Consider the following 288,358-nt stretch of genomic DNA (forward strand, 5'->3'; position numbering starts at 1 on the left):
TGCGGTTCTATTAGTTCGCTTACTTCTTAAAGGGCATCAAGAAATTCTCAAGAGATTCTTTTTTTTTTTAAATCCTCATCCGAGGACATTTTTCCATTTTTTGTACAGACAGTGTGGGAGGGAGAGAGAGGAAGAGAAAGAGAGGGAAACATCGATGTGAAAGGGACACATCAAGTGGCTGCCACCCGCACGACCAACCAGGGCCGGGGACAAACTGCAACCGAGGTACATGCCCCTAGCGGGAACCGAACCCGGGTCTCTCTGGACCGCAAGCGGACGCTCTAACCGCTGAGCCAAACCGGCCAGGGCTCAAGAGATTCTTAAGTCAGAGGGTCTAGTGACAGCCTTAAGTGGGAGGAACAAAGAGGCTGGCTGGCTGGAGTCAGGACATGCCTGCCTGTGACCTTGTAAAACCACTGGGGTGTCAGAAGAGAAGGTGACATGAGTCGCATGGTTCAAGAGAGGAAAGAGAAAAAGACTAGGTCAGAGGGAGGGAGGAAAGCGGTTCAGGGAGCCCGTGTGCGCTCCGCTCCGAGATGCTGAATGCTTGCATGCAATGGATTTTTTCTTTGACTTCTCCCATCTCCTTTATTTATCCACTAAATGAAAACGTATAGGTAGTCAATAATGTCAGGGAGACACATGAACTTTTCAGCACTAATACTTCTGCTACCCAGGAATTTATTTTGTTTGAAATATGTATCTCTGGTGCTTCCTTGAAGGGAACCAAGAAACAACGGGAGCGATCTAATGATACCCGGACTATTAAATAGCATAGCCCGTAGGAAGGGACGCTGGACCGTGGAGGATGAAGGAGGGGTGAGTGAGAGGTCTCCCTCTGACAACAATTCTGTGCTTGACCCAACTTTAGGCTGCTGGACCTTCTCCTTAAGTCCATCTGTGCACTATCCTTATAGAATCCAGTTTTAGCAAGAACCCTGCTAAGTCAGTTTAGCAAGAACCCCTGACCCTTGATATTTGATCAGGCTCCTCATCTTCCTCTGTCCCCCAGATGATGTCTGATTACCCTGACCTGTCTTCAGCAAGAATCTTGTTAGGTCAGCTTAGCCCAAATCCCCTTTACCCGTGATGTTTTCTCTTAGTAGTTTTCATTCACCCCCATCCCCACCCTCACCCCACCACCTTGCTCCTATAAATTCCTACTTTCCCGCACTGTGTCTGGAACAAAGCCTGGTTCTGTACTGATTTCTCTTTTCCCTTATTGCAATAGTCCTGAGTAAAATCTGTTTTGGCCACTTTACTATCTGGCTCTGGTTTTCTTTGACACCTACCTGATGAGTCAGGGAGGCTGGGGCACAGTGGAAGACTGTGTCACCTTTTGTAGCAGAATAACCACCAGAAGAGCTTTGTACTCTGCTGGTTATACTCCCCTTGGGACCAATGGCAGACGCCGGCTGTTAAAACATTTAGTGTCTGATAATACATGATAAATGAGTCAGAAGTATAGTAGCACTTCCCTTAATGGCTCACACTGTAGGAAAGAGATTTAATAGAATTGAGGATGAACTTAAAATGACACGGAAGATAAATCTCGGGAACATGCATATTTGGGATAGATAGCTCATTTTGTTAGAATGTAGTGCTATTACTACTATTAACTGACATCTATTAAGTACTTACTTGGTTTTAAGTATTTGCACATTAACTCCAGGTTTCCCACACTATCTGCGATGATAAACCAGCATGTTTTTTAAATTTCTATCTTTAAAAACATTTTTTTCTTATTGATTTTGGAGAGAGAGGAAGGGAGAGGGAGAGAGATAGAAACGTCGATGAGAAAGAACATCCATTGGCCACCCCCTGCATGCCCCTCACTGGGGATCAGGCCCACAACCTGGGCATGTGCCCTGACCAGGAATCGAACTGGCAACATCTTGGTGCATGTGTCAATGCTCAACCACTGAGCCACACTGGCCAGGCTAAAATTTCTATCTTTCATAGAATTCAATACAAATGAATTACTACAAAGTGCAATTTTTAAAAAATGCAAAGGTTAAGCTCGGTTGTTTTTTTTTTTTTTTTTTGCTATAAGATTTAACAGACATAAACTTACTCTGGCAAATTGCTATAGAAGTTTCTAAAAGTGTATTCTTCGTTGCTGTGCTTATCTCCATGTGAGTAACACACCTTCATGGGCTGAGCACAGATGTTGGAGAGTTGCATTAACTCATCCAGCCCTCAGAGAAAATCCCATGATGTGATTACTGTCTCTGCCCCAAAGATGGGGAAACTGAGGCATGATGCAGTTATCTTGCCAGTGAGGCCAACTCAGATCCTTCAGCAGTCAATTAACTTTGCCAAGGGAAAATCTCTGACTTATGACCATAAAAGGGCAGCCCATGTAGTCATTGTAAAATGAAGAGTAGCTTAAGAGAAGCCAGCCTTGATGGGAAAGGGATGGATGGGGATTTATAATCCCTGCCTCTGTTAGGAAAAGTGTTACATAAAGGAATAGGCCAAACCTTTCAGAAGTTTCATCTTTATTACTGAGCAATACGGGGACGTGTTCAAGAGCGTGACTTAGGAGCTAGGCAGCCTGGCTTTGTTTCCTGGCTTGGCCCCTACTTGCTGCATGAACTTGTTAGTTCCTGTTTAAAAGGGTGATTAGGGGAGGAATAACCGTGTTGATATATGTAAAGTACTTAGAAAAATACCTAGCACATAGTAAGTGCTCAATAAATGTTAGTTATTTATTTTTGCATTTGAAAAACCATCCAGCCTGGCCGGTGTGGCTCAGTGTTTGGTGGTTGAGTGTTGAATCATGTACCAGGAGGTCACTGGTTTGATTCCTGGTCAGGGCACATGCCCAGGTTGTGGGCCAAGTTCTCAGTGAGGGGCTTGTGGGAGGCAGCCAACTGATGTTCTCTCTCATCTATGTTTCTATCTCTCTTTCCCTCTTCCTTCCTTTCTCTCTAAAATCAATAAAAAAGAAACAAATTTAAAAAAAGAAAGAAAGAAAGAAAGAAAGAAAGAAAGAAAGAAAGAAAGAAAGACCACCCCTGGCAAAATTTCAGATTTCCTAAAAGGCTCCATCCATAATGGCCTGACTTCTGACTAAAACCTATTCTCCCTGCCTTAAACTTAAGCTACCAGCAGAACTCAGCAATGCTGCACTGGTCACTGCCAGACCCAGGGTACAGAGCGGGATTTCTCAGCCGTGGCACTACTGACCTTTTTAGGGGTGGGGGCTGTCGTGTGCCTTGTAGGATAGCAACATTCTTGGCTTCTACCCATGAGATGCCAGTATCCTTCCCTTCTGGTTGTGACAAGCAAAACAATAATGTCTTCAGCCATTGCTAAATGTTCCCTGGGAGGAAAAATGACTTCCAGTTAAGAAGCACTGTTACAGAGAAAAAAGAATATGAATAATAGTCTCTTATATCTTTATAGCTTTTCAGTTCAAAAAGGCTTCTGCATGTTTTAACTCAGGTGGGGTGGGAGAAGGAACGGATGAAAAAGATTGGAAGAGGAAAAGAGAGCGGGCAGGAAGGAGGGAGGGAGGCAGGAAGGAGAGGACGTGGAGAGTACACAGAGATGAAAGGGCAGGTGCCGGTGAAGGAAGGGGCGACTGAACAGGTGTGTGTTACTGTGATCTCCGTGTATGCTGCCTGCACCTCCAACTCGAAGCGTTTGGGTTCAGGTCCTGCTGAGTTCAGATTGGAACACTTCGACTTTGAGGTGCTGGCAGGGTACACGCATGTCATTAGAGCCATAGATGCATGCCTCTGTGCATCTTTGTTCCATGCAAAGCCAACCCCATTTTCATAAATCAGCTCACCTACAGGACTCTTCAGTGATTTTTAAGCCATACATATAAATACTATCAAAAAAATAAATAAATAAAAAAGCCCTGGCCGGTTTGGCTCAGCGGTTAGAGTGTCGGCCTGCGTTCCAGAGAGACCCGGGTTCGGTTTCCGCTAAGGGCATGTACCTCGGTTGCAGTTTGTCCCCGGCCCTGGTTGGGTCGTGCGGGTGGCAGTCACTCGATGTGTCCCTTTCACATCGATGTTTCTTTCTCTCTCTCTCCTTCCCCACTCTATCTGATCCAAAGATGGAAAAATGTCGTCGGGTGAGAATAAAAAATTTAAAAAAACTATCTAACAACCCTCAACGATGGCTGCCCCTGCAAATCTGTTCATTTTGCAGTTCACAAGGACTGGGAGGATGGAGATTCCTTTAGTAATTTGTGTTTAGGGGCCTAGAACTCAAAACTCAAAACTACTTATTTTAATTTGGCCAGAAATAACTCATACTGTTCACCAAGTTAAATCTGACTAACGTCCGTCTAGGCAGCTTCACTTACATTTCTGCTTAGCACATTGCAAATAAGGTTTTAGCTTCACCCTCATCACCCAGTTGCTGGGACTGGGACAAGGCCTTTTTCTAGGCCTCCCTTTCCTCATATGAACGATGGGTGTTTTGATCCGGGCCAACAATGACCCCTGTCCTTCGCTCATGTTCTAGTTCTATTCAGAAGTTAGGATTTGGGCTGGATTCCTTCAGGGTGTGTTGGTGGTTCTGAGAGGTTTCGGGAGATGAACGAGTCTAGAGGAAAAATCTAATAAATATTAAGGGAGAAATTTAGCAAATGCAGAGTGGGAGTTAATTTCAGGCATATTAAATTATCATGAAACACATCTATCTGCATTTATTAAGAACAGGAAACTCAGCTTTGCTCGCCTAAAGCCTTCATTTTCAAAGCAGTAACAAATTATTCATTTCCTTCATAAGTTCTTTAGTCCTTGGGGTATTTAACTGCAGGAGTTTGACCATATTATTAGCTATTCTTATAACATTTGATAAAGACAATACTAAATATTTTACACAAATGACAGTGGATATGGCTTATGGAGCCTCATTACTTTATTTTGCTTTTAGCATAATAGCTTAATACTTTACCATAGACCATAGACTTCTTTTCACCCAAAATAGAACTGATATGTCTCAGATTTGCAGTATTTTTATAGATAAATACCACTGGCCACGAAACAAAGACACTTTCTTTTTTTATGCAAATGTGTGTTAAGGATTATTCATTTGAGAAAGCATTTTACTTTCTAAGCCACTTTAACAAATAAGATTTTAAAACAAGCCATATCACTGTTTAGCTATATATTCTATTAGTCTTCTTTTGCTTCATAACATATGACCACAAACTTTTGCAGCTTAAAGGAACAACTATTTATCGGCTCACACTTCGGTAGGTCAGAAGTCTGTGTGAGCTCTATGGGGTTTTCTGCATAGGGTGTGACAAGGCCAAAGTCAAGGTGCTGGCCTTGTCTGGAAGATGTAGGGAAGAATCTGCTTCGAAGTTCATTTCGCTTGTTGGCAGAATGTAGTTCTGTGGGTGTAGGACGGAGGTCCCGTGTCCCTGCTGGCTATTGGCTTGAAGCAGCTCTTCATTCTTAAGGCTGCTCACATCCTTTGTAGAGGTCCCCTTCTTCTTCAAGCCAGCAATGGTGAGTCGAATCCCCTCCATGCTTTGAAGCTCTGTTAGCTGGAGAAAACTCCCTGCTTTTAAAGGGTTCATCTACTGGGTAAGACCCACCTGGACAATCTCTCTATCTCAAGATCAACTGACTTAGGACTTTAAAGATATCTGAACAATCCCTTCTTAGCATTACCTAGACTCGTGTTTGACTGAATAACCAAGGGATGAGTATCTTGCGTGGCCATTTTTAGAATTCTATCACAGACTCTAACACAATTAAGCAAAGCACCTAACGTCTATAAGCCTCGGGTTTTTGGAATTCTACTCTGATATCTTTGATGACAAGATCTTCAAAGGGTTTATACTTACTATAATTTTACAGCACTGGCTAATTAAAAAAATAAAACAAAACTGCCTGGCTGGTGTGGCTCAGTGGATTGAGCATTGTCTCATGGACTGAGTGGTCCCAGTTTGATTCCGTCAGGGCACATGCCTGGATTGTGGGTTTGATCCCCAGTAGGGGGCGCACAGGAGGCAGCTGATAGACGTTTCTCTCCCACATCTATGTTTCTATCTCTCTCTTTTTAAAAAATCAATAAAAACATAAAGATTTTAAAAATTAATAAAAACATACAAAATTTAAAACTGAAAACAAACAAAACCACTCTCACTGGGTCTACAAGATATCAAAACATGAATGAAAAAGAGTCATATTTTATTATTATCAGTTTTACTCAAGGCCTAGCCCTTATGACAGTACCTGACACAGAGTAAGTGCTGATTAAATATTGTGTTTGCTGAATTAATGAATAAATAGCGCTAATTAGAGTCCTTCAGTTAATTCTTTACCAGGTGTTTATAGGACACGATGCATTTGTGCTGAGTTCAGTGAAGAATAGGAACATTCATAAGGCTCCATGCTCACCTGTGATAGTTAATTTCATGTGTCAATTTGGCTGGGCTTTGGTGTCTCATTGTTTGGTCAAACACTGGTCTAAATGTTGCTGTGAAGGTATTTTTTAGATGTGATTAACATTTAAATCAGTAGACATTAAAAAATGTCAAGAGATTAGAATGGTGTTTGCCAGGGGCTGAGGATTAGGGTAAAGAGGAGGTGTCAGTCAAAGAGTACAAACTTCCAGCTATAAAATGAACAATTTCTGGGGATCTAATGAACAGCACAGTGATTATAGTTAATAATACAGTATTTTTTTAAATTAATTTTTGTTACAAATGTTTCTCCTTTTCCCCCCACTGGCACCCTCCTCCTTGGTTCCCCTCCCTCCCTTCGCAGGATTGTTGTCTATGTCCATTGGTTATGCATATTTGGTTTTATGGTTTATCTTTTTCCTCCCTCTCCCCTGCCCCCATGCTCCAAGGTTTGTCAGTCTGATCCTTACTTCTGTGTCCCTGGGTCTATTTTGTTTCTTCTATTCCACAAATAAGTGAGATCATGTGATATTTTTCTTTTAATTTTTTGAGGAAATTTCATACTGTGTTCCACAGTGGGTGCACGGTCTGCATTCCCACTAACAGTGTACTAGAGTCCCCTTTTCTCCACACTCTCATGAACACTTGTTGTTTGATGATTTGTTGATGGCGGCCATTCTGGCAGGTGTGAGGTGATACCTCATAGTGGTTTTAATTTGCATCTCTTCGCTGGTTAGTGACGTTGAACATTTTTTCATATGTCTCTTGGCCATTTGTATGTACTATTTGGAGAGGTGTCTATTTAGGTCCTCTGCCCGTTTTAATTGGATTATTTCTCTTCCTTTTGTTGAGTTGTATGAGTACTCTATACATTTTGAAAATTAACCCCTTATCTGATATATCATTGGCAATTATGCTCTCCCATACAGTGGGTTCCCTTTCCATTTGGTCCTTGTTTCTTTTGCCATGCAGAAGCTTTTTAGTTTGATGTAGTCCCATTTATTAATTTTTCCCTTTGTTTCTTTTACCCTAGGGGAAATAATACAGTATTATATACTTAAAAGTTTCTGAGAAACTAGATCTTAAATGTTCTCATCACAAAAAAGAAATGTTAACTATGTGACATGATGCAGGTGTTAGCTAACGCTGTGGTGGTAATCGTTCTGCAACATATAAGTGTATCAAATCAACATGTTGTACACCTTACACTTCCATAATATTGTGCGTCAGCTATATCACAATAAAGCTGGAAAATTAAATCAATAAATATGTCAGTAGACATTAAATAAAGCACATTACCCTCCATAATGTGGGTGGATCTCATCCAATCAGTTGAAGGCCTTAAGAGAAAAGACGGAGGTCCCCCAAGGAAAAGAGAATTCTGTCTCCAACCTTCACACTCAAGACTGCAACATCAACCCTTCCCTGTATCTCCAGCCTGCCAGCTTCCTCTGAAGAATTCAGATTTGCCAGCCCCCCAAATTGTGTGAGCCAAGTTCTTAAAATATCTCATTCCCTATGTGTACACACATGTATAAACATCTTACTGGTTCTGTTTCTCTGGAGAATGCAAATACAGCACCCTTAGGAGGTTAGAATAATGTTGGGAAGATTGAATAAATGGGTGGGGATAAACTCTTGGAGTTAGGAGGATAAGTGGTCAAAGAAGGCTTTGTGAACAAAGTGGAACTTAATCTGGAGCTTAAAGAATGGATGAGAGATGAACAGATAGAACAAAGAAAGGGGACTGTTGCACATACGCAGACCTAGGGAGGCGGGTGGAGAATGTTCTGTTCCAGTTATAGGTAGGAAAACAGCCCCGTAAAGAGTCCTAAAGGGCAGAGAGGGAAATGCTGTTAGAAAAAGAGCAGAGAGCGCTGAGAGGCTGGGAGCAGCACTGGGCATAGAACAAAGGCTGCAAAGAACCCTAAAGATTTTCTTTTAAACACACACCATTAAGTGTTCACAGGCTAGAGTTCACATCATCTTGTCCAAGCCTATGATCCTGCAACAAGGAAACTGAGATCCAGGGTGACTGTCCTCAGGTCACACGGGACATCAGTGGCAGAGCCAGGGGGAGAATGCAGTCTCCCAGTGCCTCAGCTTGGCTGCCACATCCTTCTGCTTCCTACGTCTCCCAACTCCTCTCCCACCCCCTCCCCGATGCCGCTGGCATTCTAACCACGTGGGCTCTCTTGCTCTTCGAATGCTCCATAGCCGTTCCCACCTCAGAGCCACTGAGCTTGTCCCTCTGCCCAGAAGGGTCTCGCCTCTGCTTTTCACATGCGGGAGCTTCTTCTCTCAGATCTTGGCTCACCTGCTGTCTTGTCAGAGGGGTCTTCCCACCAGCTCAAGCAACGCCTCCTCTAAACCAGTGCTATTACTCTGATTTACTTTCTCTGCAGCACTTACCAGAAGGTAGGCTCATTATTTTTTTATTTTTTTTTTACTTCTCAATGATTGTTTCACCCAAATAGAATGTAAGTCCCACGAGAGCAGAATTTGTTAACTCATGTGATTTATTCATTTTAACTCCAGCACCTTGAACTGGGTCTAGTGCATATTACGTACTCTCTGAGTCCGAACTGAGTGAATGAATGTTGAATATAGATCTCGATAGTCTTCACCGAGTGAGTGGAAGGGGAAAAGAGATCAAGAGGAACAAAGAGGCACACTCATGGGGTTGGGTGTAGCAGAGGTGCCTACAGTCATCACGTCTGGTCTCAGGGACTGTTCTTTGCCTTCTTTGCCTTTTTCTCCAAAGCAGATGCCTTTAGATTTCACTGCAGAGGTAACAATTCTTGCTGGATAAAAAGCCCTAATAGTACTGACTTTAGCTGATTACTCCAGTTCCCCAGGATGTTAGTTTCACACCAAACTGCCTGCCCCAAAATGAAACCTTATGCTTCGCTCTTCCTGTCTCCTTCTTACCTGAGAAGTGGAAGTTGAAGACCAGCTGAAATGAACTCTCTCAGCTTCCCTGGCCTCACTTCAGTTTCCTGTCTCCTTTATCGACTCTTTATTCATTTTTTTTGGTAAATAGAGTGTTATTGGAACACAACTATGGTCATTCTGGACAAGTTACCTAGGCTGCTCTCACACTACAAGAGCAGAGCTGAGTCACTGTGACACATATTTAGATGACTTGCAAAGCCCAAAGTGTTTATTACATGGCCCTTTACAGAAAAAAACATGAAAAACTCTGAGGATGAATAAGCCAAGGAGCTCAATGTAAGGTTTTGTTTGCTGCCTTTCTCACCAACTCTTCATGGTCTTCATTGTTCACCTTCTGCCTTAAAGGAGTGCGCCCCACTTCCATTCAAAGATTCTGCTCTTCACTTGTTGTCTTCACCTCTTTCCAAGTGACCTCTCCCCTCCCCCCTCTTTCCCTTGCTGTCCATGGATCCCCACTAAGGCACACCTCCCCACGCTGCCCTCGCTCTGATACCTCACCGGCTCCTCAAACTCAAATTCCCGAGTATGGCAGGCCAGGCTCTCCTGGTGGGCACGGCCAGCTTACCTCTTCACCCTTATTTTACCTGCCTCCTAGGCTTAAGCTGGTGTCACAACACACAGGATATAACTAATCACCTGCCATTTTAATGGAATGAAGCGGTTGACCTGCAGCTGTGGCAGTAAAAGACCTCTGACCACAGGGAATCAGATGCCAAGGGGGCTGGCAGAGCAAATTCATCACATGGTTTTACTGTTTTCATGACTAGCTAAGCCACCCTGCAGAGAGTCGGAATCAGTTGACTTCTTCCTCTAAACTGTTCCTAGTGGTCTAGCTGTTTGTGTGTGGGTGTGTGACTGCATTACCGAGTATCTGAAGCCTTTCCAGTCAAGGATTTGGGGTCTCAGAAGTGTCGATTCGTTTAGATCAGCCTGAGCTTCCCCTCCCCCTCATTAGCATGGATAGCTGGGAGCTGACTGTTAGAGTCACACAAGGAGATCAATTATTTCGACAAACATTCAGCAAACCCTTGTCAAGTACCTAATATATGTAGTGACTATGCCAACCCAAATATGCCACTTTGGTATATTGATTATACTGAGCTAAAGGCACTTAAAAAACAGCAGGTGCAAGAAGGGCTCTCTGATTTCTCCTCTTTTTTCTATAAGCAAGAGATCAAACTCCCATGGGAAAGATCCCATCCCTATACCAGGAGGAAAAGAACATTCTTATCACCAGAGGTGGGGAGCTGAGGTCAAGAGGAATATTTTACAAATAGATTGTAACTCTTGTCAAAATAACTCTTACCTTCCTTTAGCCTCCCCATATAGTTTGGTTGCTTTCCCACAATTATTGCTCTTTGTTCAACCTAGTATATAAACACTGAGGCCTCACTTCTCTTTGGGTCTTGATTTTTCTGTGATGACTCCCATGTTCATGTAGAGATGTTAAATAAAATGTTTATGCTTTTCTCCTGTTCATCTGTCTTATATTAATTTGATTCTTAGGCTAGCTGCCCTAAAGGGTTACAGGTAGTGTAGCGCCTCTCCTAAGCTACTTTGAGAAGCTCATGGTATAGAGGGGAATAAACACATGTAAATGTCATACGCCAAAAGAAGAACTGCAATAACAAAGCTCTGTGCAATATTACACACACTGAGGAAAGAGAGACAGTGTCTCTCATAGGCTGAAGAGGACAAGGAAGGCTTCATGGACGAGGTGTAAGGACATGGAAGGTATGATTTTGAGGCAAGTCTAGTAAAGCAAGTAGGTTTTCTAGATTTCAACCATCTCATTAATGTTAGGGTTTTGTTTGAGCCAGTGACGCGGGCTTGTGAAAGAATTCACAACTGAGAGAAGAGAGAAGAGGGGGGAAATTTATTTCTCCTTTTCCACAGACAGGGAAAGGACCCGTGCACTGACTGGCTATACAAAGGCAGGGAAGAAAGAGTGAGTTGCTCTTCTACTGGGGCTTTGGGAGTCAAGGGCAATTGGGGCTGGGAGGAGATTGTGTTTGAAGTCAAACAGATGCCTGGGGTTGCCTTGAGAAGTTTGTTTGTTCTTCAGGACATAGTCCAGCCAATGTGAGTGTGTGTGTGTGTGTGTGTGTGTGTGTGTGTGTTCTTATCATATCTTCTTTAGCCTGTAAAATATGCTTGGGAGTAAAGAGAAAAAGGAGTTTCACCTGAAGGGGTTGCAAACAATTAAAAGAGGAAGAGTTGTTGGAAGGGGGAAGGGAGAAGGGAGAAGGTAAGCGCCCGTTCTAAAGAGGGCCGGGAAGGGCCCAGCCCTTACCTGTTGTGCTGTTCGGGTGGAAAGGTGTGCGAAGGTGCAGACGCCAGCTATCTCCACGTGTAAATTACCAGGTGCTTCTCATAAATGGTGGACAAAATCATAACACAAAGAAAAGCCTGTTTTCTGTCCTTATAATGAATATTATTTTTATTTTATTATTTTTTTTTAATTCTCACCTGAGGATATTTTTCTATTTATCTTCAGATAGAATGAGAGGGAGAGAGGGGGAGAAAAAGGGAGAGAGAAACATTGACGTGAGAGGGACATATCGACTAGTTGCATCCGGCACGATCCCCACTAGGGCCAGGGACCAACTGCAACCAAGGTATGTGCTCTTGACGGGAATCGAACCCGTGATTCTTTGGTCTGCGGGTCAATGCTCTACCGCTGAGCCCAACCAGCCAGGGCTGCAATGAATATTATCTGAGTAATATTTTCAAAATTTATGACACAACAAATTTTTTAATGCATTACTTTGGTCATACTGAATGATGACTGCACACCTTTCTATTCCTTTGATCCAAGACGTAAGCGTAGGTAGCTAAATATTAATAAAGGGAGGGAGTAAAGGGAATCAGACTTTTTTAGCCTAATGGGCAGGAGAGCTGAATTGGACACTGAGCCAGCCTACTGCTTCACTAGGAAGCTACAGCTTCACACACTCCCCAGGGAACCTCTAAGTCCCAGAAGCAGACAGGAAGGATCATTAACCGGTCATTACCAAGGGAGGAATAAAAACAGCAGGAGAAATTCCTCTGCTGGGTGCATGTCCAGTAGAGGCCAAGATGGCGCAGGGGGAGGTGCTCCACTTTGAGGCATATGCAATGGGAGCCAGGACGGCACCACAGGGAATGGAGCCCAGCTGGGGAAAAGCACCAGGTTGGATAAGGGACAGAGAACCTTGGGAGATCTAGGAAATGGATTGGTTAGGGGGAGGATCCAGTGAAAATTTGGGAAGTTGATTGGTTAGTTGGAAAGGGCCCCTGGTCCTTCCCTGGCTGGAGATAATAGAACCCAAGCTTAACGAAGGTCTCTCTCTCTCTCTCTCTCTCTCTCTCTCTCTCTCTCTCTCTCAGTAACACACACTTGCCCGTGTGCCCACGCATTTCGTCACAGCCATGCATGTCTAGCAGCCACCTGGGGCCCATGGCAAACCTCAAAGGCTCCAAAAAACTAAGCTTTAATATGGCACAGAATCTCCGGACACTGGTCCTTGTTCTGCACTCGATGAAGACAAGGCTGAACTTTTTCCACAGCAGGATGGAAGGAGATGAGGCATTGGGAACCTGTGAGGGCAGCCTTCTATTTCCACCCCAATCCACTTCACGATGCCACAACCTCACACACGTGGGTCTCCCGGAATGCTTTCCTTGCCATCCGTGAAGGAACGTGATTTCCACCAGCAAGAAACAGAGGTTTGCAAGCAGCAAGAAATGTTTACAGTATATCAGGGTGGAATTTTGAGTTAGAGGCTTTCAGGCTGTGCTGAAGCTGGTGGTCTTGTGAGCTGAGAAAACACATTGCAAAAGCTGTTGAAACAGGAGAAGAAAACACAGGAGGGCAATAGGAGGAAGGAGCCCAGAGCTGCCCCAATGCTACAGAAGTCTGGGGCTGGAGCCTGAGTCATTCAGTGATTTATTTTAAAAAGTGGATGCATCATGCTGTTTCTGAAAGAGCATATAATTTAACCGAGAGAACCCATACACTTGGAAATTATAAAGCTATGGTTAACACAGACAAGGAGGAAGGGTGCCTACTGGCTATGTAACTCTATTGAACAAAATGCCTATCGGTTCATTTGCAGGACTCTGGGTGAAAAGTAAGAACAAGAACACATAGAACGTGGCTTTCTGGGTCAAACCAATTTTCTTGTCAAAGGACACTTGGTGGCCTCCGTAGTGCTGTCCCTAAAATTATCATCTAAGGTTAGTGAGGTACCCTGTACATTTCTAATATCTTTCTATGAATTTCGATTTTTAAATTCTGGATTCAAAAAAATAAGCATTTCAACTGTTTTTGACAACAATCCAGAGGGCTGTATTCCTGACTACACCTGATTTGCCACAACTGCACTAGCTAAAGTTGTGGAGGGAATGATATAATGGCTAAGCATATTTAAAACAGTATAACAAGCATTTCTTTGATCACTGCAGTTGTCTCTCTAGGCTGGCACAAAGTTACCGAAAGGTTTTCCTGGGGAGACATGGGCATCGCCAGTGCATTAGGGTGCCTTTGAACAGCTCACTTATTTGATCGTTTCTTCCTTTCTTTTGTTTATCTTCCACTGGAATCAACACATCCAGTCATGGAGTTCTGCTTCTTCTCTCCTTCAAAGGGCTCTGACGTCTGTCTATCCATTATTTGTATTCCCACAACCGCCAGTAGAGTTCAGGCCTTTCTAACTGAAGTCCTGGGCCACCACAACGGCCTCCCACAGGCCTCCCTGCCTTCGGTCTTTCCCATGGTGATAATCGTAACTCATTTACTGAGCAACCGCTATGAGCTTAGCAGACTTATCTCAAAACAACCCCACGAGAAACAAAAAACACAGAAAATTAAGAGAATCACCAAACTTTACAACCTCTAAGCAGAAGAGAAGTTTTAACCTGCACCTGATCCCCAAACCTGTGTCCATGTTGGAACACTTTCGAGCTGTTCCCTAACCCATCCTACGCACTTCTGTGCTCATTATGAAGACCTTGTCTCTCAGCACCAAACCCTCCCTTTCACACTGGAGCTGGAGCTGGGGCCCTACCGACTGCATTCTGCCCCGCCAGCTGTCTCTGTGTTGGGCTCTGCCCACAGGGGCGCTAGGAGAGAACCCCAGGCTGGAGCAGGAGGAGGCTCCTCCAGTTTCTGAGATTTCACAATTCCAGCCTCTTCCATTTGTTCCCTCAGCCCTCGGGGTGGTAATGCTTCCAGCTACCACTCTCTTCCCAACAGCTTCCAGTTCTCTTTGACACTCTCAGGTACCTAGTGAACACCTTTACTCCTCGTTCATTCTGGAGCAGCTGTTGTCAGGGAGAACTTACTCTAGGAGGCAAGTGAACCGGAGGGAAGCAAGGAGTCTTGGTGCTATGTCGCTCCACCCAGATGCCCTCTTCAGGGTCAAAGCAGCCATCGTCCAGCTGCTGGAGTATCAGCTGCTGATGTCTCAGAGCTGTGTTTCCATGGGAAGGTGCCCTCAGCTGCAGGGAAACTACCTCACCCAAGGCGACATCACTGGCCAGAGGTGGCTGGTGGCCAATGATTGGCTGAATGAGGGGAGATAAAGGCCACCCCCACCCAGCCTCAAATTGGGCTCCAGATTCCCTGTAGGGTCAACTGAGGCCTCAGGAGCTCCCTCACTGTGGGTCCTTTTCTCCGTCTGCCCAACCTACTTTCCTCAGTTTCTCAGTAGTCTTCCTCGATGACTCCTAGTCAGCTCTGGAGGCACCGTCCATTCCGGTTCCCCCCCAGGTGTCCCCAGTATGCCCACCCCAATGAATGATGCCTGGCTCTAGGGTCTCCAGAGATTCAGACGGGCACCGCGGTTGAGCTTGGAGTTGTGGGGGCAAATAATGAGGAAAAACTATAGCTACAGGGATATTTTATAAATGCAGTGCCATAAACCCAAAACAAAATAAAAACAGACTACGGGATTACAATTCCTGAAAACCGGCTCGCTGCAGAGAAGGTGTGGGTAGTCGCACTCCAGTAGCACTCAGGATATTTTTATTGTTCTGCTCTCACTTACTTTAGAAGTCAGATTGCCTCGCTTCCCCGGGGCCGGCCCGAATGCACGTGCCAAATGGGCCCTACAAAACAGCATGTCTTCGTGTTTCCTTCCCGCTGCCGAGGATTCTATAAATAAAGGGGAAAGTAATGGATGAAACTGCAATTTATCTTCAATTCACATTATATAGAAAAGCATTAACTTTTGGTGAGAAGGAATAATTTTAAATGATTAAAACTCTAAAAATGCTAATGAACTAAATAGTCATCTCCCATAACATTATGTATTCTAAAAAGTTGCTACTTGAGTTTTCCAAAGGCTTATTCATGGACTAATTTTCTTAGTCTGCAAATAAATATGTTTATAAGTGCCATTAAAATTATATCCTGCAGTTTTGAAACAATATTCAATCAGTTTTTAATGAAAGGGAATTTATACAAAAGATAAAATATTCTTCAATAATAGCATAGCTTATACTTCCAGCAATGAGGTATAATAAATATCCTTGAGACATTTTTTATCTAAGAGAATTAACTATTTTTGGTTTATTTTCAATATCTTGTAAAATTATAACTACATTTTGTTTGGGGGGGATAAAAGTGTATAGCAACTAAGTATCTGGCTATTAGCTATTTGCTTATTAGAACAAGTTTAGGATGAGAAATATTTAATATGTCAGTTAAAATGAATGACTTATTGTGAAAAAGTCTCAATTAGATCCTAGATATAATGATAAAGTCTCATGCTTTAACCGGACATATTACTTGAGTCATTCTTAAGGCCTTGGGATAGTGCTATGACAGTCTAGTTTGTGCTTTTAACATAGTCTGAATTTTGTTTGGATATATTGTACATCTGCTTATGTATACAGTGGATTATACACACTGCAGTTTTCCATTTCAAATTCGATTAGAAACATCTTCCAAGTAATGGTTTTTTGATTTTTCTCTTTTCCATTCCTCCACATTTTCTCTTCACAATAACCTCTTTCTTTTTGTTTTTGTGTTTGTCCTCCGTGGCGAGCACAGGAAAGACACAGTGGACAGGAGGAGGAGGAAGGGAGGCAGGGAGCCCAGGCATGGGTGCGGGGGGCAGTGGAGTACCCTTGCTATCTAGCATCTTTTCCAACATTTAGAAAGGTGTGGGAAGGCAGCTATTCTGCAAGAGTAACACACTGAAAAGATGGAGCACGTTTAGTGTAGTTTAATTATTTTAACCAAGTGGAAACTAAAGTTATGTACAAACACAGGCTTAACATGATTACTTGTGTAAACTCCATATTACCTTAATCAAATTAATATGATTTATTAAATAAATATGATTATTCTTAAAAAAAATTTTTCTTTATTGATTTTAGAGAACAAAAAAGGGGGAGAGAGAGAGATAGAAACATCGATGAGACAGAATATTGATTGGCCGCCTCCTGCATGCCCCACACTGGGGATTTGGCCCACACTTGGACATATGCCCTGACCAGGAATCGAACTGGTGACCTCTTGGTGCATGGATCGACGCTCAACCACTGAACCACACTGGCCAGGCAATAAATATGATTATTCTTGCCCTGGCCAATTTGGCTCAGCGGTTAGAGCGTTGGCCTGTGGTCCGGAGAGACCCGGGTTCGGTTCCCACTAAGGGCACATACCTCGGTTGCAGTTTGTCCCCGGCCCTGGTTGGGTTGTATGGGTGGCAGCCCCTCTATGTGTCCCTTTCGCATCGATGTTTCTCTCTCTCTCTTCCTCTCTCTCCCTCCCATTCTATCTGAACAAAAAATGGAAAAATGTCCTCAGGTGAGGATAAAAAAAAAAAGTATGATGGGAGAGAGTGGCCTCCTATGCATGTCCCCCGCTGGGGATCAAGCCCACAATCCTGGCATGTGTCCTGACCAGGAATTGAAATGGTGACTTTCATTGTGCTGGACGACGACACTCCAACCCACTGAGCCACGCGGGCCCGGCTGAGTGTAGGCAGTTTTAAAACTTGGGCTGCAAATTCTTTGACAGACCGAAGACTATAAACATGACTCCCAGTCTCACCACTGAAAGCTGAGAGGACTCAGAGAACGGGAGATGAGTCACTGAATAGGAAGCTATCCCAAAAGATTTGTTTCTCTAGTTTCTCCTCCTGAGACACTGAAAAAGTATTCTTCAATCATTTTTAATACTTGAAAAACTTCATTACATGTTAGAATTCTCAACTGAAAATCATCTATGGAGGGGGAAATAGTCTGCATTTAAAATCAGTCCTTACGGAGTAATGCTTCGCCTACGTGAGAATCACTTGGAGGGAGTGGTTTTTGAAACATGGATCCCCAGGCCCTACAGCCAGAGGTTCTGACTCATTTGATGTGAGATGGAGCATGGGAATTTGTGTTTCTAACAAATCCTAGATTGTACTATTGCAGTACTAAGGACCACACTTTGCGACACCTCTAGAGGTCTTTTTTATCCTGTGTTACCAAAAAAATCTGATTTTATTTCAGGAGTCAAGAAAACACATGAATACATTAAAGCAGGCATTTAAAAGAAATTTAGGTATTTAAAAACTTCTGGGTGGCATTTTGCTTAACTTACTAGTTTGGATGGCTACCAGGGTAAAGTCTTCTTGGCAAGAGTTATGAGGTTGCTGCCAAAAGTTCTTAATGAAAAATTCAGATCAATGAGGGCATGGCACAATGTCATAATTAGCACAGCCACCTCATCGCCTACTGGCCTAATCATTTTTCTGAGAACGAGGTTTCTTATCTCTTATTAAAGAGAAGTCATACACACACACACACACACACACACACACACACACGCACACGCGCACACGCACACACATATTTATTTTTTAAATATTTTTTCTTTATTGATTATAGAGAGAGGAAGGGTGAGGGAGAGAGAGAGAAATGTCGATGAGAGAGAACATCAATTGGCTGCTTCCTGCGTGCCCCCGACTGGGGATCAGGCCCACAACCTGGGCATGTGCCCTGACCAGGAATTGAACCGGTGACCTCTTGATGCATGGGTCAATGCTCAACCATTGAGCCACACCGGCTGGGCTCATATATTTTTTTTAATTCTGTGTCCTTAAATGTATTGCTGTTAAAACAATGACGTTGAATTTACATTTTGTAAGGCAAGCACAAGCTGTGCTATCATGTGACTCAGAAATGGGATTCATGGAGGTAAAATTTTAAAAACTTAATTCATTGCTGATTTAGCTGTATGATGAGTTAGCATTCAATTTCCTCCTTTTCCTCATTAAAAAATAAATAAAAAATAGATGTTATGACATATCAGTAGAATATTTTCTGTTCACTCTTCATTCACATTCTTTTAGATGAAATTGTCAAGGTAATTATAACTTTGCTTTGCCTTCTTCCCACCGAAAACATTTATAGTGCACTATTGTTTGTATTGTTCAACAATTATTTTGCCTTTAACCTTGTTTAATCTTTGTTATAACAAATAACAATATAGTTAATTTGGACTTATTACCAAATTACATTAATGAAGGATACACACGTCAGTAACAATTTCATAGACATTATGTACAAGGTTACAAAATAAAGAGAGGAAATAATCATTTCATTACACTGCAAAAGCCCAATGTGCTACCTCGGTAAACTGATTCCACAGTCTAGTTTCAAGTAGTAGGTCATGTTCTATCTGTGTCTTATTCCTGAGACCGCTCACTAAGGCCTTACTCTTTTATTAATCTCAATAAGTGACAGCACACTTTTACTTGGATTTCCTGTTGAGTCCCAATCATCTTCCATAAAGTGGTTCTAATCCCCATATTTCTGTGAATAGCACCGCATTTTGGTTTCTTACACTGATAACGTTGGGACTAATCTTTTCCCTATACTTAATCCTATATCTGTTTTGTCACTATACATATATTAGTTAAGGCTCTTTTGGCTGCAAGTGATGAAGTTTGAAATTCCATTTAGCTTAAGAAAAAGGGGAATTTGCTGGAAGCCTCCAGGGGTCGTTCGTAGAATCAAAGAAAGAGCTACAGGAAGTAGAGCAGGTCTAGGGACCTCCGGAACTAGAATCAGCAAACTGGGCCACTAGAATGTGCTCGTTCTATCTGGATGACAGCTATACTTTCTGGGTATTTTCCATAAGCCTTAGATGCCAGTAGAAGACTTGGTATCATGTGCCTATAAATGCATGTAAAGAAAAACTGAGTATGGTCTCTAGTTTAAATTCAGCCAGTTTAGGGAGGTATTCTTATTGGTCCAGCTTGGGTCATGTGCCTATTCCTTGGACCAATCACCGTGGCTATCACAACAGTGTGTGAAAGGGAGGGAGCTGGAAATGGCTGGGAAGCCATGAGACCGTGTGCAATCTGACCCTGCGGGAACGAGAGATTGGGTTGGGCCTTGATTACTGTGCAGTCTCTGGAAGGTTCAGCAAGGCTGATCGGTAGTTCTGGAGCCAAATTTGGCTGAAAAAGAAGTCCTTTGTCTCCTAGAAACGGATCTGCCTTGGGATTCCTGTCAGCAGCAGCAGCAGGAGCAGCCTGTGGGAGGCATGGACTTAGTACAAACGTGGAGATGGATTTCAAAGTGCAGCAGCTGGGGCCCTGCGTCGCTGAGCATGGCCATGGCTGGGCCTCAGTCCTCTCCAGAATCATGTGGCTGGAGTGGGCAGCTCCTCCAAAAGAAGGGATGTAGTTTCCCAGAGAGATAAAACAATAACCTCTGGTACATTAAGTATTGTCAAAATTCTTCCAACATGCCTCTTCAGTCCAACTCTTTATTCCCCCAGCGGCTGCCAATGTCCACGCTGTCATCATCTTCTTTCTGGACTACCAAAGCGTCTTCTAATGAATTTCTGCGTTTATTCTCAACCTTCTTCAACCAATCCTATCCTGCCTTATCATTTTCTTTTTTTTTTTTTTATCCTCACCCGAGGACATTTTTCCATTTTGTGTACAGAGTGGGAGGGAGAGAGAGGTAGAGAGAGAGAGGGAAACATCGATGTGTGGCTGCCACCCGCACGACCAACCAGGGCCGGGGACAAACTGCAACCGAGGTACATGCCCTTAGCGGGAACCGAACCCGGGTCTCTCCGGACCACAGGCCGATGCTCTAACTGCTGAGCCAAACTGGCCAGGGCCTGCATTATCGTTTTCTGACCAGAACATCACTGTGAACATATCACTTTCTTACTAAAAGTCCTACAAAATTCTGGGAGAGTCTTAAATCCTCAGTATGGCATCAGAACCTTCTGACTCTTACTATTCCCTAATGCAACTTTTGTATCTTGCAAACATCACTATGCTTACAGCACACCGTGTTTATTTCCACCCCAAGCTTGTTTTAGAACCATAGAATCTCAGAGGGGGAAAGTCTCTATGTGAACATCACTTGTTCTCCACTTTAGCTTCTTGGTCTTAGGGAGGCTAGAGGTGAATCTCTGCAGATAAAAACAAAAGCATAAATGGGGAGGAGGCAGATGAGAGAAAGAAAGATAGAAATAGATGGGGAGGGGGGATTGGTGTGCAAGACCAGCATGCGGTCCTTAGGATTTAGAAAGCAGGTGGCGCCCTGGCCAGTTTGGCTCAGCGGTTAGAGCATTGGCCCGTGGACCAGAGAGTCCCAGGTTCGGTTCTCACTAAGGGCACGTGCCTGGTTGCAGTTTGTCCTCGGTCCCGGTTGGTCGTATGGCTGGCAACCACTGGATGTGTCTCTCTCATGTCGATGTTTCTCTCTCTCTCTTCCTCCTTCCTGCTCTATCTGAAGATAAATGCAAAAATGTGCTCAGGTGAGGATAAAGAAAGCAAGCAAGCAGGTGGCTAGGATAAAATGAAGGCTACTGGAGTTCTGGACCGTGAGAGCGGGAGGGAGGGAGGAAGTTTGGGGTGGGTTCCAGGAGAGTCTTGTAGCAAGAAGAAAGCCCACCAGAGAAAACATCAACATCTCCAATTATCCCAAGTGCCTCCAGCAACACAGGATAGAAAAAGGCAAGTGAGTAATAAGAGGGGAAAGGGATGGAAGGAAGGAGGGATGGCAGCTTCCCAAATTTGCCATCCATCTAATGTTTTTGTCGGCTAGGCCGGTTGGCACAATTCTGTTCTAATAGAGCTTACATGTAGGGGATGATTACAGTCTGGTTCACTGTGGTTAAGAAATCCAATTATTTTACACACTAAACCAAGAGAGATTATCTGTAACAATAATAATCTGGGCACCAGGGTTTATAACAAGCCAAGATCCGTTTCTGTGCATCTGCCACCCACTGGCTTTGGCTCTAACCCTTGTGATTAGACAGGATAAGCCTGATCCCTTTTCATCTGGCAAATATTCAAATATTTGAAAACAATTCACATGGAGTCCCTGAGTCATTTCTTTTTCAGACTAAACATTATCGGCTTTTTAACCTTTTCTCATGAACGTAATTAAAAACGTCTTGCTGCTGAATTCACTCCAGGTATTTTCTTACCAGGGCAGAGAAGAAAGGGATTGATTACTGCTTTCTTTGTAGATAGATAATAAGCACCCAAAATTGCAGCCTAAAATCACGAATAATTTTAGTAGGCCCCTATCTATAAAAATTAAACTTAATGAAAACTTAAGTTCCTTTCCATTTGTGTTGCTTCTGGCCTCGGTCTTCTCTATTCTGTTTTCATTCATTTATTGGAGAACTTTATTGAAGGCTTCTCACTAATTAAATGCATTGTTACTAATGAGGAACCACTGTGGGCTGGCACGGGGAGTGGGAAAGATCTACGATCACTACTGGGTCCTCTCCATCGCCGCAGCCCAGGGAAGCTAGAGACGGCAGGATCCAGGCTCGGGACTAAGGGCGGGGAAGGCAAAATGTCCAGGGTGCACATAAGGAAGCACTCACTCTCAGGTATGTGCACGTGTGTTCTGGACAGAGTCCTTATGCAGTCCTCTCCGAGTTCATTGCTTTGGATAATCTGAGAATATCGATCAGATGGGTTAGTACTTTTATATTCTGCACAACCAACCACAGAAGCGTATACTCATATTTAATATAGACTGGGGAAATGGTAGCCGTTATGGTACATGGTCAGGGTGAGGGAGTTCAGAACACAAGACTGGTTTTTTCCTAGATCTTCCCATACAGTAAGGAGAGAGAAGAAACATACTAATCCAGCCCTGGCCGGTTTTGCTCAGTGGTTAGAGCACCGGCCTGCGGTCCAGAGGGACCTGGGGTCGGTTCCCACTAAGGGCACGTACCTCGGTTGCAGTTTGTCCCCGGCCCTGGTTGGGTCGTGCGGGTGGCAGCCACTCGATGTGTCCTGTCACATCGATGTTTCTCTCTCTCTCTCTTCCTCTTTCTCCCTCCCACTCTATCTGAACAAAAAATAAAAAAAAAATGTCCTCAGGTAAGGATTAAAAAATAAAAGAAACATACTAATCCAAACTTTGTCCCCAGTTTGGAGGTGTTTAGATTCCTTTGGGCTGTGGATCTTTGATAGTCTTATCCACATTTTTCTTTCAAATTATCGCCTGGATCCAGAGTCTCCCATTCTGCAGAGATGTGGCTCAGAACATTAAGTGACTTCCCCGTTACCAGCACCGGAAGAATAGCCCTGCATAGGAAATGTGGAGAAAATAAAGAGCTTTGGCAGTGGTTATATAACTAAGTCTCAGATGTGAAAGGAAGCTACATCAAAGGGGAATGTTCCCTAACAGAGCAGAGAAACCCTGGAGAAGGAGAGAACAGGCACAGCTGAACTGAATACATACCTCCTCCCTCGGACTAGGTTGCCCTGTGTAGCTCAAATCAAACCTATTTGAGGAAGTCCCCATTTTAGCCTCCATGAAAGGGGAACAGGACGGTGAGTAAAATGAGGTGACTGATTTAGGACTCAGGGTAGGGCCCTTTCAATTCTGAGGAGATGGTCTAAATTTTATAATATATGTAAATGCCAAATGTCAGGAGAGTACTTACCTCTGATTGGGGGGAGGGTTAGGAGGCATCAAAGAGAGGGGAGGAGCAATTTGAAACCTTATTTTCAGAATACAACTATACGCTTTTAATTTTAAATGCTACGCTTGCTAGCTGTAAAAAATCCAAAGACCACGCATGATAAAATTTAAAGTGAAAGTCTATTCCGTGCTCCTGGCCCCAGATGAAACAACTCTTAACAGTTTAGTATATATGCATCCAACTCTCCTGTGCCTTAAACATGTTTTATTTCTTATGAATTAGGGTTCTCCAAAGAAACGGAACCAATATGAGATTTTATATATATACATATGGAGGGAGGGAGAGAGAGAGAGATTTGGCTCACATTTTTGTAAGCTCCAAGATCTGCAGCTGGCCAGCTGGAGATTCAGGAGGGCCGATGGCGCGGTGTCTGTCCAATAGCTGGCTGGCTGAAGTCCCATGGAGGGAGAGCTGGTATTTCAGGTTGAGTCCTAAGGCAAGAAAAGACCGATGTCCCAGCTCAAGGTTCTTACTACGTCTTTTTGTTCCATTCAGGTCTTCAACTTACGAGATGAGACCCACTCACATTAGGGGGCAGTCTGCTTTACTTAGTCTAACAATTCAAATGTTAATCTCATCCAGAAATCCCCCCAGAGACATACCTACAACAATTTTTTTACCAAATATCTGGGGTGCCTCAGTCAAGTTGATACATAACATCACAACATATATTTAATATCTATAATAAATAGTCTCATAACATGTGAACTGACCTATAACCTATATGCATTATGGCATTGGTATTTAGAACATGGATCATCAAGAGTGGGCCTGAGATTGAGTTGTAACCTTGGTAAGTCACCAAATGGTTCTTTCTTGTTTGTAATACTGATCTAATAACATGATATAACTTACAGAGTTGTGATGAGAATTAAATGAAATGTTGCTGTTACAATGCCTAGTGGAGAATAAGCCCTCTCAATGCTAGATTTTAAAAATTTTAATATATTATGAATGTCTTTGTATGTCCATAAATGTGGCTATACTTTAAGTATTTATTTCTTAAAAATATATTTTATTGATTTTTTTTTTTTTAAAGGGAGAGAGAGAGAGAGAAACATATGGATCGGCTGCCTCCTGCACGCCCCCTACTGGGGATCGAGCCCACAACCCAGGCATGTGCCCTGACTGGGAATAGAACCAGGACCTCTCAGTCCATGAGACGATGCTCAGCCCACTGAGCCCCAACGTCCAGGCTAGGTTATTTCTAATAGTTTACTGTTCTAAACCAAAGAAAAGATAGTTTGCCAACTTATTTATTTAGGAGAAATTCATAAAATTAGAATGGCTGTGTTAAAAATATACTACATAGCTTCAATTTTGACTAATATTACCACATTAGTTTCCAGAAATGTTATCCTAATTTATCCCTGCTGTTCCTCTCCACAGCCCCGCATTTGGGAGCATGCCCGTTTTCCTGTGTCCTTGCCAAAACTAAGCACTATCAATCCCTTAAATATTTGCAATCTGATATTTAAAAGAAGTGTCATTTGTTTTAACTTCCATTGCTTTTACAAATGGTAAACTTGAGCAATTTCACATACATATTGCCCATCAGTACTTTTTTTGGTGAAGTGATTCTTCATATCAACAATCCCTTTTCTAGTGAACGCTATCATATTGTCTTCTTATTGATTTTAAGTGCTCTTTCAAGTTTTCAATGATATAATGATATCTAAAAATTACATGCCACTTAGTGTATGCCATGTGCTATTCCTAATAGGGCTAATTTATTCCTCAGAAATATCCTATAAAGTCGGTACGGTTATTATTCCCATTTTACAGATGAAGAAATGGAGGCACATGCACATTAAATAACTTGCCCAAGATCTTGCTGCTGTTAAGTGGTAGAGCCAGTTGTTGTTTTTTTAATCCTCACCCAAGGACATTTTTCCATTTTTTGTTCAGATAGAGTGGGAGGGAGAGAGAGAGAAACATCGACGTGAAAGGGACACATCGAGTGGCTGCCACCCACACGACCCAACCAGGGGTGGGGACAAACTGCAACCGAGGTACATGCCCTTAGCGGGAACCGAACCCATGTCTCTCTGGACCGCAGGCCGACGCTCTAACCGCTGAACCAAACCGGCCAGGGCTAGAGCCAGTTAACAGGTATTTTGGCTCATGAAGTAGTTAGCAGTTCATGCTGTACCTACTCCTTTTACTGCCTTCTGACCCTTTGTCCTACATGCTGCAAACATTTCTTTTCCCAATTCGTACGTATCTTTAAACATTGTGTATAGTGCCTTTCTTCCACACAGAAGTTTGACATTTGTATGTCGTCACATTCATCCTTCTTTTTATTTTATTTATTTAATTTTTTTTATCCTCATCCGAGGACATTTTTCCATTTTTTGTACAGATAGAGTGGGAGGGAGAGAGAGGAAGAGAAAGAGAGAGAGAGAAACATCGACGTGAAAGAGACACATCGAGTGGCCACCACCTGCACAACCAACCAGGGCCGGGGACAAACTGCAACCGAGGCACATGCCCTTAGCGGGAACCGAACCCGGGTCTCTCCGGACCGCAGGCCGATGCTCTAACCGCTGAGCCAAACCGGCCAGGGCTCATCCTTCTTTTTAAATGATTTCTTGCTGATCTTATTCTTAAGTGAAGAATAGAAATTTCCCCAGCAAAGAAGATCTTTATCTTCCATCTTAAGACAGAAGGATGGTCATGGGCAAAAGACATCATGAAGGAGTGAAAAGCAGGACACATTCAGGAGTAACTGAGATGATCAGATGCATGAATTCTGGGAGACAAGCTTGAAAAGGTCATTTGGAACTAGACTCTCAGGTGCCTGGTATGTATGGATTTTATGCTGAGGGCAGTGGAAGTGGGAGCCACTTAATTTATGTGCTGTTTTTTTCAATCCTCACTAGAGGCTATATTTTTATTGTTTGTTTGTTTTGTTTTATTTTGAGAGAGAGAGAGAAGTCAATGTGAGAGAGAAACATTGATCAGTTGCCTCCTGTACTCACCCCTACTGGGGATCGAACTCGCAACCTAGGTATGTGTCCTGACCTGAAATGGAACCTGCAGCCTTTGGTATACGAGATGATGCTTCAATCAACTGAGCCACCCAGCCAGAGCATGGTTTTGTTTTTAATAAAAGTAAAACATATACAAGTATAGAATGGTATAAAATAAAAATAAATATTTCCAACTGAGACTCCCCATACACCTCACGTATTCCCAAGAGGTAAGCTTCTTTTATGTGTTTCTGTTTTTGGTTCTTGAAACTATCACCATAATTCTAAAGAATATACTTATAATTATACAGTTTTTTAAAAGTTTATAACTCTGGACAACTATTAACTTCAGGTTATAAAAGGAGAAGTTTGGCTCATACATATTATTTTCTACCTCTTCTCCCTTGGCCCTCTATTTATTAGTAAGACACACATGTATATGTACATATATTCTATTATTTAATATTTGATCCTCACCTGAGGATATTTTTCCATTGATTTTTTTCAGATTGAGTGGAAGGGAGGGAGGGAGAGACACAGAGAGAGAAACATAGATGTGAGAGACACACATTGATTGACTGCCTCCCCAATGACCCCGACCAGGGCCAGGGATCTAACCTGCAACCCAGGTACGTGCCCTTAACCAGTAATTGAACCTGAGACCCTTTGGTCTGAGGTCCAACACTCCACTCGCTGAACCAAACTGGCTAGGGCTATACAACATTCTTTTATTGCTCATTTATATCAATTAAGAATATATGCCCTAGCCAGTTTGGTTGCAGTGTTGGCCCAAAGACCAAAGAGTCTCAGGTTCGATTTCTAGTCAAGGGCACATACTTCAGTTGCAGGTTTGATCCCTGGTCCCATTTGGGTCATGTGGGAGGCAACCAATTAATGTGTCTTTCTCACATGGATGTTTCTCTCTCTCTTTTCCTCCCTTTCTCCCTCCTGCTCTATCTGAAGATAAATGCAAAAATGTCCTTGGGTGAGGATAATAAAAAATATATTCTTGGGTGAGGATTAAAAAAAATTATTTACACACACACACACACACACACACACACACACACATCTTTCACTTATTTTTCCATCAATTTTTTTTAAAAGTAACTTCTAATTCTCCATTTTGTAAGATGAGAGATGTTACCATCCATAAACTATTCATCTCTCATCACTTTGCTTCATTTCTTAGCTTCTGATGGCTATATCCTTACTTTGATATTATCAGGATTGATAACATTTACATTTTTTTCTGTATAGTAAATATTTCATAGTTTTTCATATACCTTAGAACAAATAGATGGTATTTATAATATTGTGATTAAGTAAATATTATTTACTATGATCCAAGTTGTATGATTAGTATCCTAAATTGGAAAATGTAACATTATATTGCTAAATCAGTGCTGCCCCAAAGAGAATATTCCAACTGTTGCCCTGACCAGTTTGGCTCAGCGGTTAGAGCGTTGGCCTGCGGTCCGGAGAATATTCCAACTGTCAAGGTCAAATGGATTTTATTGTCTTAAACTCTGACAACTACTCAAAATCATGGCAAATTTAATTTGCTTCGTATGTGGACCAAATGACTTTCCCCTCTACAGTATCTGATGTCCTTTCTTTTTTCTGTTGAGAGAAGAAATGCATGCCTTTTTATGATAATAAGATCTTCCAGCTTTGTAGTAGATTAGCTGTTAAATGGAAAGAATTTTCTTCCCAAACATATTCTTCAGACTTTCTGTTCTCATTTGGATTTTTTGCTTTCTAGGCCTGCTGCCCAACTGTCATCTCTGATTTCTTCCCATTGCTAGTTTCACTGCTTCTTGGAGCCATAGCTTCCTCTCCTTGGGTTCTATTCTCATTTTGTTGGGCTATATCATCAAGTTAAATTTTTAAAAAGTTAAGTGTGCCTGAGAGTAGATTTTTGGAATTAATGCATTTCTTAAGTAATTTAATTTTGTCATTCTTGATTGAGTTTGATTGGACATGGAATTCTAGTCTGATAATCATTTCTCCCCTCAGAATACAGAGACATTGCTCCATTCTTTTCTCATGCCCACTGTGTGGTTGAGATCGCTGATGCCAATTGAAATCTCATTTTTGAAAGGGAGTTGACTTTTTTTGTTTTGACTTCACTTTTTTCTATCTCTGGACTTTTTAAGAATCTTCATTATCCACGATTTTCTGAAATTTTATGGGATGTGTCTAGATGTGTTGTTTTATGCGTTCATCTTACTTAGCTTTTGGAGGGCTCGTTCCAGCTGAGGTCCAGAGGCGTTCTTTAGATCTGGGGACTATTTCCCCTTTGTTCCTTTAACTATCTGTGCTCCATATTTTCTGTTCCTTCCCTCGGGAACTCTGATCAGCTAAACACTAGACTTCCAAGACTGATCTACAAATTTAAAATCTTTCTCATATTTGTCATTCACTTGTCTTTTTTCTTTTCTAGCTCTTCTTTTATTTCTTTCATATTCTGTTTTTATTTATTTATTGTTCAAACAGCTTTATTGAGACATAATTGCCATTTAATTATAATTGATATCATTGTATATATTTAAAGTGTATAATCTGTTAAGTTTTGACATATGTATATATCCATGAAACCACCACCACAATCAAGAAAAGGAACATATCTATCACCATCAGAAGTTTCTTCTGCCCCTTTGTAATCTCTCCCTCCTGCCCTTCCTGAGACCACCTTCCCTCTTTTCCCCAAGACAATCACTCATTTGATTTCTATCACTCTAGATTTTGTTCGGTTCATATTTTAGAATTTTATAAAAATGGAACTACAGTATGCATCCTTCTTTTTCACTGATTTCTTTCACTCAGCATAATTAGAGATTCATTCATGATGTTGTATGTATCAATAGTTCATTCCTTTTAATGGCTGAGTATTATTCCACTGTATGGATATGCCAAAGTTGGCTTATCCACTCACCTATTAATGAACATTTTGGTTGTTTCAGCTTTGGCAAATAAAACTGCCATGAATGGTCATGTACAAGTCTTTGTATGGATATATGCTTTGTTTTCTCTTGGGCACTGCCTAGGAGAGGTATGACTAGATCGTATGGTAGGTGTGTGTTTAACTGTTTATGAAACTGCCAAACTGTTTTTCAAAGTCCTGGTGCCGTTTCCATCCCTTCAAATAACAATCATATTTTTAAATTTCAGTGAGTCTTCCTTGTCCTTGGATTTTTTTCTTCTCTTTCAATAGTGCCTTTGTTTAATGACTTATAATATCTTTTTTTAAAAATGTGTTTTTATTTATTTTAGAGAGAGAGGAAGGGAGAGGGAGAGAGAGAAACATCGGTGAGCCATCTGCGGCCTCCTGCATGCTCCCTACTGGGGATCGAGCACACAATCAGCACTTGTGCCCTGACCTGGAATCTAACTGGTGACCTGTCTATGCATGGGGTGATGCTCAGCCAACCGAGCCACACTGGCCAGGGCAATGGCTCATAATATCTTTTTGGAATTCTCTGAGTTTCTCTTATCTAGTTGTTTACTTTGATCATTTTAAAATGTCTGCAGATTCTTGCTTCTTCATCATTATTTAAAACAAAGGACCAGATTAAAATAGGTAGTAATGTATTAAATATGGAGGATTTTATTTTGGGGTGTCAACACTAGGAGCGTTACTGCTACTTAAGTAAATATTCAGTTTCTTCAGAGTTCTCTGATTTCTCTTTTTTGTTTTTTTTTAAACTTAACTTTATTGTTGAATATATTACAGAGGTTCCCCCTTTTCTTTCCTTTTTAAAAAAATCTTCAGATAGAGTGGGAGGGAGAGAGAGAGAAAAAGAAAGAAACATCAATGTGAGAGAAACACATCGACTGGCTGCCTCCTGCATGACCCCAGTCAGGGCCGGGGATGAACTGCAACTGAGGTACGTGCCCTTGACCGGAATCAAACCCACGACTCTTAGGTCCTTTAACCGCTGAGCCAAACTGGCCAGGGCCAGAGTTCTCTGATTTTACCCTAGGTACAAATTACACCTGTAGGGTTAAGTTGGATGAATATTTAGTAATATAGAGATAAATTAAAGTATATTTTGGTTTGGGGAGGAGTCTGTGTAGAGAAAGAAAAAGACAGAGTTTAGCATCTGGAAAGGTACTTTTTCCCCATGTAAACTGATAACAATAAGATACAGTGGGCAGAAAGTAGTAGAAGTAGAAGGTACCCTAATAATTAGCATATCTCTTATTTTTATATAATCTTTCCTATGGAAAGTTAAACAAAATATTTGTGCATACTGTTATGGGAGAGAAATCAGATTGCTTAGGAACTTAATGACATGTATTTTAAAATCAAATTTTGTAGTTTTAAAAAAATACAGTGAACATCTTCATGAAATGAAAACTTCACCACAGAGATAGAAATGTATTCTTAGCATCCTTTCCTTCCAAATCTTAGCATGTCATGTAAAACTAAGAAATAAATTACACTCTTACAAATAATTTTCCTATAATTGATTGTTAGGGTTCGTCTTTTCAAAACCTCAAAAGATGTCATCCCACAATTTCTTTAATAAATTGCTTCACTTTAGAGTAAAAGCAAAGCCCGGCCAGTGTGGCTCAGTGGTTGAGAGTCAACCCAGGCACCAAGAGGTCGCCAATTCAATTCCTGGTCAGGGCACATGCCCAGGTTGTGGGCCCGATCCCCAGTGGGGGACATGCAGGAGGCGGCCAATAAATATTCTCTCTCATCAATGTTTCTCTCTTCTCTTTCCCTTCCTCTCTCTCTCTGAAAATCAATCAATTAATAAATCAATCAATAAACAAAAATAAAATAAAACTAAAATAACTTTTATAAATGTCAGAGCATGGCATGCATATCATACTAAACTCTATGAAAATTTTCCCTTTCATTCATAACAGTATGTGATTAAGCAAAAATAAACTATATTGGGAAAAAATAACTGGAAAGATGATAGTGAGAGAGATGATTCTAGAAAAAGTTCTTTTAAGTTTCTCTTGATCACAATCATCAATGGCTATTTTATCTGATTGTTGTATAGTTGAACATATCAAAATTTAAGAATTACAAATATAAAGGACCCATGAGACTAAGCCTATTATGATTTACTCATTTAACAAAAATTTGACTATCTACTTTTCTACAAAGAATTATGTTTGACGTTCTTCTTCTTCTTCTTCTTTTTTTTTTTTTATCCTTATCCGAGGACATTTTTGCACTTATATAGAGCAGGGGGAGAGAGGGAGGAAGAGAGAGAGAGAAAAACATCGATGTGAGTGAGACACATCAAGTGGTGGCCACCCACACCACCCCAACCAGGGCTGGGGACAAACTGCAACCAAGGTACATGCCCTTAGTGGGAATTGAATCTGGGACTCTGGTCTGCGGGCCGACGCTCTAACCATTGAGCCAAACTGGCCAGGGCTGTTTGACATTCCTGTATTTGATTATTATAAGCAGTTAAATAAACTAAGGAGATTTGAATGACTTTTTTTTGCAGTAGATGATTTTTCTCACCTAACTCAGATTATCAATTTATGTTCTTGTTTGTTTGTTTTTGTTGTTAATCCTCACCCAAGGATACTGTTCCATTAATTCTTAGATAGAATGGAAGGGAGGGAGGGGAGATAAAGTGGAAGGAAGCGAGAGAAACATTGATATGAGAGAGACACATGAATTAGTTGCCTCCCACATGACCCCAACTGGGGCCAGGGATTGAACCTGCAACCAAGGTATATATCCTTGACCAGGAATCAAACCTGTGACCCTTCAGTCTGCAGACTGCCACTTTAACTACTGAGCCAAACAGGCCAGGGCATCAATTTATTTTCTTATTATTTTCAATTTCCTTTCTGCACATGTACATTCTTGAGGCCTTCTACAAGTTGCCTCCTGCTTTGTACCTGATAGGTGGTTGCACTTACCTGTGTGCGACATAGTTATGTCATTTAAAAGGTATGTGGCATCATTTTTTACCTTTGAGTGAAAATTATTATAAGACGGTCACTTGTTATTATCATGGGACCATCCAGCTGTGAAAAAAGTTTTAAACATAATCAAGTACTCCTACCTAGAACAAAATAACATAACGTCTTTGTTGTGAATAAGAACAGCTAGATACTGTAGCTTGTATCCTGTTAAGCACGTACTTGTTGAGTATTTTGTGTTAAATTCATCAATATGTTTGCAAGTTCTGTTCACTCCTCCATGCTGACAGGCCAGTATCATGCAGTGTTGTGACTGTGTCAAGAAACCGGTGTACTCCTCCATGCATCTGGTCAATAGAAATAACTTCGCTGATCAATAAGAAGTTCTAGCAGAGATTATACAGGGACACATCATAGCTGGAGTGGAAAGGAGATGTGTAGGTGGCCCTTCAGTCTGCATGAAAGGCTCAAGAAATATAATAGAAAGTAAGTGCAGGGTAGTGAAATAGTGTCTGTGCTATTTGCTCTCTTTTTTCTTCCCTTTGTTAGAGCTTCTTCTATTTCTAAGGCTTTTGGTGGCAAGAAGGAAAACTACCATTTGACTTAAGTGAATAAAAACAATTCTAGAATGCTCCGTGTGTGATTTTTCTCTTAGCTATTATGGTGCTGTCTATAGTGGGGTAACTGACAAGTCTTGGGGAAAATAGTTGCTGTAGGGAATGAAAGAGAATAAAAAAATTATTCTGATTTCTACTTATTTTTGTGATTCTTCCCATTTCACTCTTTAATTACCTCCCCACAGCATTATGGATACATTTTTAACTGTACCAGGGCATCAGGTAGAGTATCAACATGTGGGAAAATTACTACTCTTCTCTTTGCACCAAAAACATTATAGTTTACCCTACCAAGTACCCCTTAAATAATCTTCCTTGACAGTCTCTTCCTGAACACCATCATGCCATTTATAGAGCTCGAAGGCTGTGCAGGTACAGTAGACAATAGCAACATACGGCTAGTGGCCACTGTATTCACAGCACAAATACAGGACGTTTTCATTATCACAGACAATTCTTCTGAAGAGCTTTGCTCTAAGGGAACCTTGGGGAATTGTGCTGAAGTAGAGTACCCTTGTACTCATCACTTAAGTTTTTTCTGTCTAAGAATCCCCTCTGGGAACTATGTTTCCCCTCTTCCCAGTTCATTCATATACGTCCCATGGGGGCTGCTGTATTCTTCCATGACCCTACTATATTTTGTCAGAAGTATCTATCTGACCCATGCTGGGCCAATTTTAGGACCTGGTCTCCTGATTGGTCTGGGTTGGGCACCTTATTTAAGTAGAGCCAATGATACTCCACCTTTTTTGGAATTTTTGGGGCCCAGAAGGTTGGCAAAATCTGTGACATAAAGCTTGGAATTTTTCAGGGGCCATATTTTCCACTCTATGGATAAAATTAGCCTGTGGTGAGCAAGCAAAATGAAGCCAACATGCAGAGAGAGGTAGAGATGAGGCAGAAAGTATAGTGGCAGACTAGGTTCCCAAGTCCAGCTGATACGGAGGTCCAGCTTTATTTCTATACACATTTCTTTCTTTTTTTTTTTTTTATCCTCACCCGAGGACATTTTTCCATTTTTTGTTCAGATAGAGCGGGAGGGAGAGAGAGAGAGAAACATTGATGTGAAGGGACACATCGAGTGGCTGCCACCCACACGACCAACCAGGGACGGGGACAAACTGCAACCGAGGTACGTGCCCTTAGCAGGAACCGAACCCAGGTCTCTCTGTACCGCAGGCCGACACTCCAACCGCTGAGCCAAATCGGCCAGGGCTATGCACATTTCTTTATCATTAACCTTCCATTTTCCTTAAGCTAGTTCAAGTTGAGTTGCTCTCATTGGCAACGCTGCCAGAATACATAACTAGTATTATAACCATTTCCATTACATGATTCATGAAAGAAATGCAATACTAAGGTTTAAAATAGATTTTTCATTAGATCCATATACCTACCTACATCTTCTCAGATAATTACAAGTGCTAATAAATCTTACAGTTTAAATTGTCTCCCTTACTTAAAGACTCAAAGTCCTTGGATAATATAATTTAACACCTACTAAATTTTTAAAAAATCCTTACCTGAGGATATTTTTCGAGAGAGTGGAAGGGAGGGTGGGGGGGGGGGAGAGAGAGAGAGAGAGAGAGAGAGAGAGAGAAGAGAGAGAGAGAGAGATACATTGACCGGTTGTCTCCAGCATGACCCCAAAGGGGCCAGGAATTGAACATGCAACCCAGGTATGTGCCCTTGACTAGAAATGAAACCCTTAACCCTTCGGTCCATGGGCTGACACTTGAACTGCTGAGCCAAACTAACCAGGGCCGCACTAACATTTTCAAAATGTTTTTTGGTATAGGTACTTGCTAAATCTTCATTTCTAAAATTTAATTTATTTATTTTTATTACAGATGGTTTTCCTTTTTCCCCCATTGACACCCTCCTCCTGACCCCTCCCCCCCAGCATAGTTGTCTATGTCCATTGGTTATGCATACATGTATGTAAGTTCTGTGGTCTATCTCTTCCCTTCCCCCATCCTCCTCTTCTGAGGTTTGTCCATTCTGTTCATCAGTTTGTTTTGTTCATTATATTCCATAAATAAATGAGATCATGTGATAATTGCCTTTCTCTGATTGGCTTATGTCGCTTAGCATAATACTCTCCAGGTCCCTCCATGTGTCTTAAAGGGTAAGAGATCTTTCTTTCTTACATAGTATTCTATTGTGTATATGTACCATATATATGTTGATCTGTTGATGGACACTCATCTGTTGATGGACACTGGCTATTTCCAGATCTTAGCAGTTGTAAATAGTGCTGCTATGAACATAGGGGTGCATATATTCTTTCTGATTGGTGTTTCAGCCTTCTTAGGATATATTCCTAGGAGTGGGATTACTGGATCAAATTGTAGTTCAATTTTTTTTTTTTTTAATCCTCACCCGAGGACATTTTTTCATTTTTTGTTCAGATAGAGTGGGAGGGAGAGAGAGGGAGAGAGAGAGAGAAACATCAATGTGAAAGAGACACATCGAGTGGCTGCCTCCCTCACGACCCAACAGGGGCCAGGAACAAACTGCAACAGAGGTACGTGCCCTTAGAGGGAACTAAACCTGGGTCTCCCAGGACTGAAGGCCGACGCTCTAACCACTTAGCAAACCAGCCAGAGCGTAGTTCAATTTTTTGTTGTTGTTGTTCAGGTAGAATGGGAGGGAGAGAGAGGAACAGAGAGAGAGAGAGAGAGAGAGAGAGAGAAACATCGATGTGAAAGGAACACATCGAGTGGCTGCCAACCGCATGACCGACCAGGGCTGGGGACAAACTGCAACCGAGGCACGCGCCCCCAGTGGGAACCGAACCCGGGTCTCTCAGGACCGCAGGTCGACGCTCTAACCGCTGAGCCAAACCGGCCAGGGTCGTAGTTCAATTTTTAAAACACCATATTATTTTCCATAAATCTTCATTTTTATATACACAACTATATATTGCTAGATATTATTTTCTTCATCCTTTTTAGTGATTTTGGTATTTTTCAATTGAATAGCTGAAATAAAGGAAGGTTCTGACATAAAAAATCATTTGTTGCCCTGGCTGGTTTGGCTCAGCAGCTAGAGTGTCCGCCTGCGGTCCAGAGAGACCCGGGTTCGGTTCCCACTAAGGGCATGTACCTTGGTTGCAGTTTGTCCCCAGCCATGGTTGGTTGTGTGGGTGGCAGCCACTCGATGTGTCCCTTTCACGTCAATGTTTCTCTCTCTCTCTCTCTTCCTCTCTCTCCCTTCCACTCTATCTGAACAAAAAAATGGGAAAAAATGTCCTTGGGTGAGGACAAAAAAAAAAAAAATTATTTGTTTTTTAAAAGTGTATTGGGAACTTTTGTAACTTGAAACATACTTTTCCATCAAGATAGTTTTGCTATTGATAGTGGTAGGTTATTTTGGTTGGCACATGAAAACTACTTAACTAATGTTGGTAAAATTACCACTCTCCCTTTAAGTTGATCTTTCCACATGATTCGCCTTTAGCATTTCCTTTTTCCATTAATATTTCAGCCACACCACTTGATAAATTAAGTTTTGTTGTCCTCCTGGAAGTCAAACAATCATTTTAAATAATATTTCTATTAAATATTGAGTTGAAACTTGAAATACTAAAAACACATTTCCATATCCTAGTCTCAGAGAAAGGAATTACTTTGACTTAAAAAATTTTTCTTAAGCCATTTCAGCCCCTAACTACCTCCACAACACAGGATGGGTACATTAGGTAATTACTTGAGCCATATGCATGGAAATTGTTTTTGAAAAATAAGTAATTAATAGAGAACTAAAAATGAAGCAATTCTTGAACATCATCTCCTAGTGCATAAAGCCATATATAGACTAAAGATAGTTTAGAGGTGTAAGGTCAAAATTAGAAAAAAATTGTATCAATAGGTAGGATGTCTATAATTAATAAGATATATGTAAAACATTTAAATTATAAATAATTGATACTTCCCCAAATTAAAAGTATTAAACCAATAGCATACTTTATTTTTATTTTTAAAATTTTTTTTTCTTTATTGATTTGAGAGAGAGAAGAAGGGAGAGGGAGAGAGACAGAAACATCAATGAGAGAGAACATTGATCAACTGCCTTCTGCATGCCCCTCACTGGGGATTTGGCCCACAGCTTGGGCATGTGCTCTGACTGGGCATCAAACCGGCGACTTCTTGGTGCGTGGGTCGATGCTCAACCACTGAGCCACACTGGCCAATAGCATATTTTAGAAGTGGGAATATATAAGAAGCTAAATTTCAATTCCAAGTGGCTGATAGCAAACTCAGAAGCTATATGAAATGTTGGAAAGTTAAGGTAAGCCATATAATATTGTCCAAAACTAGTCTCACTGAAATTTTCCAACTAGTATTTGGAGAGCACAGTGCTTGTTTTTTTTAAGACAATGTTAGCAGGAAGAATTCTGCATTATAATCTGGGGGAAAATGTCAACAATATTTAATAGCCTTGGCTTAAATGCCCAGATTTAACAAGTTTGAAGTTCAAGTTCACCAGACACACACAAAATAATTTTCTTAGCAAACTATAGTGATATGAACCTACAGGTTATGGATGCTCACAGAACTTGGTCATATATATAGTAACTCATGTAATTGGTGATGAAGTGATAATTAAGTTTTTCTGGGTTTCAATATAAAACTTTTTAAAAAGGTTGAATTGGATTACTCAGAGCCAGCCAGAAACCACAACCTGGAACTGTGGTTTCAAGTTCAAACCAATGCCCGGAGTTCAAGACTGTTTTTAAAGGAGGTTGCCGGGAGAAAATAGCTTTGGCACTATATATATATATTTTACTTGAATCTCACAGATACCAATGGCACACACACAGACACACACACACACAGAGCTTACCTAAAATATAGACATTTTAATAGTTTTTAGTAGAATGGTATTTCATTTGATCCTTCAATGACAACTCTTGCTTATAGCCAGCTTTTGGCACAATGCCTAATTCAATAAATATTTACTGAACTAATGACAATGATAAAGAATGAATGTCAATTGAACATAAACGGTGACAGAGGGAGAAATTGTATAAAAGCAATGAAAGTTTCTGCTCTAGATTTACAGTCCAAGCTCACTTGCAGAAGTGCAAAATATTGCCTTTGTGTTACTCCTCAATAAAGCAATTTTCTTCGCAAGGAAGGATCACTAACTCCCTATTCCTCAATGCTGTTTATGCTGTTGATTGTGTAGGTCCTCGCGTACCAAATGAGGTTGAGAGTGGGATAGGTGGTTGTGGTTCAAGTATCTCAGGTAAAAATTAAGGGGCCAATTGTTGCCGTGTTCAGGCTTGGCCTGTAATTGTTCACAATGCTCACAGGTTTTTGAAGTTTAAAAACAGGCATGTGACATGCTTTTCGGGCCCTTTGTCAAAACGTTTGTCTGAGCCCTACTTTTGTATGACCTTACATGAGTGTTTATTATGCCAACTCTGTATGTGCAAGGGGAAAACCAGGCTCAGGGTGGTGACAAGCTGAATCAGGAGCGAGGCAAAGGGGTGAAGTGTGTGGAGGAGGAGAAAGACGAGAGGGAGGCAGAGGGAGAGAGAAGCTGCTGTCCTCAGGATCCCTCTCCGGTTTGCTGTTTGCCAACTAGCTGTCTCTCCGCCCCACAGCAGAGATCCGAGGCGAGTATTTGGCAGATTCAGGCAAAGCAAAATAACACAACAGACCTTCAGGTTACAGAATTTGAGAGTCCCTGGGCGGGAATCCTTGAGCCCCGCCAGCTCCCTTGGAGAGCTGTCCATGGTGCTGACCGCATCCTCACCCACTCCCCTCCTGACTTTGGAGGCTGCACGCACCAGAGTAGCGGCCCCCCTCGGTGGTCCAGGCCCAGGGAAGCCAGGGGCTGAGCGGGTCGCGCTGCCCGCACATGCTCAGTGCGGCTCGGTCGGTCTCAGGTGCGGATGCCGGGGCTCTCCGGACTGGGCACCTGTTTTGAATCACGGCGCGAGGAGCTGTGGGGGCGGCGGGGTGGGGGTGGGGGCGGGGCGGCGTCACGTGCGGCGGCGGCCCAGGAAGGTTCCATTTCTTCGGCGGCCGGCGCCCGCGGCGCTCGGGGCCCCTCCTCCGCCCCGCCCCGCCGCCCCGCCCGCGGCTCCCATCCCGGTCCCGCAGCCCGGCGACCGCGGGGCCGGTCCCGCCCCTCCCGCTGGCGGCCTCGCGCGTCCTCCGCCCTCACGCCCGCCCGCGCACCCGCGACCCAGTTGGTGCGGTCCACGGCGAGCACATCATGGCGATTGAAGGTAAGTGGAGGCCGACCGCGGGGAGGCAGGGGGACGCTCCGGCAGGGCGGCTCGGGGGCGCCCCGGAGGCCGCGGCGCGGGTGGGGCCGTCTCCTGAGGGCGGGGGGCGGGCTGAGGAGGCGCCGGGGTCCCGACCGCGTCCCAGGAGGCGGGTGGGCGGAGCGGCGCCGCGGGTCCGCCAGACTCTCGTTCGCGCTCGGCCCTCGCGGGTCCGTCGGCCTCGGCCCGTGGCCCGGAGCGGGGGGGAGCGGTCCGGCTGACGGGTCCAGTGCCGGGGCCGCCGCTTCCTCCTGGCGGCGCTCCGGTGTGGTGTTGCCGACCCCGCGGGACCGGCTGGGGAGCTCCGGCCGCGGGGGGCACCCCTGTCCATCGACCTCGCTCCAGCAAACCGTCCTCCCGCAGTACCCGCCTTCCCGCTGAGCTGGGGGTCCAGTTTCGTCGTCCCAGCCCTCGCTCGCCTCAGTCCTTGCCCCGGGGCCGGCGCTGGGCTGCCTGCGCTCTTCGTCCACCCCCTTCTGTGGGCGCGGGCCAGGGAATTTGCAGCGAGGTTCATTTCCTCCGCAAGTGTTGTTTTCCTAACACTCTAAACTGCTTTTTTTCCTCTCTACGAAAGAGGGGTAGACACATCTTTACAGCAGATACACACCCTTAGAGTCCTGTGTATATTTCAGCCCATTAAGTGTCCTAGTGCCAACAGTACTCATTTTCAAAACGGAGCTTAGTAAATTAAGTTCCTAGATAAGGTAGTTGGCATTAAGGCGTATTTTTCTCTTGTTTCAAAAGCATGTAACTGGAATGAAGTGTCTACATTTTGCTTGTTTTTAATGAGGATATTGTGAAAATTAGTATCACACGTCTGGGATACTTAGGTGAAAGACTGCAGCATTTCCAGCTCCTGTCTCTTAGATGAACTCAAACAATGAAAGGAGTTTGTAAATTTCTGTGTGTGTGTGTGTGTGTTCATCTGTACAGATGTGCAGGGTACCTATACTGTATCGTTATTAACCTAAATTTTATGTAATCCCTTTAAGTAAAACTTTTCAAAGCACTTTTCATCTTGCTGATTAGTCACTAGTAGTGTACATTTTGGGGGCTCCTTTTTGTCAGATCTTTGGACTCCAAAATTGCTTTAGCTGTGTGTTTACATTTGTCTTACTCACTGAAGAGATTAGCTGGACAGTCAGACAGTTTTAAATATCTACTTTAGCTAAAATGAGGAGCATCGGAAATGATTTACCTGTAATCCTTGATGTTCTTGTTTTCCAGACCAGCAATTTCAACCTTTTTTTCTCACTATATTTTTTACTAGAGGTTAAAAATCAAGAAGCTAGTCTTGATCAGTTTGGCTCAGCGGTGTGTCAGCCTGCGGACTGAAGGGTCATGACTAAAGGGTCATGGGTTCAATTCCTGGTCAAGGGCATATACCTAGGTTGCAGTTTTCATCCCCAGTCCTGGTTGGGGTCATGGTCCTGCTGGAGGCAACCAATCGATGTGTGTCTCTCACATTGATGTTTCTCTCTCTGTCTCCTCCTCCCTCCCTTCCACTCTAAAAATTAATGGAAAAATATCCTCGGGTGAGGCTTAACTAACTAACTAACTAAATAAATAAATAAATAAAACATTCAGTCACTTAATTCTCCTAATTCAGTAGACTTATTGAGCACTAGTTGTACTCAGTGTTCTGTGCTAGACACTGGGGGCCTATAAAGATGAATAAGACCACGTTCCTGACTTCAAGAAGCATATGTTCTAGTGGGGGAGACAGATAATTGTAACAATGCAATTACAATGTGAACGCTAAGAGATGGGTCATTCTTCTTTTGTATAAAACATTCAATGATGTTGAGTTTATTGAATTCATATGCCGATGAACATTGAACAGTATGTGTCAGTGTGGAACTATTAATTTTTTTTGTCAATCCTCACCCGAGGATATTTTTTCCATGGATTTTTAGAGAAAGTGGAAGGGGAGGGAAGAAGGGGGAGAGAGACACACACACACATTGACTGGGGATCCAACCTGCAACCCAGGTACATGCCCTTGACCAGGAATCAAACCCATGACCCTTCAGTGTACAGGCTGACCCTCTAATCATGGAGCCACACTGGCCAGTGCAGTGTGGAACTGTAATTCTTACAGCTCATAAAGTCTTTGGATTTGACCAAAAATCTGCCATTCAGTAATGTTTATCTATATATTCATTCTAGTTCTGCTTTCTGGAGCAATAAATTACAAGTTCACTGTTCTCATGTGCATGACATCTCTCATTTGAATACAACTCTTAAGCATTTTCTTTTCTAGACAGAATATCAAATTCTTACTCTGGATGGTCTGTAGTTGTATGTTTCAAAATTTGGAATATGATATTCTATTCCAGATGTATATTGAATAGTGTACATTAAAACTTATACCACTCCCTGACCTGTGCATACTATTCAAGTAGCTTAATATTGGAATAGCCTTTTTGGAATAGCTTGTGGGCTTAGGGTGAAGTTGCAGTCAGCCTAAACCACATAAGGAATCTCTTTCACCTGGACTCCTTTTCAGTCATGTATCTTTAATCCCTTGCCTAGCTAACCAGTGTTTTGAATTGAAAAACAGATCATTTATTTCTGTTAGGCATACTCTTATTAGCTTTGGCCCAACATTTTAGCCATGAATGTAGACTTTTAAGTACCAAGGGTCACTTTTATTTCCTCCTCTATGTAAAATTTTCATTTTACAATACCAAGTAATCATTCATTTTCTTTGCTCAATCAGACAGGTAAGTAACTACTAATCAGGTACTTTAGACAAATATAATAAGAAAATGGTGTTACCACTCTGAGCTAAAATATTTTAGTAAGAAGTGAAGAATTGTCCTATCATATGTAAAGGTACAAGTTTTAAAAGGCATTTTGAAATATTAAGAGTAGTTTACAGATCCATATTGTTACCCTAAATGTCTGGTTATATCAAATTGGGAATCATTAGTTTAGCCTAGCTCAGCGGTTTTCATCTAATGTCACACATAAACTAATTACTAAAATTTTGCAGCACACCAAAAAAATTATTTTTGCCGATCTGACAAAGAAATAGGTGTAATTTTGACTGATTTGCAAAATACTACTACTAATACTAAATACTGTATCTACCTTTTTTGCCTCAAAGTGACTTTTTAAATTTTTTTTCTATATTGATTTTAGAAATAGAGGAAAGGAGAAGGAGAAAGAGAGAGAAACATCGATGAGAGAGAACATCAGTTGGCTGCCTCCTGCATGCCCCCCCACTGGGGATTTGGCCTACAATCTGGGCACATGCCCTGACTGGGAATTGAACCAGCGACCTCTTGGTGCATGGGTGGACACTCAACCACTGAGCCATGCTGGCTAGGCAAAGTGACTTTTAAAAAAAATCAGGTGCCTATAGTTGTATTTAAGGATTTCTGGTACCAAGAATTGACCAATCAGATACAACCTATCATGTGATATGATCAGGAAGATGAAACTCTGTTATATGACCTATATACTTATAGTTCATGATGGGGCATTTACATCGGATGGCTATTGTTGTGTTGGTTGTTGTCTTTTTTTAAAATTTGACAATCTAAGGGAAAAGAGGTCAGTGCCCCTGACCAAATAATCAGGTACGGTTGTTTCTCGTTTATTTTTTATTTTTATTTTTTTTCAATCCTCACCTGAGGACACTTTTGCATTAATCTTCAGATAGAGCGAGAGGGAGAGAGGGAGGAAGAAAGAGAGAAACACCGATGTGAGAGAGACACATCAAGTGGTTGCCACCCAGGCAACCCCAACCAGGGTCGGGGACAAACTGCAACTGAGGTACGTGCCCTTAGCGGACACCAAACCCGGGTCTCTCTGGACCGCGGGCTGATGCTCTAACCGCTGAGCCAAACTGGCCAGGGCTCACCTAATATTCTTTGTGTTTTCATTCCCAACCCTATTCTCATTCTACTTTATACACACTGCTGTAATTGCATGCATTTAATACTTTTCGAATCACTTGTTTATAAATTTTTATTCTTTGACTGTAAATTCCTAGAGGATAACGTCTTATTTGTTTTTGTACTACTTAGATTTTTTTACTGTATCTGAATATAGTGTGTGTGTGTGTGTGTGTGTGAAAGAGATCCTAGAAGTTTGTTTTTAAATCAATTCCTAATAACAGATTGCTGTGTTGTCACTATTTTCTCTTTCTAAAAAATGGTAAATCATTGCCCTGGCTGGTTTTGCTCAGTGGTTAGAGTGTCGACCCATGGTCCAGAGAGCTCCAGGTTCCGTTCCCACTAAGGGCACGTACCTTGGTTGCAGTTTGTCTCCGGCCCCGGTTGGGGTTGTGTGGGTGGCAACTACTAGATGTGTCTCTCTCAAGTTGATGTTTCTCTCTCCTTCTTCCTCCCTCTCTCTCTTCTGCTCTATCTGAAGATAAATGCAAAAATGCCCTCAGGTGAGGATTAAAAAAAAAGGTAAATCAATGGTTCCAATTTGTTAGGTTTCTTTTTTTTTTTTTATCCTCACCCGAGGATATTTTTCCATTTTTTGCACAGATAGAGTGGGAGGGAGAGAGAGGAAGGGAGAGAGAGAGAGAGAGAAACATCGACGTGAAGGGACACATCGAGTGGCTGCCACCTGCACGACCAACCAGGGCCGGGGACAAACTGCAACCGAAGTACGTGCCCTTAGCGGGAACCGAACCCGGGTCTCTCCTGACCGCAGGCTGACGCTCTAACCACTGAGCCAAACTGGCCAGGGCCAATTTGTTAGGTTTCAATTAAGATTTTACTGCATATATAAAATATGCATATAATCATTTTACATATAACCATTACAATAAAAGCTTGTAGTGTTTTATTTATAGTAGTTTGTCCAATCCTATAGGGGCATTTTCATGTTAGGTAGTAACTGGCTAGGATTTGTGGCAGAAAGAATGAAGTCAGCTAAATGGAAATTGAATCCATGAAGACAGTCTACTATACTACTACACACATGCTATGTACAAACATTGTATTTGACTTAAAGAAAGCAATAATGCAAATAGTATTACTCAACAGATTATATAAGTCAGTCTCTGCTTTCCACCCTGGAATATACTGTTGCATTCCAGTACCACCTAAAACAACAAAAAGTGAAATCCAGTTATTTCTCTAGTGTTCTGTACATTTTTCTAATTTTGTTCTGTGAATTAGAAGAGAAACGTTAAATAAATTGTATATTACTAGAAAGTACTTGCAGAGGTCTCTGAACAAATCTAATATCCAAACATGTCTTAAATCTTTGTGGAACATTAGAAATTTATTGTTGCCCAAAGTCCAAGTATTCGTTGTAGGAACATCATTGATTGAATTGTAAATCCTCCCAAAATAAACTGTTCCGAAAATTGCCTCACTCTGCCACAGACTGTGCACAGGTGTTGACTCTCTAATTATATTGTCCCCTATTACAGTGTAATATAATATCTCCCTAATAGTAACATGGAAAGCAAAAAGGAAGTGTGGTATTTTCCCTCAAGACTAATAATATAACATGTTTGTATGGTGTGGTTTTTTAATTCAGTATTTCAAATATCTTTTGGAAGTCCAAGTTCTTCCTTGGAAATTAACTTAGAACCACAACGAATCTTCAAGGGAACCTCAGAACTGTACTAATGATTTAAAAAATATATGTAAAAGTGTATGGTTAACTATAAGGTACATTATGAATAATGTATCTTATACATACATACATACACACATAATCTCTCTAATTCTTTTACAGTTTTATTTTCTTTATTGATTTTTAGAGAGAGAGAAAGGGGGAGAGAGAGAGAGAAACATTGATGTGAGAGAGAATCATAGATCAGCTGCCTCCTATACGCCCCCTACTGGGGATCAAGCCCAAAACCCTGGCATATGCCCTGGTCAGGAATTGAACCAGTGACCTCTTGGTACATGAGACAATGCTTAATCCACTGAATTATACCAGCCAGACTTCCTTTACAATTTTATTTATTTATTATTTTATTTCATTTTTTTAATCCTCACCTGAGGATATTTTTCCGTTTATCCTCAGATAGAGTGGGAGGGAGGAAGGGAGAGAGAGAAACATCGATGTGAGAGGAACACATCAACTGGTTGCCTCCTGCACAACCCCAACCAGGGCCAGGGACGATCCGCAAGCAAGGTACATAGATGCCCTTGACCGGAATTGAACCTGCAACTCTTTGGTCTGTGGGCTGATGTTCTAGCCACTGTGCAAACCGGCTAGGGCATTCCTTTACAATTTAAAAAAATGCTACCCAGAAAGGTTAAATAGTTAAAGTTAGAATATATCAAGCTAACAGTAAAGATGAGTATTTTACTTCAGCAAAACATTTTAGGAAAGGGGTCTTCTGATATTTTTATGGAAGAGACAGAGAATGTGGGCTGGATGAAAAAGAGCATACATAGGCCAGAGCATTAAAGACCAACTTTATCCTGAGGTTTTAAATAATGCGTATTTGCATTTTACAAAGATAACTAGCAGTAGTTTAGAAAATAGATGGGAAGGAACTTTGAGACCGACACTAAGAAGACAAGCTAGGAAACTAATACAAGTCTCTTAATGAGAGAGGGAATAAATTGAAGTACAAGTAGTAAGCATCATAAGTTAATTTGAGATGTAGAATTGGCAGAACTTAGTGATCAACAAGATGTGAGGGGTGAGTTATATCATAATTATAATCAATCTGGATTCGCCCTGGCCGGTTTGGCTCAGTGGTTAGAGCGTCAGCCTGCGGTCCAGAGAGACCCGGGTTCGGTTCCCGCTAAGGGCACGTACCTTGGTTGCAGTTTGTCCCAGGCCCTGGTTGGGTCGTGCGGGTGGCAGCCACTCGATGTGTCTCTTTCACGTCGATGTTTCTCTCTCTCTCCTTCCCACTCTATCTGAACAAAAAGTGGAAAAATGTCCTCAGGTGAGGATAAATATATATATATAAAATCAATCTGGATTCATTTCCAGATTTGTAACTCAGATACTCAGATGTCTGGTTATTTTAAAATGCCACTGAGATGGTAAATTTGTATGGAGTAGGGAGTGTGGAGGTGTGGAGGTGTGGAGGCTGATTTGGTGGCTGGGATGACAACTTTAGTTTAGGACATTCTGAATGTCCCAAGCTAAATAAACATTGTGGATTGCGATGGGACAGCCAAAATATCTAACTACTGCCTGGAAATACAAACTTGGAAATTTCTGTGTACTTTTAATTTATTAATTATGAACTTTAAATTTATTGTTTCAGAAAGCAGACTAGGATAAGCAGAAAGAAGTTACTGAATTGCAGAGTTTTGGTCAAATATCTGGGCAATGAATGCAGTCAATGTAGATAATGTATAAAATTCCATTATAACAATTCAAAAACCATATGTTGAGTACATTATATATATATGTATATATATAAAAAACAGTTTCTTATTTTCACATTTTAGGGCTGTATCAGAATTGGCATTCAAAGTAATATTGTGAGTCATCAAGAGATAGAGGATTTTAATGATAAATTATCTTCAGGATGAACTTACTATGCAATAATGAATATTAGTAGTTTTAAAAAATGACCTGGTGCAGTAGTTAAAACAAAAATATGTACTCAGTTAAGTAGAAAATTAAGTAGAACACCTTTTTGTGAGCATATATTATTCAGGGTTATGGCATTATTTTAATGAGCTTCTAAAAGTAAAAAACATAATTAAAATACTGACTTAAAAAGTGGCTCAAAGGTAGGAAAAATTGATTACATTTATGAACAATACATTTATTTATATACAATAAAATGTACACCTCATAAAAAATTATCAAATAAATTCATAGGAACATATATGGATCAAAAGAGATACTTATGGATCCCAAATAATATTTAGTATGTTTTGAAAATTATAAAGTGCTCCAAGATATTGTTTTGAAAAGAGATATAGTTGGTTATTTTATGTGATGCTGAAGGGGTGGTGAGTATGTGTCTCAAAATTTAGGCTGTTTTTGGATAGGAATATTACAGATTAAATGAGTTTGTAAAAGTAAATATAGAAAAGACGAAATCAGACTTTTAACTCTATAGTAATTGCTTAGTAACAACAAAGAAGTGAAGGAATTACAATTTGGGAGGATAATTCTCAGAGAGCTGGAAACTTGAAGGGCTTTTTTGTTTGTTTGTTTATTTGTTTTTTAAGAAAAAAATCTAAAAAAACCAAGAAGTATGAGAAGATTAATATTTACTTTGGAATATTTACACAAGAAGGTGTTTGAAGTTTAATTTATACTGTGGAAGAGAAGAAAGCATACAGAATCTCCTCTGTTTCCAGGGTAAATCTAGGTTTTCTCTGAATTTTATATTCTACTTATGAGGACTTAACATATTTCGGGTGCTCACCATGCATGGCACTACTTCTCCCTCTCCGGACTGTGGCAGACATCAGTTTTGTTAAAGTTTTTTCCCCCCTACCAGTTGTGGACTTGGCTTCAGAATCATTCTCAACGTTGCCCTCTTACCCCCACTCTAGCAGCAACTTTTACAGAATTGGTGTACAAGATAAAAACGATGTTCTATTCTGGGTGGTTATTATTACTACTTTACAAATGGCTTCAGTTATTTTTACTTTTTTCCTTACTCCAAAGATTAACAGGCATAAGGTTTACAAAGATAATACTAGGTGATGCTGACTTTGAAATGGAAGAAACCATAATCTTTCTACCACACCATGTTTTCAGTTAGGGACTGAAGTTGGTGTTATTTCTTGACTTAATTAGGGACAAAACTAAAAAGTGTCTAGTGATTATTGACTGGTTGAGGGGAGTTGGCAATATTAATAGGAAATATTTAAAGTTTCATGCTTGTTATATACGGTACTTAAGAATGAGCTATAACAGCTTATGAGTGCCAGCTGGGCATCAGTATAAAGGCCGTGACTACATTAATGCATGTGTTTTGGAGACAGAACTTCAGATGGGATGGTTGCAGAGTTTGAGAAGAAATGAATAGATCCTGTACATTGTAGTTATTTAGCTAATGGTAAAAATAAACATGGTAGAAAAATAAAATCAGTTTTAAAAAGGACTCCTAGACCCAGTTTGAAGGAACTCAGTCTTTGAGTTTAATTCCACTTTTGTATCTCTGGGTATATTTTTATGGGACTCCAACATCACCACATACTTTCTTTCCATAGACATGTAGTAAAGAACATACTTTATAGTAAGCTCCTCCCCCCTTAAAAAATTCCCAGTTCCCAGGCACTGTCTCAAGTATGTATGTGCGTGTTCAGATACAAGCACACACATACACACATTCACTGCACATGTGTGTGCACCCACACACATCTATTTCCATTTCCTCTTACACCATATACTCATGCCAGTTGTAGAGGATTTTGCCAGTTTACCTTATGCTCCTGCATGGGTTTGCCTGAAGGAAACAATGGTAACTGTGACTAAGCTTATCATTTTCTAACTATTTCTCATCTCATGTTCATGTTGCTGAGATGATTATTTCAAGAGCATTGCTACTATTATCCCTAATAAGTTTTGAGAAATTTACCTTTATTTAAGTTACCTTAATGGTTTAGAAAACAACTGCATAATTTTTATTTTTTATAAAAATGAAGAAAAATCAATTTTTATTTTCTCACTCTGTTAAACCTAGTATTGTAATTATTTTTTATGACAGTTAACTAGTGACCCTGGGCAACTTTACTTAACTTTTAGTGCCTTGGTTTGTTTGTCTGTAATGAGCTGGACAACTTTGTTTCTGAGTTCAAGGGTCTTATATTCTGTTATTCTAATATGGTCTCCAATTCTTCATTAATGTTGTGTCTTTGAAGTAAATTTGATGTGTGAAAAATTATACAGGAGTTCATTTTGGGGATGATTATTTATTTTAGTGGAAGATTCATATCTTTCTAAAGAGATCGACTGATTAAGTAATCATTCTCTCAAAGTGCTCTAGCCACTTCTTGATTTTTGGAGGTTCCTCAAGATCTTGAAAACAGAACTACTGTTAAGATCCAGGAATCTCTCTCCTAGGTATAATGTCTCTAAAGTAATGAAAACAGTGTATTGAAGAGATACATGCACTCCCACATTTATTTCAATCTTATTCCCAATAGCTAAGATATGGAAACAACCCAAGTGTCTCAATAGATGAATGGATAAAGAAGATGTGGTATATATAGGCATGCAGTGGAATATTAGACATGGGAAAGAAGGAAATTCTTCTATTTGCAGTAATATGGATGGACCTTGAGGGCATTATGCTAAGTGAGATAAGTAAGACAGATACAGACAAATACTGTATGATATCACTTATATGTGGAATCTAAAAAAGTCTAACTCATAAAAACAATGGTTATCAGAGGCTTGGGGGTGCGGAAATTGGGGAGCTGTTGTTTAAGGATATGAACTTGCAACCAACAGATAAATAAGTCCTGGAGATTAATGTATTGTATAGTGATTATAGATAATAATATTGTATTATAAACTTCAGAGATGCTAAGAGACTAGATCTTAATTGTTTCTACAAGAAAAATGGTAATTATGGGACATGATAGAGGTATTATCTAATGCTAAGATGGTAATCATATTGCAGTTGCAAATGTATCAAATCAACAGGTTGTACATCTTAAACTTACATAATGTTGTATGTCAAATATATTTCAGTAAAAATAACAATTCCTCTATATATTGGATATACATATTTGATTATAAGTGTATCAAATTACCACAATGTACACTTTAAGTATCTTACAATATTATGTGGCAGTTATACCTCAATAAAGCTGAAATAAAAAAAAATCAATAGTTATTCCCCTTGTGTATTATACTCTTAAAATCAGAGAAGCACTTTTTGGATTACCATAAGTCAGGGTATGACTTGCGTTTTTGTTTTGTTCTTTTTAGAAAGTGAACATTTTTCTTGGAAACTTTCCAGATCTACTTTCAGAGATTTTTTTTTTTTTAAAGGCATTAAACTTGTAGCCTTTGACTTCCAAACACACACAAATGCATTTTTTTTCTTCTTTACTCTTTCTGGTCTTAGGAAGGATTGAGGATAAAGGGAGTATTGATTTGAGTGTATTATAAAGAAATTTATTTAACACTTTGAGGGTTGTTTGTGTGTTTTGTTTTTTTTACTTTTAAAAGTAAGGTTTCTCCCTCCCCCCAATTTTACTTTATTGTCTGGTGTTTATCTTTAATACTCCTTTCCATTTCATCATAATAGTGACTGCTCTTGAGTCCCACATGTACGTCAGTGAAATCTCACTTGTTAGAATTTTCAGAGCATATATCCAGAATCATAGAGCACACTCTTACTTGCTCTTTCTAGTTGTGTGATTTTTGCGCATACTTTGGCAGATGAGACAGTTATCATCTCAATCGACTCTAAAATATACTAATTATTGACTTAGCTTTTTATTTATGCAATTCTTTCATTTGCTATAGGTAACTTGAATACTTTTAAAAGTGGGAGTTAATTTTTATTGACATTGTGCAGTATGGAGAAAAATCTTAGAATATAATGGTTTTTATTGTTACTGCTAACACTAAGCCTTATAAAAAACATGTAGTTACATTTAAGATTAGATGTGTATAGTGAAACCTAACCAATTTATATTAAATATGGGGGCAAGTCTAGTTTTAATTATAGGCTTTAGAAAGTGCAGCCTTGTTACATGAATTGAGTACCTAACTCACAGACCTTAATGACTATATAAGAAATATTTCTAAGCCTACACAAATATCAGTGATGGCATCAATATACATAATAGTTATATTATTGTTAGTACATGATTCTTCTAAGTTTCTTGAAGCTTGTTTCTAATGATTTGGTAAATATTCTCCTTCCAGTCATTTGACTAGTGTCTTCTCCATTTTAAAGATATGTGCTGTATAGGTGTGGTTCATTGTAGCCCTTCAACAAGTGATTATTGGTTGCTCACTGGTTATAATCAGTTAATAAGGTCTCACTAAGGTTTGCTGAATAGTAATTCTTTTATAATCATAGCTAAATTAGGTGCTTTTTCTTGCTGACTCTATTCCTGATAACCTGTGATTAGTCTGTAGTGTTGGTAATAAAGAAGCTGGCATTGTTACAACCAAGTTAGAATGTAGATCTAACCTACTTTGGTGATAGAAATACTGTTTTCTCATTTTTTAGCTTGCTTTCTGGATGACCTACTTTTTTTTTTAGTGGACAATCATGGTTTTTATTTCCCATCTTCTTGCTATGTATCTATTTCTTGTAACTTAACTGTTCATAATGAGCTTTATAATGAGCTAAGGTAATTCAGTTATTTAACATTTATACTATGCAAAGTTTAAACATAATTTACAGCATAATTATAAGGTCATGAATATATAGGACACTACAAAATTTTGTTTAGCTTACATTCATTAAAGTAATGGCACTATGTTTCAGAGTGAAGGAAATACTATTTCTATGGTAGGTAATAATATTACTCTTATGATAAAGTAATTTTAGATCATAATTATGACGAAATAAGTTTTGGGTTAAATTTTTTAGTTTTTATCCTACTGTTTCTTTACAAACTTTGTGTTGTTATTATAGATTTATAAGAGTGGGTGGCTGGAGAGTGGGGAGGGGATCATGTTTCATTTTGTGCAGTGAGTGTGTGTGATCAAGGATAAATAGTGCTTTTAAGGGTTGACCCTTCTGTAATAACTCACCCGGTACGTATTAAGGCTCAGACACAGAAGTGGATCCTCCTTTGCAGTGCGGTGCTTCCTTCTAGACGAGGTGAAGAGGTGCTGTGGAAACGGTGATAGGCTTCTGCTCTTGGGAGCTTGCCATTTAAAATAAATACTTGAAGGAAGCCTCTTCATTCCAAGACTTTATAAGATCTTGACTTTCGGCTTCAGGAAAACTCTCAGTATCAGGTTATCATATTTATATAGGGAAGTTCAAAGAGAAGAATTAGCAAACTCTTTCCCTGAGTGAATTTCTAGAAGCTGATTGTTTGTTTGTAACAGTCAAAGTCAGGTTATTTTCTGTTTTTAACTTCTAACAATTTTTTTTCAAGGTGGAGAAAGAACCTGTGGAGTACATGAACTTATCTGTATTAGAAAAGGTAGGTCAGTGCTCTGCATGGATATTTAAATACAAAATGAACAGTTTATAGTGTAAGATAAATTTTAATTTTATGGCAGATAATTTGGACTCAAAGTATAAAATTTAATAAATATTAATGTTTGTTATTTGTACTATAGCTGTAAGCATCCATAAAGTGCCGTTGTTTATGTGGTTACTGAATGTTATTACTTTGTATTTAGTTTTGATGGGCTGTGAAAGCCTGGTTTCTAGCATATTGGTTATTGGACATGGTGAAGAGGCAAAGAATGGAGGGTTTTATTTTTGTTCCCTTTCAGAATCTGGATCTGAGTGCATGCAGACCTCCCACTGACTTCCGTTCTATTACTGTACCCCATCAGAGAGATGTGAGGAGTTGTTGAAATTCAAATCGGGAACATATCCAAAGACCACAACATCTTTTGACACCTACAACTGTCTGTGCTTCCTTAGAAGGAGCCACCTGCAACTGGGTGGTTCAGCAGGGTGCCCCAGGAAAGGTCATTCAGTTATTAGGTGGGAGGCAAGGTCAGGAGAAACTTGGGAGTCTCCACACTCATAAATACTCACAAATCTGTGAAATGGTGTGAAGAAAAGAAAAGATATACCTGGGGAGGTCAGCAGAGGAAATCCTCATAAATTTACTGTGTTCTCTTTTTAATCTTGAGGGACTTTCTTTTTCTCACATCTTTCTTGAAAACTTACTTGGCCCTCCTGAGTCTGGCCAACTAGCTGCACTCCTCTCCCTAATGCCGCACCCTAAGGAGCGGTGTCAGTGTATGTACACATGAGTATGATTGGCAGGCCAGGGGAATGTCAGCGTATTTCCAGTGCGTCTTCAACAGGTCTGAAAGCCTCGGCTTCTTCAGTGTCAGAAAAATCCTTTTTAGGTGAATTGGACATGATCATACTAGTTTGTGTCATTGCTTGCAATTGCTGTTCACATACAAGCATTCTCGTCTCTTTGTAATGAAGTGTAGTTTATCTGTGTACTTCTGTGCTACCACAAAGGAGAAAAGTGAAATCAGTTCCCTGAAACCTCAGATTTAGGGTTGTGATTTTCACACTATTGTTGGTTTGTGCTTCTTGTTTAAAAAGGGGGCCAATTTATACCTTGTTTTCTTCCTCTATGTAAACACTTTTAGTCTTTTATAATATGTTAATCCAGAATTAATGAAAATGTTTTAAATAATTTTATAGTTACTACCTGTCTCACTAAAGCTTCTAAAACACAATTTATTTGGACAGCAGAAGGCACTGTACAAATCGGTTGGAATCAGGAGCTATCAAAACTGTGGTGAGGTGAAGAGAGAGTGAAGAGAAGCCAGCTAGGAGGGAGGAAGGTAAAATGTGCAAAGGCCTTTTGTAGCCACAGTGGAGAAAAACAGCGTAGATAGGGATGGGGGATGACACAGCCTTTCATTGTAGCTCTTCTTGCTGTTCTTTATTGCTGTCTCCATTCCTGTCCAGGTAGTTCTCAGACCATGCCTTGCCTAGATTTCTCTATGTTAGTTCAGCCTTTTCACTTTCTTTCATTTTTCTGTAGAACTTAAAATCTGTGATTAAAATTACAAAAAAAATTTATCACTGTAGTCATGTCATGGAAAAGTTTCCGAGTGTCTATGTATCCCTTTAGCATTCAGTACAGTGTCCTATTCTAGAGGACGTTCCATAGGTATTTGAATCTTTTCAAAATCAGTGCTAAAGCTTTTGCATTTTAAGCTGGACTGTCATAGAGTAGAACATATGAAGGTTACATAAAGTAGAATAGTTGTAATTAGTCTCAATGATTCTGGTAAAGTGACATCTCTGACATTATAGTCAATCTCTTTCTATCTGGCTGCTCCTTCCTTGTCTTCTTTGTTGGCTTTTCTCCTCTGTCAGACCTCCACATATTGGAATGTACAGAGTTTGGTCCTGGGTTTGCTTCATTTTTCTCCTTTCCTTCTGTTTGATTTTATCTAGTTCTGTTGTTTTAAATGCCACACAAATTTATAAATCCAGCTCTGAGCTGTCCTTGAGCTCTCTGCTCTCAATTCAAACTACTTACTTGATATTACTGTCTGGATGTCTGTTAGAATAACAACTTAACATATCTAAAATGCAAACCTTGATTTCTTCACGTGAGCCTGTCCGTTCCTCAGTCTTCTTCCTCTCAGTTAAAAAATAGAACAGTACTCATTTGTTCAAGTTCTAACTTAAGAATCATTCTATATTTCTTTCATTCTCTTGTTTTCATATTTTATTTATTGGCAAATTTTGTCAGTTCTACCTTCAAAAAAAAAAATATATAAATAATTTTAGCTTTATTGTTGATTGTTGCATGTATTACAGATGTTCCTCCTTTTTCCCCCATCGACACCCCCCAACCCTCTCCTTCACCTCCCTGCTGTTGTCTGTGTCCATTGGTTATGCATATATGCATATAAGTTCTTTGGGTTATCTCTTGCTACCCCTCCCAACCTCCATCCCTCTGAGGTTTGTCAGTCTGTTCCCTGCTTCCATGATTCTGGATCTCTTTTGGTTGATAGCTTATTTTGTTCATTATGATCCACAAATAAATGAGATCATGTGGTACTTGTCTTTCTCTGACTGGCTTATTTTGCTTAGCGTAATACTCTCCAGGTCCCTCCATGTCGTCTCAATGGTTAAGAGATCTCTTTTTTCTTACAGCTGCATAGTATTCCATTGTGTAAATGTACCACAGCCTTTTTTTTTTTTTTAAGAAAGAGGAAGGGAGAGGGAGAGAGAGATAGAAACATCGATGAGAGAGAACATTGGTTGGCCACCTCCTGCATGCCCCCAGTTGGGGATTGGGCCCACAACCTGGGCATGTGCTCTGACCGGGAATCGAACTGGCGACCTTTAGGTATGTGGGTTGACACTCAGCCACTGAGCCACCCTGGCTGGGCTGTACCACAGCTTTTTTATCCACTCATCTACTAATGGGCAATTGGGCTGTTTCCAGATCTTAGCTATTGTAAATAATGCTGCTATGAACATAAGGGTGCATATATTCTTTCTGTTTGGTGTTTTAGGCTTCTTAGGATATATTCCTAGAAATTGGATCACTGGGTCAAATGGCAGTTCCATTTTTAATTTTTTAAGGAAACTCCATGTTGTTTTTCATAATGGCTGCACCAGTCATCATTCCCATCAGCAGTGTACTAGAGTTCCCTGTTCTCCACACCTTCACTAGCACTTGTTTGATGAATTGTTGATGGCATCCATTCTGGCAGGTGTGAGGTGATACCTCACAGTTGTTTTCATTTGCATCTCTCTGATGATTAGTGATGTTGAGCATTATTTCATGTCTCTTCGCCATTTGTATAAAAAATTTTATTTATTGCCCTGGCCAGTTTGGTTCAGGGGTTAGAGCATTGGCCTGTGGACCAGAGACTTCAAGTTCGGTTCCCGCTAAGGGCACATACCATAGTAGCAGTTTGTCCCCGGCCCAGGTGTGGTCGTATGGGTGGTGATCACTCAATGTGTCTCTCACATCAGTGTTTCTCTCTCTCTCTCTTCAACCCTCTCTCCCTCCCACTCTATCTGAAGATAAATGCAAAAGTGTCCTCAGGTGAGGATAAAAAAAAATTATTTATTGATTTTAAAAGAGAGAGAAACATTGATCTGTTACTCCACTTATCTATGTATTTATTGGTTGAATCGTGTATGTGCCCTGACCAGGGATCTAACTTGCAATGTTTGTATGTCTGGATGATGCTCTAACCAACTGAACTACCCGGCTGGGGCAAGGGACACTCTTGATATTTGTAGAACCTCACAGATGGGCCAGATGTATTCTATATGTATAAATCTGGAGGGTGTGTTCTGATTGTTTCTAGTGCTCGTTCTTTTAGTGGTTTGGCATTCAGGATTTTGAATGTATGAAAATTACTAGTGAGTTGGTGACATGAATCTTTCAAGAATGTTTCAATAATTTATTTAAATGATGGGATATGTATATAGGAAGCATGTTGCTGAACTCTAAACAAGGAAGTGGCCCCTAGTATGAAAACTTCTGACCACTAATTTTTGGATATTGGCGTGTAAGCAGATCATCATATCATGTTCGGTTTCTGTGCAAATCCAGGAAAATCACTCTTCTATTGTTATATCAGCATTCAAATGTAAAATACTAAAAATTATGCAAAATTTGTAATTCTGTCCTATTTCTCTGCTTCATTTCTTTGTTCTGACTAAATTGTATATTGTATATAATGTGCTCTTTTTCTCAGCATATGTTTAGTTTGAATTTATTTTTGAAAACTATCTGAAGTGAGCCCTGGCTGGTTTGCTCAATGGTTAGAGTGTCAGCCCACGGACCAAAGAGTTTTGGGTTTGATTCCTGTCAAGGGCACTTACCTCGGTTGCAGTTCTATCCCTGGCCCTGGTTGGGGTTGTGTGGGAGGCAACCAATCGATGTGTCTCTCTCACAACGATGTCTCTCTCTACCTCCCTTCTTCCCATTCTATCTGAAACTCAATAGAAAAATATCCTCAGGTGAGGATTTAAAAAAATATATCAAAAGTGGTAATATAGTTCTACCCATTTAAACTATTTTCACCTTTTCTGGTTCTTAGGATAGATATATTTCCCTTTGGTGTAGTTCAATGACTTCTAGACAGTGCTAATAAGAGATTTCCTTGAATTGAAGGGACCAGTGTATTTTTGCAGCTGCTTTGTTGAAGTATAATTTCAACTTTTTTTCTGGCTCAAGAATTTTCAATTAGGTTGTAAATGTATAGAGCCTTGATGGTAACAAAGAATAGGGCTTTTGCTACTATAATTAAAATGAAACTTTCATTTACAATTTAATAGAAGGTGAGTATCATGGAGCTATATTTTCTTTGATTCATTTTTAGCTTCTTTGAACTTCTTAATGAGATGTTTATGTACACCCAGAGGGAAAAGAGCCCACCGAATTAACTCGTGCTTGTTATTTTTAGTTTTATATTCCAAATTGAGGCTGCTGTAAGTTTATATCCACTTTAAGTAAGGCAGACCCTCAGCATTTGAAGGGGAGTGGGTGGCTGATGTTCAGGAGATCAGGAGGAAGACTCTGTGGTGAAGGTCACTGGAGTGTGGAATCTGGACTGGTCATGAAAATGGAGAGCAAAGTCATGATGAAGACGCTGTGAGAGCCAGACCTCGGCATTACCACGTCCTGCCTTTCTCTGAAATACTGTGTCTAGAAGTACCATTTCTCTCTTCTCCATTATTTCTCTTTCTAAAGCCTGATACTGGAATTTTGTGAGTATAAAACTGGTGTTTTACAGAATGATGTCTGTGGAACAACTTCAGAAAGTGCAAGCCTGTTTCAGTATTTTCCAGCCCATATGCATTATTTATCTGTATCATATGCTCTAATAACTGACACTGAGAAAGAAGTTCATTGATTGGTCCTAGGACAGAGGACCAGAATATTTTTGGTCCAAGGGAGTGGTCCCAGGATAGATGTCTCACTGATCTGAAGCTGAGATGTCTAGGATGTATGTACCAATTTTTTAAAAAAATTGTTGAGATAAGCGTATTAGGGATGGATTCCTGATACTATCCTGAGAGAATGGATGACTTACATACCTATCCCTACAGCTCTTTTCAATGGTAAGAGTCCAGACATTTTACAGAATACTCCCATTACCAATTTAGTTCGTTTTTCTCTCCTAACATTTTTTTCCATTAGAAGCAGGGTTGGGGAAAGGGGAGAATTTTTTTTTTATGGACTTATTTCATACTAAGACCCAGGCAGAAGTGTGGAATATATGCTGGTTAATATTGGCTTAAATACTTATTTTACTTAAATGAATTTGATATATAAAAATATTTGGTTGGGTTCTTTGGATCAACACGTCTAATTTTCTGATTATTAATGCTGGCCTATGACCATTTTGAAGAGGAGGGAAAATATTTGCAGAGGACAGTTTCTATATATCAACTGAAATACGCTTCATTTTTTCTTCCAACCCCCAAAGTTAGATAACCAAAACAAACCTTTAAGAAATATATCCACCTAGTTAAAGCGCTATATCTGGTGATATGGTTTAGGTTTGGAGATGATTTCCCTAAAGAATTGGTTGTTCAGCTCAGTGAATTTCTAATTACTGTAAAATGTGGGCATCGTTAAACATTTAAGTCTTTAATTCACTTGGAATTTATTTCAGTCTACATTGTGAAGGTGGGATCCAGCCTTATGTTTATCTTTAACTGATTAGACAGCTATACAAATACCAGTTATTGAATAATTCATTCTTTTCTTGATCATTTAAAATGCCACTGTATCATCTACTAAATTATTATGCATATGTGGGTCAGTGACTGTATTTAATTTTTTTTTCATTGATCGTCTTTTCTGGCACCACTAGTATACTGCTTTTATTACTGTGGCTTTTGTTATCTGGTTGAAAAGGGCTTTCTCACATTAATGTTTGTTTTAAAATTTTTCTAGTTATTATGTTTATTTTTCCAGCTGAACGTTGGAATCGTCTCGTCAAGTATCCCCTCCTACAATTTATATTATACTTCCTTCCCCTAAATGGGATTGACTTAAATTCCTAAATACATTTATTTTTCCATTCAGAAACATGGCAGCTTTCTCTGTCTTCTTTTATGTCACAAAATAGAATTTTATAGCCATGCACATTTCTTATTGTTATTTTTATTGCATTTTGTTTTGTTGTGAATGGGACTTTTTATTTGTGTCTAGTTATTTTTGTATAAACCGTAGGTTTACACAGTCTTGGCACAGGGAACCATATTAGTTAATTGTTGACTGGGAGCACTTTGAGAGCCCTGTTCCCAGGTGCCAGCCAAGGGCCAACCTTGCAAGTAGGCCTTTCTAAGGATACGTCTTAGGCTTGCCATGTTAATTCTTTTCTATACAGAAGGTCGGTGCCGAAGGGCGTATTTTGAAGACTGATTTTGAGTTAATTTTTATATATGATGTGACATATGGATCAAAGATCACCTTTGTGTATGTGGGTATCCAATTGTTTCAGCATTACTTATTGAAACGGTGCTATTCTTTGTCTATTGGAATGTCTTTGAACTTTTTTAGAAAATCCATAGATCACATTATTTATGGGTCTGTTTTTGTACACTGTCCTGCACTGTTGATCTGTTTGCCTGCCTTTTGCCAATACCAAACTGTTTTGATTATTGTAGCTTTATAATCAGTCTCTTTGTAAATTGAGATATACATAGACTAAAATATTAGTTTCAGGTTTACAACTTTATGATTGAATATATGAATATATTGTGAAGTGATCACCACAACAAGTCTAGTTAACATCCACACTTAGTTCCAGTTTTTTCTTGTGCTAAGAACTTTTAAGATTTACTCTCTTAGTAACTTTCAAATATACAATACAGTATTATTAACTATAGTCACTGTGCTGCATATTAATCCCCAGGATTTGATTGTTTTATAACTGGGAGTTTGTACCATTTGACCACCTTTACCCATTTAGCCTACCCTGTTCCCACCTCTGGAAACCACCAATATGTTCTTTGTATCTGTGAGTTTGGTTTTGTGTTTTGTTTCTCAGATTCCACATATAGTCATCATGCTGTTCATTAGATTCCTGGACCTAATTCATCTTATCGCTGGAAATTTGCACCCTTTGACTAACATCTCCCCATTTTACCCTCCTCAGACCCTGACAACCACCATTTTATTTTATTTCTATGAGTTTGGTTTTTTTATTTTATTATTTAAAATTTTTATTTTTAAAATATGTTTTTATTGATTTGTTTTTTAGAGCGAGAGGAAGGGGGATAGAAACAGTGAGAGAGAAACATCTATCAAATGCCTCCCACACGCCTTCCCCCGCGCTGGGGATCAAGCCCACAACTCAGGCATGTGCCCCAACTGGGAATCAAATCCACGAATTCCTGGTGCACAGGGTAATGCCCAACCAACTGAGTCATACCAGCTGGGTGCGTTTGTCTCTTTTAGATCCCACATATGAGTCCATGAGTGAGATCAGGCAGTGTTTGTCTTTCTGAATTTTCAGTTAGCGTAATGCCCTCGAGGTTTTTTCATGTGGCCATAAATGGCAAGGTTTCATTCTTTTTTTTTTTTTTTGCATTTATCTTCAGATAGAGTGGAAGGGAGAGAGGAAGGAAGAGAAAGAGAGAAACATTGATGTGAGAGACACACTGACTGGTTGACACCCACATGACCCCAACCGGGGCTGGGGACAAACTGCAACTGAGGTATGTGCCCCTAGCAGGAACCGAAACCGGGACTCTCTGGTCCGTGGGCTGATGCTCTAACTGCTGAGCCAAACTGGCCAGAGCAAGGTTTCATTCATTCATTTTTATGGCTGAGTAATATTCCACTGTGTGTGTGTGTGTGTGTGGGTGTGTGTGGGTGTGGGTGTGGGTGTGTGGATGCGCGCTGCATTTTATCCATTCATTCATCGATTGACACTTAGGTGGTTTGCATGTTTTGGCTATTGTAAATAATGCAGTGAATATGGGGTGCATATATATTTCTGAATTTGTGTTTTTGTTTACTTCAGATAAATAACAAGAAATGGAATCAGTGGATCATATGGTAGTTCTATCTTTAGTTTTTTTGAAGAACTTGCATACTGTTTTTCATAGTCGCTGCACCAGGTTATAGAAACCCGGACTTTTCTTTTTGGGAAGTTTTGAATTACACATTTACACATTTAGTTTTTTTTGTTTGTTTGTTTTGTTTTTTTTATCCTCACCTGAGGACATTTTTGTATTTTTTTGTTCAGGTAGAGTGGGAGGGGGAGAGAGGAAGAGAGAGAGAAACATCGATGTGAAAGGGACACATCGAGTGGCTGCCACCCGCACGACCAACCAGGGCCGGGGACAAACTGCAACCGAGGTACGTGCCCTTAGCGGGAACCGAACCCGGGTCTCTCGGGACCGCAGGCCGACGCTCTAACCGCTGAGCCAAACCGGCCAGGGCTACACATTTAGTTTTTTAATAGAACTGTTCATTTATCTGTTTCTTTCTGAGTGGGCTCTGATGTTTGTCATTAAAAGAATTTGTTGATTTCATCTACATTGCTGGATTTATTGACATGAAATTGTCCACAATATTTCTTTTATCCTATTAATGTCGATAGTAATGGAATGTTTTTGTTCCTGATATTGGTAATTTCTGTCTTCTGTATTTTTTCCCCTGATCATTCCAACTACAGATTTATCAGTTTTCTTGGTGTTCTCAAAGAGTGAGATACGGTTCATTGATTTTTCTCTAATGTGTATCTGTTTTCTTAGTTTCATTGATTTCTTCTACAATCTTTATTATTTTCTCTCCTATTTACTTTGGGTTTTATTTGCCCTTGTTTTGTTTTGTTATTTATTTATGGTTTTAATCATGTATTATGTTTTATTTTTCAGTTACAGTTACCATACAATATTATATTTGTTTCAGGTGTACACCCAGTGATAAGATGATAAAGCTTACTAAGTGATCATCCCAAAAAATCTCATATCTATCTGACACCATACATAGTTATTAGAATATTATCGACTATATTCCCTAGGCTGTACTTTACACCCATGACTATAATATAACTACTAATTTGTTCCTCTAAAGCCCTTCACCTTTTTCATCAATTCCTACAACCTCCTTCCCATCTGACAACCGTCAAAATGTTCTCCGTATCTATGAGTGTTTCTGTTCTGCTTATTCGTTTATTTTGAGTTTTGGATTCAATTGTTGGTAGATAAGTATTTATTGCCATTTTATTGTTCATAGTTTTGATTTTTTTGTTCTTCTTTTAAAAGAAGATCCTTTAACATTTCATGTAATACTGGTTTGGTGGTGATGAACAACTTCAGCTTTTTCTTGTCTGGGAAGCTCTTTATCTGACCTTCAATTCTAAATGATAGCTTGATGGGTAGAATAATCTTGGTGGTAGGTCCTTGCTTTTCATCACTTTGAATATTTCTCAGAATAAAACACATGGGAGAGATGTGGCACTAGCAAGGTCCCTGAGGTCAGGGACCACAACATTCTTGGGGAGATTACCCACTGGGACCTCTGGACAGGAGAAAGGAACTTAGAGAAAGTAAAAGCTGACGACTTGTCAGATACAACCCAACCATCTGTGCTATGCCCTCCCCAGTCTTGTGCTCCTGAGCGGTCACATGCTCATGTTTTCTTTGACATATTCCCTTTCAACAAGAGGTAGGCAGAAATTCTGGTTCATCTCCCGACTACCCTCCGTTTAACTTAAAAATCACCAACTGACATTTCAGACCACTTGGCAGTGTAGCATTTCTTGTTTTCTAACCATCCTAGGGAATAAGTGATCAATTCTCTTGGGCTTTTGGCTCCATTTCTTCTCATTCAGAAGGAAGTAGGTTGCTGCTGAGGCAGGTCTCTCTAGAGAGTCCATCTAGAACTCAGTCAGGTTAGCACCAAGGCCAGGCTGATGGAGAGCCCACGAATGTGCCTTCAGGATGGTACAGCCTTGTTGGCACTAAAGGAATGTATTTATTGGTGAAGGAGAGAATTCTGGCTCTGTCTCTGCAGAACATGGTGGGGCTGTTGCTCCAGCAGTCCCAGTAGATGGCATGAGTGGAGAGGTCAGAAAGGGGTCTTCCCTTGCTGAGAGCATTCCCAGTTAGCCAGGCTCCACACTTCTGGGGAGCTCCACCACCACCAGGACGCAGTCCTCAGGCTCCGAAGTCCCACCAGAACTTCGTAGTCAAGTGAGCTTGGAACTTTGCAACTTTCTGCCTCAGGGTGGCATCCACGGCAATGCTGCAGGCACAGGGAAAGAAAACCTGTACATACTGGTGAGGAAGTTGTTTTGGGTGACAGTGTCCACAAAGAAGTCAGTGGGGATCTCCCTGAGCTGGTGGAACAGGATGGAGATGAGGTGGATGTAGAGAAGAGTGTGGTGCTTCACCACGGCTTCTTCTGACCACAGGAGGTTCAGGAGCTGCTTCCAGTGGTCAGATGCCTTGTAACATTCCCCAGCAGGAAGCATACAAAGGTAAACTGAAGTTCACTGAGTCCATCTTGGGGACTACTGAGGAACGACTTGCTGAGGAACGCAGTCTCCAGGGCCTAGCTCAGGTCCATGCTGTGCCTGCTTATCTCTGGTGGTGCAGCACCTGCTGGGAGTCTGTGTTGGCAGCTCTGAGAAACTGATCTAAGTCCTGCCTTTGGGCTTCATCTCAGGCAGGTGGGCCAGGCCTTCTTGGTAGCTTTTGCACTCAGTGCCACAGTGGGGTAGATTCTGTCCCATTTGGTCCTTGGTGTGCTTCAGGGAGAGCACAGGCAGCACCCCTGGGAAGGCACAGATCTGCTGGCTCTTAGGTTGTATCCTCTCCATTCTGGCCTTCCTGATGAAGTTGGTGAGTGAGATCCCCTTATTGAGTGTGGCATATGGTTAAGGTTCCAGGGACTGGTCCATCTCCTAGAGGTTGGCCCTCATGGCCTCCACCTCAGCCTCTGGGGCTGGGGTAAGGTCTGCCTCTTCCTGGACCACATTCCAGTACAGGACCATCAGTCACCGCTGCTGCAGGCTAAGGAAGCCATACAAGGGCCCATGTCCCTGGGATTGGCCTGGTCCACAGAGCTGTAGTGCAGGACGTGGTTGCCTGGTGGAATCATCTTCACATCCTGGAACTAGGACCCCACCTCCCAAGAGTTGCAGTCAGTACCAAATTCTGCCCCCTTGGGCATATTCAGAATGAACACAGTGACCCCTTTGAAGAAGAGGCTCTTGGCAGGCTCAGGATCCATCTGCATGGCAGTCATGGGACCAGTGGTGGGTGATCAAATGGACAACCCTTCTTGTCTTTTAGAATAGCAGCTTCAGTCTCGCCCCCAGCCCCCAGAATTACTTTTATTTATTTATTTTGAGATTTCCTTTGAGTTATTAAATTTTTTTTTTCCAACACTTTTATCTATCTTAACAATATCCATCTCTAGTTCATCCTTGAAAATAGAATCTTGACTTAGTTTTATTGTGGCAAAACGCAAACCAGTCATAATTAACATGACCTGGTTTCCCAGTTTCCTCATACAAAGGGTAGACTTGTGGTATGGTTTCTCCCAAAGAGAACAAATGAAAGAAGTGGTAGTCATCAGGAAAATCATTCACTTTCCTTAGAAAAAAGGTCAGACACACTAGCATCATTCCCTGTATTTAGTTCTTTCTCTAGCAGATGGTTCTTTGGTGACTGGGGCTGTAGTAGACATCTTACAGTCATGGAGAAAGGCCAAGGTAATCACAGACACACTGACCTTAAAAACATTAGTAACCTTCTACTACATACCATGTAAGACAAATCTACTGTGTTCTTTTTCATTTTTTAAAAAATTTATTTATTTTTTTAAATTTTATTTATGTTATAGATGTTTCTCCTTTTTTACCCCATTGATACCCTCCTCCCCATCCCCCCCCATCCTGTCCCTGGCTTTGTTGTCCATGTCCATTGGTTATGCATACATGCATATAAGTTCTGTGGTTTTTTTTTTGTTTTTTTTTATCCTCACCCGAGGATATTTTTCCATTTTTTGTACAGATAGAGTGGGAGGGAGAGAGAGGAAGGGAGAGAGAGAGAGAAACATCGATGTGAAGGGACACATCGAGTGGCTGCCACCCACACAACCAACCAGGACCGGGGACAAACTGCAACCGAAATACGTGCCCTTAGCGGGAACCGAACCCGGGTCTCTCCGGACCGCAGGCCGACGCTCTAACCGCTGAGCCAAACTGGCCAGGGCAGTTCTGTGGTTTATTTCTTCCCTCCCCCCACCACCCACTCTTCTGAGGGTTGTCAGTCTGTACCCTACTTCCACGTCTCTGGGTCTACCCTATTCCTCAGACTGTTATGTTCATTATATTCCACAAATAAGTGAGATCATGTGGTATTTATCTTTTTCTGCTTGCCTTGTTTTGCTTAGGCTAATACTTTCCAAGTCCCTCCATGTCGTCTCAAAGGATAAGAGATCTTTCTTTCTTACAGCTGCATTGTACTCCATTGTGTATATGTACCACTACTTTTTTATCCATTCGTCTACTGATGGACATTTGGGCTGTTTCCAGGTCTTAGCTATAGTAAATAGTGCTGCTATGAACATGGGGGTACAGATATTCTTTCTGATTGGTGTTTTAGGCTTCATAGGGTATATTTCTGGAAGTGGGATCACTGGGTCAAATGGAAGTTCAATTTTTAATTTTTCGATGTAACACCATATTGTTTTCCATAGTGGCTGCACCAGTCTGCATTCCCACCAGCAGTGTACTAGAGTCCCCTTTTCTCTACACCCTTGCCAACACTTGTTGTTTGATGATTTGTTGATGGCGGCCATTCTGACAGGTGTGAGGTGATACCTCATTGTTAATTTAATTTACATCTCTCTGAGGATTCGTGATGTTGAGCATTTCTTCATATGTCTCTTGGCCATTTGTATGTCCTGTTTGGAGAGGTGTCCATTTAGTTCCTCAGCCCATTTTTTAATTGGGTTCTTTGTATTCCATTTGTTGGGTTGTATGAGCACTCTATATATATTGGAGATTAACCCCTTATCTGATATATCATTGGCAATTATGCTCTCCCATATAGTGGGTTGCCTTTCCATTTTGATGATTGTATCTTTTGCTATGCAGAAGCTTTTGAGTTTGATATAGTCCCATGTGTTCTTCTCCTTTGTTCTGTTGCCTTAGGGGATGTATCAGTGAAAAATCTGCTGCATATGATGTCTGAAATTTTGTTGCCTATGTTTTCTTCTAGGATTTTTATGGATTCAAGAGTCACATTTAAGTCTTTTATCCGTTTTGAGTTTATTCTTCTGTATGGTGTAAGTTGATGGTCTAGTTTCATTTTTTGCATGTAGCTGTCCAATATTCCCAACACCATTTATTAAAGAGGCTGTCTTTAATCCACTGTGTGCTCTTGCCCCCATTGTCAAATATTAATTGAGCATATCGCCTTGGGTCCATATCTAGGTTCTCTGTTCTGTTCCACTCGTCTATATGTCTGTTCTTGTGCCAGTACCAGGTTGTTTTGATTACAGTGGCTTTGTAGTATAACCTGAAATCTGGTAATATGACCCCTCCAACTTTGTTCTTTTTTTTTCAAGATTGCTGTGGCTATTCAAGGTCTTTTTTGGTTCCATATGAACTTTTGAAGTATTTGTTCTAGTTCTGTGAAGTATGCCATTGGTATTTTGATGGGGATTGCATTGAATCTACAGTTTGCTTTGGGTAGTATGGACATTTTAATAATGTTAATTCTTCCAATCCATGAACAAGGTATGTGCTTCCATTTTTTTATATCTTCATCTATTTCTTTTTATCATGACCTGTCGTTTTCTGTGAGTAGGTCCTTTATTTCTTTGGTTAAGTTTATTCCTAGGTATCTTAATTTATTTTCCGCGATGGTAAATGGGATTGTTTTTTCAGTTTCTCTTTCTGTGAGTTCATCATTGGTGTATAGGAATGCCGTCGATTTCTTTTTCTTTTTTATTTTTTATCCTCACCTGAGGACATTTTTCCATATTTTGTTCAGATAGAGTGGGAGGGGGAAAGAGAGAGAGAGAGCGAAACATTGACGTGAAAGGGACACATCGAGTGCACATGACCCAACCACGGCTGGGGACAAATTGCAACCAAGGTACGTGCCCTTAGTGGGAACCAAACCCGGGTCTCTCTGGACCACAGGCCGAAGCTCTGACCGCTGAGCCAAACCAGCCAGGGCAAATATGCCGTCGATTTCTTGATGTTAATTTTTTATCCTGCTACTTTGCCAAATTCATTTATTAAGTCTAGTAAATTTTTGGTGGAGTCTTTGAGGTTTTCTGAATATAGTATTATGTCATCTGTGAATAAGTTTCACTTCCTCCTTTTCAGTTTGGATCCCTTTTATTTTTTCTTCCTTTCTGATTGCATTGGCTACGTCTTCCAGTACTATGTTAAATAAGAGTGGTGAAAGTGGGCATCCTTGTCTTGTTCCTGTTCTTAAGGGAAATGCTTTTAATTTTTGCCCATTGAGTATGATGTTGGCTGTAGGTCTTTATATATGGCCTTTATTATGTCGAGATATGATCCCTCTGTTCCCAAATTGCTGAGCATTTTTATCAGAAATGGGTGCTGGATTTTGTCAAATGCTTTTTCAGCATCTATTGATATGATCATATGATTTTTATCTTTCGTTTTGTTTATGTGCTGTATCACATTTTTTGATTTGTGAATATTGTACCAGCCTTGCATCCCTGGGATGACTCCCACTTGGTCAAGGTGAATAATTTTTTTGATGTACTGCTGGATTCGATTTGCTAGTATTTTGTTCAGGATTTTGGCTTCTATGTTCATCAGGGATATTGGTCGGTAGTTTTCTTTCTTTGTAGTGTATTTTTTCTGGTTTTGGAATTAGAATTATGCTGGCCTCATAAAACAAGTTTGGAAGTCTTCCTTCTTGAATTTTTTGAAATAGTTTGAGGATAATGGGTATTAGTTCTTCTTTGAATGTTCAGTAAAATTCCCCTGTGAAGCCATCCGGGCCTAGGCTTTTGTTTGCTGGGAGAGTCTTGATTACATCTTCAATTTCTTCTGTTGTTATTGGTATATTCAAGTTTTCTATCTCTTCCCGGTTCGGTTTTGGGAGACTATGTGTTTCTAGAAATTTGTCCATTTTGCTTAGATTGTCGATTTGTTGATGTATAATTGTTCATAATATTTGTTCACAATCCTTTGTATTTCTGTGGTGTCAGTTATTATTTCTCCTCTTTCATTTCTGATTTTGTGTATTTGGTTTCTTGGTGAGTCTAGCTAAGGGTCCATCAATCTTGTTTATCTTTTCAAAGAACCAGCTCTTTGTTTCATTGATCCTTTGAATTGTTTTTTGGTCTCCATGTCATTTATTTCTGCTCTGATCTTTACTGTTTCCTTCCTTCTACTTGCTCTGGGGTTTTCTTTTTGTTTGCTTTCTAGGTCTTTAAGTTTTGAGGTTAGATAGTCTATTAGAAATTTTTCTTGCTTCTTGAGGTAGGCCTGTAGTGTTATGAACTCCCCTCTCAGAACTGCTTTCGCTGCATCCCATAGATTGTGTTGTTGTGTGTTCATTTTCATTGGTTTCCAGGAAGTTTTTAATTTCTTCCTTGATTTCCATGGTATAATCCATTCATTGTTCAAAACATGCTATTTAGCCTGCATGATTTCAAATGTCTTTGCGTGTTCTTGTTGCAGTTGATTTCTAGTTGCATGCCATTGTGATCTGAGAAGATGCTTGATATGATTTCAATCTTCTTGAACTTGTAGAGACTTATTTTGTGCCCTACTATGTGGTCTATCTTTGAGAATGTCCCATGTGCACTTGAGAAGAATGTGAATTCTGCAGTTTTGGGGTGTAATTCTCTATAGATATTTATGAAGCCTATTTCATCTAGCGCTTCATTTAGAGTCTGTGTTTCCTTGTTAATTTTTTGTCTAGAAGATCTATCCAGTGATATCAGTGGGTGTTGAAGTCCCCTGCTTCTATTGTATTGCTGTTGATTTCTCCTTTGAGGTGCTCCAGAAGATTTTAATATATGTTGGTGCTCCTATATTGGGTGCCTATATGTTTATCAAGGTTATATCTTCCTGTTGGATAGATCCTTTCTATATTATGTAGTAGCCTTCTTTGTCTCTGGTTGTGGTCTTCATTTTGAAATCTCCTTTAGACTGACTTTCATATGTTGGAAATTCTTGCAATAAATTCTGAATGGTCACAATTTATACATTTTTAAAGATATGCTACTGAATTCAATTTGCTATTTTGTTGAGGAATTTTGCATCAGTTATTTTAAGGACTATAGGTCTATGATTTTCTGTTGTAGTATTTTTGGCTTTGGTATCATTATAATGCTGGCTTCATAGAATTAGAAATGTTTTTCCTTTTCTGGTTTTTTTTTTTGGAGTAGTTTGAGAAAGGTGGCCTTAGTTATTCTTTAAATGTGCTGCATTTCACCAGGGAAGTCATGTGGTCCTGGGTTTTTCTTTGAGAGGTTTTTGAATATTGATCCATTCTGAGTACTTGTTACAGATCTATTCAGATTTTCTATTTCTTCCTAATTCAGTTTGGTAGTTTGTGTGTTTTTGGGAATTTGTCTAAGTTAAACCTATATTAAACTTGTTGGTTTACAATTATTCGTATATTCTCTTATAATTCTTTTTGTTTCTGTAATGTTTCCAATTTCATTTCTCGTTTTAAGTTATTTGTGTCTGCTCTCTCTCTCTCTCTTTTTGTTAGTTAATCTAGTTAAAGATTTATCTGTTTTGTAGATCTTTTCAAACAACCAAGTTTTGGTTTTATTAATTGTTCTTTATTTTTCATTTTATTTATCTCTACTCTGATTTTGTTATTTAATTCTTCCTTCTGGCTTTGGCTTTAGTTTGCTCTTCTTTTACCAGTGTCTTAAGATAGAAGTTTAGGTTATTTAAGATCATCTATTTTAATGTATGTGTTTACAGCTTTAACTTTTCCTTTTATCATCACTTTTGCTACATCCTATAAGTCTAACCTGTGTTTTTGTTTTTACTCATATCCGGATATTTTCTAACTTTCCATGTGATTTCTCTGAATCATTGTTGTTTTAAAGTTTGTTGATTTCCACTTATTTGTGTGTTTTCCTCCTGTTACTGATTTCTAGTTTCATTCCATTTTAGTTAGAGGAGATCAGTTGTATGATTTATTCTTCTTAAATTTATTAAGACTTGGTTTATGGACTACTATATGGTATATCTTGAGAATAGTACATTATACAGTTAAGAAGAATGTATATGCTCCTGTTGTTGGGTAGAGTAGTCTGTGTAGGTGTATGAGGTCTAGTTCGTTTATAGTGATGGAATCTCCTTATTGGTCTTGAACCCACAACCTTTTTGGTGTAGGAGATGATGCTGTAACCAACTGAGCTCTAACTATTTTTGTAGAAGTATTTCTTCCTTCAGTTGTTTCTTTCTTTTTTTTTTTATCCTCACCCGAAGACAATTTTCCACTTTTTGTTTAGATAGATTGGGAGGGAGGGAGAGGAAGAGAGAGAGAGAGAGAAACATCGATGTGAAAGGAACACATCGAGTGGCTGCCACCCGCACGACTAACCAGGGCCGGGGACAAACTGCAACCGAAGTACGTGCCTTTAGCGGGAACCGAACCCAGGTCTCTCTGGACCGCAGGCCGACGCTCCAACCGCTGAGCCAAACTGGCCAGGGCTGTTTCTATTTTTACTTCATATAATTTTGGACTCTGTTGTTAGGTACATTACATATATGTTTATAACATCTTTTTGCTCTGTCGAACCTTTTATTTAAATATTACATTGTTTATTTTGTAACCTTTTTTTTTTTTTTTGTCTTAAATCCTGTTTTGTCTAATAATAACGTGGTCAACCACCTCAGCTCTTTTTTGGTTATTATTGTATGGAATATCTTTTATAGCCTTTTACTTTCAACCTTTGTTTATATTTAAAGTAAATCTCTTGTAGACAGCGTATAGATGGATCTATTTTTTTCCCTCACCCGAGTACATTTTTCCATTTTTTGTTCAGATGGAGGGAGAGAGAAGAAGAGAGAGAGAAACATCGACGTAAAAGGGACACATCAAGTGGCTGTCACCTACACGACCAACCAGGGCCGGGGACAAACTGCAACCGAGGTACTCGCCCTTAGTGGGAACCAAACCCGGGTCTCTCTGGACCATAGGCCGACGCTCTAACTGTTGAGCCAAACCAGCCAGGGCGATAGATCATTTTTAAAAACCATTCTACCAATCTCTGTCTTTTAATTGGAGAGTTTAATGCATTTATATTTAAAATAATTACTGACACAGAAGCATTTACTTCTGCCATTTAGGTATACGTATTTTATATTTTCTACATTTTTTTATTCTAATTTTTTAAAAATTTAGTTTATCTTTTTGTAGTGTACCATTTTGATTCCCTTTTTTCCTTTTAATATTTTAAAAGTTATATTTGTTGTTTTTACATTGGAGATTACAATTAACATCTTAAACTTACAACAAAGTAGTTGACTAATACCAGTTTACTCTCAGTAGTATATAAACTGCTTCTGGACATCTCTTTCCTTCCCCTTTTAATTGTTATTGTCATGGAATACATCTTCATACATTGTATGCCCTTTAACATAGATTATAATTATTGTTTTATACATTTATTTTTGAAATTATATGGGGGAGGAGTTGTAAACAAAAAAACAGTGTAATACTAACTTTTATATTTATCTGTCTATTTACCTTTACCATTTTTCTTTATTTCTTCATATGGCTTTTAGTTATTGTCTAGTGTTTCTTTATTTCAGCCTAAAGTGATACCTTAGTATTTATTGTAGGGTAGGTCTACTAGGAAAAGACTCCGTCAGCTTTATTAAAATCTGGAAATGCTTTTATTTCTCCCTCCTTCTTGAAGGATATTTTTGCTGTACATAGAATTCTTGGTTGACAGTTTCTTTTCTTTTTTTTTTTTTTTTTTTTAATACTTGAGATGTTACATTGCTGCCTTCTATACTCCATGGCTTTGTGTGAAAAATAAGTTGTTATTCTTGAGGATCTTTTATTTGTATTGAGCCATTTCTCTCGTGCTGCTTTCAAGGTTCTTTGTATTTATCTTTCAGTAGTTTAATGAGACTTAGTGTGGATGTCATTGCATTTATTCTGCTTGGAATTTCTTGATCTTTTTGGATATTTGCATTAATTTCTTTAAACATATTTGGGAAAACTGTAGCAATTATTTTAATTATTTTTTTCTGTCATTTTCTCTCTCTTATTCTGAGACATTTTACAGTGTATATGTTGGTATGGTTGATGGTGTCCTATAGGTCACCCAGGCTCTGTTCATTTTTCTGTATTCATTTTTTCTTTCTGCTGCTCAATTTGAATAATTCTGATGATCCTATCTTCCAATTGTCTTTATCTTCAGAATTTCTATTTTTTCAAAGCTTCTTTCTCTTAATTGACATTCCTTATTTTTTCATACACTGTTGTCTCGATTTCCTTTAGTTCTTTGCACATTGCTTTTGTTAGCTCATTGAGCATATTTAAGACACTTAATTTATTATCTATGACTATTGTTTCCTGTGAATGAACCTTTCTTTTGTTTCTTTAAATGCCTTGTGTTTTTGTTGTTGAGAATTGGACATTTGAATACCATAAGGTGGTACAGAAATCAGATTCTTCTGCTCCTCAAAGATTTTTTTCTTGGTGGGGGATGTAGTTGTCTCTTTAGGCCTGTTCCAGACTATTTTTGAAAAGTCTGTGTTTATTCTTTTGTGTAGCCATTGAAGTTTCTTTTCTATTATATCTGTGGTCAGCCAGTGACCTCACAGAGGTTTCCCTAAATGTCTGAATCCAAAATACCAAGCAAAACAAAGATGTATGTGTCTCCAAATCATCCAATAACTGTTGTTGGGGTAGTTGCTGTAGCCCGAGGGGGCCAAAACAAAGACAAGCATCTGCGTTGGCTTTTCAGGGAATTGCTAAAATGACTAAAACGCAGAACCCTGAATATTTGGAGGAGTAAGTCCTTACTGCCAGCCTGAGCACCAGCCATCTGTGCTCCAGGAACGTGAGCTGCTCTCCCTACTGCTGAAGGAGGGCTGAATACTGGGGATGATAGCTGGTTTGTGCACACTGCTGTCTTACTGAGCCTCCTCCTTCATCAGGTGTGTCCCTGGTTGCTGTTTGTGTTCCGTTTCCAGAATTCAGAAATGGTTGATTCTGATCATTTTTTCCATTTAAAGGTTGTTTTAGTGGCGGAATGAACCCTTGAAGCTTCCTACTGTACCCTTTTTCATGAAATTACTCTTGATTATCTTCTTAAGAAATTTAAATAATAAGACAAAAACTGTATTTGCCCATGCATTTACCATTTCTAGTGCTCTGTATTTCTTTTTTGTAGATCTAGGTTTCCATCTGGTATCATTTCCTTTGTGCTTGAAGGACTAACATTCCTCATAGCATGTTCACTGGTGAAAATTTCAGTTTTTGTATGTCTCACTTAAAAAATTTTTTTCCTTTGTTTTTCAGAGTTGTTGTTTTTTTTTTTGTTTTTTTTATCCTCACCTGAGGACATTTTTCCATTTTTTGTTCAGGTAAAGTGGGAGGGAGAGAGAGGAACAGAGAGAGAGAGAGAGAGACATCGATGTGAAAGGAACACATCGAGTGGCTGCCACCCGCACGACCGACCAGGGCCGGGGACAAACTGCAACCAAGGTATGCGCCCTTAGCGGGAACCGAACCCGGGTCTCTCAGGACCGCAGGCTGACGCTCTAACCGCTGAGCCAAACCGGCCAGGGCCAGAGTTGTTTTTATTGGTAAAAAATTATAGATGAATGGTGCTCTCCTTTTTTCTAGCTTTATTGTTTCTGAAGAATAATTTGCTGTTAACCTTTTTTTTTTCTCATACATAATGTATATTTTTTTGTCTGGCTGTCTATTATGATTTTATAGCTGATTTTAAGCAATTTGAGTATGATGTTCTTTTTTATAGTTTTCTTCATGTTTCTTGTCCTTAGGGTTTGATGAACTTCTTTTGGTTGGTAGTTTTCATTCAATTTGTAAAACTTTTGACCATCATTTCCTCAAACATTTTCTTGATTCCCCTTCTCTGGCTTCCTTATCATGGGATCCTATTACACATATATTTGTCCACTTGAAATGGTCCCACAGTTTATTGGTTTTCTGTTTTGTTTTTTTTCCCATTCTTTTTTCTGTTTTAATTCAGATACTCTATTGGTGTGTCTTCAAGATGACTAATGTTTTCTTTTGCAACAATTAATCTGATGTTAATATCCTCAATTGTGTTTTTATCTTAGATACTATCATTGTCATCTTTATAAGTTTGATGTAGGTGTTTAAAATTGTATTTCTGTGTTTTTTAACACATGCAGTCTTTCCTCTAGCTTCTTGAACCTGTGGAATATATCATAATAACTGTGTCCTTAACTAATTCTGTCATCTTTGGGAGTCTATTTTGATTGATTTTTCTCCTCTTGTTTTCCCTCTTCTTTGCATACCTCATAATTTTTTATTCAACGATGGACATTGTGAAGTTTCCCTTGTAATGTATTGAATATTTTTATTTTTTGAGTTTTGTTTTTGTAATAGATTGTTATTTAGAATTTGATTGGGGTTGTTATTATTGTTTTGGTCTTCTTTATTTTTTTAATCTTCACCTGAGGACATGCTGAGAGAGAGAGAGAGAGAGAGAGAGAGAGAGAGACACTGATATGAGAGAAACATCTACTGGTTGCCCTCCGTATGCACCCTGACTGGGGACCAAACCCGCAACCCAGCTAAGTGCCTTGATCAGGAATTGAACTGGTAACCTTTCAGTGCATAGGATGACACTCAACCAACTGAGGCAGTCTGGCTGTTGGTCTTCTTTTTAAACATTAGGTGGGACCATATCTGCATTTATTTTGAGGTAATTTTTTCTCTCTTCTGAACAAGATCTTTCTTAGTACTTTAATCAGTGTCCTATAAGGTTTGAGGTTTTTCCATTTTGGATCTTGAGAATAGGCACTATTTCTTGTACTGTGTAGGATGAGATCACTCTTCCTTTTAATTCTTTTAAGGGATCCTGATAGTTTCCTCACATAAATATCTTGAGCAATCCTCAACGCATGGACTAGTCAGTGTAGATATCTAGAGTTCTCACTCTGTACACCTCTTTTTCCTCTGGTACTCAGCCATGTGGACCACTTGACTCAATTTTTGTACCCCCAAATTTTCATCTCCTCAGTCCAGGGAGATCACTGGGCTCTGCTTGGGTTCCCTCTCTCTTTGTCACTGCTTGGAAACTTTCTCCAGTCAGTAACCTTGGAAAGTAATAATCTAATTTTTCTTCTTCTTCATTGATCATTGCCCTTTCATGCTGATGTCTAGTGTCTTTGTGTGTGTGTGTGTGTGTGTGTGTGTGTGTGTGTGTGTGGTACTTGCCCCTAGCGGGAACCAAACCCCGGACTTGTGCCGACGTTCAACCCCTGAGCCAAACTGGCCAGGGCTGATGTCTAGTGTCTTAGTGCCATTGTTTTATATGTTATCTGATGTTTTCATGTGTAAGGGTAAATTGTATCCCTATTACACTTTCTTAACTGGATAAAGTTATTATTAGAATGGGGTCATTTTTAGTATGTAAATAGACTACAAAAATCGGGAGCAGAGGATTTCAGGATAGAGACTGGGAAACTACACTTTAAATTGATATGACTTGATAGTCCAGTGTTGGTTTAGGAATGAAAAGTTAAAACATTTGTTAAAGTAGACAATTAATTTTAACTTAGATTTAGCTGAAGGGAAGACATTCTCTAGCTAGCTGACCTTTAACTTTTGAATAGTTGTCTTAGAACATTCCAGTTAGATTTCTGAAAGGGATTATTTATTTTAAATTGTAATGTTCCAGAAATGTGATACAAATATAGTTTTTTTTGTTTTAATATTTCTTTATTAATAATAAAAAAGTGTTTTTTGCAGTTTTTATTATTTTATTTTGTTATAGATGTTTCTCCTCTTTCTCCCCAGACACCTTCCTCGCAATCCCTCCCCCCAAATATAGTTTCTTATATCATTTTTCTTTACTTTAAAAGTTAACTTTTAACAGTGAAGACAAATAATATGTATAACATTTACTTAAAAGTTAAATACATTGTATAGTGCTCTTTAAACACGTTGGGGAAATTAGTGCACAGTTATCTGAACTAGTAGGTATATGGTGCCATCTAATGGCTAATATGAAATTCTGTTTGGTAAATGGCATAATGCTTAGCAGTTTGTTTATATGCTGGTTACATTTACACTGAAATCTTTGCTTTAAATGTCCAAGGTATAGTTTTATTTAAACACTAATGTATATGTATATATGCATTTTATTTCAATCTGTAGTGTTTTTAAAATTCTGCTACATTAGTGTCTGATTTTCCATCACATATAAAGGCATAGTATGCAATTAGCATATTTTAAGTTATAGTCAAAATAAATTTTTCGTGGAAAACCAATTATAATAGCAAGTCAAATTTACAAACCTTACAAACTATCTTTTTTTAGTTATTGTTTCCTCTTCCTAGTTCCAATATGTACTTGTAAATTAATGCCATGCAGAACCTCACTGCTGTTATACACAGAGAATTTATCTTTCTCTCCCCTTTGTATTTTTTATAAAATATGTCCAGAACATGGTAATGATTAATTAGACTGGCGATGTTTAAGTGGTTCTCCAGATTCTTGGATTTTTGTGGAGCCACCCCAGAGGCTGACATGGAGGTGAAGCAGGTGAGAAAAATTAGCAGTTTAAAGGCTCTAGGAGCCCTGCAGTGAAGAAGAATGGTCAGCTTTGTTCAGCCTGGTATTTCCTAAATATATTTCACCATGGAACTCTTGTTTTCCTTTGTCCACAAAAACACGTTAAAATCCTTTTGATATGGTGCTCTTCAGACCTTGTTTTGGGAATTGTTCTGTATTCCCTTTTTAAGAAAAAAAAATACATACATACACATATATTGTTTTAATGGAATAAAATATTTTGATTTTTATCTGGTCATATAATCTTCATTATCAAAAATTGAGACAATTTAGATGTTTAAAACATGTATAGCATATAATTCCACCTGCCACAGATGGTAACTACTAATATTTTAAATGTTACTGTATAGCCTTTTTATATACATATATACATAATTTAAACAAAATGGGTATCATATTCTGTAAATTGTTTTGTATCCTGAATTTTCACTTACCTAATATTATGGGTATTTACCCATGTTGTTGACCATTTTTCATTTTATTTTCTTACTGTTTATATCTGATTTTTAGTAATCATATAGTATTCTATTGTATGGGCATACTATTATTTATTTCTGGATCTTAAATGTATAAATTCTTGTACCATACTGCTTTAGTGAATACAAAAATTTTTATAATTTTGTAATAGCTCTGATTATTTTCTTAGGAAAAATCGACTATTTTGACAAAAAAAATTACTGGAATTAGACTATCTGGGTCAAAGAATATTCTCATTTTTAAAGTCTTTAATGAAAAATTTAGCAGTTTACATTGATAATCTCATAAAAGACTTATTTCTTGGTTAAAAACTTTATGAAATTGATGTGTTATTGTTTTATATTACATTTCTCTAATGTTAGGTAATATTTTATGTTTAATGATGATTAATAATTCTTTGGTGAATGTCCTTTGGAAATTACTCTTGTAGGTATATTAATTTTTATTTAAAGATATTAAAGATGTGTTCAGAATAACATTTTTCATGTTAATTTTTTCCTTCCTCTTTATTGTTTAATTTTTAATTTTGATTTTTGCATATTTTGATACATACGATATTTGTGTTTATATGTAGGGAGAAAGTATTAATCATTTTATTTATGGATTCTTTATTTTATTGTGATTATACATTTAATCTAAAATTAAAATTCTTTGGACTTAATTTTTTTCAAATAGTTAAAATACATATTTTTCTAGTTATTGAAGGACTAACTATAAATTCACTTTCAAACCTTTGGGAAACAGAGATTCAGAAAACATTAAAAATCACATGTTATTCCCTATACCCAGGGATGACAGCACTGTTTATTGAATAACCAGAAAATGTGTTTTTCCCTACAAATTTGAAATTTATTTATCATATGCCAATTTACTATGTATACTGGATTATACTGAACTTTTATATTCATTGTTCTATCTTTTTAATATTGTACTACTTAATTACAACTTGTTAATATATTTTAATATCTGGTTTAGTGAAACCTCATTATATGTCTTTTTAAACACCTGGAATTGATTTGTATGTAAATTCATCCCCACCCCATCTTCCTGATTTTCCCAGCACAGTATTTTGAGAAGATGCGTTCTCTGCCCCGCTCGGCCGCCATCTTTGTCGTACATCAGGACCACGTGTGCCGTGTCTGTTTCTGGCCTCTCCAGCCTGTGCTGTTGCTCTCTCATGTAGCCTGTGCCAGTTCCACCTCATTTTAATTCCATTTTAAAAATAATTTTTGATGCCTCACAAAGCATTATCAGACAGGTTATTATTTTAACCTGCTCATCAAGCAACTTTTTAATTACTGTTTTAGCTTTTTAGCTACTGTAGTACCAGGAAGATGAATGTCCTGATTTCACATTCTGTTAACATTACTGCTAGTCTAAAGTGTTTTCTCCAGTGTAAGTTGTTTTTAAAATTAGATATATTTGTTGATTTTTAGAGAGAGAGAGGAAGGGGGGAGGGAAGAAGAGAGGAAGGGAGGAGGGAAGAAGAGAGGGAGGGGCAGAGAGAGAGAGAGAGGAGGGAGGGAGGTAGGGAGGGAGAGAGAGACAGACAGACAGACATCAGTTTGTTCTAACTGTAGCTACCTGGTCAGGGATCTCCAGTGTAAGTTTTAAAAATTGTTCATATATATCCCCATTGAATTTGGCTATCACCTTTATGCTTAAATTCATTTATTTTATCATGTATATTCTCTAAGCCCTGATAAGTTTTTGACTTCTGAAAGTGAGGACAAGACATTAGACAGTGATGAACTCATCAGAGATAATGCTATTCTGAAAAGCTGCTTGCTGGCCAATTATTGTTGGCAGTGCTCCTTAATTAGCTCCCTTTAAACCATTACATTATCCGTCTCAGCAGTTAGGAATTGTAAGTGCCTGAATGTGAATATTTTGAGCATAGATTATGATTTTTCTTATGAAACAAGTTATTCCTCATCCCTAAAACAAATACTTATTGAGTACTACCATATTCGAAGTCCTTTGCTAGGTATTGGGAAGAGAACCAGTGATGTATTTGAAGTCCCTGTTTTCATGGAGCTGTCTTTTAAAGCAGACGGACAGCCCTGGCTGGTTTGGCTCAGCAGTTAGAGCGTCGGCCTGCAGTCCAGAGAGACCCAAGTTCGGTTCCTGCTAAAGGCATGTACCTCGGTTGCAGTTTGTCCCCGGCCCTGGTTGGGTCGTGCGGGTGGCAGCCACTCGATGTGTCTGTCCCTTTCACGTCGATGTTTCTCTCTCCCTCCCACTATATCTGAACAAAATATGGAAAAATGTCCTCGGGTGAGGATTAAAAAAAAAATCATTAAGGGGGACGGACAAGTAAACTGGCAGTTATGATCCACTGTGATACGCCTCTATTAAAGAGGCATGTTCAGGGCACCATGAGGGCGTATAGTTAGGGTCTCTTATCCATCCATCAAGTCCGAGAGGCTTTCTGGAGGAGTCCACACCTGAGCAGGATCCTGAAAGGTAAGAGATCTGAATTGGCAAGGTCAAGTGAAGAGAGAAGGAAGGCTGAGAAGGGCAGTTCAATCAAGTATGCGGGAAAACCTGCAGTTTCTTCACAAGAAAGAGCCTGAGATATATGGAAACGTTATATATAGTAACACTTTTTATAAATTAGTAACTCTGTCTTAGAAATTTCATTCCTGATTCATAGGAAGTACTCAGCAATTTATCTTGGACAGTTAGTAAAAACTATTTTTAGTTTTTAACAATGATTTTTAGGGGCTCTGATTCCCTTCTTTTAACTATAAAAGACATTTGCATATTAAACATACAGAAGAATTACTATAGTATTATACAGTCATGTGCTACATAATGACATTTTGTTCTATGATGGACCACATGCACATGGTCCTATTAGATTATAGCGGAGCTAAAAAATCCTGTTGCCTGGTGGTGTAGCCGTCATAACATCATAGTGCAAGCCATTAAACTACTGCTCTGATAGTCATTAAAAGTATAGCACATATAATTCCATGCAGTACCTAACACTTGATAATGATAATAAATGACTCTTCCTGGTTTATGCATTTACTGTACTACTATACTATACTTTTTATTATGTTAAGAGTGTACTCTTTCAACTTAAGAAAAGTTTGCTATAAAGCAGTATGCTATGTTACACTGGTAACAGTCTTAGACATTTTGTGTTTACGTCTCTTTTTAAAAATATTTTTTCTTTACTGATTATTAGAGAGAGAGGAAGGGAGAGGGAGAGAGAGATAGAAACATCGATGACAGAGAACATCGATTGGCTGCCTCCTGCATGTCCCCCACTGGGGATTGGGCCCACAACCTGGGCATGTGTCCTGACTGGGAATTGAACTGGCAACCTCTTGGTGCATGGGTCGACGCTCAACCACTGAGCCACCCCAGCCGGGTTTAACACGTCTCTTGATTGCGCTGTTTTCTCTTGTGCTTTATTTAATCTCTGTGTTGTTCTGTATATAACATGCTGCACAGGCTTATAGCCTAGGTTTGTGTAAGTGCACTCTACGTTGTTTGTACAATGACGAAGTTGCCTAATGACATTTCTCAGAACATATTCTTGTTGTTAAGGGCACATGACTGTACACCCCCATCACCTTCATCTTTTGGTCTTTTCACTCTAAAAGATCTAGGAGGGTAATGTTCCAAACTTCATTAATAATTCACCTTAGTCATCATTTAACCAAAAGATAGTGACTTATCCAAAGTGATGTTCTAATAAGCATCCAAGTTCATTGAAATCTAGTTTTCAGAAATATTCTTCTCCCTTTAGGAATGTTTCAGTGCTTTGAAGTTAAGGCTAAGTGTAAGAATATATATGTCTTTGGGTGTCAAGAGGAGCAAAAAAAATGGGAAATAATTTTCAAATAATTTAAAGAGGTTTGACTGCCACACACCTGAACTTTAGAGAATACTGAAAAAGAGACTTAAAAAAAAAAAGGAAAGAATATGAGACAGGAGGAGTTGGTATCTTCTCTCTAACTTAATGGTCGGAGTTGTAATAGACCTGACCTTGCCTGTAGGTCTTTGTGCTAGCAAGGACGAGAACTTTATTTAGAAAAGATCAGGCTCCCAGCAGCACTTACTCCAAATTACAATAGTCTTCTAAAAGTTTTTATAAAGGAAATGATATTGTAGCTATACCCTATTTCTGTTCTGCCATGACATCTAAACCAGTTTCCCTCAGAAAGTTATTAAATATTGCCAAATTATTACAAATATCAGTTTTTTTGTTAATGCTTTTTTTTTTTTATAAACTTAGCTTCATTGATGGATGTTTTTTCTATTTGCTTCTCATTTCTGATTTTGATTTATTCCTTATTGTGAAATCTCCAAATCCATCATTTAATATTTTTTAAAAATAAATTTATTTTTGTTGTTGAATATATTACAGATGTCCCCCCTTTTTTCCCCCTTGACCCAGTTCTTTCCAGTCCCACCCCCTTCCTGCCTTCCACTATTGTCTGTGTCCATTGGTTATGCATATATGCATAGAGGTTCTTTGGTTTATCTCTTCCCGACCCACCTCCCCCCTTCCCTTTGAGGGTCATCAGTCTGTCAACCAATTTGTACTTCTTAATCCCTTCACCTTTTTCACCCATCCCCCCAACCCCCCTTTCATCTGGCAACCAATAAAAAGTTCTCTATCTATGAGTCTGTTTCTGTTCAGCTTGTTCATTTTGTTTGTAGATTCAATTGTTGATAGATATGTATTGTTGTTTTATTATTCATATTTTTATTTTTTATCTTCAAGAAGACCCTTCAACATTTCATATAATACTGGTTTGGTAGTGATGAATTCCTTTAGCTTTTTCTTGTCTGGAAAACTCTTTATATGGTCATTGATTCTAAATGATAGCTTTGCAGGTTAGACTAATCTTGTAGGTCCTTGCTTTTCATCACTTTAAATATTTCTTGCCACTCCTTTCTGGCCTGCAAAATTTCTTTTGAGAAATCAGCTGACAGGTGTTATGGGAGCTCCTTTGTAGGTAACTGCCTTTTTCTTGCTGCTTTTAATATTCTCTCTTTGTCTTTAACCTTTAGCATTTTGATTATGATGTGTGTTGGTGTGGGCCTCTTGGGGTTCATCTTGTTTGGGACTCTGTGCTTCCTGGACTTGTAAGTCTCTTTCCCTCACCAAGTAAGGGAAGTTTTCTGTCATTATTGTTTCAAATAGATTTTCAATTTCTTGCTCTCTTTCTTCTCCTTCTGGCACCGCCATGATGCGAATGTTGGCACGTTGAAGTTGTCTCAGAGGCTCCTTACACTATCCTCATTTTTTTGGATTCTATTTTCTTCTTGCTGTTCTGATTGGGTGTTTTTTTCTTTCTTATATTCCAAATCAGTGGTTTGCTTCTTGGCTTCGCCTGCTCTACTATTGATTCCCTGTAAATTATTCTTTATTTCAGCTAGTGCATCTTTCATTTCTAACTGGTTCTTGTTTATGCTCTTGAGGTCCTCACTGAATTCCTTGAGGTTCTCACGAAGTTCCTTGAAATTCTCACAAAGTTCATTGAGCATCCTTAGAAGCAGTGTTTTGAACTCTGCAACTGTTAGATTGCTTATCTCAATTTCATTTAGTTCTTTTCCTGAAGTTTTGTTCTTTCATTTGGGACATGTTTCTCCATCATTTTGGCTGCCTCCCTGTGTTTGTTTCTTTGTATTAGGTGGAGTTGCCGTGCCTCTTAGGCTTCCTAGGGTGGCCTATTGTAGTAGGTGTCCTGTAGGGTCCAATGACACAGCCTTCTTGGTCACCCCAGCTGGGCCCTCGGGGTGCACCCCCTCATGTGGACTGTACCCTCTTCTGTTGTAATTCAGTCTTGATTGCTGTTGGCACATCAATAGAAGGGGTTTACTCAAGCTGGTCAGCTGCAAGGATGGGCTGTGCCCAATGACCACTGATCTCTGACTACTTTGGATGATCAGCTGTGCAGGGGCCACCACACAGAGCAAGACTTACTTCAGCAGGGCTCTGGTACCCACTGAGTCTACTCCTTGAGTGTGTCACTTGTGGAGGTGGTTGGGTGGTAGTGCTTTGATGTGGTCTGAAGCTGTCCACTGGTGTGCTGGCTCTGGGGCAAGGTCAGCCACTGCCTGTGTTCTACCTGGGGCCACCAGCATAAGCTACAAAGCGACCTGCAGATGGCTGCTGCTTGTGCTGGGCTTAGAGGTACCCAGGCAAAGCCAAGCTGTGAACCAAGACTGGCTGATTCTAGTGCTGGGCCTGGGGCCACTTAGCGAGAGGTGTGGGGCTCCCTGAGGCCAGATGCTGCTTGTTTGAGAGAATTTAGGAAAATCTGAAGCAGGAGCCAAGACAGGCCAACCCTATGGTGAAGCCACTGGTAACAGTTTGGGTGGGCCTGAAAGTTGGGTGGGGCAGGGCTCAGGGAATCACCAGGGCTGGGCAAACCCTGTGAGCCAGGTTGCTGGAGTCCCAGATATGGCACCTGTCTGCCTGCCCTGTGGGGGAAGGGCTCACCAAAGGAACAAAGGCCAGCATGTCGGCCTGGCAGAAAGCTGCTTCTCCAACTTTCGCCCTTATGCCAAACAACTCAGTTCTCCCTGTATGTCCCTGGTGTGTTTAAGCTGCCTTCCCCATGCTGGGGCCTGGAGGGAGGGAGTCTGAGTAAGTCCCTGTGTGTGGGCCCTTCAAGGCCCTTTAAGAGGAGCTGCCTGAGGCTCCAGAAGCCTCAGCCTCAATCAGCCTCAGTCCTGCTGGTTTTTACAGCCAGAAGTTATGGGGATTTCTCTTCCTGGCACTGGAACCCTGAACTGGGAGCCTGGTGTGGGACGGGGACCCCTTACTACTCAGGGAGGACCTTCACAGCTGAGGTGTCCTCCTGATTTTTATCCACTAGAGGTGGGTGTGGGACCAACCGGTCCGCCTCCACCCCTTCTACCAGTTTTAATGTGGCTTCTCTTTAATTTAGTAGTTGTAGGACTTCCATTCAGCTTGATTTCAGGTGGTTCTGAATGATGGCTGATCTGTAGTTTCGCTGTAATTTTGATGTGGTTGTAGGAGGAGGTGATACTGCATTTCTTGACTGGAAGACCAACATTTAATTTTTTAACAAAACTTCTGAATTATTGGATCTACTTTAGTGTTTTTATACAATTATTATGACTGTCACCATTTATTTGCTAATTTGAAAAATCTCAAAATTCTTTTATGAATATGAACTTTCTAAATATCTTCATGGCAATAACGAGCCACTTGGGACTTGTTAAAAACAGGACCTCCTAGCCTTTCTTGCAAGCAAATTGTTAATCTTGATCCTCTAAATTTTATACTCTCATAGCCTTTCTTGAAAGCCTGTTTCCATTCTTAATCCTCCCAGTATTTCTGTAACTAATGTTTTGGATATCATTACTGGTCATTTTCTGTATTTTCTAATTAGGGAGTTCTACATTATGTGGTCTTACTGATCTGTGTATACTAAAACCTTAGATAAATACCTTTTTGCCATTTCTCCTATAGTATAAAGTAATTTTACCCTTGGCAATAGGCCTTTTAATATATGTTTATTGAATTTGTTTTTTTCTCTGAACCTTTTTTTTAGTGTTCTTAGTTTTATTTTGAAATTGGAGACCATACTGCTTTAATAAGAATCCAATAGCATAATAGAAGGCTTAGATTTCACCTGTTAGAAACTGTATACTGCTGATTTCTATTTGACTTGTATTATAACATTATTTATTTTTAATTTTTTCCTCACACATTCTACTGAGCCAACATGTTCATTAATCTTTATTAGTATTTGGCCCCTTGTTGGGTAGCAACTTGAAATTATCCATATTGAACTTAATTTTGGTTTGCTGTATTATTTCTTTAATATATTGAGGTCCCTCATGTATCCATCTTCCTTTTAATGAATTAGCAACCATGCCAACCTCGTGTTCCCAGGACCTTCTACAAAATTAATAACATATTCTCAATTCCTTCACCTGGGTTATTGATAAAGGAATTAGGTAACAGTTTATAGAGTGATTCTCTTTAAGCTGATTATGAGGCATTGAGTTTTAGATGTAATCTCACATTCTTTTGTGTATATTTATTCTGTTTACCCACCTACCTACATACCTACCTATCTATCATCTATCTGTTACCAGTGTTTGGATTTTTGGGTACCTCCGGATAGAAATCGAGAGGAAATCTCAGAGAAACTTCCAGACGGATTTGTACTTGAGTACAAGGGAGGCAGCACATAGGAAAGGAAGGTCCTCTGACCTGGCTCAGGGCTGGCTCTGTTTGGCTGCTTTTACAAGCTAGGGGCATAGCAGGCTCCCACGTGGAATTTTCCACATGGGTGTTGGAGAAGCGTACAGTTAGAAAGGAGATAAAATTTTGCTTTTTTCTTTTTTTAGCAGGAAGTGAAGGGGGTGGTGACATTCTTGTGGTTGGCTTACCGGTGTTTCTTCTAGCCACCTGGCTTTCTTGGGATCAGGATAGAAGCTGTGGGGTGGCTCCAGCTCTGTAGTAGTTTATCCAGTGTCCTTGGGATCCCAGGCCCAGGTTCTGTGTCATTACTGTCTATACATGTCAGTACTCAGTCACATACCCTACTGTATGCTGTTTCCTGGCTTTAAGTTGCTGGGCCAGAAAAAGAGAATATTCAGCTAGGGAGAGAGTGACTTGAATGGCCTTTCTGGCATTAGACCTAGTCACCAATAAGGACAAATATGATAAACCAGCAAAGTTGGCACAAGGCAAAAAAACAAACAAAAACTTGTTCTGTACCAGCATATGCCTGAGAGACATCCTTTGTGGCATGGCCTGCCATAAAGCCTCCTGACTTCCTTGGGCTTTCAAATCTTAATCTGGAATCTAGATCCTATCTGTAAGCTTGTTGATTAAACTGAGGTTTCATTTTAGAGAAAATTGTGAGATTTATTTAGGAAAGCTAGATGTCATATATGTTTTCCTTGTCTGCATAATTAGTCATTCTTTTTTTTTTTTATCCTCACCCGAGGACATTTTTCCATTTTCTGCTCAGATAGAGTAGGAGGGAGAGAGAGTAAGAGAGAGAGAGAGAGAGAAACATCGACATGAAAGGGACACATCGAGTGGCTGCCACCCGCATGACCAACCAGGGCCAGGGACAAACCGCAACCGAGGTACGTGCCATTAGCGGAAACCGAACCCGGGTCTCTCTGGACCGCAGGCCAACGATCTAACCGCTGAGCCAAATCGGCCAGGGCAGTCATTCTTTCATGGAAAGAAGAGATTAATCAGTATCTTGATATATTTTTCTGAGACATAAAGGTTGCTCCTTGGTGTCACGTTTTTCTAGATAATTGAAAATTGGTATTTTGATAACTTGGAGTAGCATTTTCCCATATAGCTGCATGGCTTTTAAAACTAATCCTACTTTAATATGTTCAAAAAATCAATAAGTAATTTATGTTTAGTTAGATGATTGTGATATAATGCCATGGATTGAAAGGTATAGCCCGTGCCTGATGTTATAAATATCTGTGTGGCCCTTGGCAGAAGAAAGGTTCCCCACCCCTGCAGCCTATGAGTACACAAAGACATCTGCTAAAAGCATCAAAGTTTCTCAAAGTTTTGTATTATATTTTATAAATTCAAGCAAAATTATTTTTTAATTTATTTGTTTTTGTTACAGATGTTTCTCCTTTTTCCCCCACCGATTCCACCCTCTGCCTCCCTCCCCGCCCTGTCCCCAGCTTTGTTGTCATGTCCATTGTTCATGCACACATGCATATAAGTTCTGTGGTTTATCTCTCCTCCCACTCCCTCTTCTGGGGATTGTCAGTCTGTACCCCACTTCCATGTCTCTGGGACTACCCAATTCTCAGACTGTTATGTTCATTATATTCCACAAATAAGTGAGATCATATGAAACTTGTCTTTCTCTGTTTGGCTTGTTTCACTTAGGATGATATTTTCCAGGTCCCTCCATGTAGTCTCGAAGGATAAGAGGTCTTTCTTTCTTACAGCTGTGTAGTACTCCATTATATATATGTACCACAGCTTTTTTATCCATTCGTCTACTGATGGACACTTGGGCTGTTTCCAGATCTTAGCTATTGTAAATAGTGCTGCTACAAACATGGGGGTACATATATTCTTTCTGATTGGTGTTTTAGGTTTCTTAGGGTATATTCCTAGAAGTGGGATCACTGGGTCAAATGGAAGTTCAATTTTTAATTTTTGAGGTAACACCATATTGTTTTCCATAGTGGCTGCACCAGTCTGCATTCCCACTAGCAGTGTACTAGAGTCCCCTTTTCTCCACACCCTCGCCAACACTTATTGTTTGATGATTTGTTGATGGCGGCCATTCTGACAGGTGTGAGGTGATACCTCATTGTTGTTTTAATTTGCATCTCTCTGATGATAAGTGATGTTGAGTATTTCTTCATATGTCTCTTAGCCATTTGTATGTCCTGAGTGGAAAGGTGTCTAGTTCCTCTGCCCATTCTTTAATTGGGTTCTTTGTCTTCCTTTTGTTGAATTGTATGAGCACTCTATATATATTGGAAATTAACCCTTTATCTGATATATCATTGGCAATTATGCTCTCACATAGAGTGGGTTGCCTTTCCATTTTGATGATTGTATCTTTTGCTGTGCAGAAGCTTTTGAGTTTGATGTAGCCCCATGTGTTCATCTTCTCCTTTGTTTCTGTTGCCTTAGGGGATGTATCAGTGAAAATTCTGCTGCGTATGATGTCTGAAATTTTGTTGCCTCTGTTTTCTTCTAGGATTTTTATGGATTCAAGAGTCACATTTAAGTCTTTTATCCATTTTGAGTTTATTCTTGTGTATGGTGTAAGTTGATGGTCTAGTTTCATTTTTTGCATGTAGCTGTCCAATATTCCCAACACCATTTATTAAAGAGGCTGTCTTTACTCCACTGTGTGCTCTTGCCACCTTTGTCAAATATTAATTGAGCATATGCCTTGGGTCCATTTCTGGGTTCTCTATTCTGTTCCATTGATCTATCTGCCTGTTCTTGTGCCAGTACCAGGCTGTTTTGATTACAGTGGCTTCCTAGTGTAACCTGAAATCTGGTAATGTGATCCCTCCAACTTTGTTCTTTTTCAAGATTGCTGTGGCTATTCGAGGTCTTTTTTGGTTCCATATGAACTTTTGAAGTATTTGTTCTAGTTCTGTGAAGTATGCCGTTGGTATTTTGATGGGGATTACATTGAATGTATAGTTTGCCTTGGGTAGTATGGACATTTTAATGATGTTAATTCTTCCAATCCATGAACAAGGTATGTGCTTCCACTTTTTTATATCTTCCTCTATTTCTTTTTTTAATGACCTGTAGTTTTCTGTGAGTAGGTCCTTTATTTCTTTGGTTAAGTTTATTTCTAGGTATCTTAATTTTCTCGCTGTGATGGTAAAAGTGATTGTTCTTTTAGTTTCTCTTTCTGTGAGTTCATCATTGGTGTATAAGAATGCCATCATTTTCTTGACGTTAATTTTGTATCCTGCTACTTTGCCAAATTCATTTATTAAGTCTAATACATTTTTGATGGAGTCTTTGGGGTTTTCTACTTATAGTATCATGTCATCTGCGAATAATGACAGGTTCACTCTCTCCTTTCCAATTTGGATTCCTTTTATTTTTTCTTCCTGTCTGATTGCTGTAGCTAAGACTTCCAGTACTATGTTAAATAAGAGTGGAGAAAGTGGGCATCCTTGTTTTGTTCCTATTCTTAAGGGAAATGCTTTTAGTTTTTGCCTAAATATGATCCCTCTATCCCCAGATTGCTGAGCGTTTTTATCAGAAATGGGTGCTGGATTTTGTTGAATGCTTTTTCAGCATCTATTGATATGATCATATGATTTTTATCTTTCCTTTTGTTTATGTGGTGAATCACATTTATTGATTTTCAAATATTGTACCAGCCTTGTATTCCTGGGATGAATCCCACTTGGTCATGGCGAATAACTTTTTTGATGTATTGCTGGAATTGATTTGCTAGTATTTTGTTCAGGATTTTGGCATCTGTGTTCATCAGGGATATTGGTCTGTAGTTTTCTTTCTTTGTAGTGTCTTTTTCTGGTTTTGGAATTAGAATTATGCTGACCTCATAAAACAAGTTTGGCAGTCTTCCTTCTTGAATTTTTTGAAATAGTTTGAGGAGAATGGGTATTAGTTCTTCTTTGAATGTTCGGTAAAATTCCCCCATGAAGCCGTTGGCGCCTGGACTTTTGTTTGCTGGGAGAGTCTTGATTACATCTTCAATTTCTTCTGTTGTTATTGGTTTGTTCAAGTTTTCTCTCTCTTCCCGGTTCGGTTTTGGGAGACTATGTGTTTCTAGAAATTTGTCCATTTTGCTTAGATTGTCGATTAGTTGACGTGTAAATGTTCATAATATTTGTTCACAATCCATTATATTTCTGTGGTATCAGTTATTATTTCTCCTCTTTCATTTCTGATTTTGTGTATTTGGGGTCTCTCTCTTGGTTTCTTGGTGAGTCTAGCTAAGGGTCCATCAATCTTGTTTATCTTTTCGAAAAACCAGCTCTTTGTTTCATTGATCCTTTGAATTGTTTTTTGGTCTCCATGTCATTTATTTCTGCTCTGATCTTTACTATTTCCTTCCTTCTACTTGCTCTGGGGTTTTCTTTTTGTTTGCTTTCTAGGTCTTTAAGTTGTGAGGTTAGGTAGTCTATTAGAAATTTTTCTTGCTTCTTGAGGTAGGCCTGTAGTGTTATGAATCCCCTCTCAGAACTGCTTTCGCTGCATCCCATAGATTTTGTGTTTTTGTGTGTTCATTTTCATTGGTTTCCAAAAAGGTTTTAATTTCTTCCTTGATCTCCATGGTAACCCATTCATTGTTCAATAACATGCTAGTTAGCCTCCATGTTTTCAAATGTCTTTGCATTTTATTGTTGCAATTGATTTCTAGTTGCATGCCATTGTGATCTGAGAAGATGTTTGATATGATTTCCATCTTCTTGAACTTGTAGAGACTTAGTTTGTGCTCTAACATGTGGTCTATCTTTGGGAATGTTTCATGCGCACTTGAGAAGAAGGTGAATTCTGCAGTTTTGGGGTGTAATTCTCTGTCAGTATCTATTAAATTAATTTGATCTAGCACTTCATTTAGAGACGGTTTCCTTGTTAATTTTTCGTCTGGAAGATGTATTCAGTGATGTCAGTGGGGTTGAAGTCCCCTGCTATGATTGTATTACTGTTGATTTCTCCTTTGAAGTCCTCCAAAAGATTTTTAATATATGTTGGTGCTCTTATATTGGGTGCATATATGTTTGCCAAGGTTATATCTTCCTGTTGGATAGATCCTTTCAATATTATGTAGTGGCCTTCTTTGTCTCTAGTTATGGCCTTCATTTTGAAATCTACTTTATCAGATATGAGTATTGCTACCCCAGCTTTTCTTTCCTTTCCGTTTACTTGGAAGATTTTTTCTATCCCTTCACTTTCAACCTATGTGAGTCTTTTGTTGTGAAGTGGGTCTCTTGTAAACAACATATATGTGAGTCATGCTTTCCTATGCAGTCAGCTACTCTGTGTCTTCTTATCGGACCATTCAAACCATTGACATTTAAGGTGATAATTGATATGTACTTATTTATTGCTATTTTTGTTTTGTGTGGTTATATTTTCTTCCTATTTCTTCTACTAATTAGAGCTGTCCTTTGAGCATATCTTGTAGTGCTGGTTTGGTGTTAATATATTCCCTTAGACTTTTTTTTTTTTGTCTGGAAAGCTCTTTATTTGACCTTCTATTTTGAATGACAGCCTTGCTGGGTAGAGTAGTCTTGGATTCAGATTCTTGTTTTTCATGACCTTGATTACTTCATGTCACTCCCTTCTGGCCTGTAGTGTTTCTGTTGAGCAGTCAGCTGAGAACCTTATGGGGTTTCTTTTGTAGGTAACCTGTTGCTTATCTCTTGCTGCCTTTATGATTCTCTCTTTGTTTTTAGTTTTTGGCATTTTAATTACTATGTGTCTTGCTGTGGGCCTGTTTGGGTTCTTCTTCGTTGGGGCTGTCTGTGCTTCTTGAACTTGATTGTCTTCTTTCTTTACCAAATTAGGAAAGTTTTCTGTCACTATTTCTTCAGATATATTCTCCAACCCTTGCCCATTTTCTTCCTCTTCGAGGATTCCTATGATGTGGATGTTATTACGTTTCCCGTTGTCCCACAGTTCTCTTAAGCTGTCTTCCTGTTTTTGAATTGTTTTTTCCTTTTGGTTTTCTGATTGGTTAATTTTTTTTTTTTTTTTTTTTTTACCCTCTCTTCTCATTCACTGTTCCGGTCCACAGCTTTCTCTACTCTACTGGTTAGTCCTTCCAATGTGTTCTTAATTTCTGTTATGTTATTCTTCATTTCCACTTGGTTCATTTTCAGTGTTTCTATATCTTTACTCATGGTGCTGATGCCCTTACTCATGCTGTTGAGCTTCCTCAAGATCATGGCTCTGAACTCTACCTCTGATAATCTGCTTAGCTGCATTTCATTGATCTCATCTTCGATAGAGTTCTCTTGTGTTTTAATTTGTGATTTGTTTCTTTGTTTCACCATTTTGGCTATATCAGTGGGTTTTGAAGCTAGCCAAATTTTCCCTGTGGGTGTTGGTGTTCTGTTGTTTTTGCCTCCCTCTGCTGGATTCAGATTAGCCTGGGCGGGCCCACGTTAAACACCACTGTCAAGTCTTACTTTCCTGATAGATTTGCAAGCTCAGGAAAGGTTCAGTTATCCTGTAGTTTTTTCCTGGAGGCTTGTAGTCTCAGTTACTCAGTGCCTTGGAATGTAACTCTGGTGTTCTCCATAAGAGGATTTCCAGAGGGTGGGATAGATGCTGGTTGTTAATGAGTCTCAATTTGCATTTCTTTGCCTCACCTGGGAAAAGCTGAATCTCTGAGCAGGGGGGCTGCTGCTTTTCCTCACAGCTCTGGGAAGGAGTACACTGGCCACAGTCCTTTGTGGCCACAACTCAGCAAAAATTATGATTGCCCTCCAAATCCCGGGTGTCCCCACAGAGTTCCAACCCAGTCTGCCCTCCGTCTCCTGTAGCCCCCAGGTGAGTGGCTGTGGCTATTTTATCACTTTGTCTCGGCTCTCTGCACAGTGGAGTGGGTTTGGTCTTTATTTCCCAAGGACGCTGCTCACAGCTAAGACTGCTGCTGTCTCTGGACTCCCATCCCACCACCCTCTCGTGCCTCTGCAGATTCTACCATTATCCCTGGTTATATGGTCCTGTCCTGTTGCTCTTTTCTGAGGATTTGTCTTTATTTTAGTTGTAATTCCTTTTTGGTTCTGGGAGATTTTCTGCATAGTTTCTATTCACTCCACCTCCATTTTCACATCCTCTCAGCCTATCTTGTGCTCAGCTGGGTCTCATAGGCCTTTCTGGTCCCCCACACCCTGCAGGTCCTGTGGGTAACTGGATTGCACAGTCCCTTTGGGGACCCGGCTCTATGCCTATGTTACGGGCTATTGGGTTGTACAGGCCTCTCTGGTGCTTCAGCACCCCACAGGTCCCGCAGGTAACTGGATCTCACAGTCCCTGCTGGGTTGCACAGGCCTCTCTGGTGCCCCTGCACCCTGAAGTTCCTGCGGGTAACTAGATCACACAGTCCCTTTGGGGACCCAGCTCTATGCCTATGTTATCGGGTGCTGGGTCGCACAGGCCTCTCTCGTGCTTCAGTACCCCGCAGGTCCCGCAGGTTACTGGATGGCACAGTCCCTGCTGGGTCGCACAGGCCTTTCTGGTGCTTCAGCACCCCGCAGGTCCTGCGGGTAACTAGATTGCACAGTCTCTGCTGGGTTGCACAGGCCTCTCTGATGCCCCTTCACCCTGCAGTTCCTGCGGGTAACTGGATCGCACAGTCCCTGCTAGGTTGCACAGGCCTCTCTGGTGTCCCTGCACCCTGCAGTTCCCACGGGTGGGCAGCTGGATTGCACCAGTCTCTCTCTGGCTCCAGCTTCCCACTGCACTTGTGAGCTGCTGGACTGCACAGACCTCTGTGGAGCCCCACATCCCACCAAAGGTGGCTGGGGAGTGCTGCTGCCCTGAGGGGCACAACTCCTGCTCAGCTTTTGTTGTAGTTTTTGGGGATGGGTCTCAGCTGCCGGTCTGTGCTTCTGTTGCCTGGGGATGGATATCTGCTCCCCAGCCTCTGTTGCTGGGGGTATATCTTGACTGTGATCAGGCTGCTACTGTGGGATGGTGCTGGGCACTGGGTTGTCTGCAGCTTCTGCGACCGGCACCTTGGGAGCTCCACTACTATGCGCCGGTCTGTGTTGACACAGTGTGTCCACTGGTCCGATGGTGCCAGCTGTGCTGGTGGGCTCAGGTTGCTGGGCACTGCTTCCTCCCAGGGAAGGCCCGGGATCTTCCAAAATGGTGGGACCTCCCTGCGGCGCAGGGAGAAGCACCCGAAGGACCGCTCACTGCATAGCCGGCTGCTACGTCCACAGCACAGGGACCTTCTGCTCCTCGGCTCTGCACTGCTTGGGTTTGGTCGTCTACCTTCACGTCCACTCACACTCTCTCACACACTCACCATTCCAGTCCTGCCCGCCGCCATCTTCCAACCAGCCAAATTACTTTCAATTTAAATAGATTAAACTCACCAATCAAAATACATATAGTGGCTCAGTGGATTAAAAAACAAGATCAAGTCATAAGCTACCAACAAGACTCATTTTAGATTTAAAAACACATAGAGGCTGAAGGTGAAGAGATGGCAAAATATATGTTATGCAAATGGTAACCCAAAGACAGCAGGAATGGCTATATTTATATCAGACAAAATAGACTTGAAGTCAAAAACTGTCTTGACACAACTTTTGTTATATAATGATAAAAGAGCCAGTCCAACAGAAAGAAATAATCATAAATGTATATGCACCCAGTATCAGAACACATATATATATATAAAGTGTATATTGAAAGATCTGAAGTCAGAAATTGATAGTAATACAATAGAGAACTTGAATATCCCACTTACAGTAATGGGTAGAAAATCAATAAACAGCTGACTTGAACAGTGCTATAAAATGGACTTAACAGAGAGATACAGAACCTTACACCCAACACCAGGATAATCACTGTCTTCTCAAACACACACAGAACATTCTCCAGGATCGATTACATGTTCGATGACCAAACAAGTCTTAACAAATTTAATTAAACTGAAATAGCAAGTATCCTTTCTGATTGAAGTGGAATGAAACCAGAAGGCAGTTACAGCAAGAAAATTATAAAATTCACAAATACCTGAAAACTAAACACACTGTTGAACCACCTTTGGGTCAAATAAGAAGGGAAAAGGAGATTTTAAAAGTATCTTGAAACACAATTTTTTGGGTCATCATGCTGTCAGAATAGATGGAACCTCTGAGCGTTTGCTCCCAACACCAGACGTGACTGAACTGCAGGGCAACCAGCATGAAAGATGGGAGATATGGAGTCAGTGAGCCAACGCACCCAGGTGTGCAGCTGGGAAGCCGCAGAGATATTGTGGCTGTGGGCCCTTGCTCCTCTGGGAGCGTGTGGTCTAAGCCCCACACAGGGATCCCCAGTTCAGAAAAACAAAGATGGGAAGGGGAACCCATGTAGCACTGGGCAGGGGGAGCACTGGAGAGTCAGTGCACTCTGGAAGCTCAAACCACAGCATCCAAGGCAAGGAGGGATCTCTCTATTGCAGCACCAGGAACTAATCGTTGTGTGTGTGTGTGTTTTTTTAAAAGATAAACAAAATTGACAAATCCTTAGCTAGAATAAGAAAAAGAGAGAAAATTAAAATAAAATCAGATCCCTGGCTAGTTTGGCTCATTGATTAGAGCTTCAGCCTGCAGACCAAGGAGTCGTGGGTTTGATTCTGGCCAAGGGCATGTACCTTGGTTGTGGTTCATCCCCAGCTCTGATTGGGGTTGTGTGGGAGGCAACCAATCGATGTCTCTCATATCCATGTTTCTCTCTCTCTCTCTCCCCCTCTCTTCCTCCCTCCCACCCACTGTATCTGAAGATAAATGGAAAAATGTCCTCAGGTGAGGATTAAAAAAATAATAATAAAATACAATATGAGGAGGAGACATTACAACAGAGCCTCAGATTATTATAACTAATATAAATAATTATACACCCAGAAATGTATAACCAAGAAAAAAGGCTGGATATCTAGAAACTTACAGCCTGTCAAAATTAAATCAGGAAAAAAGAGAAAACCTGAACAAACCAATAATAAATAAGGAGTTTGAATCAACACTGAAAAATCTCCCAAAAAGAAAAACCCAAGACCAGATAGGTTCATGGGACAATTCTATCAAAAATTCAAAGAAGTATTAATACTAATTTTTCTTACATTCTTCCAATAAAAATAGAAGAGGGAACACTTCCAACCTCATTTTGTGATGCAAACCAAAGACACTTCAAGAAAAGAAAGGATAAGCCAATATCCTTGAGGAATATTGATGCAAAAATCTTCAACAAAAATACTAGCAAAGTGAACTCAACAATAGCACATTAAAAAGATCCTACACTGACACCAAGTGGGTTTTATTCTTATAGTGTAAGAATGGTTTAGCACACTCAAATCAATTAATATAATGCAACACATTAACAAAATGGAAAAACAAACAAACATGGGATCATCTCAATAGGTGCAGAAACAGTATTTAGGAAAGTCAAAATTCATTCATGTTTAAAATTCTTAAAAAGGTATAGAAGGAATTTGACCGCACCACAATAAAGGTCATATACACACACACACACACACACACACACACACACACATATATATTCATATATATATATGCATACACACACACACACACACACACACATATATATATACATATATAGTCCACTTAATCAGTGGGGAAAGCTGAAAGCTTTTTTTCTAAGATTCAGTATAAGGTACAACAGAAGGATTCCTGATCTCACCATTTATTTTCAGCATAGTACTAGAAGCTCTGGCCAGAGCAATTAGACAAGAAAAAGATATAAAAGATACTCAAATTAGAAAGAGGTATCTCTTTTTGAAGATGACATGATCATGATCATATACATAGAAAACTTTAAAGACTCAAGAACAAAAAAACCCCACAAAACTGTTAGAACTAGTAGATAAATTCAATAAAGTTGTGGAATACAAAATCAACATACAAAAATCAATCATGTTTTTATACACAAAAGATGAACCATCAAAAAACAAATTAAAATCCTATTCACAATAGCAACTAAAAAAATAAATACTTAGGAATAAACTTAACCAAAGAGATAAAAAATGTACTCTGAAAATAGATCAATGATGAAGGAAATTAAAGATTTTGCTATTCATGGATTAGAAGAATTAATATTGGTAAAATGCCTTATACTACCCAAAGTAACCTACGAATTCAGTGCAGTCTCTATCAAAATCCCAATGGTATTCTTTACAGAAGTAGAAAAAACAATCCTAAATTTGCATGGAACCACAAAAGACCCCAAATAACTAATGAAATTTTGAGCTAGACAAACAAAGCTGGAAGCATCATATTAACTGATTTCAAACCATATTACAGAGCTATAGTAATCAAATCAGCATTGTACTGGCATTTAAAAAGGCACATGGGTTTAGCCAGTGTGGTTTAGTGGTTGAGCATCGACACATGCACCCAGAGGCGACCAGTTCAATTCTTGGTCAGGACACATGCTGGGGTTGTGGGCCTGATCCCCAGTGGGGAACATGCAGGAGGGAACCAATCGATGTTCTTTCTCATCGATGTTTCTCTCTCCCCCTCACTTCCTCTTTCTCTCAAATTAATAAAGGAAGAAAAAAAAAAAAAAGGCACATAAAACAGTGGGAAAAATAGCCCAGAACTAAATCCAATGTATCTATAGTGGACTGTTTTTCTTTTTTCTTTTTTTTTTTTTTTAATCCTCACTTGAGGACATTTTTTTTTTTGTTCAGATAGAGCGGGAGGGAGAGAGAGGAAGAGAGAGAGAGAGACATCGATGTGAAGGGACACATCGAGTGGCTGCCACCCGCACGACCAACCAGGGCCGGGGACAAACTGCAACTGAGGTACGTGCCCTTAGCGGGAACCGAACCCAGGTCTCTCTGTACCGCAGGCCGACGCTCCAACCGCTGAGCCAAACAGGCCAGGGCAACAGTGGACTGTTTTTCAACAAGGTGCCAGAAACACATGAGGGAGAAGGATAGTCTTTTCAGTGATGGTGTTGGGAACACTTTACATCTACATATAGAAAAATGAACTGGGTCCCTTATTTTACAACTGTATACAAAAATCAACTAAAAATGGATTAAAGACTCATATGTAAGACATGAAACTACTGGAAGAAAACATAGGGAAGAAGTTTGACATTGGTCTGGGGGATGATTTTTTTTCTTTTGATATGACACCAAAAAACAAGGTAATGAAAGCAAAAATAAATAAGTGGCATTGCATTAAATTAAAAATCTTCTGCACAGCAAAGGTAGCAACAGAGTGAAAAGGCAACCTATGGAATGGGAGACTATATTGGCAAACCATATATCTGATGAGAGGTTAATATCTAAAATAATACAACTGAACAGCAAAAAAGAAAAAAATTAAGATTGATTTAGGATGTTTTGTTGCTCTTACAATATAGAATAATGTTTCCACTTATTGCATGGTACTTAAAAAAATATTGGTTCTATCTGGTTTGACATTTCAAACAAGTTGGGTAGAATTTATTTTATCAACTTTGTCAACTAACTTTTCCCAGAGGGCAGTTTTATTTCTAATTCCTAGGCATCACTCCTTTCCCTGTTGTCCCTTTAAGTCACTCAGCAGTGAATTATATCACTTCTGAATAAATGCTTTTTTAAACTGATCTTTAAAAATAAAATTGAGTGAATAGTTATATATTATTATATTCCATTCTTTGATTTATATGCTGTCTTTCCAGCTTTGCATCATTTATATTATAATGTAAAAATTTCAAGGGGGATTTTATTTATGCAGGTAACATGTTACAAAAGGAAATTTAAACATATCAAATTGACCTTTTATCTTTCTACAGTGTTTTGTGGAGGTACTGATAAATTCTCTATTTTATGTTGGAACCAGAGCAAAACAAATTGTGGAATTTTTCTAATTAGAATATCAGAAAAAATATTTAGGGCTTATTAAATGGAAAACAGGTGTTTGTTTTTAATGAAAGTTGACTTCTTATATAGTTCACATTTTGTTCAAGAGATAGAATTGCATCTATTAAATGAATTATTAAAGTCTCCATGACATGTAATTGGAGGACTAGTGTTTCATGCCCAGCAGGACAAATCAGCAATACAGACCTTATAATGCAAATTGTAAGTTGTTTCTTTTTATTCGTCTTTTTAAAAGAATTATAAGAAGCATAGATACTTTTATTTAAATTTGCATTTAAAATATAATGGGTAGAATAGTTTCATAAAATTTATTTTACAATTTATAATTTGTTTTGATAAAAGTGTTTTATTTAGAGAACAGTATTGTACAAATAAATTAATATTGAAAATATGTTGGCTTTATAAGTTTTCCTTTATGTATATCCTAGTATTTTTTCATAAACTTTACCAGAAGATGTTCTTTTGTGATAAAATGGCAAGTAGAATATAGGTGAATTCTGCAATACTTCAAGTCAAAGTGGATTTGCTCTTGCTTTTACTTTGTAAGACTATTATTTTGTCATTTTCTTTCTATGTCCAATTTATTTGTAGAAGTTAAAATGAATTTTACTACTGTTATTGAAGCTTGACTTTTTGACAAAAAATGGTATTTTTAAAAAAAGTTTATCTTTTGTAAATATATATATATTTCTAAATTTATAATAAAGATAGCAACTAAAACCAGTTGAATATACGTAACATAAATAATCATTCATCTTCGATAAGCTAAACTTTTTGTTATTTTCTGGTGACACTATTATACCTTGTACCCTTTTTTACTTTGCAGTATTGTCTTTATAAACTTCCTATAGAGGATCGTATAGTTCACAGAAACCTTATCTATATTTTTATTGGGCATTACTAATGAACATCAACTTACTGTTTTATAGAATACTTTTTTTTTTTTAATCCTCACCCGAGGACATTTTTCTATTTTTTTTGTTCAGATAGAGTGGGAGGGAGAGAAAGAGAGAGAGAAAGAAACATCGACGTGAGAGAGACACATCAAGTGGTTGCGACCCGCACAACCAACCAGGGCCGGGGACAAACTGCAACCGAGATACGTGCCCTTAGCGGGAACCGAACCCGGGTCTCTCTGGACCGCTGACTGACACTCTAACAGCTGAGCCAAACCAGCCAGGGCATAGAATACTTTTAATTTTTAAACTTTTATCAACTTTTCAAACATGATACATTACATACTGATGTAACATTGATTTAGTTTCTAAACATAGTGCTAAAATTAATTTTAGAATATTTTAAAAAGTATCTTGAATATAAAAAATAGGATTCCAGTTTTATAATTTATATATTTATTTTGAGAAAGTTGAAATCATATGCTATGTTTGAACATACATAAAAGGTAAACCATAAACTATTTTTGCATAGTATATGTAGTAAGCTACATTACTTTGATCACGTAGCTTTTCCTTCCTTTTTATATTGCAGGTTGGCAGATAAGGCAGCAGTGTTGCTTGGTATTTAAGACCGTTGGCTCTGCATTCAGAATGTCTGGGTTCAAATTCAGGTTCTATAATTTTCTAGACTTGTTACCTTAGACAAGCTAGTTACTCTCTGGGCCTCAGTTTACTAAAGACTAAGATCATGTATAGTACTTAACTATCATAAAATTGTTTTGAGCATTAAAGTTTAAAATGGAAGAGAGTATAACAGTGCCTGGCAAATAGGAAGCAGTAGGGATTAATAAACATTTTGGGCTCAGGAGTTCATGTGCCTGCATTCAAATCAAGATTCTATCACTAAATAACAGTTTTAAGAACTCAAAAATTCTACTTTTTCTGAGCTTCAATAACCATATCTATAAAATTGGGTTGTATTGAGGTTGTAGCTGTGTGCTGAGATTTTTTAAAGTCCTCATTAAGAGGTATTACATACGTGTTTTAAATTATTATTTACTTCTCTGCAGTAGATGATTTAGAATGTTTTTTAAAACCTAAGTTTATGTGTAGATAAACTAGAATCTTAGAAATACTTATGCTTTATAAACAGATTCATAATAGAAATAAAAGTTTGGGGATAAATTTTCCTCTTATCCTAGATGAAAATGTATTTTATATTAGATATGAGTTAATATAATTTTAATTTTTTGATGGTATTATAACATACATGTCTTTAGTTTAACTTTACTGTATTTCTATTGCAGTTTTATGTACAAGTGGAATTTATCCAGTTTTTATAATTAGAACTCTTACTGGCCAACTTCTGGTATCATATCATTTGAAGTAAATATTACTATTATCCTGAGAGAAAGCTGAAAATAGAAGTTTAAACATTTTTAATACTTTTTGTTAGAAAATGTTATATGTTATATGTGACTGCAGCCCATTAGAGCTGTTATTTATTTCTTGTTTACAATGACATTATCATTTAAAAATTATAAGTGTGTAAAATCTTTCCAATGAGTGTAGAAAATGGACATTCAGTCAGGCAGTGGATAAAATGGGAATTGTGTGAGTAGTATACTTCTTACATTAGACATCTTTCACCCTTTCCTAGTGGGGAAAATACATATATCTTTTTATTTGTCCAGTGTCACAGTATATATTTATCTAAAATTTTGTAAAGTAAGAGATTTACCATGAGTAAAGCCCAGCACCTATCCTTTGCCCATTTGGTCTCTATTTAATCAGTGAAGTTCTTCCTGGAATAGGAGGAGCAAAGGGAAAACTCCCAGGTCCTCTGTACCTTGACCAGAGCAGTAGACTCGTCCTTCCCTCTCTTCACTAGGCATCCACGCCGCAGCTTTCTGCTGACGTTCCTAACGTAGCACAGTCATCATCTGCCTCTCTCCTTCTGCTTCCCCTAGTCCCATTCCCCACACCACCTGCCTTTCTTACATGTTTTCATGTGGTTAATCATGTTACCATTCATCTAAGTTAGAAACTTTAGAATTTTCCTAAACTTCCCTTTACCCACATTCTCTACTTTGGATTATTATCAGTTTTCCTTCAACACAGGCTAGCATTCACTTCTCTACCATCCCTGCTACCCCTTGATTTAAGAACTCATATTTTGCCACCATTCACTTCCTACTGTATTTCCATTTTCTAATTGTTCTAAGCAAAATAGTTCAACATGTAGAAAAGATTTAGGATGATATTCAAAGTTCTTTGACAATTGGGACCTTGCTTTCATCTCTAGTCACAGCTCCTCTGATAGTCACTTTTGTCTTCCCTGATCACACATTCATTCATTTATACATGTTTGCACAGTGTCAGCTATGTGGTATTGTGCTCGGTGCTCTGAGAATACAGAGGTAAGTAAGACAGCGGTGACTGAGGTCCTCAGAGCTGGTGGAATGGTGCAGGTGGGGGCTGTGCCTTCGACCGTGCTATTTCCGCTGCCCCTTCCTGTCTCATAGAGTTCTGTTCATTCTTCCGAGTGTCGTTTCCTCTCTGAAGTGTTCGTAACTTCCCCGGGTAATATTTCTTCTTTGTGTTTCCGTGGTACTTTATAATCCTACCTCTGTTACAGTACTTACCCTATTATACTTGTTTATAGTTGATCTTTTCCCCTAGGTTAAATTTAAATAGGGGAAAGGAAATGAAAGAGGAACACAGAAGTAAGGACTGAGTCCAGAAGGGAAAGAGAGGAGGAAAACAGGAGAAGCAGCATAAGCAGTAATGTAAGACAGACTCTGGGGCCAGACGGGTTTGAATCCCGACTCTTCTACTTACTGGCTGGGCACATTGTTTATCTTCGTATCACAATTTATAATGGAAATAATAATAGTATAATTGTGAAGATTAAAGGATTAACATATGTAAAGTATTTAAAACAGAGAATGGCACTTACTATATGCTATTTGTGTTTGTTGCTGTTTTTGTTAGCAATAACTAGCTTTTTTAAGTGAGATGAGCTATGTTTTCTCTCTCTTTAATTGTCTAAGAAATGGGTGATTTTCAGGCTGCATAATATCTAACCCTCTGTGTTCACTTAAGGCATCAAATTTCAGAGTGAGTTTTGGGCCTGGGTTTAAGGGGAGCTCCTACACATATTTGCTATTTATAATGTAATATTCAATATAAATATTACAATATAGTAAGCATTTTGCCTCTTCAACCAGATTCTGTCTTGCTTCTGACCTTTCTAGCTTTTAGAAATTCTGATGATAATTCTTCTATTTTTATTTCTATTTCATCCCTCCGGCTTGATGCATACCACTGCTTTTGTCATTTACCTTACATTCTTTTATTAAATATTATTTTCTTCCCTGACAATTCTTCAGCCTGTAAACGAGAGGGGCAGGACCTAGTTGCCTTGGTGGTTCCAGTAGCAAGAGCTGCTCCTCAGCACCAGCTGATACAGCACTTCCACCGCTCCTGTGTCCCCCCCACCCCCTCCCACCCCCGTTCCTCCCTCACAGGGGCTCTCTGCTCCACCCTGTCGCGGCGCTGCTCCCCCAGCTTGGAACAAGTCCAGTGTCTTACCAGTTCCATGCCTGGTTTGCCTGACTTTCACTAATAATGAAAGCCCAGGAGATTAAAGCACTCATCTTTGACTAGTCGGTGACTTCATTTTAGACAAGTGAGTTAGATACTGTTTGCCATGGCTCTTCTGACTAAGAAAAGAATTTTGGAGGAAATGACATTTTAGTTGCTTGAGCAGTAGAGGAAGAAAAAGTAGGTTGTAGGTTGTAAGAGGGTGTTTCAGGCTTAGGATTTTTCTGAACTAATACTTGAGTATTATATTTAAGGCACTGGGGTTAGAGAAGTTTAGTTCTGATGAACTCCAAATGATTGGAGTAGTGACAAATAATGCAGACGTTAAAAGGAAAGGGGTTGCTGAGGATTGGAGAAGATTTTGTCTGTTTTCATGCTACAAAAATCTCTGTGGATGATTTTCTGTGTTCTTTTGAGATCAGATTCTCTTGAGAATCTCGTAATTCATCTTAACAGTTTTATTGAGTTTCTAGAATAGATGGTGATCTTCTGTCTCTGTACCTTTGCATATGCTGTTTCTTCTGCCTGGAATGGTGTTAACTCAGCTAATTCCCACTAATTCTTAAAATATAATCACAGAGGTCATAACTTTCAGAAAAGCTTATTTGATCTTTCAACACTGGATCAAGTGTCTGTGGGTCTTATAGTCCCTGTTTTACCCCATACATAGCCTTTGTTATGCCATGTTGTAACTGCTTTCACCAGACGGTTTATGGAAGACAGACACTGTGTATATGATAATGCCTGGTGTATGGCTGCTGCTCCAAAAATATTGGTTGATTGAGTAGACGAGTGGGATTATGATAGAAAGGAGACTTGCTCATTCCGGGCAAGGGGAAGATTGAGCAAAAAGTGAGGTGTGTGGTAATGCCTGTAGCTGATTCTGAGGAATGAGTGGAACCACTTGACTGGAGTGTAGTCTTGAAAAGAGAGTCTGGAGCTTTGAATGTCAGGTTAAGTCCAGAGTTTATTTAATAAAAAAGGGCCATTGAAGCTTTTAGACATACAGTAATGATATACATTCTCACATATTTGATTCAGTAATGCACTTGTGCACAGAAAATATTTTTTTGTAATTCTTGTGTTAAAATTTTTGTAATACTCTTCTGTGAACTAAATGTAAAACTGTTTATTTTGTAGACTCTTGTCTTTTAAGATTGTTCTAACGCATTTTATAGGGAAACTTTTAGAAGAGTTGAATAAATGCTGTTGAATGAATTAAACAACTCATTAAACTGTGCAGTTTTTCTTAGAAATTAAACTGTGAACTATGATAGTTTAAAATATAATTCAAATAAGACAGTATTTTAATATTTCTATGAGTGTTTCCTTATTATTTGTAGCTAAAAGAGGAAGAAATGCTTACAGCTGTGACTTTTTTCTCTCTAGTATCTCCAGAGGCAGTTGGATTTTTGTCAGCTGTTGGGGTGTTTATTATCTTGATGCTGCTCCTTTTTCTCTATATTAATAAGAAGTTCTGTTTTGAAAATGTTGGCGGGTTTCCAGATCTTGGTTCAGGATACAGTACAAGGAGGAATTCACAAGATAAAATTTGTAAGTATCACTGCTTCTCTTGTTTGTTCTTTATATCTGTACTATCCTATTAATTTTTAAATATATAATAAAAAAAATTGGTTTTGACATACTGTAAACTAACATTTGAGCCACTATTTGTGAGAATAAAATATCTACTAAGTGCAGTAATCTTTCTCTTGCCCACAAATTGTTAATATAGTGCATAAAGACGAATTGCTACTATTACAAAATAACTTTTATTTTTAATATATAAGATTTATTTTTGAGACTATAATATGAATAGATATGCTTTAAGAAGAAGGGAATATGTTTTTGCTTTGTATAGCTTAAATCTCTTATCCAAATAACTTTCTAGTTAGCTTGTTTCCCATGTCCCTAGAAGGCTTTTGAAAGTATCACCCTTTTCTTTACCTGCTGTTGGATTCTCAGCTGATAGATAATTTTTTTGTTTGGAGAAGGTTTTCTTTAGTAACTTAGTGTATAGTAAAAGTCTGGTTATAAAAATTGGTGTTCCTTTCCCTTCCTTGGCATCATAGGCATTACATCACTTGCGATAATGCAATAGTAGGAAGGGTGGGATCTGTACTAGTGTTCTTTCTCTTATGGAAATGTTTTCTGTGAAGTTATTTTCTAAAAATATTATTGAGTTCTTTATTTGTTCTTTCTGAAGACTGGCTTATATAAATGATAGCAGGAGCAAGTTAACCATTGTGAAGGCAAGGTGTTAGTTTAGAAGAATTTTGGGGAGCTATAACAGAGAAACTGCTTTTCTTATCTATGTGCATATGTTGGGGAGATATTTTCCTCTTCTGAGAACCTAAAAAGGGATAGCCTCATTGTTTATAAAAATCTGTTTGGTATTTAATTACATCTGTGACTTGCAGTAGGAAACCATAGAATTTTTATGTGGTTTTGATTTGTTTCTTGTAATTCAGTCCTGCTTTTTGATCATTTGTATAGACTAAACTGGCTAAGGATGTCTCTGGGCAGCATCCAGTAACTCTCTGGTTCAGCATTTCTGATGTTTCTTTGGTCTAATGACCGCTTTACATTCTTAAAAATTATCGAGGGTCCCCAAGATCTTTTGTTTATGTGGGTTGTATGTATTGATATGTAGCATATTAGAAATTAAAGCTGAGGTGATTTAAAAATATTTTTATCAATTTATTAATTAAAAACCAACAATAAGCCTATTACATGTTAATATAAACAACATTTTTAATTAAAAAGTATATTTGTTTAAAACACACAAAATTTGGTGAGAAGAGTGACATTGTTTTACATGTTTGGAAAATCTGTAATGACTGGCGCAGAAGGAAGAAGCGCTGGTTCTCGCATCTGCTTCTGCATTCAGTCTGCCATGTAGTCTCTGGAAGACTCAGTGTTCGTCTGTCAGCAAATGAAAGTTAAAACGTTAACTGTCTTCTTACTGTTATTGTGAAAATAGTTTAGACCTCGAGGATCCATTGGAAAGGTCTCAAGGACCTTATTAATTTTTCTGAGCCTTGTTTTTCTTTCAATTATTAAATGAGAATAATAATGTTTACCTGCTAGAATTATTGTAAGATTAAATAAGGTAAAATTTGTAAAGCACAATGCTTTGCATGTTATATCTACTGAGAAAATGTTCACTCTCTGCCCTTCCTTGTTCTAACCTCAATGCAAAATTGTTTAGATATTTTCCCCTTAATGTTTTTCTTAATTTGAGATAACATCGATAGTTTGTTAATAAGATAAGGTTGTTCCTCTACATAGACTGTTCATAAATGAGCTAAAAGTATGTAATAAACATCCTTTTTATACTTCTTCTTACAGGTATAGAATTAAAAACCAATAGTATTTGAGGGGAAAATAATTGTCTTGCTGCTGTTATGATAGCTATGGCGTGGGAAAAATGTCATTACATTTAAAGCAAGTGGTTCGATTTTTTTTTTTTTTTTGAAGAGTCTTTGCCTCAACATGTTTCTTCCAATGCATAATGTATTTGCAGAAAGATTTAAAAAGCCACAATGTGAAATACTAATATCGAACTCATGAGTAGCATCATTTAAGTAAATGTTAAATTCAAATTCCAACGTGCTTGATATTTTGAGAAGAGAAAATTTCATTTATTATACCTTGTAGGGACAAGGAAATAGAAAATGGCATTTTTCAGAACTTTTCAGCAGAATCTGCCTTCTGTGTCCTCGCTGGTGGAGACACTCAGCAATGCCGTGGAAGACCTGACCGCTGCAGTTGGCGAAGTCGGCTATGCTTTAACCGACACGGTTGCTGAGCAGGTAACAAGCATGATGAATGGCTTTCGCCCAGAAGAGGAGAGCTCCTCAGCAGCAAAAGCTGCAGCTACTTCTCAGCAAGAAGACGCCGTGTTGCCAGAAGTCTCCAAAAACACGAATCATCAGAAAACACCATCCAGTCTAGAGCACAGAGCAAATCAAAGAAATTATTATAATACTTCAGTTTCACAAAGGCAAGATCAAGGAATAAATGAAGAAAGGCTATTTAAACATAGTAATGATAGGCAACAGACTCTATCAAAATATCAAGAGACCGATCATGCTGGTATTTCTTCGGAAGCCCATGTGAGGGATGGGGGCATACCAGCGCTGGGGCAGAGCGCAAGGGCTGGGTCTTCTTGTCAAGAACTCAGACATTCTGACAGACATGGAAAAATTGAATTAGAAATTTCTAGTAATAGTAAGAATGATTTAAAGGAGATGAGGCATCAGGAAATGAAAGAAAATTATTTAAAGAAAGCTGAAAAACATACTAAAAGTAAAGGGTCCAAGGGGAAGGAGTATTCAGGAAATGAATGCTCTCCAAGAGAGATTTTGGCAAGTGACAGACACATGACACAGAAACCCATTATGAAGGAAGACATACATCTAGCACAATCAACTAATTCTAAAGATAAGTTACATGGAAAAACCAAAGAACAAATACATCCAACAAAAAGCTACAAAGTGAAAGGAGACATAAAAACAAAGAAAAAAGAAGCTATTTCTGCCAAGAAAGGAAAAGCAAAGAGTAAAGATGAAAAATATTATAAGATAATACCAGAAAAAGGTGAGGTCTCCTACTGTGGGTTTGAATGATGAAATATCTCTTGATTTTTGAAATTAGGAAAATACCATCCAGATTTCTGAACTTTCCTATACAAACCTATATCTACTTCGAGACTTTCTTGATTCTTCTTACTGGGAGACATTTTTAAAGTCACTCACTTTTTCTCACAATCATTTCAAGAGCATGTGTGTTATTTGTACACCCTAAGTTAAATACTGCCCCTGTGTTATTTGGCCAGTTTTTCAGTGACTTAATTTTTCTTAAAGTCTGTATATTTTACAACAAGAAACTGCATTTTCTTAAGTGGTGTGTGTCCTTTAGTTGGAGTTGATTTGGTGTGCTATAATAGTTGCATTTTAAAATTTTATATTTTTGTAACTAACCCCTAATTTCTTTGTACAATGTTGCTCAAGTCCCTCCCAGTAAGTACCTATATCAAGTGTTTTATATTTTTCCTTGAGAGCAATAGATTTTATTTTACTGAGTAACATGCTTCAGGATATGTGTCTGTTCAGTTAACCATACATTAAGAATGTTATATGACTGTTCTGTGTTTACAATGAGTATACTTAAACAATCTGTTATTATTCCTGAGTTCTCTATATAGAAGTAAGGTTCCAAATAAGTATTTATGGTTTTCAGCCACAATATTTGTAACAGTTTGCAGAACAATTAGCCAACAGTTATTTGATTTTGGTTGTAGACTTGCTTCATACTGCTAGTAATTATTTCTGGTAGTATCTTAATAATTTCCATTTATTGTTGATCTGATCACAAGGCCAAAAGTACACTGGTCTTTATTTATAAGATATGCACCAGGAACTTTTCTGTAACTTTAGAGTCTCATAAAATAACAAAATATGACTAATAATAGAACTGGGAAAGACTTTTTCAGTTCTGCTACAAGATTTTATGTGAAATAGGGATCTGCTATTTAACAGTTAGATGAAAGTTTTAAAATTTAAAATGATATAAGAGGCTGGTCCAGGATGGATGAGCTAACTAAAATGGAACACCAGTTTTTGGAAATATAGTCAGCACTTCATATCTATGGGTTCCGTAACTGCAGATTCAGCCAACCATGGATTTGTGGGGGGGGGGGGGGGGGGCAGGGAAGGTGATATATATATGTTGTCACTGACGTGTATCAGTGTAGTTAGGCCTATGATAGTTGCATCTGTACTGAACATGTACAGACTTTTATTTCTTCTCATTATTCTCTAATACAGTATATACATAGCATTCACATTGTATTGGATATTATAAGTAATCTAGAGATGATTTAAAGTATATGGGAGGATGTACATAAGGGACTTGAGCATCTTTGGGAAGGTTCTAGAACCAATCCCCTGTGGATACCAAAGGTCAACTCTATGTCCATTTTGGAATCTACTCTTCTAGTAGCCTTTTGAATGTCAGACCCAGAGTTTTTTGGTAGCCTTGGTATTACTTGAAGTAGCAGGAATAGAGAAAGAAATGAAAAGTAAGTATAGAATAGTTTACATATTATTTTGTTCATAAAATAACAGTAGAGGGCACACTAGTAATAAATACTTTACAAGTAGCAGTAAAGAGTTTTTAATGTTGTTTTCATTAAGAATCATGCTGGTACCTAACGAAACCAAATACCTCTCAAGTATTCGAGATTATAGTCAGTACTGAACTTAAATATGTTATGTTCTAAAAATCATTTCAAAATTATTTCACCCATAGATCATTCCTTCATGTAGCTGAACTGTGATATTACTAGTTCCTTTGTTCTTGGTTCTGACATAGAGCTTATCAGGTACGGAGGAGGAAGAGTCTCCTTCTCTCTTTCTGAATGCAGGGCTACTTTAGGCATTATTTTACACTAGGTGAAGTGTAGCTGTGGAATTTCTAGTTATCATCCTCAGTGCTCTCCTGCTGCTGGGAGACCACAGCCATGATATCCCCACAAGTGTGGAAGCTCTGAACTGGAAGTCACAATGCCGAGGTTCTAGACCAGGTCTGCCATCATCTGTCTCATCACCATCCAAGAGAACTTCCTGCAATGATGGAAACGCTTTGCATATCTATGTGACTTGGTATAAGATCCACTAGCCACACATAGCTATTAAGCATTTGAAATGTGGCTAGTAGCACTGGGGAACCGGATTTTACATTTTATTATTTTTAATTGTTTAAATAACTGCATATAGCTAGTGACTACAGGTTGGGAAATGCAGAATATGACATTGGTTGTCGTAGTTTTACCCTTTTATGACTTTATTTTACTGAATTAAAAGGTGGGACTCAGGCTAGTGACCCCTAAAATCCTTACCTGTAACTCTAAGCATTCAATTTTTGTCTCATGTTGTAAAATTTCTTATTCTGCATCTCCCTACTTGAATTTCAAACCTTGATTTTTTTTAGTACAGGTTATCTGAACTGAGTATAAATGGAAAAAATATCTAGACTGAACTCATAAATTCTACCTGCTGTGGTCTCTTCATCCTTTTAGAGTTGATTTATAATTCTAAGAAGGCTGCATCTTGGTTTAAATGCATCTCAGCATGCTGCAGTTTAAAAATTTTACCTTTTCAAAGGTAATAACTGCTGCTTTAAAAAATAATAAAAAGTTTATACCACCTAAAAATTTTATGTGAAATGTAGGTATATGTAAGGAAAATTTCCCTAGTAATTTCACTGTTTGCAGATAATAAGTATTACGTTTTTTTGTATATCTTTTCACACATTCTTATATGCGTATGTAAATATATATTGCATGTATGTGTGTATATTTTGCATGTAGGTATGTGTGTGTGTGTTTGTATTTTAAATGAGACTACAAGTATACCTCCTATTTTATAACCTCTTTTCTCTTAACATAATGTTATATTTTTTCTCTGTGAGCACTTATAAGTTCACTTCATTTTTAGAGATTGCATCGATATATCATAATTTACTTAACTAAGGCCCAATGATGGTTTTATTTTATTTTTTGCCATTAATTTATTGCTATTTTGCTGTTTTATTAATAGCAATTAATAGAAGTAGAATTAATAGAAAATAAATTGCTATTTATTTTCTTTTGCTATTAAACACAATGCAGTGAATTGTGTCAAATATATATATATTTATATTTGCTCAACTGTTAATTATTTTTTTAAGCTGAATTTTTAGAAATGGAATTGATTAATTCCTAGAAATGAGTCAAACACTACACAGATGTAAAAGCTTAATATATATTACCCAATTACTCTCTGTTACAAAAAATGTTACAAATTATAATTTTACCAATTCTACTGTATGTTTGTCCATTTCTCTGTTATAGTCCTAGCACTAAGAATTGTCAGTTTTGAAAATTTTGGCTAAGATGATATTAAATATGTCTCTTTTTTTATTTTATTTTATTTTTTTCCCCAAAGAGAGAGGAAGGGAGGGGGGGGGAGAGAGAGAAACATTGATGATAGAGAAACATCAAACCAGCTGCTTATGCACGCCCCCTACTGGGAATCGAGCCTGCATCCTGGGCCTGGGCCCTGAACTGGCAGCCTCTTGGTGTTTTCAGACGATGCTCCAACCAACTGAGCCATCAGACAGGGCTAAATCTTGGGATTTTAAAAAAAATCTTGGGCTTTTTAAGTGAAAAAAATTTTACTTCACTAAAGCTGAAAATTCAAATTGTGTATTTGTGTATATATATGTTTATATATATTTGTGTGTATATGGACATTCATGACATATATATGTATATGTATGTATGTGTGTATATGTTGTATATACATCTATAACTCTAACAAATTCATCATCCTTTATTGCATTACAATTTTGATTTTGCTTTCTTTATTGTTGCAAATAGATAATTCCTACATGGACAAAGATGAGCATGGTTCATCATCTGAAAGTGAAGATGAAGCACTGGGTAAATACCACGAGGCCTTATCCCGAACACATAATTCCAGACTACCATTGGCCGATTCTAGACAAAAGAACTATACTTGGGAAACAAGACAAAAATACAGTCCTCTATCTGCAGAATATGACGGATACAGTAGTGAAGCATCAATAGATGAAGGTAAGATAGGTTTTTTGTTTTTTTTTTAGATGACACACTATAGTATTAGAATGTTTGTGCCTAAAATTTTAGGCATCTTTGGTTGCCCAGTAGATAAGAGATAGCACATACAGTAGTCACATTTCTGGGAATATAACTTACTCAAATGTGTATCTTTAGGCTCAAGCCAAAAATCAAACACCCAAAAGCAAAACACTAAATAGTTTAAACACAGTAGTAACTCTAGCTCTTATTCCACAATGTACATATGCCTAACAAGCATGATATAAACGATGGGAATATGCTGTTCTCTCTAAATACCTGTTACAGGAATGGGTATGCAAGGACCTCACAGTGTTGAATGTGGTTCCACTGTGTACATGTGCGCTCTTCCATCCAGGGTGGCCTCTGAACACGGGCCCAGTGCTCCACGTGCATGCCGCAGGAGGAACGGTGGTCTGTCTGTTGCGTGCAGGAGGAAAAACTGTCGAGATGGGTTTATTGAGAGGTGTTTCTGCATTATACTGTGCTTTAAGGTCAACTTAAGGAATTTTAAAGGATTATTTTGTTGGTAATTGATTTTTGCCTCATGTACTGACATTGACTTTACAACTTAACCTTTGTATAAGACATAAGTCCACTCATATGTTTTTACGTCTTTCTATAAGGGAAATAGAAGAGGTTTTACCAATTAATTAAAGCATATTTATTTCCACATTTAAGTAAGTTGTTCATGTGCTTGATATATGGCTACTCATATAGTAATTATTATCTTTATACGGATCTAAAAAAAAAAACAGTAAATCTTAGTATTTTTATTATCATACCAAACCTTCCTTAATTTCATAGCTGTGGTTTCTGTTTTGGGGCCTATTACAATTGACTTAAAGTCTTACCCCAGCACATATTGTAATCAAAGAGCTACATAATCTTTTTTTGTATTTGGCTTAATGCTAACTAGATTAATATACCTCTCTTTATTTCTACTAGTAACCAGCTATAATAAGAAATTAATCAAATACTGAGTGATTACTATATAGAAAGGTTATTATGAGATGCTAGGGAAGAAATAAAACATATTAGACATGGACTGTAGCCTCAAAAATACCTTTCTAGTAGTGAAGAAAATGAGATGTGTGCTTACAAAAATAACTAAATAATGCAAAGCAGTAAAGCCAGGCCCCACTTGCATCCCTGTTACATGGATAGCAGAGCAGAGAGAGAATTTGGAAGCCTGACTCTTTTTCACATTCTGGTTCTGTGCCAACATATTAGCTAGGAAACCGGGCAATATAGTTAAATATAGTTCATTGTTTATAGGTTTGTTTTATTGTCTCTGAAACGTGGATAATACCCTTGTGATAGGGTTGTCATGCATGTTGGCTGATCTGTGTGGTAGTTTTCAGCGCATGTCTAGCAGCCATCGGGAAGTGATCAGTGAAGGGTTGTAGGTGAGGGCCATGAAAACAGTGATGGGATGATAGGAGTCACGAGCAAGCCTTGAGTTTGTAATTTATTGCCCCAGATACTTCACTTTTTGTAGCTTCAGTCTAGGATTTTTATTTTTTCCTGTTTATTTCTTCTTTCTCACCCTCTACCCTTCTCTGCTGTCTGGATTGCTTCTTTCCTGTGGTCCTGCTCTGGTATGGCTCTGTGTCTGTGGCCACAGCAGTGAGGAGAGTACCTCAGTGGCTCTTCTGTTCTTGCCCGAACCTCTGGAACTGGGGAAAGTGTCTCGGAATCACCTCGTCATTTCATTTTACCCGTAGGGCCCATCTGGACTTTTCCACCATCCCTACCCTAAATTATTTGCTAAAACACCCAGGGTGGATTGATTGTAGACATTCTGAAATTAGATTTATTTATTTCATAAACATTTGTTGAAATCTTTTTTATGTGCCCTACTAGATTCTGTGGGTAAAATATGAATAAACCAAGCTTCTTTCAAAGAGCCCTCGGACTGGAAGAGGAAGACCATGAGTATATGTGTAATATAATGTGGTAAGAGGCCTGTTAGTTTCATGAACAAAGTACTGTAGAAATACAGAGGAGGAGGTGACTCAGACTTTGTTTGGCAGGTGGGCACATGCGGATGTCTGATGCATTCTTCACAGAACAGGTGAACTGGACCTGTGTGAAACCAATTTCAACAACCATGGAATAGTGATTGCATAAAAGCAGAAGAGAGTGTGTTTTGGTGTTTAATTTAGGATCTTTGTTTTGAGAATGGCAGGTAATAGAACTGAATATGGTGCTCAGGAGCTTGGACATTGTCTTATAGGAAATGAAGAGTCCTGGAAGGTTTTTAAGCTGGACAGTGTGGCACTTTTAGATCGATGTATCTAAGAAAGATGATCTAACTATTGTATCAGAAGATGAATCAGAAGTAGTAGCTGCTGGAGGCAGAAAAGACCAGTTATGTAAACAATGATGAGACCCTCGTTGGCAATGAATTTAGGGATAGAGAATTCACAGATTTAGGGATGGTCTCAATACACATATATCTTGGTGAATGACTGCATGTATGTAGTGAGTGAGGAATCAAGATGTTTAATTAGTTGAGAGAGCATTAGAGAAGTAAGTTTGTGGGAGAGATTATTTAGTTTTGGTCATACTGAATTTGAAGTGTCTGTGGAATATACAGGTGGAGGTGGAGATCTTATTGTTAAAAACTTTTTGTTGGGATTCGGGATGGGGAGATGATCAAGTTATAATATAAGATACAATAGACTACAAGACTGGTGTTTGTATTATAGGTTGCTCTGAGCCCCAAATCAATTCAGTGGAGTGGAGGAAGAACAGGAGCATTTGATTAGAGAGGGAGGTTTCTTAGGGAAAAGCAATTTCTTGTGATAGTAAATTCTGAACATGCTCAGAGATGCAGAAATACTTATAAAAGCTAAAAGGTTTCAAGGAAGGGAGTGAAGTACCATCCATCAGGAAGGTATGTGAGAGCTTTAGAGAAAACGATATTGTGTTCAGATTTGAAGAATGGTATTTGTGTTCAGATTTGAAGAATCGGCGAAAAGATTAAGTAGCAGTATTTTAGATAGAGGGACCTTCATAATCCCCCAAGTGAAAAGTGGTAAAATGTAGGGAATATTTCTGGAACAGAGAGAAGTCTACATAGCTCCCACATGTTGGAGATAACATGGAAAGTGATGAGGTCTAAAGCCTGGAGTGCCTCTCTGACAAGTTTGGGTTTAATTTGTTAGCCCGTGAGCACTCGCTGACAGTTTTCCAAAGGACTGGGATTAGGATGTGCTTCAGAAACATTGATTTAGCAACAGGAAGACTATAGGAAAGATACCAGTTAAGGAGGTCCATGTGGGAAATGGTAGAATCTGAGTTACAGTGGTGGCAATAGACGTGGAGGGTCAGGGAGCTGTTACAGAGGTAAAATTTGCTAGACTTTGGAACATTAGAAAGAAATTATTTGGAACTGAATTATTTGGAGCATTAGACAGAAAGAAGTGTCATATATGACACTGGTTTCCAGCATGTTTGGCTAGGACAGTGCTTTTTTTTTTTATCCTCACCCGAAGACATTTTTCTATTTTTTGTTCAGATAGAGTGGGAGAGAGAGAGAGAGAGAGAGAGAGAGAGATCAATGTGAAAGGGACACATCGAGTGACTGCCACCCGCACGACCAACCAGGGCCGGGGACAAACTGCAACCGAGGTACACGCCCTTAGTGGGAACCGTACCCAGGTCTCTCTGGACTGCAGGCCGACGCTCTAACCGCTGAGCCAAACCGGCCAGGGCAGGACAGTGATTTTTAACATTTTTCATCTCATGGCACACAGAGACTAATTACTAAAATTCTGCGGCATGCCAAAAAATATCTTTTGCCAATCTGACCCAAAACATAGGTATAATTTTGATTCATTCACACCTAGTTGCTATTGTTGTGTTGGCTGTTGCCATTTTTTTTTTTTTTTTTTTTTGACAGTCTAAGGGAAAAGTGGTCAGTGCCCCTAACTAAATAGTCAGGTATTGCATGTTTTAAAAATTCTTTTGGCGCACTATTGTGCCTCTTGTGGGCTACCAATTGAAAATCTCTGGACTAGGAGAATGCTGAGGTCATTAATATAAATAGGAAATCCAGGTAGGGATCTGTTTTTTATTGAAAGTGGGGTGGTGGCGGGACGTAAAAGTGGTTTTACACACATACACACATTTGAATGGGGTTAGAAAGAGAGAGCTTTTCAGATCATGTATACTTAGATACTTAGAGAATAGAAATCATCGGAATATATTAAATTGATGAAGCTGAATATGGAGAGAAAAGATCAGAGAATCATTTTCTTTCATTTACAGTTGAATTAAGGGTGTCATTTAAACAGAGAAGAGAAATGAAAGCAATAAAATGGAGAATCAGGAGAAAGTTGTATTTACCACAGAAGGAGACTTTTAATGCTGCAGAGAGACTGGGAATGATGAGAATTCAAATAAGCCCCTTTGTCCGGTAGAAGCTGATCAGTAACTGTGTGTGTGTGTGTGTGTATAATATATACACATTAATTGATGAAAGTATTATGGATGTCTCCCTTTTTTGCCCATTGACCCCCTCCTTCCCGCTCCCACCCCCCTCCTGCCTTCCCCAACCTAATATCTGTGCCATTGGTTGTGCATATATGCATATAAGTTCTTTGGTTTATCTCTTCCCACCCCTCCCTTCTCTTCCCTCTGAGGTTTGTCAGTCTGTTCCCTACTTCCATGACTCTGGATCTCTTTTGGTCGACAGCTTATTTTGTTCATTATATTCCGTAAATAAGTGAGATCATGTGGTACTTGTCTTTCTCTGACTGGCTTATTTTGCTCAGCATAATACTCTCCAGTTCCCTCCTGTTGTCTCAAAGGGTAAGAGATCTCTCTTTCTTACAGCTGCATAGTATTTCATTGTGTAAGTGTACCACAGCTTTTTTATGGGCACTTGGGCTGTTTCCAGATCTTAGCTATTGTAAATAGCACTGCTGTGAACATAGGGGTGCATATACTTTTCCTGATTGGTGTTTCAGGCTATTTAGGATATATTCCTACAAGTGGGATAACTGGGTCCAATGGCAGTTCCATTTTTAATTTTTTGAGGAAACACCATATTGTTTTTCATAGTGGCTGCATCAGTGTACATTCCCACCAACAGTGTCCCAGAATACCCTTTCTCCACATCCTCACCAGCACTTGTTTGAGGATTTGTTGATGACCACCATTCTAGCAGGTGTGAGGTGATATCTCATAGTTATTTTAATTTGCTTCTCTCTGATGATTAGAGATGTTGAGCATTTTTTCATATGTCTCCTGGCCATTTGTATGTTCTGTTTGGAGTAGTGCCTATTCAGGTCCCCTGCCCATTTTTAAATTGGATTGTTTGTCTTCTTTTTGTTGAGTTATATGAGTACTCTATATATGATCTGGGATATTAACCCCTTATCCTGTGTATTATTGTTAAATGTATTATCCCAGAGAGTGGGTTCCCTTTTCATTTTAATGCTGGCTTCTTTTGCCATGCAGAAGCTTTTTAGTTTGATGTAGTCTCATTTATTATTTTTTTCCTTTGTTTCTCTGTCCTAGGCTATGTATCAGTGAAAATTCTGCTATGTGTGATGTTTGAGATTTTCCTGCCTACATTTTCTTCTAGGATTTTTATGGTTTCACAAATTCCATTTAAGTTTTTTATCCATTTTGAGTTTATTCCTGTGTATGCTGTAAGTTGGTGGTCTAGTTTCTTTCTTTCTTTTTTTTTTTTTTTGCAGGTAGCTGTCCAATTTTTCCATCACCGTTTATTGAAGAGATGTCTTTTCTCCATTGTATGCTCTTGCCTCCTTTGTCGAATATTAATAGTACATACTGTCTTGGGTCGATATCTGGGTTCTCTGTTCTGTTCCGTTGATATATATGCCTGTTCTTGTGCCAGACCCAAGTTGTTTTGATTACGATGGCTTTGTAGTATAACTTGATATCTGGTATTGTGATCCCTCCCACTTTGTTATTCTTTTTCAAGATTGCTGTGGCTATTCAGGATCTTTTCTGGTCCCATATAAACTTTTGGAGTATGTGTTCTAGACCTGTGAAATATGCCTTTGGTACTTTAATAGGGATTGCATTGAATCTGTAGATTGCTTTGAATAGTATGGACATTTTAATGATGTTGATTTTTCCAATCCATGAACGTGGTATATGTTTCTACTCTTTTATATCTTTCTTTATTTCTTTTTTCAATGTCCTGTAGTTTTCTGAGAACGGGTCTTTTACTACCTCCTTGGTTAAGTTTATTCCTAGGTATTTTATTAATTTTTTGTTGCAATGGTAAACGGGATTTTTTTTTTTTTTTTTTTTTAGTTTCCCTTTCTGAGTGTTCATTATTGGTGTATAAGAATGCCATAGCCCTGGCCGGTTTGGTTCAGCGGTTAGAGTGTCGGCCTGCGGTCCTGAGAGACCCGGGTTCGGTTCCCGCTAAGGGCGCGTACATCGGTTGCAGTTTGTCCCCGGCCCTGGTCGGTTGTGCGGGTGGCAGCCACTCGATGTGTTCCTTTCACATCAATGTTTCTCTCTCTCTCTCTGTTCCTCTCTCTCCCTCCCACTCTACCTGAACAAAAAATGGAAAAATGTCCCCGGGTGAGTATAAAAAAAAAAAAAAAAAAAAAGAATGCCATAGATTTCTGGATGTTAATTTCGTATCTTGCTACTTTACCAAATTCATTTATTAAATCTAGTAGATTTTTGATGGAGTCTTTAGGATTTTCTATGTACAATATCATGTCATTTGTGACTAATGACTGTTTCAATTCTTCTTTTCCAATTTGGATTCCTTTTATTTTGTCTTCTTATCTAACTGCTGTGGCTAAGACTTCCAGTACTATGTTAAATAAGAGTGGTGAAAGTGGGCATCCCTGTCTTGTTCCTATTCTTAAGGGAAATGCTTTTAGTTTTTGCCCATTGAGTATGATGTTGGCTGTAGGTTTTTCACATATGGCCTTTATTATGTCAAGATATGATCCCTCTATTCCCAGATTGCTGAGTTTTTTTATCAGAAATGGGTGCTGGATTTTGTCAAATGCTTTTTCAGTCTCTATTGATATGATCATATGGTTTTTATTTTTCATTTTCTTTATGCAGTGTTTCACATTTATTGATTTGCGAATATTGTATCAGCCTTGCATCCCTGGGATGAATCCCACTTGGTCATGGTGAATAACTTTTTTAATGTATTGCTGGATCCAATTTGCTAATATTTTGTTGAGGATTTTGGCATCTATGTTCATCAGGGATATTGGCCTATAGTTTTGTTTCTTTGTATTGTCTTTATCTGGGTTGGAATTAGGATTATGCTGGCCTCATAAAAAGAGCTTGATAGTCTTCCTTCTTGACTTTTTTTGGAATCATTTGAGGAGAATGGCTGTTAGTTCTTATTTGACTATTTGGTAAAACTCCCCCATGAAGCTGTCTGGGCCCAGGCTTTTGTTTGCTGGGAGTTTATTGATTACATCTTCAATTTCCTTAGTTGTTATTGCTCTGTTCAAGTTTTCTGTCTTTTCCCGGTTCAGTTTTGGGGGAATGTGTGATTCTAGAAATTTGTCTATTTCACCTGGTTGTCTAATTTGTTGGTGTATAATTGTTCATGGTATTTTTTAACAATCCTTTGTATTTCTGTGGTGTCAGTTGTTACTTCTCCTCTTTCATTTCTGATTTTGTTTATTTGGGTCCTCTGTCTTCATTTTTTGGTGAGTCTGGCTAAAGGTTCATCAATCTTGTGTATCTTTTCAAAGAAACAGCTCTTTGTTTAACTGATCTTTTGAATTATATTTTTTTGTTTGTTTTAGTCTCTATGTTGTATATGTCCACTGTGACCTTTACTATTTCTTTCCTTCTACTTCCTCTGGGTTTTCCTTATTATTTACTTTCCAGTTCTTTAAGTTGTAGGGTTAGATAGACTATTAGAAATGTTCTTGTTTCTTGAGGTAGGCCTGTAGTGCTGTGAACTTCCCTCTCAGGAGTGCTTTCACTGCATCCCATATTTTTATGTTGTTCTGTGTTCATTTTCATTAATTTCCAGGAAGTTTTTTATATTTCTTCCTTGATCTCTTTAGTAACCCATTCATGGTTTAATAGCATGGTATTTAGCCTCCATGTGTTTGAATGTTTTTATTGTAATTAATTTCTAGTTTCATGCTATTGTGATCTGAGAAGATGTTTGATATGATTTCAGTCTTTGAACTTGTAGAGACTTAGTTTGTGTCCTAACATGTGGTCTGTCTTTGAGAATGTCCAATGTGCACTTGAGAAGAATGTGAATTCTGTAGTTTTGGGGTGTAATTCTCTATAAATATCTATTAAATTCATTTGATCTAGCACTTTATTTAGAGTCTGTGTTTCCTTGTTAAATTTTGTCTAGAAGATCTATCCAGTGATATCAGCGGGGTGTTGAGGTCCCCTGCTATGATTGTATTGCTGTCGGTTTCTTCTTTGAACTCCTTCAGAAGTTTTTAAATATATTTTGGTGCTTCTATATTGGGTGCATATATGTTTACCAAGGTTATATCCTCCTTTTGGATAGATTCTTTCTATATTACGTAGTGGTCGTCTTTGTCTCTAGTTATGGTCTTCATTTTGAAGTCTATTTTATCATATGTGAGTATCACTACCCCAGCGTTTTGTTTTTTTACTTCAATTTGCTTGGAAATTTTTTTCCCATCCCTTCACTTTCAATCTGTGTGAGTCTTTTGTTGTGAGATCTGTCTCTCTTAAACAACATATGTATGAGTCATGCTTTCTTAATCCATTCAGCTACTCTGTCTTTTTTTTTTTATCCTCACCCAAGGACATTTTTCCATTTTTTGTTCAGGTAGAGTGGGAGGGAGAGAGAGGAAGAGAGAGAGAGAGAGAAACATCGACGTGAAAGGGACACATTGAGTGGCCGCCACCCGCACAACCAACCAGGGCCAGGGACAAACTGCAACCAAGGTACACGCCCTCAGCCGGAACTGAACCTGGGTCTCTCTGGATCGTAGGCCAGCGCTCTAACCACTGAGCAAAACTGGCCAGGGCACTACTCTGTCTTTTGATTGGAGCAAGTAATCCATTCACATTTAAGGTTATTAATGATATGTACTTATTAATGCCATTTTCTTTATTATGACTATGTTTCTCTCTCTCTGTTTCTTCTGCTTATTAGCTTATTACAGCAGTCCTTTTAACTTTTCTTGCAGTGCTCGTTTGGTGCTAATATATTCCTTTAGCTTTTTTTTTATTTTTTGTCTTGGAAGCTTGTTTTTTCACCTTCTATTTTGAATGATAGCCTTGCTGGATAGAGTAGTCTTGGATTCAGATCCTTGTTTTTCATTACCTTGAATACTTCGTGTCATTTCCTTCTGGCCTATATTGTTTCTGTTGAGAAATCAGCTGATAGCCTTATGGGGGCTCCTTTGTAGGTAACCTGTTGCTTTTCTCTTGCTGCCTTGAAAATTCTCTTTGTCTTTAATTTTGGGCATTTTAATTGTGATATGTTTTGATGTGGGCCTATTTGGGTTCTTCTTACTTGGGGTTCTCTGTGCTTCCTGAACTTGTATGCCTTTTTCCTTCACCAAGTTAGGGAATTTTTTTGCCACTATTTCTTCAGATATGTTCTCTAACCCTTGCTCATTTTCTTCTTCTTCTGGCACTCTTATGATGCAGATGTTATGACAGTTCATGTTGTCCCACGGTTTTCTTAAACTGCCCTCCTGTTTTTTAATTGTTTTTTTTTTTTTTTTTTTTTTTTTTATGGTTCTCTGATTGGCTGATTTTTTTTTCTACCCTGTCTTCTAATTAGCTAAGCTACTCCTCAGCTTCCTCTAATTTTGCTATTTCTTCCAATGTGTTCTTTATTTCTGCAGTGTCATCTGCATTTCTGCTTGGTGGTTTTTCATTTTCAGTTGGTTGATTTTCATTGTTTCTGTATCTTTACTCATGCTGTTGAGGTTCCTCATAATCATTACTTTGAATTCTACCTCTGATATAACTTGCTTAACTCCATTTCATATATCTCTTCTTCTGTAGAATTCTCTTCTCCTATCATTTGGGATTTGTTTGTTTTTCACCATTTTGGCTGTCTCGCCAGGGTTTGGAGCCTGCCAAATTTTCCCTGAGCGTATCATTGTTCCACTGATTGTGGCTCCCTCTGCTGGGTTTGAATGAGTATGAAAAGGACCATGGTAAACACCAATGTCTAGTCTTACTTTTCTGGGTAGAATTGCAGGCCATGCAAAGATTTAATTATACCAGAGCTTTTGCCTGCAGGCTACTAGTCTCAGTTACCTAATGAGCCTCAGGCTACAGCCCTCAGCTGAATGAAAAATCCTTTAAGAGGGCAGGGTAAAAGGATTTCCAGTGGGTGGGGCAATTGCTTTCCTATGGGATAAAGTTGCTTTGATAAGAAAATGGTTTCTGTAGTGTGGGTTTTTGGCTCAGTGCAGGGACCCAGGCCTCAGCCTTCACAGCTTAGTCCCCAGAGCTGTGACACCCACTACTGAGAGTCAGGCCCAAGGCTCAAAGCCTTCAGAATCTCCTCTCTGCCTGTTGGCTAACTGGGTGGCTGGTAGTCTGTGGCTGTTAATGAGCCTCAGGTTGCACTTCTCCAGGGCCTGGTGGTGTTAAATTCCTGAGGGAGGGGCAGTTGCTTATCCCCCAGGGTAAAGCCACTCTGATGGGGCTACTTGACTGAGATGGCTGCTGAAGGATGGGGTAGTGGTTTAGCATAGGAACTCAGGCCTCAGTCTTCACAGCTTAATCCCCAGAGCCAGGACCCATAGCACTGAGAGCCAGCTCCAAAGCTCAAAGCTTTCAGAGGCTCTTCTCTCTGGCTATTAATCTGATCAGTCTCTTTCAGTAAAAGTTTTAATTTCGTAGAATAATAAATTAGATTGAATGTTATTAAGGAGAGAGTAAGTGGTAAGAAAGTATACATTTGCTCCCTACACTTTCTTACTACTTACCTTATCAACTTCCATGGTCAAGAAAGAGGTTGTTGAAAAGATTTGTAATCCAAGTCTTCACTTTTTCAATCCAACTCAACAATAGTACCTTGTTATTGGTGGGGAGCTCTCTATGTCACCACCTGTTGTGGGTGAAGTGGGATTCTTTTTTTATTATCCTCACCTGAGGACATTTTTTCCATTGTTTTGTTCAGATAGAGTGGAAGGGTGAGTGAGGAAAAGAGAGAGAGAGAAACATCGACATGAAAGGGACACATCGAGTGGCTGCCACCCGCACGACCAACCAGGGCCGAGGACAAACTGCAACCAAGGTACATGCCCTTAGCAGGAACTGAACCCAGGTCTCTCTGGACCGCAGGCCAACGCTCTAACCACTAAGCCAAACTGGCCAGGGTGAAGTGGGATTCTTGTAATGTCACAAGAAAAGGAATTTTCTAAGATTCACATGGGAGAATTAGCATCATATATTTATGTGAAACTACATCTCTGAGTTTCAGGGTCCCATTTCCCTTCATCCTGCCATGGAAGAAATGGAGCTGTGACTTTACCAGAGCTAGGATTAAAGCCATTGCCCAGAATTTCCATTCCACATCTGTATAGTCCAGCATCAGTCTAGCTTAGTTTGTTTTCCCATCCATAGTCCATCAGTCCATTGCATGTGGGGTCTGCAAGGCTATGGAAGGAACATGGGCAGGAGCAAAGCTAGAGGAACAAGGGAGCCACACCAGTTGAGAGCCAAGAGAGAGAACTCCTTTGTCTGCGGGATGGTGTATTCCCAAATTTTTGTGGGTTGGCAACGGCCCCACCCATTTTAGCCAATCCATGGTTTCCTAGGCTAGATTGACAGGCAGGTACCTTCCCTTCATCACCCCAACTTCACTGTGCATGCTCCCATCTCCCCCTTTGTCGGTCCCTTCCCTCAGTGGTATATAGGAAATGGACTGGTGGTTTCCTGGTGAAGCTGCCCAGAAGGCCATGCTTATGATGTCTGGCTTCCCTTTTGCTTTCTTTTTATAACAGTGTCACCCTGACATGACATACAGTACCTCACTAGCGCTGGTAAGGAACCATTGGTCCATTTCACAACACTCTGAATAATCCTCATAGAGAAGCTTTGGAAAGCCACTGGGAACTTCTTCAAGAGCAGAGAAAGGTCAGGGAGGAGTCTGGATAGAGATTAGGAGAGACTGCTGCCACAGAGCTTTCTCATCAGGTGGTAAGAACTATCATTTACTGAACTCTTATGTGCCTGGTAGTTTTGGTTCACATTACCTTATATAATCTTCACTGCAGCTCACTGTGGTAGATAAGATTATCTCTATTTTGCACCAGTGAGAAGAGATTTTAGATTATTGAATAAGTAAGTTTTAACCCAAGATCACACAATAAGTTATAAAAACGGTACTTGTCAAGACCACTGCATAATGAATGTTGTTTTAGCTTCCATTAGGTAATCACTGCTGCTTTAATATCCTAAGTCTCTTTCATCCATGATTAACCCCCTTTACTTGGGTCCTTTAGAACAGTTTATATATTATAAGTCTGAAATACAGGTGTTATAGAAAATATGATGGCATATTTGTTGATCAACTTTTCTCCTCTAGGTGGCCATAAAAATCTTTCATTTTTTATAACTACAAAAGGGGATGATATCTGTAAGAAAGTTTTCTGGGAAAAATGAAATAATTTATCCAATTTCCTTTGATAATCATTTAAATTAAATTTTACTGTATTCTTAAAACTAAGGGTATTTTTGATAATCCTCTCTTTAAAAAAATTAAATGATAGGTTGTGGATATTTTAATTTAATAAGGTAGATTAACTTCTGAAATTCCATTTATGCTAATTAATACTTTCCATTTTTATATTAGATATAAGAAGCCTGTTGAAGATGACTTTATATAAAGAACAAAATTAGTGTAAAATTATTAGAATGTTTTTCTACTATTTATAGCTTTTTTTAGTTCACCATAGAGATTACCAAATTGTATTTACATATTGTGACATAGCTACATTATAAAACTCACATGATGTTACTTTTCTGGGTGATTTAATTTAAAATTTTATTAAAAATAATTTTTAGTCCTGGCCAGTTTGGCTTAGCGGTTAGAGCGTTGGACTATGGACCAATGAGTCTCGGGTTCAGTTCCGGTCAAGGGCACGTACCTTGGTTGCAGTTTGTTCGGGCCCTAGTTGGGGTTGTGGGGGAGGCAACCAGTCGATGTGTCCCTCTAACGTCGATGTTTCTCTCTCTCTCTCTCTCTCTCTCTCTCTCTCTCTCTCTCTCCCCCCCCGTCCCTTTCTTTTCCTCTCTCTCCCTCTCCCACTCTACCTGAAGATAAAATGGAAAAATATCCTCAGGTGAGGATTAAAAACAAATTTTTTTTCAGCATTACTTATGTCTTAGGGTATGCATGTACTATATATATGTATATATGTATATGTATGTATATATACACACATATATACACACACCCACACCCCTGTCATTCTTTTTTTTATGACTACTTCACAAACTCTATAATTTTAATGTCTTAAAATTAGGAGCATCAAAACACATTTTTTATTTAAAATAATTTAATACTTTTAAAATAATTAAATACATTGCCCAGCCAGTGTGGCTCAGTGGATTGAGTCCCGTCCTAATGGACTGAGAGGTCTCGGTTCGATTCCTGGTCAGACAGAGCATATGCCCTGGTTGTGGGCTTGATCCCCAGTAGGGGGCATGCAGGAGGCAGAACAGCACAGTGGGTGGGCCCTGAGACAGATCTGTAGGACAGCACAGTGGGTGGGTCCTGAGATAGATAGACCTGCAGGACAGCACAGTGGGTGGGCCCTGAGACAGATCTGTAGGACAGCACAGTGGATGGGTCCTGAGATAGATAGACCTGCAGGACAGCACAGTGGGTGGGCCCTGAGACAGATCTGTAGGACAGCACAGTGGATGGGTCCTGAGATAGATAGACCTGCAGGACAGCACAGTGGGTGGGTCCTGAGATGAAGGAGCCCTCAAGCTGAGGGCTGTTTATTAATGTGGCTAGAATAAAATTTGTTTTTACTGTCTTTCAGGCACTACTGTCTTTGTGTAGAATATTTCATTTCCTCTTCACAGAAATCTTGTGATTTTATTATTTATCAAATGGATTAATCCATAAATTTATTATTTTCTCAGTTTTGAATAAAAACTGCAGTGTAGGAACATCAGCATGTCCAAGTTTACATAGCTGTGAGAGCGGGATGCAAATCCAGGTTTAGAAAACAATAGAAATAGTTAACCAAATGCACTAAAAGACTGGTGCAGCCACGATGGGAAACAATATGATGTTTCCTCAAAAAATTAAAAATGGAACTGCCATTGGACCCAGTGATTCCACCTCTAGGAATATATCCTAAGAAGCCTGAAACACCAATTAGGAAGAGTATATGTACCCCTATGTTCACAGCAGCACTCTTTACAATTGCTAAGATCTGGAAACAGCCCAAGTGTCCATCAATAAATGAGTGGATAAAGAAGCTGTGGTACATTTACACAATGGAATACTATGCAGCTGTAAGAAAGAGAGATCTCTTACCCTTTGAGATGACAGGAGGGAACTGGAGGGTATTATGCTAAGAGAAATAAGCCAATCAGAGAAAGACAAATACCACATGATCTCACTTATTTGTGGAATATAATGAACAAAATAAACTGATGAACAAAATAGACCCAGAGACATAGAAAGAAGCATGGTTCAGACTGACAGACTTCAGAGGAGCAGGGCGGGGTTGGGGTGGGGAGGATGAGATAAACCAAAGAATTTATATGCATGTATGCGTGACCAGTGACATAGACAACAATGCTTGGGGCGGGATAGGGAGGAGGGTGGGGGGAAGAAGGAGAAGCATCTGTAACAAAAATAAATAAATTAATGAAAAAGATAAAAAAGATTTTGTATGGTAATATATAATAAATGAGATCAATGGAAAAATAATAGATTTTGGGAAAATGTTTGGGACAGAGAGTGTTTTAATGTGTACAGCATACCCAGAGTTCTTACTGATTGGAAGACAAAACATGGATCAGTGTGAAAGGGCACTTCCCAGAAAAACGTTCACATGGCCGATAAACCTCTGAAAAGGAGCTAAGACACAGTATGTTCAGGGAAATACAAAGTGGAGTGGTAATGAGATAATCTACTCTTCTGGTGGAAATGTGAATCTACCTTTACTAGAGGGCAAAGTCTAGGAAGATATATCCACCACTGACTCACCTGTACGTCTTCTGAGACTCTGTCCTGTAGAAATCAAGGCCAGTATTTTTTGTGGTTTTATTTGTAGTGGGAAAGAACTGAAAATAAAGTGAATATTTATTAAGGGGAACGGTTGAACAAATTTTGTTTTCTCCTTATTAAGAAATAATTGATAGCAATTAAAAAGAATGAATATTGCCCTGGCTGGTTTGGCTCAGTGGTTAGATGTAAGGACCAGTGAGTCAAGGGTTCGATTTTGGTCAAGGGGATGTGACTTGATTGGGTTTCATCCCCAGTCCTGAGGGAGGCAACCAGTCAATGTGTGTCTCTCTCTCCTTCTCTTCCTCTCTCTCCTTCCCATCCTATCTGAACAAAAGTGGAAACATATCTTCGGGTGAGGATTTAAAAACAAAAAAAGAATGAATAAAACTCTAGCAGCTATTTTTTGAGAGTTCCATGAGGTAGTGCTCAGAGAGAAAAGCAAGATGTAGAAAGTAATTTTTTTTTTTTGTTACAGATGTTTCTCCTTTTTTACCCCATTGACACCTTCCTCCCCATTCCCCCACCCCCACCCCGTCCCCAGCTTTGTTGTCCATGTCCACTGGTTATGTGTACATGCATATAAGTTCTATGGTTTATCTCTTCCCATCCCCCCACCCCCTCTTCTGAGGGATGTCAGTCTGTGCCCTACTTCCATGTTTCTGGGTCTACCGTATTCCTCAGACTGTTATGTTCATTATATTCCATATATAAGTGAGATCATGTGGTATTTGTCTTTTTCTGCTTGGCTTATTTCACTTAGGATAACATTTTCCAGGTCCGTCCATGTCGTCTCAAAGGATAAGAGATCTTTCTTTCTTACAGCTGCATAGTACTCCATTGTGTATATGTACCACAGCTTTTTGATCCATTCGTCTACTGATGGATACTTGGGCTGTTTCCAGATTTTAGCTATTGTAAATAGTGCTGCTATGAATATGGGGGTGCATATATTCTTCCTGATTGGTGTTTCAGGCTTCTTAGGGTATATTCCTAGAAGCGGGATCACTGGATCAAATGGAAGTTCCATTTTTAATTTTTTGAGGTAACACCATATTTTCCATAGTGGCTGCACCAGTCTGCATTCCCACCAGCAGTGTACTAGAGTCCCCTTTTCTCCACACCCTCGCCAACACTTGTTGTTTGATGATTTGTTGATGGCGGCCATTCTGACAGGTGTGTTGTTTTAATTTGCATCTCTCTGAAGATTAGTGATGTTGAGTATTTCTTCATGTCTCTTGGCCATTTGTATGTCCTGTTTGGAGAGGTGTCTATTCAGCTTTTTCACTGATACATCACCTAAGGCAACAGAAACAAAGGAGAAAATAAACACATGGGACTACATCAAACTAAAAAGCTTCTGCACAGCAAAAGAAACAATCATCAAAATGGAAAGGCAACCCACCGTATGAGAGAACATCATTGCCAATGATATATCAGATAAGGGGTTAATTTCCAATATATATAAAGTGCTCATACAACTCAACAAAAGGAAGACAAAGAACCCAATTAAAAAATGGGCAAAAAGTTGTTGTTTTTTGCATGTGAAACATTCATAATAAAAAATTACTTATTGCTGAGGGTATAGTGCTTTGAAGAAGAAAATTTATTTAGCGCTTACATAATAATCCAGAGTGTGTAGGGAGCCCTCTGCTCAGTGACATCACTGGGGACCCAGGCTAGTGGGGAAGTTCTACCATCCTCAGCATACAGCTTCAGTCTCTGGGTCTGAGGGGTCGGTTGTTCTTCACTACCTTATCATTAAGTGCCAACTTTCAGAAAGAAAGAGAACACAGGGAGAAAGTCACTTACTTTGTAAAAATGTCCAATCACAGTTGCCTGAATCATTGCTATCTTATCATCCCCCTTGACCATACCTAGTCACATGGTCATGCAGTGTCTTGATACAGCCATATGCCCTGCCCATATTTACTGGTGATCGTTGGGCCCCCAAGAAAGAAGAGGGAAGTAGATATCTGGGGACACTGGTGTATGCATTTGTGTGTGATTCTGTGAGCATGACAGAAGACATAAAAATATACTAGGTTGTTATTAAGGAATATACCATGTGAGTGTGGAGAAATGGGGAAGAGAGAGAGAAATTTAAATAAAAAAGGGAAAAAACACCAAGGAATGTAGAGAAGCTAAATGAAATAAATAAAAACTCTACATAATCTAATTATGTTTATGTTTCATATAAATTATGTTTGTATATGATGTATGACAAAATTTAAAAATTAGAAAAAATAGCACGTGCTATGTAAGTTAAATATCACTTCTTTCCTTAATGTGATGAGTTCTAGGAGATTAGATATTATTGTTTAGGAAAATTCCATAAATCTCTCAGTCCCAGGGATAAGATAACAAGAGAGACAGATGCCTTGTGTTTTGCTCTGTAATTATAAATAAGCAAGGTGAGTAACAATTGGCTGTATGAAATATTACAAATTAACATTTTGAGACTAGGATACACTGGAGATATTAATTAGGAAGAAGCTTAATGACTAACATGATAATTTTCTCTGACTAGTAACTAACAGAATTTTCTCAAAAGATGATGGTAGCAATTAGGTATCTGAGTAAGTAAAGTGATGATTATTTTATGAATCATTTCTTTGGCAGTTTGCTGTGATGATTGTTGAAATGTAGAAAGAAAGTGTGACTAAGCAAATGTATCAGTCATCTGTGTTGCTGATAATGCTGTGGAAGCTGCTGGGCAGTGCAGATGGTTGACATCAGTAACGTTTTCGACCTTACAGTTTGACTGCTATGTGGTTACAGTAAATAAAGGCAAACAAAAAATTTTCAGTAACATTTAAACGGCTACATCTTATAAACCTTATCAAAAACTTACAGTTTGTAGTTATTTTCCACATCAAAATTTTGGGTTTTTTTGGTACATTTTGTTCCTTTGGACATGATTGAGGTAGTTGATCAATATTAAAGCTTTGTAATAACATTAAAAGGAGTTCCTTGGTATTTTAAAATGTGTAGATGATGTCCATCTAAATAACTTTAATACATTTTCCCTTATAAACTCATTGATGGTTATTATGCTATTATATTTTGTTTTCTGCTAAATTCAGTATCAAATGTTAAACACAATTTACACATGCAAAACTGATGATAGTAAAAAGTAGCATTTTGAATAAGAAATCTGCTTTTTGCCCTGGCTGGTTCGGCTCAGTGGTTAAGAGTGTCAGCCCGTGGACCAAAGAGTTGTGGGTTCGATTCCAGTCAAAGGCACGTACCTTGGTTGTAGTTTGGTCCCTGGCCCGGTCAGTGTTGTGCGAGAGGCAACTAATCGATGTGTCTCTCACAGCGATGTTTCTCTCTCCCTCTCTCCCTTTCTCCTTCCCTCCCACTCTATCTGAAGATAAATGGAAAAATATCCTCGAGTGGGGATTAAAAGAAATCTGCTTTTCTGTAGGACTAAATGTCAGATACCTGAATTAGTAGATTATTAAGTGTTCCTTAAAAAAACAAACTCATAATTTAAAGTGTGTGCATATTCAGTTGAGTAAAATAACACGGGTAATTGTCTTCAACTGTGACTAGTTATTCTGTTAGATATTTTCTTATATTTTAATTGAATTTATTGGGGCAACCTTGGTTGAAATTACATAGGTTTCAGGTGTACAGTTCTGTAGTACATCATTGTGTATTGTATTCTGTGTTCACCACCCCAAGTCAAGTTTTCTCCATCACCATTTAGCCCCTCTTTACCCTCTTCTGCCAGCCCACAGCCCCGTTTTCCTCCGGTAATCACCATACTGCTGTCTGTGTCCATGAGGTTTTTTCCCCTTACTCCCTTCACCTTTTTTCCCAGCCCCAAACCCCCTCCCCTCTGAAGTTGCCAGTCTGTTCTCTGTATCTATGAATCTATTTCTATTTTGTTTGTTTGTTTGTTTTGTTCCTTATATTCCACAGACAAGTGAAATTATATGATATTTGTCTTTCTGTGAGTAGCTTATTTCAGAATCAATGTTTTTTTAAAAAGTAGTCCTGGTTTCTTTTTGTGAGGCATGGTGTTTAGAAACCGAGATCTAGAAGCTCTGGTTACTACGGGGTGTCATTGCTTCTCGCTCTCTCAGTGGGCACTGCTCATTCTGATACCATTGATTTGAATCCAGTACCACAGAGCCCTTCCTCTCCCTTCCCTGTTCAGAGTTTATATCTCCTTTCACCCATAGTAGGAGCTCTGGTTCCCAACAACATTCATGTATTTATTTGCTCAGTCCTACAATACAAAATAGTTTGGGAATTGCTACACAACTACTACTTCAAACAAGAAACCTGTTAAATAAAATTCAAGATTTGTTTGCAATCCATTTATCCTAAGATTATATCCCACTAAAGGTATATAAGTAATGTGTTCAAAAATTACCTGGACAGCCCTGGCCGGTTTGGCTCAGCGGTTAGAGCGTCGGCCTGCGGTCCTGAGAGACCCGGGTTCGGTTCCTGTTAAGGGTGCGTACCTCGGTTGCAGTTTGTCCCCAGCCCTGGTCGGTGTGTGGGTGGCAGCCACTCTATGTGTTCCTTTCACATCGATGTTTCTCTCTCTCTCTCTCTGTTCCTCTCTCTCCCTCCCACTCTACCTGAACAAAAAATGGAAAAATGTCCTCCGGTGAGGATAAAAAAAACAAAAACAAAAATTACCTGGACTAATTCTTTTTATTTCTTCATTGTGGTTATTTTTTTTGGCATAAATATAGTTTAGTCCATATTTTTGTTTCCTTCAGTGTTGGGTTTGTTTTCTATCCTTTCAATGTATAAACAAAATATAGTTTAAAAGTAAAAGCTAAATTAAAAATTATACTCAGATAAATCGCATTTCCTTTTTTATTTCCTCCACTTCATTCCCACTACCTGTGTGGGTAACCACTTTCATTAGCTTCTGGTTTAACCCTCCTGTGTTTTGTTTTGAAAAAATAAGTATGCATTTTGTTATTTGCCCTTCGTTGTTATAGAAAATGTAGTAAACTATATGTAAGTATGTGCATATGTGTATATATATATTTTATATATATATATTTTTGTACTTAATATATCTTGGAAATCACTCCATGTGAGGTCATAGAGACCTTTCTTTTTTACATATGCAGGCTATACTCTTGAATAAATACACAGCTTATTCAACCAATCTAAGTATAGAGGAAATACCTTTCAGATGACTTTCTGTAGAATATTAATATTAAATTTTTTTTGAAAGACTTGCTTTAGATCAGTTATTCTTTATACTTAACAAGGTTGAGACTGTTAACTATATATTAACTGTTTGTAGCAGATCGTTGAACTTTCTTATTGACTGCTGTGTATGTCAACTTGTGGACCCTTTTGTGTATATATAGTTAAATTTCTTGGATTGTGTTCTGAGGTGAAATCCACGAGGAGCATCCTGTTTTCAAACAAATTACTAACAATGACTTACTAAATTTTTTTCAAGCTCTGTTAAATTAGTCTTTAAGAGCAATTTATTTGAACTCTAATTACAGAATTTTTAGTATATTTAGGCTGTTGGGGGTTTCCACCCTCATGGTAAACTGTTTGGGATTAAACTTTAGGTATTAAACTCTCTCTATGCACAGAAACAATGACATTCTTAGGAATTTAATAAATAATGAAGAGTCGACAGACAGGAAGCATTATAAATGGTTAGGGATCCATTCAACAGAGCAATAGGAAATTAACAAGGTGTATTATGTTATTAAAAATAATTCCACATGTCTGTTAAAAGTTTTTCTCTTTTAAAAAATGTGATCCATGATATGCTATCTTGAAGTTTTAGGTTTGTTATTAAATGCCAAGTCCATTGTGCTGTGTTCTCTACCTTTTTTATGATTTCCAGTATTATAGTTTTATACGATATCTGATACATGACTGCAAATTTTTCACTTTTACTTATTTACACATAAATACATAGTCCAGATTAAAGAAGTCCAAATTATACCAAAAATGTGGAAATTTAATATCTTACAATATATATAAAAACATTTTTATTTAACTTTAACTTTTTATGTTCATGCATAGAAGATACAATTATATTGTAAGGGACTCTTGGTTCTTTTACTACAGTGAATCACTAATTTATGCCACTGTTTTGTGAAATGTCTGCCATGCTGTGCAGGGAGATAGAATAATAGCTTTTTAGAGAAAATGAACTTTCTGCTGAGTCTGAGAAGCAGCAGGTGGTCGCATGTAGCTGGAGTAGTAAAACATGAGACAGAAAAGTTAACTTGGAGTAGCTCATTTACGTCTTAGCTGCTGGATGAGCAATTGGGACTTGCTTTTCGGCAATGGAGAACATTGCAAGATTTTTAAATAGGAGCATTACATGACCTGACATTTGTTTAGGAAGATAACACCACAAGTCTGTAATGGATTCGAGATGTGAGAAATTAGAAGATAAGTTAACTGTTTAGGCAAGGCATTTTTATAGTTTAATTTATCAATAGTAGGAATCTTGTCAAGTAGCTAAATGTAACAGTTCCTAGCATTCATTAGGCAACTCTGTAGATTAAGTCTGTAGAATGAGTGCCTAAATGTTCAGTTTCTGGTACCAATCTCATTAAAACCTAAAGCCATTAACCGTTTTCCTAACTGGTCTTACCATCACAACACCTTTTAGTTCTTTTGAAAGTAATTCATAAAGATAAAAACGCATTTTAAAAAATCATCTGTCGCCCTCTTTGGTTGACCTCCCTCCGCATTTGGGTGCGGAATGTGTCTTCCAGCAGTGTCCAGGGAAGTGTCGTTACGGAGGTGGGCTTGGCGAAGGGCTGCACCTTCGAAAGATCTTCATTCTCACTGCCTGACTGATGACTGGCGTGGCCAGGTGTGGGATCTGCTCTGTTGTCTCCCCACATCAGTGTTGCTGTAAGAAGCCTATGTCATTTTAGTTTTTTGTCATCTTTAGATGTTTTATTTTCTCTGGGAATTTTAGAATATTCTCCTCTTCTATGTTGTGAACTTTTATAATGATGTGCCTTGGACACAACTGTATTATAAGTATAGCCTGTGAGACCATTCCGTTTTTTTCAGAAGAATCCTCCATTATCCTTCTCTTGGTTGGCATGTGGTGTATGCTTGACTGCCCACACTCTTGGAGTCATAAAGGCAGCTGAGCATCTCGCCACGCACCACACAGATGTGCACTTAACACTGGTTAGTATAATGCCTCTCCCCCTCTTCCTGTGCCTGATGTCCTTTCATGGGGTGTCTGTATGCTAGGATGGAGGACACAGTTTAGGGCAGGGGGTGTCAATTGCTTATCACTGCAGGCTTTTCTTGGCCTTTTCTTGCTTTTAGCATACACCCCACCCAGCACCTCCATAGTACCTGAGCCTTTCTGGAGCTCTGTGGAGTGCATTGCTTTGTTTCTCATTATACTCTGACTTAGTCACTGAGTCAGCAAGTGAGCACACTGGAGAAACTTAATTCATATTTATCTTTGATCATCATTATCTATGTGACACAATTAAATTTTCTGAGTCAATTTGTTGGAAAAAATGAGTTTATAAAGTTGGAACTATCTAAAAAATTGAAATAGCTGACTTTTTATTGATATTTTATTAGTCAAGAAGGCAAAATAGCCCTAGCCGGTTTGGCTCAGCAGTTAGAGCATCAGCCCGTGGACCAGTGACCCGCAGGTTCGATTCCAGTCAAGGGCCGTACCTCTGTTGCGGTTTGTCCCCAGCTCTGGTCAGGGTTGTGCAGGAGGCAACCAGTCGATGTGAATCTCACATCAGTGTTTCTCTCTCTCTCCCTCTCTCCCTTCTACTCTAGCTGACCAAAAATGGAAAAATAACCTCAGGTGGGGATTAAAAAAAAAGAAGACAAAATAACTCATTTTTTTCCCTATCAGAATGTTCCTCTTAAAAATTTAAATTGAGTTCCCAGTTATCCTGTCACTTCACCTCCGAGAAATCTTTTAGAAACCATTTCCAAACAAGGTTGTCTCTTCTTATAAAATATTTAGAAATACCATATAAATATGTTTTTTGATGCTATATTTAAAAAGTATTTTGCTCTTTGCCCAAGACTAACCTGGGTTTTGGTGAAAGTTCTGTAATTATACAGGAGGAGGCAACATTTGCTTATTTTAAAATCACTTAAAATATTGATATGAATTAGACCAAAGCCTTAAGTTTATGTTCTTTAAAGTACACTTGATGGCACTATATGACTTAAGTATTTCCAACATTAAGCCTTATGGAGTGTGTGTCTGTCAAGAGCTTGCAGTGAAACCATGAATGGAGGAATCTATAGGGTATGAAATTGGATGAGAATTGGACCAGCTAAAAGCTAGTTGAGACCCAAAAGATATTCCACCATATTTTAAAATCTGTGCTCCGCAAGTGAGTCCTTTGGATTGTGGGTAGCAGTTTGCCCTGGGAGTAAGATACAGAGAGGAGTGGAGAATAAAAATGAGGAGAATAGAGATGTAGCTCCTTATCTGTTCTTTCATTGGTTGAAATAAGGTAGATTTTATTTGAACACAGGGTTCTGTAACTAGAAAGTTTTTTATTGAAAGCCGTTAGTAGTACTGATCATTGAAATCAGAAGATTGAAGACAAACTTGAACATAAGTAGTATAAATATCTAAGTTAAGCTTTCCTTGTTCTCCTGTTATTTAACACCTTTTCCAGTTAGCTAGTCTCTTTATTGTTCTCTGTGGTCATCACGGTTATTCCTGACTTCATGCCTTTGTTGATATTGTACCCTAATGTGGAACATCAGGGACTCTTTCTACCTATCTAACTCTGTATTTCAAGGTCAAAGTTAAGGCCAGCTTCTGTTATGCAAGTTCTTACCAGCACGCCCACACATTGATCTTTCTATTCTCAGGATTTCTGTAGCTCCTGATTAAATCCCTTTGGGTTGTTCTTTGTTACATACAAAAATTTATTGCACTTTACTTCAGTGTGAATTTCCAGTTTCTCACATAGTGCTCACTGGGTACAAATTTAATAACTCAATTTTTATATTTAATTGAAACAAAGTCATGAACCTGTATTTCCCGGTTAAAAGCTCTGTTTCCCTCATTACCATGAAGCATTCATTTTGTTAATGATTTATATTTTGGACTTGAATATGTTTCTTTAACATGTTTTATGCTCTTTCTCCTTGTGCCCATAGAATGGAATAATACATCATTCATGTTTGACAGCTATATTCCTGCTTCCCTATAGTTTGACATCAAAATCTTCTTTTATTATGTAGATTTCTTAGGACCCGTTAGGGGTAAAGTGGATCATCCTTCAAAATGTATAGAACACACACACACACACTCTCCCTGTCTCACATTTGATCATTTTAGTTTGTGCATTTGGACCTGTACCTACAACAGGTTATAGTGATGTTTAGGGAAGATAGTTTATTCCTCTATCAGGATAATTTAATGGGACTTTTCTGGGGACACTTGTTATTGGTGACTAGGGGCCCAAAAATGGAATGAGGAGGTGGTACACTAAATTCCCCACACCCTAACCTAAATCTAGAGCTAACACCCACTGACGGTCTGAGTCAGACACTCCCTAAGAATTTATCACAAGGTAGCCCAGAATGGTTCTGTTATCCTATCTCCACTCCCATCCCTTATCAAATACACAGAGACTGCAGAAGGAAAAGAGAGTTGGTGTTTGAAAGTTAGGAAATGGTATATTAACAGCTCTTTCCCCCCATGTCACTTCACAGTGGGCACTGGAAATTCTTGGAGGACATGGAGATATTTTTGAGGCTTTGTGAGGAGGAAATAGGAGCTATGGGGGACAGGCGTATTGGGCAACCGGCAAGCCAGGGGATGCCCAAGCTATTAAGAGGATTGGAAGCATGGACTGCTGACCACAGGGGATGGAAGATTTGGCTGCCCTCTTCTGGGAGGCCGAGATGAAGCCAAACAAATGGAGTATGTGCATCACCTGTGAAGTAGCAGCAGCAAAAGCTACCCTAGCTGACTAAACAAGAATGAGGTGAGGATACCTTCCTACCTGCAGGCAGCCAGCAAGGCAAACCTAGCAATTCCTGTCATTTCTTTTCCCTAATCATCATAGTAATTGGAGTTGAAAGAGAGAGGTGAAAAAGTATTCTAAACCTCAGTTGCCAAGGTGCTGGAGTAGAAGGAAGATTAAAAGTGCAGACCAGCCCAGGCCAGTGTGCCAGGTGGTTAGAGCATCGGCCCAAGCACCAAAAGGTGTCAGGTTCAATTCCTGGTCAAGGGCATGTACCTGCCTTGAAGATCCCATCCCCTGCCTCATTCGGGGCATGTGTGAGAGGCAGCCAATCCATGTGTGTCTCTCTGTCATTGATATTTTCGTCTCCCCCCTTCCCCATCCCTTTCTCCCTCCTTCCCTCCTACTCTCTCTAAAAAATCAATGGGAACCAAAAAAGTGCAGACCACACTTTGTCTCCCACTCGGAGTTCCATGAGCAAAAGCTTAGTGGGCATTCGTGGGAGGGAGTAATAAAAGCTAATACTTAAAGTGCTTACTATGTAGCCGGCACTGTTTGAAGCTTGTATATTAATTCATTTAATCTTCTGACAGTTCTATAAGCTGTGGACTATTATCTGTTTTACATTACATATTTAGGTATAGAAATAAGATTTGAGTTAGACCTGGGAATGGAGTCCTGAAATTCTACTAGTTGGAGATTCTTTACTAATAGAAGGTGACCGGGAATGTATGAACTCTGCCCTGAAATCAAATTAAGGGCAATATGGGGAAATTCAATATCATACACTTAAAACATACAAATTAGAGTGAAAGTTAAACTGCTTCATGTTATATTCCATCTAATTGAGACTATTTACTAAACTGCTTACATACTTAAAATCAACTAGATTCAGCTTTAGTATATTTAAAATGTATGTAATAAATATAAATATATCATAAAAACCAGCTATATTAATCTGTAATTAATGAGATACATTAAAGTTATATACATCATGTAATATTTATTAATTTGGGGATGATTTTGGTGGTGAAGATTTGATCAATTCCCTGCTAATCTGAATGAGAGATTAGCACATATTTGTATGTGCGAGTATATACATAGATAAAACCCAAATATTGTCAGGTTTCTCTGTTATATGGACATGAATAGGATCACATTAACATTAATACTCAAATCTTCATAGTGCCAGCTTTACACCTTCACTCATATGGAGGCTCCCAATTTCTTGCATTTCCCAGCCCTTCAGCGATTTTAGGGAGCTCCTCAGGTAACTCGCAGATTAAGCCAGACTGCTACTTCCCTCTTTGCTCTAAACTTCTTGGCCAGGTCTGCCACCCAGCACATCGACAGCACTGCTCCCCGAAGTTCTAGTTGGCCTCTACCACCATGGCACTCGGTTATCCCTGGGACAGCAAAATTCAGCTTTCTCATGCAAGTGAGAACAAGAATTCTCCTTTTGTGTAATGCTTACTTTGGGGAGTCCTCTGTCAGAGTTGTGGGCTCCAGCGTGTTAACAGAGTTTAAAGAGGCTGTTCTTTCGTTCATGCGCAGCACGTCTTCTGCCTGGAGGGTGAATACGTGGCCACAGCGGTTTGACAGGATGGGTTCATTTACTCGCCATCACCGCTGGGGGGTCTCCACTCTGACATCAGGCACTTTTGCTTAGAATCGTTTTCTATGACAGATATCACCTTCTCTTATGAACATCGAGTCTCAGTACTCCTTTCAGAAATTTGGATTGTCTCACTCACTGCACCTCCAATACGCCAGACATGTTTACATATTTTTCTGGGAGGCTTTCCACCCCTATAAAATCAGTGGGTGCAGGTAGAGCCACAGTGGATGGAGAGGGAGAGGTTGGAAGTTGGGGGATAAGGCTTCATTTAATTCATCTATGAGCTGTCCCTGCACCTCACCTCTGGTCTAGCGTTGGCCTCTGCTATATCTATATTGCCATTAGCACTTTATATGGAACTTCGTTATTTCTTTTGAGATAAATGGTTTGAGCCATCATGTGGTCGTACAGGTTGGTACTCAACAGTCCTATAAGTGGCAGACCTGGCTTCTAATCTTACCCTTCTATAAACTGTTACTTTGGGCATGTCACGGGCTCTCTGTGTTTCCTCTTGCAGAAATGATGGGCTTGGGCAATATACTCTAATAAGGTTCATTCCAGTTCTTACATTCTGAGCCACTGTGTTCTGAACTGCAGCTATTAAAATTCCACTTTATTGCTATCATAATTTCCGTATCATATGTTAAGTTAGTTAAGAAAAATAAATTATTTATGTATGCAGTTTATAGTCTGTAATCATTCTTTTAGTTGGCTATTTTTCTAAAGTTTTTCATTAGTCTCTGTCAAAATTAATATGATATACCCCGATCTTTGAACTTTGATACTGTACTATGAATATTCTCCAAAGTAGGTTTGTAAATAAAGGAAAAACGTCCTGGCCGGTTTGGCTCAGCGGTTAGAGCGTCGGCCTGCGGTCCAGAGAGACCCGGGTTCGGTTCCCACTAAGGGCACGTGCCTCGGTTGCAGTTTGTCCCCGGCCCTGGTTGGGTCGTGTGGGTGGCAGCCACTCGATGTGTCCCTTACACATCGATGTTTCTCTCTCTCTCTCTCTCCCTCCCACTCTATCTGAACAAAAAATGGAAAAATGTCCTCGGGTGAGGATAAAAAAATAAATAAATAAATAAATAAATAAATAAATAAATAGAAATAAAGGAAAAACACTGAGTTAATAATTTATTTCTCTTTGGAGAGCATTAAAAATATTACTTGGTTGTAAAGAAAGGGGGGGAAATTACCCATGGTCCAAGCCACTATTATTGCTAGGTGAGATTGAACTTTCTTTTTTAGGTTTTTTAAAATTTATTGTTGCTATTTATATTATATTATAATTTATATATATTATAATTTAGAATTTCTGTAGATCAAAACCAATGCTAGAGAAAATTCTAGCATCAATCAGTAGTAGTTGAATTGCTGTAAAACTTTTTTTTATGCTACTTCCTTACAGAACAGTAATTGGACAGATGTGGCTAACAGTGCTATGTATAAGCTCCTAATTAAATTCAGGTCTTAATTAATGAAGACATCTTTGATTTACTCACTCGGTCATTTGAACTTTTGTTTAAATTTTCCATCTGTACAAGAAAACTGAAAAGATATATTCTGTGTACCTGAACTAAATTCTCTGTCTTCATTGAAAGAACTTTCATGCCTTGACTGTATTTCCCAAAGGCCTGCCATTTAATCTTTTTTTTTTATTATCTTAGATACCATTGAATCCTTTCTCGCTATCCCATTAATTTCATCCTTCATATTACTGCACCTTGACATTAATGGACTGTCATTGTAGAGGATATTATGTTTGGTATGTCTGTAATATTGAATAGGACTAATATGAAATTCTCATAATTGAGTTGCCTGAGCAATGATGTCATTCATATCTGGAGGGTTTCTTTAAATGACGAGTCAAATTGAAGCTTCTGGGATGAAAAATTATCAAAATATATACTTTTATTCTTGCATAAGAGAATTTAATCCAGAGGCTAATAAATTATGTGTCATATTTCAAGTTATTGGTAAATATTTATGTATTTAGTAGCCTCAAAAATAGACCTTTATAGAGTAAGACTCAGTTATCTCTCTTTTATTATTTTTTAAAAAGCAAATACCACTGTGAAGGTGACAGGGTCTAGAATCTGGTATGGTAGATATTCAGGACTGTATCTTGACATACTTAGCCGATAAACCTCAATTTAATTTGATAGACTTAAGCTTTTCTAGACCTGCTCCATTTCTAGACATATGACTAGTTATAGAAATTCAGTAAAGGAGTTTTTATTTAACGAATTTAAATGAAACTAACTTTACTGATATTCAAGCCATAATTTGAATTTAAGTATAAAAACAGCTCTCAGTTCATAGTATAACTTAGATCCTTGATTTTATCAGTTTTGTACATTCTGGTTGTTGGCAAAACTTCATATAATCTGTTTTTATATTGTGAGCTTTGCCATTTGAAAGTCTTGTTCAGCTTTATCTGTTTCGCTATTTCGAATTAATTTTCTTAAACTACAGTAGTTGCCTTATTTATTTTTTCAATTATCTCTTTTTTCAATAGCGTAAAGATCTATTATACGGTGGCTTTGCATTTTTGGCATTTCATTGCAGAAAGTATCAATTTGTCACATAAAAAGAAAAATTAGATATACTTTATTCATGGTAAAGTCACACCCTAGCTTTTTTAAAGGCAGCTTTGACTTAGAGTTGCAAGCCTGAGGATATTGATTTGAATTATGCATGACTGTCTGGTGTGCAGTTGCATTAGCCTGCTGGATGGATAATGTAAACATGTTCTGAATTTTAAGTACATGACAGTATGAGTGGCAGTTTAAAAATCGAACTAATAACCAAGTGCGTATTTGGAAATTTGATTTTTACAATGTAAAACTATACAGGATGATCTGTGCAAATGTTTGATTGCCAATGATAACTTCTTTTGTAGTTTACAAATATAAAAGATGCTGTCTAATAAGTGTATGAGGTCATTGATTTTTTTTCCCTAATTTGTTGAACTTCTGACAGTAGGAAACAAAAATACGGTAATGTGGAAGTGAATAAGAACCACCTGTCACAGATTATGAGGTAATTGTTCAGGCATGCCATTTCTAATATTTTTTTTTTTAGGTAAATAGGCAGGAAGCTTTTTGTTGCTTGTTAAAGCACCCTACCATCAGCATGTCCATTTTGAATTCTGGAACTGCGAAGGGCTACAACTAAACATTGTAGTTTACAAATGAAATTTGACATTGTAGTCTCACAGAAATCTGTACCTTTCACTCCCATGGAAATTGGGAAATAAGTCAATTCGAAGCACAGTCTATATCTTTGACACCCATATTTTATTTTCTATATCTAAGTTTTAATTTCTTCTAAATGTATAATAGCTCTTTAATTGTGAAAATAATTGCTAGCTCTAGGGTTTGATATTAAATGTTTGGTTGCTAAAGTTCATGTGCTTGTATTATATGTGATGCATGTATGTATATTTGTGACTGTTAGTAAATTTGACCCATTTTTTCTTTTGCATTAATGTTATTTTCTTTATAAGGGCTGATGGAATTCATTGTTGTAGGTTAATAAATTTTTTGTAGGTTTTTAAAAATATTATTGATAGTGATTCTCCAACTCAGAAATTTATTATTATGTTGATAAAGCTTTATCAGTCTTTTCATTTATGGCTTCTGGATTTTATGTTATGTTTAGAAAGACCTTTCATATTTTGAGGTTTGGGAAATTTTTTTCATGTTTTCTTCTAGGTTTTTTTTTTTAATCCTTTTCCGAGGACATTTTTGCATTTATCTTCAGATAGAGTGAGAGGGAGAGAGGGAGGAAGAGAGAGAAACATCGATGTGAGAGAGACACATCGACTGGTTGCCACCCACACAACCCCAGCCAGGGCTGGGGACAAATTGCAACCGAAGTACGTGCCCTTAGTGGGAACCGAACCCGGGACTCCTTGGTCTGCACACTGATGCTCTAACCGCTGAGCCAAACCAGCCAGGGCCTTCTAGTATTTTTATGGTTTCATATTTTACGTGTAAATTTTTTATCTAGCCGGGATTTATTTTGATGCAAGGACTGAGTGGAGATCTAGCTTTCTTCTTTTCCAAATTATTAACCATTTATCACTGTTATTTACTATATTTTAACCACTGACATGAAGTACTACTTTTATCATCTACCAAATTTCTTTTTGGACTTTTGTCTATTTCTGAATTTTATTCTGTTCTAATTACTTCCTCTAATACAGTGTCTAATGATATATTGTAACATAATATTATTTTTTTGGTCTATTTTTTTTCTGATTATTCTTGTATATTCTTCCAGATATACTTTAGAGTAATTCTTGTGCTGTTTTGATTGGGATCACATTGATCTTATAACAAGAGGGTTTCTTGATTTCTTTCAAAAACTAATATTCATTTTCAGTGTGAAGTTTTTTATATCCTTTCTTTTCAATTCAAAATATCTTTTATTTTTATCTTTCATCTCTACTTTACATTTTAGAGGTCAAAAAATTCTCCTATGGCTTCGCTACAGTCTCCATTTGGCCTCATGTAGGATCATTTACCAGCAGGCATGTACCTTTTACATAGTACACAGCACAGCTTCGTTCTTTCCATGGTCCGCTTGTATTTTCTTATTAAACACTCTTTGGTTTCCCTACATAAACAGTGTCCATCCTTTTATGCTTCTGTGTTTTTTGGATTAGTATTTCTAAGAAATTAACTTAATTGAAATAATATCCTTCTAATCTTTTGAGTTACTCTGTACTAAACCCTCTTTTCTTTACTCATAAATTCTCTTTAAAGTCTAGTTACCAGCACCTCCGTATCTTCACGAGCCATTATTTTTAGTCACTTGAAAGCTGGATTTTAACTCACTCAAATTAAATTTTTAAAATTTAATGTTATTATTGTGGTAAAAGGTACACAGCTAGAAATGTACCCCACAGAAGTGGAACTTTATATTTAAAAAATCATACAATATTAGACTTTGTATGTCTGGTTTATTTCACCTAACATACTGTCTTTGAGGTTCTTCCACATTGTACTACATATCAGAACTGTATTCCTTTTTATGGCTGACTAGTGTTCTACTGTGTGTATATACCACATTTTGTTTATCCATTCATTCATTAGTAGACACTGGGTTGATTCTACCTTTTGGCTGTTGTGAATAATACTGCTGTGAACATTGGTGTGCAAGTACCTGTTTGATCTGTGCTTTCAGTTCTTCTGAGTTTATACCACGATTGAAAGTGCTTGATTCGCCCTGGCTGGTTTGGCTCAGAGGTTAGAGCATCGGCCTGCGGTCCCTAGAGACCCGGGTTCGATACCCACTAAAGGTGTGTGCCTTGGTTGCAGTTTGTCCCCGGCCCTGCTTGGGTTGTGCAGGTGGCAGCCACTCGATGTGTCCCTTTCACGTCGATGTTTCTCTCTCTCTCTCTCTTCCTCTCTCTCCATCCCACTCTATCTGAACAAAAAAATGGAAAAATGTCCTCAGGTGAGGATTAAAAAAGAAAGAAAGTGCTTGATTCTGCACTGCTCAGTTTTGCTCAGTGGTTAGAGTGTCGGCCTGCAGACCAATAAGTCACAGGTTCGAGTTCGATCAAGGGCGTGTGCCTCGGTTGTGGTTTGTCTCCAGCCCTGTTCAGGGTCTCTCTCACATCAATGTTTCTGTTTCCCTTTCTCCCTCTCTCCCTTTCTCCTTCCCGCCTTCCCTCCCTCCCCCCCATTCTATCTGAAAATAAATGGAAAAAATATCCAATAAATGGAAAAAATACCCTCAGGTGAGGATTAAAAAAAAAAAAGTGCTGATTCTGTGAGTTTTTGTTGAATGTATTTTGGTGCTCTGTCATTAGGTGCTTATATGCTTACAATTGTTCTGACTTAGTGCTGGATTGAGTCTTGTTATTATAAAATGTTCCTCTTTATCTCTAGTAACTTTTTTGTTTTAAAGTAAATTTTTCTGATTTTATTATAGCCATTTCTGCTTTCTTGTGCTTGTTTTTGCAAAATATATCTTTTTCTAACTTTTTATTTTCTATCTCTTTGTATCTTTTAATCTAAAGTGTATCTCTTTTAAACAGCATACAGTTGGATCATATTTTAAAGTCTGCCCCTGGCCGGTTTGGCTCAGCAGTTAGAGCGTCGGCCTGGGGTCCAGAGAAACCTGGGTTTGGTTCCCGCTAAGGGCATGTACCTCGGTTGCAGTTTGTCCCCGGCCCTGGTTGGGTCGTGCAGGTGGCAACCACTCGATGTGTCTCACATCGATGTTTCTCTCTCTCTCTCTCTCTCCCTGTCTCTCCCTCCCACTCTATCAGAACAACAACAACAACAAATGCCCTCAGGTGAGGATAAAAAAACAAACAAACAAAAATCCAGTCTGACAGTCACTATATTTTAATGGGGTTGTTTTTCGCCCTGGCCAGTTTGGCTCAGCGGTTAGAGCGTTGGCCTGCGGTCCTGAGAGACCCGGGTTCGGTTCCCGCTAAGGGCACGTACCTCGGTTGCAGTTTGTCCCCGGCCCTGGTCGGTTGTGCGGGTGGCAGCCACTCGATGTGTCCCTTCACATCGATGTTTCTCTCTCTCTCTCTCTGTTCCTCTCTCTCCCTCCCACTCTACCTGAACAAAGGATGGAAAAATGTCCTCGGGTGAGGATTAAAAAAAATAATAATAATAATGGGGTTGTTTTTCTCTCATATCAATTATGATTGATGAGATTAGGATTATGTCTACCATTTATTTTTCTACATACTTCAAGTCTTTTCTGTTCTCCTCCCCTACTGCTTTCTTTTACATTATGAGATACTTACAATGTAGCATTTTAATTTCTTTAATCACTTTTTCACCATGGTATTTGAGTATTTTTTAATTGGTTGTTGAGGGTTTACCATATACATCTTAACTTATCCAAATCGACTTCAGATTTATGCTAGCTTAATTCCATTGATATATAAAAATGTTACTCTTTTATAGCCCTATTCCCTTTCTGCCTTTTTAGTTGTATTATTTTTAATTATGTCACACCTATTAATATTACAAACCAAATAATACAGTGTTATAAATTATTACTTTATCATTTTAATGATACAGTTTTTCTCCCACCTACCCCCTTTATGTTGTTCCTAGTAAATATATTACACATATATTACATTTCTGTTTGTATGTTATAGGCCCAGCAACATGTAAGTATTATTTTATATAATTGCTTTTGAAATAAGAGGATAAGAGGAAAATATGCATTTGTACTGTCAAATTAATTCACTTTACTGTTATTGTATATTTTTCCTTGTGTATTCAAATTACCATCGGGGGTCACTTGCTTTCAGCCTAAAGAACTTCCTTTCGTTTTTTTGGGGGGGAGGGGGGAGGTGAATGTGTCAGCAACATATCCATTCAATTTCTGTTTATCTGGGGAAATCTTTATTTCATCTTCATTTTTAAAAGATAGCTTCCCTGGATATAGGATTATAAGTTGACAATTTTTTTTTTCTTTGATCACTTTGAATATATAATCCCATTGCTTTCTGGCTTCCAGAGTTTTTACTGAAAAGTCAGCTGTTAATCTTACCAGGTTCTGTTTTATGTGATGAGTCATTTTTCTCTTGCTGCTTTCAAGATCATCTCCTTGTCTAACCTATAGCATTTTTCTTATGATGTGTCTGTTTGTGCATCTCTTCACCTGTATCCTGTATGGAGTTTGTTGAGCTTCCTGGATGAGTAGGTTATTTTTCAGTAAATTTGGGAAGTGTTTTGACATTACATCTTTGAATACTTTTTTTCTGCTTTTTTCTTTCTCCTCTTATTCTTGGTATTCCTATTACTCATGTATGGGTGGGTGCACTTAGTGGCTCCATATTTCTCTAAGGTTCTCTTCATTTTCCTACATTCATTTTTCTCCTGTTTCTTTGATTTACTAATGTGGCTCTGTCTAATGTTCACTAATTCTTCTGCTAACGTGTATCTACTATTGAGCCCTTCTAGTGAAATTTTTATTTCATTATTGTAATTTTCAAGTACACAATTTCTGTTTGGTTGTTTTTGATCATTTATATTCTTAAGTGATATTAGATGTAACATTCTGATTATACCTTTGTTTCTTTAATTGTGGTTTCCTTTAAGTCTGTGAACATGTTTGTTGTGATTATTTTAACGTCTTTGGGATAAATCTAACATCTGGTCTCTCTCACAATTTCTCTTGCCTCCTTTTTTTCTGGTGTTTGATTTATACTTTCTGGTTTCTTTGAATGCCTCATAATTTTTAGTTGAAAATTAGGCATTTTTTTTTTTATCCTCACCAGAGGACGTTTTTTGCATTTATCCTCAGATAGAGCGGGAGGAGGGGGAGTAGAGAGAGAGAGACATCATTGTGAGAGAGATACATCAACTGGTTGCCATACACACAACCCCAACTGGGGCCAGGGACAAACTGCAACCAACGTATACGCGGGCAGACGTTCTAACCACTGAGCCAAACTGGCCAGGGCAAAAATTGGGCATTTTATATAAAATAGCAGTTCTGCTAGGTACCTATGGCTTATTTTTGCTGCTTGCTTATTTATTTCTTGAGTGACTGACAGTGTTGTTTTAGTGAAGTCTGTTTCTCTGCCACAGTCTTTAGTCTCTGATGTTGTTCCTTAGGAGTACAGCTTTGGGTATGTCCTCAGTTACTTAGGTTGACATTGGTTTTGGTAGATCTTTCTTAAGTCTCTTTTCCTGACCACACCCAGCTATTAAACTCCACTAATTTCCATCTCATTACTCTGGTGCTTGAAACAGTGCCCCTTTTCTCGCCTGAAAAATCGCTTGCCCATAATTTAGCCTGTATCCTTGTTGAATCTGTAAATCTCCCGTTGCCTTTCATCACAACCTCCTCTATTCTTTTTTTTTTTCTTTATTCCTCTATACTTGAGAGCACCTTTAGGCTTGTATTTCTTCAGTCTCTGTTGCAAAGAAGTCAATTCTTTTGGGAAGAGATTGGGAGCTATCTGTTTTATGGCCTGTTTCTCCCCCCTGGCAACGTCTCTGAGCCAGGGCTTTGGAGGTAGGAGTGGGGATAATGGCAAGTTTGTCTCTGACTGTCAGACCTGCCCTAGCAGCTGTGATCATTGTATAGGAGGTAGCACCCTGGAGTTCTTTTGGCTTGCCTCTCCTGGTATGGAACTGTGCCTCACAAGCTGGGGCAAAGGTGATCAAAGTTGTATTATTCTCGGTCCCAGGTTAGAGTTCTCTATTTCATAATTGGGGGCTGGGCAGAAGAAGGGAGCCCCATCTCTTAATCGTACTTGCCTGGGACTTAGCCTCAGCAACAGGTAGCTGGGGACAGGATGAAAATGCTGACATTTTGCTTCTCCATCTGGGTGATGAGATATGGGCACACTTGTTTGGGCTGCAGCAGTCTGCAGTAGTTTCCACCTTGCTAAGCTGGGAGAAGTGAGGGAGGGAGCGGTCTTGAGTCAAATACCATAGACTCTCATCTTAGTGAATTTTCATACATGTTCTTGAATAGATCTTTCTTAATTTGTTGTTGATTTCTAGACACTTACTCACCTGAGGATATGTTTATTGATTTTAAGGCAAGGAAGGGAGGGAGGGAGGGAAGAGAGAGAGAGAGAGAGAGAGAGAGAGAGAGAGAAGCATCCATGTGAGAGAGAAACATTGATCAGTTGCCTCCCATACATGCCCTCACCAGGGATCAAACCTGCACCTAGATTTGTGCCCTTACTGGGAATTGAACCTACAACCTTTTGGTATACGGAACAACACTCCAACCAACTGAGGCACCTGGCTAAGGCTATTACTTTGTTTTTTAAATTATACGCTTTAAGTATATAGTACAGATAATTTCATAATGATATATGCATTCCCTAGCTTTTAAGATTCTAACATTTTACTATTACTATATTCTGAAAAGTTTTTTTAAAGAAATGAAACATTAGATAGATTTGAGTACCTCTCTCTGTATTTTTATAATCTATATATGGTGTATATCATTCCCATGCATTTTTATGTATGTACATTTTTTACTCTCCATTAACAGTGTGCAAGCAATTTTACTAATTTTTTATATCTTCATCAACACTTGCAGTTGCCAGACTTATGCATTTTTGGCAATCTACTAAATGATGTTAAACATTGTGATAGAGTTCCTAGGTACAACAGATAAGACAAAAATAAATAAAATTTGTAAACATTTGAAAGGAAGAAATAAACTAGGCATTATATGGAAATGTTATGATTGTCTGCCTAGAAGGCGAAGCTGACTGTATAGGCCGATTATTAGGAAAGATTTTATCCAGCGGCTTTGCTCATTATTCCTGATATGTCTAATAATTTGCCTCCAGCTCTGGCTAGGAACTCCTGTACAATGTTGAATACTGGTGAATGCTTCTCATTCCAGATTTAAAGGGAATGCTCGTAATGTTTTTTGTTTATGAATTTTGCTATATTTGGAAGATATTTATTGAATTAAAGAAATTCCCTTCTGTTCCTCCTTTTCTAAAATTATTTTTAGTTTATTAATTGATATTTAATTTTATCAGTTGCTCTTTCCTGTCTTATGAGATCACGTGGTTTTAAGCTTTTATCTGTTTGCTTTAAATTATTTTGATAGATCATCTTGTGTTCAACCAACTTTACATTCCTAAGATTTAATCAAGTTTGTTTACTCTTTTGTTTCTGTTGTTTTTTTGCAACTATATTTCTCAAGGAGCTTATTGTAAACTTTTCCCTTCTCATACTGTCCTTGTTTGAGTTTTAGAATCAAGTCGAGTTTCACAAAATCATAAAAATGAGATAAATAAGTTTTGGACTATTTCCTCTTTTTCATTTTTCTAAAACATTATATAAAATCAAGTGTATTTGTTCTTTAAATGTTTGATAGAATCAATCTGTAAAATCACCTTACCTTCTTTTTTTGTGTGTGGGTAGATTTTTACTGATTCAGCACCTAAATGTTGTATGTATAATTGGTTTCTCTATTACTTCTTGAGTCACTTTGGTAAATTATATTTTCTCAGGAATTTTCTATAAGTTTTCAGAATTATAGTTAGAAGTTATTAATAGCATACCTTTCTTTGTTTAATCTTGTTAGAGGTTTTTTATTTTATTTTTTTTGTCTTAGTTTTTTCAAGGAACCTGGTCTGAGTTTATATCAATCCTCTCTATTAGATATATTTTGAAAATTTTATTAATTTTGTGTTCTTTATTTTTTTTTAATTTGTTTTCTTTGGACTTAAACCTTCTTTAACTTCTTGAGCTGAATATTTTATTATCTTTTAAGTTGTTTTCTGATATATACACTTAAGGATATGTATTTCTCTTCATTATTGTAACTCTGTCACACATTTTAGTATATCATAATTTCACTTACATCTGTTTTTATGACTTCCTAATTCCTATCATGTTTTCTTTTTCAGTTTATAAGTTACTTTGAAGTTTAAAAAATTTCAAATGTATAGAAAAATTTTAAATGTGTTGAGTTTTTTTAAAATCTCTTCTGGTTTCTGAGTTCTAAGTAATTGTGTTGTGATCAGATAATAGAATCTATGTGATATTAGCTCTTCCCGTTTGTTTAAAAAAAACTTACGTTTTATGGCTAATGTATTTGTTTGGGGGGAGCAGCAGGTTGTTGGTGTTTAGTGTGTCCATCAAAAAATATGTATTCACAAATTTTTGATTGCAAGGTTCTATGAATGTCCTTTAGTCAAACTAACTGTTTAAATCTGCTTTATCCTTCCTATATATTTTCAGCTTTACCTCTTAATTATTAGGTAAGATCTGTTAAGTCTCTCACTATGATTGTAGATTTGTGAGACTTGGAATTTTGTTCTCTTTTCTTTAAATATTTTAAAGTTATATTATAAGGGACTTAACATGTTTAAGGTTTATTCCATTTGTCATTACATGGAATAACCCTTTTTATTATTTTATTTTTATGCCTTTTGTTGGAGGGGTTCGAAAACTATTTGATGTATTCTAAAGGTACAGCTTTTTTTCTATTGATATTTATCAAATATGTATTATTTCTGTGCTGTAGTATTCAACCTTTCTATATTCTTAATTCTAAGTATAGATCTTAAAACTTTAGTTTCTGTATATTTATTGCCAGTCATTATAATTACGTGTTTGAATTTATTTCTGCCATATTATTTTGTTTTATTCACTCCACTGTTTCCATACTGCTTTTTCTTCCCTTTTTTACCTCTGGTGTGATATAACTTTGCAGTGGTTCTCAACCTTTCTAATGCCGCGACCCTTTAATACAGTTCCTCATGCTGTAGTGACCCCCCAACCATAAAATTATTTTTGTTGCTACTTCATAACTGTAATTTTGCTACTGTTATGTCTTAGGCAACCCCTGTGAAAGGGTTTTTTGACCCCCAAAGGGCATAAGGTAGTGTACAAAATTTTTTGATGGTCTCCATATTTGATGGTATTTGTATCTCTAGAAATATCCTCAGGAAAGGGAATATTTTTAAACATTCTAAACGTCTAGCTTTAGAAATTTAGAAACATTGGAAGAAAACAGTTTTCGCGTTAAAGTTGAAATTACTTATAAAATTTAGCATAATATTTGTATATTAATATTATTATAATTACTAATAATAACTATTTGTAAAGTTTCTGCAAAATTTAGTGGTCACTTACATTCTTGATATAAACATCTTGTTCTCAAGAGGAAAGCTTGCCTTATTTTTTCTTTTCCTCCTTTAACCCTTCCATGCCATCTTTTTTGGCTGGCTTTCCATCTCCTCTTGTACTGTGCAGTCACCGTGCATTTAGTTGTAGACTTGCAAAGCTACATGGGCTCTTGAGTGTTATATGTCATTATGCAGGAAAGTCTACACCTCATATAGCAAAAGGTAAATTTTGGTTTGAACAAATAAAGTTTTTGTGGTTATTGTTCAAGAAAGGGAATTCTCTAGTTCCCTTTTATAAACCAATGCATCATTAGCAATTTTCACTTTAAGAAAATTAATTTCTTATGTTATACCAGTTCCAAAATGGAACTGTTAAATGTTATGAGTTTATAGTGGTTACAGTTGCAAAGATTTTTTTTTAATTGCAAGGATCTTAGTGATCTAGATCATTTTCTTCATTTTATGTGGACCAGAGTTTAAATGCTAACTTAGTTTCTTAGTAGCAGACCATGGATTCAAACCCAAGTTTCCCCCTCCCTGTTTGATATTTCTTATTCTCCTTATCCCTAACATATAACCTTCACAAGGTAAATATTCTTCTGAATAGTACCTAGTGTAAAATATATCTAAAACAAATGTACCTCGTTTAATATTTCCTGGGAGAAAAAGGTAAACTTGGAATTGCTTTGTCTTGAGTGGTCTGTGCTTTGTTATATGTGGGTGCAGAAGAGGCACATTGAAATCAGATGGGTGCTTTTCAGTGTGGTTGCACGTGTTTTTTTCCCAAACCACTCTTAACAGAACATGTCTTTGGGTCTCTGTGGCAGTCATTAGAGAAGCTGGTTTAGGTGGATAAATTTTCTCTGCTGTTCAACTCAATTCAGCAAGAATATACTTTTTTCCATGGACTTTTATTATAGCCCTTAGTGATAAGGAAAATTAGATAATAAACGTCTCTTGTGAGTCCTGATAAGACTTTCAGAGATGTATTATTTTTTTCAGCTAGTTCTGATTTAAACAGAGTATTCCCATTTCCTTGAACTGTTTTTATGTTTGTTATGTAGAAATTTTTCATAATTTTCCAATAACTACAAAAGATGCTTTTGCCCTCTACGGTGAAGAAATTGAGCCATTATGAGGTTCAACTTGAAACCTCTTTGTGGAATTTACTGTATCAAACAGGATTTTTGTATATTGTATGTACTGCTTGTAAATTCAAGAGCTTTCCCTTAGTAAATCAGTATTTACATTTAAGATAATAAAAATATTTGTGTTTACCCAGCCAATATGATCTTTAGGTCACAAGTTCTTGTAGAAGAAATAATATGTATTACTAGGTTGATGTTTCTTAATTATAAACTTAGAATAATTAAAATTCATTAAAAGGACATACCTGTACTTATATAATATAATTCTTGTGACTTGTTATGTCATGTGAAGAGACTGAAACTTATGATTTGCATGTATATTTTTCTTAAGAAGTAAAATTATATATTTTTGATAGTATGTCAGCATCCCTTACATATTTATACTACTTTTTAAAATGTAAGTCACAAAAGGAGATGCTGAAAATTTTTCTTATTAGAAGTCAAACTTGATATTCAATTTCTGATTTTTTTAAAAGCTGTTTTAGTGAAAGGTTTTATTTATTAAGAAAAATTGCTACAGTATGAAAAAAAAAAAAAAGTAAAGATAGAATGAGATAATTTCTGGCATAGTCCAAATAATTTTTACTGGTAATTTTGCCTGATAATTTTTTTTAAATGCTATTCCATTTTGCAATGTTTTTGTTACAAGCCAGCAGTTAACTTTGGACACTCTATATGTTCTCATAAATGAGTTCTGAGAATTTTTATTATGGACTTGATAGATATGAATGTTGCTATATTGTCTTTAATATAATTAGAAGTTTTCATTGCTGAAGGTCTGAAAACCCAAGTAAACCCAAGTTTATTTTGGGCTTCAGGTTTCACCTTGGACGCTGTGAATCACTGGTAGACTGTTATATATTGGTTTATTTTAATGTTTGAACCTTTTCGTTTTTAATCCCTCTTCAGTTTTTATCCCGTGATTTGATGTCTACTTAGATTTTTAAAATAACTCTCCAGTCCCTGGCTTGTTTAATTTAAATTTAAATACACACACACCTTTTTTTAAAAAGCATGAATAGTAGTACAATTAGAAATTCATGGTGTCTAGATGGCTGGATTCCTGCCATGTCAGTTTTCTTGTGTTTGATGAGACACATAAAGCAGTTGTAGGAGAATGCTTGTCACTGGTATCCATGGCGACCTCAAAGATACTTTGGAACTCAGATGGATAGAGTAAGCCACAGTAATAGGTCTCATTATAAGGGCAAAATACATAAAAGGTTCAGTCATATGTTTTTAATTAGTTTCCAAAAATAGCTAGAACTGGAGAGGATGCAGTGAAATAATATTTTTCACTGTTAGAAATAGTATGGGCAGCATTTGAAATTTAATGATTATCTTTTACTAAAGGAAGAGAGATTACACTCTGAATACTCATGGTAGTGTAGTTTCTTATCATAATTTAGACATGGGAATGCACACTGATAAAAGGGAGACTTAGTTTCATATTGATAGAAATGTAGAATTTGCTTAGCCTTTTTCATTCTTATCCCTCCACATTCATAACAGCACCTTTTAGGCTTTTCCTTGTAGATTCTAACGTACTTAGGAAAAGTATTTTTTTGTCTATACAACCTGCAAGAATGAGTCCATGCATTTTTACCATAGCCAAAATTCTTATTGTTCAGTTATATTAAATTTTCAGACTTTTTAAGAACATATTAAATTTGAATGCGTTAAAACAGGATTTAGGAAGGTAGACCATAATAATTAAGTATTTTCTGTTAGAGAATTATTATGGATAAAAATTAATAACTCTTTTGAGACAAAATTCTTTAAAGATTTTCTTTTGAATTGCGATCTGTAAAGAATAATCTTGTATTGCATTGCAATTCAACACATTATTTCTTCCTGTTGCTATAGAAACTAATTCTGGTGCAGCTGTGTGATTGCTAATCAAAATTCTAACATTATACAACCTTTTCCCCCTTAGTGCTTCATTTTATTTTTAGTTACAAAATAATATATTTCAATGGTGAGTCATTAACAGTGGTCAAAACATTAATGCAAAAATTTTTAAAATTCGAGCCCTTTCCTGTGAAAATAAAGAGGTATTCTTATCTTATAGTTTCAATATGAATAACAAAACAAAGCCTTTTTACTGAATTACAAAGGTCTATAATTGCTATATTACATCAACATTGTGAAGCACTTAACTGCTTCATAATCCTAAATTGCTACAATTTCAACCATCTATTTTTGATGTGTCTGGTTACTGGTATAGAAATGAAAAAATAAAAAGTCCTCAGAATGCCTGAAGTCTTTTAACACAGAATGAGAATGAAAACTGCCTTATTGTTTTATCTTCTAAGAATTGAGATCACATTTCCAGTTTATGTCATAAGTAAAAGCTAATTAGTTGTTCTCATTCTTGTCTTTATTAGTATATAACCATCACCTTACCAAACTACACTATTAACATCATCTAATGTAAATCTATGCATATTTTACAGGTCTTCATATTTTACTGAATTATATCTTTTATCTTTCTAAAAACTGATCCTTTTCTGTTTCATAAAACAAGTATAAAAACTTCTTACAAAATTATTCATAGCAAAAAATATAATATATGAACTTAACAGGTCCTAAGCTAATTCTAAAATAAAATCTTTGGTATATGCTATAGTATTATATATTATTGCATGTATAGCACTTAAAAGCTGAAGTTTACAGTTTCAGATTATTGATTGATTTAAGTTATGTCTCAGACATGTAAAAAAAGCTATTTATCATCTGTTATAAGGGTGAAATAAGACACAATGGGAAATGTAGCGGATATGATTTGATATTACTGTTAATTTTTTTACTTTCATTTACTGATGAGCATATGCTGATTGACAGGAGGATGAAATTCTAAGAGCATGTAAAATCTTGTAGACTTGAGAAGGTACCATATATTTAAAATTTGCACTTAGAAATAAAAGCAGCTCTATTTTATTAGATTCATTGCATCTCTGATGTAATTTGAATATTGTAAACCCCTGGTTATCTATATCCCTCAAAGATAATGGGCAGTTTATTCCTTAAGCATAAGAATTCTTTAATATTTTAAAGGAAATCTTTCTGATTTGTATTTTATACATAGCTTAATTAAATCTGTAATAACATTTTAGGGTCATGATTAATATTGATTGAACCAACGTAAAAGTTGTAAATTAAGATGCTCATGCTAATATAGATGACATGGAGTATATTGCTAAATGATTCTGATATGGGTAGAAATCCTGTATCTTGCTTTTTGAAAAATCCTTGTTTGATTACTTTTTGTTATGGCCTGTTGTAAAGTTGGAGCAAGGTGACATAACATTCTCTACAGTTTAGCAGGGTAGAATGCCTGCAAAATTAATTGACAAGCAAATTTAGAAGTTCTCAAGAACGCTAAATAAAGAATGAAAAATATCTGGGTCTAATTCACTTATTCTTTCTAAGTCTTGCCCCTCTAATATGTTTATTGTTTTAATCAGTGCTAATATAATAACTATAATAATAATATTTACTATTACTGTGAAGTCCTGTGCAAACTACTTAAAACATTAACTCAGGTAATCCCCCAAAATTCCAATGAAATTGTGCTATTACAACTTCTAATTTACAGGTGAAGAAATAAAGGTATCGGAGATGTAAACAAATTGCCGGTAGTCACACATCTAGTAAATGGCAGAAGTGGAGTTAGAACCAGGCTGTCTGATACCAAAGGTTACATTCTTACACCATGAAGTATTGTTAAGTATTGCACAGACCATAAATTCATGTATAAGCAGAAGGTGTTGATACGAACATAGGCATCTCTTTGTCAGCTTGCAACCCTTGCCCTATCATTCACATTGTTTATTAATAATGTTGGAGGAATTAATCTACACTCTTTCAGAACTTTTTGTTAGAATATTTATAGGTGACTTGGGTCCAAATTTTATAAATTTTTTTCTGCCCAAAGGAAATGCCCTCCAGAAACCCATTACATTTTTCTAATTCTCCATAATGTTTTCATTGCTTAGATTTTATGACACTAACAGTATATCTTGGATGTTGACCTGTGACTTAATTTGTGGATAGCAGTACCTACATAACATTTATTTTTAAATATTGTAAAGTGTTATGTTTTATGTAATTTTCTTTCCCGTAGGTTCAACAACCAGTTTGAAGCATTTTGATAGCAGGCCTTCCTCTTCTTTATTGTATGTCGCCTGCACTGGCATGTCATTGGTAATCATGAAATATTTATTTGTCAACTAAGACCTTACATTGTAGACCTTGGGAAAATTAAGAGTCAGTTTCTTCACTCAGAATCTCAGGATAAGGAGGAGAAATATATATGTATTTTAGGAGCTCTATTGAGATGTAAGTCACATACGATAAACATCACTTGTGTACAATTTAGTGTATTGTATATTTACAGAGTTGTACAGCCATCACCATAATCTAATTTTAGAACATTCTCATCATCTTAAAAATAAATCTTGTACCCATTAGCAATCACTGTTCAATACCATTATCCAGCCAAAGCAACTACTAATCTATTTTTTGTCTGAAGATACAAAAGTAGGTTTACAGTTGTTTGAAAAATAGTACAATAATTAATAAATAATAATACAAGAATAAACTGTTTCATGTTCTTGAAACTTTAAACCTACTTTTGTCCCACCCTGTATTTGCCTGTTCCACACTTTTATATAAATGGGATAATACAACATGTGGCTATTTGTGACTGGTTTCTGTCACATAGTAATTTCATGGTTCTTCCATGTATCAGTATTACATTTTTTAAATTGCCAAATTGTATCTCATTGTATAGATATACGAATTTTATTTATTCATTCATCACTTGATGGACATTTGGGTTCTTTATACTTTTTTACTATTATGAATAATGCTGCTGTTAGCATTATTCTGTTGTTTATTATGTGGATGCTGTTAGCAAACATCTACACAAATTGTTGTGTAGATGTGTTAGCATACATTGTGTAGATGTATGTTTTTATTTTTCTTAGATACATACAAATGTAGGAGTGGAATTTGCTAGGTCATATCATAATTCTATGTTTAACATTTTGAGAAACTGCCAAATTACTTTTCAAAGTGGTTATACCATTATATGTGTCCATCATCAATGTATGAAGGTTTGAGTTTTTTCATTTGTTGTGAACACTTATTATTAGAAGTGGTATCACATCTAGAAAAAAGATGTGATTTGAGGGAATATTTTTAAAATACATAGAAGTAGGGTACAAACTGAATTCTCAGAAGGGGGTGGAGAGAAGGGATAAACCACAGAACTTATGTGCATGTATGCATAACTGATGGACATAGACAACAAAGCTGGGGACAGAGTGGGAGGGGATGGTGAGGAGGGTGTCAATGGGGGTTAAAAGGAGGAACATCTGTAACAAAATTAAATTAATTAAAAAAAGAATTACATATAGTTCTAAGTACTAAGGGAACTAGGTACAGCATGTTGGCACAGAGGATGAAATTGTTGAACAGAACAGAAAAGGTTTTATGCTGGAAATGGAGTCTTGGATCTTGGAAACAAAAGACATCCCTAGGTTGACATTGGAAAGAAAGAACAATGTATTGAGCACCCTGTGCGATAGCAGTGAGGCATGATAATGCACATCAGTTTCAGGGAACCATGGACAGTCTGCCCAGAACAGTGGTTTTCAAATTGCATGTGGATCATAAAGGTAGTTCAATGGCTCTTGACAAACATTTTAAAATTTGAAATTATATTGACCATAAAACATAATTTTTGCACATAGTAAAGATAAGCATTACTTAGTTCCTGTGATTTAAAACATATATTTGTAAAATATCTTTATTATGTGTATCTTGTTTCAAGAGTTTGAAATACCCTGGTCTAGGTTATACATTGAAGAACAAAAAGATGTGAAAACATGTTTCTTTAGTTTATACACTAGAATTATCAAGTAGTTGAACAGAATGTCAGGAAAAGGTTCATTGACTCTCTTTGTAGTATGTGCACATGTATGAATGCATAAAGCAGGATTATAACAGTTTTTTTATTACCGATTTTTTTTAAACTCAGTAGAATGACTTGTCAAACTAAGTAGATCAGTGTTTCTCAACCTTTTCCATTTATTGCCTCACTACAGAGACTATTTTAATTTTTATAATTCAATTAATTTTTTTTTAATCCTCACCCGAGGATATTTTTCTATTTATCTTCAGATAGAGTGGGAGTGTGGAAGAGAGAGGGAGGAAGAGGGAGAGAGAGAAACATTAGCATGAGAAGGACACATTGACTGGTTGCCTCCTGCACAATCCCGACCAGAGCCGGGGATGAACCGCAACCGAGGTACATGCCCTTGACCAGAATCGAACCTGCAACTCATTGGTCAATGGGCCAGTGCTCTAACCACTGAACAAAACCTTCCAGGGCTCAATTAATTTAATTTCTACATAGCAAAAAAATTGGTAAGTAATTAAGGTTTTGTCAGGTAGGGTTAAATTTTGATTGGTCACAAAGTTTGTAATAGTTATGATTTTTGTCCCCCACTTCAGAGCTTATTTTAACCCCCTTGAGAGTAACATTACCCCATCCCTCACCAGTAAGAATATGTAATCTAGCTTATTCAAATTTTGTTTAAAATGAGAAGACTTGGAATTTCCACTTCAACCTATGAAGAAGTAACTGCTATAGGACTTGCTTTTCTGATAAATAATTAGAACACTGGGAGAAATTATAAGAAACAACTGTATGGAGTTTCCTCAAAAAATTAAAAATGGACTGCCTTTTGACCCAGCAATCCCACTTCTGGGAATATATCCCAAGAATTTCAAAAACATCATTCAAAAGTATATATGCACCCCTATGTTCATAGCAGTGTTATTTACAATAGCCAATATCTGTAAATAGCCCAAGTGTCCATCAGATGCATAGATTAAAAAAGCTGTGGTATATTTACACAATGAATACTACATGGCTGTAAAAAAGAAGGATATCTTACCTTTTGTGACAGCATCGATTATTGAGCTAAATGAAGTAAGCCAGTCAGAGAACGAGAAATACCATATGATCTCACTTATTTGTGGCATCTAATGAACAAAATAGAAACAGAAGCATGGATACATGGAACAGACTGACAACTCCCAGAGGGCAGGGGAATGGGGGGACTGGATGAAAGAATGTGAAGGGATTAGCTAAAGAATATTCATGCATAACCTGTAGACACAGACAACAGTGTGGTGATGTCCAGAGGGCAAGGAAGTAGGGACATCTGTAATAGTGTCAACAATAAAAATAAAGAACCACAGAAATGGCATCAAGACTCCCTTTGAAGAAAGAAGGGGCATGGGCCCAGGAATACAGGCAGCCTCTAGAAGCTGGAAAATACAAGGAAATGAAGTCTCCCCTAAAGCCTCCACACAACCCTGCCAACATCTTGACTATAATAAGGGCAAGACTGAGGTCCATAAAAGAAGGCAGATAAATGAGGTTATATTTGTGGATGCCACAGTTTATTGCCTGGAGACCGTTTCCTGACTGTAGTACAAGAAGGAAAAACCAAAATGGATTCTGGAAAGAGCTTGAGTTAAGAAGACAGAGCTTGAAGAAGAAAATTAGACTTTGTGGGGCAGTGTTGGAGAGGAGGAAATGCACAAGATGAAGTTCTGGTATCTTCAGAGTGTTTTTTTCACATTGTTGGCTGAAGACTGAACTGTGCATGTGTGTGAAGTAACTTGGAAGGAACCACCAGTAAGCAGTAGACAGAACAACTTCCAGAACTTACATAGGGCTGAAAATAATTTGCATTCCTAGTACCCATGAATGCAGATAGCTTATAATAAATGAGGCACTGGTAGAGTCCTCAGAAGGATTATACCTTTCTAGTGCAGCTAATTCAGCATTAAAGCTAATGATGCTCTGGACACACTGTAACAAAGTTTAAGAGGAAGTCTTGAGGGGTAAACTGACCCTCAAGAAGTTCAACTGCATGCCAGAACAAAGTCAAAACACTCTTAGTTGAATACAACAAAATCTAGCATTCAACAATATCTTTACAGTGCATAGCATCTAATAGATGGAAATTTGGATTTACAAAAAAGATTGTGAGTAAATATAAAATATTTTTCTCAGAACAATAATGGTGTATCCTGGGATTTATAAAATATATAGAAGCAAAATGTGTGACAACACAAAGGATAGGAGAACTGTTGTAAGATTTTTGTTAGATATGAAATTATTTGCAGAAAAACTGTTATAAATTAAAGATATATATTGTAAATTCTAAAATAATCACTGGAAAATAAAACATAACTTATGGCTAATAAGCCAATATTGGAGAAAAAAATGGAATCTTAAAAGTACTCAATCCAAAAGAAGTAAAATACACAGAGAACAACAGGACAAATAAAGCAAACTACAAGAGGGTAGATTTACACTCAACCATACAAACCAGGTGTTGGCAAAGTATGCCCCATGGGCCAAATTTGGCTCACAGCCTTTTTTTATATGGCCTGTGAGCTAGAAATTATTTTTATAATTTTTTTACATTATGGAAAAATATACATAATGTGAAATTTACCATTTAAAGTGTAAGGTTCAATGACATTGAGTTCACATTGTTAGACAACCATCACCACCACCAATACTTTTTCATTATCCTAAACTGGAATGCTGCACCTGTTAAACTAGAACTCTTCATTTCCCACTCCCCCAAAGTCCTGCCAGTCACCATTATCCTTTCTCTGACTCTATAATTTTGACTAGGAAACTCATATGAGTGGAATCATACTATACTTGTCCTTTTTATTTGGTTTATTTCACTTAGCATAATGTTATCAAGATTCATTCATGTTATAGCCTGTGTCAGAATTTTATTTGTTTTATGGCTGAGTTATATTCTATTTTATGAATATGCCAAATTTTTGCAGTTATAAATAATTATAAAACATACCCACAAAGAATATGTTGTGGATACTATATGTGGCTTTCAAAATCTAAAGTATTTACTGTATGGTCTATTACAGAATGTTTGTCACTTCTGATATAGATAATACACTAAATGTAAATGGTTTAAATATGTCAATTACAAGGCATAGCTTATCAGATGAGATTTAAAAAACAAGACTACATATAAATGTAAAATGCAAATATATATTTTGAATGAGAAACCTAATTTAAATATAAAAACATAAATAATTTAAAGTTAACAAATTTAAAAAATGTTATACCATGCAATTATGAATTCAAGGAAAGCTGAGATGATTATATTAATATTAGACAAAGAAGACTTTAGAACAGGGATTATTACCAGGGGATATAGAGGGACATTTACACAGTAAGAGTAAATTCTTCAAGAAGACATAATCCTAAATAACAGTTTCAATAAAGCAAAGGAGAAATAGGCATTTACAACTATGTTTAGAGATTTCAATACTTCTCTGTTAGTAATGAATAGGAGAGTAGACAGAAAATAAGAATGCAGAAGATTTGAGCAACAGAATAAACCAACTCTTCTAATTAATATTGACAGAAAACTCTTACATTAATACAATACACACTCTTTTCAACTATGCATGGACATTCTCCAAGAAACACCATATTCTGGGCCACTAAAAAAAGGACATACAATGGCCAAGAGACATATGAAAAAATGCTCAGTGTCACTAACCATTAGAGAGATGCAAATTAAAATGACTATGAGGTATCACCTCACACATATCAGAATGGCTGCCATCAACAAATCATCACACAACAAGTGCTGGTGAGGGTGTGGAGTAAAGGGGACTCTCATACACTGTTGGTGGGAATGCAGACTGGTGCAGCCATTATGGAAAACAATTAAAAATTGATCTGCCATTTGACCCAGTGATCCCACTTCTAGGAATATACCCTAAGAAGCCTGAAACACCAATCAGAAAGAATATATATATACTTTTATGTTCATAGTAGCACTGTTTTACGATTGCTAAGATCTGGAAACAGCCGAAGTGTTCATCAATAGGTGAGTGGATAAAAAAGCTGTAGTACATACACACAATGGAATTCTATGCAGATGTAAGAAAGAAAGATCTCTTATCCTTTGAAATGACATGGAGGGACCTGGAGAGTATTATGCTAAGCAAAATAAGCCAACCAGAGAAAGACAAATATCACATGATCTTATTTATTTGTGGAATATAGTGAACAAAATAGACCCAGAGACATAGAAGTAGGGTACAGACTGACAAACCTCAGAAGAGGGGAACAGGGTGGGGAGGGAAGAGATAAACCAAAGAACTTATATGCATGTACGTGTAACCAATGGACATAGACAATGCTGGGGGGCAGGGATCGGGAGGAGGATGTCATTGGGGAAAAAAAGATCTGTAACAAAATTGAATTAATAAAAAAATACAATTAAAAAAAAGTTATTAAATGTAAAAATTTTTAAATCCCAGACTATGTTCTCTGTCCACAATGGAATTAAGTTAGAAATCAGTCGTAGTAGGATATTTTGAAAATCTATAAATATTTGGCCATTAGAAAGTAACTTCCTAAATATGGAACAAAGAATGAATCACAAGGGAAATTAGACAGTATTGTGAACTGAATTAAGATGAAAGTACAGTGTCTGCATATTTGTGGAATGCAGCTACAAGCAGTGCTTAGGCGGAATTTATAGCATTAATTGCTTATAGTGGAAAGCAAGAAAGATAGAAAATTATGTAAACGTCTGGAAGAAATTAGGAAATTAAAAAACAATGTAAGCATAAGAAAAGAAATAGTGGAAATCAATGAGCTAAGTAAATGAACAAACAAAATAGAAAATCAATGAAGCCAAAAACTGGTTCTTGGAAATCAAGAAAATTTAAAAGCCTCTAAATTGACCAGGAAAAAAGACATGAATGATCAACATCAAGAATGTAATAGGTGCATCACTGCAGAGCCTGATAATATTAATAGGATTATAGGAGAATATTATGAGTAACTTTATGCCAGTAAATTTTACCTACTGAAATAGATTAATTCTTTGATCGATACAAATGACCAAACCTTATTCAGGAAGAGTTGCCTTGTATTTATAATTAAATACCCTTTCACAAAGAAAACTGGAGACCCAGATAGCTTCATTGATGAATTCTATTAAACATATTCAAGGAAGAAATATATTTCTATTTAGTACAAATTCAGTAAAAAAGAGGAGGGAACATTTCCCAAGCCATTTTGAGTCTGGCGCTACAATTGCCCTGACAGCTAAAACAGAGAAGGAAATTATAAAATGGGAAAGAAAAAAAAAAATGACCAGTGTTGCTCATGTACCTAAATACAAAATCCTTTAAAAATATTAACAAATTAAACCCAGCAATAAAAAATGATAATTTATCATGACCAGGTAGGGTTCATTTTAGGAATGCAAATTAGGTTGAACACTGGGAGATTAATCAGTGCATTTCTTTGTATAACAAGTAGAAAATAATATACTTATCAACTTCACTTGATGGAGAAATGCATTTGACAAAATTCAATTTCCATTTGTGATAAAACCTTCCTGTAAACTTTCTCAATCTGTGATTACAGGCTCTAGCAAGACATAACTAGTTAAAAAAAAAAAAAAAAAATCACATAAGTCTAACACTAAGTGATGAAATACTCATTCTTTTTTGTGTGTGTGCAAAATCCAGTATATAGCAAGGATTTCTACTCTTAACTACTTATGTTCAGTGTTTTACTCAAGGGTCTAGCTTGTGCAGTAAGACAAGAATGAGAAAAGTCATAGAAATTGATAAGGAAAAAGTCAAACTATATTTGTAGATGACAGAATTATCTGTAGGAATTTCTAAGATATCTACAAGGAATTTTTAGGATAACAGGTCAGTTGTACATATATCAAAAGTATTTCTCTATACTAAAAATAGCAGTTGAAAAATAGAATTTTAAAAATTGCATCATTTATAGCAGCATCATGAAACAGAATTTTTAGGAATAATAATAATAAAACCTTTACCCTGGAAACTACAAAACATTATTGAAAGAATATAAAGAAGACTTAACTGTAGTGGTATACCATGTTCATTGATCGGAAGACTTAATATTGTTAAGATATCTATCTCCCCAAATTGACCTATAGATCATGTTATGAACCCAGTTAAAACTGAAGCAGGCCACCTTTTCTCCTTCCTTTTTTTTTTTTTTTTTTTTGATAGCTTATGACAGACTAAAATATTTATGGAAAATAAAAGGGAATAGAATAGTCAAAACAGTTGTGGAAAAGAACAAAGTTGAAGGACTTATATTACCTGATTTCAAGGTTTAATACAAAGCTGCAGTAATCAAGAAAGTGTACTATTGGCACAAGGATTGACATACAGTGATCAGTGAAACAGAAGAGAGTCTAAAAAGCAGGCCTAAGCCATGTGACAGTTATTTTCAATAAGGTGCCCAGGTAATTCAATCAGGAAAAAAAGTCATATTGAAAAATAATAAGCATCAAGCTTTGCCTCAAACCATATACAAAAATTAATTCCAGATCATAATAAACCTAAATCTAAAAGCTAAAATGTATATGTAATTACTAGGACAAGACATAGAAAATCTTTGTCACTTTGAGTTAGCAAAGATTTTGTTGATAGGAATCAAAAGGCATGATTCATAAAAGAAAATTGGAGTGACTGTGACTACTATAAAAATGTAAAACTTCTCTTCAGCCCTGGCCGGTTTGGCTCAGCGGTTAGAGCGTCGGCCTGCGGTCCGGAGAGACCCGGGTTCGGTTCCCGCTAAGGGCGCGTACCTCGGTTGCAGTTTGTCCCCGGCCCTGGTTGGTTGTGCGGGCGGCAGTCACTCAGTGTGTCCCTTTCACATTGATGTTTCTCTCTCTCCCTCTCTCCCTCTCTCTTTCTCCCACTCTATCTGAACAAAAAATGGAAAAATGTCCTTGGGTGAGGATAGAAAAAAACAAAAAAACTTCTCTTCAGAAGACACTGCTAAGAAAATGAAAAGGGAAATGCAGACTGAAACCACAATGAGATACCAGTACACAGCCTATAAAATGTTAAAGTTAAAAATAGTGGCAGGACCAAGTTGTGGGATGAATGGACTCATGCATTGCAAGTTTGAATGCAAAAAGGCACAGCAGTTTGAAAGGATAAATTGTAATTGTACCGTAGAATGCAACTTAATAAAAAGTAACAAGCTATGGATAGATTCAACAACATAGTTGAATCTCAAAAGCTTTTATAGGAAGTAAAAGATGACACCAAAGACTATGTACTGTATGGTTCCATTTACATGAAATTCTGTAGACGGCCTAACTGTTGTGAAAGCAAGCAGATGAGTGGTTGACTTGTGGCTGGACTTGTGGAAGACAAAGGTACTTTTGGGTGAATGAATTTATGGAGGATGGAGACGCTCTATATCTCCTTTGTGGTGGCGATTATGGGAACGTACATTTGAAATGTACATTGAAACAGTGGATTTTATTCTCTATAAGTTATAACACAATAAAGAAGGTTAAAAAAGTCAGACTTCATTCATTGGAGTGCTCTAACCAACCATCATACGAAGGCACTCTGAATTTCCCTGGTGCTGTTCTTTCCCCAGCACTGATTGGCCTCTAATATCTTTGTGTTCCCGCTACTGGTAAGCCTTGGGTGGTCTGTCTCTGCACATGTGCAGCTGACGCTTGGCCCAGACTCATGGGAGCCCTCCACCCAGACTTTTGAGGCCCCCTTCTCTGCACTGTTGCTTTATGTATTTTGTTCAGTTTTATGATTGCTTACAGCACGAGGGCTAATCCCATACCAGTTACTTCCTCAGGCATGAAAGCAGATTCCTGGATATTATTTCTGATCTTTTATTAACATTAAATATTTTCTGCAGGTAAAATTGAGTAGCGTTGAACACAAAAATAAAATGAGAAACAAAAGTAGCGATTGAAATTAACGTGGTAATTTTGCACAGGCATTCTTTCAAACTTCAACTAGCAATTTAATTTCTCAGGAGTCTTGTAGTTTTAGTATAGTTGAAGAAAGTAAAAAGGAGAAATCCCAGTTGTCACTGGTAATATTAAATTGTACTTATATCATTTTAAAAGTAATAAAATATATATTGTTAATTTTAACCCTAGAATTTTCTAGTTTGAGTTTGTAAGGTTTTCTGAGGAATGCCAATCATCTTATTTGTTTTGTTTTCAAAAACTGCTATGTGTTCTTTAGGATGATTCAGTGAATTTGTAGCAATGAATTTAAAACATCTGCTGTATATATTTAAAATAAAATTAGCCTTTCAAAAAAACAATAGGAATTCCCTATATGTCATCTCATTTAATTGCTTAGGCAATTTGTGAATAAAAACTACTAATATCCCCTGGAAGAAATGTTATTTTCAGACTCAGATTTGGAATATCCAGATTATTTTACTTTTCTTTTGGGAGGAAATTTTTTCAATAATGTTTTTCTTATTCTCTTTAACACATTGCCTATTTCTGTGACATGCTTTAATTAGAAGAGTTCTAAAATTTTGGGCACCTTATAACATCTCTTAACATTGGCCACTCTTTTATGTCCTTAAAGTTTGAAGAAATATATAGTTTGAATTCATGGTTTTTGAATTCAGAATTTTTAGTGCCCTGCCAATCATATTTGGGTTACATTGAAGGAACACCTCTGTAACAATTATTTTGCCCATTAGTCAACAAAATTTTTAAAAAGTAATACTTATTTTAAGCTTTGTGTTGCTAAGTACTACAGGTACAAGGATAAAAGAGACAGTACCTGCTCTTCTCAGGAAGCTCATGGTTCATAACATCTGAACAAATAGTTGTGATACAGTGTAGGTGACAGAAGCAAAAGGTGCTGTAGAAATACTTGATAGGAACACATAGCCCATGGTGCATGCTTCATGGTGTGTATTTGGTGGGGGGGTTGTATATGTGTTTGGGGGGAGGATGATGAATATAATTGGAGAGGATAGGAGAGAATGTTTCTTTGACATTTTTTCAAAGAGGTAACAACTGGTTGTTCAAGGACAATAAGTGAAATGATCTAAGTAAAAAGGAAGAGGAGGTGGAGGATATTCCAGGCAAGGGAGAAGCATGTCGCTGGGGCACCATAAAGGCACATGGCACATTGGGGACATTGCTAGTCTATCACCTTGACTGATTTGAGGAGTGGAAGGGTTCTGGGAAGGGGGAGGGCTGAGCAATGAAGCTGGAGCTGTGGGCAGGGGCTAAATTAATGGGTTTTTAAAGCATGCTAAAAATTATTTAGAATATTGTCCCGAAAGTGACGAGGAGACATTTAACCATTTTAGATTTGGGTCTATAGTACTATAATACTATAGAATAAGAAAAAAAAATGTTTTACCCCCATAATTTGAGCAAGGCTAAGTCTGTTTCTGGGTAAAGGATGTATGTTTTTAGCATGGTATGAACACAATTGGAGAAATGAACATATAGCCTTACCATCATGAACATCATTAGCCAATTATCTTAACCTGTGTTTAATTATGGAACACAGAGTTCCAAAGCGCTTTCACAGAACACAGTAACAACATCATCATCATCATACAGTTCACAGTGAGTTTGAATTAGAACCTGGCAATTATATGATAGTGAAACAGGAAAATCTTTTGATTAAAAATTAATATGAATTAATTATAGTATCAGGACTTCTGCTGGTTTGGGCATCATTGGACGTAACTCAAAACCCTCAGGGAACTGTTTGTAGTGTGCTGATGAGCTGTGCATGCAGGTTAGGCAGGGTACAGCAGCTTTACCTGCAACACCTGCCTGGGCCTTCAGTGCCTACTTGGTTCTCGTCCAATAGCTGCTGATTCCCCTGGAAGATGGAATGCAGCTTGACATCCCTAACTTTGTAGCTAGGTGATCACATGCTCTCTGCTCCATGCTAGACATGTTGGATCACATTGCTACCTGGTATCCCTTGATCTTCCAGGTAGTCTTTTTGTTACCAATAATAGTCCAGGAGCTGTTTCTCAGAAATGAACCATTTTCCATTTCATTTGCTGAAGTATGATCTTTTAGCAAAACCTACAAGTCAAGAAATGAGAGGCAGCCTGGCCTATGTAGTTAAGTGGTTAGTGTTGGCACGCACACTGAACGGTCTCAGGCTTGATTCCTGGTCAAGGGCACATGCCTGGGTTGCAGGTTCAATCCCCCTACCCTGGTCAGGGCACATGCAGGAGGCAACCAATCAACATGTCTCTCTTACATCGATGTTTTTCTCTCTCCCCCACCTTCCACTCTCTCTAAAACCAGTGGAAAAAATATCCTCAGATGAGGATTAAAAAAGAAAGATATGAGCGGCAATGAATTTATTTTTCACTCTGAAAATAGATGTACAGAGTATTGGATAAAATTGTACTGGTAGAAAGTCAGTAGCTATATGTAGAGTATGGTTTGAATAAGGAATTATTTCAAACCTTCAGGAAAATAAAGCAAGAAAGTATTTGAGTTTCAAGGCATGGTACAAAAATAATCATGTAGTAAAATGTATTTGGAGATGCAAAAAAAAGTATAACTAAAAAAAGTATGGAGGCCTCCAATGGAATTCTACCGACAGAGCTTCTCATTGCTATTTTTGAGCATCCTGACCTACTACCATCAGTTGAGGACCATTAGATTTGCTGGGTCTTGAACATCAAGTGTAGAGCTTGCTGCGCTGTAGCCTGGAGAGACGTCTTACTCGGAGTGCCCCTCAAAGCTCATCGCGTTTCATTTTACCTTGTGAATGGAGCAGAGCTGAGTACTTGCATATGGCGTGTGCTGCTTTCAGAGTGTGAAAGGCCAACCAAACTTGTGTTTCCTTAGTGGGAGGCAGACAAGGGGTGGTAAATTCTCTTTGACTTTGGGAGGAATATTCCACCTTACCCCTGGGTCTTCAGGAACTTTATGGAGAGGCAAGCCCTTCTGTGTCCATAGGTTCTGGTTCTCAGTCTGGCACATGCTCAGATTGCCAAGGCACTGCATCGCTCAGCTCAGGTCCGAGTAGCTTTCTGGCACACAGCAGGGTTCAGGAGGCGCAGTCTGTAATGTCGGGGCGGCCACGGTCTCTGCAGAGCAGATCATGGCAAAGAACAGGAATGTTTTATTGTTTTCCTGTAGCAGGACAGGAGGAGTATTGTCCTTGCCCTATGAAAACATGTTACTTTTGTTCTCTGGCTTGTTCTGAAGGAAAAGGCATTTGCTTAATTAAAGCTACCTGTCAAATACCGAGGCAGTCTTAATTTGCTCAACAGGAAGAGCACCTGGAGTGACATCTCCAGTTGCAGTCATCCTCTAAGGAAGTTCATGGTCCTCTGCCATCATTTGTCAAGCCTGTTAATTTTTGCAGTAGCCAAGCTAGTGAAGACATTCACCAGACCTGCAATTCTCAGGTCTCTGACGGTAGACTAGTCTCTGCTTTTCCCTTGGGGTGTTTTGTTGCCAGAGAAAGGAAGCTCCAGGGATTTCCAGCTGTGCCTTCCTATATCAAATAGCCACTGCTTAGAAAGCCAAAGTGTGGTTCTGCCAATTGCGGAGAGGACACATTCTAATTGTAAACCCAGGAACTGGAAAAAGAGTAGCCACGTGAGATTTTAGATCTGTTCTTAGGTATTTGATGTTACCTGATGCTATTATATGTGGGATTGTTTCTAAACTTCACTTTCTAATGCTCATTGCATGTGTGTAGAAATTGATTTTTAAAATATTGATCTCATACCCAATGACCTTGCTCAGTTTTCTTCTAACTCTCATTTATCTCTAACATTATTTTGGTTATCTGAGAGTAATGGGTTTTATTTTTTTTCCGATTCTTTTACATCATCTTTTTCTCACCTTATTGCACTGGCTAGCACCTCCAGTACATTGTTAAGTAGAAGTGTTACTAATAGGCATTCTTATCTTATACCCTATCTCAGAAGTAAAGTTTCAACATTTATTTCACCATTAAATATGATGTTTTCTGTTGGACTTTCCAAAATAACCCTTTGTGAGATAAAGGAGATCGCCTTCTATTCCCAGTTTGTGCAGAGATTTTATCATGAGTGGATGACTTTTATCAAATGCATTTTTAAATCCATTAGGATTATCACACTACTTTTTACCTTTATTCTTTCAACGCAGTGAATTAGATTAATTTTCTAATGTTAAACCCACCCTGCATTTACAAAATAACTTTATATTCTTAGTATAAACCCAGGTGGGTTGTGATGTAGTACCCTGTTTATATGACTCTTGGTTTAGTTGCTAATATTTTGTATAGAATTTTTAAATCTCTTGTTTACAAGATGGTTGGCTTGTTTTGTTATATTTATCAGGCCCTGGTGTCAAGGAATGCTGGTGTTAAGGTTAACCATAATTTCAGAAGTATTTTCTCTTTTTTATATTATCTGAAATATTTTGTGTAGGATTGGTGGTGTTTTTTCTTCCTTAAATGGTAAATTCACCAGTGAAGCCATCCGGGCCTGGAATTTTCTTTGTTAGAAAGGTTTTAAAATATGCATTCAATTTCTGTAAGAGATATAATAATATATAATTTTCCTGTTTCTTCTTGAGTTTGTTTTGATAGGTTGTGTTTCTGTATGAATTTGTCTGTATCACCTGATTTTGGAATTTATTTTCAGAAAGTATAAAGGTGTCTTTTTCATGGAGATTTTTTAAAATTTCACAAAAGTTGGAAAAATATTAGAGTCATTTTTATCCCCTTGAAACATTTGATGGCAAGTAGCCAAATGACCTGCTGCTTCATCACCCCAAAATACTTTAGGGTATATTTCCTATAAGCAGTAATAGTCTAAATACACACAATACAACCATCAAAATTAAGCTATTAACATTGCTGTATTATTACTATCTGGTCCTCAGAACCCATTTATGGTCAGCAGCTCTCCAAATAATATCCACGATCGCAAAAGGGTTTTGTTCAGAGCCATGGTTTGCAGTTAGTTGTCATATCTCCTTAGTGTCCATCTAGAACAGTTCCTCAGTCGCTGTTTTTGAAGTCTATAAGCCATTTGTTTTTATTATTTTATTTTTATTGATTTTTTTAGAGAGAGAGGAAAGGAGAGATAGAAACATCAATGAGAGAAGCATTGATCGGCTGCCTCCTGCACGCCCCCTACTGGGGAGAGACCCGCAACCTGGGCGTGGGATGATGCTCAGTCCACTGAGCCACACCGGCTGGGTGCCATTTCCTTTTCAGAATATCCGAGTTTGTCTGGTATTTGTCATGGTTACATTCAGACCGTGCCTCCTGGGCTGGGACAGCACGGAAGTGGGTGCTGTATTCCTCTCGTTTCCAATGAGGTGATGCAGTTCTGATCTGTCCCATTACTCATAACGTTCACTCAGACCTCTGCATTCGGGAGGTGTGTCTACGAGGCTTCTCAGTTACAGAATCACTCTTGTTAATAAGTACTTTGTCAGAAGATACTTTGTAACCATGTTCATAACCTGCTCCTTAAAATTATTTCAATTTATTGATATATTTATTTGTATCTAAATGGACTCATGTTTTCCTCTTTTCCTCAATGTGTTGTAAACAGTTACTAAAATTATTTATTTTGAAGTTCAGATTGTTAGTGGGATTTGGTCAGTGCTAACCCCTTTGAGCTGGCTTCTTTGTTCTTTAAATGTGTCCCCATCATTACATGACAATGTCCTTACTCTAAACAGTCAGCTTTTCTAAGTTTGTCTCGTACTTCCCTTTCCCAGCCCTGGGATCAGCCGTTTCTTCATGGAGTTCGGCTTCCTTTTAGTGAAGAATGGATTTAGGAGCCAAGATCTGGGCACTAGGAGTGTTCACTGCTATTGAGGTCTTATACTTAAACCCTCCCGGTGGCCAGAGCTAGGATACTCTGAAATAGGGTGTGTGTGTGTGTGTGTGTGTGTGTGTGTGTGTGTGTACATACAAATTTTATGAATATTGACACTGTATTTGTTTCTATCTGTTATTTAAAAACAGTTCACACTGGTATCTTCAATTCTAATTCAACACCATGGAGATTGTTCTAGTTTTCTCCCTTTCCATATTTGTAACTCCCTTCTCTAATAGTGAAAGCCAGAGACCTGGCTTTCATTAACCTTCCTATGCTTATTATTTGATTATTCCCCCTCCCTCTGTATGCAAGTCCCCTCACCCCTTTTGGGTTTTGATATCCCATGCAGACTTTCCCACTTGTGCATGTCTTTGTCACCCTGCAGGTGTCATGACACCCCAGGGCAGTTTGCCCCACATGGGGTGTTCTCATCACTCTACCTAAGCTCTGGCTTCCTGTTTGGGGTCTGACACCAGGCTCCAGGACTCCCCCTTCTCCTCACACAGTTGCTTTCCTCACCCCACTTGGGCTCTCACACCACATTGCAGGCTGCTGTCGCACATGGATACCCCCCACCCCACCTGTGTCAGGCCAACTGTGTACATGGATGCCTGCTCCTTCCCCAGGTGCACCTGTGTGGATGCTTTCCTCAGTCTCCCTGGGCTCTGACAGCCCAGCAGTCTCCCCTCCATGGTTCTGATCCTACGTGGGCAGTGACGCCGTTCGCAGGGGTGCTCCCCTTCTCTCCGTGTAGGCACACTCCTCACCCTGGTTGGGCTTTGTTGCCATAGGCTAGGCTGCCCCTGCATGGGGAGCCTCCTGACCCTGCTGAGGCTCTGGCCTCCAGGCTGGGCTTTCTCACCCGGCCTGAGCTCCACACGCTGCGTAGGGCTGCCTGTGTGTGGACCCCTCTATCCTGATTGAGCTCTGACACCTAATTTGAAGTTATGATCTCTTTTTTTTATTCTAGATATTAATAATTTATGCCATCCCTTTCTTCCTGATTAGTCTCTGCCAGTAGTTTATCCATTTTGTTAATGTTCTTAGAGAGTTTTATTTTGGTTTGCTGTTGCTCTCCATCAAAAACGTGTTTTCTGTTTGACTTCTGCTCTTTATTATTTCACTTTTTCTACTTTCTTTTAGTACTTCTTCTTTGATCCATGAGTTATTTAACAGTATGTTTTTGTTTGTTTGTTTTTTTATCCTCACCGGAGGCCACTTTTGCATTCATCTTCAGATCGAGCGAGAGGGAGAGACATGGAAAGAGAGAGAGAGAGAAACATCGATGTGAGAGAGACACATGGAGTGGCTGCCACCCACACGGCCCCACCTGGGACTGGGGACAAACTGCAACCGAGGTACGTGCCCTTAGCGGTAACCGAACCCGGGACTCTCTGGTCCTCAGGCCAATGCTCTAACCACTGAGCCAAACTGGCCAGGGCCAGTATGCTTTAATTTCTAGTTATTTTGTCTACATTTCTATTGATTTTTTAAAAGTTATTTATTTGTTTCTGATTTCTAGTTTAACTCTACTGTGGTCTGAAAACACCCTCTTTATGTTCCAGTTTTGTGAAATGTGTTGAGCTTTAATTTGTTACCCACTATCTAGAATCAGTTTTGGCAAATTTCCACAAGCACTTGAAGAGCGAATTCTGCAGATGTTGAATAGTCACCGTCTTTTTAGAGCTGCAGCTAAGAACCACGGGTCATATTCTGGATATGCGTGCATCCTGTTTTCTCCTAGGGTTGGAAGATACTTGGTCTCGTTCTATAGGTGCTGCACAATCTGGAGGCAGCAATTAAAATGCCTAAAATGCGTCTATGCGTAGACCCTTTTATGGATACGTTATTTCCACAAAACAGTGTGTGAAATTAGGTATGAAACAAGGGATGAAGTAATATAGGGTGGCATCATTTTGGTATTTGATCTTCCCACTGGAAATTTCTTCTTAAGGTTGGATGTTTACAGTTTGATATAACAACTATATTATAAATCGTGTTACTTTGTAAAACAATTGTCTTTAAAGTTTTCCAATATCAATTAAGTTTAAGTCAATTCATAGGTGTTACACTGTGTAGACAATATGAAGTGGTTGTCTATTAGAGAAAAAAGATATTATTGCAAAAGTTTTAAGAAAGGAGAAATCCTCATAACTATCTTTTTAATGCAATTCCTATTCCACATACATTGGGTGTTTTTTACTTTGAAAAGTAAAATGCAAAAGTAAAAAGTAGCCCTGGCCTATTTGGCTCAGCGGTTGGAGCGTCTGAGTCGCAGGTTCAATTCCAGTCAATGACATGTACCTCGGTTGCAGTTTGTCCCTGTCCCTGGTCTGGCTGTGTGGGGGGCAACCAGTCGATGTGGCTCTACCACATGGGTGTTTCTCTCTGTCTCTCTCTCTCCCCTTCTCTCCCACTCTATCTAATGATAAATAGAAAGATATCCTCGGGCGAGGAATAAAAAAAATAGAAGAGTAAAGGGAGGTATTATTATTTTTAAAACTTTGAGGATTTTTATAATTTATAATTATACAAATGTATATATTCCTATATATATAATATATAATTTGTATATTCTAAAGTGATTTGTGTATTCTAATTCACAGCTTTAAAATAGTTTCTCTCCGATCACTAATGTTTTGTGCTTTGGTCTCTGAGGCAGTTACACTAAATCTAAACAAGAGCCGGCTAACGGGGCTCAGCTACGTAAATACCCTAGTTGGCAGGCAACCAGAGAGAGACCAGATACAAAAAAAAAATTAAACTAAACCAAAGGAAGTAAGATGTGACATTATTACCAGGCAAAAATTATATTGTGCTGCTCACATCAAAAGGAATTTCAGAGAAGGACTACTATAGTGTAACATCTATTGAGGAAAACGGCCTCGGAGAGAGAGAAGATATTTTAATAAAGGTGAAAACCGAAGTCAGATTGCCAGATTGAAGGATAAGGAAGGCAAGAACTTGATCATGTTGGTTTTTCTAGCCAATATCCTTTTTGTTCCTCCTTCCTGGACCCTACATTCTTTAGACATCTCTCTCTTTTTTTTTTGCTTTGGTTTCATCTGTATGTATTTTTATACTCCCAATCAGTATGTAGGCTTTTGGAAAGGAAGTTTTGAGTCATTCTTTACTTTTCTTTTTCCAGTTTTATTGAGATATAATTGATACATGTCATTGTATTAGTCTAAAGTGTACAGCATAATTATTTGTTCTATGTATGTATTGCAGAGTGATTACCACAGTAAGTTTATTTAATATCAAGCATTTCACATAATTACAATTTTTCTTTTTTGATAAGAACTTTTAAGATCTACTCTCTTAGCAACTTTCAAATATGCAGTACAGTATTGTTAACTACTGTTACGGTGTTACATATTACACCCCCAGGATTTATTTATTTTATAACTAGAAGTTTGTACCTCTTGACCAGCTTCACCCATTTCTTTTACCACCACCCCCACCTCTGGCAACTACCAACTGCTCTGTGTATGTCTGAGTTCAGTTTTTGTTGTAGATTCCACAGTGACATCATACAGTATTTGTCTTTCTCTTTTCTGACTTGTTTTATGTGTGTGTGTGCGCGTGTGCGTGCTCACACGCCACATTTTCTCTATCCATTCGTCTATCAGTGGACACTTAGGTTGTTCCCATGTCTTGGCTATTGCAAATAATAGTGCAGTGAGCATGGGGATGCAGCTGTCTTTTCAAGACAGTGATTTCATGCCCTTCAGATAAATACCCCAAAGTGGAATTGCTGGATCAAATGGTAGCTCTATTTTTAGAGGAACTGCCGTACTGTTTTCATAGTAGCTTTACCGGTTTACATTCCCACCAACAGTGCACAGGGTTCCTTTTCATGTATGTGTGGATTTATTTCTGGGCTCTCCATATTGTTTTATTACAAAGCTTTTTAATATAGTTTGAAATCAAGAAGTGTGATACTTACAGCTTTGTACTTTTTCAAGATTGCTTTGGCTAATTGGAGTCTTCTTTGGCTCCATACAAGTTTTAGGATTTTTCTTTCTATTTCTATTGAAAATGCCTTTGGAATTTCAGTAATGATTACATTGAATCTGTAGATTAGTTTAAGTAGTGTGAAGATTAAAAAAAAATTTTTTTCAATCCATGAACATGGACTATTTTTTCATTATTACTATTCATTTTTTTTATTATTGTTGGCTGAAACTGATTTTTATATTGATTTTGGTATTCTGCAACTTGGTTGAATTCATCTATCAGTTCCAACAATTTTGTGTGTGTGTGTGTGTCGTCTTTAGGGTTTTCTATATTTAATATCATGTTATCTGCAAATAGAGACAGTTTTATTTCTTATGTTCCAATTTGGATGCCTTTTTTTTTCTTGTCTAATGGCTCTATCCAGGACTCCAGTACTGTGATGAATAAAGTGGTAGGAATCAGTTTCTTTGTGTTGTTCCTGACCTTTGAGGAAAAGCTTTCAGCTTTGTACCGTCCAGTATGGTGTTAGCTCTGAGCTGGCATGCGTGGCCCGACAATGTTAGTATACGTTCCCTCTGTACCCAGGGTTTGAGAGTTGTTACTGTGATTGGATGATGAATTTTGCCAAATGCTTCTTGGCATCCATTGAGATGATCGTATGATTTTTGTCTTTCATTTTGTTAATGTGATGTATCACATTGACTGATTTGTGGATATTGAATCATCTTTGCATCTCTGGAATAAGTCCCACTTGATTATGGTGTATAATTTTTTAATGTCTTGTTGAATTCAGTTTGCTAATATTTTGTTGAAGGTTTTGCATCTATATTTACAGGGATATTGGCCTGTAATTCTTTTCTTGTAATGTCCTTGACAGGGCGGGGAGGATTTTAATTATTTAAAAACTATCAATAGATAATATATTCAGAAACAACATAGAATCCAACTACCATTTTTTTTTTTACTTTAAAAAAAAAACAAAGAGGGACTTATTTGTCTCAGGCATCAAGAAGCTTGGTGGTAAGTACTTCGTGATGTTTCAGATCCCCAGACCCTGTTTTTCTGCTCCTCCGTTCTTAGCTTTCATTCTCGGGTTGCTTCATGGTTGCAGGGTGGCTGCTGCGCCTCCAGGCAGGAGGACAGCCAGGCTGTCGGCAGAGGGCCAGTCAGGCTTGTTCTCTCAGCTCAGGAAAATAAGAGCTTTTCCAGAGCCCCACTGCGAAATCTGGGATATTGGGTTTTGTTGGCAGCTACTTGCAGTGTATCTATTTAACCTATCCTGTCTTCTCAGATTTAGCTTCAACTATATTAATTAGGTAACTTTTCTACGTTTTGCTCATGTTTAATAAAGTTAGTAAGTTATACTCACTAGGTAAGACATTTAGTTTTCTTTATCCAAAATTAGGACCTCTGAGCAAACGTGAATTTTTGCTAAGTCCATACAAATTAATATTTTTTATTTGAACCAGACATTGTAATAATTTTAAAATGAGTTTTATAGTTCTTACGTAAAGTGTTTCTGAGAACAACAGAAGACCTATTGAACATTTGAATGAACTCCATTATAACAATTGTAATACAGACTATCTTTTCCAGGGTTCTTTTTGAGAAAGGAGAGTCATAGTCCATTAAAAGAAAAACTGAGCAGTGTTTAAATTTAATACCTGATATTGCATTCAGGGTTTATCTACACAGACTTGGCTGTTCTTAAATTGTAAACTGAACTCTGTTTCCTTACATCCTGCCTGCCCCACTTCTGTCCTGTTCACAGACACGTTTACTCTCAGTCACTGAGGTAAATCATCAAGGTAAAAGTTCAGAGGATAATTTAACAGTGAAAGAAAATGTGGTTTCGAATTAACTGCCGGCGGTGGAGATGCCTGCTGTAGACAAGGTGGAGCCACGCTTTAGGCGGGGTGCAGACCAGACTAGAGTGGGCAGGGAGGGGCCTCCTGATGATGTGAGGAGTCGGAGTAGGTGGGACGCAGCCTTCAGTCGTTGCTGGCCCGTGGGGATTAGGCCTGGATGACAGTGCACCTCATTTAGGATCCGGATCTAGGATGGATGTGGAAAAGTAGTTTCTGACACTGACTGTTAAGCTGAATGCTGGTTTAAGTTCATCTCAGTGATTGAAACAAATAAATGACATTTGTGTGTGTGTTTTACTTACAATTTTTTACCTCCTGTGACTAGAGAGGCCACAGATCATAAGGGAATAGATGAAGTATGTGTGCTTCAGGCTTGTTTTGAAAGAAAGAACTAAGTAAGCTGTTTCACTAATATTTATCATTCCCATTTGATGCTATGTCACAGAATCTCTCCTAGTATATGAGAATATACTTTATTTTCCCTTATATGACTGTACAGGAGGAGAGGAGTGGGAAACCAGATCGGTTTATTTCTGCATCTGAACTAAAGAAGAACTAAATCTAATAGTTACATTGCCACAACATTTTTAATCCAGTTTTTAAAAAAGTTATTTACAATTATTGTGGACTGTACTGCATGTTGAGGCTACTTGGAAACAGTGACCAGATTCTTAATCATTATCAGGAAACTGCATTCAGAGAATGAGAAGAACACCCCCACTGGATGAATTGCAGCCACCACCATATCAGGATGACAGTGGTTCTCCCCACCTCTCATGTACACCCTCAGAAATTGGGGACAGTAAATGTGAATTTTCCCACTGCAGCAACAGTCCAAGATGCTCATATAACAAGTGCCCAAGTGAAGGAAGCACAGGTCATGAACTAGAAAGTTTTCATAATAAAGGATATGAAGAAGATGTTCCAAGTGACAGCACCGCAGTCCTGAGCCCTGAAGTAAGTAAAAGCACACAGAATTTTTCAAATGAATGTTATTTGGAGAAAAATAATCCTATGCTTCTCCTCTTGGTAAGAAGAAGGTTTTATCAATATCTTGTCCTTTGTGGCTTATTGTACCAGTTTCTATCCTCGATCTAGTCTTTATCTTTATCTAGCCGACTTACCAGGGGTGTCCCCACCATTCTGGAGCCCCCCCACCAAGGAAGATGGGTAGCTAAACATGAGCGCAATACACAGCATATTGAAAAATTAACTCGTCCCAAGTTTCAACCTCAAGATAGATTTTTTTTAAAACATTTTATATAAAACATCCCGAAATTATTTGCTTGTTTCTTTTATAGTGAGGTCTCTATTTATGTTGGTGTCTTTTAAAAAATTATTTTGTTTTGGGTATTTTTATATTGGGAGGCTGCCCATTAATATTTTACAAAATAACCTTTTTGCATTTTCACATTATAGGATATGGAAGAGATAGGTCATGCTCAGCTTTGCTAATGACATTTGAATTCATGGCATCATGCATTCAGAGTGGTTGGTTGCTTGTTTTTAAGTTATTTCCTCTTTGGGAGCAAAAATGTGAAAAAGACACCAAAACTAGGGATGTTACACATCGAAATCATTCATGTTCTAAAAACATGATCTTAAATATTACTATAAAGATGAAAATTAGACAGGTAATCTAGAGGGTTTTATAAGGTAGTATTTACTTTTGAATTTTTATTTCTTTTAGATGGCAAATTTTTACAACTTTTGTCCTAGACAGTATTTTGTAAAACTGTAGCGTGTCATGGTTCTTACTAGGTGAATTTCCATCTGTCAGAAGTTAAATAGAAAACAAGAAGTAAGAGTATCAAGATGAGGTGGGTTGCACACTTAGGACAGGGTGCCGGCAGGTACAAGTGCCGGGACCACACTGTGTGCTTCCTGGTTTATGTGATGCCCGTTTGTCCCGCCTCTTTCTGCTCCCTCAGCACCCAGTTCTGGTGTGGTAACAAGGACAAGGGCTGAGCTAGGAGCAAGGGTGCCAAGGGCCAGAAACGCATAACTTATTTTATGTGAACATTACAGGGGCAAGTACTCCTGGTCACCAGTGAAACTTGGCAGTGAGCCTAATAAATAGGCATAGGTTTTATCTCCATTTCTTTAGATCACATACATGGGTGACAGAGCTGTCAGCCCAGAGGTGACATGATCATAGCATGGACTTTCTATCCTCTTTCATAGGTAATACTCATTTGTTCTGTCATATTTTCTGTTTATTCTATCTTTCACATCTTACAAGTTATTAACTTAGTTATAATCTAGATGTAACCCATCTTCAGAATTCTGCCTATCTCTCTAAAGTTACATGGCTATTTATTATCTGTAGTTAACACAGCCTGTGACATTTGCCCATATTTCGGAAGCTGCTAACTTGCTATCTGTGCTAATACTTCATATAAGTCTCCTCTATCCTACTTGGTTTTGTGTCTTCTGTGGCAGAATTGACTTATATTCAAGCAATAGAGCAAATGCGTATTACATTACTTAGATGCAATTAGCTTATGTTAGTATAAAGTTCACTCTTGTGTTTTTATTTTGTTTTGTTTTTTTTTTAATCCTCACGCGAAGATATTTTTCCTTTTTTTTTTTTGTACAGATAGAGTGGGAGGGGGAGAGAGGAAGGGAGAGAGAGAGAAACATCGACGTGAAGGGATATCGAGTGGCTGCCACCCGCACGACCAACCAGGGCCGGGGACAAACTGCAACCGAAGTACGTGCCCTTAGCGGGAACCGAACCCCGGTCTCTCCGGACCGCAGGCCGACGCTCTAACCGCTGAGCCAAACTGGCCAGGGCCACTCTTGTGTTTTTTAAGTTCATTTTACTTCCCACTATTCCTTTAATGGATATCATCAAATAAAGAAAATGTTGACTCTCCTCTTGGTGTAGTTCAGGACATAGCTAGCTTGGAGCCTGTGCAGTGTGGACTGGCGAGGGAGTGGGGGTTCCTGGTCCCTGGCAAGGCAACCAGCAGACTGTTGATGACTGCTGCTAGCTGAAGATGATTCAAAACTTTAAAACACTTTGAAAGGAAGGATTATTTTCTAATTGTCTATTTACAGAATACAAATATTAGCTTAATTTGTAGAAGTCCCACTTTTTTAACCCTTGAATTCAGGAGAATTGTTGGAATGCCCAGACAAAAGTTAGGGAGGCACCAAGAGAAACAAAATTCAGAAACAGCTATCTAGAACCTTATAATAAATGTTATTGCCTTGAAAATAGCTGCCATGACACTATTTTAGAAAATATTTTATTGAAATTTCAAAGCCATGTAATCATCTTTAATTACCATTATGAAATGGCACGCATTAAAACAATTAGCTCTAAACTATAAATTTTTTACAGAGTAAGAATACATTTACTCTGATTGAATTATATTGTATAAAAAACAATTCTTCTCTGAGTTTTTGTTCTCTCTCCCAAGTATTGTTCTTCATTTGTCCTCTTTTTTTTTTTTTTCCATACATGTTACCCAGTAGGTTGTGATAGGTAGACATGTAATATTCATAAGGTCAAAAACTTGTGTCTTTTTGGTTCTCAGCTGCATCCCTTCCACCTAAACTAGGGCTCAGCACATGGTCGTGTAATAGTTAGGGTAACTATTAAGCTGTTACAACCAGGAGTCAAATACAGTGGGTAAAACCCACAGAAGATGACTTGGCTTTCACTAACGAATGTCCAGGGTGAATAGGTGACTTTGCTCTACATCATTCAGGGGCCGGGTTCCTCCTCTGTTGTTACCCTGCCATCCCTAGGGGGGTGTTCTGGTCCATGTGGTTCACACCGACCCACACATTCTATCTCAGTATCTGCTCTGCTGTGGGAAGCGTGGGAGAGAGAGAAAGTGAAGGGCAAGTCATTTCTCCTATAAACCTGATCTAGATGTTTCATACAGACCTCTGTTTGCCATGCACTGGCCAAAGCTGAGCCTCATGGTCATTTCAGCCATAAGGAAAATTTAGAATTAAGAGTTTTTTGCTAGACAGTGTCTCTGGCTAAAACTCAGGTAGTTCTTTTGAGAAGACTGGGAGTCAATAGTAGTGACTACTAAATAAAAGTTCAGAAAAATTGAGAAGATTATAAAATTGGTCAATATTTTTAAATGAAAAATAATTCATATTTATTAAAATGACTTGAAGGGGCAAGTGGTGGAGTTGAAAGGTCAGAGACCTGGGTTTGGCACTGTCAATAACTAGTTGAAACTGTTTACATTCCAATAGTTAGTTACACTGGCAGAAATTTGAGACAATTCTAGGTAAAAAGGGTACGATTTCTTTTAATCGCAAAATTAAAATGAGCAGATGTGGTCTTTCTTGAACTTTTCAAATATGTATTATTCTGCCATTTTCAATAGTAATTAGTATTAGAAATAATATGTAGTTTTAAATTCTGATTAAAAATTAAATAGTATGTGTTACAAAAAATAAGTATTTGGCTGCAAATAGTTTGAGGCCTTTGTATTTATACTTTCATATTTCACTTCCCATTGATTTTCAAGCCTAAATGTATTTACGTTCTATTACAGATGGGGCATTTTAGAACAAACTGAAAATGGGACCAGTTTTTTCAATAGTATTATACTTTTATTTAATGTTGAGCTATTAGTTGCAATGTTTATAATGTTGAAAGTAAAATTTAGTAGTTTTCTACAACAGGATCAGAGATACACATTGAAGTAGATATTTGCAATTCTCATTATAAGAACATATTCCAACTTTCTCCAAAAAAAAATTATTTTTCCTGATAGGTTTTTGAGTTTAACTTACCACTTATACTACTATAGCCCTGTAGAGTAGTAGCTTCTGATTGTAATAGGTTGTTACTAGTACTTTCTTTGTGGTAGCCAATCAAAACCGTTCTCACATCCTCCTAAGAAATATCAGTATTTATTTACATGCCAGATTATATAATAGAGTTAAAACTGAAAACATTTAAATTTGCTTTTCTTAGGACATATCAGCTCAAGGATCATCTTCACAGCTTCCCAAACCTTTTGATCCTGAGCCAGAAGCTAAATACGGCACACTGGATGTGACTTTTGACTATGACTCACAAGAACAGAAGCTTCTGGTGACAGTGACAGCTGTCACAGATATCCCAACATATAACAGGACAGGTGGCAACTCATGGCAAGTACACCTTGTTCTTCTACCTATAAAGAAACAGAGAGCAAAAACCAGCATCCAGAGAGGACCATGCCCTGTCTTCACAGAAACATTCAAATTTAACCATGTTGAATCTGAGATGATTGGAAATTATGCAGTTCGATTTAGACTGTATGGTGTACATCGCATGAAAAAAGAAAAGATTGTGGGGGAAAAGATTTTTTATTTAACAAAATTGAATCTTCAAGGGAAAATGTCATTACCTGTGATATTGGAACCTTCTTACAGTCATTCTGTGAGTATCTGATCAAATAGCCCAAATACAGTTTAACTTCATGGTATACACGATTTTAATAAGATAAGCCCAACAACCTTTTCATTTTATTTTTACACAGTAATCATACCTTAACAAAATTTCTAAGCCCTGAATAGGTAGGTATACTTTTTTCTCATCTGTAAAGTTGCCCTTGAAGATTATATGTGATTTATTTTATGTATTTCATCCTTCGGAGTCTTTAGCCCAGTATCTTAAACATTTGTTCCTTTGCTAAACATTTATTAGATGGTTGATTATGACATCCTCTGACCTCCTTATAGAATGTATTGTTTCTTTCCAGGTCAAAACTAGGTGATACATTAAGAACTATCTAGCACCGTATCCTCTTTGATATTATTTACTCGTATAGACTGTATACTGCTGCCCAGGTCGTGACTGATTATGCCTCCAGAACTGCTGTGGAATAATTTTTAAAGCTTTAAAAATATGGCCTCATTATATTTTCCACCTTTGTATACAAAGATTTTGTAGTATTTCTGGAAGAATACTTAAATTTAGTACCATCATCTGTTCTCCCTTTTCTCTCTTTTATTCCAGGTTCTGATCACATAGAAGTTTCTCTCCATATTTTTAACTAAATTCCTACAAGACAGTGCAGAGAGATGCATTATGCCACAGTTACTTAAATTATGAGAAAATCGTGATATGCTGTAAATGTAAATTATGAATTATTTTTACTCATCTATGTTATACCGACTAAAAATATTTTTATAATATAAATATACAGATTTCAGAATAGGTTTATAGTTTTAAATAATAGTATCATATTTGAGGATTGTTTTTAAGCTTTTAAATTTGTAAGCATAAGTCCAAGATTAGAGTCTCATTGAATTTATACCATGCAGCATTTGATCTTAGAGGACTGTCATTCACAATGGAACGCCATACCATTGTAGCTACTCAGACCAAGTAATGAGAAAGTTTAAAAATCATATTAAGAATGGCAGAATATTTAATTGGCCTTCACTTTTTTTTCTCCTCTGATAAATTGCTGCTTTTATTTTTTAAAAGGCATTTCCTGAAATTGTCAATTCTGAAATTTAAAATTATAACAAGTTATCAGTTTTCCTACTAAAGACGAAATATTATCCTACAGACCCATGGGGATATACTATATTTACAGTCAATTTTTGGTTTTTAAATTTTTAAATGTTGAAACTGTGGCAGTTAATTTATCTCTTTAGTTACATAGGTTCATAAGTAGGAAGAATTTTTCTCAGGAGTTGTGCTTAATGAATTGTATCAAGAGCCATGATTTAGGTAAGAACAGATGATTTGGATAATATTTTGGACTTTGAGATGATGAGATTTAGATTCAAGTGTAGGTATTTTTTACTTTGAGTTAATGATGTAATAGGATGAGTACCTTGGACTGAGGTGAATACATTGTGCATGTGGGATATATGTGAATCATGGGGGCCAGAGGGCAGACTGTGGTAGGCAGGATTCTAAGATGGTCCTCATGACCTTCATTCCCTGCTATTACTCCTGTGATTATGTTATGTTACATGGCAAAGGGATTTTGAAGATCTCATTAAGGTTACTAATCAGTTGACATTAAGATAATGTGTTATCTGGGTGGGCCTCATTCAGTTACATGAACCTTTAAAAAGCAAAGTTTTTCTCTGACTGGTAGCAGGAAAAATAGACTTAAAGCATGAGTGGCATGAAACTCTCTGTTGCTGAAATGGAGTGGGTCATGGTAGAAGGACCTAAGAGCAGCTCTCAGAGCTGAGAGGGGGACCTCTACGAGCTCTGGCAAACTGCCAGCAAGAAGGTAGGGACCTCAGTCCTGCAACTACAAGGAGGTAAATTTGGCCAGTACCTGAATGAACTTGGAAGAATATTCTTCCCCCAAAGCCTCCAGATGAAAGCCCAGCTGAGCCAGCACCTTGATCGAAGCCTTGTAAGACCCTTTGCAGAGAACCCAGTTGAACCCATCCAGACTTCTGACCTACAAAAACAGTGACATAATAAATGGGTGTTTTTAAACCTATGAAGTTTGAAGTAACTTATTACATATCAGTAGAAAACTAATACAGCCAACAGGGCCTAAAATATTACTATCCAGCTCTTTACAGAAAAAGTCTGCTGACCTCTGCTCTAGACAACTAGGAATTGAAATTGAGCATCAGATGTGCAAATCACTTCTATGATTGAGGTGAATTCTCAGATAGCATTCTGTAAGTCTACTTTCATCTTACTGGGTTGTTCTTTACCAATTGATGAAGTCTCCAGCAAATACCTTTATATAACAATTAACATACATCATATCTGCAAGTATTCCCCTTTTATTCTTTTTCTTTATGGCTACTTCCTCAGCATAGAGGTATTAACTTAAAGAAACATCATTTATTTAGAAAATAATCTCTCTGTGAGGAAGAAATATTTATGTAAAATTCTATTTGATTTCATTTTCTTCTATTAAATGTATATAAAGTAGGTGTTTAAAATAAAGAGCTACAGTTTGATCCATTTATTTATTTTTTCCTTATTGATTTTAGAGAGAGAGGAAGGGAGAGGGAAAGAGAGATAGAAACATCGATGAAAGAGAACATCCATTGGCTACCTTCTGCATGCCCCCCACTGGGGATTGGGCCCACAACCTGGGCATGTGCCCTGTCCGGGAATTGAGCCGGTGACCTCTTGATGCATGGGTCAACGCTCAACCACTGAGCCACACCGGCTGAACTTGATCTATTTTTTAACAAAAATACTTCTATTCCTATTTCTGTTTGTACATATTCATAGAATGATGTCTGCAAGATGTTTACCTAACAAGAATTTATGGATGGTTAAGTATAAGGTGATATTTTTTTACTTCTGTCTTTGTTTATTTCTGTGTTATGTGCATGATTTATGATAATAATTTGTCAGTTTAAAGAAAAAATAGAAAGGTCAAGGAATTTGGACCTTGGTCAGTTTGGTGAAGATGAAAAACATATGAGTTCCTAGTCAGATTTTTTTCGGGTAAGCAAAGGGATGAGAAGAGAGATAAGGTCTAGTCAAAAACTCAAGTTCTAATGAGAGGGTTCTTAATATGTGCCTAGTTGTCTATATTTTGTTAGATCTGATTCCATATTATATTTCTCTGTAAGTACATAGATGCTATAGGAAGTAGACATGGGAGTAGGTGGAATAGTCTCAGGAATGAGAAGAGAAGATCCTCAGGAACACCTTGATTTAAAGAAAGAGGGGTAAGGTAGGAAGAAAGAGGCAGTAAAATATCACAAAAACCAAGAATGAAGTTATGAAGAAACAATAATCAGTTTTGTCAATACTGCTGATGGAATCGGTATTGAAAACTGTCCTTTACATTTAGGATTTGAAGAGAATGGGTAGCCTTAGAAGGATCAGTTTTGGTCATGTACAGGGGCCAGAATCCGAACTAGACTGGCGATCTCGTAGACAGCTTTTCTACCAAGTTTGGCCATGAAAACAGGAAGGACAATATTTGGAAGGGGGGGTTCTGGAAAGATGTTTTTGAGGTTAGGAGAGACTTGGGCATGCTCAAATACTATGCAAATGATATAATGAAAAGATGGAGTATAAGGTATAGGAGAGCTCATTGAACAGATATATTAATTGATGTGTCTGGGTTGAGCAGAGAGAAGCAAACATATTTTCAAGAGATTTAAATTTTGGACCATGAAATCTAAGTGTAATAGAAAAGTGAAGCTACAAAGAGACTGATAGGTGGAGGTAGTAGGAAGGTTAGTGGACTGAAAGTCCAAAGATATCAAGGAACAGATAGGAGAGAAGTAGTTGAGGAAGAAATATGGGAAGTTAGGGGACTGTGGTTAGAAAGGAGAATGTTTTCACTTAATGTGATGGGATAGCAAGGGTCCAGAGTGTGGTGGTGGAATTGGGCATCAACGATGAAATAGAGGGTAACAGTCATTGGAGATGATTAAGTTGGTCAAGAGAGGCCAGGTTCTTGGGTGAGTTATCCATGTGGATACTGAAGTCACAAAAGACATTGGCAAAAATTGAAATGTAAAAGAAGATTGAATCAAGGGTCATTGTTCTCAAGGAATGAAGAAGAAATGTTCAAGGAATGAAGATGAAATGTCCAGGATAGAATATTTATGCGGACAGGATGACATGAGCCTTAAAGGAAATAGTCCTTTTTCACAATTTTAGAGGAGTGATGTTTGAAAACGCAGCAGAGGAGTTTTCTTCTTGACCCTGAAGCCTTTCGGGCATGAGGGAATAACAAGGATGAAAAGTCTGCAAAGGGCAATGTATCCACAGGGAAGAATTGGATTTCAATTAAAACAAGGTGTTGGGATTTAGAGAAGAAACGAAAGTTCTGGAGGAGTTTATCATAGGTCGGAAGTACCAAAAGGCATCATGAAAAAATCTGGAAAGGAGGAGCATAATGGAAGTTTGTGTTAGTGAAGAAGTACAGAGAATAACAGAATGAATGTTAAAAGTGAAAGAGATGGCCAGTATCAGGGATTTACCTTCATTTACATTATACCAAATGGTATTGGTATTTTGATAGGGATTGCATTGAATCTGTAGATTGCTTTTGGTAGTATGGTCATTTCAACGACATTAATCCTTAACAATTCATGAGTACAGTGTATCCTTCCATTTATTTGTGTCCTCATCAGTTTTTTTCCTCAGTGTCTTACACTTTTCAGAGTATAGGTATTTCACCTCCTTAGTTAAATTTATTCTTAGGTATTTTATTATTTTTGATGCAATTGTAAATGGGATTGTTTTCTTAATTTCTTCTGATTGTTATTTGTGTATAGGAATGTGATGGATTTCTTTATATTAATTTTTTTCTCCTACTTTACTGAATTCTTTTGTAAATTCTATTAATTTTTTTTGGATTCTTTAGGGTTTTCTATATATAGTATTATGTCATCTGCAAATAGTGACAGTTTTATTTCTTCCTTTCCAATTTGGATGCCTTTTATTTCTTTTTCTTGTCTGGTTGCTGTGTCTAGGACTTCCAATACTATGTTGAATAAATAGCAGTGAGAGTGGGTATACAAATGTCAACCCCAATCATAATTTGTCTATTAAAATCTCAGATTTTATTTAAAGCCTAATTTAAACCCCCTTTATAGAAATATTTATTTCTAATATAATTTAATTAGTTTATCTTTACTATCTTTGTATGCTAAATATTTAGTACTGATTATTGCTTTATAAATGTTGAATGGATGGCTGAGTGAATGAGTGCATGTAGTACATATTATTTCTAAGTTATTGCTTCTGGTGTTTCTTTTTGTTTTTTTGCAGCAAATTACATTTTCTTTTCATCAGACTTATTCTATATCTTCCTTCTAGATTTTGAACACTGAGAATAGGTTGTGTGTGTTTTACTTATACGGTATTTTTCATAGAACATAGGTATTCAATTAACACTTGTTAAATTGATTTATCAACATGTTCAGATAAACTTGATCATGTTTAAATTCTTACTAAGTTCCATATATTATTATTCCCTGATAGGCACCTGTATTTTTTTTTTAAGACAGACGTTTTATTTTTTTAAATATGTTTTATTGATTTTTTTTAGAGAGAGGGGAAGGTAGAGAGAGATAGAAACATTAATCTGAGAAAGATACATCCATCTGCTGCCTCGCGCACACCTCCCACTGGGAATCCAGCTCGAAACTGGGCACGTGCCCTGACTGGGACTCCAGCCGGGACCTCTCAGTCCACTGAGCCACACCAGCCAGCCAGTACCGTATCTTTACAACAGCCCTATCAGGAATCTTTTATGACCTGGAATCAAGTAAATATGCATCTCAAGGTAATTAACTAAGAACACATCAGGACTCTTTTAAAAATAATCATTGATTAATTAGGCGCATATATGCTTTAAAATTTCTCTTTCAAGAACATAATGCCACTGTCCACTAAGAGTAACCAAGCTTCCTCAAGGCTTACTGCAATGTTGATCGTTCTTTAATTCCTTGTAATCTCAAGCTTTAATTTTCAGAATCTCTGTATCTCAAAAATAGCTTAACCTTTTTTTTTTTTAATCCTCACCTGAGGACATTTCTCCATTTTTTGTTCAGATAGAGTGGGAGGGGGAGAGAGAGAGAGAGAAACAGCGACGTGAAAGGGACACATCGAGTGGCTGCCACCTGCACGACCAACCAGGGCCGGGGACAAACTGCAACCAAGGTACGCGCCCTTAGCAGGAACTGAACCTGGGTCTCTCTGGGCTGTAGGCTGATGCTCTAACCACTGAGCCAAACTGGCCAGGGCAAAAATAACTTATCTTTATATTAACAGATTGGATTAATTTAGTTTGATATTAGTACTATTACTTTTATTTCTAAGACAAGTATATTGAAATACATATCCCTCTATGAATCATATTTAGGCTATATCATTAGCAAATACCTTTTAAAACTTAGCTTCACCTATTTTAATATTCACTATAATTCACATACTGCCATTATCAATAAAAATCTACATTTTCTAAATGTCGATTACATTTCATCATAAAACAATTTAAAATAAATGCTTCAGAGAAACTAATGATCACAGGTGAAAGCCACTGCGTGACGGAGAAGCTGCGTGTGTAAAGCCGTTGCCCAGACAACAGTGATGTGAGTCATGGCTCACTTTAGTATGAAACGTGCTACAGACCTATTTAGAGACCGTTATTCAGAGTGAAGTTAAGTGAGCATATGTCATTGGTAGAGAAGAATAACTAGTCTCACAAGAAAATTTGTTATCAGATAAATCTTTCAGTGAAAGGGAGAGGCTAAATTGGAGCATAAAAGGAAGTTTTTATGTGTGTAAATTAGATTCTTCGTATTCAGGATAAAAAAGAAGTCAACTTTTAATGTTAAGTCACAAAAAATTTTGAAAATGCAGGAAAATTGAGTAAGAAAACAAATGTTTGTGACTAAAACTTTAAAAAAATATTTAGTGTAGGGAATGCAAAACTTCAGGCAACTTACTGGGATTCATGTAGTTGAACTGTCCAAGTGTTAATCTGTAAACTACGAAGTACCACCCTATACTTTATTTTAGTTTAGTGTGTATTCCTTTTTTTCAAAAATAAGCCAGCAAATTAAAGGATAAGCTTAAAGTACTGGTATTATTTTCCTCTTCTGCTCCTTTTTATTTTTACATAATTAACTTGTCCAAGATCCTGATTTCAGTTGGTTGTAATACTAATGAGAGAGATGAACAAAACCTTTATGGAAGTACTGTTTGATCATCCTAGACTGGAGTAAAGATTCTGACTGGTCAGTTTGGGTCCAGGTGAGCCACACGTTCTGTAAGTAAGGACTCTGAAACGCAGTACATGGAGCAAGAGGGAACAAAATAGTGTTCTCTTCAGAAACATCATGGGGCGATACGCAGCGTTCACCTTCTAAATATTGCCCACTAGTTTAGAACTTGTTCCTGTGGAGCATCTCGTTGGTGAACGTCCTGAACATGCCGTCTTCATTATTACCAACAGCTGTGAAATTGCATGTATTTTATTTTAAAGAAGCACTTTATTACATGGCCGTGACCAGCCCTCTTTATTCTGGATTGTTTCACACTGATAGAATAGTTGTGTCCACAATGTTTCTTATTTAATGTCTTACCATTTGGTGGACAGATGATAATTAATGAACAATAATATTGAATGAGGTTGTTCTTGAGGTTGGGCTTTTACAAATAAAAGAAATAACAAAGAGCAACAACATTTTATTTTTCTTGTCATTTCCCCCATCATGTTAATATTAAATAGCTGGGCAGTATCCACCGGACAAATGTGCTTAACTCAAATCTTTAATTCCAGGATTTTCACACTTAAAGTCTTGAAAGAATTTAAAATAGCAGGTTCTTCATTGGAAATTTATTAAAGTACTACTATTTTTAAAAATTATAGATATGAAAATGTAGTTTATAATGCTTGTAGTTTTTATAGTGTTTTGTCCAAATGAATAGTATTGAGGATGTTTGTATTGAGGATATTTCTCCCATAAGAATTGTGGGTCTGTCATCTGCAACATTTGTTTTGAGATTGGCAGGGTTTAGTACCGGTTTTGCAGAGCAATGCCTATTTAGACATGCAGTGAAAATTTAAGGAGAGCTGATAAATACTAATTACCACAAAAAAAATGTTTTTTTCTCTCTAGATAATTTGAAATTTAATTTAGGAAAGAAGCAGTTTTACACTTGATGCTTTGTGTTCTTCTGGTGGGCTGGGAGCTTAAGAAATACTGAAAACAGAATGTCGTGAATAGGTCAGACATAGCCTGTGTAAACAAGGGCAGGCCTAGGACAGAGGAACTTCATTTTCTTCTTTCTTTCTTTTTTTTAATCTCACCCGAGGACACTTGTGCATTTATCTTCAGATAGAGCAGGAAGGAGAGAGGGAGGAAGAAAGAGAGAAACATCGATGTGAGAGAGACACATCGAGTGGCTGCCACCCCCACGACCCCAACCTGGTCTGGGGACAAACCGCAACCGAGGTAGGTGCCCTTAGCGGGAACCGAACCCGGGACTCTCCGGTCTGTGGGCCGACGCTCTAACCGCTGAGCCAAACCAACCAGCGCAGAACTTAATTTTTAAAAATTAGAGTTGGAGGAAGTCTTTTACTAAGGTGTTTCCAGCCTCATCACCACATTCGTTCTGTGAATTCTGTGGGGATGTGTAATGAGCCAGAAAAAAATATCTATTTGAAATTTACACTTTATTTTACTCTATTCAGAGCAAAGAATACTTCTGGTCATAAAATAATTGTATGTGATAACCCTGTATATAAAGTTCTGGTGCTGTTTATATTAAATTTAAATGACTTCTGTCACTGAAACTGACATATCCCTGCAAGTACCATGTGTGCTCATTTACCACCAGGAGCTTCTGTCCTAGCAAAATGCACTGTAGGTGTTGAGCACGCAAAGATTCGTGCCGCTTAAAAGGCTAATTCTCCATAGCACACATATTCGTGATTAGGATAGTAATGCCACTTGACCCAAGTACATCAGGTCCTCGAATAACATCCGTCGTTTTATTCAACATCATTTTGTTAAAACTTTAATGAGATACTGTAGGAACTTAACTCTTGTTCTTCATAAGGTTGTGATGATTAAAAGCAATGAGGTATGTGAAAATCTTTTAGAATAGAAATATTAGTTGTTAACCTGAAACAAAATAGGTTTGTCTTTAATTTAATTCGAATCACTCTACCATAATTGATTGTTTTATAGGATAAAGATATTCTCTAGCCTTACAAAAAAATAATGATTTTTGTCTTTACCTCTTACAGTTGTTAAATAGGCTATATCTTACTTGTTTACAGTGTTCTTTTTATAGTCTGTCACTTTGGGGCAACTGAGGCTTAGTTAGAATGGTACTGATGACATTTTTTTCTAGTAGAAAAAGCTAGAAGAGCTAATAGAAACTAAAGACTTCGTATGTTTGGTGCACATAGTTTTAAAATTCTGTAATGTATATTAAATTATATAATATATATAATTGGTTATATACCTCTTAATATTTTACAGTGGCCCTGGCCAGTGTGGCTCAGTTGGGCATTGTCCTGTACACCAAAAGGTTGCTGGTTCAATTCCTGGTCAGGGCACATGCCCAGGTTTTGGCTCGATGCCCAGTAGGGGGTGTGCAGGAGGAAGTGGTTTGGTGTTCTACTCTTACATCAATGTTTCTCTCCCTCTCCCTTTAAAAAAATCAATAAAAATATTTTTTTTAATTTCTACAGTAAAATATAAAGTAATCTACTTGAATTTTAATTTGGTCCATTTTTGAAAGTATGAGATGCTCTTTACTTCATGGAAAACAGCATGCATTGTGAAGTATATATTTCATATTAGACAGTTTATTTGGGGGGTTATTTTTTTTCTTGAAATGAAAGAAATGGCATATTTTTTTTTCTTGAAATGGCATTGTCCCTTTAGTCATGTTCAAGTTTTAAAAATGGTTTCTTGCCCTGGCCGGTTTGGCTCAGCGGTTAGAGCGTCGGCCTGCAGTCCTGAGAGACCCGGCTTCGGTTCCCGCTAAGGGCGCGTACCTCGGTTGCAGTTTGTCCCCGGCCCTGGTCAGTTGTGCGGGTGGCAGCCACTCGATGTGTCCCTTTCACATCGATGTTTCTCTCTCTCTCTCTCTCTCTCTCTCTCTCTCTCTCTCTCTCTCTCTCTCTCTCTCTCTCTCTCTCTCCCTCCCTCCCACTCTACCTGAACAAAAAAATGGAGAAATGTCCTCGGGTGAGGATAAAAAAAAATGGTTTCTTTATACCAGCTCATTTATGACTTATCATATAAAATTAAGTAATTACTAGGTAGTGAAATTCCACAATTTTAATGTCAAAAGTATTAGATTTCCAAGACCAAGTTTGTGTTCGTATTTAGGAGGGTTGGGGTAGCACAGAGGTTGGGAACGTAGAGGCTCTGCAGTCCCTGCTTTCACATCGTGGTTCCCCTTAACTCTGTGTTGTTGGGTGCATGCTCAACCTCTCTGTTCCTCATTCTCTTCCTTCGTAAAGGGATGATAACAATCATAGCTGCTTCATAAAGTTTTCGTAAGATTAAAAGAGATAATCCTTGTAAAGAATTTAGAACCTCTCACACAGAGTAGGAACTTGGTGAATGTTAACTAATGTTTATTGGGTCTTATTCGTGTGTGAATAAGTTTATTGTAAAGTAATTGTAGGTGGGTTCTAGTAGAAAACACTGCAGTGGGTTTTTCAAGTTTCAAAATCAGAAGGAACACAGGAGGATGGGAAAGCAGAGAGCAGCAGCATTCAGTCTGACAGCACAGAGTGTGTGCCAGCAGTACAAGCAGCAGTGAAATCCCTTTGTTCAGAATCTCAGTGTAATTCAGGCCTTTAATATTTTTAAAATACAACTTTCTAGAAATGTATTTTGAATAATTATTAAGTCTGGATTATAAATATTCTTTAAATAACTGCTGCTTTGCTATTTCCAGGAAGGGGGAGTAACTCGTGTTCCTTAGCAGAACATACCCAGCAGCTTGAGCTAAGTGATTCTGAGATAACGAGCCCTGGAACTTCCGACGGCTCACAGCCAACCAAGGTTTCTCCTCGCTGTGCTGCGCGTCCACTGCGGCCCAGGGACCGCCTGCTCCCTGTGGTCTTCGCTCCGGGGTCCTGACTGATAGCAGAGATCCTTTCCGAGACTTTGCCGGGTGTCAGACAAAGGAGGCAGCAAACTCACCCAGGTCTCTTAAAGCTTCTGCCCCAAAATTGACCTTGCCACTTCCACTGGCAGTTCAGTCTGTAAAGTCAGGGTTGAGCCCGGGCTGGTTTGGCTCAGCGGTTAGAATGTGGGCCCGCGGACCAGAGAGTCCCGGGTTCGGTTCGCTAAGGGCATGTACCTTGGTTGCAGTTTGTCCCCTGACTCGGTTGGGGTCGTGTGGGTGGCGACCACTCGATGTGTCTCTCTCATGTCGATGTTTCTCTCTCTCTCTTCTCCCCTCTCTCCCTCCCACTCTATCTGAAGATAAAAATAAGAATGTCCTCAGGTGAGGATAAAAATAAAAATAATAAACCTGGGCTTGGCAGGCTTTCTCTGTACAGTGCCAGAGTTCACTTCTTTTAGGCTTTGTAGGCTACTGTGGTCTCCGTTCCGTAGTCTTCTGTTTTCTTTTTAGTACCATTTTAAAGAATATAAAACCATTGTTAGCTGTTAAAACAAAACAACAGGCCACAAGCAGCATTCATTTTGAACATGTAGTTTGCTGACTTATGGTCTAAAGTTATGTGATGTCCACAGTGAAGGGCCGTGAATAATTATGAACAATATCCATGCAAAAATTTCTAAGACTGTTGTCTGTAGATTATTTGTAATTTATGTATCAGTAGTTTGCAAATAAAGTTTTGCTTTTAGAGTATAAGAATTTTCTCTTAGAGCAAACGTTATTTTATAAATCTTATTTAAGTAATAAATTTGCATGGCAAAGTCTTTTCTAAATACTTAGCCTTGTCCGCTTATCACAATTTCTGAATCCATGTTCTTAATTTATAAAAACATTATTGGACTTGAAACATTTAAATATGTGACGAGTCTTAGTATGTATTAAACAAGTTTGCCTAAACTGGTACCAGAAGAAAATGCAAGGAATGGTTTGTTTATTCTTACAGTTAAAGATAATGGATTAACCACATACATTTATTTCCTCTTCTACCTGAAACCTCCACTCAAATGATAGTATCATAGTTGATAAAAATAGGTACGTACATAATACACATTCACATTTATACCCACGAGGAGAACGGGAATGAGGGCATTAGCAGACGTGCGAGATCAGCGTCTGGATGACAATGTGGACGGAGAATGGAGGAAACCTAGTGAAAAGTGCAGGAAGAGGAAGGAGAGGACTAATCTGACCCTCAGAACCATCCTGCCTCTGGGGACACTGGAAAAGACCATGAGTCGGGATTAAAAATGAGAGCCACTAAGTTTATAAAATGTATCGTTGTGTCTCCATCTAGCGTGAATAGTAGCAGGTTTGTGACTAGACATTTATTATCCAGTAAATATCACAGGTTTCTTCGGAAAAAACTCAGTGATTCTAAGCAAAGACCACCTCATACTGATACTGAGGATTCCGCAAGGAAATTGCCTGGTCCCCATCTAACCACATTTATGCTGAACAGTGAACCAACTGTGTTTACAAGTATAGGGTTTGGGATCTGTTTTTTAGTGATGCATTCTTAATTGTGGCTCAGGGGACAGTAAGGGAAAACCTGCAACAGAAAAGAGAAAATCCAGAGTAAACAAACATTTTAAAAAATTACTCTCCAGGACCGGTAGGTGTGGCTCAGTGGTCTGAGCGTCGTCCCATGAACTGCGAGGTCCCTGTTCGATTCGCGGTCAGGGCACATGCCCAGGTCGTGGGCTCCATTCCCAGTAGGGAGTGTGCAGGAGGCAGCTGATCGATGTTTCTCTCTCACATCCATGTTTCTATCTCTCCCTTCCTCTCTCTCTAAAACTAAAAAAACACAAAAGCAGAATTTCTCTGTGACCCCTCCCAGCCATTTGCATCCGAATCTCCGGGAATACTTTTTACCCAGCTCTAGTGACTCAGAATCACTGGGAAGCCACCTAGACAGCTTTCCTTCAAACAGATTTCCCAAGTGATCATTAAGTACACTGAAATTTCAAGACCATTGGTATAACAAGTGTTTTCCAAGAAAACACTAGATGTCAGTGAGCTTAAGGGATGATATACCTTGGGGTAAGCTCAGAGAATATATTTTTGTCTGTTTTCTGTTTTTCATCGATCTTTTTATCCTTTATTGTCTTGGTTTCCTTTTCAAATATTTAGTATTGTATGTTCTTTGGACATTCAAAAAGTAGTTAAGGACAGTACAATTATAAAGCGGTATCAGTGAAATAATAGCAAAAATATGAAGAGAAGTGTCCTTTTTAAAAAATTCCACACCCTCATTTAATTAATTGAAATTTCCCATCAAGAACCAGAGGTTACACTGAGTAAATATTTGTATCAGTTAAAATTGTATTAGTTTTAAGTGAATGCACACCAACTCAAAACAGCTTGAACAATGCAGAAGATCCAGAGAGTAGGTCTCTCTTCGTGCATGGTTTGATATCCAGTGACTCAAATAATATCTCTAGCCCTGGCTGGTGTGGTTCAGTGTTTAGAGCATCAGCCCCAGTCCGTGCAGGAGGCAACTAATTGATGTATCTCTAACATTGATGTTTCTCTCTCTCTCTCACCCCCTCTCTGCCTCCTCCCGTCCGCTCTCTAAAAGTCAAAGGAAAAAATGTCCTCCAGTGAGGATTAGTAGTAATGATAATAATATCTCTGAGTTTCCAGTTTCTCTCTCTTTCTGCTCCCCTCTTCCACCCTGACTTCTGTGGATCAGCTTCATAATCAGGTTTCACAGAGTGGCCCTCGTGGAATTTTTTGTGTCTCACTAGGTTATGTGCCCTTCCCATAACTAATCACTGTGACTACAGGGATGGGCTGCACTGATGAGCTTAAGCCCTAGAGCTGAGCAGCTGAGATGGAGAAGAATAGCTTCACTGCTGGAAGGAAGTGATGATTGGATACCAGGAGATAACCAACTAATATCAATAGTGTTTATTTAAATTTCTTTAAAATAAAGTCCATTAAAACTTTAGTGATTGGACATACCATGGGGGAAATTTTATTTTAATCAACTTGAAAATAGCTCAGAATCAAACATACTTTTCTGTACATTACTTTAGGAATCTTGAATTCGGTGATGCATGCAATTAGTGTCTTTCTGATAATGCTTAATTGTCTCTGAGCTAAATCTTGAAAATTGTGATTCTGATTACACTAGTATGACATGCAGATTTTTAAAAATAAAGATGAATAGGCCCCAGTTGAATGAAAAACTTGCAGGAATCGGAGCAGAGTGTCTGTATCTTTAGAAACCTCCACAGGAACCTCTAATGCCCGAACAGCCTTGCTTGTAGGTCCTGTGGAATCTGTCTTTTTTCCACATTGTATCCCCACTATTCCCTGGAAAGTCATAGGACTAAAATGCATCATTGCCAAGTTCTGAAACATCTGTTGCACTGACCATGAGATTCAATGTGAAACTAACTATATCATTCAGAAAACACTGTAAGACTTGTTAATAGTGTAAAATATTTTCCAAAATTATCTGCTCAAGTTACAACCACCTAAACTATAAAAATCATCTAATGCAAATAGTTTTATTTAAAATATTGTAATGAGAATTGGATTTTAAAAAATTTTCTTTTTGTTATTGATTTTAGAGAGAGAGAGGAAGTGAGAGGGAGAGACAGAAACATCAATGAGAGAGAACATTGATTGGCAGCCTCCTGCATGCCCCCCACTGGGGATCGGGCCCACAACCTGGGCTTGTGCCCTGACTAGGAATTGAACCAGTGACCTCTTGGTACATAGGTCGATGCTCAATCCACTGAGCCACACCAGCTGGGCAAGAATTGGATTTATATAAATTTTTAAATTTCTATTTATTTTTTTATTTTTTATTGTTGAATGTATTACAGATGTTCCTCATTTTTCCCCCATTGACCCCCCCGCCGACTCCCTCCGCCCTCCCGCCTTTTCCCACACTGTTGTCTGCGTCCATTGGTTATGCATATAAGTTCTTTGGTTTATTTCTTCCCACCCCTCAACTCCCTTCTCTTTGAGGTTTGTCAGTCTAGCAACCAATTTGTACTTCTTAATCCCTTCACCTTTTTCACCCATTCCCCCAACCCCCTTCCCATCTGCCAACCAACAAAATGTTCTCTGTATCTATGAAAATGTTTCTGTTCTGCCTGTTCATTTTGTTTGTAGATTCCATTCCTGATAGATATGTATTCACTGCCATTTTGTTTGTTTATATATTTTATCTTTTTCCTCAAAAGGGCCCTTCAACATTTCATATAATAACAGTTTGGTGGTGATTAACTCCTTTAACTTTTTCTTGTCTAGGAAACTCTTTTTTTTTTTTATCCTCACCCGAGGATATATTTTTCCATTTTTTGTACAGATAGAGTGGGAGGGAGAGAGAGGAAGGGAGAGAGAGAGAGAAACATCGATGTGAAGGGACACATTGAGTGGCTGTCACCCACACGACCAACCAGGGCCGGGGACAAACTGCAACCGAAGTACGTGCCCTTAGCGGGAACCGAACCCGGGTCTCTCCGGACCGCAGGCCAACGCTCTAACCGCTGAGCCAAACTGGCCAGGGCCTGGGAAACTCTTTATATGGCCATCGATTCTAAATGACAGCTTTGCAGGATAGAGTTATCTTGGTTGTAGGTTCTTGCTTTTCATCACTCTGAATATTTCTTGCCACTCCCTTCTGGCCTGCAAAGTTTCTTTTGAGAAATTAGCTGACAGCCTTATGGGAACTCCCTTGTAGGTAACTAGCTGCTTTTCTCTTGCTGCTTTTAAGATTCTCTCTTTGTCTTGAACCTTTTGCATTTTGATGATGATGTGTTTTGATATGGGCCTCTTGGGGTTCATCTTGTTTGGGACTCTCTGTGCTTCCTGGACTTGTATGTCTGTTTCCTTCCCCAAATTAGGGAAGTTTTCTGCCATTATTGTTTCAAATAGGTTTTCAATTTCTTATTCTCTCTTCTTCTTCTGGCACCCCCAAGATGCAAATGTTGGCACGCCTGAAGTTGTCCCAGAGGATCCTTACACTATCCTCATTTTTTAAAATTCTTTTTTCTTTTTGCTGTTCTGTTTTTTGCTTCCTTATATTCCCAATTGATGGTTTGCTTCTTGGCTTTACCTACTCTACTATTGAATCTGTGTAAATTAGTCTTTATTTCAGTTAGTGCCTTCTTCATTTCTGACTGTGCATCCTTCATTTCTGACTGGTCCTTTTTAATGCTCTTGAGGCCCTCACTAAGTTTGCTGAGGTTCTCACTAAGGTTCATTGAGCATCTTTATAATCAGTATTTTGAACTCAGCATATGTTAGGTTGCTTATCTCCATTTTGCTTAGTTCTTTTCCTGGGATTTTGTTCTGTTCTTTCATTTGGGACCTGTTTCTTTGTCTCCTCACTTTGGCTGCCTCTCTGTGTTTGTTTCTGTGTATTACTTAGCGAGAGGTATGGGGCTAGCTGAAACCAGATGCTGCTTGTTTGAAAGAATTTAGGAAAACCTGAAGCAGGATCCAAGACAGGCCAATCTTATGGTTAAGCAAGTGGCAACAGCTTGGGTGGGCCTGAAAGTTGGGTGGGGCGGGGCAGGGCCTCAGGGAGTCAGCCGGGCAGGGCTACCAGTGTGAGCCCGGTTGCTGGAGTCCCAGATAAGGTGGCTGTCTGCTGCCCCAGGGAAGGGCTCACCAAAGGAACAAAGGCCTCTGACAGCATGTTTGTCCCTGAGAAAGCCCCCTCTCCAGCACTTGCTCCAATGCCAAACAGCTCAGTTCTTCCCTGTATGTTTCTGGTGCCCCTCGAGCTGCCTCCTCTCCAAGCTCAGAGGGAGAGAGTCCGATAAGTCTGTGCACAGGCCCTTTAAGAGGAGCTGCCTGGGGCTCCAGCCGCCTCAGCCTCCCTTAGCCTCAGTTCTCGCTGGTTTTTCCATCCAGAAGTTATGGGGACTTCTCTTCCTGACACTGGAACCCTGAGCAGGGTGCCTGGTGTGGGACAGGGACCCCTCAGTCCTCAGGGAGGACCTTCCCAGCCAAGGTGTCCTCCTGATTTTTATCTGCCACACGTGGGTGTGGGACCAGCCCCTCTGCCTCCACCCCTCCTACCAGTCTTGATGTGGCTGCTGCTTTAATTCCGTAGTTGTAGGACTTCCATTCAGCTCGATTTCAGGTGATTTTGAATGATGGTTGTTCTGTAGTTTAGTTGTAACTTTGCTGTCTGTATAAAATTTTTTTAAATGGGCAGAAATAGTCCGGCCTGTGTGGCTCAGTGGTTGAGCATTGAGCCATGCACCAAGAGATTGCTGGTTTGATTCCTAGTCAGGGCACATGCCCAGGCTGTGGGCCTGATCCCCAGTGGGGGGCATGCAGGAGGCAGCCAATCGATGTTATTTCTCGTTGATGTTTCTGTCTCTCTCTCCTTCTCATTTCCTCTCCCTCTAAAATGAATAAAGGGAAAAAAAATTTTTTAAGAATGGGCAGAAATGGTTATGCGCAGTGCTGTTAAGTGTCATTGTCTTTGGCTTCTTTCAAATCTTATGTTTCAGATATATCATAAAATATTAAAGTTATTTATCTCCTTGATTTATGAGAGACTTAAAATTTTTGATAACTGAAAAAGAAGAAAACCAGTTTTTTTTTGTTTTTTTATCCTCACCCGAGGACATTTTTTTTTTTTTTCATTTTTGTTCAAATAGAGTGGGAGGGAGGGAGAGGAAGTGAGAGAGAGAGAGAGAGAGAGAGAAACATTGACATGAAAGGGACATATCGAGTGGCTGCCACCCGCACAACCCCAACCAGGGCCGGGGACAAACTGCAACCGAGGTACATGTCCTTAGCTGGAACCGAACCTGGGTCTCTCTGAACGTTGGCCGACACTCTAACCGCTGAGCCAAACCAGTCAGGGCCAAAAAACAGTTTTAAGGGGCTTAAAGTCATTATAGCTATAATAAAACTATTTTACCAAAAACTATTTGTTATATAGAATCTAGAATATTATAGATAAGATTTTTTTTGGATTCTGTTTATTTAAACAAAGTTTATTGTAGCACAGAGACATTAGAACTAAATTTTCATAAACTGACAAATTCAGTGTTTCCTGGGCCTCATTAGGAACACAGATTTGGGGAAATATGTCAAGTGGTCCATTAACAGTCCTCAAGGCCATGTTTAGAGTATAGTCCCACCTGAACTTTCCTGAAATTCACACTGTAAAATTACATGGGTAGTTAATAAAAATTTGTTCCAAAATAGTACACACTGTGATAAAGTGAAACAAAAGGCATTACTGTTTCTGTAGTTGTGAACACTCCGTTTCCTGGCAACTGCTTTGAATGCTCCGTGAGGACCGTACAAAATCAACAACAGCGACAACATCAGGAGAAATGACTCAGGTAGCTGGGGAATTCACTGCAAGTTGCATTAAGAGTCTCAGAAATATCCTTCTACATTCATATTTTAATGAACATATAAATCATATTTTGCTATTTCATTTATTATTAAATTATTCATAACATTCAAAATTTGACTCAGAACTAATCTTCAAATAGTCTGTTTTGTGGCACAGGAGATTTGTCATTGCCATTTTAAAGTTTAAGAAATGACATTAGAAATTCAAGGTGTTCATAAATTTAAACTAAAATCATCATTGTCCTAATGCCTCAGTGAGGTGTGTTTTAAAATTATTATTAATATAAAGTAGTTCCACAGCTCCTGGGACTTAGTAAGCACTCAGTAAATATTAGTTTTGCTAATATCATCATCATCATCATCCTTTTCAACTCCAGAATTTCTATTTTTTAATAATTTTTATCTCTTTATGAATATTTTTTATTTGGTGAGACATTGTTCTTGTACTTTTCTATAATTCTTTAGACATGGTTTCCTTTGGTTATTTGAAAATATTTTTAAAAGCTGATTTAAAGTCTTACCTATTTTTTTTTTTTTATCCTCACCCGAGGACATTTTCCCATTTTTTTGTTCAGGTAGAGTGGGAGGGAGAGAGGGGTACAGAGAGAGAGAGAGAGAAACATCGATGTGAAAGGAACACATCAAGTGGCCGCCACCCGCACACGACCGAACAGGGCCGGGGACAAACTGCAACCAAGGTACGTGCCCTTAGCGGGAACCGAACCCGGGTCTCTCAGGACCGCAGGCCGACGCGCTAACCGCTGAGCCAAACCGGCCAGGGCTAAAGTCTTACCTATTAAATCCAATATCTGGGATTTCTTGGGACAGTTTCTATTGACTGCTTTTTCTCCTCTATGTGATCCATAGTTTCCTATTTCTTTGTATGGCTTATAATTTTTTTACTGAAAACTAGATATTTTAAAATATTACAATGTTTCAATTCTGGAAATCGTTCTTGTTGTTGTTTTTCTCATTTTTTGGTGACTTTTCTGGACTAATCCTGTAAGGTCTGTATTATTTGTAATGTGCAACCACTGAAGTCTCTGTTGAGTTAGACTAGTTGCCAGCTGAGGATCAGACGGAGATTTCCTGAAATGCCTTGTATCAGTGAGTCTCTCGGCCTTTGCCTGGGGACTCTGGGTGCTGGGGCATGTGTTTAATACTCCAGGGGCAGGTTTACAACTGTGCCTTGGCTTTCCTTTCATGCATGCAGAGCTTCAAGGTCAGCTCAGCTAGAGGTGAGAGTTTAGGACCTTTTCAGGTATTTCTTAGGCCTGTGCATAGCCTTACACATGTACATGGACTCTATATTCCTAGGAATGTGTTGGAGCTTATCAAAACCCCCTATGAACCTCTCATTCCCAAGATTTTCCTTGTAAGTTTTTTGGTCAACCTTTTGTTAGCCAACTGATACTCTTTCTTCAGGTGGCTGTGATGTTAAGCAGTTGCCACTGATTGTTACCAGTAAATGTCCTAAAGATATAGCTGTGTTGTACACATATATCAAACTCAGAGTAAGGTCAAGTCAAAACAAGTCCTGAGAATGAAGCTTTTCAAGGAGCTGTCAGACAAGTCAAGTAATAATAGTTCTCTGGAAATCAGGCTTTGGGTAGCTCCAAACCTTTTCTTACCCCTCCAGTGTCTGCTAGGCTGCTGGTTTGCACAGCTACTATTATTGTGAGGCTGTTGGTTTTCAAGGCTACTGTGAAATCGGGGAGAGCGAGATGGAATAAAGTAATTTAAAAATGCCACAGAGCCTATTTTTCTTACTGGTATTCAGCCATTTTTCTTGGATGAACACTCTTCAGATTATTGCAAGTTTTCAGTTAATTCAGAGTTTTGAAAAAGTTGGTTTAGACCATTTTTGCCTGTGTTCTAGTTGCTTTATGCAGGAGCAAATTTTCAGAGGTACTTCACCATTCTGTTCTTAAATATTTTTGAGTAGAGGTGTATCACCATTAAAGCCAATCTTATAGAAGTCCAGTTTACCATTGTCTCATGTGTTTTTCTTGGTATGGATTTGGTGACACAAAGTGAGTGGTAAGCTGATTCAAATGGCCATCCAATGAAGTAAGACCTAGGAACATGATCAAAAGAAAGCTACAAGGCCAGAGGTTCAAAAAATCAAAATTAAGTAACCAGTTCAGTAGACAAGGAGGATGACCTAATTGAAGATAGGAGACTTCTCCTGTGCTAGCTTTTCCTCATCTATCCCACCCCATTTCCTACTCCGACATCTGTGGCACAGTGCATAGATAGTGGTGTCTAGGAAGCATCAGAATGGAGAAAGCTAACTAATGTCTTATTGCATTATAGAAATCAAGTTTTCTTATAGTGGTCTATTTTCAAAGCACTTATATTATATTAGATCATGTAATCTTATAACTGGGCATGACATGAAAAATGAGCTTCTCAATAGTTAAGTTACCCAAAGACTTGGGGCTAGCAAGAGGTACTGTTTCTCTTAGCTCTTCTGATTTCTTGTCAAGTACACTTTGCACTACTGTCTGATGAGACTCTATTGAGGAGTTTTTTGTAGTAAGGATGAGCCAATTTTGAGATGATTTCTGGAGGAAAATCACCAGGTTGTGTCTAGTTGGATATGTGAGATTAAGAGAGGGAAGATGCCCAAGATTTCTAGCACTGGAAGTATAATTTTGGTACATTGCAACCAGCCAAAATACAAATGCTGTTCTAATGTGGGAAAATAAAGATCAAGTTGCTGTTAATTCAATGAAGGAATCAGGGAATTACTGCAGATTTAACGTAAGCCAAAAATTTATATATTTTGTTCATGTTCCACAAGGTGTCAGTATCACTTTAAATAATAGCAATTATAGCAGTTATTTGGAATGGAATATCTAAATTTGTTAAGTACAGTGTATTGCACAGTTGGGAGTGTATTATGTTTATTTGCTCCACTGTCTGATTTTTTGTAATTTGGTATCTTGATAAATTTTATATTTTATTTAGAACTATATTCAGTATTTTACCATCTACATTATTATTGTCTTGCAGCCTGCTGAAGGGTTACTTATCTGTAATACTAGAGTGTTTTGACTTCTCAGAAGACAAAATACGTTGGAGAAACTAGGTCAGCAGGGGGCAGCACAGTCTTACAGTGTTTAAATTTTGGTCATTTGAATGGACCATTCTGAAACAGGATATGGAGTATAGTACATGGTTTTTCAAGTGTTCACACCCTTTATTTCAAATATTATTTGTAACCCAAATATATAAAGGAGATAAAAGTGGTATTTTACTAACAGAAATATGATTTTGTAATGTTTATAATGTCAAACACTGCAAATTATGGAGCTGTTTCAGTGAACAAAACATTTAGAACAAAAAATGTTGAGATAGTACTATTTCTATCTTCCTTTTACAGGTAAGGAAATTGAGGCTGAAGGAAATGTTGAAATATATCCAAAGTTACACAGATGGCACAGTGTCAGAGCTTACATATAAACCCACTGTCTCACTCCAAGCTCAGGTACTTACAGTTACACAATTGCTGATAATAGGTTTTAGTCTTCAGCTTTGAAATACAATTCAATTTATTTTTAAATGATACAGTATGTGGAAAAGTCTGATTCATGCAGATAAGGAGTTAACAAATGGGGACTCCTTGGTGAACAGCTTGCCCTTCAGTCTCCGAAAAGTCCCAGTTAAATAGAAATGGCAGGTGAATCTTTAGTCAAGAATGTAAATGGTAATGGATTAAACCTACAATACAAATAGTAAACACACTAGTGTTCTGTAATATGTTACCAAGTAGCATGACTGCTAAGGAAGCAGACAGTTATTTCACGTAAGCGTCGAGGTGCTGAATACCTTGCCCAGTCACATTCCCATGAGCGACAGACCCTGGTAGTCTGACTCCAGAGTTTGCTTTCTTACCAGTCTGTTGTACTGCCTCTATTTTAGTACTCATTCATGTGCATGTATTGTTTTAGTTTTTAAATAGTTAAAACTATATTTAAGAAATAAAATTTAGCCCTGGCCGGTTTGGCTCAGCGGTTAGAGCGTCCGCCTGCGGTCCGGAGAGACCCGGGTTCGGTTCCCGCTAAGGGCACGTACCTCGGTTGCAGTTTGTCCCCGGCCCTGGTTGGTTGTGCGGGTGGCAGCCACTCGATGTGTCCCTTTCACATCGATGTTTCCCTCTCTCTCTCTTCCTCTCTCCCTCCCACTTTATCTGTACAAAAAAAAAAAAAAAAAGAAAATAAAAAAAAAAAAAAAAAAGAAATAAAATTTAATAGGTTCCATTAACTACAGTTATAAAACCAGTAACCTGTGGATAATAGAGTATAATCCAAAACTTAGAAGGCATTTGAAAATAAATTTGAGCTATTATTTTCTAATCATCATTCTGTTTAGTTAAATATAAATATTTAAAAAGACAGAACCAAAGCATTTTATTTAAAACAAAGGGAACACTTAAGACATCTGGCATACTACACTAACGTGCTAAGAGACTAAGCATAGAATTGGCTCTGATTCTAGCACTCTATAAGCTTAGTGACCAGTTTGTAAAAGCTCTCACTTCCCCCAGATGTATGTGTAAGGGCATTACTAGGATGCAGTCTTTACTACCTTAGCAGCCCAGTATGTGTTGCCAGTGCCTCAGATATCTCAGAGAAAGAAAGCTTTTGCAGTTTTCAGAACTATGATAGTAGACCAGTGAAAAGACAGAGAAGTCAGCCACATTAATTTTGAAGCAAACGTCATAGTTCTTCATATGTGCTAAAGCAGTCAGGTTACACACATTTTATACAGTTACTCCCACTGTAACATGTTTCTAGATCGCCAAAATTGTAATGAATCAGATATTTCTTAAGTCTATGTTTTGCTGCAGGGTAAAAGAAAGAAAAAATGTAGTTTTGGGGGGTAAGATGTAAAATAGACACAAAGCCAAACTACAAGTACTATCGCAGGAAGAGACATCTTTCACTAGCACAACAAAGTAAATTGCGACCCCTTCCCAAGCACCGGGTCATGCCACATGTTTGGCCTTATGTTATTTTTCTCAGGCATAGATCTGAGCATGGGGTTCCCCCATTCAAAATTCCACTCCTGCTTTCCACCGCTTAAAAAGTAGGTCCGGTTTTTCTTACCAGCACATTTCACGTCTTTCACAACTTACAGTTTTCATCTAGTAATATGAAGTACCTGCTGAATCATAGGCACTGTACTAACTTGGGGACATACAAAGATACATACAACAAAGGTTCTGCCCTCAAGGGACTTACAGTCTAGCAGGAAACGCAGACAAAGTAAAGGTCACAGTGCAGTGTGGTCAGTCTCTGGGCGAGATGTTCACTGTGCGCAGTGTGAGTGAAACGGGGCTTCCACCTTCCTGTGTAGCTGTGTTCTCCACCCTTCCCCCACCGCACCAGCCACACCAGGCCAGCTGACATTTGAAATGTGCTCTTCACATTTGGGCCTTGGATCATTCTCTCTGTCTGAAGTGCCTCTCCCTGTGCGTATTGAAATCCTTTTAGGGCCAATTTCAAATATCTCTCTTCTCAAGAATATAGTTTCTGATATCTAGGAAGTTAGCCACATCTACTTATATTCTCCTATAAAACCTCTCAAGGCATTTTATCACTGTCGGCCTTGAAATCTGTTCACCTCGTCCCGGTCCAGTGCCTTGTGCAGAACTGACATTCTGTAAACTCTTCCCCTGCTGAGTGTCCAAGTAGCTGTTTGTTTCTCTCCATCCTGTTGCTTTCAGTGTCATAAATGGTACATTGTCTATTGATTACTTCATGCAACTGGCCTGAACTCTGGTCACAAATTAGATTAAAACCCAATTGTGAGATGAAGATGAGTGTTTCTGACATTTATTAAACTGAGGATATAAATATTAGGTGCAAGGGTGTGATGGACACCGATCGTGTTCCACCAGTATACCAACCCTGTTACTTTTTACCTTAAATGACATCCTATTTTGCTCAGGTAGCCAAACTTCCTTGTAAGGAATTCCTACAGAAAAAAAATACTTCCCCTTGAAGATGAGCTTACATTAAAGAAAAAAAAAGTATAAGCAGAAAGAAATGATCCACAATGAATGACAGCAGACCCAAAAGATAAGTATATTGGCATCTCTAGGACATGAATTAATAGCATACTGTGAAAGAGAGCATAAAATAAATATGTTTTAAATGAATAAAGAGCTAAAAGAAGTAATAGAAACCACAAGGAAAAAACATGCAATATGGGAAAAGAGGCAGATTTAAATAATGACCATATGGAACTTTGAGGATGAAAAATGGAGTTCTTAAAAATAGAATCAATGAAAAATATGAATAAGAGGGTAAGGAAAATGGAGGGTGGAATGAGAATGTTAATTATATTTTCTTATAAGAACTCCACAATGAGAGGCAGTATTTGAAATACATAGTAGGTCATCAGATTGAGAAAGCACAAGCCCTAAGCAGGATTATAAAATAATGAATCCACACCTATAAAAATTACTGCAAAATGATGAAGCACCAAAGAAAAACGATAAAAGAAACCACAGAGAAAATGTAAGGGAACAACGACTTGTCTAGCAGAAGGCTTCTCAAAGGCCAGAAGGCAGTGGTATAATATCTTTGAGGTGCCGAGGCAAATGAACTACCAACTTAGAATATTATAGCCACCTAAATTATCTTTTAAGGGAGAATGCAAATTTCAGATATTTTCAGGCAAAGTCCAAGAGAGTTTACCACTGATAGATTATTGCTGGAATAATTACTAAGCATATACTTTATAAGAAGAACATTGCATTCAAAAGAAGGAAATGAGATGCAGGAAGTGATGGTGAATCAAGAGCTTGTTAAACATGTAGAAAATCTAAGTAAGCAGAGATAGATCAAGCAGAAAAATACTAGTAAGGATATGGAAGATTTGAGTAACACTTAACAAGTTTGAGTTAATGGATATATATACATCCATTATATATATATATATATATGACCTCTATTTAATAAATGTAATATATGTAGAACTGTTACAAATGTCAGCCATATGCTAGACCACAAAGGAAGTTTCCACAAATATCAAAGAATCAATATCATGTAAACTTCATTCTTTGACCACATTGCAATGAAATTAGAAATTCATTCAACAAATATCTGTTGCACATATACTGCATGCCAGACATTGTTCTAGTTATTTGATGTACATTGATGAAAAACAGAAATAAATTTTCACCTGCATAAAATTTAATGCATTAGAGGGGAGGAAGAGAGATACTATAAACATAATAAGAATAAGTAAATTGTTTATGAGAAGGTTATAAATATTATGGGGGGGGCGGGGTGAGCAGGATCAAGAAAGCTAGGGGGAAAGGAGATGTAGTTTTAAATAAGAGGACAGGGTAAAGCTCATTGGGAATGTAACATATGAGCAAAGACTTGGAAGAGGTGAGGAGTTAGCCATGTGCATATCTGGAGAAAGAACATTGCAAGCAGATGGAATAGACAAGCCTGAGAGCCGCGTGCGTGCGTGCGTGCGTGCGTGCGTGCATGCGTGCGTGCGTGCGGTGTTGTCAAGGAGTACCAAGGAGGCTATTTTAGCCGGAACTCCATGACTGGGGAGTAGAATAGTAGGAAGTAAGGTAAAAGAGGCAGTTTACCTACCACTTCCATCACCTGAAACTATATATTTGGCTACTCAAACAAAAACGTTCTCAATTAACTCACAGTCAGAAAAGAAAACATAATTGAAAGTAGAAATATTTAGAACCAAACAAAATGAAAATACTATTACATTTGTGGGGTGCAGCTATCACAGTATTACAGGGAAATGTATAGCTTTAAGTATATTTATAAGAAGATAAGAAAGAGTACATATTGATGAGCTAAAATAAACATTCAACTCAAGAAGTTAGAAAAGGAAAACAGAGAAATTAATGAAAGAAAAATAGTAAAGAAGTTTAACAAAAATCAGAGCTGATTTTTTTGCAATTTCTAATAAAATAGATAAACCCCTAAAGGTATTGATCAGGAAAGGAAAAGAAACAATGTGTCAAATCAAAGGAGGACATAATCACCACTTCAGTGGAGATTTCAAAATTATAAGAGAATAACTGTAGAAAAACAAATTTGAAAACTTAGATGAAATGAGCATTTTTTTTTGAAAAATGTAAATTTCTAAAAAGTGATTTAGGAATAATAAAAACAAAAAGACTTATTAAAGAAATTCAATTAGTAATTCAAAAGGTACTCATAAAAGAAAGATAATGGTTGAGTTTCAAAGGGAAGTTTTATGGAACTTCAATGAACATATACTCTACTAGAATAATATGTATTTGATGAAATTTATGTGTTTATATATGTATGTATGTGTGCATATGTGTATATTTTTGCTGAAGTCAGTTTAACAATGCTTAATTTGGGATTTCTGCATATATGTTTATAAATAGGATTGGTTACATTTTTTTTATGTTCTTCTCTAGTCAAAATTACACAATTAAAAAAAGTTGGGTACTTTTGCTTTTCATCCTCTGAAATAGTTTATATAGCATAGGAGTTATTTGAGAGCATGGGAAAAATATATCCACTTGATAAACTAATGTCATAAGCATATATACAGAAATACCAAATTAGATATATTCATATTGACTACAGTGAAAAAGTGATGTGTACATGTGTATACATCCATGTATACACCTATGTTTACACATATACAAACTTTGATCAGAGCAGGAATTTTTCATGACCATTTCTACATGATGCTGTAGTCAAATATTAGTAATATAAAATATTTTTGTTTTGTTTTATAATTAATGCTTTATATTTTAAATCTTCTTATCAATACGTAAAGTTTTCATTGTTAATATGAAAGAACTTTCTTTATGAAAGAGAAAGTGAGAATTTTTTTCGCTTTCTGTGCCCTAACCTGAATGTCGGAGCCCTGCTCACGAAACCATTGTTTCCTCTGCCTTCCCCGTGCAAAGCTCGTGACTGCACAGCAAGCCCAGCAGAGTGAGGGCAAGTACAATTGGAGCAATGGCCGTGACATTGTCAGCTCCTTAGTAACATGGCTAATGGTCCTTACTGAAGGCCACAGGGAAAGAGGCGGCAGCAAACAATTCGTTGGAAGGGCTCTGTAACAAGCATGTTGTTTCTGCCTGGCATCCATGTCTTCTTCCTGTGGCCACAGTATCCAGCTTTTGCTTTGGAGCCAACCTGCCCCTGTACTTCAGATGAAGTGACTTTATTTCCAAACCCTGTAATTAAACCCCACGAGCCCTGGGGTTCGGGTGAGAGTAATCAGGATGCTGTCTTCCTCCTTCTCACAACACTCAGCTGCTAAGAACTGTGCGGCAGCTAGGAGGGCAAGGTCTACCTGAGAATAAAGCCACGTTTGGGAACCAGACTGGAGAAACAGAGGAGAACTGGTTCCTAGGGGAACAGATCAAGGCCTGGACAGTGAGTACCTGACAGTGAGTTCCTAGGGGGACAGGTTGAGGCCTGGACAGTGAGTACCTGAAGCTACCTCTGTTCCAGCTGCTGTGTTCCTTAAGCCAGTGGAATTCCCTGGTGTTGCTTGCGCCAGTTAAAGTGGAATATTCTGTCGTTTGCAACCACAAGTATCCTGAATCCAACTGCACTCTGAAATTTAAATTATCCAGCCATCCCCTGCTCACCCCATAAATTGTCCTTGAGAGTCTGTTGTTTTCACCCTACCAAAATGCAGAATGGCCCTCCTGCGCACTAGATTGGGGAGGGAGTGGGCGGGAACGGGGACAAGGTTCAGAGCCTTTAGGCTCTTCTTACTTTTTCTTGCCTGAAATTGCCTCTGGTTATCTCCTCCTCACCCAGCCTGCTGAATTTCAGTGCCTTGGGGCTAGGAAAGGGCCCCGAGGAGGAGCCGAGCTGTTGGAGAGGAAACTCGCCATTAGTGCAGCTCCGCTCTGCAGGGACGTCCCCCTGTGACACTCCAGCACCCTCTGTGTCCTCATCGCCCCATTTTCAGAAAAGTCTGATGGAAGCATTTCATGTATCAATTTAAAACCAGAGAGTATCTTCCAGCCACAGTGAAAATAAATTCAACAGAAACTATTCAAATGTATAGTCATTATCATTGTACAGTTCAGTTTTACCTTAAAAAATATTGAGCATAAGTGGTTACAAGTAAGAAGGAATTAGTTTAGTGTTAATAAAAGTCCACACATTTATTTACTAGCAGTTCTTATGTTTTTCTCTCTATGTAAGTTCCCACCTAATTGTAACCTATTAGCACCATACTAATTCTTCTTATGGTAAACGGTATATAGAGCTTTATTCATTTCTCTGAACAATTAGTTTTTTTCTGCTTCTCACAATGCTCCTTCACCCTAGGGCAAAGGACTCAGGGGGAAGGAGAGGAAGTATTAAAAAAATATATTGTGTTAGATGGGAAGAAGTTTTACTTTGGGGAGCCTGTGGGACTATTCCTTGAAGTAGACCTAATTATGATTGGGATTTGTTTGACTTTGGGTTAATCACCTGCAGTTACTGCCATCTAGGCAAACCCCAGCTATAAATTAATGATGGGGTCTGCAGAGAGATTAGGTAGGTTCCTGAGTGCACACGAAACGGAGCAGCCAGCCCTGAGGAACAGGCATAGGAAAGGTGCCACGGGACCATATGGTACCTGTATTTAATTTGTCTTCCCTGCAGTTACTCTGCTTATGTAGTCATTCTGCAGGCTTTGGTCTGCTCGCCCGTCTCCTTAGACGCTGCCTGCAGTGGGAAGACCGAGGGATGAGCACTCTTTCCCAGGTGAAGTCCAGAGTGAACTCTTGTAGACCATAGTTCTTTCTGTTAAGCACTGTTATATATCAGCAGGGCTTTAAAACAGGTCGCAATCGCCAAGGATCTTCTCACTCTTGCTCTTTTCTTGATCTTGAGGACAAGAAAGGCCTTTCCCAGGACTTTCTTGGAACCTCACTTTCTTGCTCAAAATTGGCAATATGACATCTTTGTTGATAAGAAAATATTAGATTCACGTTTTATTATCTGACAGTAGGTTAATGTGAAAAATGCTGTATTATGAAAAATGTATTTCACAGTGTTCTAGCAGATGCTGCTAGTGGAATAGCCTAATGCCGCAGTGCTCCAAATACACACGAGCATGTTTTTGACACTGTTTTCATAAGTGATGATATATCCTAATTGAAACTTACTAAAATTGTTTTCTCCTCCAACTGTCATGAAAACATCCCAAACTGTGTGTTTTGTGTACCCCTGATTTACAAGTATAAGATGTGTATTCCTTGTTGCTTTCTTCTCTGATTTAGAGTTAAATGTGAAAATACAAGATTTTATTCCTCTGAATAGTAGTCCAGTGAGTTAATTCAGTTCCCAGGTATGTATTAATTCTTCACTTATATAGCCAAGACTAGATTCAAAAGTAAAGATTTATATAAAACATTTTTAGATTTTTTTAATCTAAAATTTTTTCAGTCTATTATTAAAAATGTGTTACAGTCTTTTTATTTAACTTATGGAGTGAATCCCTTTAGGAATCTTCCAAGAAAGTTCTAAATATATATTTTTATCATTGTATGTTAATTTGTATATACTGTATTCTTGTATCATGTAATTCTTTCATTAAACCTTTTTTTCTTCTGAAACCCAACACACATTAGAAAAGTGTAAAGAACAAAAATGTATTCCCCATGTGACTACCATCCAGGTCAGGAAAGAAAACCTCGGTAACCCCAGAAGCTCTCGACTGCCCTTCCCAGTGACTCAGAGTTAACTACAATTTTGACTTTAATATTGATCACTTTCTTGCTTTCTTTATAGTTTTACTACCTATCCATGGCTCTGAAATACTGTGGCTTAGTTTTGCCTGTTTTTGGTTTGTTTGTTTTTTGTTTGGCGAGTACCTTTCTTAAAGCTGGGGACAGGGAAACAGGAAGGGCTTGGGATCGAAGCAGCAGCAGAGAGCCCGGGCGGGGCCGCTCTGGGCTGCGAAGCGTGTGGGGAGGAAGTGAGCCAGGTGGGCTGCGGTCAGCTCACTGGGACGGCAGAGGAAGGGGCCCTGGAGACAGGTTCAGGGGGCTAGACCCGGAGGAGCTGCTGCTGCCCACTGCTCCCCTGGTTACAAGTCGTCTCGGGACCCTTGGAGTTCAGAAGATGCGCACCTGAGAGGGAAGAAAGGTGTGAGCTTGCTCTCCAGAGCGGGAGCACCGTTGGTTTTGTTCTTGTTGTTGAAATTCACGTAAATTGAATTATACAGCTAAGTATCCTTTTAGGCTCAGCATTTTTCAGTCAAAGTCATGGTTGTAAATGATGTTATAATTACTTTTTTGCTGTATAGTGGGTATATACTGTATATCCAGTATAGTTGCTTTGTTGTATGAACTCACCATAAATTATTTATCCATTCTATTGTTTGGGACCATGATAAATAGTGCTGATACGGACATTCCTTCATTTGTCACTTGGTGAACATTGCATGTATTTCCGATGGGTATATATGTGAGTGAATTGCCGGGTCATAAGGTATGTGTATTTTTAACATTTTTAGAAGCCGTATCACTTTACCCTAGAGGAATTGGAGAGTTCCCACTGCTTTGTGGTTTTCATTTCCATTTCCCTGGTTACTAATGAAGTTGAGCATCATTTTCATATATTTATTGGCCATTCTTTTATGAAACTGCTGGTTTAAGTGTCTGGCTGTTGTTATATTGTATTGTCTTTTTTTTATTGATTTATAGGTGTTCTTTACTTTCTGGATTTGGGCTAATTATGGAACTAAATGTATTACAGATCTCTTCCGCTCCTTGGTTGTTTGCCTTTTTACTATCCTAGAAGTTTCTGTGGAAACTGAGAAATTCTTAATTTTAATGTTAACAGATTCACCACACTTTTTCTTTATGATTAATGCTTTTGTATCCTCTGTAGGAATTCTTTCCCTACCCTGAAATCATGATTGTAATTCCCTATGTTAATGTATAGATTTCTTATTTTACCTTTTACAGTTAGATCCAGAATTGAATTTTTGATAATTTGAGGGAGGGGTTGATTTTCGTTTACTTCTATGTGGATAACCAATTGTCCTACCACTATTTATCAAAAAGATTATTTTGCCCTGGCCAATGTTGCTTAGTGTTTAGAGTGTCAGCCTGCGTACCAAAGGGTTGCAGGTTTGATTCCTGGTCAAAGGCACATACCTAGGTTGCAGGTTCGATCCTGGGCCCTAGTCAAGGCACGTGCTGGAGGCAACCAATTGATGTGTGTCTCTCTCCTCTTTCTCCCTTTCTCTCTTCCACTCTATCTAAAAAAATCAATGGAAACATATCCTCAGGTGAGGATTAACAGCAACAAAAAAATTGTGAATGCTTTCCTTTCCATTATTTGAAATTCATTGTTATTTGCTTTGTTTTTTATAAATATTTTAAAAAAATTTCACTGTGAGCTTGAGAAAAATATATATTCTTTAAGGTTTGGTGTTCTATATATTACCATTAGGTCAATTTCCTTATTGTGATATTCAAATCTTCTACTTTTACTGTATTTGTTTCTTCGCATGTTTGGTCAGTTAGTGAAACAAGTGTCCTGAAGTCTCTACTGGTTGTGAATTTGTTACTCTGGGCCTGGTGGTTTTTGATTTCTGTATTTTGAACCTATGTTATCAAAGCATGCAAATTTGGAATTATTTTATCTTCCTGGTAAATTGAAAGTTTTATCATAGAGTGCATCTCTTCATCTCTAAGTAATGGTTATTGCCTTAAAGCTAACCTTGACTGATACTAATGTAGCTATGTCAACTTTCCTTTGGTTACCATTTGCATAGTTAATATTTTTCCATCCTTTTCAACTTTCTGTATCTCTGTGTTTTACATGCTGATTTATAAACAGAAGATTGTTTTATCTTATTTAATGAAAGTGTGCCAGTCTTTGTCTTTAAAGACATTGTTAAAACATTTACATTTAATGTAATTTAGTCTAAATCTGTGTCAGTCTTTTAAAGTCATTAAGTCTTTAAACAACAATTTTTTACGTTCAGAAAATAGTTCACTAACACCTAGAGTTTAAGAAATTTAGCTTCTCTGATTTGTATATAAAAATGCAGGGATTTATAAAACCTCATCTCCTATCATTTCATTGACTGCTGTATAATGAAAAGAGATCTGGAGACTAAAATATGCTCAAAACAACGTTTCTAATCTAATGTTTTGGGAATTTTGTTTGCATCTCTTTTATCTTTGTTGTGATGTACCTGCCTAATTCCAATAAACACAGCTTTAACAGTGTTTTTTTTTCCACAAAGTACTATAAAGATTTCACTTTTGATTACAGGGCTGTGACTCCCAAATGAGCGTGTCAGAAGTGTCCTGTAGTAGAAGTACATCCTCCTGTCAGTCTCTTGAACATGGCTCGGTTCCAGAAATTCTCATCGGGCTGCTGTATAACGCCACCACTGGAAGACTCTCGGCAGAAGTCATAAAAGGCAGCCACTTCAAAAACTTGGCAGCAAACAGACCACCCAGTGAGTGAAAAATGTTTTGTTTTGTTTTGTTTTTTTAATTCTAATGTTTTCTGCACTTATGGGAAGCTCAGTGTTAGGGGCTTCCATCCTATCATTTAGTCTTAACTGATCAAAATGAAATGGTGTTATAACCATCAGCTCCTCTGTTTCATGTTTTCTATCTCCAGTCATTTGGGAAGTAGAAAATGAGAAATTCAAAATACTAATTGTAAGATGTCAAGACTTAATTTTTCTAACGTCAGTGGAATAAACTCTCCCTATCATAGTCATTATCTCCTAAGGCCAGGAAAAGTTACAAGGTCTTTTAAAGTTAACAGTACCCCACAAATATGATCAGGAATATGTGTAGTCATTGTTGTTAACTAAAGATTAATATTGTTTTCTCTGTCTGCATGCCGAACTATATATACTTTTCTCCCTTAACAGTTTAAGAAGAAACTGTTTAGTTTTGTTTTTTCACATTTTCCTTCCTTTAAAATTATAAATCAGCACTGCCACCAGTCTTTTCTTAAATGGAATGTGCTTTGGCTTTACCAGGACACGCAGAATAAGGGCCATTTGGGTATTTACTCTAAATGCTAGGGAGGGAAAGCTAGATGGTACCCCTCTGCCCTGTGTCTGTGCCTCTCACTCCGCCTCCTCATCTCTCTCCCAGCTCCAGGTAAGTTCTGGGAGAACAGAGAAATTGTCACCCAGTATGTGCCCCAAACTGTATCTTGATATCTATGGAAACAAACTGGGAAGATAGCAGCTTCTTTATACTTCTCTAAATGAAAGCTGTTAATGCCCTAAACTAAAACTTTGAAAGGAAATTTTGAATAAAAATGGCCACTTTTATTTTTATTTATTTATTTATTTTTTATCCTCACCCAAGGGTATTTTTCCATTTTTTGTACAGATAGAGTGGGAGGGAGAGAGAGGAAGGGAGAGAGAGAGAGAAACATCGACGTGAAGGGACACATCGAGTGGCTGCCACCCGCACGACCAACCAGGGCCAGGGACAAACTGCAACCGAAGTACATGCCCTTAGCGGGAACCGAACCCGGGTCTCTCCAGACCGCAGGCCGACGCTCTAACCACTGAGCCAAACCGGCCAGGGCAAAATGGCCACTTTTAATTTGTTTTAAATTTCTCTCAGACTTGCTTAAAGCAGTCGTTTACTCCATGTATCAAATAATTCTTGAAGGAGAGGAAAACTTCTTCCGCCCTTGAATTAAATTAACTTCTAAATGTCCTTAAAAAATGTTTTTCAATCAAAGTGAAAAGTCATAAATACGTGTTTGGTTTGCCCAAAGTAATGCTGGACACCTGGCTTCTCACACACATCACGAAGTTTATCTGTCTCTAAATTACAAGTCGGAAGGCCAAAATTATGTTTATATTTCTGCCACTGGACAAGTGACCTAAATCCCCCAAGTCTGTTTCCTTATACATAAAATTAAACTCTGTCACAGGGTAATCGTGAGACTCAAATCGGACAAAGGTGCATACAAGAAGGATGGAATTATTGTCATCCCCATTCTCTTTTTAGAGCAAAAAATTCAGAGGAAGGAAAGAAATAGTTACAGTACTAGAATAAAGAGCTACTTTGTTATCTTCATTAATCCACACTTAGAATGTAAACCCTAATGTTCTCAGAAGCAACTTTAATGAGCAGAATTTGTAGATGAAAGATAAGGAACATGATAAGACCTGTGACAAAGGGAGGGCCCATCCTGCATGTAGACATTCGGATGGAAAGTGTTTGTTAATCTCTTCCCTCCCCCACCACCCCCTCTTCTGAGGGTTGTCCACAGAACTTAGATGCATGTACACATAACCAATGGACGTGGACAACAAAGCTGGGGATGGGGGGGCGGGGATGGGAAGGAGGGTGTCAATGGGGTAAAAAAGAAGAAACATCTGTAACAAAAATAAAATTAAAAATAAAATTGGAAAAAAAAAAAAAGTGTTTGTTAACGCTGTAACAGATAAGATACTTTCGGGGTTGCGTTTAGCCAGAAGCTAACAGTTTGCCACTTGTTCTTGCTTTAGCTAATAGTTTAATTTTTTTGACAAATATTTAACTTCAGATGCTAAAAAGTAGCAGAATGGGATGATGTGTTTGCCTTTCTGTCCTTGTTCTACCCACTTTGATAGAAATAGAGAGGCACTAATCAGAACTAAAATGAAGGGAGCGTGATAGTCAGGGGCTGGTAATAAACAGGTGGAGAGATTAGCATCCACAATATAAAGTAGATCTTTCCGGTTTTAAAGAGTAAGTTAAAGAAATTTCCATTATTTTACAGTTAGATCTTCAGTATCAGGGTGTTCAGGTGCATTGAATATGTCAACATTAAAATTATTTCTATGGAGTATTTATAAAGTAAAATATAAGACAGTTGTATCAGTTCATCTTATACTGTATATATTATATAAGATATTGTGACCCTTCATATATACCTAGGTACTAAGCTTTGAACTGTGTTATAGGCCAAATAATCCAATTTTTAACCAAAGAAACAATAGCAATATTCAAGGGCAAAATTTTTGGTAGTTCTGTTGTATTTTTCATAACTGAATTTTATATTGAGAGTAATAAAAGTATTTGAAATATTAAATATTGCATGGATAAACTTAAAAATTTAGGATAATAATAATACTGATCCTATAATGACTTTTATTCAGTCTTTTATAGTCTGATAATTTGCATGATTCTATGTTCAATGTGCTTTAGACCAAAGAATATCATTATAAAGATGCCCCCTTTAAAACAGTGTAATTTTTGTTTAAGATTACACAATGACCTTAAAAATTCTCATTTCATGAATTTTACCCAACGACCCTTTTGTTCAACCCTCTACCTGAATTAAAATGCTGAAGTTTTGTGTTCTTCCACTCCAGTGAACAGTGTTTCCTCTTTAATTCTAACCTTTGACCCTCTTTCACCCAACAATTGACATCTGGTCATTATTTCTTTTACTGCTTTCCACCCCCTGTTGTCAGATGGACTGTTCTGTTGTCTAAAACACTTGATAGGTGGACAGGTTTATATAATCCGAGGTGAGTTCCTGTAGAGGCTAATTGGATGTTGTCTTTTCATGCAAAAACAAAATACCCTGAAACTTGCCGGCAGTGAAGCTGTCCACCATGTTGGTTTCCAAAAATGCACATTTATTATCTGTGGTACTTTAAATAAAACTAACTTGGAATTTATCTCTGATTATGGATGATGGTGTTCAGAGTATAAAATAAGCAAAACTTTTTAAATTAAAGGTTTTATTTTTTCATTCATTGTATTTTGATTCATACAACAGAAGTAGTTACTTCATCAGAAATACTACAATTTTCATTAAATTAATTGAAATTTTGATATGAAGTACACATGATGGATCAACATGCTGAAGGTCATTTGCATGAGTCAAAAGAACTTGAAAACACAGTTGTTTGAAGAGAGGGTTTATCTCCCAAATAACCAGGCAATGAACTCTTACGTTTCACTTTGTACACTAACCATCACATCAGTTTTCTTTATAATTCATGAACACAGTTAAGATACCATACTTAAAATTTGACATTGAATTGTGTCAAAAAGGAATCCGATAGTATCTATTTTGACTGTCCAAAAAGCACATTAAATGTACTCTTGCATGAAGCCAGGAGAAAGTTTACTTGATTTGCTGAACTTTGAGCCCTTAATGCATTTGGCTTCATTTTGGCCATTAATTGGTTTTAAAATATAATTAAAAACCACATCCATGCAGAGATTTTTTTGACATTTCATCCTAAGCTGTTTTGATGTCATCTTTGCATTCTTGTCTTCCTCTTTTCCTCTTTATCATTTGCCTTCATTTCTATTTGTTTGTTTATTCTTATTCTCTGAAAACACAGTGGAATGCTTTACAGTGTTGTGGCTAATTGAGCTTGCTAAGTGTTTATTAATGCTATGACGTCCTGCTTAGTGAAGCTAAATGGGGATGGGATGGGCAGGGTGGCCGAGGGAGGTCGTGGGAGGTCAAGGAATGGGTGGGAGGGTGGAGGAAGGATTATGAGGTATACCTTTAATACTAACTATAATGTAGAAATAGTGAGGTTAAGATATTAGCACCCCCAAAAGACTTTCTGCCTACTTAGCATTCTCTGTACCTGTCACATTTTTATAAGCATCTACATCAAAATGGAATTAGTTGAAATTCCATTAAACCTGGTATACACCATATCCTTATAAAATACAGATACTTAATCTTCTCAACATATGTTACAAGAAGGATGTTTTTAGTTTGTTTCAAATGATATTTGTGGTATGTTGTTGTCTTTTTTCTATAGATACATATGTTAAATTAACTCTCCTGAATTCCATGGGTCAAGAAATGTCTAAATGCAAGACATCCATCCGCAGAGGGCAGCCCAATCCAGTGTACAAGGAAACTTTTGTTTTTCAAGTGGCCTTGTTTCAGCTCTCTGATGTGACACTCATCCTGTCTGTGTATAACAAACGCAGCATGAAAAGAAAAGAGATGATAGGCTGGATTTCTCTAGGTCTGAACAGCTCTGGAGAAGAGGAGCTCAACCACTGGACTGAAATGAAGGAGTCGAAAGGACAGCAGGTGTGTAGATGGCACGCATTGCTGGAGTCCTGATGACCGGAAGGAGCGTCCGCAATGCCAGGCTGCGCTGTTTCCCGTGACATCGCTGTTTCCTCCTGGCCGCCCTTAGACGAGTCCCTCTCTGAAAAACCATCTTCAGCATTCTACCAAAATGTTTTAAATTCTGCGGAAAGAACATTTAATACTGACGTAAATGGAGACAGGTTGTATCTCTGGTAGAGCTTGTTTGGGAAGATGAAAAACTTCTATCGTCTTTCCTAAACTAACAATTCTGCAGAGCTTTAAGGTCATGCTTTTGGGTTGAAATTAATTTTACTTGAGCAAAAGAGCCAGTCATTTTGTGAAAAATCAAAATTGTAAATGTTATTTTAAATTAGAATTTTCAGTTGCAGCATTATTTTAATATCACCCTCCATGTTATCCATAAGACATATTTTGACTAGCTCATCGCTGGTGTTTGAAATATAAGAAAGTAGTCGTCCAGTCTATTGTAAGTCATATCTGCTGCTGAAGAGTTTCAAGCACATTGAAATGGTTTCGTTTCAGATATTTCCCTGTGTGCACTTAGTGTCATTATGCCTCATGCCTCAGTTCTTCTCAGTAACACCACATTGAAGTGCAACAAGGTTTCATTGTTGTAAAGGCATTCTTTAATGTTATTTTAAAAATTCATGTCTTCATTTGCCTCTGCTTTTGCCCAATCCAAAGAGACTAAGTCACGGTACTGGTCCCTCGCAAGCCTTCGAGACAGGCTGTACTGGAGAACTGTGTAACTTTCTGTTGAAAGCACTACCCGTATTCTTGTATTCCAGTGTAGGAAGCTAACAGGACAGGATCTTACTTTGAAATTCCTTTCAATGATTAACTCTTTAAAATTGTAGTAATATGCAAATGCATTTTTTTACAAACTAAAACATATAGTAGATACGCTGTTGAAAATGGAAAACAATTTGAGTTAAAGAGAATTTTAATGATCCACTCCGAGTGGTTAGTAACCAGCACTGCATAGAGCAGGTAGCATTCAAATCAGAAACCCTTCTGTCTTCTTCACTCTCCTTCAATTTGTACGTGTGACGTGAAGACTCTCCCGTTCTCTGTTTGAACCAGAACATCGTGTTCAAAACAGTTCTGAGACTCCTTATGAAGTTTCTAGTGACTTGTGACTGGATTTTATGAAATATACAGAGACGCTCTTTAACGTGATGTCATCCTGTGCCTTTCATGGAAGTTCAGTTTGCTCATACAGCTTGAAAGCTGTATTTGCAAAGTTAGGCCTTCGATTTTTATAAATGAAAGAATCCTCAGAACAGTGTCACAAGCTCTTGATTTCCTCTGCAGTGTGTAAAAGTTATAAAATGTGCTGTTTTTAGCTTGCAAGACATTTTCATTTATTGGTTTTATATCTAGGAACTCTGATTAATCAGGAATATTATAAGCTGTTTTCTTTTTAATTTTGCTTCTTACCTAATATATAATTTTGTGCATATACTTTATTAAATAGAATGTTTTGTATATATGAAAAATATTTTTCTCTTTCTAATTTCTAGTTAAACTAGACAAAAGCAAACTATTTGCAATGACTAAAAAGCAGTCTATCATTGCTCCTAGTCCCAGCTAAGTACTATATATACTATTGTGAGCTAGGACTTGTTATTATCATGATGACAAAACCATGCGTCGATCTTACTGTTTTAGTGTGGCTGTACTGAAAGGCCTTAAAATAATCCAAAAAACAATGAACTCCCAATATTTTTAGTTTGAAAAATGGCAGCTCTGTGCATTCATGCACATGAATTATAAGATTAAATACAACTGCTGTACTGGGCAGCATGAAGTTTAAGAATGTATGTTATAAAGTTGCATTAAATGGAAAATGTTATTCTTTTATTGTTACATTAATCAGCTTTGTCCAGAGTGTTTTACAAATGAGTTAAGTTATAAAGTTAGAACATGAATTAAATGGTGTATCTCATGTAAGTATCCTCAGGAACAGCCTGGAAGGGGGTTTGAGGGCAGTGGTGTAGACTTTACTGAGCAAACAGATTCAGGCGTCTGATGCTACGAGAATCTGTCCTGGCTCTGAGACCGCTGCCTGCATTACCAGCTGCTGGGGTCTCCCTAATGAAGAGTTCCCAGTCTCACTTGTAGCTGTGACAGAGTCTAATCACACTGTAAAACCAGCCTGTGCTTTTTCCTTCAGTGAGGAGGAGACCTCACTAGCTGTTGTTTGTTGAATCTATCTGTCTTTAAATTATGCCCAGAATTGTACGTGTGTGCTCTGATATATCCTTGGGGATTTTCCTGGTATAAGGATCAAATCCAGTGTGGCCTAAAAGTTCATTAACAATTTCAAAACCATTCAAGAAGGACCCTGTCTCCAGCCCAGCTACCAAGTCCTCAAAGATTATGAATTATGAGTATGTCTGTGTGTCTGTATACACACGTGCACTCCTGCACACATACATACTAGGTAAAAGTGTGTGCATACACACGCGCACACATGCACGCACGCACGTAGGTAAGAGTGAAGGTGCCCTGGCGCTTTCAGGAAACGAAATAGAAAAACATTTATCAAGTTTATGGATTATTTTTCTCTATATATTTACTAGAAATTATATTTAGTTCTGGGTGCTATTTGCTGTCATTCTTCACACACAGCAAAATATATATCTTTTTATCTTGCAGATTGACACAAGTTCGAGTAATTACTCCCAAAAGTTTGTCTATTCTTTTAGAAACGGATCAAATAAGGCTCAAGAAAACCCACTGTGCTGAATCTGATGTACAAGGCAGTACTACTGCCCTTTGGTGTGCTTGAATTTGCATGATGGCTTAAAAGCAAAATCTTCCATCTCGGCAGTTACAGCAAACAGGGGCCACTGTGGGCAGCAGGTGCTGTCTCAGGAACTTGAGAAAGAAAACCCCCTTTCTTATTGTTCTCTTAAAATCCCCCACATTTTATAATAATAAAATGAGATAGTCCAAATATGGCATTGACTGGCATTCATGTAATTCCTGAGCCTGGAATTACAGACTTTGTCTCCCAAATGAGCTGCAAAATGTAGTTGTTTATTACTGCCTAGGAAACCAAGTGCATTTCAAATTAGTAAAGAATTTTAGTACATTATCCTTGTACCTTTCAGAAGCTTCCTTCTATAGTCTTGTGTCTTCTGTACCATCCACATTTTGTGGATATTTTCTTACTGTGCATCCAGTGAATCCTCAATAATGTTGTATTTAGTGACAAAAATAATAAATTGGACCACAATTAAAAAAAGAAAAAAGCAATGAGAAAATATCTAAACTACCCTGGTTGATACACGTGTGTTGAAGTGTGGGGCTTGGGAAGGCAGTGTCATCCAGCCTAGTACAGGTGCCCAGGGCTACATGTTACATTATTTTCTTAATACCATTATCATTTTCATTTCACTTTTTGACCAAGTCAAAAGCATAACCAATGATTGCAAAGTAAGGTAGTACCAGTGGGGAAAAGGTCATAGAATTGTGGGTGTTCTTCAAGATGAAGTTGGAGACCAAATGATATCATAGTTTTTCAAGGGAACTGAGGGGTAGGCTATTTGGAGGTGTAAATTTTAGATGAATGAAGAACACTAGTCACCCACAAATTTGTTGAAAGTCTTTGTTCAGATATGAAGAAATGACACAAATCCACTTGCATAAACTTTTCACTTTCCTACATAGACTTTTTCTCATCGATAGTTATATCATTTTACATTTATAATTATTATTCAAAGCTTTTCTTTTTTCTTTTTTTTCCCCATTCACTGTCCTCAGTTCATCCTTGGCCAGCACTGGAGGTAGCCATCAGTATCTCCATCACCAACCAAACTCAATATTGAGCACAAAGATGAACATGCTATGAAGTATTTTTTAAAATTAGTTTTAAAACATCATCTATGTCCACCAAAATGCATAATGATGATAGTAGTAACTGCTATAACGTACTAAGATCTAGCACAATACTTTATTATTTTGTTTGGTTTTTACAATGCTGTGAGGTAAGTGATAATATTAACATTTTATAGATGAAGAAACTGCCACATAGAAGTTAAGCAGACTTGCCCAAGGTCATCCAGTAAGTGAGCAGTAGAACTGGAATTAGAGCCCAGGTATAACTTGCTCTAAAATCCATACTATGCATCTTGCAGCTGCATCCTTCTATACTAGCTGCAAGAGAAGCAGGACATTATATTCATGAATAACCCCACCCACCTCAGTTGAATGGCAGAACCAGAAAAAAAAGAAACAAGCTTGGGAAGGAGGAATACATGACAAAGAAGAAAAGATGATTAGAGATTGTTTTTCTTCTCAGGACACAAATGATACTTTTGTGTCACATTTGTAGATGATTTTGATTTTCAAAGACTTGGGGATTTTATTTACTCTGCCAGGTTAGCCTATACTTATATTCTGAAAGTGTATTAATCAATTTATTCTACTTGTATACTATTGGAAATCCAAGATAATAATATATGAGCACCTTTCTCTCCTATGAAGTGGATAGCCTGTGTCCGTTAGCCTGGGCCTTGCCCATATCAGTGGTGAGAGGAAGGACCCTTGTGCTCTCCTTGCAATTTACTTCATGTTTCTTCTGTCCCCGTTATTGAGGCTTAACTGGATTACAGCTAATTTTATTGCATAGGTCTTTCTTTTCCCCTTGATAGTAGTTAATGCCTTGTCTTAATATCTTTATGTGTTATCGCTTCTCGGCTTTTTGGCTAAGATCAAGTGTAGTATCTGTTCTTCTCAGTTTAATATCTTTATGTGCCCCTTACTCATAGGAGGCACATAGTAAATACTGAACTGAACTAAATTCCCTATGGAAGAAATCAGTACTGTTACATAAGTCTCAGTTTTTCTATGAATCTTGTGTTATGCAGGGATTTATTCATTCCTTCATTGCATATGTATTTATGAGCACCTACCATGTGTCATGTTATTCTAAATACTACAGATCTCCGATAATACATTGGACGAAGTCTTTGCTGTCATGGAGCTTGCATTCTAAGGTAGGAAGATAGTCACAGCAGGATACAGGTTTAGTTGGTAGAGGAGTACAGCGGGGAGTTCAGGACAATCTTTCTGCAGAAGATAACTCCTGAGTTGGATCTTAAAGAACAAGTACAGATTAGACTCCCATCTGGGAACATATTCTCTCCAAGCGCAAAATTTAAAACAGTGGTTCCCAAACTATAGTGTATTTAAGAATTTCTTTGAGAACTTACTCTGTATTTCAAAGTCCCATCTCTAAAAATTCCATTTCATTTACTCTGGGGTCGGGATAAAGAATCTATATTTTATTAAGTTCCCCAGAAGAATCAGTCTGAGATAATTCAGCAATTATGGATAACAATGTTCCCAGTGCACAGAGGTTAGGTTTTAAGTGTGGTAGCGATAAATAAAAGTGAGATTAAGGCTAGGATTGTGCTATGGATCTTACTTGTGTGTCCTTAGAAAGATATTTAATGAAAAAATTAAAAGTGATCATTATGAGTTCTTGTACCTTCTTCACATTCAACCTAGCTTTTTTGAAGGGTTCCTTGGTATAATAAATTCTATTATGTTGGTTTTATGATTCTGAAAATTCCTTTGGATTATGGTTCAGATATTTCCTTCCAGGCTGTCCTTACAGTGATAGATAAAAGGTAGAGAGAGTCTTAGGAAATATTTATCTAGTATATCTCTGTTGGCAGTACTTAATAGGATTGACCTTTAAGTAAATGCATAGGTTGGTGGCATTTTTTGTTCTTGTGTACAGTAAGCTTTCTCGCCTTTTGTCATCCTAAATGGCTTCATTGTCATTACATCATCAGGTGAACCTCATTCCTGGATTCTTCACTAGGAACACCAATGTTTCTATCACCTCTGCTCTGATCTCCGTTTTCTCGATTGCTTTGCTCCTTCTTAAGGTCTTTTATTTATTTCAAGTAACAAGTTAATACAGCAACCTCAGGTCCTCTCCTTTCTCTAAAAGTAAATGCTCTCCTTTCTCTAAAAGGTTTGTCCGAGTTTCTCTTTTCCCTCATTTCAAATGTAGTCATACCTCTTCTTTAGTGTAGTGATTTATATTTGGAAAGGTCCTTTTTCCGACAAAGGTCTGTGATTAATCCATTGAAAGTGAGGTTATTGGACTATTTGAAATACTGTGAAATGGAACCAGGCTGTTGTTGTGACTGCCACTGCAACATTGTTTGGTCTGGTTATAGCTTGAGATCTGGTTAATATAATCTGAAGATGAAGGAGGTCAGTAGACTGGAATTATGAGTGCATTATCAAAATGGATGTAAGCCCTGGCCAATTTGGCTCAGCGGTTAGAGTGTCGGCCTGTGGACCAGAGAGTCCCGGGTTCGGTTCCCACTGAGGGCATGTACCTCGGTTGCAGTTTGGCCCCGGCCCTGGTTGGAGTCATGTGGGAGGCAACCACTCGATGTGTCTCTCTCACATCAATGTTTCTCTCTCTCTCTCTCTCTGCCTCCCGCTCTGTCTGAAGATACATGCAAAAATGTCCTCAGGTGAGGATAAAAAAAAAAAAGGATGTAAGAATCTTGTTCTTTTCTGTCCCGGTTTAGACTGGCATGTATCTCTTTTGAACTGTTTCCTCTTTCTTCCTCCCTGCCTTCTTACCACTGCTGCTCATACCCATTCACACTGGATGCCAGACTTCACAAGGCTGAATAATACCTATCAAAAAGTGATACCGTGGCTTTTTTCTCTTAATCACATGGACTGGGCAGCAGGGAGGACCAGAAAGGTTTTCTCAGAGATGAGAGAGAGCAAAGCATGATACTCTTTAGTCATTAGAGATGTTGAAGCTCTCGGGATTATCGTTGTTGTACACTTACCTTGAATGGCGTGAAGAACCCTAGTATGTTGCATGGGTTGGAAACACAGAAGGAAACTTGATTATTATTCTAAAAAAAAGTTTGGCATGATTTTATTAAGAATTTCAACCTCTTAGTACATAAACATTTCTAAATAATTACAAGAACAAAGTCACTGCCGCAGCAATAGTTTTTTAAGATTTTTGACAAGATTTCAATATCAGTTTCACAGTCTGTATCTTAAATTGTCCTATTATTTTAGGGCCTTTTTTCTAATCTTTTCATCTTTTATTTAAGGCAGTGGTCCAGGATAGGTTTAGATCTTGTCGAAAGCATTCACGATGTAGACTATGCATAGACCTCAAAGGCAGCAATGCCCTCCTCCAGCATGTCAGTTCCAACTCTATCATCTTCTACTACATGCTGTATCTGAAGTTTTACCTTTCATACCCACTGCAACCAGTTGAGAAGAGCCCCAGACCAAGCTCCTGACATGCTCCTGTAACGTTGCCATACACATTTCATGGGTGGAGTACTTGGCAACAGGTGCGGGGTTTTCCTTTCTTCCACTCAGGCTGTGCAAGGCATTCTTCCCTTAGCCTCTTCGCTTCCCTCCTCCTCATACATATCCAGAGAGATGCATGTTGTCATCGTCTTCCTTATCTGTAGCTCCACTTCCACAGTGTCTTCCACATCAGCAGGGCCATACTTGGCCAAGCTGTCTTCACCCCTGGCAGGCTGGCCTGCTCCTTCCCATAAGACTTGATGTGTTTATACCAGCGTGGGGACTGATACAGTCGGCAGGTGGTGGCCAGAGCCTGTTCCACATTCCGCCACATCTGCTCGTGCTGGCACATGCCCTCCTTGTAGCTCTTGTCCAACCAGAGGGGCTTTTCAGGTCTCCAAAACCCACGACGTCGCTGAGCTGGGAGCTGGGCAGCAGCAGAGGAAGGAGAAGCACAGGTTGTGGCCCCGGCAGAACGCTAAGAGGGAAAAGGGCTCACCCTGTTCTTTAGTGTCCTGCTTGCTGTCCGTTAGCTGAGGCTGTCCTTGACATATTGGGGACCACTTTCAAAAGAAAAAACATCGTTCTGTTTATTTCTTCTACGTGATCACTCATCTGACACTTAATTGTGTTTCAAGAGAATACCCAATAGATAAAATATAATACTCCATTAGCCACTGAAAAAATAATTTTCTGAAATTTGTTTACATGTTTAGATATTGCTAGAATGCTTATTTCCACAAATCTAAGCAGTTAATATTAAATATGACTATTTTGTTTAATGAGAAAAGAGGAATTTTCCCTTATCTCTTGCCTTCACACCTGGCTGAAGGGGGGTGGCTGGGAATTCTGACCAACACTTCGTTTGTCAGTTTCTGAGTGCGCTCGCCTCCTCCATACGGTATTTCCAGTAACAACCGCACTTCCTGTACCCACAGGGTAGATTCTCAGCAGTGATTCCGTCCATAACCCCCATGAATGTTGATGAAAGAAATACATAAGCACCAATAAGAGAAAGATCCCCACAGTGTGAAGAATCAGTATCTTAGGGCCCTGGCATAGGGTGGCAGCTGGAATACCTAAATGTGACTTCAGTCACTGTGGGGTCGAAGCCAGCTCCTTGGAAATGAGAGTTTAGGTGCTAATGTCCGAAATGTTATCCTTTTTGTCTTCTCTCTCCCCCTGTAGCTTGTACATTAAAAATAATAATAATAAATTATGAGAAAGCCTTAACAACTGATTTTAAATTCTTCAAATATTCTTAACCAGGCAATTTCATAAGAAAGAAAACCTAAATCAATACCATCGACTCATAGGAAGCCTTTCGGGGGGGTTCAGAGGAGGGGAGGGGAGTGCTTGTTTTTATTTGGGGCAGTCTTTTGGATAAATAGTAGAAATATTTACAGCATTCTATTATTATGCCCCATTTGATTTGTGAGGGGAGACCAGGGTAGCTTTTGCATATAAATTGGCACACTTAGTATGTAAGTATATTTAAACAATTATTTGAAGCACAGCTAGAAAATAATGGTGATACTTCAAACAGTATTTTGAAATTACAAATATTGCTTAAATTAACTAAGAAAATTTCCAGTTGTAGCTTGCATCACAAAATTAGTTCATACTTTTTGTGCATAACTTTATTGAGATGATTTTTATTTTTATAGTGAAAATAATAGAGTGGCAACAATTTTGAGGAATCTTTAAAGCTGTCATAGAGGGACAGACTTTGGATTTTTACTAGAATTTTGCAATAAAGTACATCAGTTCATAAAGTAAAATATTCTCAGTTCAAGTAGTCTTGATGAACAACAGTTATTATATGAGTTCTAAGGGTCTTGAAAAATGTTGGGATCTATTCTTTTTCTAAAAAGTCATGTTATCCATTACTGCTCAGTACTCTTGCATTGTGTTTTATTTCTCAAAATAATGTAATATGGGAACTCCATTAGTGGAATCTTATTCAGTGTCCCTTTACCGTCCTCCCTCCTTTCTTCCCCTGTCTCCCTCCACTTTCTCCCCTTCTTCCTACTTTCTTCCTTCCTATTTCAGTTTTCTTTTTGAGGCAGGAAACTCCCTTAATATAGTTTCTACAGAGCTTTCTTACTTATTTTTTTAATAATGGATATAACAGTGTGATGAAGTTTAAATGCTCTGTGAGCAAAACTATTAAACCTGAAGAAATGCACTATGTTCACATTCTCCTTGGTCTGAAACGGTCTCCAACGTAGTTTCTAGTGACTCCACAACATCAATGGATCTTACTATTATATACGAGTATCTGTATGGTTATCAATAGTGTTGTATTATTGTCACATTAATATGCATTTTTGGTCAAAAATAGAAACAGATGCGTGTGTGAAACAACTCATTTAGAATGATCATACATCGGTCACTTTCCTGTCGTGGGAAATGTGCTATACGTTGCATTTCATTCTCGTATCTACTTTTATACTATCTATTTACACCGATTGTCCCGGTGCCCTTTCCCTTTTGTATCAGTGTATTACAAAAAGAAATCACTGACCTCCGTGTAAACAGTGTACAACCTGTTAAAATGATTAATCCAAGGAGATTTTCATGGCAGTTTAATTTTTCCAGAAAATAAATTTTTGCGTGGATTAAAAGCTGCTTTTCGTCACTTTTCTGTAAGAAATTTCTTCACATTTTAGCACTCACTAGGAATGGGTAAGCATGTGACTTCTGATAATGATATGCAAAAGTCAGCCCTCGTTTTTATCGTTGACAAATAAGTGCTGCCCTGGCCAAGGGGCTCGGTTGGTTGGAGCATCGTCCCGTACACCAAAAGGGTGCGGGTTCAGTCGCCGGTCCAGGCACATACAGGAGGCAACTGATTGATGTTTCTCTCACACATTGATGTTTCTCTCTCTTTCTTCCTTTCTCTCTCTTTAAATATCAATTTAAAAAATCCTCAAGTGAGGATTAAAATAAATAGATAAGTGTTAATATGATTGTACATAAAACAATTTTTATTACATAACAAACATCAAATGGATATATGTAAATATTATTAGGATCTCAAGTTTGAAAAGAATCTTATCTTATTTAAATGTTCCATGAGATATTGCTATCAAAATGTTTGGGTCATATTATTTTCCTTAATTTTAAGTCAAATCTGACCACCAAAGAAATTAGACTACAGATTTAAATATTTTTAAATAATCTCCCTTAAAATTTATCAGTAAACCAAGAGTGAAACTAAGTAGCTTTAAAACTACCTAAGTATCTTTAGCTGGAATAAGAATGTATTCTAACTCTTTCATGTAATGTGAATTTATCCTAAATATAGTGGCATTGCAGTTCCGTTTAAAACAAAATCATTTTCTATTTGGCAATAGTAGCTTGTTGATTTTTAAAATTTGTCTTAGGTAGTTATTGTATTGTTTCCCAAAGACCTTGAGTTTAGATACTTTTCATATTTCATTGCCTTCATTACCATTTTATTTCCAGCAACAAAGACTTACAACAACAGACTTAACAAGTACTATTTTCATAGTGTAAAGAATTTAAACTTTTGGTGCTCTAAAATTGACAGAAATTAAAGTTGATACATTTTCTAATCTCTGCTTGTCTTTGAATCCTTAGTTCCATAAATTAACCAGAGGCCATCATCAGCTAACTCTTGTAGAGTAGAACACTCAGTGTCCAATTGGTCTGGGTTAATTTTTTTTTCTTTTTGTAAGACTTGTCTGAACTTAAACACTGAAAATTAAAACATGGAACACTTCTTAAAATAAATGGGCTTCTAATTTAATCTCCACTAAATTTAAGGGATTTGTATTCCTTCCCAATACTTGCTGCTGAATTCTCCTTTCTCTCAAGCATTCTGGCTTTCCATTATTAAGGTATTTAAGTTTAAAGAAGCAAAAATAATAGACTTGCTAATGAGTTTACTCCGAAAAATGTCACATTCATCTGGGTCATGGCTTATTGTCTTCCACAGAGTTACAAGAGATGTAAAGTGAAATTTCAGCAGAAATTAGGCACCTCTGCGATCTAACTAGCAAATCATTAAATTATCATCTTATTGTTTGCAGAGGAATTTATCTAATTATTCATCATACCATGTTATATGCTTGAGGTTATGTTTTCACTGCAAATTGATTGTAAATCCTTTGATCTCCAATATGCAAAATAATAGTTAAGTCAACTTTTTTCAGTAGTCCATGATGTTTCCCATTTGAAAATAAAGCCATTCCCAATTTTAAAAAGTCTCAGTAAAACACTGAAATATTTTGTTTGATTAGTACTTTATAATGAATTATAGTATAATAATACAGTAAATACCTCTACATAATTAAATGCCAAATAAATGGAGACATATTGCATAAGGATCTCAGAAACATTAATTAGTAAGGAGGTAAAAAATGAAGGCTTATTTTTTGTTGGCATAAGGAAAATATATCAAAAGGAAAACTTTCCAAACAATAATTTTATTTTTTATTTTTTTAAATCCTCACCTGAGGATATTTTGCATTTATTTTCAGATGGGGGGAGGGGGGAGGGAGAAAAAAACATCGATGTGAGAGAGACACACCAATTGGTTGCCTTCTGCACGACCCAAACCAGGGCCAGGGATGAACTGCAACTGGTACATGCCCTTTGACCGGAAATCGAACCCACAACTCTTTGATCTGAGGCCCAATTCTCTAACCACTGAGCGAACCAGCCAGGGCCAAACAATACTTTTAATATGTGGTAGAGCCCTGGCCAGCATCTCAGTGGTCAGAGCGTTGGCCCACCACAGAAGAGAGGCAGGTTTGATCCCCAACCCCACCCAGTTGGGAGCGTGTGCAGGAGGCAACCAATCTAAGTGTCTCTTTCACATCAATGTCACCCCCTCCCCACTCTCTCTAAAAATCAACAGAAAATATATCCTTGGGTGAGGAGTAGCAAAAGTAATAATAATATGTGGTAGAAACTACCCACTCTTTTCCAAAATCTATACTTTTCTCTTTTTCTTGGTCATATGGCTAGCTTATATGTCTCGGCCTCCCTTGAAATTAGGCATGGCCATATGACTGAGTTCTGGCCAATGGAATATGAGCAGATGTGCTATCCAGCAATTTCAAGGAGGCTTTTAAGAAACAAATACACCTTCTCATGCCTTCTTTCACTTTCCACCGGCTGGATACGGAAGAAAACAAAGCTGAGGGAATGGCAGAGCCACAGGTTGGAAAGACCCTGGTCACTGAGTCGCCTCCCTGGGAAGAGACCACCAGGTACCACCTGCCTTGGAATGTTAACCTAAGAAGAAAACCTTACGTCTCAGCCACTACACATTTTAGACTCCATTTGTTACTGCAAACAATTGAAACGAAGACAAATATTGGGACCTTCCACTGGGGGTCTGTGAGGACAAAAACCTCCAGTAGGTTACACTGGCCTCGAAGCTGCGGTGAGGAGACGATACAGCTGAAAACCGAACCCAGATGATGCGAAATGTTTGATAGAATAGGTGCCTGTTACACTTGAAAGGCGGTCACCATGACTCCTGAACCTGTAGTGCAGGGGAAATGGAAGGAGGGAGCCAGGCAGCAGTGTACTTGATATGGTTTTTGCTAAAAGATATTACAAGAAAGCAGTAAACCCGGTCCAGAAGTAAGTGGTTTTCAAGCAGATTTTGAAGGGAATGGAGAGCCGAGAGGTTCCGTGCTTTGGGGATTTGATAAGCTGACTGCTTAAATTGTACACCTGGAACCTATATAATTTTATTAGCCAATGTTACCCCAATAAATTCAATAAAAAAGTAAAAAAAAAAAGAAAAGAAAAGAAGGAAAAGTCTGCTTCTGAACCCCAAATAGTAAGATTTAAGACTAAAAAGAACGTTGAGTCAGGCAGGCCTATCGGCTGCTCGATTAAACAACAGGACACGACCATGTGGCAAAGATCAGAATGTATAGTGTTGCCTCTTACTCCAGAGGAACTCAAGATAAACTTGATTCTTACGAAGCAAGCTGTGAATGCTGTATAGGTCCCAAGAAGGAAATGATTCTCAACACAGAGTTCAAATGAAAATGTAGCATATAATGGAAAAAGAAAAGCTTCCCAGAGTTAGAGCAGAGTACCCCTGAGAATAAAAAGTAAGGGATTTCCTCTTGGAGAACAGATCCAGAGTAAATAAAAAGCTCCTCTACCCAGAGAGAAGTTGGGGTTCTCACTGCTGTAAATCAATGATTGCTGTATGAGTGCAGTTATCCACTTCCTGCGCTATGCTGTGTATGTGGTGGAAGCTGGGGCCGGGCAACTTGTCTTTAAATTCCCAAGTTACTGGACTCGATGGAAAGGCGTGTGCATCATCAAGCTCTGGAACTTTGAAAAGACTGCAGTAATTGGATGGGATTTGAGGTTGTCTCTCTTAGGGAGAATGTAAGTTATTTAACAAAACTGTTCTCTTCCCGAACACATGCTCGACTACATTTCCCAGCCTCTCTTGCAAAACTTCGTGGCAATATGACCAAGTTCTAGCCAATTGGAATGTGAGTAGAAGTGATATGTGATATTTCTAGGCCAAATGCCTCCTTCAGTGTCTTTCCCCACCCTTAGCTGGTTACAGCTGGTAACAAGTGCCTCGGGATGGTGGAGCCACAGGATGAGAGAAGCCTAGATTCTTTTTTTTTTTTTTTAATCCTCACCCAAGGACATTTTTCCACTTTTTGTTCAGACAGAGTGGGAGGGAGGGAGAGGAAGAGAGAGAGAGAAACATTGACGTGAAAGGGACACATCGAGTGGTTGCCACCCGCATGACCCAACCAGGGCCGGGGACAAACTGCAACCAAGGTACGTGCCCTTAGCGGGAACTGAACCTGGGTCTCTCTGAACCATAGGCCGACGCTCTAACTGCTGAGCCAAACCGGCCAGGGTGAAGCCTAGATTCTTAAAGGACAGGGACTGACAACAGTTTAGGAGCCAAAACCAAAAAAAGAGGTCTCAGGTATACCACCTGCTAGCACTACCTGAAGAAATTATTTTTGGGAATGGGTTTTAAGGCTATTAGATTCCAAATACTTGACACTCCGATTTGACCAAACTAAGAGAAGTGAGTTTAACTGTGAATCAAGAGGTGAGATGAGGTGATGGGTTGAAAGCCAGAGAAGCAACTAAAACTCAGCCATCAAACCTAGAGCCAGAATTGAAGCAGTAACAATATTGGAGGGATGTAGGATAAAGAGAGGAAGAAAGCAAGCAGTGAGCTTTAACTCAGCAGTTAGGACAAGAACACCAGGGACATTATGAGAGACAAGAGCCAGATTGTTCACACACACACACACAACAACAACAACAACAACAACTTGAATCCAGAATAGAGACTTTTGGATTTAACCCTATACGGTTTAGAGTAGATGAGTGAATTTAAGAAGGCTAATCTATTAGGGGATAAGAATCAGGGAAGGAAATCAATTAGCAAGCTATTTTTTAAATCCAGATGTTTGTCCGGCCAGTGTGGCTCACTGGTTGGGTGTCGACCCATGCACCAAGAGGTCGCCGGTTCGATTCCGGGTCAGGGCACATGCCCAGGTTGTGTGCCCAATCCCCAGTGGAGGGCATGCAGGAGGCGGCCAATCGATGTTCTCTCTCATTGATGTTTCTATCTCTCTCTCCCTCTCCCTTCGTCCCTCAAAAATCAATAAAGAAAAAAACATTTTAATAAATAAATAAAAATAAAATAAAATCCAGATGTTTAAAAATGTTAAGTGACTAGATATGAGACAATACCAAGAGCTTAGATTAGGTGGGTAAAGAATGTTTTCTCAAAAATGAGGTTGGTGAGCCCTGGCCGGTTTGGCTCAGCGGTTAGAGCGTCGGCCTACGGTCCAGAGAGACCCGGGTTCGGTTCCCGCTAAGGGCGCGTACCTCGGTTGCAGTTTGTCCCCGGCCCTGGGCAGTCGTGCGGGTGGCAGCCACTCGATGTGTTCCTTTCATGTCGATGTTTCTCTCTCTCTCTCTCTCTCTGTTCCTCTCTCTCCCTCCCACTCTACCTGAACAAAAAATGGAAGAATGTCCTCCGATGAGGATAAAAAAAAAAAAAAAAAAAAAAAATGAGGTTGGTGAGATTTGTAAAGGAAGAGTTTCTGGGTCTTAATGGCCAATGTGGGGGAGAAGTTCATGAGAGAGGATGAAATGAGAGTGGATTTAAGTAGCTGGTGAGGGAGGGACCTGTGCCATCAAATAAAGGAGTTTAGAGAAGCAGGAGTTTTAAGAGTTTGTCTTAGCTATGTTGACTTCCAAATGACATTTGTGGGACATGTCCATGAATTGGGAATGGAGGACTGAAATTTAGGACAGAAATAAAGACTCAGAACCATGCAAAGCATGGATAACTCACAGGAGCCAAGAGTCCGCATGTCCTCTCCCTGGAAGGTGAGTTCCCTAATGGCAGAAACTATGTTCCATTCATCGCTGCATTCCCAGTGCATTGGTCAGGACCCAGGGCATAGCAGATATTTATCTTCTGTCCTGTGACCTTGCTATAGACTCGCTTATTAGTGTGGGGAGGTTTTTATGTTAATTCTTTGGGGTTTTCTATGTAGACAGTCATGTCATCTGCAAACAAAGACAGTTTTATTTTCTTCCTTCCCAATCTGTTTATTTTATGTTCTTTTCTTTATTTATTGAACTAGCTAGGACTTCTAGTACCATGGTGAATAGGAGTGGTGACAGAGGACATCATTGTCTTGTTCCCAGTCCCAGAGGGACAGCATCCAGTTTCTTACTATTGGGTATGTCAGCTGTAGGCTTTTTGTAGATGTTCTTTATCACATTGTGGAAGTTCTCTTTTGTCCCTAGATTTCTGAGAATAATATTTAATATATTACACCTAAATGTAGAATTTGCCAAGTTTATTCTGAATAGGTGTTAAATTTTGTCAAATCCTTTTTCTGCATCAACTGATAATAATCATATGATTTTTCTTCTCTAGCCTGTTGAAGTAATGGATGACATTGATTGATTTTTCTAATGTTGATTCAGCCTTGTGTACCTGGAACAAATTTCACTTGGTCATGGTGTATAATTCTTGTTATATACTGTTGTATTCTGTTTGCTGATATTTTGTTGAGGATTTTTGCATTTATGTTCACAAGAAATATTGGTCTATAGTTGACTTCTTTGTAATGTCTTTATCTGGTGTTAGTATTGGAATAATGCTAACCTCAAAAATGTTTACTGATCACAGAACTAGAACAAATACTTCAAAAGTTTATATGGAACCAAAAAAGGCCCTGAATTGCCACAGCAATTTTGAAAAAGAAGAACAAAGTAGGTGGGATCACAATATCAGATATCAGGTTATACTACAAAGTGACTGTAATCAAAACAGCCTGGTACTGGCACAAGAACAGGCATATAGACCAGTGGAAAAGAATAGAGAACCCAGAAATGGACCCAAGGCAATATGCTCAATTAATATTTGACAAAGGTGGCAAGAGCATACAGTGGAGTGAAGACAGCCTCTTTAATAAATGGTGTTGGGAAAATTGGACAGCTACATGCAAAAAATGAAACTAGACCATCAACTTACACCATACACAAAAATAAACACAAAATGGATAAAAGACTTAAATGTGACCCGTGAAACTATAAAAATTCTAGAAGAAAATGTAGGCAACAAAATTTCAGACATCATATGCAGCAGAATTTTCACTGATACATCAACTAAGGCAACAGAAACAAAGGAGAAAATGAATACATGGGACTACATCAAACTCAAAAGCTTCTGCACAGCAAAAGAAACAACCATCAAAATGGAAAGGCAACCCACTGTATGGGAGAACATCATTGCCAATGATACATCAGATAAGGGGTTAATTTCCAAAATATATGGAGTACTCATACAACTCAACAAAAGGAAGACAAAGAACCCAATTAAAAAATGGGCAGAGGAGCTGAATAGACACTTCTCCAAACAGGACATGCAGTTGGCCAAGAGACATATGAAGAAATGCTCAACAGCACTAATCATCAGAGAGATGCAAATTTAAACAACAATGAGGTATCACCTCACACCTGTCAGAATGGCTGCCATCAACAAATCGTCAAACAAGTGTTGGCGAGGGTGTGGAGAAAAGGGGACTCTAGTGCACTGCTGATGGGAATGCAGACTGGTGTTACCTCAAAAAATTAAAAATTGAACTGCCATTTGACCCAGTGATCCCGTTTCTAGGAATATACCCTAAGAAGCCTGAAACACTAATCAGAAAGAATATCTGTACCCCCATGTTCATAGCACCACTATTTACAATAGCTAAGATCTGGAAACAGCCCAAGTGTCCATCAGTAGACAAATGGATAAAAAAGCAGTGGTACATATACACAATGGAGTACTATGCAGCTGTAAGAAAGAAAGATCTCTTATCCTTTGAGATGACATGGGGGACCTGGAAAGTATTATCCTAAGTGAAACAACCCAAGCAGAAAAAGACAAATACCACATGATCTCACTTATATATGGAATATAATGAATATAACAATCTGAGGAATAGGGTAGACCCAGAAACACGGAAGTAGGGTACAGACTGACATCCCTCAGAAGAGGGGTGTTGGGGGGGTGGGAAGAGATAAACCACAGAACTTATATGCATGTACGCATAACCAATGCACATGGACAACAAAGCCGGGGACAGGGCAGGGGGGTGAGATGGGGAGGAGGGTGTCAATGGAGTAAAAAAGGAGAAACATCTGTAACAAAAATAAAATTTAAAAAAATAAATAAATTTTTGCAAAATGAAAAAAAAATGTTTACTGAAATTATCTGTGAAATCATCTGGGTCTGATGGTTTCTTTTTTGTAAGGTTATTAATTATTGGTTCAATTTTTAAGTAGATTAAGGCCTATTCTGATTATCTCTTTTTCTTTTTTTTTTAAATTCTTCACCCGAGGATACCCTTCTATTTAACATCAGATAGAGTGGGAGGGAGGGGGAGAGAGAGAGAGAGAGACTGAGAGAAACATCGATGTGATAGAGCCATATCAACTGTAGCCTTCTCCAGGACCCAACCAGGGCCAGGGACTAACCGCAATGGAGGTATGTGCCCTTGACCAGAATCAAACCTGAGATTCATTGGTCCCCGGGCCGACGCTCTAAATGCTGAGCCAAACCAGCCAGGACTGATTATCTCTTTTTCTTTTCTTTTGTTTGAGTTTTGGTAGTTTGTGTCTTTCAAGGAAGTTGTCCATTTTTTCTGTTAGATTCGTGGGCAGAGAGTTGTTAATGATATTCCATTATTATCATTTTAATGTGTATGGGATCTGTAGTGATGCCCTCTCTTTCATTTCTGAGGTTGGTAATTTGTGTTTTCTTTCTCTCTCTCTCTCCATTGATGTTTTCTGAGACCGTTTTTTTATTTTGTTGATTTCCTATATTTAATTTTATTGATTTCAGTTTAATTTTTCTTATTTTATTCTGCTTACTTTAGGCTTAAGTTTGTCACCTTTCTCTAGTTTTCTAAGGTGGAAACCTAGATGACTGATTCTAGAACTTGCTTTTTCTCTAACATGTGCATTTAAAGCTGTGGATTTCCCTGTAAGCAGTGCTTTCTTCGTATCCCACAAATTTGGTAAGTTGTATTTTTCATTTTCATTTACTTTAAGTATTTTGAAATTTCTCTTGAGACTTCTTTGGCCCATGTGTTACTTAGAAGCATGTTGTTTTAATTTCCAAATCCAGAAAAGTAGTTGATTTTCAGTTTGTTCAGCTTGTTCTTGTTCTAAGGATGTGAGAGACCATTTCCAAGCTCTGCATGTTGGAGCTGAAACCAGAAGTCCTTCGAAAGTTTTTCAATCACTTGGACTTATTTCCTCATCTGGAGATATGACTTACCCAGCACAGATTATGCATTTGAAGTGAATTGACTGGGACTTCGTTATCTAGTACTTACTTAATAAGGGTTTATGTGGTTTTCTTTCTTTATTTTCATCTTCTGCTTAATGAAGGAAACTCCTTAATTTTAGCATAGCAACTTCATATGCTTGAGGGACATTATAATATCAACCGTATTTATCCTGAATAATACTAATAACTTCAATAAATCCTATCTTCCAGCCTGTCCATCCTGTAGATACTTTTGAACTGTTTTAACATCCTCTTCATCTGTGAAATCTAAGTCCCTACCCAGCTGCCTGTTGGGCAGCACACAAGAGCTTCCTTTATGTCTCTACATTTTATACCGCCTAGCTTATGTTTCCCTCGTTTTTGAATCACAAAATGACTGAGGAATTAATATTAATTGTTTACATGCTTTTTCACAAAACTTTTATTTCTAAAGCAAAACAAAAAGTTTGAGAATTATTTGTACCCACTAGGCAGTATTTTGCTACTTAACCTATATAATACAGATGCTCACCCAAATTGGTTTCACATTTTGTTAACTGGAAGTCTCCCTGTATTGCATACCATACATGCACACAGCTACCCAGAGAATTTCAAAGCAACAAAAAATGTTAACCTTCAGTGGAGATATTTTTAAATGAATCAGAAACAGTACCCTGGAATATTTATTATGAATACCATATTTACAAGTGATAGGATTTCAGATGTGTGAGTATGAAAGAGTGTGTGTGTGTATGTGAGTGTGTGTGTGAGTGTGTGTGTGAGTGTGAGTGTGTGAGTGTGTGAGTGTGTGTGTGAGTGTGTGTGTGAGTGTGTGTGTGTGTGTGTGTGTGTGAAATCTGTTTTGTGGAAATATTTATACTTTTTAGAGGACTAACCATTTATAATCTGGTTCTATAACATAGATTTTTGTGGTATCAGTTTTTCTTACTAGCCCCTTTTATAAAAGTAGAATATTAGAAAAAAACCTTTTTACTTGAGCTTTGATTTATTTACGAAGTAATTATTGAACATCTATGTGTTAGGGACTGTGTTTATCTAAGGGATATAAACACAGATAAGATACGGTTCTTCCCCAAACGAAGCACGAAGCATGTGGTCTGGTGGAGGTAGACCTGAAAACAAACCAAGGCCACACATTGTTCCGGCAATGACGGAAGCCGGTCACCGGTACCAAGGGCTCACACGCCAGTGTGTCTTCTTTGGGATGGGGACACATCAGGAGGGATTTAACAAGGGTCTAATACATGAGTGCAGGCTAGAAGAGGAGGATATATTTTCCAGGGAATTGAGACGAGAAAGGTCTCAGGTTGAACACAGGCATGAAGACGGCAGCATGCTTCTTTATGAGTACCATAAGTCATGCATCGTGGCCGGAGCGTAGCACGTGAAGACTGCAGGATGAAAGCGCTGGAGAGACAGGCAAGGAACGGCTCACCGAGAGCTTGCTAGCTTTGCCAAGAGTTTCACCTTGCTCCGCAGGCAGAGAAGGATCCCTGAGGGGCTTCAAACTAGAGAGCAACACGAGATGTTCATTTTATTAAGACCATTCTTGCAGTAATTTGGAGGATGAGTTCAAGCAAAGGGAAAAACTAGAAGCAGAACTTTCTATAAATAGGCCATTCCAGAAGCCTGGGTGAGAAATGTTGGGAGCTTGAACTACAGGGTCGCAGAGAGAAAACCGAAGAAGAGAGCGCGGAAATGCTCAAGGAGACAGACAGGCGTTGGTGACTGACCAGATGCACAAGATTAGAGACAGAGAGAGGTCTGGGAAGACACTCGGTTTCAGCTTTGGGCTGTTGGAGAAAGGACGTTGCTGTCTGCTAAGGGACAGAGAACAGGGTGAACCTCTCTGAAGGAAGAGAGCAAATCTGTCTCGGATGTTTGCCGGGATATCCCAGAGAAGATTTCCAGTAGGTGTTACATATGAAGGTCTGGAGCGCGGAAGAAAAATCTGAGCTGAAGACATGGATTTGTGTCCCATCGAATATGAAATAATTTGGAGTCTGGATAAATGAGATTAGTTATACACCCATGGTGTAAAGTATAACCTATGTACGTTGGATAGGGGAACACTGAAGATCATTTATGCGAACTAAACCCAATGGGAAGGTGGTGTACTCGATATCTAATACTCCTAACACTCATTAAAAGGGATTATTATAGCCTGGCCAGTGTTGCTCAGTGGTTGAGCATCTACCCATGCATCAAGACGTCACCAGTTCGATTCCCGGTCAGGGCACGTGCCCAGGTTGTGGGCCTGATCCCCAGTGGGGGACATGTAGGAGGCAGCCAGTTGTTGTCTCTCATCGATGTTTCTATCTCTCTCTCCCTCTCACTTCTTCTCTCTCTAAAATCAATAAAGAAAAAAAATTTTTTTAAAGGGGGATTATTATAACATAATTAGAAGATATTTCAAATAAATTAAGTGGCATCTAAAAAGCTCTCTCTAGAATGTAAAGAGCTACTATAATTAATGTTATGCATACTTAATTTGCTGTTGTCCCTCTGCCAATTAGATTATTGTTAGGAATTAGTTCCTTTTCTTTCTGTCTTTTTGTCTTATTTGTATTTTTTATTTTGTTTGGAACTAGTTTTTACCACTAATGTTCTATAAATGTTGGATGGGTGAACAGTAAGTTCAAAGTAAATAATGAAATTTTTATGAGCTGCTTAAAGTAAAAGGTTGATGAGCACCGGACTTTGATAGTCTTAAAATAAGTATGCTGCTCATCCGTTGAAACAAGGCTGCCTTCTTCGGGGCATTGTTTTCAGAGACTCATAGCAGCCATATAAGAAAAATACTTTGTTGCTTTATAGCCTCACCTCATTTTTTGACAAAAATCAGTACTGTTGTTTCTCTCTCTCTTTTTTAAAAAAAACTTTTTTATTAAGGGAAATTTAAAATATATGCAAAGTAAATAGAATAGAAAAATGAACTTTAATGTACTGCTCACCCAGATGTAATAGTTAGCAACATTTTGTTTCTCTAATATCATCTGTATCTTCACATACTCCCTACTTCCACTTAATTTCCATTTATTATTTTTTAGTTTTTAAGGTAAATTTTACATACATTGAAATGTACAAATGTTAGCCATACAATTTTGACAAATAGATACATCTTTGTAACCCACAAAAAAAATGAAGTGCTGATACATGCAACAACTGGCTAATATTCCATTGTATGGATGTACCACAATTGTTCACCCATTATCCTCATTCCAGTTTTCTACTGGTCCATAACAAATGACTCCAAACTAAGTGGCTTAAAAAAGCTCAGAACCATTTATTTCACTCATGAACCTGCACTTTGTGCATGGCATGGGGGGACGACCTTTCACTGTTCTACATGGCATCACAGTGTGTCTCAAAGGATGGAGGTCCCATGATGGCTAGTGGCCAGAATCATGTGACGACTCACTCATGTGCCTGGAGGTTGATGCTGGCTGTCAGCTGGGACCTCGACTGGGGCCTTGGCTTCCTCACAGCCTGGCAGCTGGGCTCCAAGAACAAGCATCCCAAGAAAACAAGGCAGAAGTGTAGGGCATTTTTATGACCTACCCTCAGAAGTCCCAGAGCATCACTTTCTTCGTACTGTGGTGGCCCTCACAGTGATAAAGTTCTGTCTAGGTTAAGAGGAGTAGACATGGGCTGCTCCATGACTCGGAAGTTCTACTGCAAGAACAGTAGAATGGGACGTGTTATGGTAGCCACCTTTGGGCAATACTTTGCGCCGCAGTCTCGTTTCTGGCCATAAGAGTTAATATCCCTCCCACATATAAAATACACTCAACCCCTCTTCCAAGAGCCCAAAGTCTCTTGTGACATTAATTTACAGTCCAGGATCTCATCATGTCAGTCAGGTCTAGGTCTGGATGAGGCTCCTCGGGTGTAGTTCCTTGAGTTCAGCTCTTAAGTAGAATTCTGAACTAAACAGACAAGTTATCTACTCAACATATACCCATCATACGTGATGGAACAGACAAGGGATAACCACCGTAAACCCTACTGTTAGAAGAGTTCTGCCCTTTGAGTATTCCTTCCTTTGTATGAAATGTTGCCCGTGTTTGCAGCTGAGTGGTTTTATCAGACTACTTTCTGCCCATAGATGTTTAGGGATCCAATGGATTCTTTCAGTTTGTACTGTCTTTGTTTTATTCGGGTAGGAACTTCTCTCTACCCCTCGCTGCTAGAATGGCTCATCTGTGCTCCATGTCTGAGGTCTCAGCTGGGATTCCAGTGTTTTGGAACTGGAACACCTGGCCGCCCAGGTCCTCCACTGCCCCTTCTCTCTCTGCAGACAGCCTCGCCACAGGCTGGCCTGCACATCCTCAAAGCATGGCAGCCTCGGTGGTGTCAGACTTCTTACGGGGCAGTTAGGGCTCCAGGACAAGTGGTCATAGAGGCCTGGGTGGATGCTGCAAGGCTTCGTACGACCCAGCCTCAGAAGTCCCAGAATGTCACTTCAGCCACGTTCTATTAGGTAGATCACTAACACCAACCCAGATTCAAGGAGAAATAGACTCTCCAACCCAGATTCAAGGAGAAAGAAATAGACTCTGCCTATCAATAGAAGGAGTAGCAAGAAATTTACAGCCATCTCTGTAGTTTGTCCTCTGGCCATAACTTTTACATTCATCTCACATGTGAAAGACACTTATCCCTTCCCAAGTCTCCCAAAAATCTCAACCCATTTCTGCACTGACCCAGAGTCCAGCATCTCACCATGTAAATCACATTGAAGCTCCTCAGTGTAGTTCCTTGAATATAGTTCTTCTGGATCTGAAGACCTGAAATAATAAAAATAAAAGAGACAGAGAGAGACAAATTCTCTGCCTCCCCCCAACACCCTACATCCAATAGTGACACAGGAGTGGGTAACTGCAGTAAACACTGCTGTTCACAAAAGGGGGGTGACAGAAAAATAGGTTCCGTGCAGCCGCTGGTCTACAACAGTCATGAAATCCAGCTGGATCTGTCAAGGGTTCCTTGGCTTTGAAGCTCTTTCTTACATTGAGAATCTTTTGCTGAAAGAGACCGGAAGTAAGACAGTTTTATTTTCAAAACCCAAGAAGTCCTAACTCCTTCATATGTCCCCTAGATCCTCAAAACTTGAGCAGTTCCATTTTTAATTTTTTCCTTGCATCTCATACTTTGTAACAGACAACTAGAAAAAGCCAAGCAGCACCTTCAAGCATTCTGCCTGGAAATCCATTTAGCCGGATCATCGAGATGTTTCTCTTCCCCTCATCACTGCAGTCCACACCTAGGCTAGTGGTCCTGCCAGGACATACCTCACAGGCTCCTTCCTCCCACCTCTGATGACCTTGTCCTTGCCATCCTTCAAGGTCTTACTGAGACTTCCAGTTTTCAGTCTCATCATGGCCCTTCCAGTTTCCACCTACCACCAATTTGTGTCCTGTTACAAATTGTGTTAAGGCAACTCCCCACCCATGGCATCAAAATATGCTCCAGTTACCTCTGCTGTGCACTGACTCAAAACAACAGTCATTTGTTTTGCTCATGCATCTGTGGGACTAGAATTTAGATACGACACGGTGGGGATGGTTCTTCTCTCCTCCATGAAGTCCGGGGCCTCAGCTGGTAGGAGTTGAGTGGCTGGAGGCTAGAACAGGGTAGGAACTAGCTTGGATGTCCTTGCAGTATGTGGCTTCAAGGTAGTCAGAGTTTTAAAATTGGTAACACAGAGCTCCAAATGAGTATACCGGGGCCCAGACAGAAGCTGCAAGACTTCTTAGGACTTAGCCTCAGAAGTCCTAGAATGTCACTCTGTCACATTCCAGTGGTCAAGCAAGTCCCGATAGCCAGCCCAGATTCAAAGGGAGTGAAATTGGACTCCATCTCTTAATAGGAGGGGTAACGGAGAATTTGAAGCCATTAAAGAGATTGACTTTTAGAATATGATGTCATTACTTGGAACATGAACACTTTTCTATATTGCAACACCAAACAATTGCACATAGCTTGGGAGTGAATGGAAAGTAAGATAAGTGGCTGAATATAATCAAGCAACAAATTAAAACCTTGGAACGATGAAAATATAGCCAGGTAGGTTTCATATTTGGATTCTTTTAGCTGTGCAAAACTTTCTCAAATATATTTAGACACAAAGTGTCAGCAGAACCTTGACCTCAATGAGTTCTCATCAAAATATCCAGAAAGTTGGATAAGGAAGACTTGGTCAAACGATGCTATGTCACTTGATTTTTCTATTTTTTACTTAGGCATTCTGCTTATTTAGTACTTACGATTTTTCAATGCTGTAATATAAACTCAAAGAGGTGCTCAAAATAATATTAAAACAAAGCACAAAGCCATAGGAAAGCAATGAATTGTATCCATTGGGATCACACATGTCATATGGATTTTACACAAACAGTTTGTATGGTAGTAACTCCCTGATATGATCGTGAACAATGTCTAAAGTTTACTGTTGTGAGTATTCTGCCTAATTAGAAGCCATGTATCTCAGAGTGTTAATAATAATAAGCTATTTCTACAGATCTGTGTTAATGTGTGCTATCACTAACATGTACCTGCTCAGGCTCAAACAGAATCCAAGAAACTATTTTTAATAGTAAGTTAAAGAACTTTTTTTTTTTTTTAATCCTCACCCAAGGACATTTTTGCATTTATCTTCAGATAGAGCAGGAGGGAGAGAGAGGGGAAGAGAGAGAGAGAAACATTGATGTGAGAGAGACACATCGACTGGCTGCCACCCACACGACCCCAACAGGGGCCAGGGACAAACTGCAACTGAGGTACATGCCCTTAGCGGGAACCGAACCTGGGACTCTCTGGTCCAAGAGCCAACGCTTTAACCACTGAGCCAAACTGGCCAGGGCTAAAGAACATATTTTTAAAGTTCCACTTTTTTTTTCTTTCTTTTTTTTTTTTTATCCTCACCCGAGGACATTTTTCCATTCTTTGTTCAGGTAGAGTGGGAGGGAGAGAGAGGAACAGAGAGAGAGAGCGAGAGAGAAACATCGATGTGAAAGGAACACATCGAGTGGCTGCCACCCGCATAACCCACCAGGGCTGGGGACAAACTGCAACCGAGGTACGTGCCCTTAGCGGGAACCGAACCCGGGTCTCTCAGGACCGTAGGTTGACGCTCTAACCGCTGAGCCAAACCGGCCAGGGCTAAAGTTCCACTTTTTTTTGTTTGTCTTATTTTTTGTTAAACCTCACCCGAGGATATATTTTCTGTTGATTTTTAGAGAGGGTAGAAAGTAGGAAGGGACAGGGAGAGAGAGAGAAAAACATCGATGTGAGAGAGACACATCGATTGGTTGCCTCCCGCCTTTGGAACCTGCAACCCAGGTATGTGCCCTTGACTGGGAATTGAACCCGAGAACCCTTCAGTGTGCAGGCCGGTGCTCTAACCACTGAGCAACACCGGCCAGGGCAAAGATTTCCTCTTCTTATAACAGAAATTTATTTATTTGTCTCTTCCCATTGATTGGCAGAATTACTGACATACTCTGCCCACAATGTTTAGGAATCAAACAGGACATTACATATTGATAAAAGGGTCAATTCACCACAAAGATATAATAATCCTAAGTGTGTATGCACTAGTAGCTGAATCTTCGCATTCATCCTCAGTTATTTTCTTAAGATAAATTTGATGGATCCAAGTATATACATTTTTAAAACCTCTAATAAATCATTCCATATTGCCTTCCAGAAAGATCTTGCCAATTTTTACTCCTAGCCAGAAGTATATGAAAAATGTCTGCCTCTCTTTATTTTCACCAAAACCAGATGACGTTCCATCCAGTTTTTAAATATGGTTTTATTACTTTTAATTTCTTCTACTAATGGCAGATACCAAAGTGTAGGGTTTTTAAAAACATGGATTCTTGTAACTGCAATAAAAAACAATGAGACTGATGTTTTTTGTATGTAAACCTAGTGTTTCAAAAATGATTAAGAGTGACCGGGCCGGTGTGGCTTAGTGGGTTGAGCGATGTCTCTTGGACTGAGGGGTCCCAGTTCAATTCCCAGTCAGGGGACATGCCCACATTGCGGGTCAATCCCCAGTAGGGGGCATGCAGGAGGCTGCCGATCAATGTTTCTCTCTTCCTTCCTCTCTCTAATACAAATAAATAAATAAATAATAAATAAATAAATAAAAATTAAAACAAAATAATTGTTTTTTAAAAATGATTAAGAGTGGCTTAGGCCCTGGCCAGTTTGGCTCAGCGGTTGGAGCGTTGGCCTGTGGACCAGAGAGTCCCGGGTTCGGTTCTTGCTAGGGGCACATACCCCCCCAAAAAAAAGTGTCTTAGAGTCTCTCTCTAAAATTTGACATGGAATGGTCATCACAAACAAACGAGTGTGTGTTTTCAGTGCCAAAGTCAGTAAATCCTCCCCTCGTAGCCTATGTATATTTATATCATTAAAGTATCACATGCTCTTTTAATTGTCAAATTACATGTTTTGCCTGATATATTGTGACCCTCCTTAAGGGCAAGGATGTTTGTTTTATGTTTTTTAGTTACTTTGCAATTATAGACTCTGGTATAGTAACCATTCAATAAATGTTTGGTGAGGGAGGCTGGAATGAAGGAAAATGTAGGAGACATAAACTTCAACTTGGCCTTTCCATAGCCTCACACATTCCGCTGAGCATAATCCGATTACAAGGGGTTAACTATATTCTTTCTTTAAAAAAAAAAATTAATTTGTTGGCTTCTAAATCAGTCAACTACAGTAAAATCCACATAGATTGCATCGCAGATGCCTACCTAGAGCCCACTGGAAAATTCTGTCATCTAAATTGTTTTATAAACAATAGCTCATCATCTCCATTTCACAGTAGTGAAAGAGTCCGGACTGGTTAACAGTTATCAGAATGCTACATGTGAACTTTCTCAACCCATATATAAGGGGTTTACATGCCTTTCATTCCTGGTTAACTGCAGAATTAGGTTTTGTTTTTTTTAAATGGGGGTAAAATTTTTATAACAATTAAAATTTTATATTTGTGTAAAACACTTTAAAAGCTAACTTAATAAGGGTTCCATTTGTCTGAAACGTCTGCGTAACCAGACTTTCCTAGGCATTCACAGTGATGCTGCTCAAGCATGTTTTGAAATGCATTCTGAGTTATCGAGGATTTAATTATTTAATATAGGTTTACACATCGTATCCAAATAATTTGAAAATTGATGTTGCATGCAGAATCGGCAATGATTTTAGAACTGTAATTGATTTTAGAGATCATCAAATTCAGTTGCATCATTGTACACATAAGAAAAGTAAGGCCCAGCTTTGGCCAGGTAGCTCAGTTGGTTAAAGCATCATCCCAATACCCCAATGTTTCGGGTTCGATCTCAGTTCAGGGCATATACTAGAATCAATCAATGAATGCATAAATAAGTCGAACAACAAATCGATATTTTTCTCTCTCTCTCTCTCTCTCTCCCTTTCCCTCTCTCTGTCTCTTTCTGTCTTTCTCTTTATCTCTCTATCTAAAATCAATAAATAAAAATAAAGTAAGGCCCCAGATAGGTTGAGTCACTTGCCAAAGTCATATACCTAGTTAATGCCACAATAGAGCAGGATCCCCAGGTTTTTTAACCCCAGCCGATTACCATATCCATTGATCGGCCAGCTTGACTAACCATTTCTTTCTCACCTAGAGGACAGAGAGATGCTTCTGTAATAATATGTAAAAGAATGACAGGCCAAAGGCCAATCACATAAAAGCTATCAGATCTTCATGATGAAGACAAATTAAGTTAATATCCTATGGTCTGAATATTTTGAAATGGAATCTCTCAGAATTAATTCTTCAGCCTAAGAGTCTCCTTTTTTTTATAACTCTAGTTCTGGCACAGCACTAAGCATCTGGTACCTACTTGCTAGCTAACAATGAAGAATGATAAGAATTAACAAGAAGGAACTCAATCCTCATTCTTCTTCACCTTAACGATCAAGTTGAGCATCTTTATCTCATTAATATCTGACTGTGAAATCCCTTGACACCAGAAAAGACTAGCAATTTATTTATAAGGATATGGTACCTGATAGCGAAGCTTTCTGCCGGCAGAGATTTTTCAAAGAGTTTTCTTTTTCCTGGAGTAAATATCATATTTTTAATTATTCATAATGTTTCTCCTGTTTTACCACAAGCCTCCTCAGAGGACAGAAGTGCATTAAGGCTCTTCTGTTGCTGTAAGAGTGTGAAGTGTGAATAGAATATACACACACATATATATTTTAGCACCTCGTTGTTATTCTGGGCAAACAAAATTAAACATGACTTGCAAATGCTGCCGTCAGAAACAACAAAAGGTATAAAGTGATGCAACAGAATTTATATTGCATGCACACCAGAAAGCCTAAATGAAAAATGCTCGTAGTTGAAGAGGAAACTGGGAAGATTTCACATTCTTAACAGCTATATTAGGGAGGTAAAATAATGTGAACATGCCTATAAATATGACCAGAAGAGCTCTATTTAGATTTATGCTAAAGAGATACTCTACAATTGTGAGCATCTTTTGTCCCAGCTAAATTTGGTAACCTTCTTTTTCTCGTGTGGAATACTTAACTAGCTAAAAAAAAAGAAAATAAAAAGATACTTTCCCCATATTATAAGGTTATCTGGAACTATTAGGTTCCTAGCTTACAATACTAAAGATGAAAGTAGTCCGATCGGCCATTCTTTCAGATTCATTAAGGAATAATGTACATACAGTAGAATTGATCATTGTTAGTGTATAGAGTACAGTCCTGTGAGTTCCAGCAAATGCTCAGTCACATAACCACCACTACAGTCAGGATACACAACATCTCCCTCGCCCAGAACTTCCCTCCAGTGCCACCAACCCTTTCTCTGCAGTTTTGCCTTTTGAGAATATCACATAAGTGGAATCATACAGTATTTAACCTGGGGAGGCAGGTTTCATTCACTTCACAAAACGCATGTGAGATTCACCCACGTTGTGTTCATCGGCAGCCTATTCCTTTGTATTGCTGAGCAGTGTCCCTGAGTGTGGACGTACCTCTCACCACTGAATGGCCATTTGTTTGTTCCCAGTTTGGGACGATTATGAACAGAACAGCTCTAAGCAGTCACATACAGTTCTTGTGTGTGTGAACATAAGTTTTTATTTCTCTTGGGTAAGTATCTCAGCGTGGGGTTTCTGGATCATATGGTAAAGTATATGTTAACTTTATTAAAAAGTCCTAAACTGTTTGCCAACGAGTCAGTAACACTTTGCATTCCTACCAGCAATGTATGAAAGGTTAAGTTGCTTTGCATCCTTGCCAGTACTTGACCTTGAAAGGTGTTTTTGTGTGTTTGTTAACGTTAGCCATTCCAATAGGTGTGTAGTGGTAACACATTATGATTTTAATTTGCATTTCCCTAATGACTAGTAATGCAGAGCATCTTTTAATGTGCTTATTTGCCATTTGTATATCTTCTTTGGTGAGGTGTATGTTCAATCTTTTGCCGATTTTCTTTCTTTTTTTTCTTTATTGATTTTAGGGAGAGGGAGAGAGAGAGAAACATCAATGAAAGAGAACATCAATTGGCTGCCTCCTGCATGCTCCCCACTGGGGATTTGGCCCACAACCTGAGCATGTGCCCTGACGGAATCAAACCAGTGAGCTCTTGGTGCATGGGTCAACACTCAACTGCTGAGCCACAACGGCCAGTCATTTTGCCTATTTTTTTAATGGGTTACTTGTTTATCTATTGTTGAGGTTGGGTTTCTTTTTTTTAATCCTCACCCGAGGATATTTTTCCATTTATCCTCAGATAGAGTGTGAGGGAAAGAGAGAAAGAGAAACATCTATGTGAGAGGGACACATAGATTGGTTGCCTTCCGAATGACCCTGACCAGGCCGAGGACAGATCTGCAACCAAGGTACGTGCCCTTGACCGGAATCAAACCTGCACCTCTTTGGTCTGCAGGCCATCGCTCTAACCACTAAGCCAAACTGGCCAGGGTGAGGTTGTTTTTTTTGTTTGTTTTGCTTTTAAGTTCTTTGTATATGTAATATGGTTACCAGTTTTTTAGAAGATATATGTTTTGCAAATTTTTTCTCCCAGTCTATGGCTTTCTTTTCATTTTTTTCAGAATGTCTTTGAAGAGCAGAGGTATTTAGTTTTGTTTCTGTGGGTTGTTTTGTTTTGCCTATGAGTGTCCAATTTCTAGTACCGTTTCTGAAGACTGTCTTTTCTCCACTGAATTACCTTTGCACCTCTGTCAAAAATCTATTGACCACAGCTCTGGCCAGTTTGGCTCAGCAGTTAGAGCGTCCGCCGTGGACCAATGAGTTGTGGGTTCGATTCCTGTCAAGGGCACGTACCTCGGTTGCAGTCCGTCCCCGGCACTGGTCAGGTCGTGCGGGAGGCAACCAGTTGATGTGATAGCCACCGATGTTTCTCTCTGTCTTTCTCTCTCTCCCTCCCTCCCACTCTGTCTGATGATTAAAAAAAAAAATCTTTTGACCACATAAGAGAGGGTCCATTCCTGCGCTCTCTGTTCTGTTCCATCCATTTACATGTATTCTTTCACGAAATGCCACGCTGTCCTGATTACTGGAATGATGGGAAGTCTTGAAATCAGGTAGTGTGAGCCTCCAGTTCTTCTATTCAGTCAGTAAGGAGGAAGAAATGTGGGGAGAATGGAGAACGCATGCCAATCTATACATATTCCAATTTAATGTTTAAAACTTGGTGTAGGCCAGCAGTACGTTCCTGCGGCCGAGTTCCCCGTCGGCAGGGGAGACCGTGCGGGGTCTACTGCAGCCCTCGCAGCAGCCGGCGCTTGACCTCCGCAGCACCGACCAGTTCACCGCAAACAGAAAGGAGCCCCGTAGAACTGCTGGGTCCTGTAGGAAGTTTATGTTTAGCTTTTTAAGAAACAGCTACAGTTGACCTTTGAATAATTCGGGGGTTAGGGACGCCAACGCCCACACAGTTGACGCGGCACGTGGCCCGTCCCCACGGGGGCTGCCAGCACCCTACAGATTGTCCTCAAAGAACCAACTCAGGCCCTGGCCGGTTTGGCTCAGCGGTTAGAGCGTCGGCCTGCGGTCCTGAGAGACCCGGGTTCGGTTCCCGCTAAGGGCGCGTACCTCGGTTGCAGTTTGTCCCCGGCCCTGGTCGGTTGTGCGGGTGGCAGCCACTCAATGTGTCCCTTTCACATCGATGTTTCTCTCTCTCTCTGTGTTCCTCTCTCTCCCTCCCACTCTACCTGAACAAAATGGAAAAATGTCCTTCGGTGAGGATAAAAAAAATTAATAAATAAATAAATAAAATAAAATAAATTAATTAAAAAAAAAAAAAAAAAGAACCAACTCAGAGTCACCATCACTTACTGATGTTTGAATTCCTTTAACTGAGGAAAAAGACATTAAATTCACATTCAGAGATGAGGCTTAAAATGCAAGTACAGTTAACCCTTGAACAGCATGGTTTCATCTATACACAGATTTTTTTCCACAATAAATACACAGTCAACCCTCTTTATCTCCATGTTTCGTATCTTTGGATATAACCAGCTGTGGATTTTTGACCCGTGGTAGGAATCCGCGGATGTGGGAGGCCAACTCATATCTATGCCATTTCATATCAAGGACTTGAGTGGCCTCTGGTATCTGCAGGTATCCTGGAACCAAGCCCCCATGGATATCGAATAACTAGTTAAATTTGGGGGGAATCAAAAGTTATAAAGGGATTTTTCAACTGTGTGGAGGTTGGCGTCCCTAATCCCTGAATTATTCAAAGGTCAACTCTAGCTGTTTCTTAAAAAGCTAAACGTAAACTTACTATACCACCCAGTAATTCTACTCCTAGACGTCTGCTTAAGAAAAACAGAAACATCTGTCCACACTAAAGCTAGCATGTGAATATTAATAGCAACATTGTTCATAATAGCCAAAAAATGGAAACAACCCAAATGTCCACCAACTAGTGAATGGATAAACAAAATGGAGTATAGCCGCACAATGGAGTACTACTATTGAGCAATTTTTTTTGAAAAAAAAAAAGATGAATTGATGCCTGCTGTAACATCCCAAAAGCATTATGCTAAGTGAAAGAAACCAGACACAAAAGACCACATACTGTATGATTTCATTTGGATGGAATGTCTTGAGAAAGCAAATCTGTAGGGACGGAAAGTAGACTAGTGGTCGGTGTTGAGAGTGGCTATGGGATGAGTTACAAGTACCTGAAATGCGCCCCACTGTCCCCCTCAGAACTAGTCCAGGTGGTTAGTCATAGAGCTCACCCTCTTGTTTGGGGAGAGGGTGAGGACAGCTGTGGGTGAAGATGGAAAGAATGAGGAGGGCACGGGAAAGGGGCACCGCTGCAGAGGGATGAAGAATGTGGACAGCGAGGTGTGGGTCAGTGGTTAGTGTCGCCCCATACACCAAAGGGTTGCAGGTTTGATTCCTGGTCCAGGGCCCATACCAGGGTTGTAGGTTCAATCCCTGGCCCCAGTTGGGGCGCATGCAGGAGGCAACCAATCAATGTGTCTCTCACATCAATGTTTCTCTCTCTCTTCCCCCCTCCCTCCCTTCTACTCTGTCCAAAAATCAATGGAAAAAATATCCTCCAGTGAGGATTAACAACAACAAAAAAGCTAGATCTTGGTTCCTATCCTGGCTCTAACACTTGCTAACCTTCGGCAAGGTGTTTATCTTCTTTAAATCTCTATGCCCCTCTGTAAAATAATGTCCAGTAGGAATGTATATTGTGAAAAACAGTGAGATAATCCATGTGAAGTAGTCTACATAGTGCCCAGCCCATAAAAAGAGCTTTAAAAATGACCTATTATCATTTAAAATCATTTACCCAAGGGTAACTCATGTAAAGCTTCTTGTTATGTCTTAGAAAACACACCTATGTTAGGGAAGACGGTGGAACATTCCAGTATACTTTTAGATAAAACCCCAGGAGATGTGGTCATTCTTTGTTGTTAAAAGATACTTCAGAATAAAAATTAAGAATTGCTGCTAGAAGTTACTTTAAGGATGGATAGGAACTTGGATTAATTTAGCTTCTGAATTTTATATGTGGTTACAATGTATCAGAACTTGTCTGTGGGTCTCCTCTTAAGAAGGGCTTGCCCCTGTGGCTCTTTGCAAGTATATTACCTTTCAATACAGTGTGTCAAATATATAATGAACATTTAATATGTGTATTAAGGTTTGACTTGTGTACCCCAAATGTTCATGTGTGAAATATGTGGAGTCTTAACCCTCCATATCTCAGAGTGTGACCTTATTTGGACACAGGATTGCTGCAGATATGATCAGATAAGATGAGGTCCTTAGGGTGGAACCTAATCCAACATGGCAGGTGTCCTTATGAAAAAGGGAACTTTGGACATAGAGACGCACACAGGGAGAGTGCCTTGGAAAGATGAAGGCAGAGACTGGGTGCTCCTTGTACAAACCAAAGAACACCAAAGATTGCCAGCCGGCCACCTGCAGCCAAGGGCTTGGTATGGGGCGCATTGCCTCTCACAGCCGTCAGAAGGAATGAGACCTGTCAACACCTGATCTCAGCCTTCTAGGCTCCACAACTGTAAGAAAATCGTTTTCTGTTGCTTAAGCCACCCAGTTGGTGGTCCTTCCTTATGGCAGCTCTGGCAAACTAATATAGTGTGTAACGTGCTTTCTCTATTAAGTGATGGGCTATTCCCCAGATGGTTTTCTTTGTTGCAAATCTTTCCCAGGGCATCAATTTAGTTATAGTATATCTTCTAACATAATTGCATCATCAACTGAATTAAATTCCTTTTAAGTTACATTTGTATAGTTGTATACAAAAGTTATGGGGGGAGATAGCAGAGAAAGAAAATGTAATTACTGATTTCTTTGGCCTGAATGAATACATTTACTTTTATATCAGAGAGGGGAAGGCTCAGAGTTACCAAGACTTTCCAGTCGCGTGCCTCATTTGATTTTCTAACTAATTCAAGTCCTCTCCATTTCCATTTGGTTTGTAAGTTGTCTTTAAAAATGGATGCAATTGTGAATAGATTGCATAGGATCTGTACACTCTAAGGCAAGAGTGAGCCTGCCTGTCTGTTTTCAATGTTCCCCGCTGGCAAAGTGCTGAGGGCCTAACTAGACAACACTGTCCTAAGACAAATGTATTACACAGAAGTTCAGGTGGTTTAGGGATCTGTAAATACAAATGGAATTGAAAAATGTTTACCTAACACAGAAGACATTTCTCATCAATGCTGTGTACGTGTCTTGTTGCCCAGTCAAGCATGGACATCTCTAGAACACTTGAGCTATCTCAATGTGTACATCTGGAGTATCTCTAAAGTAGGGACAGAAAATAATTCTGTTCCTCTTAGTGTTAAAGACGTCAATCCTGGCACTTGAATCTATACCTTCAAAGTAGAGTTGAATATTGTGATATAGCTATGCTGATCATTCAAGTTAAAAACACATTTTCTTTTATTATCTGGGTGTTGCAGGCAAATGTAGGAAACTATTAGCATGAATTATTATCCAGAGAATTGACTCCATTTTCCATTTCATTTTGCTCATGTAAGCATGGTCTGAATCATTGGGTGAGAAATATTCCTAGTAGTGAACTGCATTTAAAATCTTGGCAAAAAGTCACTTTTATCTAATGGCCAAGCATAACAAATAACAACAGTGATTCTTTACACTTACGTAGCTTTGAACTTACAGGCATTTCCTTGTGCATTATCTGATTTGATCTGCTCAGGTTTTTTGTTTTTTGAGATGGGCACTGGTGAGAAAAATAAGGAACCTAGACATCAGGGAATTTAATGGAGATTACACGATTTAGGACTCATGACCCCTGATTCGGTGTTCTTTCCACTGCATCAAGCAATCTTAAGCTTTTTCTGCCATGAGCTCACTCTTTGGGAATCTGCAGAAACCTCTGCAACATAGAAGAATTGGGAGTTCCCAACAAATAGCGATCCAAACAGAAGGTGGCACGAGAGCTTTGAACTGAAATAATTGTTTGCTCGGTTTCTGGAGTGATCCAGGAGGTTCTGAAGAATGAGACTGACCTTGAGTAGGTTGCTGTTGGGCTGGGGCGTAGGGTGCCCTCACTGAAAGGTCTGGGACCCAAGCTGAGATGTGCCTCTTAGAGCCAGAAGGCTCCATAAGTGAATTTGGAATAAATAGCCTGTATTCATTCAATAAGGATCATCTGCTGAGAACGAGGAACTGAGTGCACCCGTCCTCAGCAGCTTGATCCCGTCTTCAGATAGTCAAAAGGCAGTCATAAAAATCCAGAGAGCAACAGGAAACAAAATTGCATTATTCAAGAGAAAGCTATTCATCTTGGTTATTGGATTAGGCCTTCAAGACGGGGACCCGCATTCTACTTCTAGGCATGCCATTGGGTCTCTCGGTAATCTTGTCAATTCGTATGTGTGTAAATATTTTTAAAGATTTTATTTTTTAGAACAGTTTTAGATTTACAGGAAAAGTGGGACGATGGTACAGAGAGTTGCCACATTCCCTGCGCTCAGTTTCCCGTTATTGACATCTGACATTGGCATGGTATGTTTATTACAATTAGTGAACGAATTACTGACACATTATAATGAGCGAAAGTCCATACTTGAGTCAGTTTTCCTTAGTCTCCACTTAATGTGCCTTTTCTGTTCCAGGATCCCATATTCCAATTAGTCACCCCTTAGGCTTCTCTTGCCTGTGACAGTTTCTCAGACTTTCTTTGTTTTGTTTTTGTTTGTTTGTTTGTTTTATCCTCACCCAAGGACACTTTTCCATTTTTTGTTCAGATAGAGTGGGAGGGAGAGAGAGGAAGAGAGAGAGAGAGAAACATCGACGTGGAAGGTACACATCGAGTGGCTGCCACCCGCACGACCAACCAGGGCCGGGGACAAACTGCAACCGAGGTACGTGCCCTTAGCGGGAACCGAACCCGGGTCTCTCTGGACCGCAGGCCAATGCTCTAACCGCTGAGCCAAACCGGCCAGGGCCTTTCTTTGTTTTTGATGACCTTGACAGTTTTAAGGAGTCCTGATGAGGTGTTTTGTAGAATGTTCCTCAACTGGGATTTATCTGATGTTTTTCTCATGATTAGACTGAAGTTATGGGGTTGGAGGAGGAAGACCTCAGAGGTTAAGTGCCATTTTCAATACATCATATCAAGAGTATATACTATCAACATGACTAATCACTGTTGCTGTTGACCTAGTTCACCTGGCTGAGGAAGTGTTTGTTCAATTACTTCAAAGTAGAGTTATTCTTTTTCCCTCCTGCCAATTCACTTTTTGCATTTCTGTAATTAAATAGTAGAGAGAAAATAATTCCCAGAAAGCATGGTAATCTAGTCCTTTATAGAAGTGTGGATCTAGAAGAGATTTGGGGAGATTAGTTCGTCCAGTCTCTGGGCCCAGGCCATCCTGCACAGATGGGTTTCTGGCTGGCCTACTTTTAAAGATAAAAAAGGAAGGGGACTCCACAGTGAAAGAGTTCTGAACTCTTGACCACTGATGTTCTGTGCTTCAATCAACGCATTAGTAGACGGTCCCAACTGCCTAGATATGGGCATAGCTCCAAGGCATCGCATCATCCTAGATAATTTCTGGAACAAGATGTATTCATAAATAAATATATGAGTAGAGAGACAAATGACTGAATAAAATACAAGGCCATATAACATGGTGGACATCAATATGAAAAAATGTAGTGGCTATGAACAGTTTTTGGACAGATACAATCCAAGTTTATGTGCCAGGTCCACCCAATTGAGCCATATGACTTTGGATGAGTCATGTAGGTTTTCTAAGCCTCAATTTCCTTAACTGTAAAATGGGGGCAATCATACCCACTATTAACAGTTGTACAATGAACATGTAGACAGCATCTGGCATGAGCAGGCCCTTAGTACACTAGGTAGTCTTGCTGTGCAGGGGACGATGACGGGATCCCACTGTAGAGTTCCTCTAATGGGGTCTGTTTTAGATGCATTTTTTCTCTGCTGAAACCAAGTTCAGGGAATGCACACTTCCAGCTTCCCCCCTTTCCTCCACTCCCTCTTGTGTTTTTGTGTTTGTTTTTATTTTTTTACATCCTTTCTCTTCTCTTAGACTGCCTGTGCCTTTATATCATTCCCCACTGCCAAGCTCCCGTTGCACGGTATTTCTGAAGCAGCAGAACTTCTTAGTGATTGGCAAGAATTCCCCTTTCCCCCACCCCATCAGAGAGCAGCAGAGAGCTGGAGGGGGGGGAATGGTTCAGCGTTTGTTTGTTTGGTTTTAAGTGGTTGCTTTGCTGATCCTATTACTGTAAAGGGTAATGATATTTGGGGATAAAGGCCTATGAATAAGTAATGATAATAGAAGTAAGAACCAGAACTGTGGGATATAAAGCTTGTGTTAAAAATAGTCTGTCATTTTCGACTCTGCCTACTAAGCCTTTTCCTAGACTGAGAGACGCAGACAGCTCCAGCGAGAGGGGCGGACAGCCTGGGAGCCGGGCCACGGCCCGGGACCAGCTCCGCAGCCCAGCGCCGTCTCTGCTGTGGTCAGATTCCCCCGGCACCACCACTGGTTTCTCTGTTGCAGGCAATGAAACTTTTTTTTTTTTTTTTCCCTCAAAGCCAAGTAACCAGAGTAATAAATGTTCCATTCTTAAATCAAATAACTATTGATTTAAGAATGGAAACTTCACAATGAGAACATTTGGGTCTGGCTTGAGAACTTTGCGTCTGGAGACAGATATTCTTCCGCGGATCATCCATTGTCATGTGCGCGGCTGTAACAGGCCCGCCACCCGGGGACCCAATTAAAGCACAGAAATGAGCAAGGCTGAACCGAACAGAAATGCGGAGAGAGGAGACTGCGGCTCAGAGGAGAATTCGGACCCTGGAATCGGAGGCCGTGTGCATTTCATTACCTAGGACACTGGTCACACCAAAGTCCTGAAACCTCAGCGCAATGGCTGCCAAACCCCGGTTCCAGTGAACTGAAGACAGAACAGACAGCTATGCAGCAGAGAGTCTGCTCGAAACCCCCAGCCTCTGGCCAGGAAGACCAGATCCTAGGACAGCAAGCCAAGACGTTCAGCCCATACGAGCAGCTGCCCTGGTGCCAATCCGGCCTCAGATTTATTGCTCTAATGGCTAAGGTCACAGGCTAAGGCGTTTTCCAGATTTTGCTATTGAACACAGACACCGCCGCCCCTCCTGCCTCCCCCCTCAAGCGCCGGGAGTCTGTTAGGGCAGAGCTGCACAAATGGGAAACACCCATCAAATGCAGCAGGAATATTAACTTCTCTAGGAAGCCTTTATATGCCATTACTTTAGAAAGGATTCCTTGTTAGTCCTACCATTAAACAATTAAATTGTCAGAGATGAATTCTGTGCATATGTGTGCAGCGTGTGTGTGTGTGTGTGTGTGTGTGTGTGTAGGCTGTGTAATTTCCCACTCAGGTGATGTCTGCTGCATCTCTCTCTCTCTTTCTCTCTCTCCCCCCCACCCCCAACTGTATGTGTTTCCCTTTACATTGCTGAAAATAAATACATCTTCCTGATGCACAAGCAGTTTTTGCTATGAACTTTGATAGGCTGTTTTATACCACTCAGAAGATAGGAATACAAAATTAAATGCTCAAAGATGAGTTTGTCTTCAAGTATCCCCCTGTCAGAACATGATTCCTTACTCCCTTCTCCTGACATGAGTTATTAATACGGCCAGTGCACGCTGTTGGCATTCCGTGCGTGGGCATTATATGAGATGGTCCTAAATCAAGGCATGGCCAATGCCTACAGATGGAAAGAATGATGATCACACGATAGTACCCTTGTATTTTCATCCTAATTAGAGCTTTATGCCCTCATGAATAGAGACCTTCTAGGTCCCTGTTATAAAATGTTTGACCGATAAAAATCAAGCATGGTTGTGAAAAATACACACATTTAAACTCAATATTGATTATTTTAGTATAGCGAGAGCATACTACTTAAAATAAGTGGAATAATATTTAATTAATATGATTAAAATCACATTTAAATCTCTATAATTTTTATATAGCTTAAATGTTTACTTAATCAGATTGTATTCTTGCCTTTGTCACCTACCAACACTTCTTTGAGGGTTTAATCTTTTAAAAAATTCAAAAAACAAAAATAGAATAGCTACCCACTAAGATAAAAAGACTTCTAGAAATTACATATATATAAGGCAAAGGTTGAGGCCAAGTAAACACTGCCAAAACCCACAAATCTTCCAGCTCCTGCAAGAAGCGTGTTGACTTAATTCTCTGTGTGCCAATGCAACTATTAGTCACTTAATGAATGCTTCTTGATATGATGACAATGTCAGTGTTATAAATATAACCTGCTGTTCTAATATTAAGCCTCATAAAACATTAGCTTAGCCCTGGCCGGTTTGGCTCAGCGGTAGAGTGTCAGCCTGCGGTCCAGAGACACCTAGGTTCGGTTCCCGCTAAGGGCACGTACCTTGGTTGCAGTTTGTCCCCGGCCCTGGTTGGGTCGTGCGGGTGGCAGCCACTCGATGTGTCCCTTTCATGTCAATGTTTCTCTCTCTCTCTCTCCCTCCCACTCTATCTGAACAAAAGGTGGAAAAATGTCCTCGGGTGAGGATAAAAAAAAACAAAACACACATTAGGTTAGTTGTTTTATAACAATGTACAGATAAGGCAAATAGGGGAGGAAAGGGTTTTGAAATCAAATTGCAAATAGCTACTGTTTCTCTACAGACTACCTATCTTTTGTTTTTCTCTCTATTACCTTTGGCTTATGTCTTTTTTTAACAGGATGACAAAGTTAGGAATTTTGGAACCTACCTTGTTCCACAGTGAGATTTATATTTAGGCTTAAGATGAGTCAAGGTACACTCTGCTGTCCGGCTCTGGGTCCCTGCACACAACCCTGCATAGCCTCTTCCTGGCCTCGACAAAGTCTGTCTTCAGGCTGTAGATAAAACACTGCACCTTTTTATTTACTAATTCATCCTTCTGAACTAGGGCCTGGCAGTGTGGACCTATGTGTTTAGGTTTTTGGTCAAGAAAAACTGTATAAGCCCTTCCCCCAAAAGGAAAGAAAAGAATGTAAGTGGGAAAATCTCTGTGGAAAAGGAAATTAGAGCAGAAAAAAAGTGATAGTCCCTGGAAAATATTTATTTCATCTTATTGCCATTTTTCTTATTTGTTTGTTTATCTTCTCATTTTGTAAAAAAAATGTAGACTTGTTTTATCCCCAATACAACAGACACACACATACAGCACACTTAGACCCTCTCTTGCTCAAATAGATTTTTCTTCTATTTTCTGTGCTTCTGACAATAGCACTGCCATCTTCCCAAATATGAAGATTTAAGCCTTCATCCAGTGACTACTCTGTGCTTGTGCCCGAATGTGCCATCAAGGATTGTTATCCCTTAGCCCTCATGGAGGGCTACTCTCTCCCCCTCTCTGGTAATCCAGGTCCCGCCCAACTTTCCTGCCTAACGTATGACTCATCTTTTCCCTGAAGACTTGGGATGAGTGTTGGGGTTGATGTACACCTGATTACCACATTTGTTTAGCTAACACAATATTTACAGCATTAAAGTTATTTCAATAGAAATTTTTAATTTCAAAAATTACCAAGTATGTTAGAAGAACATCTCTTTACAAATAATTGGTATGTTTACTGTAAACCCTTCTTTCTATTCACTAATATAGGTCCCCCAAATAGTGGCCTGAGCAAGGGACCATATATGTTGTGTGATTTCCATTCAGAAATAATACTTATTGGCTTGTATTACGTTTAAATAATGTTATTAATTATTAATTGCTTTGATTAAAGTTTTTGTGGCATTTGGGAGGCTCCTACTAAAATACAAATATTCCAGAGAGATAACATTCCAAGGTCATTATCAACGATTTGCATCTTTGCAGGGATTATTTCTATATTCAGCTAGACCAGAATATTCAGCTGTCTATTGGACATCTCCAGCTGTCTGTTCCATGAACATCTCACACTCAACGTCACCAGAACCAACACATTATATTCCTTCCCTTCCAATGTGCCTCTTCTCATTTGTTATGAGTTCACTCAGCTATACAGTAACTCAAGGAGAAAACTCGGAGTCACCTTTCACATTTCTCTTCCCCACAACCAATCAATGATTTCATCCTAAAGATTCCAAATCTGTATTATCTCCACCTGCGTCCTTCTTCCCCTTCTTCCCCTAGGGGCCACCACTCTAACACAGACCAGCATTTCCCTTCATCCAGATGCAGAAAGACCTTCCCCACACCACCCTCCACTGCACGTAACTCTCCTTAGAGCTTGGCTTTGATGGTGTCATTCTCCAGCTCAAAAACCTTAATGCTCCCCACTGCTTACATTAAAATCAAACTCTTCTTGTTTATAAATGTTTATTATTATATGGCCTCATCTCCTTTCTACTTTCACATGCTTTACTTTAGCAAAACTGGAATACTGTTCTCTAAAGGTGCCCTTTGCTTTCCAAGCTATGTGCCTCAACTGGTTTCCTCTACTTGGAATACTTTTCATCCCATTTCACCCATTGAAAGCCTATGTCGCCTTCAAGGTCAACTTCAGATTTCACTTTCTTAGATAAGTCTTTCTGGCTCTCCCCACCCCAGCGGATGCAATCTGTCGCACCACTGAACTCCCATGGTATCTACTATGCCCCAAATTACTAAGTAGTACTATTATTTCTAGGGTCGTCTTATGCTACTCATTCTATTGACAACTCCATGAGTCTTAGAACAGTGTCTTATTCATCTCTCTGTTACTGCAGTGCCTAACTCAATGTTTGCATATTAAATGCACACAACCTCCCTGGCCGGTTTGGCTCAGCAGTTAGAACATCGGCCTGCAGACCAAAGAGTTGTGGGTTCAATTCCAGTCAAAGGTACGTACCTTGGTTACAGTTCAGTCCCCGGCCCTAGTCGGAGTTGTGCAGGAGGCAACCAATTGATGTGTCTCTCTCACATTGATCTCTCTCTCTTTCTTTCTCTCCCACTCTATCTGAAGATAAATGGAAAAGTATCCTCAGGTGAGGATTTAAAAGAAAAACTACACACAATTATTAAAGTACTATTGAGTGAGTTTTGAAGGATGATGGAAAAGACAAGGAGGAATTCCTGGCTTCTGAAAGGGTGGCTTTGCCAAGACGTGACAGTACAAGGTCCTGGAGAGCAACTGTACACACTTTGTAATTTTAAGGCTATAGCTTAGGACAGGCATCTTGGCAATAAATGGAAATCTGCCCTGGGGAAAAGGAGCGTTGGTTCAGAGCACCAGCATCCGCCAAGATGAAATTGGGGACTCTCGGGCAGGAAGACAGCATGAAACCATTGGGTCCCTGGAGATCTTGGGAATGTCTTCAGATCCTAGAATATCACAGATCAGAGCAGAACACTGGGCCAGAGAGTCTATAAGAGGCAAATGAGTTGGTGATAAAATGAGCTGCCTGTTGTACTACTCTGTATACGCTGGACTCGAGAGCAGCTCTAGTAGCCTTGTTCACGTTTAAGTACACGTGTGAAGCTCACTGTTGGTCAGTAGCTCAATCAGCCAGCACATATCTGTTGAGCACTCTCAGTATGCCAGACACTGTGTGAGGTGTTGGAGAAATAGGAATGAACACAGAAGACAAAAATCTCTGCCCTCATGGGCCTTACTTTCTAAGTGGGAGGAGATAAGTGACAAAGAGAATAAATTTGTAAAAGGTAGATTTTATGAGAAGGTGACAAATCCTTCGGAGAAAAATAATATAAAATAATAATAAGGGTTAGAATTTTAAGCACAGCAGTCAGGTTTCGTTTAAAAGGTGTTATTTCAGCACAGACTTGGAAGCGGTGAAGCATCGATAGGTGCAGCTACCTGGGAAATGAGCACTCTGGCAAAGGGAGTAGCCAGTGCAAAGGTCCGGAGGTAAGCACATGCCTGACGCATTGAAGCCAGAGTAGCTAGAGACGCAGACAGGTCAGAGAAGTAAAGGGAGACTTCCAGCCTGTGTGGGCCAGTGGAAGGCTTTGGCTTTTACATTGAGTGAAATGGGAGCCTTAGGAAGAACCTTAGCAAAAATTGAAGTCACTGGCTGTTGAGTTGAGACTAAACTGTAAAAAGGGCCAAAGATTGAAGCAGGAAGAGCAGTTAGGAGGCTGTTGCAAATACCCCAGGCAAGAGATGACGCTGGTGGCCTGACCAGGGCAGTGGCAGTAGAGATCGATGATCAGAGTCTAGAAAAATGTTAAAGGTAGAGACAGAAAGATTTCCTGGTATGTTTGCTATAGGGCATAAAGGGAAAAGAAGTGAAAAAATTACTCCGAAGTTTTGTTTGCATTAGCAACTAAAAATACAGTATGGTTTATGAACTGGAATGGAGAATATTAGGAGTAGCATAGTTGGGGGGAGATCAAATCAGGGGCTAGGTTTTGGATCTGTGACGCTTATGATATCTAGGAAACATCTGAGTTTTCCTAGGAATCTGGAGGTCAGGAGAGAGGTCTGGGAGTTTGGGAATCAGAATAAAGATGGTATTTAAAGCCACAAAACTGGATGAGATCCACAAAAGAGTGGCTAAAAGAAAGAGACGGGTTCGCCCTGGCCGGTTTGGCTCAGCAGTTAGAGCGTTGGCCTGCAGTCCAGAGAGACCCGGGTTCGGTTCCCACTAAGGGCACGTACCTCGGTTGCAGTTTGTCACCGGCCCTAGTTGGTCATGCAGGTGGCGGCCAATCGAAAGGTGTCCCTTTCACGTCGATGCTTCTCTCTCTCTCTCTCTCTCTCTTTTCCTCTCTCCCCCTCCCGACTCTATCTGAACAAAAAATGGAAAAATGTCCTCGGGTGAGGATTAAAAAGAAAGAGAGAGACGAGTTCAAGGACTGAGCTGGAGGCACTCAAACATTGAGGTCATAGAGAAGGCCAGGAACCAGCAAAGGAGACTGAGAAGGAAGAACCAGTAAGGCAGGGGACAAACCAGATGAGTATCTTTTCCTGAAAGTAGAATAAAAGATGTTTCAAGGAAAGGGGAGTTATCAGCTTGATCAAATGCTGCTTACAGGTCAAGGAAAATGTGATCCAAGAAAAGACTTTCGATTTAGCAATGTGAAGGTCACTGGGGACATTGACAATAGCATTTTCAATGGAGTGATGGGATAAGAAAGTCTAACTGGAGAAGGTTTGAGAATGGGAGAAGAGTTGTTAGAGCAATTAAATGCAGACACCTCTTTTTGTTGTAAGAAGATTGTACTTTATTTTAAAAGCCAGTAATTCCGACTTTTTATTAATCCAGATGAGCACTGTATCCACAGCAATGTGAATTAGTCCAATTTTACTTGAGAAATGCCCTTTTCAAATGACAGAAACTTTTTGTGAAATAGGTTTCAGTAGTTTTGAGTCTGGCACTGTATTTGTTAACTGAAGAAAAACAGTCACTGCCTTTTGTTGTGAATTTGCAGCCCAAGGTATTTTAAGTTTTACAATCTAATTTATATCTTGGAACTTTATACACACACACCACACCCACACACACACATGTGCACGCGCATGTGCATATCTAAAATGATGACATCATAGTCCTCAGGTTGAATATTTCAACTCATCATAAATTACATTAGTTCATTCCAAATATTTCATTATTGATTTATCAATAGGTCTTTTCAATTTTAAAATAATGTTTCTCATTCCATGGACATTTGTTTAAATGCCTTTTCTACTTGCAGACATTGGTTCACATCGTCAACAGTTGGGCACTGAATCTCAGAAAACATTAAGCTTGAGATTAAAGGTAGGGCAGGAAAAGCTGTCGGTAAAACGTGCTAACGTAACGTATCTGCACAGGACAGGGTCAAGTTCATACTCAGAACCACGAGGGGTGCTGTGAAGTACAGTGATTTCATACTTGTATTGTGGTGTCATTTTGTTGTAACATTAAAGCCAAGAGTCCTCCCCTCCCCAGGGCAATGCCAATTTCCCAGAAGTCTCATTTCTCAGAGCCAAAGCTCCAAAGATGCCAATGCAACGCATGCTGATACTTCGTCTCATGTTATTTCTCAATTTTATGCTTAATTTACTCCTTTTGGTTTTATGTATTTTGACACAGTCAAGTGTATGTGGGGATTTCCCCACAGTCCTTTAAATGCTATAAAACTTTAATATAGGGAGATAAAAACAATAATAAGCCATGCCTCCAAGCCCTCACATCTAGGTCTTCATTTGAATTAAGCACTAGCCACTTTTTGATAGATTTAGATTTTCAAGTCCTTGCACCTGCTTTAAATGCCCTTGTGCCTTTCCTTGCCCTCCTCCGCTGCCCAAATGAAAATTATATTCTGCCCATAACCCTAACCCGTTGATTGCGCAAAATGGCATCTTTACAATTCTTAAATTACCATCATAATGGCCTATATCATGCCTGAGCCAATGCAATTTAATATGATTCAGAATAAAGCCAGGATGAATGCCCGTTCCCAATTTTAGGCATGCAGCCCTGCAATGTCTTTTGGAAAAAAATAAATAAATACTGCTCCTGGAAGTCTGTTGAGTTTGTCTGTTTTCAGCATAATTGCCTTCTCTCAGCTTCCTAATACCCTTAAAACCTCTGAGAGTCTTTAATGTACAAAGTTCAACAAAAATACCTTCAAAGCAGATTAGTTCTAATTATGGTTAATATTTGTTTGCTGCTTTATTGAATAAACTACATTTGCTTAAAAAAAAGAAGAAGAAATTCACTTAACTGCATGTCAGTCACCCAAATTTTAAGTGTACAAATGAAATGGAAAACATTTATTACACAAATTTAATTACAATTCTAAGAAATAAACATGCAAATTAGATAGAGTTCAATTTGCAGATGCTAATCCTCATGCTTGATCTTGCTCCTTTCCTCCCTGATTTTCAGTGTGTGCCTCTCCTTGGTTCCTAGGGAGCCAGGCAGCCAGAGGTTTGGTTTTTCACAGTCGGAGGATCACTGTTAAAGAAGTGTTATATTTAGCACATCTGGCATAGTAGCAGTAAACAAACATTATAGTCTTTGTAACACTTTTTGCAGGTGCTTTCCCCCTGTTTTTATTAGGTCTATGCCTTCCAAGCCTCTGCGTTCATTACACCTGAAATGACCCATCTCCACTACCGAGGGGTCCCTAGACAGAAGTTATGAATTAATGTTTCAAAAAACAAACTCCAATTGAGCCCAATATAGGGGAAAATTACTATTTGCAAAATAATGTGATTCCGGGGTGGTTTGAATTACATTCTCTTGACCAAGGACAACCTCCTCTACTACTTTTATATTTCCTGGAGGTTCTCCCTGGAGGCTCCCTAACCAGAAAGCGTTGCCAGTTGAAGTTGCAGCAAGACCAAGGTTGCTTTTTTATACACATGCAGCTCCGGAGGGGACCGGGCGGGGGCAGGCGGCGAGGGGGGAATAACTGCTCGGTCCTGCAAAGACATCTGTTTCTCATCTCCGTTTGCTGTGGCAAAGGAGAAGAAAGTCTTTGCAAAGGGTGGGAAAGCACAGATTTTTTTCTAAATCACACGCACACACAACAACAAAACTAAACCAAATTAAAAAAAGAAAAGACATCTCAGAGGTTGCCGAGTGAATATATTATTCGGCTGGAACCGAGCCCCCAGGGCTAGGGCGGCAGCCGGGAGCGCGTGGGGTCTAGGCTGCGGGCTGGAGCTGGGCCCGCGTGTCCCCGGGCACCGGGAGGGGAGGGGAGGGGAGCGAGGGGGAGGGAGGGCGGGAAGGAGGCAGGGGGCGGGCTGGGGTGGGGGAGAGGGGAAGGCGCCCCGTGTGCTGCCTGAGGAGCGGCGGCAGCGGCGGGAGCAGAGGGAGGGAGGGAGGGAGAGCGGGCGCGCTTGTCATGTTCCCTCTCTCACCCTGGGGGCATCCTGCACAACCTCTCCTCGGAAATCCACGGGGAAATGGCAAACAGGATTGACGGGTTTCACACGCTCCTCGCTAGACAGAGCCGCTCATTACCATAACCGTCTGCAGCGACGGCGGCGCGGCGCCCCAGTCGTGGCGGCGGGACCTGCCCGGACCCTCGCCCGCCGCGCACCAGCGGCCACCGCGGACCGGGCCGCCGGGCGGGACCGGCGCGACTGTGCACCGGCAGCCGGGCTGGCGCCGAGCCCCGAGCGGCCAAGCAGCAGCTGGAGCGCTGCGGCCGCCGCCTCCCCGGCTGACCCCGCGGTAAGAGCTGGGTTGGGCGTGGGCGGCGGGGGCGGAAGGGCCAGGGCCGATCCCCGGGGCATCTGCTCGCAAGGACCGGCACCCACGCGGCCTCCGCGCGCCCTCCGGCATCCGGGCTGCGCCGGGGTCACCGAGTGGTTTCGGGCAGGCCCAAGCTGGACCCGGGGCGCCGCGGCGCCCTTCCCTGCGGCGTGAACCGCCGCCGCCTGAGCTGTTCCCGCCGCCACCCGTGCGCACCGAGCCGAGTCCCGGGGCAGGTGGAGACGACCGCCCTGGCGAGACCCCAGAGTCCTGGGTGGCCGCTTATTCCCTTACCCTAGGGGAGGGGGGCTAGTAGGAGGGATGCCCCCAGGTCTGGACGCCGCGGCGCCTGGCAGGTGGGGAGGGAAGGGATGGTGGATGTCAGGAGCGCGCGTTTGCAAGAAAAAGGAATAGCTGCAGGAGCTGACACCTTCTGTCCCCCGCCACCTCCGCCTCCGCACTCTCCTCCCCGGCAGCAGAGCCGCGCTGCGGGCGGCGGCGGCGCCTCTGTCCTCAGCTCACCTCCCCGGCGGGCTCGCCTGCTGCCCGCCTGGTCCACGCCTCCGCCCCTCTCCTCCCTTCCCTCCCTCCCGCCTCCTCGGCCCTCGCAACTTTCCCGAGTGTCCGGCTGGGGCGGCAGAGGCGGGGGTGGCGCAGGCTGGGCGGACGCTGGCGGGAGATGCGGTCGTGTCCCCGCAGCCCTGGTCCTACGGCCGCGCAGGGCGCTCCCGCAGCCGCGGGCTCCGAGGGCTTGGCAGGCTGGGAGGCAGGGAGGGAGGGCCGGACAGGATGGGCTGCGGGCTGGAGCGCGGACCGGGCCAGCCTCGCCAGAGCCCAGCCAACCGCCCTGAGTCATTTCCTTGGAATCCTACCTTTGGTGTTTATTTCCCTTAGAAGGAAACTTGGTTAAAAAAAAAGAAGAAGAAGAAAGAAAGAAAGAATAATAATAGCTCTTATTCTTCAGGAGAGGCGCAGGACTCGGGCACGGCGGAAAGACAACTTGCCTTTGTTCCCAGACACTTGCGATGTTGTTTACTTTCTCCTGCGGCGGGTGGCGGGCAGGGCTCTGCTCGCTGCCCCCGAGAGGGGCTCGGAGGCCTAGGCAAAGACCCCCGGGGGTGTGTCTATTGGGGAGCCGGGACTTGATGGCTGCTGCCAGACTGCAGGGTTCGATTCTCCAAACCTCGGGCCCCAGGCTTGGGCCTGGGATGGGGAGACCTGGCACCGGGCTTGGACACCCGGGCACCCTCGCTATCCCCATCTCCCACCCCTCCCCCTCTGGCCCGGGACCCGAATTCCCAGCACAGGGTAAAGCTCATGGCCCTCAGAGCTACAGCTTAGAAATGTACTTCCCAGGGCAGACAGGTGTACTGCCAAGACGGGCAGAAAAGCAGTATCTGTCTATGTAGAGGTCTGGAAGCATTTTATTCCGCCCACCCAGCCCCTTCCACCACTGCTACCAAGAGCTCCTTAAGCTGTTGAAATCATATGAGGGACAATGTCCAGGTCTGGGCTTGGCTCCTCCTGGGCAGGACATTTAAGACTGGCAATGTCAGTGCTTTGAAAAAATCAGCCCTGTGCTTCCCTGCTTTTCAGTATTGGAATCAGACCTCCAACTTCTATAATGCTCTTAATAAAACGTTCTCTAATTTCTAATGACATGGGGGAGGGGTGAGCAAAGATTGACCAGAGGCCTCAGACTCAAGGTGCCGCTGACTCTGTGGCAGCCCTGTTCTGTGTGGTAGCCACTCCTATTAACATCATAATGGCTCCCAGAAAAACAAGCCCAACTCATCTGGAAAAACCAAACTGCATAGAAATGCCTGCTAACTTTACTGTGAGCATTTACTGGAAAAGCTTGACATTTTAGCCCTCAGCCTTCTGGGGATGCTTTAGGTGTCATTCCTCTACATCCACTTGGCTCACAAAACAGACATGCAGGAGCCTGAGGATAAAAGGCTAGAGCCTTCTTTATTTTTTTTAAACCCATGTATAGACAAAACACACTTGAACAGCCTTCTTTGTTGGTGGCGGTGGTTTTTCTTGAACACCCTTTTTTTTTTAATCCACTCACCTCTCAAGTTAAGCAAATTTTGTCATTAATGTACATCTTGGTGGCTCTATCTAGTATTAACAACACATAAATTTGTGGATTTAAACTTCTGAATTTAGTAGTAGAGTTATATATAAATCCCATCATACAGAGAATAATGACAGTTTGGATCTGTGTGTAACACAAATGAAGAAGCGTGAGAGACTGATGCTCAGTGCTTCACCCTCCAATTCTTCGGGAACCTTCAACTTGCCTTCTTCGTTTGTTAACATCCTCAGCTGTAAATTCTAAATAGACTAGAAAGACTCAATTGCTGTGGCACTCAGCCTCTCGAGGTTAGGATTTTGTGTGTGTAAAAGTTTCCCATTCAGAAAAGAAAAACTAGCTGAAATTAGGTTTCATAAAGGAAAAAAAAAAAAAGCCAAGATAAAAACAATTCTGCCATGTTTCCCATTCAAATGTGTAATGATAGAATTTTATGTACTAGAAACAATATTAACAAATAGAAACACTGAAATCCTTAACAACCAAAAAAGCTACAACAGTAAGTCCTTAAAATATAAACAAACTCTTACTGACATAAAACAGCACAGAGCCCACACAGTGTCCTGTTAAGCAAAGGTAATTGTTGCTTGGGGCCTGCAAATACTTTCCTTTCTTAAGGGCCATGGATTTGTCAACTTGCTTTGGTTTAGATGTAATAAAAGTTCTTAGGCAAAGAGCTTGGATCTTGTTCCCAGAATCCAGCACAAAAGGGAGGGTAAATTTCAAGCTGGAAAATACTGTTGCAGTCACTAAGAGAGGGCTACTGCCTCAGAAAAGCTATAATTCACGTGTCCGTGGCCATAGCACTTCCTGATACAATTGTCTTAAAATAGATTAAGAATGTCAACTTGGACCGTTTCGTGAGAGTCTTCCAAGGAATAAATTATCATGAGGCTTGGTAACTTGTTTGGATGCCGACTTTGAGGGAGTGTCAGACAGAATACTGTAGTTTGTTAAATCAGTGTGCTCTAAATTTTTTGGTTGACTCAAAGAACAGAATTAATGACACGTCCCACCATTTCTTTTTAGAGATTAATTGAATCTCTCTCTTTTTTCTCTCTCTCTTATAATAAGATTTTCTAATAAGTCCTAGCTGCTGCCTCTTTGGAAAGAGAAGGGGTAGGTGGTTAAAAGTCCAAACCAGCTGGGTCCTAATTCCAGCCACTGACCTGGCACCTCCTGTCTGTCAGCAGGCTTTGCTTCATTCTCTAGTGAGGCTGGGCTAGAATTTAGGATCTCAGAGAGAGAAACCTGGGTGAAGGATGCTGTCACCCCGTGAGAGCTGCTCTGTTAGCCAGAAGGACATTGTCACTTTAATGAAGCTGTTCTCACTGCCCCTGGTGTCTTTTATCTGGAAGTGGACCCTTGTTACAACATGTAGGTAATAACAGTCTCCCATGAGACAATGGGAAATTCACCTTTTCCCCACAACACTGTAAGTGTATAATTTGGAGCAGAAAGCAAGAACTAAATCCTTCATTCATATTTGAAAGACAGTCAGTCTGCAGGTAGCAGGCCTGCCATCACTCTTTGTGACAGTTCTTTAAACTGCGAAGTGAGGTCCTGGAGGTTTGGCTCTCCTGAAGGAACTGGCACTTAGAAGGACACTGAGGCCACTGTGCTGTCGCCACTGATCTGTGGCCCTTAGGTCTTCTTACTTTAGTATCAGGCCCTTTTCTCCTCTGAGCTACTCTTGACCCTACCTTGAGCCCTACTTAGGACCAAGTGAAGACCCTGGGCCCCCATGGAAATGCTCCCCCACCACCACCTGCGTTATGGAGGAGGCCAGGGTGCATCACAGAGCCAAGAGGCTCCCTGTCTCCCTGGACGCCCCGGGGGAAGGACGTGAACCGGAGAGAAGGGCAGTGGTGTGTTGCCTCTTGGAAAGTTCCTGCCTTGTGTCTGGGCTTTGCAGTGTAAAAAGTTGTCGGCTGCCTCTGGCCCCGAAGCCCTGGCTCCTGTTTAATATTCTGCCTGCTCCGTTGATGTTGTGCTTGGCTCCTGTGGGACTGCAACTCACGGCTTGAAACTGGAGCCAATTTTCTGTCTTCATCTCTCAGTGTTTTGACTGGAGGCAGATCCAGTTCAGGCCGATCAGGGCTGGTGGAAACAACTACCAAGTGTGTCTCTGTCTGCTTCGCTTTGGGAGAAGAAAGTGGAGGCAGCCCCAGAATGTGGTAGAGGAACTGGCCCCGCGGAAACGCGGAAACGAGAGGAGGGGGCAGTGGAACAGCCGAACCTGAGAGCATCAGTAGGGATTCCGGCGGAGATTTCTGCCTCCTCTACCCCTTTCTTTTGATTGATTAGCGGATTTCATCAAAGGAGACTCTCGGGGGATTGGCTAGAAAATTGATTTTGCTTTATTAATAGAAAGGAAGCGCAAGGGTTTTGGCCTTGCCTCCTAGCGGTACATTTTCTGCGGCAAGGTCAGGAGGAAAATGTTTAGGAGGCAAAGCAGCTGGCTGGCACCGAGAGGGATGAGGGGAATCTGAGAACAATAAGAAATGGGATTTTAAAGATCCGCCCATGAAATGCAGATTGCCGAACACAGAGGCTGAGCTAATAGCAGCAAGAGAGTTTGCTGAGGTTTTCTTTGAAAAAATAATAAAATGTTTCAGGGTGAAGGGGAGGACCAAGAAGTAAAAGTTTCCCAAACCAAAGGAATGAAGATGCCAAGGCCATCGCCCGACATCCTCTTGATTAGGGCTGTTCTCTGTTTTTTTTCAGATCTGAGGCTGTCAGAGATGACTCTGGTTCTGTCCATGAATAGATTCTGCGAGCCCATTGTCTCGGAAGGAGCTGCTGAAATTGCAGGGTACCAGACACTATGGGAGGCTGACAGCTACGGAGGCACCAGCCCTCCAGGGCCAGCACAGGCTCCTCTGCAGGGAGACCGGGGCGCTGGCCCCCCGCTGGCAGGTACTGCCCTTGACCTTCCCTGCTGCCCTCAGGCCAGACGGTGGGAGGAGGCGGTGTCTGCAGCGCCTCTCTGAGCTGAGCTGAGCTCCAGGGACTTTCCAGACTACCTGTGCACCTCTTTTAAGTGAGCCCAGGGCTCCAGGGAGAGCACCAGAGGTGATATTTAAATTGCATTCAAATCTGAGTCTGGACATGTGCTGCAGCTTCGTGTATAAGTCATGTGTCTTTTTTTTTTTTTTTTTTTTTTTTAAGAGAACCGGATTTTGAAACTCTCAGTTTGGGTTTTGGTTTTCTACCCTGTGGAACTGCACGGTGCTCTCAGAGCTAGACAAGCCCCAGTGGGCTTGACAATGAAATCCTCATCCCACGAGACAAAAAGGGAGCTGCACTTTGGGCCAGCAGCTCTGTGTCCCTTTGTATGAAGCACACAGTTGGCTTTGGTATTGTAGGGGGGAAAGTCCAAGCTCAGAGGATAGAAATCTGTTCTTTCTGATTCTTTAGTCTAATGCTTTAAGGTAAGTTCTTTTGGATTTTTGTGTAGTACTAACAATTGAAAAAAACAAACCCTACAATGTAAAATTAGTACTCAGGAAGTCGATTTTGCTAAAAAGGATGAAAAATTGTAATCTTTAAAAACTAGACCCTACTTGAATTCCTGGTTGGCATATTACATTTTTGAGAGCAAAAAGGACTTTAGTTACCCAAAGTTTTAATTTAAAATTTAAAATTTCATATTTTGAAAGAAGAAATATGTACAGGTAATCATATCTTTCCCTACCTAGAGCCAGTGATATTTTAAAGTTGTTTAATTATTAGTGCTTACAGTTTAGTATGCATATATTTGAACAGTGGTGTTATGGTGTCATGGATTTAATGAAACCATTTGAATAAATACTAATATTATTTTGGAGTTGTTACACTCCTCCCCTTTTGGATTCACCTATGCAAAGAATCTGAGTATTTAGTAAATGCTGAAATATGTCATTTTTCTCTAGAATTGTGTAGAAAGCCTTGCCCGGCCTAGGTCACGGGATTCTGTATGATAGCAACTATTAAGACAAGTGTTTATTTTTAATCACCACATGTACAGACAGATACGTAGCCAAGTTATCTTCTAGAAGGAAAGGAAAGAAAAGTATTTTGTTTGGAGAACCTCTGGCAAACCGCATGTCATTTGTCATATCTGATTTATTACCACAGGATCACATTACAGGGGAATTTCAAATCCTATAACAACATCCAAGATCACATACTTTAAGAGGAAGTATGTGGAAGAAGAGGATTTTCACCCACCACTCAGCAGCTGTAGCCATAAAGTATGTTTTTTTTTAATAGTCATTATTTTTATTAAGAGTTTAAGATACTGAGTAACAGTTGCTTGATCCATTTCCAAAAAATTACATTGTTCCATCCAAGCAATGACAATGAGCTACTTCTCATCAGAGCCATATTGATCGTTGTCACTTTTGGGGGTCCTGTGTTATTTTGTACAAGGAGTTGAAAAAAGACCCAACAGGAGCTCCTCTACCCAGAAATAACAAAATTATATAATCCAAAGACCACCTTTTGTGCACGTGATTTGGTTTTTCTCAGGTTGTGTTAAAGGTTGTGGTTAGTCCTGGTTGTCATGTGTGCTGAAATGTCCTTGCTGTTTTTTGATGTGCTCCCACCCTGAGCTCTGCTCCAGTGGCCAGTGCCACCTTAGTGTGTGCCCACATGGGGAGCCTCCTCTGGACTTTGCTCCACCCCTTAGGGGTGGACTCGCCCTCCCTTGAATGTGTGCATGAAAGTAGAAACATGCACCTCATTGTACATTTATTACATATGTTTAGTTTGTTAAAATATATCATCTGTTCCCAAGAAAACAGCAAAGCTAACTTTTTTGCATGTATTATAAGAAAATAACAGGGTCAGGAAAGTGTGTAGAAGTATGAAACTGGCCATCTAAGCTTTTTAAGTATCAGCTTATTTTCCTTATAGTTATCTTCCTTCACAACCGCTGATTTAATCAACCTAGACCCTAGTTGTCTGAAATGCAGAGAGGACTTTTAGTTGTTTGATTCATCTCTCTTTCTGTCTCTTCTTACCTGCACCCCCATCACCACCCCTGTCCTTCAGATGTCACTTTGACCCTGCTCATGAAGACATCGGCACACGATGTGTAGCCTCTGCCCTTGGTCAGCCCGGGCTGGTCCACTTCACAGCTCCTCGGGTTATGCTACCACTTGGCTTTTTTATGAGCTGGGATGGCTGGCCCCCAGGACACAGGCAGTTTATTTCCTCCTTAGTTTGTGCTGTGGTTGTAGCAGTTTTCCAACTGCTGTTGGTTTTGTACCAACCATCACACAGTGATGGTCTCACCCAGCTCAGGAGCGAGTCCTGTCATTCCCTCTGCATCCCTTCTCCTGTCGGCCCCAGAAGGACACCTACGTTGGCCCTTCAGATCCTTTCAGATTCTGAGCTTCATTCCTTATCATTGTCCCTCGAAACCCAGAGGACTGACAAGAGGTGCAGCACAGAAAGCCAGGTCTCAGGCCTCTTGATGGCTATGCCCGGCTTTGGTGTGGACTCCTTGTGACTTGCATGTCGGCATCATTTTAAAAGCATTTATTGACATGCATGTATGAGTATGTGTGTGTCTATGTGTTTGTATCACACACATAAAAGCACAAGAGTCATAGGAGTACAGCTTGATAAATTTCACACCGTGGACACATCTCTGTCACTAGCATCCAGATTAAGAAGCAACATAACCGGAACCCCTCCGTGTGCCCCCCACTTCTAGTCACTACCTCTCTGCCCTCCAGAGACACCACTCTCTTGACTTCTAACAACGTAGTTTAGTGTGTTTTCCGCCCTCCTCACTGTGCCATACAAGACCCAACAACCTGACCTGTCCCTGCTGAGGTCTGTGTTGTGGCTGGATTCCCTGCTGCTTGACCATGCTAGTGAGTCAGGAAGGGGACATGAGCAGCCCTGGGGACAACATCTCTAAATGAACCCGGGGAAACAGGACCACAATGCTCCCAGATCCAGAAACTGCCCAGCAAGCAGGATGTCGCGATGACACAGTCACATAGTCCACTTCCTAAGCTGTCTCTTCCTGTTCTGATTTTTAGACCATCTCCATTTTTGAGGAACGAGCCCACATCCTTTACATGTCCTTAGAAAAGCTCAAGTTCATCGATGACCCCGAAGTGTACCTCCGAAGATCGGTCCTCATAAACAACTTGATGAAAAGGATCCATGGAGAAATTATCATGCAGAACAACTGGTGCTTTCCCGCCTGCTCTTTCAATGGCAGCCCCGCCCAGGAGTGGTTCATGGCTCAGGACTGCCCCTACCGGAAACGACCGCGCATGGCCAAAGAGGAGTGTGAGAAGATTCACGCTTGCTGCTTTTACCAAGATTGTGGTGGCCACTACCTAAACGTACCCCTTTCTGTCAATGCTAATGTTGGAAGTGCCTCCACCACGGCCACCTCCTCCTCCTCCTCTTCCTCTCCCCCTCTGCCTTTACCGAGTTGTTCCCACCAGGTGGATTTTGATGTAGGCAGTGCACCGATTTACAAGGGTGATGGCCAGATACCTGCCAATGAAATCTTTGTCACCAATGTCAGGTCACTTGGTGTTCAGGAAAAGGCCAGGTTAAATGATGAGAAAGCCAATGATGATGCCAACAGGGCTGGTGGCCCCCTAAGCCATGAACCTGTGGGGAATGACCTCGCTTTTGAGTGCAAAGGCCAATTTTATGATTATTTTGAGACTGGCTATAATGAGAAAAACAGCGTAAGCGAGTCTTGGAAAAAGTCCTTAAGGAAAAAGGAGCCTTCACCGACTAACAAAGTGTGCTGCGGCAAAAGGGAGTGAACCGCGAGCCACCGCGAGCCACCGCGAGCCACCGCGAGCCACCGCGGCACCACGGCTCCGAGCATGTGCAGCATGACCCATTAGCACTCACGTTTTATTCCGGACGGATTTTCTGGTTTTGTACAACGGATACGAACATGCCGTGTCGTTTTAATGCCTGGAGAGCAGATTGCATAAAACATCTGTATAGTAGGCATCAAGCGAGCTACTTAGAAATGTGGTGATTCTACCAAGAGGAGAGTTGACTTAATGCTGAAAAGTCTTAGTTTTCTTACAGAAAAGATCAGTAGATTAGACTGGAGGGCAACGTGCCCTTGTGATATTTCCATTACCCCCAAGGAGCCTGTCGCTAGCTAAGAAACTTCAACGTTTGCCAATTAATTAGGTAGTTATTTGGTGAACAAATCAATATAACCAGCAAAGGATGTCTGCTTCATCTATGTGATACAGTATTTTTTTTTTTTCTCTGAATAAAAGACTGAAGACAGAGAGCGAGGTGAAATGGCTTCATGGTGCTGTTAAGTATTTGTATTTAACAGTCTTGTGTGACAGATGAAAACAGGACGTGACATAAATGAAACACACCTGTCCAGGGGCGGCAATCAACACTATGTGTAGAGGGTACTCCCTGCAAGTTCCTGCTTGCCTGTGATGGGTGATGAGGCTTTGAGAGAAGTGTGATACAGGGCGATTTTTGGTGCCTTACTTTATCTTAATTTTCGCCAGTGTGAAAATTAAGGATAAATCAGAGTTACAGCAGGGATTTAACAAACAGGAAAAAAAAAAAAAAAACACAGGGTGGATACATATTGTTTGGAAACCGTTAACTTCGAGCTATTGCGTTCAACTTTTGATTCGACATCTCTATTGTTCCTTTATTTTTGATGCCCAATTGTTTCTGAATTTGGCATTTTTAGAAAGGGATGGAGGAAACAATAGAGAGAGCTGTTGGGAACCAGCGCTAGCTGCTTGGGCTTTTCTATAGCAACCGTCTGTTGCTGGGGTTTGGGTTCTTTTGGGTTTTGGGTAGTTTGGTTTGGTTTGGTTTTCTTGTCCGATGAAGTTCATGAACCCGTGGCATGCATTATATTTTAATCTATTTTGCATCATTTCACTTGTTTAGATTATAAAAGCATGTGGTTTTTTATATATAACTTTTGCTGTTGATTAAGAAGCACAATGTTAATAAATGATGTGGTGATCAATAAGGTTTTATCTTAAAGAATGTAAAGATTTTAGGTTTTGGAAAATTATTTTGGAGAAATGGGACTCTGTCGGCAATAGCTACGAGCTATGTATTTGGTCAACATTTTTCTCAATAATTTCTTTAATTTGTGAGAGGGTACAGAGTGTCCCTCTGACCCTCCTGGCTTCTGCTCCGGCCAACGCCTCCTGCGAAGCTGTTCCAAGTCCCAGGTTACTGATTGACTTGGGCCTCCTTAAACAGTACTGCACAGGAACCAAATGCCAAATGGAGGAAACAAGTAAGTCCTCCCAGTTTCTCCAAGATAAAGCTTTTTTATTATTGCTATTAATATTAAATATAGGTCTCATTCATACAGTGTATGAGTAGGATCATCATTTGGACAATGTCCACAAGGACCAATTTTTAAAACATGTTCTTGTGTTATGGCTAAATAGTCTAGTAAGGTCTGTCCTTTATTTTCAATATTTGATAAACATTTGATGTTGAAAACTTGGAATGTAGACGCTTGTATATGAATGTGTTGTTGTAATAAAGTGAGGTTTTCTTGATATATATTTATTAAAATGATCAAAAGTCATCGAGTTTTTCTTATTTTAGTGATTATCAGCCATGTTTCTCTCTTCTGTTGCTCTTTCTCCTTAAAAAACAAAACAAAACTCAAAACATCTAGAAACTGAAGTGGGCAGTGGTCACACAGGAATTTTTACTTGAAGAGGTCAATGTAACAGGTGTTTTAGAATGGTCCTAGTTTGTAGGTGTAGATTTCGGTGGATTGAGAGCACAATTTAAATAAATGATGTGGTTGGTCATCAGTAAGTTTTTAAAGAACCTAAAGATTTTTAGTTTTTGCAAAGTTTCTGGGGGAAAAATAGCATAAGACGAATCTGTAAAGACTGACTCCTAGTTAATTCCTTTAGGAAACATCAAATTGTCAAGAAGATGACCCACACGTAAAGGGTTAAAACAGCTACAGACTATCACAAGTAGTATTCCACACAATTCTGTACTAATGTTATTCTAAGAGGCTAATATTTTACTTGAAGAAAGGGGAACGCTAGTTGGAAGCTAATTAATTTGTCAGATGCAGCATTCTTACTATGAGTGTGATACATCATAGAGATTTAAATATGAAAGAAAAGACTTATCCTTTTGCTTTTTAAAAGCCCAGCGGTACCAGATGTTTCTCTGGATGGCAAATCTGGAAATGGTGGAGTTGGCGGTTCCCACCGCACTCACCTGAGCTGCGGGCTCACGCACCTGCTCCGTAGAACTCACCAGAGCTGCTCTGCAGGAGACACGGTGCCTTTGAATCCAGCAGCATTAAAATTTGTGATTTTTAGTCATCAGGTTTTGCTTTCTAGGACATTTCCAACATGCTAACAGGAATACTTTTTCATCAACAAAAGAACAGTCCCTAACCATCCACCTAAATAACCAAACTGTGCCTGTTGTTGGCAAGAGCGTCAGGGCCTCTTATGTGCCCGCATTGCCATCTCAGGAGACGCCGAGCTGGGCTTTTCCAGAATGGCCCAGGCACCCCTTAGTACTAAGTTAAACCTTTTAACTGGGTTCTATATTATATCCTCAGAGACTGGAAAAGCCAAGGCACCCCCTTCACCTCACACTGCTGTCTCCCCACTTGGAAGTAGCACCTTTTCTCATTGCTGCGCTCAGCTTTAAGGAAAACCTGATGCGGCAGAATCCAGACTTTTAAAAGTTAAATGAGGGGAAATCTTCACTTAAGAAAATGGCTCAGCTCCCTAAGAGTGCCTTTAATTGCTACTCCCCTAGGCATCTAGGTGCATGTCATTAACCAAATCATTAACCTTTGTCTCTGGTCCTTCCTCTCTAAAGTAGGTGATGTAGAAGACAAGTCTTTAAAGGCACTTTACAAGGGCAAAGGTAACCATCATCATAGACTTCCATTCTTAAAATCCTGTTATTCCATACTTCACCTAGAAAGGGGTCCTGGGAACAAAATTGCAGGGAAAGAGACCTGGAAGGAAGGGAGGAAAACTCAAAACCACTGGAAGTGACTGACAACCAATCAATCTTTGGGGTAAAGCCTCTTTGGCATAATCTTTTAAGACGATAGAAATTTAGACCATTTTACATTGTTAAATAAAGTGAATGAAGGTATTGGCATTTAGAGCTCCTAGATCACCCCTCCAGTCATGAACTTGTGTTATAGCTCCTTGCACATCTCAAGAGAGCCAGGAGCACTCCGCAGAAGGTAGGGGCACTGCTGAAGAGAGTAAATATTAAACAAGGACACGAGGGTTCTCACGTGATACAGCCAGGCTTTTCTATCCCTTGAATTGTGAGCAGAAAACATTTTTGAAAATAATTAGTTGTTGAAATCCATTTTTGTGACAATCTTTTAAAGTCGAAGTCATTTCATTCGTAGTTAAGGTGGTCACATCCCTGCCATTTCAAAAGCAAGACTTCTGCATGGCATTAACACTGATGATCTAAACTAGAGGCAGAGTTGTCCCATGAAGAGCAGAATGAAATCACTGTTTAGATAATAAAAGAGACAACGTATGGTTTCTAGTAATTAATTTTAAGGTTGCTGTTTTGATTCTGTGGATTAAAATAAATGCATTGAGGGCCTTGTAAGTTACTACACAATGCCTCCATTGCTTTCTTAGAGTTCCAGTGGATAAGCAAGGTATATTCTCTTCACGTGGCTAAACCTTCTCCATTTTATGTGATATAGCTACATGACCAGGGGTCAAACAGTTACCAGTTTAGAAATTGTTTCCAGCCCTGTGTACATGCCATATTTTAGCTGAGAGAACTCACTTAGGAAAAGCACTTGCAAAAATGTAAGTTATGAACACTTGAATCTCACATCCTGCCATAAAGTGCATCAGCAAGTGAGTTTAATAAAACATGCTGTTTAAAATAGTCTGTAATTTCCTGTTTCTGCATTTCCCTTCAGTATCTGTGACAGGCTGAAGAACGATGACTAAATGAAGGGAATTTACACAAGCTAGCCTGCTGCTGTTTGCAAACCACCACCATGAGCTTCATCTTCTTTGGTAAACAGTTCTCTGGTGGGCTCTCTATGGTTGGTTTTTTTTTTTCCCTCGGTGTAGGTCCAATTTGTTAATTTTGAAAATGCAAACTACTTATTCACAGACTGGAAACACCTGCTTTTGACCACAGTGAAACTGATAGAATATATGGAGATGAATGAGTCATTTCTCATGAAATCTCCCATGTTTCTCAACCCCATTTTTATAACTGTTACCCTGATTTAAAGTGATAAAATCTTATAAAATGCCCTCTCTTGGGGGGAGGGGGAGAACACACACATGGAGAAGAACTTGCAGAGACATAAGTTGTGGTCTTGCTTCCTGCCAAGATCCCAAGTGGGCAAATATTAGAACTCTGGGGAGGGGGATCGTGGCCTTCAGCGGGCCCTGCCTCTGTCTGGGTAATTCTGTTGCAGCAGCTGAGTCCAGGCATCAGTCTGTGATCCTTCCATGTCCCTTCTGATTGGTCAGTTCAAATGCGAACCCAGCCTGAACACTTCTAGACATGGTGCTCTTTCTAAAGATGCCTTCTGAGTAATTGCAATGAGCTCAGCTCAAATGTGACATAACTCTTGTGTCCTGGCAATCAAGAAGTGAGCAGCTATTTCTGAAATGCACCAGGCACGGCACTCAGACACCATCCTCAGAACTCACGAAACCCCTGAGCGCGTGGTAAGGAAAAGATGGAGAATGAGAGGCTACAAGGCAAGGGGTTAAAGCAAAAGGTTGGGAGTTGATCTCTGATGGAGCAGAGTGCAAGAAGTCTGAGAAATACAGTGTTCCACATGCAATGCAAAGTGAATTCACTTTCCTTAAGGAAAGTTTGAAGAGTAAAAAGGACAGAAGACAATTTTTTTTTTGGGTCAGACCTCTTTATGAACAGGGGAAGAACCTTTTCAGGGACTAAAGGATTTCCTTTATGTTTTTGCAGAAAGAGAAATGCCTTGTCTGCTCTTTCTGGGAGCTGAAGGTTTCTCGCTGTTGTTCTCCAAGCTCTTCGATGCTGTGCTTTTCAACGAACCCACCAAAATATCTTTGTGGTTACGTATAGGCTTTAGCCCAAGGCGCTTCTCTCCTGCTCAGCTCAGGCACGGGATTGTGGGTTTCTCATGAATACAGTAGAGGGTTAAGAGGGTGGGGTTGGGAGTCACACTGGCTAGACACAAATCCCAGCTCTGCCGTGCAGCTGTACAACCTTGGCCAGCAAGCCACTGTACCTCTGAGGGCCTTGGTTTCCTTGGCTGTAAAATGGGGTGGCATACTGTGCCCACCCCATGAGTTGTCAAGATTAAAGGCTTTAATATTAGCGAAATGACTTGACCTGGCCTGGCGCACATTATGATTGTGAGTTTGGGGGACTTCTCCGCTGCTGCCCTGGACACCATAGAGGCCAGGCCTGACAGCGACAGAGTCTTCTCTTCATGGAAAGTATTCGGCCTCCTGTGGTCTGTACCGAAAACTTGAAATTACACAGGGGGATGGGGTTAAACCTGGGTGCTCAGGACCCTTAGCCAGCTATGAAAGCAGTCATTGGTGTCCCTGAGATATTTTTAATATTTCAAGAAGCTTACTGGGCATCATAAATGTTCCTGAAAGTAGGTGCCCGGGTGAACCCATGTCAGACTTCTTTGCCTTTGGCTGGAATTAAATTGACCCTGGGTTAACATGGTGAGCACACGCCAAGAAGAAACTGATGGGGAAAATGAAGGTGCTAGCCTTAGTAAACATGATTTGTTCTATAGATAGATGCTTTCATCAGAACGTTGGACGTGTGAAGGGAATGAGAGGTGTCCCTTACAAGTGAAAAGACTAAAACCACTCACTTCTGACTTCTCCCCAGGATTTGTCAAAGTTTAAGTTTATTTAATTACTATATTGAATGATTTTCTTAGACCTAGTTTTTACTTAGACCCAGATGTTACTCAGAAAAAGTACAGAACTGAGTAAATAAATTTAAAGCAAACATTATTCCTAGTGCTCCTATATCTGATAAAGGAGGCCACAGTAGAAATGTATGTATAATTATAACTCTGAGGCCATGGCATATCATAAAATAACTACCATACAGTTTCCACTTACAAGATCCAAGTTTTTAAAGCAGATCGATTAGGGTGTGGTTGTCCCTACTTCAAAATCTCATCTCTTTCTGTGTTGTCTTTAAACTCAGAGCCCAGCTGATGGCTTCAAAATAGGATTCTATTTTTTTTAAATTACATTTTCATTTCTCTCAATTTTTCAAGAGTATATTTTTTTCATCTTGGTCAGGTGGTTCGGTTAATTGGAGCATCGTCCATATACCAAAAGGTTGTCTCACATCAATATTTCTCTCTCTCTCTTCCCTCCTTCCTCTCTCTAAAATCAATAAACATATCCTCAGGTGATGATTTTAAAAAATTCAAAAGAAAAAAAGAGTATATGTTTTTCCATAAGGTGAGATACCTGTAGTGATGCTTGCTGATCCATAGGTCTGAAATGAGAACAAAACTGCTATATGGTTTGAAAATAAGAAATAGGCACCAGAGTGTAATAAAAGCAAATGCAGTGTTGTGCCATGCTGGTCCAGGGCTTCTTTGGAATAGATTTTCTCCTACCTTACTGGGCTCTAGGATCTCGTGATTGGCACCAGTAGTGGCATTTGGGCCAGCTGAGAGGCACTGGGAAGCCAGGTCACCTCAGTCTGCCCAGGCAGATTAAGGCTAGCCATCTCCAGACCCTTGTCCTCTCTGGAAACTCAGCAGCTAGAGTAGGATTCCAACAAGTAAGGATGATCAATCAGAATTCTCAACCAGTCCTACCTTAACCTAGCTGGTTTTAGCCAAGATGACTTAATGTACAAGGGATGCGAGGGATAGAGGGCATCTCTCTGTCTGAAAACAGTATTAGTCTCTGCATAGAATGAACCCATAAAGAAATTCTGGAGCCTTCTGTCCATCTGAGTGTTGTAATGGATGAATAAATAAATAAATAAATACAGGCTAGGAAAAATCCTGGGATGGCATTTGCACTAATTGAATGATTTCCAACTCTTATTTGAATTATAGATCAGACAACATTTAACTCAATCATTCTAAAAATTTTGAACTTTTTACTTATTTTCTTAGTTTATTGCATTGGTTTTCTTTCCATCAAATGACTGCTATTTTTTTAACCACAAAATTATAACCGAGTTAATATTGAGAGCACTAGATTCAGAGTTAGGAGATAAATTCTTGCCAAGCTCTGCCACCCACTAGCTGTCTAACCACTGATGAACCCCTTAACTTCTTTGAGTCTTAATTTGCTCTCTGTCAAATGACGACGCTGTACTCAGAGGGCCTCTAAGATTTGTCTCTTCTGGCTCTAACAATGGTGATCGTTCTAAAGATTTTCACTTCAATTGAATTTTCTACATATCATCTCTTCCTTTCCTTCCCCAGGAAGTCTCCCCCCCCCCCCAAAAAAAAAAAAAAAAAAACAAAACCTGAGAGATTGCGTCTGGATATTTCTTAAAGAATACATCTCTGAGTTTTCCTGTCCAGAGTGATCGTTTTTTGCATATGGCTGCTAATCCATTGTCTGAAATGCATTCCTCCAGATAGGCCATGCTCCTGGTGGTGTCTGGGTACAGTTAGCTCCCCCGACTCCCCCCATTAGCCCATTAGCTCCACACTTCCAGAGCCAGCCAAGCACAGCGCTGCTCCCCCTGCACAAGACTGTCTTCCCCTCCAAGCAACCAGCCTGCCTGCCCCACACAGGCAGATCCGAGAACCCTCTTCTCTCATTTACGAGTAATAAAATAGCGGACTTTACCCCCTCTTTTTATGAAGACAGTCCTTGCAGCTGTGACTATAACTGTTGGTTTTTTTTCATACGAGCCACGATTATGGTCCCATAACCCAATTAGTGTCATTTGGTGGTGGTCCAAGTGCTTCCCCTGCACGAGTTTTAATTTGGGGATCCCCGGAGGCTGCACTCCACATCTGTAGCCGGCCTGTTCTTCCTCTTCCCTTATTTGCTCGAGGTTTATAGGAGGATTAGCTGTGTGGTCTGGGAGGCGGCTGCTTCTCTTTCATCCGCACTGCTCTCCAGCCTCCAAGGAGCCTTTTACTTTTCATCAAGCCCTGGCACCTGGAGGGCGGGCAGCCGGGGCGAATGGAATGAATCAGTGGATGCCCTGCAGACCCCGAGGGGCGCGGCCCTGCAAGCATGGGGGAGGGGAGGGCTGGAAAAAGGCTGCTTATTGGACGGCTCACCGCCCTGCCAGGCTGGGCCCGGCTGGGATGCTGGACGCGGGGCGCGGAGCCCCCCCCCCCCCCACGCCCCGCCCCCACTCCCTGGCTGGCGAGGGCTGGCGAGGGCTGGCGAGGGCTCCGGGCGCTCATTGTGCTGGCAGCTGGCACCAGCTGGGAAAGGGAATTAGCATAACAAAGAGCCGGAGCGAGCGCGGTGCGGCCCGGCGGGGGCTCTGCGGAGCGCCCTGAGCACCGACGAGCCGCGCGGTCACCGGGAGCAGTGCGCCCTGGGCTGCCCGGCCCGAGACCCTCGGAGCGGCTGGGCCCTGCCGGGTCCCCGGCGACTGCGGCGACCCGCGGTCTGCCGAGGTCCCGGCCTCCGGGCTCGCCCGGAGAAAACAGTGGGTGTGAGTGTTGGTGACAGCGTGAGTGGGCGTGTGTGGGGGTGAGTGAGGGTCCCTCTGAGTGTGCGTGCGTGTGTGCAGAGGCGTGCATGTGACTGCGTCGGCACGCGTGAGTGTGGTGTGAGGGCCACCAGAAGACGGAAGGGGACCCACCAAGCCCTTTCCCTGCCTCCCTGCAAGGCCTCTTTGTTTATTCCTTCCCCTAAATGGGGGTGGGCATCACTGGTTCTCAACTCCGGCTGCACCACGGAACCCCCTGGAGAGCTTTTACCTGGCACCCAGACTCCGCCCCGGTCCAGAGACTCGCAGTAAGCGGCGCCGGACCGGGGTTTCGGGCCTTGAACGTCGTCCTTTGCCATCCCTGGCTGAGGTCAAGTGCACATTCCTCCGACGTCAGGAAGAACGTGGTCTCAAGCTTCTGACTGGGCAACTTCACTTCGGTGACTGCATGTTATCCTGCAGGGAGGCTAAGTGTCACAAAAGGTCACAAAGCTAGTAATTCGGCCGTCCGAATTGGAGCCTAGGGCTGTGGGACCCAATGTCCACATTCTTTCCACTGTAATATTTTACAATTTAAACACACTGCTTTCTAATACTCCGCCAGACCTCACACTGTGCGGGTCCCTGGAAGGACTCTGGGCTGTAGGGCAGGGAGGTCAGAGAGCCGCAGGACACACGCCCCGAGATGGCAGACAGGGCCCCGACCACATCCCTGGAAACTAGTGTCACAGGCCTGTCCCGACTTCTGCACCACCTTCCGTCTGAGTCGTCCCTCTCCCCTTTCCCTACGCAGGAATTGCTGGAAGGTCCCGGTCTGGGCCCCTCCAGACTCCGCTCCCAGCCCCCTCCCTACAGGAAGGGAAGATGACAGCACGGGCCGTGCGCTGTCACCCAGGAGTTGTCGGCAGCTGCGCAGCCAGGGGCGGAGTAGGGAGGGGGCAGGAGGAAGAGTCTCAGCCGGGGACCCGGGGACCCGGGGACCGAGAGCTACACCTCCGCACCTCGGGCCTAGCGCCTGGGTCTCGCCTCGCTGCACCGCGTCGGCTTCTTCCTTGCGGGAACCCGCGTCTCGGAGTCTTCTCGGGCGTTGTGCGACAGGGGTCCCTTGCCTTGGCTGCCTGCGCAGCTCTCCCGGAGAGGGAGAAAGAACTAAAATGAGCTCCGGGGCTCTGCCAGCCCCAAGCTCCTCATTCACCAGAGGTGTGCGATTCCCTGAGTGCGGCTCCGACAGGCCTTAGCATCACCGAGCTCGAGAGAACCAGGAGCCTCCAGGCCCCCAGGCCCACCCACACGTCTTAGTCTAGGAGACGGCGGCCCAGGGACATGAAGTGAGTCTGGAGGCGGCACAGCCCTCTGACTGCACCAGCTCTTTGATAGGCAAACCCCAGTGCTTACTTATGGGGGTCCATGTTCCATGGCAAGAACCCCAGTGCTGGGGAAAGGAGCCGCCTGGGGAAGGCGGGTAGCATCTGGTCCTGGAGGTGCCCTGGAGAGGGAGAGGGTTGAAAGCCTAGGCTCCCAGCCTGAGTGCCACCCCGAGTTTTGGAATGGGTTAGGAGAACTGAGGGCCCCACAGGGCTGGTGGTGGCTGCTGTTATTATTATTAAGAGTTCAGAATTCTCCTAGGTTCTAACAACTGTGTTCATTCTCAATAAATGGTTTCTTAATAATCATTTTAATTAGCAAAAAGGCTGTCTTATTAAAGCTAATTAAAGGCAATTTGGGAACCTTATTTTCATACAATCATAAAATTAGAGAAACAAGAGGCTGGAGAAATGGGGAACTCTCAGCCTTTCTGCAGAGGGCGCAGGTAAGAGCTGGGAAGGTAGACCAGAGCCCCAGGCCAGGCCTGCAGGGTCGGAGGCCTGGCGGGTGGGCTGGAGTCCTCAGACTCCGTGCAGCCTCATCGCATGCT

At 39.2% G+C, this 288,358-nt stretch overlaps 2 protein-coding genes and 2 pseudogenes across 4 annotated transcripts; 3 read left to right on the forward strand and 1 right to left on the reverse strand.

Annotated features, from left to right (window-relative positions):
- Positions 1 to 39,022: 39,022 nt before the first annotated feature.
- Positions 39,023 to 221,573, forward strand: SYT14 (synaptotagmin 14). Of its 3 annotated transcripts, XM_036272796.1 has the most exons (9): positions 39,023 to 39,043; positions 52,081 to 52,128; positions 103,876 to 104,040; positions 110,912 to 111,127; positions 177,946 to 178,217; positions 182,215 to 182,664; positions 215,493 to 215,682; positions 218,668 to 218,724; positions 219,988 to 221,471. In XM_036272796.1, the coding sequence occupies exons 1-9, from the start codon at positions 39,031 to 39,033 to the stop codon at positions 220,299 to 220,301; spliced, it is 1,725 nt and encodes a 574-aa protein (XP_036128689.1). In that variant the 5' UTR covers positions 39,023 to 39,030; the 3' UTR covers positions 220,302 to 221,471. The 3 variants fall into 3 exon arrangements, with proteins under 3 accessions (XP_036128689.1, XP_036128690.1, XP_036128691.1); XM_036272797.1 differs by lacking the exon at positions 218,668 to 218,724 and having other exon boundaries at positions 39,025 to 39,043; positions 219,988 to 221,573; XM_036272798.1 differs by lacking the exons at positions 39,023 to 39,043; positions 52,081 to 52,128; positions 103,876 to 104,040; positions 110,912 to 111,127; positions 218,668 to 218,724 and having other exon boundaries at positions 177,942 to 178,227; positions 182,231 to 182,664; positions 219,988 to 220,301.
- On the reverse strand, positions 62,744 to 63,888 carry LOC118637390 (annotated as a pseudogene).
- Positions 221,574 to 224,987: 3,414 nt separating the features above from the next.
- Positions 224,988 to 225,108, forward strand: LOC118638079 (annotated as a pseudogene).
- Positions 225,109 to 273,379: 48,271 nt separating this feature from the next.
- SERTAD4 (SERTA domain containing 4) lies at positions 273,380 to 277,984 on the forward strand. Its single transcript, XM_036273207.1, has 3 exons — positions 273,380 to 273,711; positions 274,912 to 275,027; positions 276,831 to 277,984. The coding sequence occupies exons 1-3, from the start codon at positions 273,402 to 273,404 to the stop codon at positions 277,578 to 277,580; spliced, it is 1,176 nt and encodes a 391-aa protein (XP_036129100.1). The 5' UTR covers positions 273,380 to 273,401; the 3' UTR covers positions 277,581 to 277,984.
- Positions 277,985 to 288,358: the final 10,374 nt, after the last annotated feature.

Source organism: Molossus molossus, unplaced genomic scaffold, assembly GCF_014108415.1.
Source record: "Molossus molossus isolate mMolMol1 unplaced genomic scaffold, mMolMol1.p scaffold_m16_p_20, whole genome shotgun sequence".
Classification (NCBI taxonomy): domain Eukaryota; kingdom Metazoa; phylum Chordata; class Mammalia; order Chiroptera; family Molossidae; genus Molossus; species Molossus molossus.

What these genes read in the sequence shown, in the direction of transcription:
- SERTAD4 (XM_036273207.1), top strand. Translation starts at nt 273,402, where the DNA reads ATGTTTCAGGGTGAAGGGGAGGACCAAGAAGTAAAAGTTTCCCAAACC. An exon ending in CGCTGGCCCCCCGCTGGCAG is followed by an intron (nt 273,712 to 274,911) that starts GTACTGCCCTTG and finishes TTATTACCACAG; the next exon opens with GATCACATTACAGGGGAATT. An exon ending in TCAGCAGCTGTAGCCATAAA is followed by an intron (nt 275,028 to 276,830) that starts GTATGTTTTTTT and finishes TCTGATTTTTAG; the next exon opens with ACCATCTCCATTTTTGAGGA.
- SYT14 (XM_036272796.1), top strand. An exon ending in GAATTCACAAGATAAAATTT is followed by an intron (nt 104,041 to 110,911) that starts GTAAGTATCACT and finishes TGTTGCAAATAG; the next exon opens with ATAATTCCTACATGGACAAA. An exon ending in CCGCAGTCCTGAGCCCTGAA is followed by an intron (nt 178,218 to 182,214) that starts GTAAGTAAAAGC and finishes TGCTTTTCTTAG; the next exon opens with GACATATCAGCTCAAGGATC.